General features: G+C 47.5%; 1 protein-coding gene across 6 annotated transcripts; it reads left to right on the top strand.

The window, feature by feature from the left end:
• Positions 1 to 69,276: 69,276 nt before the first annotated feature.
• LOC146829437 (uncharacterized) lies at positions 69,277 to 181,628 on the top strand. 6 transcript variants are annotated; one of them, XM_085608124.1, is made up of 7 exons: positions 69,277 to 69,409; positions 96,414 to 96,471; positions 146,973 to 147,043; positions 169,922 to 169,980; positions 170,092 to 170,540; positions 173,152 to 179,328; positions 179,637 to 181,628. In XM_085608124.1, the coding sequence occupies exons 6-7, from the start codon at positions 178,896 to 178,898 to the stop codon at positions 180,587 to 180,589; spliced, it is 1,386 nt and encodes a 461-aa protein (XP_085464250.1). In that variant the 5' UTR covers positions 69,277 to 69,409; positions 96,414 to 96,471; positions 146,973 to 147,043; positions 169,922 to 169,980; positions 170,092 to 170,540; positions 173,152 to 178,895; the 3' UTR covers positions 180,590 to 181,628. The 6 variants fall into 6 exon arrangements, 3 of the variants coding, with proteins under 3 accessions (XP_085464250.1, XP_085464249.1, XP_085464248.1); XM_085608123.1 differs by having other exon boundaries at positions 96,414 to 96,482; positions 173,152 to 181,628; XM_085608122.1 differs by having other exon boundaries at positions 173,152 to 181,628.
• Positions 181,629 to 258,743: the final 77,115 nt, after the last annotated feature.

The raw sequence follows: 258,743 nt of genomic DNA on the forward strand, positions 1-258,743 counted from the left end.
AGACCCCACAGTTCCACCCCATAGTAAAATTGGTGTTCCACTTTTGCCTCAACAACTTTATTGATAAAATTGAAAAATCTATTTCAAAGAAGGTGGGTGTAAGATGTTGGGGGTATTCTGAAGGGGGTGATGACCCATCTTAAGCAATAACCACAAAACTCACTAAATTCATCTGAGCTCATCCCCCCTGTCACAATAGCACAGAGCAGCAGGCTTAACTTAGAGGAAATGTGTAAAGTATTTATCATCAATCAGGATTTCTAAAGCACGGCTAATAACCCAATATGGTATCCAGGTGCTTGCAGGTCCTGGAGACTTATTCAAATGGCCGGGTCTTAAGGCTCATACGGAATTCGGGACGAGAGGTGATGGTCTGGAGTTCGTATTTATGAAGCACTAAAACAGTAATAATAATAGAGGTTGATATTGCGGGTACGCGAGGCCAGACAGAGGCCCATGAGTCTCAACTGGTAAATTGGAGGACCAAGAGAATCAACAGAGGCATAATAACCTTCTGTTTCTAGTGATCCCGAAGCCAAGAAGGGATCAGATATGCGTGCTTTTATGGTTGATCTGTTGATTAAAGCCTTCCCCAACCTAGAAGGCTGGAATTGGACCCAGGAGGTACAGCGAATCCACCAGGTCCCCTTCTAGTTTAAACAACCAGTTAGATGGGATATGAAACCCAGCATGGTTTTAGTGTACTTTGAGAACTATCTCCTGAGGTAAGGTATCTTCAAGAAGGCCAGACCTGAAGCCAAATGTACTGTGGGGGATGTTTCATTTTTTGTCCGGCCAGACTTTTGTCACGTAACTGTCGAGAGACGATGGCGTTTACACCAATTATTAAACTGTTCCACAAGAAAGGGGCTCAGTCTTTCCTGATGACCCAGGCTAGGTTGAAAGTGGTTAAAAGTGGTCTGGGGGGTCCGGACATAATTTTTTACCTCTGAGATCAAGGCTCAGGAATATCTGCCTGAACTTAGGATGTAGGGACAAGGCCTACCCACTAATGGGTATCACGGTTTAGAGTTAGAATCTTCAATTTATAATTAAGAGTGGGCTGGTGGAGATAATTTGGTAATCAAAGTGTATATTTCATGTTTATTGGTATATGTTGTCAATTGAAAAGTCTTAATTCATTAGAGATGAGAAGCTGGCTGGATTTTTTTTATCATTTGATGGCTAAAGTAGCAATATGCTCCGTTAATGCGGGAGGTTTGAATGACAGTGGTAAAAGGGCAAGGGTCTATGAGATATTAAGATCCCTAAGCCAAGATATAATTGATCAACAAGAAGGAAGTCTTGCAGATTATTAGGGTATGCTTTGGCTGTATGCTCAAACAACAGTTGATGGACAGAATGCAGAACAATGTCTAACTTTCTCCCCAGTACAGAGATCTGGACCTAAATCCATCATTGTTTTGCTCACCATTCCATTCCAGTTTGAACCCAGCCATATGCAAATCAGTCTTGACCCTGTGCCTCATGGGAACAGTCCAGCCCGAACTGCCAAGGCAGGTCCTCCCTGGACTGGAAACAAGCATCCTAGTACCGGTTTCGGGGTTTCCCCCCTCTTCAGCCAGGATAGCTTGATTCCAGTGGCATGTGGAGCACGGGACCCACTTCTGGGCATACCCGTCCCACTCTGGGTGACAAATGCTAAAACAACAGATGGTGGATAGAATGCAGAACAATGTCATACATTCACCCCATTACAGAGATCTGGGCCTAAATACATCGTTTTTTTGCTCACCATGCCATTCCAGTTTGATCCCAGCCATATGCAAATCAGTCTTGACCCTGTGCCTCATGGGAACAGTCCATCCCGAACATTACTGGGGGTGAATGTTTTGATTTGTTTTGCATTCCGTCCATCAATTGTGTGTCTTTTGCTTTGTCACTCTAAGTGCGCCAGTTATGCCCAGACGTGGGTCCTGGGCTCACTGTGCCACTGGAATCAAGCTATTCTGGCTGAAGAGGGGTGAAACCCCGAAACAGGTCCTAGGATGCTTGTTTCCGGTCCAGGGAGGACCTGGCTTGGCAGTTCGGGTTGGACTGTTCCCATGAGGCACAGGGTCAAGACTGATTTGCATATGGCCAGGTCTAAACTAGGGTGGCATGGTGAGCAAAAGAATGATGGATTTAACCCAGATCTCTTGACTGGGGGTGAATGTTTTGATTTGTTCTGCATTCCGTCCATCAATTGTGTGTCTTTTGCTTTCTTGCTCTAAGTGCGCCAGGTATGTCCAGACGTGGGTCCTGGGCTCACTGTGCCACTGGAATGAAACTATCCTGGCTGAAGAGGGGAGAAACCCCGAAACCGGTCCTAGTATGCTTGTTTCCGGTTCAGGGAGGACCTGGCTTGGCAGTTCAGGCTGGACTGTTCCCATGAGGCACAGGGTCAAAACTGATTTGCATATGGCCAGGTCTAAACTAGGGTGGCATGGTGAGCAAAAGAATGATGGATTTAACCCAGATCTCTTGACTGGGGGTGAATGTTTTGATGTGTTCTGCATTCCGTCCATCAATTGTGTGTCTTTTGCTTTCTTGCTCTAAGTGCGCCAGGTATGTCCAGACGTGGGTCCTGGGCTCACTGTGCCACTGGAATGAAACTATCCTGGCTGAAGAGGGGAGAAACCCCGAAACCGGTCCTAGGATGCTTGTTTCCGGTCCAGGGAGGACCTGGCTTGGCAGTTCAGGCTGGACTGTTCCCATGAGGCACAGGGTCAAGACTGATTTGCATATGGCCAGGTCAAACTGGGGTGGCATGGTGAGCAAAAGAATGATGGATTTAACCCATATCTTTTGACTGGGGGTGAATGTTTTGATGTATTCTGCATTCCGTCCATCAATTGTGTGTGTTTGGCTGTATGCTCAGCTCAGACTTCAACAATAAGGGGTGTAGCTATTCATATCAACAATAATGCTAGATTAGTAAAACAAGCTTTAGCGGATAAGTGGGGGTAGATGGGCGGTGGTCGCCTTATCCACAGGATTGACAGTAGGTACTATCTATGGGTCTAACCAGGATGACCATACGCTATTGGAGGAACTAGAGATGGAGCTAGCATCCTGGCCAGAACCCCAGATTATTTGTTGAGATTTAAATATACATTTGTAAGTGGGCAACACTGGAATTCATAAGTATAGTGGAAGGAAACCTCAAGTTTATAGGGCTTTGACTTCTTTCAGGGATAGTCTTGGTCAAAGCGATGTATGGGCGGTCAAGAATCCTTCCGACCCAGGGTATACATATATTTCTTACCCCCACAAAAAACATGTTTGGTTAGACTACTTTCTACTTTCTTCTACTATTCTAAGAAAAGCTGTTATTAAGAAACTTCCTAAACTACTTTCAAATCACAACACTTTAATTTTGGATGTTTCAGGATTGGAAGGCTTAAGAGGCAGGCTAAATGGACCTTTGATAGGAAACTTCTTTTCCAACGAGACGTTTACCGAGTACATAAGATGCTGGGTGATAGACTACTTTAATATGAATTGTTACAGTGCCTCACATGGAGTTGTTTAGGATGCTTTTAAAGCAGGGTTGAGGGGAGATGTTATTAGCTTTGTGGGACGGAGGTGGAAATTGCAGAGAACTAAGGTTAACCATTTGATAGAAAGTTTGGCACATCTGGAGACAGAACATGTAATAATGATAAGCCAGGGGCAGGAGAAGGTGGAAAAACAAAAAGAGTTTCAACTGAAACTGGTAACAACAAAAGCCGAGATCAATAGTTATTTTATTGAGAAACTGGTTGAAGAGTTTCAATCACACAAATGTGAGGTTTACGAATATGAGGAGTCAGCGGGAAGGCTGTTGGAGTTACAAACAAGACAGAAAGCCACTAGGAATAATATTACTAAAATTAAAATGAATGATGGCCAATATGCTGCGGAGCCCACTGGCATTCTCCATATCTTTGAGAGATGCTATAAAGAATTATATCAAAAAGATCCCCTCAGCTCTAAGATGTTGGCCAGGGAAGGGAATGTGAGGGAGCAACCAAGAGTAATTGACTTTGGAGGAAGTTGCATACGCGATGGTTCAGCTGGCTTCAGGGAAGGCGGCTGGCCATGATAAAATTCCTCTTCAATTATATAAAAGCATTCTCCCTGAGTTAGCTTCTTTATTGCTTGACCTATTTTTAGATATCCAACAAAATGGGAGCCATCCCTATTCTTGGCAGGGCACCGATATAGTTATATTTAAAAAAAGGGGAAGCCGGGGGTGTGGCTAGCAGCCGGAGAAAATGGCCGCATCCTAGGGAGTCTCCGTAATCCATACATCCATCCCCGTATATCCGGATAGTTATACTGTGGCTTTTATCACCTTCTATTTACAGCACACAGTGTCGGAGGACTCCGTGCATCAAGTGTTCCTGGTCCGGTCTCGATTGGCTACTGTCAGAAGCAACGGTGACTAACAGACGCAACACGGCCTAACCCGGTGAGGTAAACCGGGGACTAAAGTTTGCACAGAACTAGCCACGACACACAAGGCGGTCCAGCAATCACCGCAGGGCAGAGCGTAATGTCCGAATAGACGGAGGTGACCCGACAAGGCCCCCATGCAGCGACTGCCTGTGACTGCGCGGCGGCCAGCAGACAGCGGAGTCTACACCTGGGAGGCGCTTACACCCACATAAGGACTGCGGAGGGGGCACGCGCGACGCTCCGGAGTCCCGACACAGCCGGACGCAGCCCGAGAACCCAGTTAGCGGCTCAAGGAAAGAGGTGAGGAGTGGCCCACCCCCAGAGAGCCTCCATCCCAACTGCTTTGGGGACAAAGTGGAGGCGCTATACACCGACGAGGCACTGCCCCGCCATATCATTGGAACCATACGAGCAGGCGGAAGGAGAATATTGGAAGACCCAGAGCATCAAGTCTTCATGGTTTAGAGTCGTGTGGCTATTCTCGGAGGAGACAGCGACTAACATACGTAACACGGCCTAACCCGATGAGGCAAGCCTGGGACTACAGTCAACACAGAGCCGACCGGTCCGGCAATCACCGCAGGGCGGAGTGTGGTGTTGGAATAGACGGAGGTGACCCAATAAGGCCCCATGCAGCAACTGCCTCTGAAGGCGCACCGGCCAGTAGACAGTGAAGTGTGTACCTGGGAGGCGCCCACACAAGGATTGCAGTGAGGGCATAAGCAGCGCTCCGAAGCCCCGGCGCAGCCGACCGCAGCCCAAGAACCCAATATGCAGCTATAGAATGCGACATTTGGGGCAAGGACAGAGGTGAAAAGTGGGCCCCTCCAGAGAATATCTCCTCCAGCTGCTTGGGGGAAAGAGTGCAGGCGCTGTCCCGATTTTCACTGGAGCCATTCGGGCAGGTGGGAGAGGTGTCAATGACTTTGGCAATTTACCACTACTCAACAGCATAAATTCCTCCCCTTGAGTGTTATCAATGAGGTAAGTGGTGAAACCTAAATCCGACAGAGAAGGGGTGCGAAACCCGACTGGCCATGTGTGTAAAAACAGCCCACTGACAGGAGGCGATGAATACCACCCCGGACCCTGACCATAACACGCAACTACCCTCACCGCCAAAAACGAGCAGCAGAAACTTGAAGGGCCAGAACCAGACGAAGCTTGAAAAATATGCCTACACTAGGTTGCAGCCCGACCCTGCCGGCCAGGACACTGTGTCCGCACCAAACACAAAGGACACGGAGACATGTGAAATTACGTTGCAAGACATTATGACCACATTGAATAACGTGCACGCGTCCCTGGACTCTCGTATTGGGACTCTCTCAGTGGAACTTTCATTAATCCGGGCCGACTTCAACAAAATGTACGCCAGAGTATCAGAAGTAAAAACCACGGCAACAACCCTAGTTTCTCAAGAAACAAGTTTGCCAGCTTGAGGCAGATAACAAACTGCTGGCCGCAAAACTCGAAGACCAAGAAGGCCGGTTGAGGCGCAACAACATTCGCCTTATAGGTGTGCCGGAACAGACAGGCGGCCCAGCCCTCGACCTGTTCGTTGAAGACCTTGTCACGAAGCATCTCCAGCCACGAGGCCTCCCCAACTATTTTTCCGTAGAAAGGGCACACCGGGTCCCCGGAGGAAAACTGAGTAGGTATTTTAGTGCAAAAGCAATTTCCGCTATTAATTAAACGCACATGGACGGATGACCAGGGACGGTTTGCGGCTATCGCGTGCCAATGGGAAGGACGGGCCCTTAATATAGTGTCTATATACATTCCCCAGTACTCCACCGAGTGGCCCTCCCAGCCATTAGTGATTTCTTGCTAGCCCTTCCAGAGGGGGCACTCATAATTGGGGGAGATTTTAATGCTACTATTTGTGAGATCCTAGACCGCCACCCCCCCCAAAGCCCAAAGTACTGGAACCTCCCGACTAGCAGGATTTCTAGACGCACTTGGTCTCATGGATGCTTGGCGATACCGTCACCCCTCAACTCGACAGTTTACTTTTCACTCTGGGGTACACAATAGCCTATCGAGGATCGACTACTTTCTCACCTCTGCAGATAGTTTGCAAAATATTGTAGACATTGATACCCTGCCCAGGGGCATTTCGGATCATTCCCCACTATTACTCACATACACGTATCAACACACGGTTAGACGTCGCATCTACCCCATATACCCCGGCTACCTACATAATCCCAAAATTCTCAAGGACATCACTAGCACAACACAACACTACTTTCAAGAAAATGTATCAATCAGTTCGGTCCCCGTCAGCCCTCTGGGAGGCCTACAAAACAGTTATCCGTGGCCAGACCATTGCCTCCATTGCGGGTCATAAACTCGAAAAGAAGAAAGAGTTGGAGACCATAGAGTTAGGACTACACCAGGTTGAGGAACACCACACCCAAAAGCAGACAACAGGATCAGCCCGCTCCCTACGTTTTAAGCAGCAGGAGTATAGGGAATATCTGAAAGAGACGGTTAAGACCAGGTTGCGAGACACACAGCATAAGATATATAAAATTGGTGATAAGGCAGGAAAACTTCTGGCCTGGCTCGATAAGAGGGAGCGTGCCAGTCGGTGGATCGCGCAATTATGAACAGGGGAGGGAAAATCTATAACGGATCCTCAGGGTATAGTAAAGGAACTAGCTAAACACTTTCAGCAGGTATATACCTCGACATCCAAGACAACGGTTGAGGAAGCACAAGCTTTCCTTAAAGATATCTACATGCCCAAATTAACGCCCAAAGCGGACCTCACGCTTGAAGCTGACCTGACGGCAGTTGAAATGCAATTGGCTATTGGGGCCATACAATCAGGGAAAGCAGTGGGACCTAACGGCATACCCATAGAACTCTACAAAAAAACAACTAGCACAATTGCCCCATATCTTTTAAATATGTATCTCGAAAGTCTGGAGGCGAAGGAGCTCCCACAGGATCAACGTACAGCCACCATAGTGACGATCCCTAAACCGGGTAAACCTCCCAAGGACTGTACCTCATACCGCCCAATATCATTGATTAATGCTGAAGCTAAAATTCTCGCTAAACTCCTTGCAACTAGATTGACCCCCCATCTCGCTGCCCTAATACACCCGGACCAATCGTGTTTTATGCCTGGAAGAAACAAGTCCCTCAATCTGAGACGCCTACATGGGGTGGTGGCCCGTATACCCTATATCCAGGAGGCAACCGTTATCCTCTCATTAGACGCCCGTATGGCGTTTGATATGGTGGAGTGACCCTTCCTCTTCACAGTACTGAAGCAGTTGAGCTTTGGCCCCAAATTTTGTGCTTGGGTGCACTTGCTCTACTCAAAGCCTTTGGCTCATGTAACAGCAAACGGTCATATATCAGAAGATTTTCCGCTAGGGCGTGGAACACGTCAGGGGTGTCCCCTCTCACCATTTCTATTCGCCCTCGTTTTGGAGCCCTTGGCTGTATGGATTAGGTGGGAACCCACTATCCAAGGGCTCAAATGGACGGCGGACTGGGAGGAACGCATCTCCCTATATGCCGACGACGTGTTACTATATATGGCATCTCCCAGGCGATCCATCTTAGTGCTCCTCAATATTTGTAACCTCTATGGTCAAGTCTCTGGCTACACCATTAATTGGTCTAAATCAATTATATATGTGCTTCACGGCCCACCACCTCAACTCCCAAAAGGCTGTGCTTTGCAGAGTACAGAGAGCAGTTTTACATACTTAGGTATTCACATCACGCCAAGACCCGATGAATTTATTAAAAATAATCTCATGCCTCTCCTGGAACGTCCCAAAATTGACACGGTACACTGGCATTCCCTACCGTTGACGTTGCTTCGGTAAGCAGCACTTTTTAAAATAATGGCACTCCCCCGATTTCTTTATGCTCTGGAGAATACTCCGTTTCTTGTGCCACCAAGCTATTCTAAAGCGATAGCGGCGGAGGTTTCTAGTTTGCTGTGGTGGAATAAACCGGCACGCATTGCCATGGACAAATTGGTCCGAGGTTGGTATGATGGAGGCATAGCTCTTCCCAACATACAATTGTATTACTGGGCCTCGCAGCTGAAAGTGCTTAGTCAGTGGATACATGCCCCGCAAACAGATCAAGCGTTTAAAGCGGGCAGATATGGGTTGGGAGAGGGAGGAGTCATGAGGGCACTATATACTAAAAAGCGATCTACCCCCCTAACCGGACCAACGGCACATACAGTCTAGATTTGGTACACGGCACTTACGAAATTAGGCTTGAAGGGGGTAATTACCCAGCTCACCCCACTTTGGGACACACAACGGCTGGGACGACTTAGAAATAGTAAAGGTCTCCACAGATGGGATGCTATAGGCATCTCTACGGGGGATGACTTATGGATTAAGGGTGAGATGGCTACATTTGCACACCTGCAGGAACATTACGAGATGGCGCCCTCAGAACTATTCCGATACATGCAGATCAGCCACACACTCACTGCAGCTATTCCACCTGACACTGTATTACCGGAGACCTTCCCCCTGGAAGATAAGTTACTGACTGAGTACATGGATAAAAGGCTACCTCTCTTACCTACCGAAAACTCGTCAACAATTTACCGGATCCAATGCACTCTCTACGCATAAAAGGGTCCACTGGGCTGGGGGAACTAGATGACATGGGCTGGCAGGAGGCACACTCATCTCCTCACGAAGTAGCAATACCCTCACGACTGAGACTGATACAACTCAAGATACTACATCACACATACTACACCAGGGTGACCTTACACAAGATAGGGAGTACCACAAATCCGTTTTGTTTGAGAGACTGCGGGGAGGAGGGTACGTTCTATCACACCTTGTGGCACTGTCAGCAGATAATGCCATACTGGACAGCGGTATTGCGAACTATATCCCAAGTTGGTGAAGTCTCACTTATTATAAAACAAAGCCTCACTGGGTCTAGGCTCACAAAGTGTGTATGGAGTAGCAAATTAAGAAAGATATTGACTCTCAGTAAAGGAGGAAAATCCCTTCAGGACGATTGCCCTCACTCACCAAAGGTGACATGCTTCATCATTTGGGAATCTCCTCTCAGTGGAAAAACCTAGTTCCACTGAGGGCTACATCCCCCTCACTGTGAGGGAGGAGCTCAGGGATGTTTTCAAGTAGAAGCTGCTACACACTCAGGGATCCTAAAGTCCCATGGTAAGTAAGGTAAAATGCAAAACATACAGCGCAAAATAAAATAAATGTGATTTAAAACTACCTAGTGAGGAACAAATTGATCTACCTTTATTGGCTTGCTTCCACTGGCAGACATAAAAAGCAGTGCAACAGCAGTATGGAAATTAGACTGCTGGTTGTAAACACAAGGTCAACATGTTTCAGCCCCTCTGATCAATAAAGTATCCGGGCTTTCGTCAGGACCATAAAGATATGCAAAGCTGCTGCTAAAGTGAAAAAACCATAAAGGTGCAACAAAACACAATATTATTGTGACACTAAGCCATCCTCCAGTGTATCCTTCAGTGATACTGGAAATACCCAATCTGTTGGATATTTTGAGCCTCACCTCAACTTGGCAACAGCTCAGGGAAGGGGGCCCCGCTCTCTCCGTCGGCACCCCGTCGCAGACTGAGTAGCGGAGTGAAGCAAATGATGAAGTATGTCACATTTGGTGAGTGAGGACAATCGTCCTGAAGGGATTTTCCTCCTTTACTGAGAGTCAATACCTTTCTTAATTTGCTACTCCATACACACTTTGTGAGTCTACACCCAGTGAGGTTTTGTGTTATATACGTTGTAAATCGGGGACACCCTCCCTGCAGGTCTTTAAAATATAGTCTCTTGGACCCTCCACTCTCTGCTTTTGTTGTTATTATGAAGTCTCACTTATACCGGAGCCTAAAAGATGTTTATTGGATATATGGGAGCCCACGGATCTTACCCACGCAGCACAAGATTGGGCGACTCTTGGAATAATGTTAGCCAAACGCAATATAGCTAGATTGTGGGGCTCGCGGTACTCGCCAAAGCTCCATGACTGGTGCACAGATATGGATAAGGCCATGGTGGGAGAAAATGCGACATGTGGCCATCAGGGCTGTCCACAAAAATGCGGGAGAATATGGGGAGCATGGAACAAGTGTATAGGATTTATTTGTACTCCGCCTATGACAGCATCTGATGAAGGTTCTGAATGAGGGAGGTGGTGGGAAATCAGGGGATTTATATCGTTCTATCTCATATTTAATGTATTAACTGTATTATTGACGTGCATGTGCCTTCGGAATTTGTACCAAACAAACAGCAACAATTGTTCAATTTGTAATGATTCTTCAAACTGCCCTTTCATTAATAAACAGATTAAAAAAAAAAAAAGAGGGGAAGCCTTTGGACTCACCTGCTTCTTACGACCCAATTTCCCTTATAAACTCCAATGCCAAATTATACTCAATCGTTTGGCTATCCAGTTAGAGAGGATACTATCTAACCTGGTTTCACCATGGTAACATTGGTTCATACCGGGTAGGGAAACTACCGATCACATCAGACGGGTTATATCTTTATTGGATATAGCGGAAGTAACGGGGACTGTGTGGCTGTGAGCCTCCTCGACGTGAAAAAAGATTTAGATCGAGTCTCGTGGCAGTTTCATTAGGGAGTCTTAGCTAAAATAGGATTTGACCCTCATTTTACCACCGCCACTCAGGCAATGTATTTTAAACCATTTGCCAGGTTACAAATGATGGGTGATGAATCGGGTAAAATTGAGGTGGCTAGAGGGACAAGGCATGGCTGTCCCTGCTCCCCAATCCTCTTTGCATTGTATATTGATCCCTTTATTAATCTGATCCTACAAAGCAAAGCAATAAAACTGTTACCACTAGTGGTTATGACACAAAGATTTTGGCATCGACAGACGACGTTGCCATAGTAACAACAGATCCAGAGAAGACAATGGCAGAGGTTGAAAGTATAGCAGGGAAATCTGGGAGAGAATAAGGGTATTTTTTAAACAAAGGGAAAACACAGATTGTTTTTCTCTAAGAATATTAACTTTCAAGATCCCCGAAAAGTTGAAACAGCTGTCTATTTAGGGGTTAGGATAAATCGGGCGGTGGACTCCTTATGGTCAATCAATCTGGACACTCTTTTAGTGAGCATTAGTACTGATTTAAGACGTTTGGATAAGTTACATCTGTCAATCATAGGGAGAAGTAACATACTTAAAATGATTATCTTGCCTAATGTACTTTATTAGTTTCACTCCATCACCCTTGAGATAGCAGATGCCACAATCAATAAGTTGGACTCTATGTTCATAAATATTATATGGTAGTACCAGAAAATACGACGGTCCTTAAAATACTTCAAGCTTCCTCAGAGAAGGGGTGGTTGGGTCCTCCCTAACTTGGTTTTTTACTACTGGGTTGCTCTATTACAACAGATGGAAATTGCTCAAATACGGAAAGTCATCTTTGCGGTTCTAATCTCGCTTCCATATATCAGCTAGCTATAGGTAGAGATGCTGTAGGGGTTCTGCTTCGACAAGTTGAACCCAACTACGATAAAAAAAAATGTTAAGTGTTTAATTGCAGCCTGGAAAGTGCAGCCTGTAAAGTTTGGAACAAGGTTTGTAGATTGATGAGGATTCCAAGATATAGCAGGTATACACCCTTAAGGCGTTCTCCCCTTTTCCAGGATATGTATTATGATGTAATAGGTAGGCACTGGAAACAATCTGGGATTGTTAAGATTGCAGATATTTACAATGCATCAGAACTTTGCTCATTCTCAGACTTACAATAGGACTATGGGATAGCCACCAGGGCATATTTTAAGTATATCCAGCTGAGGGGATTTTTCACCCAACTACGAGCCAGGTCCCTTAATTTAGATAAGATCCCTCTTCTGGAAGTAATTCACAGGGGAGATTGCAGGATAAGGTGCATCTATAAAATTTTACTTGAAAATACCCAGGATGATTTAGAAAAGGCTGAAGCAAACTGGGCAATGAAGGAAGGGGATGAGGATGATGACTTTGATATGGCAATTGCACTGGGGATGAAGATTTTCCTCTCAGCAAATATGAAGGCCCAGCATCACAGTTTTTAGGTCTGACCTACGCATGGCACATGGCTGCATAGGAGGAGACCTCTTGCAATCGATTTGGTTTTTGGCCCAAAAACGTGCACGCATTGCATTGCTTTCAATGACAACGCGTGCACGTTTGGCGATTCCCTTGCGGGAGCGAGCTTTGAAACAATCTGTTTGTAATTAACAGATGGTTCCTGCTCGCTTCAGCAAGGGAAAGAGGCGCAAGCCCCCTCCTCTCTCCCCTCCCCCTGCTGCCTCCTCCTCATTCAGTGCGAGATGCGCGCGCTTGTTTCTATCGCAATGATTGTGCGTGTACAGTTTTGTTTTGGATTCCTAATAAAAGGAGATGCCGTCTTTCTGCAGATCATGTGCATGCTCTTGTCTACAGTACCAGTCTTATTTCAGGATTTTTTTAAACTCAGGCCGCCTGGACCACCCGGCATGAAACTGGGACGGTCTCGAGGATTGACACGGCTCTCTGTTCTGATTATCTTTGCTCCCTTGATTGGTCGCGAGAGGGAGGTCCAGCGTATTTATGGGGGCTGCTCTGATGCTTGCAGCCTGCAGGACAGCACAGCACTCCTCCCGGGGGTGAAAGATGCAGGGAGCCAGCGGCGCCACGCTCGTCCTGGGAGCCGCGCTTTTCACGCTGGGGCTCGCCTTGTTTCGCGCTCTGTAGGACCACGGGCCGCAAGGTGCAGCAAGCCAGATACCCCACCCGCCTGCCCAGCCTGCCCATCATCGGGAGCTTGCTGCACCTGGGCAGCCACTCGCAGCCTCACCTCCTTTTCTGCGAACTACAGAAGAAGTATGGCAGCCTGTGCTCGCTGAAGAGGGGCTCCTTCTATGTAGTGATGGTGAACAGCCACGAGCACGCCAGGGAGGTGCTCTTGAAGAAGGGGAAGGTCTTTGCAGGAAGACCACGCTCGGTGAGTTCACAAGCGGCCTTTTCCTTGTGCGCAGGTTTTTTAAAAGTGCATCCTATGTTGCACCACAAAAACAGCAAGGAGTTTAGGGGTATCTACTGAAATGTCTCAACGCGGCGCAGCATCCAAAGTGACTCAGTTGCCTTGCCTGAGAGAGAGAAAGCAGGAAATCACCATATCAGCCTAGATATGGGACTGTCTGAATACCCACATACCTCCCATGGAATTTTCCTTGATACAAGTGATCCAACACAAGACTGGGAATGGAGAATAACATTTACCGATATCCTCCCTGCATCGCAGACCCGATGTCACACTAGCTCATTCACATACACATATATAGGTGGGGCCCATAACACCAACACTCATACGTCTCTCTCACAAGTCTGCACACAGGAGGGATGAGTAATTCAAGCGCTGGACATGTGGGGGGAATACCTTATAACCTAAGGAGGGAAAAGTTAATTTACAAAATATACATTGACATCCTTCGCCTATAGATCCCTAATCCTAAACATCAAGGCACTCCACCCACTTGGTCAATGGACCAATTTAGTTGGATTGGTTGATGGTGATTTAGAACCAGCTAAAACACATTTTAAGACTCAGAATCCTTATTTCCCTTAATGAAACCACAAACTCATATTTCTTATTAATCAATATTTGTTTATCTAAATGTTCATAATGATTTCATATTTGTATTTGTCTCGTCAAAGTCTAGAGTTTTCAGATCAATTCAAATAAATCGCAGAACATCATATTGACCTAATCTGGCTATTTGAAGTCCTCTAATTCATTGGCTCTACATAACCAAATTTTGACGGAAATTGTTCGAAAAAGCAGGCCAAAAGCTCAAAGTCCTCTGCTCAGCACGCTACAGTCCGAATTTATCAAAGGACCAGAAATCGTGCAAGCATGAATCATAGTCCGTGGATTTAGAAAAAGTTTGCATTCATCAAGTGATCAGGCAGCATCTGGATCATCAGGAAAGGCGTCATGAACATAGCTTCGAACAAGGAAAAGGTGAAGTAGTTGAGAGAGTACCCCTCCCTATTCTACTACGCTTTTTATTATAAAATCAAGTTAAAGAAGATACAAATTTAGACTTTAGAACAGTTGTGATTGGCTGGTCGAGATCGTCCGACTTATATTCCCAGATTCTTAGTACAGTCGAGGGGTGAGGTCATTAGTCAGCGAAGTGTCGGCTTACTGTAAGGTTGATTGTTCCCCTGTCTTGGCAAACGTCCCGTTTCATCCTTGACCGGGGACACACTGTGCAAAGGTTGCTACGAGGTTTAGGAGATTTCTCGCACATGCGCAGCTCACTCCGCGCCTCATGAGACAGTGGCCACTTCTGCGTGTGGTGACAGCGGCCATATTGGATTTAGGCCCAGATGCCAACTTAAGCGAAACAAACACAAAAGAATAATTAATTCATAGAAATGGTGATTCTAATGTTAACCCCTTGCTAATCCCTCTATGTGTTTGTATTTATCTAGCATATGGCGACATTTAAAGCAATTATATTCACCTTTTTCGATCCTCCTTGAAGGTGCAACATCACAAAGCCACATATATCATGCAGTATTCTATTACCACATATACTATTGTTAATATGCGTACAGATTTTAGTTACAAAAGTTATTTAGCAATGCAAATAGCAAATCCCATGTATAGTTTAAGATTTAATAATGTTGATTAGTATACATGTAACACTAGTTTAATAATATTACAGTTAATAGATTATATAATTAGTATTCTCATGCAAAAATAGAGGAGGTATACAACATTTTGCACTACCTGCTCCATTAATCCCCCCTTTGGTGATTTTATCACCACAATACCTAAAATGTTGTAACTTTATTATAAAAAGAAAATGAATTAATTGATTTTTAGTTCACATTTCTGTTTCCCCAATTTCTTCTCCTCTCGCTTTCCTATACATACTATCTTTCATTTCTTCTAATTCTACTTCTTCAAATTCTCTTTCTCGGCTCTTATTTTCTTTCTTTCTCAAAGTTTCTCTCTTTAAATTTTTCTGTATTTTCTTTCTTTTGCAACATAAACATCCTAGTCTTAAAACTAATACTAGAAAAATTACACAGGTTAGTGGAAATAAGATTTTACCTATAAATGTACTACCTAATTTTAATAGAAAATCTTTAATAAAAGACAATTTCTTTCCAATCTTTTCCCAAACACCCTCAACCTCCAGTGGTGCAATTTTCCTCATGCAAATCAGTTATATTTTTAATGTATGACTTTAGATCTTGACTTTCGTCCGGAATATAAGTACAACAATGTTGAACTTTCAGCATTCCACAGACTCCATCCTCTTTTGCCAAAATCATATCAAGGGCAAGTCGATTTTGCATTACCATGGCACGCATGGCAACCATCTCTGTATTTACCAATAAAAATCCTCCAGCGGTGCTTGTTGACAAGCGATCCACTTCTGTTGATAATTTTCTAATTTTATGTGCATTCAGAGATATTCCCACTGCTGGTATCAATGCTCCAAAAATGTCTCCCACAATTTCTAACCAAGATTCTCTCTTTCTACGTGTTAATTGTCTACCAAACTCATGTACACCATCTCTTCCTCTTGCCACATGGAATATCTTTGGGAAAACCAGGCCCACATAACATGTGCCAAACCAGTGGTCTGGTAATCAATAATATGCTTTGTTCCCACAGATAAAATATAATCCAGGAAAAACTGGATCATTTCCTCCTTTAAATCCCCATCCACCCATGATTCGATATGTATCATGGCAATCACTGTTACCTACAAAATAATTATCATATACAGTTTGATTCCTTCTAATACACAACTTTCCTTTCTGAGGCCAATCTAAAGCCATTGTTGGACTAGCTTCTCCTTTCAAAGGTTTTTCTTTTTCAACATCCCAGACTGTCTTTTCCTCTCTTCCCTCAGAGGCTTTCTTTTGCATTTTCAATCTTCTTTCCTCAACCATATCCAAGAACACCTTCTCCTCTTTCTTTAAACTACAAGTTAGATCATTTCTAAATATGGACTCTAATGTTAGTTCTTTAGTTTCTAAGAAAAATTCACCTAATACCTTTGCAGGTTTTACCTTATTTAATTTGTTAATTACAGGTACTTGTGAAAATATGTTATCTACATCTGAAAAGTAATATTCTAATTTCCCTATTTTGTAAAACAAACTTGCTATTACACTACATGTTATTCCATACGTTACTGGGAGGTGATGATAGGTTACTCCCTCAGATACAGATGCAGGTAACTGCATACTGACGTAGCAGTCCCTCAAGTCCATTGTCTTTACATATTCATACAGTAATTTTGAAAATACATTGTTAGAGAAATCATTTATAGACCTGTCTTTATGTAAATAATTTCTATCTATGTTAGTCAGATATACTTTCTGAAACTTTTCTACATTAGTTTTATTCTCACTATGTCCTTCTATTGTTTCTAGTGTAACTTTAAATGAGATCATTAAAGCCAACGCACTCTATAGAAGCATTAGTAAACCTGTCCACAACAACACATTTTGAACCACCTTCTAAGAAATACACATTTAGTTTTTCTATTCTCTGTGTTTGCCATTTCGAAAAATGATCAGTGTCTTTTTGACTTGGCCTCTTCTACTTCACAACTAGTTTTGTCTAACCCAAGGCTCTAAGCACCTACTTGGTTCTATCAGTTAAGTCTTTTCCAGTAATTTATTGTCTTTCCATTGGTATCACTTTTGGTCTTTTCAGTTTGGCATTTGATCGTCTTTCACTTTTCTTTCACAATCTTGATACATAACTTCCTGAACATCCGTTTTTTCTCCAATGTCGGACAAGATAACTCTCAGGATTTCCGATTCTTCGTCTTCCTCAACCACTTCTGGTACAGTCACCTCTGGATTTTCGTGGCTATCCGCCTCTTCTTTTATTTCAGGCAGCGCCACATATGACCATTCTGGCGACTTATACTTCTGGTTAGGTTTTCTTGTTCTCTTATTTTCTTCTGTTGTCGTTTTTTCCCTCGTCTTTCAACTTTTCTTGACTAGATACTTCATTCACTTCTCCAGCTCTGGGTGAATTCACTCGTGCCAATCGGTATCTCAATCTCTTTATTTTGTTTGGCCAAATTTCATCTTTTGCTGATCTTTTCAATTTATTTCCTTTATCATTCTCCTCAGCTCTCCATGCTCTTTTCCTCAGAACTCGACCTTCTGGTACTTCTTCATCACTGTCTTCTGATTCTGTTTCAACTTGACTTTTACTTTCAGCTGTTTTTCTTTCCACCACTTCTTTTATTTTCCCTACTTCTGTCCCTCCTCGTGTTTCTTGCACACAATCTTCCTGCTGACTAACTGTCCCTTCCTCTAACTGGATGTTCGAATTCCCTACAACTCCTCGGGGGTCTTCCGCAAAAATCTTTCCCTCACTTTCTGTATCTGTCACCTGGCCATCTGCTTTTGTTACTTCAGGTGGCATTTCTCTCAATTTTCCATCAGGAATTTCTTTATTGAAAACTTCTTTAATTGTCTCTTCACTGCTTTTCTCTTGTCCAGTATGTACTTGGGCTTGTTCAGTTTCTGAGTCTGAGCTGGTGTCTGAGATCTGCAATCTCCTTCTCAAGGGATTGATCTCTGGGGCAATGGTCAAATTTGGTTCTGACTCCCCCCTTTCAGAATTTAGTCCTGTTCTAGTGTCTTCAGTATCAGATTCAGAGCTGGTTTCTGATTCTTCAAAATACTCTCCTTCCTTGTTATGCACTGGGTTTGGAATTCGCAAGGTATGACTAGCATGGATCCAGTTCTTTATTCCTGCACACTTTACAGCTGTTGTTGTAGTCAAGATCATTTGTCGTGGTTTTCCTCAACATGGGACCAAACAGTTCCTTCTTCTGTGCACTTTAATTCTCACCCAGTCACCTGGGCTCAGATCATGAGCTGGCTTCTTTTCAAGGGTGGTGGCATCCGATCCAACCTGATGAAACACAGAATGTACGGCATCAGCCAGCCCCTTACAGTAATCCAACACCAAGTCATCAGAGATAGGCAATAACTTGTTGACTGGTATGAATACATGCCTCATTGCTCTCCCCATCACAATCTCATGGAGACTCAATCCTGCGTTCCTATCTGGAATTGATCTAATTGTCACGAGTACCAGAGGCAAGACATCAGGCCATTTCAGTCCTGTGGCTAAACACATTTTTCCTAATCTGTTTTTAATAGTGCCATTTACCTGTTCCACCACACCAGAAGCCTCTGGGCGATAGGCACAATGCAGTTTTTGTTGTACATTCAATGCTTCACAAATTAGCTTCATGATTTCATTATGGAAATGTTTTCCTCTATCTGACTCAATTGTGACTGGAAACCCAAATCTAGGGATGAACTCCCTCAAAAGTAGTTTTGCTACTGTTATTCCATCACTTCTTCTTGTGGGATATGCTTCAACCATCTAGAAAACAGGCAGACCATCACTAAAACATACCTCAACCTGTTACAGGAAGGCATCTCAATGAAGTCGATTTGCATTCTGGTGAAAGGCCCTCCTTCTCGACCTATCGTTCCAAGACTTACCGCTGTTTTTCTTCCAGGATTGAATTGCTGACATATAAGGCATCTTTGACAAAGACTCCAAGCTACAAGTCTGAATTTTGCATTGTACCATGTCTGCTTAAATAAGCTAAGCATTGCATCTCTCCCTACGTGTGCTTGTCCATGATACATCCGGGCCATGGCTGACACCATGCTATCAGGCATAACTGGTCTTCCATCCCGATAGACCCACACGTGATCTGTTTCCCTTGGTGCACATCCTGCCTTGACACATTGTCTCATTTCCTCATCTCCTGCTTCTTCCTGTAACTGTCTCACTTCTTCCCATGTATTCACAATGTTAGTAAACAACAAGGGACATGAATTAATTTCCTTTTCATTTGCCCTGTTTACCGAATTCTGATTTCGCGCACAATATTGAGCCATATCGTTTGCATACTGATTCCCAGCTGCGATGTAATCTCCGGTCCTGGAGTGTGCAGCACACGTCTCAACAGCCAATTGCTTAGGCAGCTGTATTGCCTCAAGCAATTTCCCAACCACTTCAGCATTCTTTATAGGGGTTCCACTTGAAGTCAAAAATCCTCTCTGTGACCAAATTTGGCCAAAGTCATGCACAACACCAAAGCCATACTGACTATCAGTTATCACAGTCACTCTCACATTCTTTCCCAACCTACATGCTCTGGTTAAAGCAAAACGTTCAGCAACTTGGGCTGACTTTACTCCCTTTAGGTAAGATGCTTCCATTACTGCTGCTACTGTGCACACTGCATATGCTGCGTTCAGAATTCCCTCGTCTGTTCTCAAGCATGACCCGTCCACAAACATCACATAGTCACTTTCTGTCAAAGGTACATCTTTTATATCAGGACGCGGTTTGGTACAGAAATCAAGCACATCCAAACAGTCATGATCCACATCATCTCTGACTTCCACATTCTCAGCATCTGGCAATAACGTTGAAGGATTCACATTCAGACATCTTACAAGGCTCACATTCGTTGCACCTGATATGACTTTTTAATATTTAGTCAGCCGACTATGCGTCATGAACTGAGTGCGGCTCCTTGTTAAAAGGATTGCCACGTCATGAGGTACAAACACTCGCACAGGATATCCCATCACAATTCCTTCGCTCTGTTCCAGACTCTTACAAGTGGCAGCCACTGCTTTCAGACATCCAGGCAATGCTACAGCTACTGGGTCGAGTATAGCTGAAAAATATGCAATTGGTCTTCTCAGTTTTCCATGTTTCTGTATTAATACAGAGAGTACACATCCATTCCTTTCGCTGCAGTATAGTTCAAACTCTTTTTCATAATCAGGCATACCAAGTGCTAGTGCCTCACACAAACTGTCTCTCAAGTGTTTAAAGGCGGTTAACTCTTCTTTATTCAATTCAATGCAATCTTTTACATCACTTCTCATCAGGCGTACCAAAGGTTTTGCAATCAGGGAAAATTTACATATCCACTGACGACAATATCCTACCATTCCAAGGAACATTCTCACTTCTCTTTGTGTCATTGGGGCTCTCATTCCTTTTATTATCTTGATTCTCTCTGCAATTATTTTCCTCAATCCTTTTTCAGTTTTATGGCCTACTGACGTTGCTGGGCAGTATGTGCTGCTACAAGGTTTACAAGACGGACGGGAGCTTTGCATGCTCAATGTATGTACCCCCAATACTGATGAAGATGATCATTTATTCGGGGCTCTAGAAACTGGGTTACTACCCTACTTTGTTCTGCATATTATTTGGGCGGCAGATTTTAATTGTGAGTTAGACGGTCAGTTGGACCGCCACCCACCCCGGATGGGCATGAAGCCTCATATGGGGGCGGGGTTGCGTGAAATCATCACGACTTCAATTTGATGACATGCGGTAGGGAATTCCAACCTGCTGTAAAGGAATATTCTTGTTATTCACCCACTCACTGTGTTCATAGCAGGTTCCTCCTTACAAATGAGGGCATTCTTAACATTGTGAAGATTGTTTATCAGGTGAGGTTCCTATCTTACCACACCCCCATGCTATTGGAGTTTGGCGTGAGGGGTCAGAAGCCCAAAATCCCTTTGTGGAGGTTTAGACCTGAGACGCTGGGAGACCCAGAATATTCTTTTAATATGGCAGAAGCCTTCCAAGGTTTCTTTGCTACAAATTGGAACACCACCCACACGCACTGAATGGGGAGCTTTAAAGGTGGTCTTCAGTGGTGTATCCCTTGGCAAGACCTACTGCATCAGAAGTGGGAGTTGGGAGAAGGGGAGGAGCGTTTTGCAAGACTGCAGCAGCGTGCCCTGGGAAGGGAAGTGGCAGATGGGTCGCTAGCGATGGTGCACATGAAGGTGGCAGCCATCTGGGACAGGGACTATAAGCAGCAAATTCATAGAGAAGGTGATCGTTCCGGCCGTATATTGCCCTGGCTGCTCAAAAGAGAACATCCTCCACCACTCTTGGAGATCATCATTCCGGTAACAGAGAGAAGCTATAGCACATTATAGAGCGTAGCGCGCTCACCAGGAGCACCACAGCATGTTTTAAAGTTCCCGTTTTGCTCTTTCAGTTAAAATTTGGTTTTCATCATTGTACCCTGTTTTTACCTGCTATTTACCGCCACACACTTGCACATTAACATCTTGAAAGCACCGCGTTTGGAGCGGGCCCCTTCCCCCATCTGCATTGCACTGCACTGCCAGAACGGCGGACATCTTGGGGAGGGCTGAGGATCGGAGCGGTCTAGTCGTCACAAGGACGCTAGACCAGTACTTAAGCCGGGTAAATTAGGCGGCCGGTTACTTGGAGATCATCATTCCGGTAACAGAGAGAAGCTATAGCACATTATAGAGCGTAGCGCACTCACCAGGAGCACCACAGCATGTTTTAAAGTTCCCGTTTTGCTCTTTCAGTTAAAATTTGGTTTTCATCATTGTACCCTGTTTTTACCTGCTATTTACCGCCACACACTTGCACATTAAAATCTTGAAAGCACCGCGTTTGGAGCGGGCCCCTTCCGCCATCTGGATTGCACTGCACTGCCAGAACGGCAGACATCTTGGGGAGGGCTGAGGATCGGAGCGGTCTAGTCGTCACAAGGACGCTAGACCGGTACTTAAGCCGGTCATGCTGACGCGCAGCGGGTACGCGCGGCGGGTTCGCCAGAGCATCGCCGGAGTCACGCCAGAGTCCAGACCGTCTGCGCCCGTCCGCGCACGGACGGGCCCGGAGGCTCGGTCGTCTGGCCACAGGCTTGCCTACTCCTCAGAGGAGCTGCGCAGTCTGGATAAAGGTGAGCGGTGCCCGGACAGCGTAACCCTGATGACTATTAATAATCATGCTATATCTCGCCCTCATAAGGTTACTCCCTCAAGCCGGTGCTCCATACTGAGGATTGCTAGCTTAAATACTAGATCACTCCACTGTCATCATGTGGAAGTCTATAGCCTACTCCAGGACAATGACATCGATGTCCTGACCCTCTCGGAGACCTGGTTGGGTGATAACTCGATGCCTGACATCATTGCCGCTCTCCCAGGGGGCTATGATGCCATATGGCATAATCGCCCGGAAGGTGCCCGGGGGGGAGGGGTAGCAATCCTCTTTAAAAAGAGCTTGTCAGTTGATAGATTGTTATCTGAGTCAGTAGACCTAGCTGACCTGCTTGGGGTAAAGATAACCATGAACAAATCCTGCTGGGTGTTTTTGTCAGTTTATCGCCCACCAAACTCTACCCCACTCTTTCATGACCTCTTTGGGCCTATTATGTCGGACTTATGTACCCGATACACGAAAATGTTGGTCACAGGAGATTTTAATTTGCATTGGGATAACCCCCATTGGGACTTGGCTACTCGTCAGTTGGACACCATAATGGCTGCCCTGAGTTTTACACAACTTGTGGATGTTCCCACACATATTAAAGGTCATGTTCTTGACCTTGTGTGGACGACTGACACAAATGTCACTCTTAAAGACGTTGTACCATGCATATGGTCAGACCACCATCTAGTGTCATGTGAGATACGTATTGATGGCCATATACATAATATATCGTCGGAAACCAGGAGAACCCGTAAATGGGCAGAGGTCGATTTAATAGCTCTGACCAAGGTGCTACCGCTAATGAACCAGTCCTCGGATCTGGAACGTAGTCTTGACCGAGAATACACGGATCTAACGCGGAGCTTGGTTCAGGCTATCGACCAGATAGCGCCAGTAAGATCTCAGTTGATAAGGGGACCTGGTAAAGGGGCCCCCTGGTTTACGCCATCATTAAGGGAGCATAAAAGAAAGCTCAGAGCCCTGGAAAGAGGCTGGAGGAAAACTAAGCAAGATACAGCTAGGAATATCTATAAAGCCTCCCTTAACTTATATAAAAAGCTTATTGTCCTAGCTAAAGCAGAACATTATGAGTCCCGCCTAAGTAAGGCAACCAATGTCCAGAAAGAGACGTTTAAAATTCTGTCAGAGTTAAGTAAAAAACCTGAAAACTCCAAGTCCCTTATAAATTGTAATTCCTTTCAGGTGTACTTTTTAGAAAAAGTTAAGACCATTATTATGGAAATAAAGAGTGGGATGGTAAATGGGACTGCCACAACTCCGGTCCCGTATAATTCAGCCGACTGCACTATTACAGCATTTCCAGAGCTGGATAAGTTGAGTCTGGAGAAATTGATGGGAGGAATTAAATCTGGTTCTCCAGCAGATCCATGCCCACCCAGTGTCTTTCGTGCAGCTCGTCCCTTATTGGAGGAATGTATTATCTCCCTCCTCAATAGATCTTTGGAAATAGGGTATCTACCGGTGGAATTCAAGGAGGCACGTGTAAGGCCTCTGCTGAAGAAATCTGGTGCGGATCCTGCTGTATTGAAGAACTACAGGCCTATTTCCCAGCTGCCTTTCCTCTCAAAAATACTGGAACAACATGTATTAAAGTCCTTGTCCCTGTATCTGGAGTCTCACCATCTACTCCATGAGCGTCAGGCAGGGTTCCGAGCTCATCACAGCACCGAGTTAGTGATGCTCTCGGTGCTAGATGAATTAAGAGGCATGGCTGACTGTAAGAAACCGAGCGCCCTGATTTTGTTAGATCTATCAGCGGCGTTCGATACGGTCAGTCATGCCTTACTTTTGGAGAGATTGAATGACTTTGGGATCAAAGGTTTGGCCTTTAAGTGGTTGCAATCCTTCCTCTTGGGAAGGACACAAAGGATACAGCTGGGGAATGAAACATCTGAGGTGGGGACCTTGGAATGTGGGGTGCCACAGGGCTCCGCCCTGTCCCCACTCCTATTTAATCTCTACCTACAACCTTTGATTGCATCTCTGGCCAGCAGGGGCTGTAGAGTCTTTAACTATGCGGATGACACACAGCTGTTGCTGAGTGTCGACAATACTAGGACCGCACAACTCAACGCCCAGAACATCTTGAGGTACACTGTACAATGGATGACTGAAAATCTGCTGAAGATTAATCCAGATAAGACCGAGGTATTGGTGATTCCATCCACCGCCTCACCTTGGAGTGACCTCTATTGGCCAGCAGAGTTAGGCCCCGCCCCAAAATCAAGTACGAATGTAAAGAGCTTGGGGATTAAACTGGATTGTGACCTTTCAATGTCCAGTCAAATCTCCTCCGTGGTGGGAAGCTGTACAAATATCATTCGGTAGCTGCGGAAGTTAACCCCTGTCCTTTCCCAATCAATGATGCGCTCAATCGTAGCAGCAACTGTCATTTCAAGGATAGACTATGGAAATGCTCTATATCTCGGCCTACCTAAAACTCTGACTAACAGACTGCAGGTCGTGATGAACGACGCTGCACGACTTATTTTTAGACTCCCAAGGAGAACCAAGGCCTCCCCCTGCTACATAGCCTGCACTGGCTCCCCATTAAAGAGCGAGTGGAATTTAAGAACTTATGCACGGCTCATAAGGCAATTTATGGTCAGGCACCAGCCTACATTGCAGATCGTTTGGAGGTATACAGCCCAGTGAGAACACTTAGATCCTCAGATTCTCAGTTATTGGTCTGCCCCCGTTACAAATTATTAACTAAGGGAGGTAGAGCCTTCTCTGTGTTAGTTCCTCAGCTATGGAACACGCTGCCTGAGGTGCTGCGCAAGGAGGGGAACCTCCTGCGGTTTAGAAGGATGCTAAAAACATTGTTGTTTAAAAGAATCCTGTGTGCAAATTAGATCAGAGAGTGCCTTCCATCCTATGTTGCCTAGTTTATTGTTGTTACCATCGATTTCCGAGCGCCTAGAGACCTCCAGGTGATTGGGCGCGATATAAATCCAAAATAACAATAACAATAACTCATTTTTGCCCTTCATAGGCCTAATAGCTCATTAGTTATGGGTCAGGCGGGGATCACCCAATTATTGCGAGACCATCTTGCTTGGGTGTATATGGCTCAAGCGCATGAGGCGACCCCCCGGAGTTGAGGGGTTCTTGTCACAGGTGGCCAAGCCCCAGTTGATGGAAGCTCAGGTGGAGGGGCTCGGAGAAATCCTAACGCTGGAGGAACTGGGAGAGGCCCTCAGGACATGGTCAAAGGGAAGTCTTCTTGACCAGATGGTCTCCTGGTTGAATATTATCAAGCAAAGTATGCCACTTTGCTCCTTGCACTGCACAAGACTTTTCTTGAGACACACAAGGCTGGTGACCTCCAACCACATATGCGGAAAGCCATTATAATTATGCTCCCCAAACCAGCCAGGTATCCTACTGATCCAAGAGTATACAGACCCCTCTAGATGTTGATGTTAAACTGCGTGCCGAGATCCTGGCATTCTGGCTGAGTCGGGCTTTTACACATTTAGTTTTAGATGATCAATGTGGCTTTATGCCGGAAAGCAGAACATAGATAAATTTGATGACTGTCAAGTGTGATGCATGAAACCGGGCCATGACCATTCACGCAGCCTTGATAGCTTTAAACATAGAGAAGGTGTTCAATAAATTGTCCTGGACGTACCTCTGGGAGGTTCTCCGATGAATAGGACTCGGCAATGGGTTCCTTGCGTGGGTGCAATTATTGTACAAGGCGCCAATGCGTGGGTGCGCATGGGTACCGAAGTGTCTGACACCTTTTGTATTGAGCGAAGAATGCTACAGGGTTGCCCCTTGTCGACAATTCTGTTTGTCCTAGCTATTGAGTCGCTGGCGACATATCTCAGATATAGGATGCAGGCTTGGGGCATACAGGTGGGGGACAAAACCCACGTTGTGTCCCTGTATGCTGACAAGACAGTGATTTATGTGAGAGACTCTGAGTGCTATGTGCCTCTCCTCCTGCAGGTGATGACCCATTTCGGCGAAGTGTCAGGGCTCTGTGTTAACAGGCACAGGACAGTACTGTAGCCCCTGGCAGCCCGGTATGAATTGGATCACCCAGCGGTGGGTCTCCCATGGGAGTCCCGGAGTTTTCGGTATCTGGGCCTGCAGATAACCCATGACCGCCACCTCCAGAATGAGCTGAACATGAGAATAGTAATGGATTGCCTAATGGCCTCAGTGCATTTCTGGACCACACTGCCCCTGTCGTCAATGGGTAGCATGACAATAAGTAAAATGGTCCGATTGCCTTGTTGTCTTTATGTGATACAGAACTTGTTCTGTGTAGCACCACCCAAGTTGTTCCAACAGATCGATACGTTGTTGGTAAATCTGGTCTGGGCGGGTAAGAGGAGTAGAGTCTGATTGGAGATCCTGAAATTGGACCTCAGCTGGGGTGGCCTTTGGGCTTCCAGATCTCCAGCTGTATTATTTAGCTGCTCTGTTGCAATATGAGGCAATGGGGTGTGATCATGGGCCTAACTGGGAGAAGGAATTACTATCTGGATCTACTGAGGTGTCCGACCTTCCCAAGTTGCTGATGAGCGGTAGGAGGCTACCAGAGGGGACTCTGTTTATTGTTCATCAGGTGGCCCAGGCATGGGAAAATGACTTCACAAAGGTCTGAAAGTGGGCCCCGTATGCTAGGCTCCTCCCGATCCGGTGGCTGCAACCCTTCATACATATCTGTGACTTTATGGATGCTCCTAGATGCCTGGAGGGGGGCTGCCAGAATGTGGGAGGTCTACTTCTTAATGGTCCCTTTATGTCCATGGAGGAGGTTGAAACACACTGCGGCATCGATCAGAGACACTTTCTCCATTATGCAAGCATATCCAGCTGCGCCCAAGAAATCTGGACTTCCTGTCGTGAGGACCTGTAGCAGCCCCATATCTTGGAAGTTATTCTATATCACAGCTCCTTTAAGGGCATAATTTCATTGCTGAATACAGCCTTAAAAAATAATAGGCAGACTAAAACATCACTAAAATGTGCCACTTGGGATAGAGAGCTAGCGTCCCCACATACAGTTAGGGAGTGAAACAGAGTTCTTGCGCAGGTGCAGTTAGTAGCCACCAATGCCCGATTTAGGTTGGTACAATTTTACTTTCTCTATAGGGCATACTTGAGTCCAAAGTACATGCACAGGGCTTATCCGACACACCTGACGAATTCTGCCATGTGTGGTGTGACTCTAGCAGATTTCGAACACATTGCGTGGGACTGTACACAGTTGCAGACATTTTGGAGTGGGATACAACAGGAGGTGTGCAGAGGGACAAAGGTAGCGGTGGAACTTACCTCTAACATTGTCTACTGGGGCTACTGCCTCATCCCAAAAAGGGGAGAAAAATGAGGTACAGGTTCGCCCAACTGGGCTTGATGCTCCCGCCAAGCCATAGCAAACTGCAGTGTCCCATAGTTGGGCACCCTGGTACATTGCTGGAGCCAGCCCTAGGGTGTGGTCCCCAGGGCCATCTACGTCTCCAGGAGAAAGGGATGTGTGGCCCCACCTCCTTCCTTGACTAGGGGCCTGCCCCGGGGAGGTGGCGGCCCCTGGAGCTGAGAACGGGCCAGGAGGGGGCATGCAGCCCCCCTTCCATTTCTTTACAAAAGACTTTGGCCCTGGGGAGGTCTGAAAAAAGCCCCGGGGAGGTGATTTTCCTCTGGCAATGAAGGGGGTCCGCAAGGCCCCCCCATATTATTGGAATTAGCCCCGGGGAGATGGCTGTTCCCAGGGCTGCGGGCGGTCCCCACTGGGCCTGCCAACATACATAATAAAAAGTGCCCCCGGGAGGTGGCGGTCCCTGGGGCTTTGATAAGCCCTAGGAGGGTGGCCCTTAGTGCCATCTCCTATATTTATTATATGCCCCTGGAATCTGGGCCACCCGGGGATTATTTAAAACCAAGTGTGGGAGCCCACACTTGCTTCTTTTCTTTTTGCCGCAAATTCGCGAAAATTGTGATTTTGCAGCAAAAACTATTTTTAATTTTTTTTTCTTTTCCTTACCGGGGACCCACGGGGACCCCAAGACCATGGCTTTGGGGCCATGGTATTCCTACCCTGTCCCCTTTTCTTTATTTTCCCTTTTTCTGGGGGGACTCTGTGAAGCCGAATACCAAAATAGCTGCCAACACTTCCTGGTTGAAGTGTTGGGAGCCAATCAGAGCGGTGCATTTCCCTGCACAAGCTCGTCTTCTTTCGTTAAGGCTTCGCAACCAGAGATATCACTATAATTTTCAACTTGAAGTTCTCAAAAACTACTGAATAGATTTGCACTACATAATAAAAAGCACAATCTGCGTAACAACACCTACCTTTCTGCCAAATTTGGTGTAATTCCGTCTAGCGGTTCAGGTTGTAGGTTTGACAAGGCATTCCTGTGGGAATTAACATTACAAATGCACCCTTATTTTGCGCCCCTAATTCTCGGTCCCCACTGCACTCATCACCCCCCAACTTTCCACACAGAACCTACTTTGACACTTTTTGGGGGAAATTCCATGAAGATTGGTCAAACAACGCCAAAGTTATAGAGAAGTCAAAAAATGCTTTTCCTATGTAAACTAGGTCCTAACACTGCCAGTAGATAATATATATATATATTTTCACCACTTTAGTAACCCACAACCTCTAGACCCATACCCATCCTAAACCCTAAAAACAAACTTGCCACCCAAAAACCCACGCCCACCCTAAAAATACCCCTGCCACCAAAAACACACACCCATCCTAAATCCTAAAATTACTCTTGCCACCCTAAAACACACACCCACCGTACACTCTAAAAATACCCTTTCCACCATAAAAAAGCACCCACCCTAAAATTACCCTTGCCACTCAAAAACCCACACCCACCATAAACATGTCCATGTCATATCACACACGCACGCAGGCACGCACACAGGCACACACACACACATATACATACACACACACAAAACTGAAAAACACTCACATTTTTTGGTAAAGGCATGACTGGTAAAGGCATATTTGTTATAAAAATATGCATGGTAAAGGCATGTGTGGTAAAGACGCCTGTGTTGTAAAGTCTGAGTTGTGAAAGCATGCGTGGTTCCACGTAGTAAATGCTGTTTCCATTTTCTATTCCATTAATTCCAGTAAATTATCAGGATCATTCTCGGTACATTTTGAAACAAAAAGAAATATCATGGCAGTTTTGTTTCACGGCAATGCAGCCAAACCAACTGGAACTTGGCTTATTACATCTCTGGACAATTTCTACATATTTCACTGAATTTATCACAGTTGGACAAAATCATATTTTTCCACATAGCTAACACTTAGGAATTTTTCGGAAGCTCTATTACAATACATCCTGATGCATGTTAACTGTTTTTGGTCACTCTTTTTATACCTGGAAAGATTATCAAATACATCCAGTTCCCTAACTGTATTACGTTCAATAATAACATCATAATATGTTAAAAGATCTATTTTTTAAACTATCCCTGAAGTTGAATCCTGGAAATCTTGACATTAGCAAGTAACTTTTATCCATATGGATCACTGTAGAAGGAAAACAAAAATCAAACCTGTGTGGGATAGCTTAGTGCTACCTTCCTGTCCTGGCTCCAGACTCACTACCCGGGAGTATGAAGCTTTTGTGTGGGGACAGGACACAGCCTTTTCAGGTGTAAGTGAGGCAGGGTCCAGCTCCTCCCTTCCATCCTCCCAGGATGGCCTATCAAGTCACACCTAAACTCCAATTGTGCATGGCTGTCTAGGGGGAATACACAAAGCCCAGCTGTCACCCACCCCAGACTGCTAAGAGACCAGCAACAGGCATCAAATGGCTAAAGTAAGAAAATGCCAACTTCCTAAAAGTGGAATTTTCAGAATTGCAATATAAAGTCCAACTTCACCATAAGTTGTTATTTTAAAATGTGAGTACAGAGGCACCAGACTGGGATGTTTTATCTTTTCCCAACTGGAAATTGTGCTTATAAAATGTTATAAGGTAATCCAAATGGTATCCTATGGGAGAGATAGGTCTTGCAATATCAAAAAACGACTTTGGGAGTTTTTCACAATCAAGACATGCCAAACTTTAAAGTGCATATCCTGCCTTTTAAACACATGGCACAATGCCCTGTGAGTTATACAGGGCCTAACTTAGGGGTGACTTATATGTATAAAAAAGGAAGGTTTAGGCCCGGTAAGAGGGTTTACTTGCCAGGTCAACATGGCAATTTAAACTGCACACACAAGCTCTGCAATGGCAGGGCTGAAACATGACTAGAGGGCTACTTAAGTGGGAGAAACAAGCAGTGTCACAATCCTACTAGTAGCGTTTAATTTACAGGCCCTGGGCACATGCAGTGCACTTTACTATGAACTTCTAAGTAAATTAAATTTGCAAATTGGGTATGAGCAATGCTAGCATGTTTAGAGGAGAGAGCACATGCACTTTAGCACTGGTTAGCAGTGGTAATGTGCTCCGAGTCCTAAAGCCAACAAACATGAGGTTAGAAAAAGAGGAGGAGGAAGGGAAACAAGTTTGGGGTGACCCTGCAGAGAGGGCAATTTCCAACAGTATGTACTTCAGTCAAGGTGGCTCAAAACTCACCACAACAACTATTTTCTATGAAATTCTTCACTTGTTAGACTGCACATATAAAATTACCTAAGAGGAGCTTTTTAGCAAATTAGAAAACATTTTCATCTCTAAAATTCAAAGATATAACACAACATCAAACTATCTTCAAAACATGATGAAACAAGGTACAACAATGGCAGTTACTGTCAAAGAAAACTGAAGGGCCTCCTGCTTCTCCCCTTCCATATTGGAGGAAATCAAAGATTTATTCCACAAAATAAAATCTGGATCAACATCTGATATATGTCTGGTACCTCTGTTTCAGCTTTTAACCATTACAGTTTCCCTATACGTTACCAATTTGATCACTCACTGAAGCAATGACTAATAAATAATCACTTTATAACTTAGTGGAGAATGAATATCGTCGTATCATCTTTCCCTTTTTGCCAAGTAGTCAGAAAGGTGAATGGCAAAACATATATCATACAACTTAGAGGCTCACAACTTGTCTAATAAATGAGCTTTCATTTTGATAAAGATGCTGACACAGTTATATCAGTCGCAGTGAATGACATGAGATATAACTTGAATAAACGCGATGCAGCCAGGTTGACCATATACAACATCTCAGCTGCATTTGATACTGTAGACCATAATGTCAAGATGACCTGGTTGAAAGAAATTTGCATAGGGCAAGTTGCCGTCAAATGGTCTATGATCTTCCTACAAGGACACCATCACATTCTCTTATGTTCGGCATGAAACAATTTACAATGATAGCTCATGCACATGTGTAATCTTGCACTCATTATCAGTACTCCAAGATATACGACTGGTGCAACCACTGATGGAGCAAGGTTTTGTGTAAAAAGAAACTTGCTCGTATGCAATCCTCTCGAATAACTTGTAACATTATAACCAACCTGTTTGTAAGTACAAATTTTGCATTACATTTTACATATTGTATCTAGGGGAAGCTTTTCTATGTGCTTTACTAATGAGTAACCTGAGTGTCCTTAAAATGGTCACCAAAAACGCGGTTACACTTCTGCGCATGCGTCTACTACATCTACGTAGTATGACGTCTTTAGCTTGGTGGGAAATCTTTGCAGCTGATCAATAGCTTTTAACATGGCTGCTCGAAAACCTTGCATTAACGCACATGCCGTGCTGAAACTAACCTATGCAAGTTTTACTAAGCCATTAATGCAAAAGAAATATTAAGTAAATGGGGTTAGAGTAGAAGTAAGTGGTATACAGTGAATTCATTTAATTTTGTATTCTAACATGTTCTTCTCTGACTTTATTAATAGCTCGCATTTGGGCCTTGGAGGGTGACCGATGTCCTTATCCTTTGTGTCAAATACGCATTCGGGCAACCTCCTTGTTCTGAAACTAATGAAATTATTGAATGGCTGCCAATCCATGTGCTCGGCAAGGACATGGGAAGATCAACTCCTGACCCTACGAGAGGAAGAACCCGAAACATTGTATTACAGATTTATTGATCCACATATGAAATGCCTGTGGGAATGAACCTTGTGGGTATTAAAATTAAGGGGCAGGAAATTAGACAATAGAACCAAAGAAGAGTATTGCACTTAGTGTGGTGTGATGTCCTCACCCCATTGCCTAGCCCAATCAAATTGAGGGGTGTACATAGAATTGAAACATTTGGGGGTGGATCATACATTTGAATTGGTATAACGGAGGTAAGTTCTAGTTAGTTAGACACACTTGACCCACTTGATGCCAATGCTATGCTGAGATGCTGCCCGATTTTGCTGCAATCTGATTGAAGAATCCAACACTAGGGAAAGATCGCGGAACAACCGAGGAGGCACATCTAGGTAGGGGTCCGGACGAGCCCGAGCCGGAGAGAGTAGCACCAGAGAGGGGTGTAACGCTGGCGTTACACTAGGAGAGGTCACCTTACCGGTCCTGAACCTGTCCTGAATCCTTGATACTCTGATGTCTAGGTCCTCACACCATTCTAGGTAAATATAGTTCTGTGGGGTTGTGCTTCGTATTTGCTCTCTGATATTTCTCTCCTCAGGTACTGTCATCACAAGAATTAAATTAATGTGAATTGAATTATAAACTAACTGAACTACTTTTCCTGATGGAGATGATGTATCTACGTGTATTTGATTTGACTCACAAAATTATTAATTCAGATAAACCTTTAAAACTCCTACTGAGTCTGTGGTTCTTTGAATAAAAGTTAAATGTGTTATCATTTCCTCACTATTCTAATCTACTACTAGATCTTTCAACAAAAGTACATTTACTTAGGAGAAAGGGATAGTAACAAAACTGGTGTAAAGATTTGTCTGAGGTAAATCAAAATTGATGACCAGCGGATATTTGCCAGCTCATTGAATGTATGAATGTTTTGGGCCCAAATGAGTGTTGTGTGTATGTATGTATGTATAGAGTTGGTAAACTCCGCTGCATCACCACTATGGGCCCAGCTACCAAAGAACCCAGTCCTGCCACAATGATATAATAAACACAATGTTCAACTGGTTAGTGTGAACCCATCAGCATTAAACCGTTACGTCCAAAACTAAGTCCATATGACTAGTGTAGTCAAGGATTATAACTGTTATCCTCTACTACAATAGAGTTCATCTACATTGGTTATATTGATTATCTGACTGTAATTCCTGATCAAGAATGAAAATATATTTGCACTGTTGGCAAGACTCAAAGTTGTACTCCTCCTATCCAATTTACACATTAGATCTTTGGCGAAATACAGTGACCCACAGTTTTCTTCCAATCACAGATAAATTAGATCGCTCCTATTTTACCAAGATTTCTCATTCCGGGGTCATCGAGGCATATGTATTGTCAAAAATAGACTATTGCAACAGTCTATACACAGGACAACATGATAGTCATTAAAAGACTGCAACTAATTTAAAGTTTCTCATTCAGAAAAACCTTCGGATTAATGAATTTTGACCATGTTAGTCAAGACAGGCAGAGTCTTCATTTGTTAAAGGAGAGGAAGTAGGTTATATTTAAAACTGTGTGCCTTATGCACAACCTCTATTATAATCAATATAACGTGTGCTTCTGTGAAGGGCTCCACAAGTGCTCTACTGGGAAGGATTTCCCTTCCAATACCGCTAAATGTCCCTTAGATTAGATGTACACGTATGGGAAGACAGATTATGAAGTACTCAAGACTCAACATTTGGAAAGGACTACCTCTTAATTTATGCAGCGCTCAGAGACGTGTTTCTTTCCTTATATTCATGTGATACCTCGCAGTTTAGTGTGTTTGTAGTCATTTCTTCATGAGACTCACATGTGCAGAAACCAACTGGCATGTTCTAAATTTTCATAGACTATGAGCTCCAAAACATCCCTCCACTATCCTTTTCAATCCAAATAACAGACTAACATGCCCACCTCTCAAATTAATTTCATATTTCACTATACTAATTCACCACTAATCCTTTATGGGTTCCGTATTATTGTGCTACTCACTGAAAAAAGTGCCTCACCTCCTCGTCAGGGGTCGTATGCGCTATATAAATGCAATTACAATGCAATACAACATAATGCAATAGACCATGTTTCTGTATCACTCAGTATATCTGCAGCTAGATTGTATGCCATTGTATCAGGCTGCAAGAGCAACCCATAACCCTATGGGACCCTAGGAATAAACAAATACTAATATATGAGACTACCTTAGTCAAAGAATGGCCTATGAGTGCGATAATTGCATCGAGGTGTGAGGGGATGCTCGACTTATGGGCCCGATGGCAGTAAAAGTAAGAAGTGCTGGGCAGCTTGGTCCTAAATCCTCGATCGGCAAGGAAACTATTGAGGAACCGGCAACGGTGAGGATTTTTCCAAGAATAGTATAAGCGGCCCGCCGTTGCTAGGTGGCTTGAGCAAGGAGTAATGGTGCGTGTCGAGAAGAGAATCCTTCCTAGAAGCGTGTGGGCTAGGGAGGATTCTCTCCCCGGACCCAGAAGTAGAGCATCGCCTCACAACTCGATGCACTTATCTTACGCATGGCTATTCTCTGAGTGAGGTATTCCTAGATATTTATTTACCACTAGGTGAGCACCATATTGGCTGTCAGGCAACACAAGCGCTTCCGTACACTGAAGCCATCCTACTCTCCAGGATGTCCCTGCATCCCCATAGTCCTGATGAGACCCCATTAATCTAACCAGGGGTCGAACGTCGTCGACATGCTAGAGTAAAAGACAAACAGGACCAGTGTGTCTGTTTCACCTGTTTAACATGTATTTGTAGCACCTTTAAACAGTTGTCTGTTACTGTGATAAAAGCCTTTGCATATCTTTGGATTGTAGCAACACAAAAACTTTGAGTTTGACATTGAGACACATTTCACTAAGTTAATTATTGTTACTATGAGTGTGTTTCTTTAATTGGTTTCATTTAAAAAAAAAATCTTTTTATTGTAATAATAAACACGACAGCAATAATCATCACCTTCTATGTCAGATCTCAAAGAGATTGGTTTTATTTTTGAACAAGTATAGATGACACAGTTCTCCTTTTACCAGAGGTGGTTTATCGTGTCCTAATTTACAAACTCTTTATTTCTGCTATCCCTTATATAAGACTATTTAGTCTATTGATTGTTTATTCATTCTTTAAATAATACGGATGTGAACCATTGCTGCCTGATATTCGCTAGACTGCACATTTTAAGCTGTAGAAAGGGCCCTTGACTTCCAGAACCACACCTTGAAGAAATGGAGAAGTGTAACTAATTAAGGACTGGAAGAAAACCCCTGTTCTTCCTCACCTACTTGTGCCCAGGGAATGAGCATGCAAATAAATGTCTATATATTCATTATGTATGCTTTAGTTAAACATTGCGACGGGTATTATAAACAACGTGTGTAATTATAAAATTTGCGGGTAATTTAGGCATTCCTGAAAAACAAATCTACCAAAAATGTCGTTTACAAATGACATACCGGTTTGTATTGGTGCATAAATGTAGCGTAAATTCAAAAGCTATTTTCCTTCCTTCAATTATCCTATTTATTTCAATTACTGCTGTGACCACAGCTAATTCCTTTGCTCAGTCTGAATTTGCATTTTGGAAACTTCCGTTAATGCATAAATGGATGTTTAATGACCTTGCACTGAAGTCTTTGTAAGGCAGTGCTTTGGTAATACAACACTGCGCATGGTCCTTGACTCCGCGTGCCTTTCAAAATATGAGTTCAGTTCAATCGAAAAGGTTCGAAATGAAAAAAAGAACCACATGCAAATCAGGCAAACAATGATGACATTGTAAGTAGAGGAAGGGAGAGAGGAGGAGGCACCGCAGAATTCAGAGCCGCAAAGCTGCTGCAAGAACAAAAAATACTCAACACGTTTGTCAAGGTTTAATTGCTGAATAAAAAAAAATCAGAAATTCACTGTTGCAAAGTCTCCAATAGGATAAAAATAGATAGCATGACGGTGCTCAATAACATTTGGTCAGTTTAATAACTGTATTAATTGCAATAAAATATTTTATGCCAAACTCTAATAATAATCATGTCCAATAATTACTAAAATAAATATATGCCATATTTAAAATAACTACTCAGAATAAATGACTAGTAAATATACTAACTAAACCTGCACAGTGATTCTAGTTCTTATGAATATTAATATAGATCAATTGATATAAAAAAGTAACATTTTATGAACAGGAGTCTCACATTTCAGAAATCAAATCAGTGGTGCTGGAACAATTTTCAGAGTGGGGGTGCTGCCATCAGTGTTACATCACTGAAGTCATGTGGCTATTTAAACACCAAGCGTCACACAAAAAATAAGTGTAGCAAATGTGACATGCGCATTCAGGGGGTGAATGGTAAGGGTAAGACCGGTGGAGTATTTTGGGGCGGTGGTATTTTAGCGCACTGTTATTTATAGACAGCGCATTTTCTATTGGAAATGTTTCTGACGCAGGGATACAACCAAAGTTTTCTTTAGTACAGGCAATACAAGAAGTCTCTCCTCCCAAAGATAGAGATTCCCTCAGATCTTTCTTGGGGATGAGTGAATATTACGCCAAATTCATGCAAGAATATCCCATCATTCTGCAACCTCTCAGGAACCTTTTAAAAAAAATGTCAATTTATTTGGGATGAAGTTGCAGAAGAAGCATTCAAAACTGTGAACAATGTTATCACTAATGCACCTGCTTTGTCAGCATTTAAACCGGGTGCCAGATGCTTGGTGACTATTGATGCTGGTCAAAGAGGCATAGGCACAGTTCTTTCACAGTCCTACAATAATAATGAGTACACTGTTGCTTTCGCTTCAAGGTCTCTAAAATTATGAGAATCTCATTATAGTACCATCAAGAGAGAGGCTTTGGCCTGTTCCTGGGCCATTGAAAAATTCTGGGGAATGAATGTTACCTTGTTTACTGACCACAAACCACTTATTCATCTCCTTAGTGGAGATGTATCAGTGAAAGCTTCCTCTAGATTGGTCAGGTTGTTGTCACATTTACATGAGTACAACTTTAAAATAGAGTTTATTCCAGGTAGTAAGAATTCCAGGGCTTATTTCTTGTCCTGAATGCCTATTCAGGAAGATTGTGTGAGTGAAGAATATGAAGAAGTGGAGTCAATGGTAGCTACTTTGGATGACATTCTGTGTACCCATAGTGTGGTATCTCGTGATGAATGGATGACTTATGTTCCACATGATAACATTTTGTCTCAAGTCATGGTGTTTGTTACTCAAGGTTGGCCTGAAAAACAGTGTCTTCCTGGATCAATTAGACCTTTTTCACAAGTTTCCAGTGAATTGTCCATAGTTAATGGTTTCCTGGTCTGCAAGAACTTAGGGCCATATGTAGGAAGCCAAATTGCGATCGCAAATGCTGAAATTCGCAGAATTTCAGCATTTGCGATCGCAATTTGGGCAATGTGCTATGTAGCAAACAACAACCCACACGCAAAATAAGGAATCCCAAAATTTGCGATTCCTTATTTTGCAAATGCATTTAAGGAATCCCAAATTGTGATTCCTTAAATGCAATGTAGGAAGCACCCAAGTTGTGCGATTTTGGCTTAAGGAATCGCAAATTACCACCAACTTCAGGTTGGTGGTAATTTGCGATTTCTTAGAAAAATGCACTTTTTTGCATTTTTCAAAATGGCATGGGGCGCACATACATGCCCTTAGCGCATGTATGTGCACCACATGTGCACACAAGTTTATTTCAGGGGTGCAAAAGGGTGTCCTATTGACACCCTTGCAACCTTGAAATTGCATTCTCAATTTGCGATTCTCTAATTGAGAATCGCAAATTGAGAACGTCTTACCATTCATTCATATGGGCATTCTAGCCCATAGGAATGAATGGCAAGGTATTCCTTATTCGCGAATCTCAATTTGCGATTCGAAAAAAGGAATATGTGGGATTCGCAAAATATTTTGCTATTCCTACCTACATTGCGTTTTGCGATTCTCTAATTGCGATTCCCTAAAAATCGCAATTTGAGTATCGCAAAACACGTTCTACCTACACATGGCCCTTAGTTGTTTCCCCATTCACAGTCAGGTCTAAATTGTTCCAAGCTGGTCACTCTGGTCATTCAGGAGTGGGAGCCAATTCTAAGAATCTAAAACAATAATATTTTGGTGGCCCTCAATGGATTCCCAAGTCGCTGCTCGGATATCATCTTGCAGTGCATGTTTGTTATCCGACAAACATCGGCTCATTCACAATACTCCAATACATGCAGTACTCTTGCCAGAAGAAGCCTGATCAAAAGTTGCCCTTGACCTTTCTGGCCCATTTCATTTGTTATCATCTGACAAAAGGTTCTTAATCGTTTTGATTGATTATTTTTCTAAATTGATTATTTTTTATTGTGTATAGTGCAAACACTCAGTAATTAAATTTTTGTCTGGCATATTTTATTGTGAAGGACCCCGAGGAAACTCGTAACAGACAACAGCACACACTTTGTTTCAACACACATGAAAGACTTTGTTGAGAAACATGACATCAAACATCTCAAGGTAGCATTGTATTCCCCGACATCCAATGGTCTAGTCGAAAGGATAAATACATTTTGGAAGGAGGGAGTGCAAACGGCTTTGGCCACAGAGGCCTCAGTGGATATCTTCCTGAGGCAAAAGGTTTGGAATTATCACCTTACTCCACACTCCACCACAGTAGTGCCTCCATTTTTTCTGTTAAGGAAAAGGAATCACATGTCAGATCTCTGTTCTAATTGGTTAAAAGATACTGTACCCAAAGACAATCATTGCTATTGCACTGTTTTCAAGTTAGTCAAAGAAACAGTGAAAGATGTACAAGCAAAACAGAAGTCACGCTATGATGCATTCCATGCCACAAAGTATGTTGGGTTCTTGTTAGACAACCACACAAAGTTAAGAAAGGAGAATCTATATACTCAGATAAAATTACAATTGATGAGGTTTCCAAAGGTGCTGTATATTTACAAGACAAGGAGTGGTGGTGTAAAAGAGATCTGGTTAAGCTATCTCCTGAGTAAGCTCATGACACTTCGAGGCACAAAAAGATGGAATCTACTTTAATAGAGGAAGTGGTGTTTCAGCCACATGCAAGCTTCTACCACAGTTTCTGTCAAATGTTTCTAATCCTGATCTGGGAACAGTGGACAGTAGTGATACCATGCATGATAATCTTTCTTTTCAGCCTCTTGATTCTGCATCTAGTATATCTGATATAAATGGTCAGGTTGAATCCAGATCTGTCCACAATGCTTCCATGCCTTCTAGATTTAAAGATTTATATGTACATTAAATCGGTTTTTTGGTCATTATTAAAGGGAAGATGATGGAGAGAGCTTCAGGTATGCTTACATTTATGTTTGCATGCAGGTGATCACGTGAGTGATGATGTCTTCACATCACAAGCGTGATCAAGCGTGCTGCTTGTTTTTAGATTGTGATAGTTTGCCATGAGCTTCATGGCTGCATTCTATCCCCGTGGTTTCCACAGCCGTATCTCCAAATGCGGTTGTGATTTCATGGAGGACAGATCTGCGGCTGGAGAGCTCCTCCTTATTTACGAATAAATACTTCAAAACTTACCACATCTTTACACCATCATCTCTACTTGACATTCCTTTTAACTGTTCCTCATTTACATTCCTTTCAGGAGAAATGCTCACCTCATAAATTGCACAACTTGTCACATAAAGTGACGAAGAAATACGATATTCACTCAAAGCCTGATTTAGAATTTTGCAGTAGAGAAAAACCTTATTTGTTTCTAAATTCGAAATCATGCCCCATGAAGCTTATTAATGTTAAACAACAGCTTAAAAAAAGAAGTCAATAACCTTATGATATGCATCTGCGTTACCTGGTTCGGGTCTAAGCAATAAGAGGATACTGGCTTCAACTGTGACAGTTGGAGTTGTTTTATTACTGCTGTTGTGAGTCCTCCAAAGAACTTGTCCAGCAACGTTCATGCCCAGAACTAAGCGACACATCAAAGCTTACCTAAGTTCATGCAGTTCTGAAGGGGAAGAAGTCTCCTAAATGCTACTCTTAAGCAAGTTGCTGCATGTTGCACCATGTTGAGTGAAGCCCTTCAATTGTTGGAGTCGGTCAGGGATCCCAAACCACGGGGACACGGAGAGTGTCATATTGGTAGAAGATAGAACAGAGTTTAGGTGGTGGTGGAAGGTCACCAGAAAACCTTTTGGCAGAAGAATGTCAAAATTGGGTTTCGTCTTCTTGGGATTATGGACGCCATGAACCAAGGGCAGGCTTTGACCATGTAAAGTGCCCAATCAAAATGATGGTTTTTCCATTAGACATTATGAGAACTTCCCAATCACAGAAGTGACAGAGTGTCTTCCCAAGAAATCATTCCTGTTTAGGCAAATAAAGGCAGAACTTGGAAAGGCAAGATGCACTGCAACAAATTTGGCCCTGATGTATTTGTCATGCTCTTTGCCCTCTTGCTATACATTTTTGTTCCTGATTTTCTCAGCAGATAGAAATCTTTCTTTGGAATTATTCTCTTTCATCTGATGTCTTGATTAGCATCTTTTGCTCTAGTTTTCATTCTTTCTCAACCAGTTTGGGTCAATTTTTTGTGGATTGTTATCAATGGATCTCTGTCATGCACACGCAAGCTTCAACCACAGTTTCTGTCAAATTTGTCTAATCCTGATCTGGGAATGGTGGACATTAGTGATACCATGCATGATAATGTTTCTTTTCAGCCTCTTGATTCTGTATATAGTACACCTGATATATATGTTCAGGTTGAATCCAGATCTGTACACAATGCTTCCATGCCTTCTAGATTTAAAGATTTCTATGTACATTAAATCGTTTTTTTGTTCATTATAACATTGTTTCCTTCCAGATATCAAGGGAGCTTGGTGCTTTTCTGATTTCATCAATGCAGGCTACATCTTAAGTCAGAAACTACATTGATTGCCAAAGAAGGATTTCCTCCTACATCTTCAATCAAGAACTGCATTGATTGTCAAATGAGGTTTTTGCCCTTTGTAGGGGTTTCCTCCTCGCTGTGACTCTCTAAAGGAGATACTTGTCGCCTTTCAAGTACAATAATCTATGTAGGATGTCTCCTCGCCTAACTGGAGTAGTCACCCTTTTTTTGGGAAACGTCAAAGGGCCCTCGACAGACATGCTTTATATCCAGCACCTGACAGGACCCCACTCTGGATTACCAAATAGCACCTTTTAGGACTTGCCTCTCTGGGAGGCAGGGAAGAGCAGTCTAAGTCATACTCAATGAGAAGATGAAGGTTAAACACTCAGAACACAGCAAACACAATAATATCACTTAAAAATCCAACACTTTAGCCAGTGTAAGACTTTGTAAAACAAAACATACTTTAATACACATATGGCAAAATACCACACAAAATAAGGATATACAAATAAAACCAGAACTATCGAGCTTCATCCAAGCCAGAGATCTGACCCCAAAGTTATTATAGGCATAGGTGGTATAGATTCCCTTAATACTGGTCCTGTTCATTATCCTCAGGTCCATTGGCTAGTTACGCAGACCATGGCCTCTAGAGTCAAAAACAGCTACTGGATCTCAACCACTTGCCAACCACCAGTCCATATTTCTATGCTTCAGTCTTTATTGAATGAGATTTGTGCTACTGCGTACAGTGTAAGAGTTTCACAAGATGTCTCTATACTTCCTATAAGACCTTGCTGGACATAGAGAATGAACAGCAGGATTACCTAAGAACAGCAGAAAGGAGTGGCCAACCACAAGCATGGCAAGCAACAGTAATGCAAAAAGGGAACACTTGCATCTGGTGCCTGATTACACAGTAAGGAATTAGGAGTCAGTTAGCAGAAGAAGCTACTGTCTGGGTGACTAAAGGTGGTCCTGAGGCCCTTCCACCAGAACGCCCATAATGTGTGCACAGTATTTAAAAAGCCCTGCAATTTGTAACCGCCTGCCATGATTGAACTTTGTCAATGTCAGCGGGGGGCTGAACTAAAGTAGCCAAGACAAAGTGCAAGAAAAGAGACAGAGGGTTCAAGAGCTGATATCACTAGACCTACCTGTTGCATTTCTACAGTTTCTGAATCAGCCCAGCCTCACCTAGCAACCTTTCCAACTTACTCAGGCCAGAGGACAGAACTGGTGGACTCCTCGGGGTGCTTAAAGGTAACTAGGGCCTCAGAAAAGATTCACTGCAGTGCAGACAGGGTCGACCACCCTTAAGACAACAACTTTGCACCAGGCGATGCAGTCAGATACTGTGAGATTTTTCAGCTGCAAAGAACCATGGTGACCTCATGTGCTGGGTTCACACAGGCCTCATGACAACCCCCAAAGTTCTTTAGAGGCAGTTGACGTTTTGGCCCCTTCTTCCAGAAAGGTTCTATTCTGTAGGTGCAGTGCAGAGTCCTCTCTCACAGCAAGCAGGGCTTGTCTCCAATTCATAACCATACTTGGTCAAAGTCTGGTGGGGGGACAGCACTAACGGAGAGTCTGTCTCTAGAGCTAAGTCATCCACCAATGTACGGGTGCGCAGCCCCTTTCTTAGCCATGAGGGGTTTTGGCACAACCTAGTGGTCAAGATGGACACTGTTTATCATCAAAGCTGGCCAATCACCTCTCTTGCTCAGCTCGAATTGCATTGGGCTACTCAAAGCAAACCTTGCATGGCCATTGTATTGCAGAAATGTTGACAACAGCAGCCTCCATCTGGGCTGTTTCTATCTGGCCTTGGTACAGATGTTTATTGGAACAAATAGCAGGCAACGGCTCTTGTAAATGTAGATCATGCAGAAAAAGGGGTAGGAGCTCAGAGGTCTGTGGTAGAGGCATAGTGACAAGCTTCGAAGAGAGGATTTGCTGACACCCACACCCACAGAAGTATGTAATTCACTGTGCCCCACTCAAATGGGGACTAAAGCAGAAATGGCAGAACTCCCTCTTCACCAGTGACCTGAGCAGCCTTGCACAAAGATCAACTTTCACGTTATCTCACAAAACGGGAATTCAAAATGGATTCCACCACGCGTTCTGACTAATGGGTGCACATGTCCAGATTTACTATAGTGTTGCTGCGTGCACTCACTCGCTGATCAACTTTCCCAAGATAAACGAATTTTCACTGAAAGTTGATGAAAGCTCATTGCGAAAATGCTTTGTGTCTCTCCACGCCTAAGCTCCAAAGGCAACTGAGTGCAGATAGTAATTTGTACTGACACTGTTGCCCTGATCCTGCAACAGTGCACAATACTCATTTTCAATCTAAAAAGGCATATTTTGGGCAGGAACTTTCATAAGCATGCGAACAATAGTACACTTACTCCTATTCTACTTTTTCCTGTTCACACAATTCAGTACTGTAAATGTCAATGATTCTAACGTACTTCTCCAGCTCCACGTGCAGGCACTTTATCTCAGATAGGTGAACATTCTAGTTCTTTGTTACAACTCTATAATCTTCACAAGCCGCTGTAATGGAAAGAGGGCATAGTGATATGTGGCTTGATACTATAATGAGGCTTGTCACAAGTACTAGTTATGGATGTCCTGGGTAGGGTATCCGACGGATTGCATCGCACACAGCCACTGTTTGATTGCTGGATGGGCGTTTTCATTAACTCAGAGACGCTTCAGTCATCACGGAAGTACTCAACCATTACGTTGATATCCTCCTTCATTGCATACGAGGATAGGATATTTAAAAATCACCGTTTGAGAGTTATTATTCTCGATGAAAATATACTGGAACATTATGACCCAATCCTTGGCATACACTGAGTGAGACAGTGAACTGAAGTTGGAAATTTTCTTCCCTTACCGCTGCATACTGGATCTAATGGACAGAAGTGTGCAAATATTGTCCCCAGAAATACAGTCCTGAAGAGACCCGGTATCTAGAGTGGGTCGAAACGCCGTCGACAACACATATAAAAGAGACAGTTTTGGCTAAATCATTTCCAATTACAATAAGTCTGTCATATAAATTTCCAATAACCTTTTCCTTTTCTTCTTTTTTTGTTATACACATGTATTGTAATAGGTTATGGTTTTTCACTTGGGGTCACTTGTCACTGTAAATATTGAATTGTATATATTTGCAATTTTTATAAAGGTATTTTTGATGAAACTAATGAACCTTAGAATAAAATAACACCTACCTCGGTTGAGGTTAGGTTTTATAAATAAAAAAGAAAATAGGTTTTCTGTGTGGGCTTATTATGAAAGTTGATTTATAATGTATTTGATAGTTTTTCTATGAAAGAAAAGTCATATTTGGTTGTGATTAATTCAGCGTGATATATTGAGTCACAGATCGTGTATTATAATTCATGAGTGAGTTCCTTGTGAATATTGTTTTGGACTGGGTAGGTATAGACCAGCTAGGAAGCAATCAAAATGCAGCATTTTTGACAGTGTAGAGCTGGTGTTCTAGTGACTCTTGAGTCTTCCGCTTCCAGAAAAGTAAGAGAAATGTAGCTGGGCTTTAGCAATGAGTTGGCAAAAGAGGCGTGGACCAATAGGACCACCATCTCAGCACTACGACCGGGACGAAAGTCCGATTGTTTCCTGATGCTAAATTCTGTTGTACTGAAGCTGATGAGTGGTCTTTGTTCCAGATATTTGCACCTCTAAAGGAATAATGGGTGTAAGATTGTTCAGGTCAGCTGGGCAAACAGATACATCCACTGCAAGAATCTATGTTTGACCGCATTGATCACTGGTTTTAAATTTCAGCAGGTCCACTTAGCCTTTCATCCTTCTGAGGTCAATAAAAGAAGTACCATTCAGTTGGGTAACAATAAACATCTGTTATTTCTGTCAGCACAAAGATACCCCTGTTGGGGTGAACGTGCTCTTTACAAGTATAGGGTATGTCATTTCATGAAGAATAAGTTGCTTAACTTTGGTAATGCCTTAGCTGGTAGAGACTCTATCTAGCCTCAGATTCCTTACCTTAGAATATTCCCCAGGTGTCAGACTGGATCTGTAAAATATTTTGTGAGCAGAACCCCTGCGTGCCAGTAGGTGGTGTTGTTCAGCTGCACATGGCATCGCATGCGTCATCCGCTCCGGAAGTGACACGCACTTTGCACATATAGGTGCTACCCCAGTGCACTGGCGTCAGTTTCTTTTCACAGTGTTTCACAACAGAAGTGCAGAGAGACAAAGAACACTGACGACTAGTGTGTGAAACTAGGGCCCTGAAAAGGGAGTAGCCCTGTACCTATAATTCCTTCCCCATAGCGGAGAGGAGGGGTGAGTCAGTATAGAATATGTGGCTAGATAGAGTATCTACCAGATAAGGCATTACTGAAGGTAAGTAACTTGTTCATCTGATGGAGATTTCTAGCAGCAGATTCCTTACCTTAGAGTTGATACCCAAGAAATACTCCTCCGGAGGTGGGTCTGCGAACTTGATTTGGACTAGGAAGTCCTGCAGGATTGAATGGGCAAAGTGCCCATCCCGACGGACTTGACTGTCCAGGCAGTAGTGCTTGGTGAATATATGCAGTGAGACCCACGTTGCTGCCTGGCAGATGTCCAGGTCCGGAACTCCATGTGCTAACACAGTGGTTGCAGCCTTTGCTATGGTGGAAAGGGCACACAAACCCTCTGTGGGATGCTTCTTGGCCAGTGCGTAGCAGATCTTAATGCAGAGTACAATCCATCAGAAGATGGTTAATTTCTGCACATCCTCCCTTTTTTTGGCTTCAACATATTCCATGATGTGCTGATTGTCCACACGAAAATGTTTTGTGGGTCAATGTAGAACAACAATGCTCTTTCCGGTCCAGCTGGTGGAGTCGCTCCTCTGCCTTAGAGGGATGAGGTGGAGTGTAAAAGGTAGGCAAAGTGATGGACAGGTCTATGTGGAACAAGGTAACTACCTGCAGGCAAGAAGGATGCTCGGGTCACACGGACCAGTTAATCTGAGAAGAAAGAAATATATGGAGGCTGCACCTTCAATGCCCTGACCCTCCAGGTAGATGTAATTGCTACCAGAAAGGCTGTCATGATGATGAGAAGCCTAAGAGGGCAGGTATGAAGTGGCTCAAAGGGAGCACACAGAAAGGTAAGAACCAAGTTAAGGTCCCATTGAGGCATATGGAGGAGAGCTGGAGAAAATAAGTGGTGCAAACCTTTAATGACACTGTTTACAATAGGGGATTCGAAGAGGGAAGGCTGATCTGGCAGCCACAGAGATGGCAGATAAATAACTCTTCATCTTGCCCTATGCAGAGCCCTGCTGGGCCAGGGTAAGGATAAACAAAAGATCTTGGGAAATGTGTGCAGATAAAGGCTCAATCTGTTTGACTGAACACCATGCCGTAAACATGCTCCAACAGCTGCCATTCACTGTCTTGGTGGAGGGTTGCCAAGCAGCCAAGTTAACAGCGGGCAGAAGGTTGAAAGCTGTACAGCAAGGGGATCAGGACCCCTCTTCTCAGGAAGAGGACTTGGACACCCCAGAGGGAACAGAGCCCATGGAGCTTGACCCTTACCAGGATGCCCTCTTATGCCCAGGGGGACCCTAAAGGGAAGAGCAGTGCCTTGGACAGAAGGACTGTTCAACTCTTGAAAGCCTGAGGCAGCAAGCTGCTGCCCAGAAAATGGGACATGTCAGTGGTATCCACAGAGCTTATTGGGAGGAGGGGTTACTGTACACTGAGGCCAAAGACCCCAACCCTGGAGCCACTAGGAGATTGGTAGTGACTCAGAGGTACAGAGAGTTCCTACTAACTTTAGCTCATGACACCCCCCTAGCTGGACATCTGGGCCCAACCAAAACCTGGGAAAAGCTAGTTAGCCACGTTTACTGGGCCCAGATGTCTCAGAAAGTAAAGGATTTTGTCAGCTCATGTGTCACCTGTCAAGCCAGTGGCAAAACAGGTGGACACCCAAAGGCCCCATTGATTCCACCACCAGTGGTTGGGCTTACCTCTGAAAAGGTAGGTGTGGACATAGTGTGTCCACTTGAGCCTCCCAAAGCATCAGGAAACACGTTTCTGCTAGGGGTAGTGGATCATGTCATAGGTATGCTGAGGCAATTCCCCATAGGACTACTACACCTCCTGCAGTAGCCAAGGCCCTCACTGGTGTCTTCACCAGGGTAGGGTTTCCTAAGGAGGTGGTTTCAGACAGATGTACCAACTTAATGTCTGCTTACCTAAAAACACATGTGCAAAGAGTGTGAAGTGCAGTACAAGTTTACTACACCATATCACCCACAAAACAATGGTTTTGTTTTGAGGTTTAACAAGACCTTGAAAGGCATGATTATGGGGCTCCCTAAAAAACTCAAAAGGAGATGGGATGTCCTCTTACCATTCTTGCTTTTCGCCTACAGAGAGGTGCCTTAGAAAGGAGTAGGGTTTTCCCCCTTTGAATTCCTGTCAGGGGACCGACCACTCTGTCTTGTAAAAGAGGGTTGGGAGAAGCCTCTCCAAGAACCAAAACAAGACATTGTGGACTATGTACCAGGCCTAAAGTCCAGAATTACTGAGTACATGGAAAAGGCACCCAAAAATCTTGAGGCCAGCCAGGAGCTTCAGAAGCACTGGCATGATCAAAACGCTGCACTGGTAGAATTTCAACCAGTGCAAAAGGTGTGGGTTTTGGAGCCAGTGGAACCAAGGGCTCTCCAGGACAGATGAGGTGGCCCTTACACCATCTTAGAAAAGTAAAGTGAGGCCACCTGCTTGGTTGACCTGGGCACAAGCAGGACACCCAAAAGGGCTTTTCCATGATCACCATGCTGATGGTGACTGATGAGGATCAGGAGACAGAGAGTGAACCTCTGCCGGACCTCCTCTCATACAACTCTAAGGATGGGTCAGTGGATGGAGTTATCTTTTCAGACACCCTCACTGCCCAACAGCAGATTGATTGCAAGCAAGTCTTGCAGCAGTATGCTAAGCTCTTTTACCTGACCCCTGGTCAGACAAACTGGTGTACTAATGATTTAGACACAGTGCATCTGTCAAGAAGAAAACCTATTTTTTTTTTTTTTTTTTTTTTTTTAAAAACCTTTATTTGTGCATATGAAAAGGACAAATACGGGCCTACAACCATCAGGCCGGCCACAAAACGGTTAAGCACTGAGACACACATTACAACCCCTGTGCGTCAATGGTCAAGATTAGCAACGATTCAGGAGTTATACACTGGAGAGATCCTTGACACCAGGGGAAGGAGAAGTAAAGGTTAATTTTAAGGTTTTCAAAATTTTATCGAGAAAAAAGTCAGTAGAGGATAGAACCAAGGAGATTCGAGTCCGCAAGATGGCTTCATCACACGGGAGAGCAGCAGCATCATTAAAACGGCCATAAAAAATCTCAGACAGTGAGGCGATGCAGTTATAGAACAGGATAGTCACATGAGTAAATACGCACCCCTCCAAAGCCGCCCTCACTCAATCCACCCCACACCCGGACCCCGAATCGGAAACAAGTATAGCGCAGAGACATAGAAGAAAGAGGCCCATAGAACCAAAAAGAAAAGATAATTTACCCCCCCACCCTACACCAATGCGGAGGCTACGGCCTGCCCCCCCCCGGCATAGTGCCTGTCGCCCAATGAACCCGAAATATAGACAAGAGAGAAAGTAGGAATAGAGTAAAGAAAATAAGAAATCAAAGAAGAAAGCGGGGAGGAGCCCACGTAACCTCGGAGCGCCCGAAACCACCGGCCAACTACGTCTCCACACACTAAGAACCCACCACACTTAAAGGCGGTCGTGTGAAGATAACGTGTGACAACCATATAAATAAAGGCAGACAAATCGCGACGAGTGCGCACAACGTATGCAGACAGTTCCAGTCCCAATCCAGCCCATCCGTGACACCATGGTGATAGAAATCAATCTAGCCCTGGCCCGATCGCGGGCGTAAGATTAGACTAGCCCCCACATGAAGGCCCCGCAGCCCGTACAGACAAAGGCAATATGGCCGCTTGGGAGAAAATGGAGAAGTAGAGTCACAAAATGGCCGCCGATCATCCATTGAGGTCCCCTTGTGCACCACATAAAATCCAGACCTGGCCTGTAAAGTACAGGAGTTCCACATAAAAGAAGCCGTAGGCCACCGTGAACGGTTCCTCGAGGACGTCAGGTGTCGCACAGCTGGATACTCTTGCGGACGCGGTGAGGCAGGCAACAACAAAGCAGGCAGCAATGAACGGGGAAGCAAAGTGTCCACAATTGAGCAGGAGATCGATTGATCCTGGGTGCCGGGAAAGCCAGATGCAGACACCAGTGTAGCACGGTTATACACAGTCGTTGCGTCCCCGCAAGAGGACAGAAGCACTGGCAGACCCACGTCTTGTTGAGAACAAACGGGGCGCTCACGACCCGCAGCCGACAGTATGGAGTCGAACCGCTCACTCAGCGTTTGCAAGCCAACACACAATTGCAGACGAAGGTCCCGCAGGGCAGCCAGAACGGAGCCGCATGTCAGCGGAAGCTGCGCCCCCACATCGGCAGCAATCCGGGACGGCACTGTGGAGCTGGAGTCTGATAGAGGGAGGGCGAAGCGGGCAGCGGGCGAGACCGGAGCATCGCCCCCCAGCAGCGAGCAGGCAATCAACGCCATGTTTTACCGCTGAACGGTACAGTGGCCAGGGGGGGGTCGTAACAAGGAAGCAATTCCACGCAGGTCTGCGCCGCAACAGGTGAAAGCCAACAGTCGCTTCCCCTCCCTCGGACTCTCTTTGCAGCCGACTAGGCAATAGAAGAAGGGGGTCCGCAGCCTTCCACAGCGCGGGCCACAGAGCGAAGCAGGCGACCCGCCACACCGGGGCTTACCCTATAACTCCAGCCCGTCAGGTGAAAGGTGAAGGAGGTGTCCGGGCGTCTCTCCCCCGGCTCATCTGGCGACAATCCGTGGTATGAGGCGGGATCGGGGCCGCGGGGCTCAGATTTGCGCCGGGGGTCCAGTGACTGCGGAGCTTCCAGGGGGCCGGCCAAGGCCACAATAGCGCAGGGGTCCAGCACGGAGAACAAAGGCACCAAGAACTCCGGCATCCGGGCGGGCTCAGACTCCGGGAAAGCGGCGGCGCGGTCAGCTCGTCGTCGCGTACGTTGCACCTCGAAAATCGGCGAGGATAGGAATCAGGATGATAGTCCGAGGCCGAGGGCCGGCGGAGCCGGGCGCTCAAGCGTCTGCTCCGGTCGCCATCTTGGCTCCTCCCCCAAGAAGAAGAAAACCTATTGACAGTCTGAACAGGTCAAGGAGAGCATCAGAGCTGAAGTCAGCAAGATGCTGGAGTTTGGGGTTATTGAACCCTATGCGAGCCCTTGGGCCAGCCCAGTGGTTCTATCCCCCAAACCTCAACCACAGGGTGAAAAGAGACAAATGAGGTTCTATGTGGATTACAGAGGACTCAACTCTGTCACCAAGACAGATGCTCACCCTATCCCAAGGGCAGATGAGTTGATAGACAAATTGGGTGCAGCCAAATTTCTAAGTACCTTTGACTTAACTGCAGGGTACTGGCAGACTGGCAGGGCACCAGGAGCAAAAGAAAAGACAGCATTCTCCACACCTGATGGGCATTATCAGTTTACTGTTATGCCCTTCTGTTTAAAGAATGCCCCTGACACCTTCCAGAGGTTGGTGAATCAAGTCCTTGCTGGATTGGAATCCTTTAATTCAGGTTATCTAGATGATATTTCTGTCTTTAGCTCCCCCTGGCAGGATCACCTGATCCACCTTGGGAGGTTTTAAAAGCCCCGCAAACTGCAGGCCTAACTATCAAGGCATCCAAATGCCAGATAGGACAGGGAACTGTGGTATACTTGGGCCACCTTGTTGGTGGAGGCCAAGTGCAACCCTTAAAGCCCAAGATCCAGGCCATCCTGGACTGGGCAGCTCCATCAACCCAGACCCAATTCAGGGCATTCCTTGGCTTGACTGGGTACTACAGGAGGTTTGTAAAGGGATATGGGTCCATTGTGACTCCCAGAACTTACCGCCAAGAAGATGCCCAAAAAGGTGAACTGGACAGTTAGCTGTCAAAAGGCTTTTGACACCCTGAAAGGGGCGATGTGCTCTGCACCAATTCTCAAAGCTCCAGACAATACCAAGCAGTTCATTGTGCAGACTGATGCCTCTGAGCAAGGGATAGGAGCGATCCTATCCCAGACCAGTGATGAAGGCCAAGACCAACCTGTTGCTTTTATAAGCAGAAGGCTTCTCCACAGGGAGCAGCGTTGGAGTGTCATTGAGATAGAGGCCTTTGCTGTGGTTTGGTCCCTGAAGAAACTGAGACCATATTTGTTTGGTACTCACTTCCTAGTTCAAACTGATCACAGACCTCTCAAATGGCTAATGCAGATAAAAAATGAAAATCCTAAACTGTTGAGGTGGTCCATCTCTCTACAGGGAATGGACTTTGTAGTGGAGCACAGATCTGGGACTGCCCCTGCCAATGCAGATGGACTTTCCAGGTTCTTCCACATAGAAAATGAAGTCTCTCTAGGGAAAGGTTAGTCTCATCCTCTTTCGTTTGGGGGGAGGGGGGGTGTTGTGTGAGAAAGTTCCCTCTTTCTGTATGGTTGCCCACACTTTTTGCTGAATTGCTGATGTACTTCGACTGAGTGTGCCCTGGGCTCCTGCCAATCAGGTACCCAGGGCCTATGTTCTTTCCCTAAAACTGCATTGAAGACCAAACCCAATTGGCACTCTCTGGCCACAGGTCAGTTCCTGGTAAATGGTACCACAGGTACCCAGGGCACTGTGACAAGGGAAGGCCTCTAAGGGCTGCAGCACATATTGTGCCACCCTTAGAGTCCCTTGTGGTACAGAACAAAGTGAAAAGTCGACATGGCACACATCCCTGTGTGCCATGCCTACAACCAATTGCCCTGGCATAGATGAGCCTCCCCTCTAGCTGGGTGTACTATACCATTGTTGAGGGTACAGGTGCATGAGCCCTTTACCACTACAATGTCTAAGCTAATTCTTAGACATTGTAAGTGCAGTAATGCCATTAAGAGTATGTGGTGCTGGGAGTTTGTCATTACAAACTTCACAAGTCCATAATTACTTTACTGAAAACTGAGAAGTTTTGTATCAAACTTCTCAGCACATTAAACTCACACTGATGCTAGTGTGGGATTTAATGAAAAATGCACACAGAGGGCATCTTAGAGATGACCCCTGCAAAACAACCTACCACTAGTGTCCAGGCTGAGTGGCTGCTCGCCAGCTGCCACCACGAGACATGTTTATGGACCACTGGGTCGAGAGTCTTCTTCTCTCGGGGTCTGAAACAATGCACATCCTGGGACGAGGTGCCAAGCCTCCTCCCCCAGGATGGGCAGGGTCCACTAAGGGGAAGCTCCAAAGGCTTGCTGCCTTTGTGAGCTTCCCCAAACCTGTTGCTGCTTTCAGAAACTGGCCCCCACCGGTTCTGACCCCCACCTTGAGCGGGAGAATCGGCGGGAAAAACAAAGTGAGGAAGAGAGGTGTGCCCACCTTTGCCAACTCCACCCCTCAGGTGGGGAAGGCGAGGTGAAGCACCTCCTAGTCCCTGCCATCTTGCAGATGGGGGACCTAGCCAACCAGAGTGAGGCATACACCCCCCTCCCACTGGAAGGTGGTATAATAGGGGGTGTACCCACTCCAAGGAAGGGACCCATTGGTCCCAACCTTTTACTTACCTGTAATGCCCCTAATTCTAGTATTTAGGGGCACCCCTGAACCTTGCCTCCTCTGATGAGAAACCACAAGAAGAAAAGAGGAAGAAGGACTGAACAGCCGTGCCCAAGCTAAGAAGAGAAGGACGCCCACTGACTTGGCCCCAGCTCTACCGGCCTGTCCCCACCTCGAACCCGCAGAAGCGAAACTCCGGTGTATCCTGCAGACAGTAACATCAAAAACCCCAAGGACCGGAGCAAGATGAAGTCAGCGTGAGTGTTCACGCTGCTCGGCTGCTCACGCCAGACGCGTGAATGATCGGCTAGCCGCCCTGCGATGTGATGCCGGTCTGGAGAACGCAGAGAACGCTGAGGCTGCCATTGGGAGGTCACGAATTTCTGCAATTACGACGCGGACGTGGCACTATCAGCGAGGCAACAATCAAGCCACTTTCTGTATTTCTATCCTTCCGTTGGATCCCCTGCCAGATCGGTGCTTTATCGCGGCTTTGATCTGGACCTCGCCGCTCACAGCACCTTTGGCCCCATCAATCAGCAAGTTCTGCAGCCTCGACATGAGCGCCCAGGGGCCAGGAAGGGTGGCAAAACGAAGACAGCAGCCATCCCCGAGCCCAGAGAACCCAGGGTCGCTGCATCCACAGAGGGCACTGTCAAACCCAGGCAGGAGGTTAGTGGCAGCAAAAAACTGTTGGGTAGAGCAGGGGGGAGCGGGCCGCTCAAAGACACAAAAGACACAAAAAACTCAGCATCTACGCAGCCCCCCCCTAGCAAAAATGTTTATGGGAGCTAGAACCCAATCCTCAAGACCCTTGCGCTCCCCGCTGAAAGTGTCCCCACGGCCCCACTAACCATGCTGATCGCACCAGCACCCGCACCCGGTCCGCAGCAAGAGGCCTGCTTAGCGGTTAACCAAGAGACTGTCCTGGCAGAAACTGGACCCAGGGAAATGCCACGCACTGACACTGGCACTAGTACCAATGGCACCTCTGTTGGGCTATCAGATCCTGCTACGAACTTAGGCATCTCTCTCTGTGTACCTCCTATTAATCTCCCAAAAGGGGCAACCATGCAACAAACTTTATCAACCCTGCCCTCTGTAGCACAGGAACTTGGTAATGGCTCCAATGTTGGTAGCCTTGGCACCCCTCTCACAGCGCCAGAAATGCAGATAACGGGTACAGCCAACTTCATCCAGAGCCTAGAGGCTCCCCCTGGAGCGCAAGCTCCTTGGACCCCAGAAGCAGGGCCTGAGCATTTCTACTCCGTCTCCAATAGCACACCTACCTCCTCGGGCGAGGGAGGGTCCAACAAAAGTGAAGGAGACAGTGAAGCCTCAAATAAGGACACTGGCACGGTTCAACAACCAAAGAAACCCAGAAGTAAGAGCAAGCGGCGTAGCCAGTTGAAATGGGACTATTCAGACTCTCAAATATCTTATCCTCTGGACGAGGATGATCCCAGCACAACACAGTGGGGGTCCACAAAAAACCTGCCTGCAGACATAGCTGAGCCATCCCTAGCCTCTATCTTAGCTTCCATCAAAGAGTTTCAGGAGGAGGTTCGGCCAGACAATCGCGCAGCCAAAGGTGCTGCTAAGAAACTTCAGGGAGGCCTAAGACGGCTGAATAAAACCTGCACCGACATAAGGGACCGTGTCTCCATGGTGGAAGCGCGTACCGAGCATTTGGAAACCAAATCCGTGGCAGCCAACCAACAGAGCGAGTCCAATATTTCCTGCCTGGTAGACCTAATGTCTAAGATGGAGGACCAGGAAAACCGCCAGCGCAGGAACAATCTCCGCCTGCTTGGTATTCCAGAGGGGAAGGAAGGGGATGACCCTAGACGCTTCATCATGAAACTTTTGCAGGATTCCTTTCCTGACCAACAGGGTTGGGACTGGGATCGCGAGGTGCAGAGGGCGCACCGCTTTCCCTTCAACCAGAGACAGCAACACGACCGCGGCAACACCACTGGGGGACAGCCAAGGGTATTCCTGGTTTACTTTGGCAACTTTCTTCTTAGACAGTTAATCTACGATCAGGCTCGCCCTAATTCCAAGAAAGGGGCCAATGGCATAATATTTTTCGCTAAACCCGACTTTTGCCACCAAACAGTAGAGCGGAAATGGCGCCTGAGACAACTGATCTCTCCGTTACAGCAGCTGGGGGCCGAAGTATACTTAATGAACCCTGCTAGACTCAAAGTAATCCTCAACGGGGGCACCAAAGTCTTCCTGTCCGAAGTAAAAGCTGGCGAATACTTGAACGAGCTGAAATCCAGGAAGAGTCTTAGATGAAAAGCTCACCCTTTACCCCTGCTATTTCCCCTCTGCTCTTACTCTCGTTCTTACAGTCTTTATAAATTTGCAAGCCGTGACAATGGTCGCACTACGGCAGCTTTATGTGAATCTTACAATTGATATAGTGGTCAGCCCTTTGTTTTCCTGTTTGTTTCTTCTCTTTTTTTTTCTTCTTTCTCTTCTTCCCATCAAAAGGGGGGGGGAAATAAGGGGGCTACTAGCCGAATGAAAGTCTAATTTGGTTCTTTTTAGGCGTGGTTGACAGCCGGGGCTCATGTCTGACTACCATCACTCAGGTTATTCCTGATTGCTCAGAAGAAAGGGGGGGGTAGGCTGGGCGGGGGGAGGGCAGGGAAGGATGGGACGGGTACTAGAATTGGCACAGAAGAATCAAGGGCACTCTTTGGCACGTACACATCTCCGTACTCACTTGTTAAGATATTGGGTGAGGTTAAATGTTTCCTTCCAACACCTAGATGGCTAAGATAGATTCACTTAGGCTTGTCTCTGCCAATATTTGTGGCTTGAATGACACCTCAAAAAGGCAAAATGTTGCCCAAGGTCTACGCTCTCTAGGGGGGCAACATCATCTGCCTCCAGGAGACTTACATAGAGGGTTCACAGAAACATCTATTAGACACACTGGGGTTTAAAGTCGGTGGGGCTACCACACAGGGCGCCAAGACAAAAGGGGTAGGAATTATGGCAGATAGAAGACTTTCTCTTAGTAATCCCAGTGTTAAATCAGGCTCACTGGGCAGATGGGTAATAACTGAATGCCTCCTTTCTTCTAATCCTCCTTTTACCCTCTGCTCACTGTATGGTAGCCACGTAGACGAGCCAGGGATCATTAACATGGTCTCAGGGGAGCTAGCCCACTGGCCCACTCCTATCATCCTATGTGGCGACCTCAATATACATTTGCCCAGCGACTGGAAAATTTATAGCAAATGGAGGTACAAAGGCAGAAAGCCCCTAGTATTTCAAGCACTAGTCAACCTAGCTCAGATCCATGGGCTAAGTGATATTTGGGCCAGCTTAAATCCTACGCAACCTGGCTACACCTTTTTTTAGGTCCCGCACTACACTCTTGTTAGATTAGATTACTTTTTTGTTTCATCTTCACTTCTTAGTAATTGCACCATAGACACTGCGCCTCGCTTTATGTCAGATCATAATCCTCTCATATTAAACATCAAGGGATTAGGGAATTGGAAGGAGGCACCTAGATGGAGTTTCGAGAAAGCCCTTTTACAAAACGCAGGCTATCGGGCACATATGCAAGGCTGGATCCAGGAATTCCTGGAAATGAACATCGGAACTGCCTCAACGATGACTGTCTGGGATACACTAAAGGCGGGTGTCAGGGGCGATACTTTGAGGTTCTCAGTAAGGTAGAATAGGAAGGAAAAGCTGCTAATTAGTGATCTGCAGGGGAAACTAAGGAGAGCAGAAACAAACCTGGTCCTATTGGTTAAGTCAGGACAGGATATCGAAAATGCCCAAAAGAGGTAGTCCTTGCTAAAGCAGAAATAGGAGCAGTATTTGCGGAAAAAACTGCAGCTAAGTGGGCAACACTGCGGGAAAAATATTACGAGTGCAGTGATGGCATTGGGCACCATCTGGCCGTCAAAACCAGGCAACAGTCCACAAGTAGTGAAATACACGCAATCAAATTAACTACAGGGAATGAGACTAATGATCCTAATGCAATACAGAAGGGATTTCAGGAATTTTACACCGAGTTATATACTGAGGAGAACCGCAGTGCGGATGGCTCACTCGACAGCGAGATAGCTAGCTACTTAAGCAAGATAGACCTTAGACAGCTTACCTCTGATAACAGCGAGCTGCTAGAACTCATTCCAACTTGGGATGAAATCATGGAAGCTCTATCTGGCTTACCAGATGGGATAGCCGCAGGAATGGATGGTATTCCTGTAGAGTTCTATAAGATCTTTGCCCCTCAAATTAAATCAATCTTGACCGACGTGGTAACCTCTATATTTAATTGGGCTTCCCCCCCTGCTTCCTGGTCCAATGCTAGAATATCTATATTCCCTAAAAAGGGTAAGTCCTCACTAGAGATGAGCTCATACAGACCCATCACTCTCATCAACTGCGACTCCAAAGTCTTCTCTAAAATATTGGCATCTAGAATATCCTCTGTGGCCGAGTCCTTAGTCTCAGAATGGCAACATGGCTTCATTCCAAAAAAAGGCACCACGGAACATGTCAGGCGGGCCATTACCCTGTTTGACGCAGCACAGGTAGCAGGAGATCCGATGTCATTAACACTACTAGATGCTGAAAAAGCATTTGACCAGGTCTCCTGGCGGTTCTTGTGGGCTGTCATGGGCAGGATGGGTTTTGGTCCTAGACTTACACAGGCGGTACAGGCTCTATATCTAAAACCGACGGCCTGTGTCTCCATACATGGGCGATTTACTGACCAATTCAACATCTCCCGGGGCACCAGAAAGGGCTGTCCCTGCTCCCCTCTGTTATTTGCCCTTTACCTGGACCCATTCATTAAACAAATTGAAAGGCATCCCGCCATCTTAGCAATTAGCATCCAGGGCATTAACATTAAAATCATGGCTTATGCGGATGACCTGGCCATAACTTCCCCTGATCCCGAGAACGCCATACTGGCATTGGAGCTAGAGGCACAAAAATGTTGGATAATCTCGGGCTACGCCTTGAACAAGAATAAAACCCAAATAATCATAAACAGGGAAATCACCTGGATTGATGCTAGGGTAGTGCCAAAAGCTAAATTTCTGGGGGTTCTCATATCTGCCAACATTGACGAAATTGTAACAGATAACTTAGTCCCTCTCGCTGCAGATACCAAGAAGGCCCTTAAACAAATTGATAACCTACACCTGACCCTTGTTGGTAGATGCAACGTAATCAAAATGACATACTTTCCTAAACTTCTTTACTTCTTTCGCACTGTACCCCTGGAATTCAGCAAAGCCAATTTGCAGAAATTCCAGCAAATGTTCACGCAGTTTATTTGGGCCTACTCACAACCAAGGAGGGCTCTAAGGCAACTATCTCTTCCAAGAGAGCGGGGTGGGTGGGCCTTCCCCAACATTATGCTTTTTTACTGGGCCTCAGTTATGCAATACAGTTCTGAGCTGGTGAGGGAACCCCCCCTCTCACCTACATCTGGGCTCTCCCCGCCTTTCCAACTCCTACTGGGTGAAGAGCACTGGGGCTGTCTTCTCCAAGAGACCTCGTTTGGATACTACAAACGTGTGAGATTTAAGACCTTAATGAACTCATACAAGGTCTTCCGTAATATCCGTAGAATATTTGGGTTGGGAAGATTCAACTATTATTCTCCTATCACGACAAATTGCAATCTTCCCGCTATTTTTGGTAGGTCCTACTTTTCAGATTGGCACAGGGCAGGCATTGCGAAACTGGGGGATCTCATTACTAGCGAGGGAGTCAAATCATTCGTAAACCTGCAATCTAAATACGGTCTGAAAAGCCAAGATGCCTTCAAGTATCTCTCCATACGTAATTTTCTTTCCAGAAAGGTTGGGGGTAACGCAGGGTTTACGGAAGAGGAACTTCTCAACACACTACGTGACACCACGGCCCCTCGGAAAGGTCTTTTGTATAACATACTAAATAGACAAACCCCAGATGACTTACAAAAAATAGCTGATAAATGGCACACCAAACTCGAATCTTCGCACAGCATATTTTTCAACTCCTTAGCACTGTCTCAAAATATTTTGCTGCCAGCCAAACTGCAGGCACAACATTTTATAACCATCTTTTTTCTGAACATTACACCCAGCAAAATTGCCAAGTGGGGAGTTGGCAAAGGGACACTATGCCCCCGGTGCTCTGAGTTTGGTGTCGACTCAATTCACATATTTGCAACCTGTCCTAAACTCGCCTCAATCCTCCTTAAGGTACAGGAATTTCTAGGGGAAGTCAGCAACCAGACTATTGTGCTAACCCCCACAGTCATCTGCTGGGGACTCAGTCCGAAACCATCAGGATCAAAAGTGGGGGCTTAATATTCATTGCAATGGCAGTGTGGAGGATCTGTGTCACTTCCGCATGGTTGGATGCCGATCCCCCACCATTCTCTCAGTGGCTACTTACCATCTAGAAAAAACAGTCTACGCCAGGAAAGGGCGCAAAAGTCGGAAGAAGGGTCTGGATGTGTGGGAAACGCTAACATCTTGGCTAGAGCAGCCGGGTTAACCCGGCCTGTGTTTTCTCCCTTGCCTGTTTTCTTTTTCTTCCTTTGTCATATTCTTTTCTGATGCCTGGATTCTTTTCATTACTCTCTCTTTTATTATTATCTCTTCTCTCCTCTTCTGATTTTTATAGTGCCATTTACTTATGTTTACCCTTCTTTCTGTGCCACTGATTCCATAGTTTTACAGAGTGGGGGGCGGGGTGGGCGGTTTGAATGTCATACCTCTGTACTATTTTTTTTTGACAGTGCAGAACAGAAAAAGAAAATAATGTAAAAAAAATGTTTTACAAAAAAAACCCCAAGGACCTGCCCTGCCCTCCAAAGATCTTCCGTGTCCACCGGATTTGTTCACCAACAGACTCCAGCTCCGGCGAAATCCGCGAGTCTGCACCACTGTGCACCTGGCGCCCACGGCCCAAGTTCGAGTGGCCCAACGCCACAAGGAAGTCCCCCCAGTTATCCAGACCTGAGATCCAGTGATCCCTGACCTGCCTCAAGCCTCCATCCAACACCTGCAGGCTCAATCCGGAATGTACCCCCAACCGCGACCAGGAGCTGGTAAGAAGATCCAACTCTAAAAGACACCCCTGCACCCCACGCCCCACGGCCTTGGGTGAACCAACCGACGGTGTCTAGCCAACCCCCAGCATCCCAATTTACCTCTCCAAGTGGTGGTCGCACCCAAAAGACCTTCATCTCCGAGCCTGCAGTGTGTTTGCAAACCGGAGAATCCCTATTGAAAGTAACAGGCAGACTACGACAAAACAGCACCCGGCCGCCCTAGTGCTGCTGAGGGTTTACCTTTGGTGCTAACTTGAACCTTCATTTGCCCTGAGCTAAAGTCCAGTAGCTTTGCTCCCACAACCTTGTGGCCTGATCGCAAGGCCCCCTATCCCCCATTGGATAACATTGGGTCTCAGCACTCTGCATCCAGCCGCCCTAGTGCCGCTGAGGATGTAACAGGAGCGCATCCTTAACTCTGGGGGACCCCTGAGTTAAACCTCAGAAACCCAACTCCCACAACTAAGTACTTATCTGTAACCGATAACAATATTTCCTCCTATAGGATAACATTGACTATTTACTGTGAAAACGTTTCTAAGTGTGGAGTTGGAAAATCTATAAAAATCTCTAATACTGTAACTAAATAACCAAAATGCTTCTACTTACCTGTTTACAGAAAATGTCCCTGTGTAGTATCCAGGTATACTACACTGTGTAAGAAAAGTAATCTGTAAAGTAATCTACTTGACATCCTATTGAAAAGCCAATACAAAGTATATGTAAAATATTTCAAAGCACTGCATTACCAGTAATTCTACTGTAGTCAAACCAAAGTATATTGATACAACTGCAATTCAAACTGTATTATTACTGTAAAGTATAGATCACTTACCATTGCCAGGCTTGATTGTTTCTAGGAAATAAAATAACTAAAAGAATATTTTTTATACAAAACCAATTGGTCTGAGTTAAGTCTTTGACTGTGTGCAATCATTTGCTGATTGAGTTTGTACAACAAATGCTTAACCCTACCCTCTGATAAAGCCTTACTGCTCGCCCACACTACCACAAATAGAGAGTAAGGTGCTATCTACTTTTACCTCTGCCTACCTTTCGGGTTCCACTGGACGCTGTGCACACTATACCTCGTTTTGGTATAGTATATACAGAGCCAGCTTCCTACAGAGGGCAGAAAGGCTTTCAATGCTAGTTGGAGCGCTCAGAGAACAGGTTGATGTGGAGTCTGGATTCCGCCGAAAAGCAGAGGCCTCTGAACTCAACCTCTCCCAGATGGCTACCTGAGCCCAGGGGTGACACATCTGTCAGAACTGTCAGATCTGGGTGGGGAAGGGAGAGTGTGTACAGCAAATGCTTAAACCTACCCTCTGATAAAGCCTTAATGCTCACCCACACTTCCACAAATAGAGTAAGGTGCTATCTACTTTTACCTCTGCCTACCTTTGGGGTTCCACTGCACTCTGTGCACACTATACCTCATTTTGGTAAAGTATCTACAGAGCCAGCTTCCTACAGAGGGTAGAAAGGCTTTCAATGCTAGTTGGATCGCTCAGAGAACAAGTTGATGTGGAGTCCGGATTCTGCCGATAGGCAGAGGCCTCTGATCTCCACCTCTCCCAGATGGCTACCTAAGCCCAGGAGTGACGCATCGGTCACTACTGTCAGATCTCATTGAGAAAGGGAGAGGGGTCTGCTGCTTACCCAATCGCGGTTCATTAACCACCACTGCAGGTCTTTTGCAGTGCCCTCCAAGGTAGTGACCATGTAATAGAGATTCCCCTAATGCTGGAACTTCATGCCAGTGGGCATGTGTCACAAGCAGGATACAAGAGGCTGTGAGGCCCAGCAGCCTCAGCGTCAGTCTCACTGAAATCCAGAATAGAGGCTGAAACATTGGTTTCATAGCCTGAATATCCTGGACTCACCGTTCAGGAGTATTAGCCCGAACCTGCACTGTGTCCTGAACAGCTCCAATGAAATGGGGGGCAAAGAAGGGGTCAGGTGTGACATTGGTATGTTGATAGTTAACCCCAGTGAGTGCAGGAGGTCTACCGTAGTCTGGAGGTGAGAGATGATCATCTAGGATGAGCCCACCTTCAACAGCTAGTTGTCGAGTTGGGGGAAGACTGGTACCCTTGATTTCCACAAATATGCTGCAACTGCAACCATATCCTTGGTGAAAGCCCAAGGGGCACTGGTAAGGCCAAAGGAGAGCATGGTGAACTGAAAATGCTCATTGCCTACCGTGAACCACAGGTAACGTTTGTAGTTAGGCATGAGGGGAATGTGGAGGTATGCGTCCTTCCAATGCTAGGAACCAGTCTCCCAGGTCCAGGGCAGACAGGACTTGAGCGAGCGTGAGCATTTCGAATTTCTCATTTTTCAGGAAGAAATGTAGAGGGTGCAGGTTTAGGATAGGACAAAGGGCTCCATCCTGCTTGGGCACCAGAAAGTACTAGGAATAACAACCAAGACCGACTGCTGATGCTGATACGCTCTCAAAGGCATCCTTGGCCAAAAGAGCTGCCACTTCATAGCAAAGTAATGAGATGTCGACCTCTGTCAGCCTGTTGCAAGTGGGAGGCATAGGTGAAGGGGCAGTCATGAAGGGGTGGGAGCAGCCCCTTTAGACAATCTGGAGAACGCAGCTGTCAGATGTTATCGACCTCCAGTGGTGCAGGTGATGCCATATCCTGCCTCCCACTGGATGTCCATGATGGTCAGAGGGCAAACTAAAGAGGTTTGGAGGCTGTGGCTGTGATGGGGTGGTGAACTAGCTCACACTCTAGCTACCTGACCCACAAGGTCTGTGGGTACCATAGCCTCTGCTATAGATGGGCTGTGAAGCTTGCATGCGATGGTGGCTGGGTGGGTACAGACGTAGCTGGAAGCTCCATGCATGGCCACGAAAGGAGTGAAAGACGCACTGAGGTTGGCGAGATGTCATGGAAAGGACCAACGACCTGGCTGTAGCTCTGCTGTCCTTGAAGCGCTCTAGCGATCAGCCGCCTTGTCTATGAAGAGAAGGGAGCCATCAAAGGGCATGTTCATGAGGGAGGCCTGGACAATCCCCAAAAAGCCAGTGGTTCTCAACCAAGCGTGGCACCTAAGTTCCACCGATGATGAAACCACTCTGCCTAGTGAGTCAGTCGTACCAAGCCTACATGGGTTCACCAACTTAGATGCGTCCCTCCCATGAGCAATAGTGTGAGAGAGGGTGGCTCGGGCCTCCTCCAAGACCATAGGCAGCACCTGCGCAATGGAGTCTCAGAGCGAATGGGAGTATCGGTCCAAAAGGCATGCAGTGTTCACTGACCACAGTGCCAGAATGGCGGAATAGAACATTTTCTTTCCCAAGGTATCCAGCTTCTTGGATTTCCTGTCCGATGGAGTGGTAGGGAATACGCCAGGGTTTACTCTGGAAGTGGAGGCTTGGACCACCAAAGTCTCCAGGGTAAGCTGCTGAGTGAGGAAATCGGGGTTTTCTCAGGTGGGGCGATGGTGGTAGGTAATTGTCCTATTCACAGGAGCACCTGTGCGGGGCTTGGACCAGGACCGGAGAAGAAAGTCCGTGAGGGCTTCATTAAATGGGAGAAACGGTTTGGAAGGGGTGACTCCCAGCTGAAGCACCCCATCAAGACGGCCACGGAGGGCAGCTGAAGGTCCATAACCTCGGCCACCCTCCTCATCACCATAGCAAATGAGACATCCTCCTCCATAGCCAAGGTAGGAGGGGAGACTAATCCAGTATCTGGGGAGGTGTCCAGTCCACGGGCATCCACCACATCCTCACACCAGGTGTCCTCAGTGATATCTCGGGCTGATATTCATCAACGTGCAGTGGCCCCTAACAGTCATCCCCAAGCCCTAGCCCAAAGGAATAGGGCACAGGCTTCAGCCTGGATGGAATGCCTCCAGTCAGCGCCAGAGTCGGATGACGGCCATCTGGCTCTGTGTTGGGGATCAGGATGGGGATGGCGCCAGCAGCACCGGGGACAACAGCAGTGGGGCCGGCATAAAGGAAGTTCAAGGTGGCTCGACCGGCGCCAGTCCAGATCAGTTCATGGATTCAAGGGGCCTCACTGGCGGCTGGGGCAACCCCGCTGGCGGAAGACCAGTAGGGGACCCTCCCAAGACCAAATGGCCCAAAGGTGTTGCGCAGCGACGGGCCACCCTAATGTGAGGTGCAGGGCCTCACATAATTCATTGGAATAGGATGGGGTCACTCTGGCTCCTGGAAACTCGGGAAGGTGCATAGATGGCCCAGGCGTAGGCTTAACCTCAGAATCAGGCCTCGAATGCAGATATTCCCTTGTCTTGTTGAATGACTTCGGCGAATAGGGTGAAGTCGAAGACCTCTTCAACTTTTTATTCTTTTCCACTTGTGGGACTCACCTGAACACCCGGACAATTTTGAGTGCAACAACGACCGCTTGGAATGGCTTCTTGACCAATCCCAGGACCTTACTCTCGACCGGTATCGAGACTGTTGCAGCACTGCATGTCGAACAGCACAGAGCTTGACGGGCCGTTCCCTCAAGGCCTTGGAGTACATGGCACGACAATCGACACATGTGTTGGTGTGGTGGTCACAGTTGAGGCATCAGAGGCGGACGTGGTGTCATTTGCCTGTGACAGGCACCACAGGGCTTAATACCAGCCTTCCTCGTGAACAATGAGACAATGTCTCAAAAATATTTGACAAAAGATTTGAAAAAAGGTCAGCCAAAAAGTAACTGGGGGTAGCTCTTTGCCGGATCTGTGCTGACTGGCATGGAAAGAAGAGAACTGATGTCAGCACTTTGGGGTGGCACCTCAATAGGCACAACACGCGCCACTTCCGGTGTGGACGACACCACAAGGAACCTAACGACACCACCTAGCAGCACACAGGAATACTCACCACAAAAAAACTTCCGAATCCAGTCTGATGCTTAGGAAATATTCTAAGATAAGGAATCTGCGGCTAGAAGTCTCTATCAGATATGTGCATTTCATGTTCTGGTTGTTGACCCGGGGCAGTCTTCTTTACCAGAGGATTTTACTAAGGAGGAGATTTGGAAAATTGCCATGCTTCAATGAGCTATTAAAATCAGTCAGTGTGATGTCACCTGCTGAAAGGAGTGGTTTTAGCTGCCATGCTGGAACAGGATCATTTGGGGAACCTGAGAGATTTGAACATTAACGATGGGTCCCTAGATGGTAAACATTTTCCCTGAGAAAAAAAAACGGAAATATTGTCACAAAAGACTTATAGTGGTGGTATTCCAAATTTTATGGCACCAGTGTGTTGAAGTTTAGAGACAATGCAAAACTGTTTTTTTGAAAGTTTAGTGGAATTAGATATACTTTCAGAGAAAAAATGACGTTTTCTCATCTTTAATTATTCCTTCATGTGAGAGCATTGTAAAGTTCACTATTTTACAGTCTTCAGGTGTAATTTTGAAAGGCAAGATGCTGTTAGACTTTTCCTGAACATTTCTGTGTTTGATTATATGTTTGGAGGTTGTTGTATTTTATTTTGAATGGACTGAAATGTCTGAACCACATATGGTGCAATATTCGGAGGAAGAGATCAATAGATTATTACAAATTCCCTCTATGTTGGGTAGAGACCAAGTAACATCGGGTACCTATACTTCAGATAAGGGTGAACGTCTTATACAACTAAGAAAAAAGAATACTAGAACGCAATTGCATGTACAAGTACTTTTAGAACATCTTAAAAGTAATACGATTCCTGCAAGTCTGCAGGTTAAGAATATTCTGGTGATATTTGTTAATGACAAATCATTACCTGTTGGATTTCAGTGGAGTGGGGACTAAATGCTCACGTGATTGGATAGTTCTTTCAATCCAAACTGCATTGAGAATAAGTGAGGAAGAATTGAAAGAGATTAAAAATTTAGAGGAAGAAATTGGGGCAGACACTACAATTATTGATGCTAAGGCTTTGTTAGAATCTATTGAAAAAACGATAATTTTAGAACACATGTAGTGAACCTTAAAACCTCAAAAGTTACGAAAGATATAAAAAATTTCAAAACTGAACTGGTATATCCATATTTGAAGGAGTATTTCTTTAAAAATAACAATCCAAGTACTTTGAATTTGCAATATAGAGGTAGATCTCGTAGAAAATGTATTACCTTTTCAGATTCTTCCTCAGATTCAGATCAGGGAGCGGGAACATATCTTCCACCCTATCAACCTTATCCCACCTATTACCAATACCCTAAAACCCTTCCTTTTTTAGACAGAGGATGCAGGGGGAGGGGATTCAGAGGAGAATAGAGAGCTCCCATGCCAGCCCCGGAACAAGGAATCTTCAGGACCCGACGGAGAACATACAACCGATAAGACAGGAGTTCAGTGAGGGAGGGAATAGTGGTAAGAAACTAATCCCCATTTACAACCTTTCAAAGCACCCTTTGACAGACATGGAACGGCAAGTACTACATAAGGGCCTTTCCTTTGTCCCACTCATTTTGCAGGACCCAGTGAACATTAAAACAGAGGTTCTTAGATTTTTGCGTAAAATTAGACTGAAAACCTTTTTTGCAGATCAGGATGAAATTCATGAAAATAATACCAGTGGATTGCTAAATAAATCTACATTCTGTCCGGAGAGTACTTCCATGCCAAATGAGATTCTTCTTTTAGAAGATCAAATTTTGAGAGAAGTTGATGAACTAAATAAGAAAAGGTGTTTCTTTAAACCTAACTTCACCCAGGAAGAGCGGATGGCATTGAAAGAACTTACCCACAATCCCCTTACAGTCATTAAACCGGCTGATAAGGGGGGTGGCATTGTCTTATGGTACAGTAATGATTACGATAATGTGATAGTGAACCAACTTAACAATTTGGAACATTATCGCCCGATCAGTGATAATCCGACCGCATGTTTAAAAGCCCAAATTTTACATTTAACGACACAAGGTTTGAATGATGGATATATTTGTAAAAAAGAATACAATTATTTGAACACCGCGCCACAAAAAATCCCTAATATTTATGTACTGCCTAAAGTTCACAAAAATATTGAACAACCTCTGGGACGGCCGATTATTGCAGCATGTGGGTCAATACTAGAACCTTTAGCTAAATACATAGATGTGTTCTTGAAACCCTTTGTACCCCTGACTAAGGCCTATATTAGGGATACTATGGACTTTATATCAAAGATTGAGAATTCGATATTCGATAGTTGTTGGTCACTTTCGATGTTGAAAGTCTCTACACCAATATTCCGCAGGAAGAAGCAATGCTTGTCCTCGGGATGGTCTTAGATAGGAGGCCTAGACCACATATTGTGCCTACGGAGTTCATCACAGCCCTTGCCAAGATTTGTCTCAAAAATAGCTTCTTTGCCATTAAAGATGATTTATATGTACACGTTAAAGGCGTGGCGATGGGGTGCTGTTTCGCCCCAGAAATTGCGAATCTTGTAATGGACGCCTTTGAGACACAGCACATTTTTCATGAAATGACTCCATTCAAATCACACATCACTCGGTGGATCCGATTCATCGATGATATCTTTATGATATGGACCGGGAATAATAAACAACTACTAGAATTTCACAGTTGGTTAAATGCTCGCTCAGTAGACCTTAATTTTTCCATTACGTATAGTGACTCCAAAATCAACTTTTTAGATGTATGAGTACGTAATAACACTGGAATACTTGAAGTAAGTCTTTACACTAAGCCAACTGATCGTAATACCTTATTGCATTTTTCGAGTGGCCACCCGAGGAATCTGAAGGAAAATTTACCTTACGGTCAATTCTTAAGAATTCGCCGCAATTGCACTAATAAGATCGATTATTTTGAGAATGCTGAGAGATTGCAAAAAAAACAATGCGACAGAGGCTATCCAAAAAAATTGGTAAGAACTGCCTTGAAACGAGCATGGTTCACACCACGTGAAAATTTATTGACCCCTAAGGAGAAACAGGAGTCTAACCGAATGACGTGTGTGCTTACTTATAACCCCAATGCCAATAAAATTAAACAAATCCTTTTACGGAATTGGAGGCTAATTGAACATTTGAATATTCCTAAACCTTTGTTTGCATTTTGTAAAGGCAAAAATATACGTCAACATCTAGTAAGAGCTGCTCGGACTAATTCCCCCAAGGGAGACTTAAGAAATATGCTAGGTTTGCCGCCAGTGGTGGGTCATTTTAAGTGTAATGGCTGTGTGGTATGCCCATACACGACTAACTCTAAATTTGTGATGTTGAATGATAAAAAACATATTCAAAACAACTTTTCAAACTGTAACACGAGAAATGTTGTTTACTTCCTTATGTGCCCTTGTGAAAAGGTATACATAGGGCAGACCACACAAGCAGTCAAAATGAGGGTGATGCAGCATCAGTCTAGATTACGCTGCAAGACACAGGGAGCCCCCTTGGTTCAACACTTTGTGGAGTGTAATCATAATGAGAACGATATTAGGTGGTCTGTTCTTTTGGTAGTTAAATCTCCAAATAAATTGACCCTCCAGACCACTTTGAATAAACTTGAAGCACGTATGATAGAGAAATACCATACTGCCAGAGTTGGTCTTAATGACCGTGATGAAATTTGGGCATTAATCTAATTTCATTGGACAATAGTTCTTATTGATGCACTGTATATTCTCCCCAAAAAAACGTATGTCAAATGTAACTTCGTGTATATATGTATATATTGTACAGTCCACTGACACACTCCTCCAGAGTCTCTCTATATATTTTCTTATGAGTGTTTATGTACTTTAATGTTTTTACCTAATGTTTTTTTTCTACAAAATGTTTTTGATGCTTGTGATTGATTGTATACCCATAATAAGTTTATGGAAGATACACTTGTATATCTTAAAGCAATTTAGAAATTGATGTGAATGTAAGATTGTAAGCTTATCTCTGTGCCTACCTCGGTTCCCCTGCGTGTCACGATGGGTTTCCTTTATTATTTGTTTTTGTTTAGGGTCTTGATGTATCTAGTTTTGATCATGAGATGTTGGTTGGTCGTGGTGTTGTTTCTTTAAAATGATTGGGATTCTCAGTCCCTTGTTTGTGTTGTTGCAGTAATAGCAGTGACTTTAGTAGTCCGTTCTTTCTTTTGCTGGTTGCTTCCGGGTCCCGATCACATGGGACGCCGAGTCGCGGTCTTAACTGAAACCGCGCTGAGGGTTCACTGCCCTGTGTCGTTACTAAGACCGAAGGAGACACGACTTCGTAGGTCCTCGATTATTAAAAGGTATGAGTTATGGCTTTGGCTTTTGTTGGTTGACCCTGGGGAGCGAAATCATGATTTATAGCTTTTACTTTGTTTGTTGACCTTGGGGAAAGAGCTTAATAGACAGTTAGTGTAAGAGGGACGGTTTTGTATTATGTAGTATTCTTTGTTGTTTTCTAGATTTGTAGCTGTATAACGAAGTGGCATTTATCTGCGATTTAGAGTGCTTGGAGGTGCGCATCATTGTATGAACCTTAGCTGCACGATCTCTATACCGTTTTCTGATTAACGCTGTCCGGATTGTAAAAGGCTCACAGATTTCTGGAAAGTGAGTGCGATCTTTGGTATAAACTCAGGGTACATCTTCAGATTTACCTCTCTGTGGTTCATTAGTAGAGAAGTAAGATGTATGTTTTTATGTCATACTCATACACATTTTTTCAGTTTGGTATTTATTTTGAGCACTTCAAGCATGGCACATGTCGCTTAGAAGCTGGTGGATTCTCCTTTATTCTTTCGCTTATTTTTATTTATTTATTTCTAACTTCTTTGGGTACCACATTTTGTTGTCACGTTGGGTTTTCTGGTGTTTGGCACAGAGATTGAGATAGTCCTTGTTGTGAATAGACACTATATGTGTTTTTTGTATTTTTTGCTTAGGTCGTTTCCCTCACCCCTGTACTGAGGAGGCCTAGATGTTTCATATGGCCGAAACGCGTCCGCGTCGACAGATTATGATAAGAGGAGTCTGATGAGATACTGTTTGATTTAGTTTAAAAAGAATCTATGCACAATTTTGCGATTAAGGTTCTGCAGAGATTAGAACCAATTGTGTTAATAAGACTACCTCAAAGTGTATTACCTATAGGGAATAGGTGAACACTTCCTTTTCGACGATTTGGGTGGAAGGAACCTAATACTACTGTAAATTTCTTGTCATTTGTATATAAGTGTTGTATATGGTTTGTTGAGAGAAGTCCCAAAATTATGATGAAGTGAATCAGGATTACGTTAATTAAATTATGCAATCATTTGTTCTTTGGTATGTGATTGTTTCCTATGTTCAAATGTAATTTAATGAACGACAGGACTATGCACTGCTAATAGAGGAATATTCAGTCTTCTATTGAAGAGTAAGATTTATATATTTTTTCCTCCTGGCCATTTTTGTTTTTTCGTTGGATCTGTGCTGACTGGCATGGAAAGAAGAGAACTGATGTCAGCACTTTGGGGTGGCACCTAAATAGGCACAACACGCGCCACTTCAGGGGTGGACGATACCACAAGGAACCTAACGACACCACCTACCAGAACACAGGAGTACTCACCACAAAAAAACTTCCGGATCCAGTCTGATGGCTAGGAAATATTCTAAGATAAGGAATCTGCGGCTAGAAGTCTCTATCAGATATGTGCATTTCATGTTCTGGTTGTTGACTCCCGGGGCAGTCTTCTTTACCAGAGGATTTTACTAAGGAGGAGATTTGGAAAATTGCCATGCTTCAAGGAGCTATTAAAATCAGTCAGTGTGATGTCACCTGCTGAAAGGAGTGGTTTTAGCTGCCATGCTGGAACAGGATCATTTGGGGAACCTGAGAGATTTGAACATTAACGATGGGTCCCTAGATGGTAAACATTTTCCCTGAGGAAAAAAACCCGGAAATATTGTCACAAAAGACTTATAGTGGTGGTATTCCAAATTTTATGGTACCAGTGTGTTGAAGTTTAGAGACAATGCAAAACTGTTTTTTTGAAAGTTTAGTGGAATTAGTTATACTTTCAGAGAAAAAATTACGTTTTCTCAGCTTTAATTATTCCTTCATTTGAGAGCCTTGTAACGATAAATCTGTTTACATTTTAAAACAGAAATTAATCCTAAACCTTGGAGTGACTGAGAAGCCATGAAAAATGGAGATTACATGACTATAGCAATGTACTGTAGCAACGAGGATCCTGCAGGCCAAGGAAGTCTAGACCTTCACAGTCCTGAAAATAATATGCTTCATAAAATCTTGAGCAGTGTCATTCCAACATACAGACTTAATAATGTTAGAATTAGAAACACAAAGTGGGGTAGGCCCGTGGAGTGTTATGTATTGCCATTGGTCGGTGTGAGAGGGGCACCTTGAGACGAGAGGTGGAACCACAAGTGCATCTTGATGCCCCTCCCATCCCTCAACAATTGTCATAAATAGCCTATTTCTCTCTGTGGACCTACATATCCAGTAGGTCTCGTGCTAATATTTCTCATACGGAAGTTATGCACCAAAAGTACCAGAGTCCACTGGGTTATATGGGTGTGGAGAGATAGCATCTCATTAAATTGGCCTTTGTAAACGAATTGTAACATGGATGCTGTGTGCCACGAAGCAGGAATTCGGTGTAGACTGTGCTAGTGTAATAATGTGGAATTTGACCTTTGCACTTTGGACTAAATATGCAAATGTGAATTTAGTATTACATTTCTTCCATATACTGTTTTATTGAGTGTACATTTTCTTGGGCGTGGCTTAAATCTAAAGTTCTTAGTTCAATCAATCAATCAATTATTCAGTCTTGTTTAGCGAGACTTGTCACCCCGGGGGTCTGTGCGCCTTTGTCGAAAAGCCCTGTTTAAAAAAAATGTAGATTATTACTGTTTCTGAAAACACAATGTGGTGCATATTTATGCACTAAATACAAGAGCATGAACATGAAGACATTGAATCAAGTCAGGAGTGATATAAATGCAGGTCCTAACCGGCATAACCATCATAAGACAGCATCTCACGGTAAATACAAACACATGGTGTGTACTTGGAAGAAAGATTCCCCAGCTCATTCCGGTCCGTCTCCACAGTCTGTGGCCGGGGCTCATCCATTTCACCCTCCATTTCCAGCCCATTGTAACTCAACCAGGGGCCCCAAACCTTAGAAAACCTGTGCGGGCACCCTTGCACATTATATGTCACCTTCTCCGCACCCATGTGAAGGTCCATGCCTGCCCTCCGTTCAGTCACTGTAAGGAAGTTCAAGGTTCCCCAGTATCTGGGTATGTCTGCCTTGGCGACTACCAGCCCTAGGTTACATAGCAGGAGTTTGTATCGGGGGAGATCCGCCTCTGAAGGGATGCATAACAGGACATATTTAGCATCTATTGACAGATGTGTCCCCACTTCTTTGCTCAGTTCCTCTAATATTTTGGTCTAATATGACTTTATGCGGTGGCATTACCATAACGTGTGTATGTAAGTCCATCTCTCCGTCTTGCAGCGGAGACAGTCGGGTGTCTCTGCCCTCCCAAATTTATGCAAGCGTGCCCTATCAAACTAAACCCTGTGCAGGCTTTTAAATTGCATCAGTCGCAGCCTTAGTTTCTCAGCCACCTCTCTTGGGTGTATTAACGCAGCTTCCCAGTCCATTTCTTCAAATTCCCCCATGGTAATTTCCCATTGGGCACTGAGGGCCTTCAGATTGTCCGGGATGTTATTTATTAGGGTTTTGTATGTCCACGAAATAGCTTTGTCTGGTATTTCTCCCTGAAGTAGTCTAGCCTCCAGAGGTGCTTACTTGGGAATGTCGGATGTGTCTAGCCTCTCTGCCCTCCATGCATGCTGTAATTGCCAATATTTATATAATTGGGTGTCACTCAACTGGTACTCGCATTGGAGTGAGCTGAAGGAAATCAGGGAGCCATCCTCCAGAAGGTCGCCTAGCCTGGATATCCCAACCATGTACCAAGGTCAGAAGCCCTATAGCTTACCCAGTTTTGGCAGGTGTATCCCCTCCCGTAGTGGGATTTTCCTCGTGCATATCTTGTCCCACCTCATTTGTCATTCCGCCCCGTTCCAAGCATCTATCGTCCTCTGAGTCGCATGCAGTGACAAATTCTTCTGCCCCTGTAGATGTAGTGGAGATAGGTATGAGTTTGGAACCGGAGCCTTTCCAAGGCATATATTGGATGATCACCCGGTAGGTGTCCCAATTAAAAAATGACAAAAAGGTGAGCTGCCAGGTCATATGATCGTATGTCTGGGAGCACAATCCCTCCATTGTATTGACTGAGCTAGAGTGTCTGGAGCGCCACCCTTGGATGACCCACATTCCATAGGATCGTGCGTATAGCCTCCTCAATTGTTTTAAAGATCTCCTCTGGTAACTTATATAGTAAGTGTTTGTAAGATCGTAAAGCAGCTTTGGGAGTGTGACCATTTTGTTCAAGGGAAGCCGTCTCTACCTTTCCACGTCTTCGTGAAATTCTGTCAAAATCCTCCTAATATTATGATTAAGACTCGCCGTGGTGTTGGTTGTTATGTAAAGACCTAGGTATTGGAACCTCTCTTTGCCTATATCGAGTTGTCCTTGACGATCTTGTGTGTTTAGGCACACCCCACCACTGGATAGAAGCTAGATTTGTCCCAGTTTATTCCGTATCCAACATGAATTCTGTAGTCCTCAAATGTTTGCAGAATAATGGGAAGTGTCATGTTGGGATAAGTGACATTTAGGAGGATGTCATCTGGGCAAAAACTGAACTCCGCTCATCCCTAAGTATCTCCAGGTTGTCTCTAAAGCCTCTTCTGTCTATGTGAGCCAATAGCTCCAGTATTAAGGCATACAACAAAGGAGGACAGCGGGCAGCCTTGTCTTGTGCCTCGGCACACGGGTAAATCTGCCAACATTACTCCATTCACCCGCACTCAAGCCCTCGGGTTGGTATACAATTGATCTATCAATGCTAAGAAGATGGGTCCAACCCCCAGTTTCAGTAGGGCTCGACTCATAAATGGCCAGTCAACTGCATCCAATGCCTTCTCAGCATCCAGGGATAAGAATATATGAGGGTCAGCTCTATTTTTCACCGTGTCTAGCCAGTTGGCCTGGGGACGGAGGTTATCTCTTGTCAACCTTTTTGGCACAAACCCTGGCCTGGTCATAATGAATGAGGTAGGTGATCACCTACTAGATTGGTGGCCAATATTTTTGTTTCCACATTCGGTAGCGAGATAGTCTGTAGATCCCACAGTCCATGGCAGGCTTTCCTGGTTTGTGGATCCCCACTAGTGTGGCATTGCGGAGGTCCGGTGGGAGTGTTCCCTCTGCCTGCGCCATCAGGTACGTCTTTAGTAGATGTGGACCCAGCAGTCCAGCATTTGCTTTAAAAAATTCTGCTGGCAATCCATTGATACCAGGGGTCTTCCCCGATTTTTGCTTACCAATGGCTGTTGTGACTTCTTCCAGTGTAAGCTTTTTTTAAAGGCTTCTCAGTCGTCTAAAGAGAGGGTGGGGGTATTAATTGTAGTTAAGTAACTGTAAATTTGGCGGTCATCCTCTAATGTCCTGGCCTTATAGAAATCTGCATAATATCTCACAAAGACATCTGCTATGTTCTAGGCTGCCATGTATGTTACGCCTTCTTGATGAATGGAATCTACACACCTTCATTCCCTCTCTTTTCTACCTAACAAGGCTAACAGTTTCCCAGCTCCATCTCCTGTCTCGTACAGGCGATGTTGCATTGCCAGGAGCTGGGCTTTTGCTTCTTGGTGGGGCAATGCCTCATATTACCTCCGGGTGACTGTAATCTGGTGTATTGTGAGCGGGTCAATGTTTGGGCCCAAGTGCCCTTCCAGGTCTAAAAGCTTGCGCTCCAGTGTCTCAACCTCATGGGCATCTTTCCACTTCTTATGAGCTATGATGTTTTGTGCCCTGTCACGAAGAATGGTTTTGTAGGCTTCCCACAGGACAGCTACGGAGGACATTGAGTCCTCGTTTTTGCGGAAGTACAGCTCGGAGTCTCCTCTAATTTCACACTATGGCCGTGTCCCAGACTGCTGTCTGTGAGATCGTCCACCCACTGTCAGCCAAAGGGGTGAATGGTCTGATTGTCCCCTCGCCAGGTATTCTGTCTTTTCAACTGTCTCTATCTCTCCCACCAGAGCGAGGAGATAGTCCTGCCTGGAGAACACGTTATATGCACATGAATCAGGCCCAATGTGTATAGAAACCCAGCCAAGAGTGTTGTCCCTCGTTGTCCCGGTGTTGCACGTGTGCGATCTATGTGCGGATACCCTACATCATTGAAATGCATGTGGCTGGAAATGATGGCTCACCTCACTGCCCTTGATTCCACTGTCTCTTCGTCTAGCCTTAGATAGCAAACAACCCTCCCCTTGTTTAACCCTGCATCCCAGGTCCACCAACAAGCCCCACCGCCCCACTTTCTCCCACTGCCCACGCACATTTCCCGAACAGTCAACATGACAACTGTGTTGTAGGTTAAGCCTGGGAGGTCAGTATCCCTCCCTCACTAAGTCTGCCCCTTAGAAATTCCCCCCAGAAGAAGAAATTAGTGTTTTCCCAACACTAAACTAGACACCTGCTGAGTGTAACGTGTAAGTGTCAGGGGGCACCTAGCGCCGTCTTTCTGTCCTCCGGCCTCCAACAGGCCCATGCATCTCATCCTTCATCACCTCCTCGTGCACCTGTTGTTGTGGGAGCTCCCAGGCGGCAGTGTCTGGACTCGGCTCCTCCATGCAGGGGATCTTTTGGAGTAGTGCATGGTCGCTGTCTGTTTCGGCCAAATATTGCTGTTCTGATGGGTCTGAGGTAGTTTGTCCTCGGCCCCTGAGTTGTTTCCTCCTATTCATAGTTCGAGGCAGTTCTTGTTCCGTATCCATGGTGTGGACCGTCTCTTTGGCGTGCCTTTGGTGTGCCAGGGTGGGAAGCCCCCGTTGATTCATGTCTTTGTCTCAGAGGAGGGTCTTCCTCGATCCAAGTCCATGCCTCCTCCAGCGTCTGGAAAAAAAGTGATTTACCCTGAAAGATAACCTTGAGTTTCGCCAGGAAGAGCATTATGTACTGGATGTGGAGAGTTCTCAGTTTTGCTGTGATGGAGTTAAAGGTCTGCCGTTGCTTCTGCACTTCCCAGGAGCAGTCAGGGAAGACCATTATTTTGCCATTGCCATGTCTGACCTCTCCAGTTTGTCTAATTTCCCGGAGTATCAGATCACGGTCCTGAAAGTTTAGGAAGCGAGCAATAAAAGGCCATGGGGGTGCACCCGCTGGTGGTCTGAAACTGGGCGTCCTGGGAGTCCGTTCGATTACAAAGTAAGACGAAAACTATGCCATAGGGAGGGAGTCTCCAAACCAGTTGGCCAGGAATAGTCCTGTGTCTGCTCCTTCTGTTCCCTCCAGGAAGCGTATGAAGCGTTAATTATTCCTGCGTGCTCTATTTTCAGCATCGCCCACCTTCCAGGTGACCTCTTTCAGGGAGGCAGAGAGACCTGTGACTTCCTTGTGCAGCGTATGAGATATGTCTTCCACTTTCAATATGTGATGTAATGCCTGAGTCACTCTCTTGGATACATTGAATAGGTCCTGCCGTAGTAAGGTTACTTCAGAACGAACCTCAGCTTATCTCCCTTCCAGAACCTCTCTGGAAGACTGTATCACCTACAGGAGGGTCGTGTTATCTGGCAGGTGCAGAGTCTTTCCTGCTCCGAGCGGCTGGGCCACGGCCTTTGCGTACCTATCCATTTTTCCTTGTTTCTAGGGTTTCGGCTCCTTATCTCTTGCCATTGTAGGTGATTAGTTCTCAGTATCTCCTCGTGTAGGTAATGCACCTCAATGTTGTGCTGCTCAGTGGCTTGCTTATAGGTGTCTTTCTACCCATCCAGTTGCCTCTGTGGTCTGCTTTGTGTAAACCAGTTGTTTTACCAACTGGCAGCTCAGAACTTGAAGGTCTCTCATGGGTAATCTTCTGGGCGGGACTGTAGAGGGGGCTTGTTGGTCCCAACTCAGTCTCCTGTGGCCCCAGGGGTCCATGGGATATGTCTTCCTTTACTGCAGTTGCATCCAGGACCAGTGCTCTGCTGGTTGGCTGCCCCCAGGGGGTGTCTCAGTTGCTAAGGGCACCTATATGTTCACCTGTAGGTCACCCTGAGGCTCAAGGACTCCCCCCTACTTTTCACTTATGAGGGGGGTGTCCATTAGCGGCTTCTAACAGACAGGGGTGGTGGGGAGAGGAATCTAATTTTTAAAACAGGACTTACCTTTAACGGCCGGACGCCTCCTCTAATCCGTCATCCATCCTCTTCATTTTCTTGTCGCGGGCAGCAGCAGGAAGCACCCGGGCACACAGGCTCCCCTGAATGCAGCCTTGTGATTGGTCTTAGTGCCGTGCATCGGTGCTCAGACTTGAACAGGGAGCCTGTGCATGTTCCTCACCAGACTGTGTAATGCAGCCTGTTAGGAACATGCAAAGTGCGCATGAACTGTTTGGTTGGCCCAAGAGGGCCGGTCAAACAGTTCATGCGCACTTAGGGGGTGCACACCATTCCTCCCCTGCTCTGTCCAGCCCCGCCCACCCCACCACTGTCTGCAATAGGAAAAATAAAATGATAATAAAGATACGTTCTTATCATTTTATTTTTCCATTTAGGCAGTGAGGTGACGCTCCTCCGCCTTAGTGGAGGAGTCGCCACTGGGGGTGTCAACCGTGTCCCAAATTCTGCCCTCGGCTCAGTTCACTCTGGTGTCGTAGTCCATGCAACTAGCCATGGGCATCGGGTATGTCCTGGCACCGCGTTGCAGCAATGTTCAGGGGGGGTCCCCCACAGCCGTGTCACAGTCCTGTGTCGTCATAACTGCGGCTTGTGTCTATTCCCTGTTAGCCTTCTAGGCCGCCCTCAGGGTGTCTTCATCCACATCGCACCCCAGGACCTTCAGTGTGGGGGGGTCTTATGAAGGAATCCCTGGGACCCACCACATTCAAAGATTTCCTGCGTTCCACTGAGTTGAAGGCCTGGACTCGACCGGTTGTCAGGATTCATTCTGTGCACCATGCTCCTCAAGGGCCAGGTGGGCCCATTGTCTTCCCTTCTGGGGCGTAGTCCCAGCCAGGTGTAGGGTCTCGTCCTCTGCGTGGCTAGGCAGTGCCCCCCTATCAGCCCAACACACCGGGTGCACACTGCCAGGCCTCTGCCTCCAGCACCGGTCTGTGTTTTTCATCAGGTGTTCAATGGCCTCCTGGTCCTATCTCGGGGTGCCACGCCCCGTCAGGGGTGTCAGTGATTTATTGCCCATATGAGTCACCTGCAGCCACGCAGTCCCTATAGCCTGCGTGGCCGTGCAGCAGCCCCGTGACTCTCACCGGCATGGCAGCGGGCAGAATAGGGGGCCGAAGGGGTGTGGGATGGCCAAACGAAGGACCAGACCCCTGTTCCTCCGTGGGTAGGACTGCACCCGGGAGTCAGCCTCACCAGCTCACTTCTCAATTTCGGGTGTTATCAGCTTCAGGGCACCACCATTTTAGATGTCTGAGTTCCATCTCTGCGTCGCTCCCGCTTTGTTGTAGGGGGCCTCCTGTACTTATTTTGGTACTCTGCTAGCCTCGCCGTCTCCGGTGAGCTTCCCTCCCGGTGAGGGTGTTGGTTTCCTGGTCGGAATGCGACACAAAGGCAGGGTTTGACTCAGGATTATGTTTGGGCTGCCAGAGTCTCCAGCGAGAGCTGCTACTCAGCCATGTTGCTCAATAAGCCATATCTTGAGCTTCTTCCAGAAGACTTCCTGTGAAGGGGCAGTTCGCAGGTGTAGTGGGAGGTCGTTCTAGGGCTTAGTGGCTAGCTAGGAGAAGGAACAACCTACACAGTGGCTCAGATGGATGCGGGGAATGTGAGCCAAGGTGTAGGAGGCAGAACTATGCTCCCTGATAGTTCGGTGGAGTGTCAAGGGGTGGTTGATGTAGGCAGGTCTGGAGTTGCGGAGGGTTTTGTATTCATGTGTCAGGAGTTTCAAGAGGCATCTTTTGTGGATGGAGAGCCAGAGCAAACTTTTGAGGTGGGGGTGGTGCTGCTCTTTCTTGTTTAGGATGAGTCTTCCCGCAGTGTTCTGGACGGTCTGGAAGCGGTTGAGGAGCTGTATAGTGGTTCAAGTATAGAGTGTGTTTTCATAGGTAAAATAGTCAGATATAAGGGTTTGGATGACTGTTTTCCTGGTGGAGGTGGGGATCCATCGAAAGATCTTGCAGAGCATGCAGATGGTATTGAAGCAGGAAGAGGATACAGCATTGACCTGTTGCTTCATGGTCAGTTGGCTGTCCAGAATGATTCCAAGATTCTGTGTGTGGTCGGTCGGGGTTGGTGTGGGGCCGAGTTTGGTGGGCCACCAGGTGTCGTCCCAGGGAGAGAGCTTATTCCCAAAGACGAGCACTTCCGTTTTGTTCGAGTTGAGCTTTTGGCATTTGGACTTCATCGAGGTGTCGACATCGGACATGGTGTTTCAGAAGGTAGCTCTAGTGATGTCTGGGTCTTCTGCGAGGGCGAGGATGAGCTGCGTATCATTGGCTTATGAGATGATGCTCAGTCCATAGGTGTGGACCATGTCTGCTAGTGGCGTCATGTAGGTGTTGAAGAGGGTGGGACTGAGGGAGGAGCCCCGGGGTATGCCTCTGACAATGTTTTTGTGTACGGAGTAGAAGGTAGGTAGATGGATCCTCTGAGTTTGGCCAGTGAGGAAGGAGGAGATCGAGTTGAGGGCTGTGCCGTGGATGCCGATGTGGTGGAGTCTGGTGATAAGGGTGTGGTGGAAGATGGGTGTTGAAGGCCACAGATTGGTCGAGGAGGATGAGTGCAGCGGTATCACCTTAGTTGAGAAGGTGTCTGATTTAGTCTGTTGCTGCGATCAAGGCGGTCTTAGTGCTGTGGTTGAATAGAAAACCGGATTGGGAGGAGTCAAGCAGATTGTTTACTTTGAGCTGGTGGTTAATGACTTTCTCGAGGACCTTGGCAGCGAAAGGGGGTAGCAAGATGGGGCAGTAATTCTTTAGCTCACTAGGGTTTCTTCAGGAGTGGCTTGACCTCCGCATGCTTCCATGAGTCGGGACGGTGGCCATGATGATGGAAGAGTTGAGGATCTCTGTGAGGCTGCTGCTTATTTCTTTGCTTCCTAGGTTGCAGATGTGCTGTGGGCAGGGAACTATGGGAGCCCTGGAGAGGATTGAGTTCATGATGGTAATGGCCTCTTGGACTAAGTGTTATATCCAGTCGGTCTGGGAGGGGTGGATCGTGTTCTTTGTGGCAAATGGGAAGGAGAATTCTCTGAAGATGCTGAAGAGTTCCTTGGCGTGGTTTGCATTCAACTTGATGCGGTTGGTGAGGGTGTTCTTCTCTGCCTTCGTGAGGTGGTGGTGATAGTTGTTGAGGGTAGACCTGAAGGAGTTGAAATTGGTGGGGTTTTTATTGGAGTGCCAAAGTCTTTTCTGTTTCTTCCTTTCGCGTTTGATCGTCAGCAGTTCTATGAAAGGAAGGACTAGAACCCAGTTCAACAGGACATCTGCAAGATAATAGGCTGCACCTGCTTTAGCAGAGCATTTACACAATACAAAGAGAAATGTACCTGCTTCAGCCATGAATCTTCATAATCCATAACTTGCAAGAAGCAAACAGGAAACAGGACCCACCGGACAACCAAAGCGGCTGATCCCTAAGCATGTGTCCTTCATCAGTTCTGCAGTGTTGCAAACTGGTTCTGCCCAACACACTGGCACCCAATCTACTGATCTCAGAAGAGGTCAAAGTTGGCTCAGCCCTTGTGGTATACGTGTCTGTGGACCGCAGACCACACACAAACTCGCTGTTCTATTGAACAGTGAAATTGCCCTCTTTATTATCCTTTGAGGTAAGCACTGTCTGTAAGTCTTATTTGTTGAATCTTGGCAGACCTTTTGGGGGAACCGATTAGCCATTATAAAGATTGCCAGTTGTTTAGATCCAAAAATAAATGCACGCGTGATTGGGCGAACACGTGAAAAGAAGGGAACTTCATACCCTCAACCGTATAGTACAAAATGAGAAGAGGGGATACAAGGTGTCCTGCTGCCCTTCTAGGATTGAAACGTAATCACAATTGAATCTACCAGGCTCTATTAATTCTCTACTTCCTTTAAGAGCTTAACAGGAACACCTTGTGACTTTGTAACAATTCAGATGTTCGATCAACTGTAAAGAGTTCCCATTTCAACCTCAACCCTTCTACCACCCACAGCTGTGTCACTGCTCCAATCTTGCCACAGAGCTTTCTCCTCACCACCCCTGAAGCCATATCTTCTCTTCTCTGTCACCTCTCCTCCTCCAGCACTGCCCAGAATAAAAACATGCTACGCTGCATTCCACTGGTTACCTTAGGCCACAATACCATCTTCTTGATTTTAATATCATGAGTAAGTATTATTATAAAGAACAATATTTATGTATCATTAGGAGAGGTGCGTGTAAGTTGTATTATGAGAAACATCCTGAATATTTTAGTTCCCAATAAAACTCTCCTCTAATTATCCACAAGGCTTTGAATTGCAATATAAAAATTATAGAATGACTGCATTTTCACTTAAATGAATCTCTGCTTTGGGACGGTGTTCGCTCCCAACGTCAACAAAATGCCACCCGTCTCTTTCCGACTGCCCCAGTGAATCCAACAGGAGGCCTAAATATCTGAGCCCACCCCGACATTAAAAACGTATGGGGGTTCAAGGCTAAAAGTGTGGAGGGATGTGTGCAGGAGACACAGTTCAGATCAACCATCAAAGGAAACGCAGTAGATGACATATGCCGAGTTCCTGAATTCCCCGATTTCCAGACCCCAGGTTGTTAATTGTTAACTAGCACTCATATAGCACACGCCTTTGCTTAACCTGAAGCAATAAGGATGACCCTGATCTGTGCCCTTCAAACTTCTGATGTCCTGAGGAAGGACAGGAACCGGAGGAAATGTGTAGCAAAGGGGAAAAGGCCAACTGATTGGCACAGATCCCCAGAGAACATTGAAGATGGAACATCTTAGAACAGAAGAGTGGACACTTTCTCTTGAACAAGGATGGATTGCCGTGACGTAAGAACGGTTCTTTTTCCTTTCGGGTGCCTCTAATTCCTGTTTGAAGTTTGTGTTAATAGATAATTACAAAACGTTCAGAAAGGCTTACATCGAGTGTATCTGTTTTTCAGGAGAGTTTAATATGTTAAACATATCAGACAATCATGATCATCACGCTGGCACATTCACATCCATGTTCTTTATCCTAGATGTCGAGTTCATTCTAACCTCTTACTATTTTCAAACATTACACCTACGTTTTTAGGTCTCGCCTTGCTATCGCGTAAGCGATCGCAAAGCGAGACTATTGTAAGGGGGTTTTAAAAGTGCTCCCAAAAAGTGGATTGCATGGCTAGCACGCGCACAATCACGCGCATCGTGCAGCCATGCAATCCGTTTGGCATCACACTTCAAAGGGTCCGCTCCCCCGCCTGGAATGCGCTCCCCCGCCCCCAAGCGTGCGCGCGCCACGTCCGCCGGGCTTGTTTTTCTTGTTCTGCCATTGTTGCAAGGGAGAGGTCAGCCCAGAGCTGCCGGTAAGATTACATGGAGATGGGATACTTGTATGATATTCTTAGAATGCTCTACGTTCAGGGATACTCACTCATCGGATTTAGAACCCTTCACGCTCAATCTATTCAGAGCATACGGTTTACCATATTAAGAGTTTCTAATCCAGAACTCCATACTCTCATGGTCCTTCACCCCCATTTAGCAATTTACATGGTAAATCGTTAGGTGGCAAAGCCTGTGTTGCACTATGACCTTATCCAAGAGGTACTTGGCCACCTACCTACCTACTTCTGTCGATGGCATTCGTCCCTTTCACTCCTTACTTGTTCTCCTTACTCTTTGCACAGCGGCCCGCTACACTACAAGTGCGTCTCTGCTGTATTTCATCTCAGAACTCTGCCTTCCCTGACGCGTCTCTGCCCTTGGCTTCACCCAGCCCTGAATACTTGAAACCACCGCGAGCCAGGCGCCAGCTTCAAGCCGCTACAAGCATCTGCAAGGATGACTTGTGGACTATGCAGGCCTCCCCTACTAGTAGAGAAGGCCCCTGTGATGGTGCCAGCCCGCAAAGGAAAGCCTGTCTGTCATGGCGCCAGCCTGCGTAGGGTGAGCAGGTTTTCAGAAGCAATACCGGCACTGGCCAGAAATAAAAGGCTAAAGCCATCAGCCTTTTGGGATGGGCTGGGTGGGGGTTATCTCCTTGTTTTGATTTGGGAACATGCACTCCCTATCTCTTGACTATGAGACACCCTCCGTTCCTATTTACCCTCAGCCTCTCCCTTTCGTTAAAAAGAGTTTCTCTATTACGCCAGTGTCTGGTGGAACGGTGATAGGCAAATTCTCATGAAAAACAAAACATTTCTGAGAAAAAAAGAACCTTTGGGCAAAAACTTAAAAAAAAAAAAATTATAACAACACTGATCATCCGGGATGTTTATTTTCACAAGGCTAGCACGAATATAAATTACAATGTTGTGTTCACAACTGTTTGCTGGAAGCAGACCAGCACCGCCACAGTGATAGCAGGCAGGCAGCACACCTCCCCCACTTCCCAGAGAAAATAATCTCTGCTGTAAACTTCTCTTCCTTCGTTTGATCCTCCCCCCCTCATTCCATTATGCCCCTATCTCCCCACACATCGTAAAACGCTTTCTCTACCATCCTCCTCTCCCCTCTGCCTCTCCTCTCTCCCGTGACCCCATGTATTGCAACTTATTTCACAGTGTTTACATCTTTAGTACACAAAGCTGTTGGGCCTCAGTCACCACAAGGGCATACTGTTAACCCCTGCAGGGGACTTAATTAAAGGCAGTGTATACCACGGCGCGCATGGGCAAATTTACATAAAACCAGAAACATTACAGTAAATCTACCCTACAATAAATAAGTCGACCACTTTCCACCTAACCTCATATTTTACATCTTTTTTTTGTGTATTTGGGGTGTACTACGCAAAAATGTTGGGTATTGCTCACACCAGGGGCGTAATGTTATTGACTGCAGGGTACTTAAATTACGCTGGTGTCGGGCGGGACGGTCATCGGCAAATTCTTATCAAAACAAAAAAGATTGCAGGAAAATGAAGAACCTTTGCGCACAAACTTAATAAAATTAATTTATAAAAACACAGATCATCACAAGTTTAAATCATAATTAATTACTTCGGATATCAACTTCTCTCCCCTAAACATCGTAGGTACGTTTGTTTAGCCACATTTTAAAAAACATGTAGTCCCTGTCTTTACGATCTGAGCCACCCTCTGTTCATATTTATTCTCAACCTCTCCCTTTCTTTAACAAGCATTTGCAATGCATTAGGTCTCGCATTTACGCGAGTTTGAGCTATTGACATTGCAAATAACAATGTCTATTGGCATTGTCATTTACAATGCCAATAGCTTTAACTCGTGTAACTGCGAGACCTATTGCATTGCAAATGCTTGTTCATTACTGTTTTCAAGTTTATTTGTTTTTGCTCAGCTAATTGAAGCCATTACACATTGATAAAACAGACTCGGGTAAGTGTGACTTCAAAAACTGTCGTATAAATATAACTCAGTGCAATTTTAAAATTGTAGCTCTAAATCCATGACACGTAAAAATGTCTGCTTACGATAGAAGAAGTGTTATACAGTGGCATTAGACAAGTTATAAAATCAATCACAAAACGATCAATATCTTGTAAATGAATTAGTAGTAATAGATATTTGGGTAAAACCACAGTCACTACTATCACACCCGTTATGTTGAAGCTTGAAGTGTCAATGCGTAAATAAAAGTAATCACATTCTGCAAGGCAAGATTTTGCTCAAGTCCTGTAGGACATAACTGTCTGATAATCAGATAGACATGAGTAGAGTGTTGTTATTTAGTTACCCATTGATCGGTGCTTCATGTATTTATGCAAGAATAAAAGTGTAAATCATAGGTGATGGTTTGCATGCAACAGGACTTTAAGCATAAAAACGCATATGAGAAAGAGGATGGGAAATGCAGTTTATGTTCCACGAATGTCCGGCAGGGGAGCAGCTTTTAGCAACTTGCGGATTTTATTTAGAAATGTTATCAAACCGCAAATAGCTTGAGAGTGAGCGTCGTTGAGCAGGAAATCTACTGCTGCTTGAATTGAAAAGAACCTTGTGTAAGCCATGTTTGGCAAAGGAGTTTGCTGCGGTCGTTAGTTATGTTGCAGTTAGCGCTCTAGCGTTAGACGCTAGAGCGCCGGGGCCTGAGACGCGATGCGTACACCATGAGCGTGGCGTACGCGTTTGTAAATAAAGGGGCGCGGCCTGAGAAGGCAGTTCGCGCCGAGACCAAGACGAACAGTGTGGCGTGTCTCATTGCGGCTGCGAGCGTGCGCCGCGAGGCCCGCGATACCAGCGCTAGCGGGACAACACTGGCGACGAGGAACGGGACACTCACCTCCGTGTGCCTCATTATCGACCCGTGCACCGCGGCGGTCCCGCGCTCGCACGTGGGTCTGCTGTTCTGGTCGGAACGGCGCTCGTTCCACTGAAATCGGAGCTGATCCCTCGAGTGGCCTAGCAGTTCACCGGTGAGTGCACGTGTGCACCAATCATGCACCTGATCGGCGGAAGAACATTCCCGCCTCCTGCAAGGGTGATTTTCACTGGGGGTCGTGCCTTGCCCCGGCCCTGAAGCATCCTAGTCTACCCGGTGTGGGGATGCCCTGACTCTGCGGCCTACTCCTGCTGTGTTGCGTCCCAGGGAGCCATGGGTGACGATGAACGCCCCGCCCAGGCAGTGCCACTGCATCCACCATCTGGCGTCCTGCCGCCTTTCAGCGAGACTGCTGACCCTGCCACAGCCGCCCCACACTGGCAAACGTGGATTGGCCGGCTCAATAATTATTTCACTGGCACTAGAGAGACTGACGGAGCCGTGAAGAGGTCACTACTGCTCCACTATACGGGGGAGGAGGTGTATCTCCTCTTCAAACACCTTCCTAACACAGGGAACGCAGACGACTATGATGCGGCCGTGGCGGCCCTCAATGCGCATTTCGACCCCCAACTGAACCCGGACTTTGAACACTTTAAGCTGCGCCAGGCAAGACAAAGGGAAGGGGAGTCAGTGGATGCATTCCACGCTCGACTGAGGGTGTTGGCGGACACTCACCTCGTCAGAGAGAGAGCCAAGGAGGAGATCAGAGCACAGCTGATCTGCGGCATACGAAGCAAAAAGCTACGAACCCTCATCCTTCGCCAACCGAACATCCCGATGGCAGACATCCTGGTGCTCGCACGGTCCCACGATCTGTCCGACGCCCGAGCGGAGGAGATGGAGATGGCGCTCACACGAGGAGCCGGGTCAGGAGTGACGGTCAAGACGGAGCGGGCCGACGCAGTACAGACGCGTGAAGCGCCCCGCCGACCCGCGGCCAAGAAACCTGCGGCCTTGTGTGGATACTGCGGGTATGACGAACACCCAAGCAGGACGTGCCCCGCAAAAGGGAAAGCGTGTGACAACTGCGGCGTAATGAACCATTTTGCGTCTGTTTGCCGCAAACGCTCCACGCAACAAGACCGAAGGGGGAAGAGGCCAGCGAAGAACATGGTGAGACAGCTGTCCCAGCTGTCGTTGTCCTCCCACACCAACGCAGGCCGCAAGCAAGCACAAGCCCTGCGAAATGAGGTCTCTGAGTCCGACGATGATGAGGGAGAGACGTACCTGGTCTCATTCACCAGAGCCCTCAAGAGCTCGAGAAGACCGCAGCCGAGGTGAGACGTTCTAGTCGCCGGATCCCGAGTAAACGCTGTGATCGACACTGGGGCGTCAGTCACCGTGATGGGGGTGCAACAGTACAACCGCCTCCAGCCCAAGCCCGAGCTCAGACGATCGAAGGCCCAAATTTATGCCTACGGAAACGATGTGCCGCTGCCCCTTGCAGGAAAGATGACGGTGCCAGTGAGGACAGAAGATACAGAGATAACAATTGATATACACGTGATCAATCAGGAAGCAGACACCCTCCTAAGCGGGCATGCAGCCGAAGACCTGGGGCTGATAGCATTCCTCCGGAAGGTACAAGACTCCCAAACTGCCACCCTGCTAGACCAGTTTCCGGAGCTGTTTACTGGCCTCGGGAACATCCGACGCCCGCCAGTCAAGCTCCACATTGACCGCTCAGTCACGCCTACAGCGCTAAAACACAGACGGATTCCCTTCCACTTACGCCCACTCGTGGAGGAGGAGTTGAGGAAGCTGGAAGAGCAAGGCGTCATCGAGACAGTAACCGGGCCCACTCCATGGGTATCCCCCATGGTGATAGCAGAAAAGCCCCGCCAACCAGGCAAGATCCGAGTGTGTATCGATATGAGGCTGCCCAACAAAGCCATCAAAAGGGAGAGACACATCACGCCTACGATGGACGACATAATCGCAGACCTCAACGGGGCCCGGTGGTTCTCCAAACTGGACCTCAACGCAGGGTACCACCAGTTAACGTTAGCTGAAGAGAGCAGATACATCACTACCTTCAGTACACACCTAGGGCTGCGAAGGTACCGACGCCTTAACTTTGGCATCTCTTCGGCAGCGGAAATATTTCAGAACACTATCAGAGACATCTTGCAGGGGCTACCATGAGTGCTGAATGTCAGTGATGACATACTGATACACGCCACAACCGTGGATGAGCACTACCGGCGGGTCCGGTCCACACTGACGCGGCTGAGGGAGTTCGGGGTCACGCTACACAAGGAAAAGTGTCAGTTCTTTCAGCAAAAGATCGAGTTCTTCGGGTACACGTTTACCAATCAAGGCATCCAGATGGACCCGAGGAAGTCCCAGGCCATCAAGAACGCCCCGGCACCAATATCCGCGTCCGAAGTCCGTAGCTTACTCGGGATGGCCACGTACTGCGGGCGGTTCATCCCAAATTTGGCTAACACGGCTGAGCCTCTCAGACGCCTCACAAAGAATGACACCCTGTGGCACTGGGGGCAGGAGGAAGAGGAGGCATTCCACGCCATCAAGACCACGCTCCTTGATCAGGCCACACTGGTCTATTTCGACCCGACCAGGAAGACTGAGCTGCTCGTCGACGCCAGCCCGGTGGAGCTGGGCGCAGTTCTCACACAAGAACAAGAACCGGGGAGATGGGCAACCCTGGCCTACGCCAGCAAGGCACTTACAGCAACCGAGCAGAGGTACTCTCAAATTGAGCGTGAAGCATTGGCCATCCGGTGGGGCTGCCGACACTTCCACCTGTACGTCTGCGGACACCCCTTCACGGTGGTGACGGACCACCAACCGTTGGTGCCCCTGTTCAAAGGGACAGCGCCCCACCCCCCTCCGAGGATTGAAAGGTGGGCCATCGGGTTGCAACAGTACCAGATGGATGTGATCTATCGGCCAGGTGCAAAGAACCCGGCGGACTTTTTGTCGAGACACCCGGAGAGTGAGGAGACGTCCCCAACGGGGAAGGAAGAAGAGGATGACACCGAAGCACACATCGACCTGTTGGCCGCTTTGACTTGCCCCCAAGTACTAACGATCCGGGAGATCTTACAAGCCGCGGAACACGATGCAGTGATGGCAAGGACACGAGGGGCTCTCCAGAAGGGGTCATGGGCTGATTTCCTACAGTCCGCCAACTCGTGGACAGAAGAGGAGAAGGACTTGCAGCAGATCTGGCGAGTGCGGAATGAACTAAGTGCGACCCGAGAGGGAGTCATCTTGCGGGGGTCAAAGATCGTCATGCCGGCCGCACTGCGCCATCAAGCCATGCTCATTGCTCACAACGGCCATCAAGGGACAGAGAAAATGAAGGCCCGAATGAGGGCGAAAATATGGTTCCCGGGGCTGGACGGCATGGTGGAAGGCGTAGTGAGGAGCTGCTCCGCGTGCCAAGTGACGAGCGGCCCTGAGCCTCCAGCTCCCATTGTGACAGAAGAACCGGGAAAACACCCGTGGGACAAAGTCAGCATAGATTTTGGAAGCCTCCCAAACGGGAAAGCGTCACTAGTCATCATAGACAATTTCTCTAAATATCCCGTGGTAGAAGTCTTACCATCCACAGCGTTCACGTTTGTGGGACCAGCACTGGAAAAAATATTCAACATGTTCGGGCTCCCCTCTGAGCTAAAAAGCGACAACGGACCACCCTTCCAAGGTCACGAGTTCAGGGAGTTCCTCCAACACCAGGGGATAAAGCATCGGCGAATCACCCCTCAATGGCCGCAGGCCAACGGAGAGGTAGAACGCTTCATGCGGACTCTGAATAAAGTGATACGGATAGCCGGCGTGGAGCATCTAGACCCCGAAAGGGAGATTCAACGATTCCTGGGGGAGTACAGGAGCACGCCCCACTGCTCCACCAAGCAAGCCCCATGGACTCTCATGCTCAAAGGTACGCGTCGCGATGGGCTGCCCACGGCCCCCGGGTGGACGCCCCCGCCGTTCAAAGCGGAGCAGGCCCTTCAACGACGGGCGCACTGAAACCGGCAGGTGAGCCGGGCCAGAGGCAGTCGGGAACGTGACATCAGGCCAGGGGACAGCGTCCTCGTAAAAGATCGGAGGCCGGGAGGTAAGTTCAAACCCCGGTATGAACCAGGAAGTTGGACAGTTGCACAGAGACGGGGTACCATTATCACAGCCGAAAGAGGGGCAGAGTCGACCACCAGGAACATCTCGTGGTTCAAACGCATTCCCCAGGCCACTGAGCGCGACCCCGGGGGACTGAACGAGGTGGAGGAAGAGACCTCAACCCCCGAGCTGGGACCTGGGCCAACATCCAGCAGGGCCAGCTTCGCCCCAGAGCCGAGTCATCCTGCCCCTGAGGGAGGTGAAGCGGGGACCAGCTATCCAGCCAGCTCCGGCACTTGTGCCACCGCAAGGTATGGTCTGAGAGAGAACCCCCCGCCAAGCAGCCGCCTCAGACTTTGCCTGCCAAGCAAGTGAGTGACTGTCAGAGACTTAAATTAGTTTTGTTATCCAAGTTGGGGAGGGATGTTGCAGTTAGCGCTCTAGCGTTCGACGCTAGAGCGCCGGGGCCTGAGACGCGATGCGTACGCCATGAGCGTGGCGTACGCGTTTGTATATAAATAAAGGGGCGCGGCCTGAGAAGGCAGTTTGCGCCGAGACCAAGACGAACAGTGTGGCGTGTCTCATTGCGGCTGCGAGCGTGCGCCGCGAGGCTCACGATACCAGCGCTAGCGGGACAACAAGTTAGAGCTGGGCTAACACATAGAAGGTGAGATAGATTCTCCTGAGATTGACCACAGAGCCGACACTCGGTTAATGCAGGGCACATCGAGCAATGTGGTAAAAGATCGAGTGATGTGAAGTTTCCCATCCTGATAAGCAAGTACCTAATTTTGAAGTGCACAGCAAAAATGTCTGTAAGATAATTTTTGATCTTTCTTTTGTTATTTATTACTTATAAGTAAGCAAGCTTTCGTGTCATAAGGGTCGGGCGATCTTGTACAAATGATGCTTTTTGTATTAGTCCATTTACCGCTTTTTAAAAATCCTGGTGTGGGGGATTTTGATTCCACAAAGTTGCAGCTGTTTTAAGATTCGATGCTTCATGAAAGGAGACAGTCCAAGAATGTTGAGCGGCTGTATGATTCGTTGAGGATACTTCCTTCCAGATGAAGTTTTTCAGTGTTCCTACCTTGTCAGCACACGTAGCATGCAGATATTTTAGAGTGCAGGCCTTTTGAGCCAAGACGTGGTCGCATAATGTGAATTCCGATCTAATTTGAGCTGCTGCTGAATGAATTGGGTGTTTAAATAATCCTGTGAACACTTGGCTCTGAGATGTATTCAAAAAGGTGCCCAGTTTCCCGGGAAAGGCTTCCGAACCGTATGCTAACATAGGGATTAGCCTGGCTTTTACTATTTTCAGCAGAGGTTCTAAGGTGAGTTGCTTGGTGTGTTTAAAAATGGTCGGAAATGCAAAGAATAGTGATGCACACTTTGGTTCAGGGAATTCTCGTGAGTTAGATGCCCTCTCTTTTCATCTAACCAGCATCCAATGTACTTGTATCTAGGGGCGGCAGACAGGCTGTGTTTTGTGTGTTACGGGTTTGTTCTTTTACCTTTCGAAAATCACATTGGTCTTCTCAACGTTTACTGCCATACCGTTCCAGTACTTTGTGCAAATAAAACATCGAGCAGCCTTTGTAGTCCCCTGGCTGTTTGACTCAGAAGAACTGCATCGTCAGCGTAAAGAAGGGGGGTAATGAGATAATGTCCCAGTTTAGGAGCATCACTGACAATAGCATCCAGGGCAGGCACCAAGTCACTCATCAGTGAGTTGAAAAGAGCTGGGGCAGGTACGCACCCTTGTTTCACTCCTTGCTCTATCCCAATCTTATTGGATACTGTTGTTTTATTATCAAGTTTGACTCTGGCCCAGGTTTAAGAGTATAGTAATTGAATGCCTCAGAGTAAAATGTAAATCTGTATTTGTAAAGCATGAACTATTCACCCTTACGCCTTGTCGTGGAAATTAAGTGAGCTATTGCCCAGAGTCACATGGTGCTCAGCTGAGCTGCTGCCGGAGCCGGGGATCGAACCACGAACCTTGTGCTCCGAAGACAGCTGCCCTGACCGCTGCACCACACCTCTCTACCGCAGGGCTGTCCCAGTTTTTGTGTTTCGACAAAAAGAGAACCCTGTTGGATATGGCCTTGCTGTAATCTATAAAACAGCTGTAGAGGAGTTGGTTTTTCTGTATCTGTTTTGACACTAACATCCTAATTGCTACTAGGGTATCAGTGGTGCCCAACATGGGTCTGAAACTGGTTTGATTAAATGAAATCAAATGTTTCGAGCTGGCCCATGCTTCTAGGTCTTCCAGTAAAGGAAATCAGATGTTTTGAGCTGGCCCATGCTTCTAGGTCTTCCAATAATAGAGAAGCGAAATACTTATCGTCTCATCGCTCTCCAAGACGTTGAAGCTATCTCTCAGGATTCGCCACTGGGCCTTTTTTATAAATTGGGTGCATGATTGGTCCTTGCCAGGAAGAGGGAATAGTGTCTGGTATGAGACATGTTCTAAACATTAAACTCAGTACAAGATACGTTCTCAACTAACAGAAAAAGGGGGTTGTAAGGAAAAAAATGTTTCTATTTAAGGACGAGAACTCTTACTTTCCCAAAGATGACATGCTTCATCATGAGGCTCACTCCTCACACCGGGACCGCGAAAAGATGAGGTGTTTTAAATGGGGGTAGCCGATGAAGTGGGTGAGCCAGGGGCAGAGTGCAAAAAGAAAAAGATAAAGTAATTAAAATTGCCTAATGGGACCTAATAATTTTATTAAATGGTGCAGAGGGACAGGATTAAAAAAAGGCGGGTTATTAGTACACTGTCTTCATCTGATAAAGGGATAGAGTTTACCTCTCTTCAGCCATAAGGTACGGGTACCCCACAACAGTCTCGGCTGCCGTTTGCAGTCCGTGACCTCCTCAGTACGGCAGGGTCCTGGCAAGAGCTCTTGCCTATTGGCACGAACCTAACTGCCAGTATAATCATCTGAATAGTTTTATCGTTATCGCAGAGTGACTTGTTTTTTGACGGGTTCTGAAGAATGCCCATGAACTCCACCTGGAGTCGAACAAGGGCAGAACATGTTGACCTTTTAATAGGGGTATATTTGTTTCCAACCCCTAGTCCTCTTCTTTTTTTAATCCTGTCCCTGGGCACCAGTGAATAAAATTATTAGGTCCCATGAGGCAATTTTAATTACTTTATCCTCACTGCAGTCCTCTTCCTAGCCCTGCTTTCCCAATGGAAACCGCACCTCCAACAGAGCAAGGAGGCCGGAAGAAGGAGAATTGGAGGGTGGGGGAGACCTCTGGAATTGTGTTAGGTCTCCAGCTGAGTGTTCCTTTGTTTACTTTGCTTCCTTTGTTTTCCTAGAAAAATTTCTATGGGACCCCACTTGGTCCAACTGGCTGGACGAACGAGTGGGGACCACCCGACCAGACCGCAGGCTGCACCTGAACCTAGTCCGGCGACCTCCGCGGACCGTCTGTGTCTCACGCTCTGCGGCCACCAACTATCGGCAGCCGCACTCGTCCGCGCTCCCGTTCATGAATGCTGGCAGATGGGTGCAGGCCATCAGTGGACAGCGGATCGCGTCTCATGCGATTCCCGCGGTTGACTGGGCTCAAGCTGCAGGGGGGATTCAAGCTGCATGGAGGGACGGGGAAAGGGAAAAAGAGCAGGCCCAGCTCGTTCGCCCACAGGCTCCCCCCTCATGTTGTACGTCTTAATGGCACAAAAAAAAATTGATTATGAAAAGAAACATAATAACTATATAAAGTTGTGTTTATTGTTTGAATTAAAGTCTTTCTAACAAGATCTCTCACTAGATTTGATTAAAAAAAAGTATTATTACTTAGAGAGGCACTTCATACCAGGGCTATTGCAGATGAGGGCACACCAGAGTGCAGGACCAGCTTTAGAGTAAGGCGGCCGTGGGAAGAGTGCCCTTCACTGGTCACTGTATCTGTACCAGAACTTCACAACTGTGATAGGAAATAACCAGCTTGCTATTTAAGAATGATGCAACAGTTCCTGTTGTCACAAAAACTGGTATGCTGTGTGGACCATCTCTGAAGCTCGGAAATAGGCTCATTATTTACAGACCAGGCTAAAAGCTAGTACTTTGTCTAGAAGTACAGGAGTGAAGGTGTTAGGACTGGAGTACACTCAACAACAATGGTAGAGGTTTTCTTATTTCCTGAAAGAGGGATGGGCAGAAATACTGCTTAGGAGGCTTCTCTGATTTACGCACGAAGGCTTTTTATTGAAAATATATGTTATGTTAGGAACATTTGTAGTGCGCACAGCTGCCCCAGCTAAGGGGCGTCCTGGCGCATGACAAGGTACACATAACTAACACTGAAGCATAAAAACGGAGGGAAAAGAGAAGGCGCAGCTAGAAGAGGGGAAAAATTAAAACAAGAAGGTTTTTATAACTTTGCGGAACAAAAGAAGATCTTCCATCAGGCGAATTTCATTCGGAAGAGAGTTCCAAAGCACCGCTGCTTTTACCCGGAAGGACCGGCCACCAACTCGGCTAAGCTTAAACCTCGGGACCAGAGCAAGCGCCTGGCCCAGTGATCTTAGAGAGCGGGTTGGAACATAGCAAGACAAGAGATTCGAGAGGATCTGGGGGGCTGATCCCTTCAAGATCTTAAAAGCCAGACATAAGACTTTAAAATGAATTCTTGCTTTAACCGGCAACCAATGCAGAGATCGAAGGGTACTAGAGACAGAGCAGGACCTGGGCAAGCCGACTATGGCTCTAGCCGCGGCGTTTTGGACACGTTGGAGGCGGGTGATTTCTGCCTGGTTTGCCCCTACCAGGAGAGAGCTGGCATAATCCAGACGAGATATTACTGTAGCCTGAACTACCAGCTGCCTGGTAGGGGGGTCAAAAAACTTCAGGACAGGTCTTAAGCCCCGAAGGACCCCAAAACAACAGGCCGCAGTTTTCTTAGAGTGCCCCACAAAGCTAAGAGCAGGATCCAACCACACTCCCAAGTTTTTCAACTCCGCTACCGGAATTGGAGACGGCCGAAGCTCCGGAGGCCACCATCTGTCCCCCCAGAGCTCCTTACCCTTCCCGACAACCATAACCTCAGTCTTCTTGGCGTTGAGCTGGAGGCAGTTGGCATTCATCCAGCTCGCCACCGCCCTTAGTCCACTCTGGAACCTAGGGGCATCCTGCTCAACATCCCCGCTGATAGTAACCGCTAGCTGAGTGTCGTCAGCATAAGAGACCATGGTCATGCCCCACTGCTTGACGACATCAGCCAGCGGTCTCACGTAGAGATTGAATAACGTGGGACTCAGCGAGGATCCCTGCGGCACCCCCAGGCCCAGAGGATGGAATTTGGACTGGTACGGTGGTATGGCAACGCAGAAGGAGCGGTCGTCGAGAAAGAAACGGAACCACTGTAGGGCGAGCCCACCAATGCCTATCTCCTCCAGGCGCTGCAGAAGGATGCAGTGTGAGACAGTATCGAAGGCGGCGCTCAGATCTAATAATACTAGCGCCGCCATCTGTCCCACATCCAGCACCATGCGCAGATGTTCAATCATGGCGAGAAGGGCTGTCTCAGTGCTGTGCCCAGCACGGAACCCGTTCTGGGTAGCATCCAGAATGTTGGCTCGAGTAAGATGGTCAGAAAGAGCCTGGTTGACGTGGGCTTCCGCGACTTTTGCCGGCCAAGGGAGCAAGGAAATGGGCCGGTAGCTCTCTGGTTTTAAAGGATCCAATGAGGGTTTCTTCAGGATAGGAGAGACCACTGCCCGCTTCCATTTAGCTGGAACCATGCCCGTCGCCAGCGAGAGATTAATCAAGGAGCACACCATAGAGCGTCCCACAAAAGACTGATCCATAAAGAGGGCAGGTCTTAACGGGTCCAAAGGTGATCCAGATTTGATTTTCTGGGCCAACTTATCAAAACTCTCAGATGGAAGCAGGGGAAGAAAGTCCATAGTGGGGAGGCCCGGGATAATATTCAAGGCCCCCGATGGTGGCCCCTTACAGGGAAAAGCGCAGTAGATGCCCTGTACTTTCTCCAGAACGAAAGATGCCAAAGCCTCACAGTGAGAGGTAGAGGCCGTTGCCGGGGAGGAGATTCTTTTTGCCAAAAGATCTTTGAGGGCCTTAAAAATGGATTTGGACGGGTTAGTGCTGTTGCGGAATTCTGCCGAATAGAACACCGCGCGGGCTCTACAGATGGCGCGATGATATACCTTAACGGAAGCCAGATATAACACTTTCTTGGCAGTATCGTAAGACCTCCGCCACTCTCTCTCGGCCCGCCTACAGCTCCGTTTCAAAGCACGAAGGGCGCTGTCATACCAGGGGCTCGACTCTCTGGAACTAAGTTTGCTTGCCATAATGGGAATCAATGAGTCGAGCGCCTTGGTAATCCACTGACAGAACTGATCATAACCCGTTTCTACATTGTCCCAGGGTCCTAGCGGATCTACAACTAAAACTTGGTGTAGGTCCTCTAACCTAAGTTTGTTCCAGTGCCTTCTAGGGACAAATCTAGCTGGGGGTGGTAAATGGATGATTCTCATGCGAGGAAAGCGCGACTGGGTGAGGGTGATCCTCCTGATGTGACAGCTGGTGGTAATGCTGAATTCCCTTCTCCTCCTTAGGTTCTTCAAGATGGCTGCCACCGCCAATTCCCTCAGGGAAAGACAGGAGAATGTTGCGGTAAGTATAAGGTAAAAAGAGCAAATGTCTTATTCCTTTACCAGTGCACCCGGGTGGTTTGCTCTCGAAGGATCAGTGAATAAGATAGGCAGGACGTGTTTCTTTAGTCCATCCGCTCATGGGGTTATCCCAAAGGAACAAAAAAAGGATAGGAATTGTGGGTACTATTACCCTGTTTCATGCACTCAGAAAATGTAGGCTTGTAGCTAGGAGTTACAAAAAAAGAAACTGGGGAGTATAGCTTTGTGGCCAGTGCCCTTGCTTTCCCATCTCTCTATGAATTAGAGCATCCATGCATCTTTGTCTTTTGGGTTCTGGTCGGGTATGGTCAGATATACAAATGCATGACTATGGGGATAATAAGGCCATAAAGTAACAACAAAAACCTACCTCCCCCCCCCCGACAAATCAATCCACCCCCTAGTTGTATAAGGCCCCAGTTTCATCCCTCTCCCAGTCACTCACCACGGAGCCACAACTCTCCTGAGTTGTGGCTGCCTCCTGCGGTTCGCCTGGAGTGGTCCACCACTCTTCGCTCCACGTATCGGACCACTCTTGATTGGGTCGGCATCACCATAATTCCCTGCGTCTTCTCCCAAGGCATAGGTCGCGGTCCCATTCTCGCCGTCGTGTCAGGGATCGACTCAGCACACTGATGGTGGTTGTTCTCCTCTGTGGTGTTCTCTGTCCTACTTTGAGGATGGTAGCCCACTTCTCTCTTGAACCGTCCTTCCTTTTGATGGCCCCCCCCTTTTGTCTGGAAAAGAAAGTCCCTCCTCAATGTTTGTGGTGATGTGTCCTGGGTCAGCCCCACCCATATAACAAATCAGCTGGAAGAGGTCTATCCTCACACAGAACCCCAAGACAAACATAGAATTTTAACTAAGTGACTTGCCCTTGCAATGATGCCACCTATAGAAGCGTGCTACACTTGGGGAAGTGTGTTTGCAGAAATCTACACTTCTACGCAAAGCACACCCTCATTAGCAGTGTTACCAGGTGTGTTGAAACAGGTACACAATGAACATGGAGCTGCACCTGCTTTTGAGTTGGGTATGAAAGTAATGGGAAATTTTGAAAACCGTTTCATCGAACGTTTTTATAAAAAATTATGGAGAAGCCACAACTCTGGCAGTGCACCAGCAACTGCCAGCAGTTCTCGATCAGAATCGTGATCGAGAATTACCAAAAATGATCTCAAAACTATACACATTTGCGGGCCAAGACACATTGGGATCACAAGCCATTCAACAGTGCCTCAAAAATGAAAGGTGAGGCTAAGGGTTCCGGCAAGGAAAATAATGTTTCAGAAAGCAGAGAGAGACAGAGATTGAAACAAAAACTAAGGAGTCTAGCCGGGTTGGTTGTAAATTGAGGGACCTTGATAAAATTAAAAAGCTGAATCAGAATCAATATTCTTGCCTTCTTTTCAGGACTCTGACAGTAAAGAGGCCGAAAGAAGTGGGCAGCCTGAGTTCAGCTGTTAAAACGACTATGCCATTCAGAAAAGGGAATCTGAGGTTAGTTTAAAAAAGAAAATTAAGGTCCTGATATTAAGACACAATTTAAAAGTTAATGGAGTCACTAAAAACATGTCTTTGAAACTATGGATACTTCTGCGGGACATGGCTTGGGGAATAGCGCTTCTGGATAGCTTAGCAGAAGTGACAATAGTTCCTCAGACTCACCCCGAGTATCTGCTGGTGACTCCAACCAAGGAACATACAAAGGTTGAAACACTTGATGAGCATGTAATTCCTACAGATGGAATTTATAATGAAGGCTCACAGTTTTCTGTCTTCACTTATTTTTACAGATAAGCACAGACAGAAAACCATATTTTTGTCTATATTTATATTTAAATATGGAAAATACGGAAAACAGGTCTTCTTTTGAGTGATATTTAATGGTGTCAGTCATGACTGCCAGGCAAATAGCTGTTTATCCTAACAAACAAGGGTGGTAAATAAAGACATAGATTTTTTTAATGAAGCTTTAAATTGTTGCGGTTGTGCACTGTACTAAAATGTTAATGGAATGTTATTGTAATGCATACGAGTGACACATTTTATATGGCTTACTATAGCACCAAAACACATGAAATGTTGAATTGCAAGTGGGGCTTGATCAGTTAAATAAATGTGGCAATATACTAGATTCAGGTTAATTATTTCACAAAACACAACATAAATACAATTTAAGGGGGACATACAGCAGAAAAATAAAAACATTCTTCTGGCCACATTTATCTGAGGTTTAGGAAATTATTCTTGTGGAGAGTGACTGGCCACTGATCTCTATAAGGGAGGCACCTCGATGTGAGGCGGTAGTAATGCAAGCGATTTTGAAATAGGCATGAAATCCATTTTATATCAACTACAATATCAAGGCATTACAGGGATTTGTAGCTTTACAATGAACACCCCTCTTTTTCTAGTTTTATAACGTGACAGAGCATATAGATAAGTTTTAGATTATAGGAATTTGAGCTCACACATGCATAAATATGATGTACAAAATGCACTAGACTGATGATAACCTAGTGCAAAAGAAAAATAAAGCAACCCTGAACAATTCTGATGGGTTTTTAGCCAAAATATAGCCCTTGAAAATCAATGCCTAACTGCTTTCTCATTCAATGGGCTTCAACATTGTTATACAAGATTGTCCATGGGCTATAAGAATTGTCCGGGTTTGTTTGCAGCAAGAATCATGAAGATTTTAAGGGAAGATTCTGAAGCTGTATCTTATACTCAGTAGCGGTTTCTTTGTTAGGGCCCTGGGGCTCCGCCCACCCTATTTGCATGACCTTGGATCATGCTGGTAATTGCTATTTGCAGCCATATTTCTTTTACAATGCTAGGTAATACTAGTGACTATGTTCCTTAACATTTTAAAAGTAATGTGGAAGCCTTGCGCCAGTGCTGGAATCGGACTCCTCCTGTCCTGCTGTCTGCCTGATGGATGACGCTCACACTCGAGCATCAGAAATGTCAGGCAGGCTTCTTGTGACACATGCAAGTGCGCATGTGTCACGAAATTGCTCTACCTCTTCTCTGGAAATACGGTCTGACAAGGTGTCAGCCCAGCAATTCACTATATCGAGGTCCTTGGAGACCTCCCGCAAATGACGCGAGGCAGCGTCATGTTTTAAAGCAGCTTACTTGCTGCATTATGCTGAGTGAACAAAGCTCTTGTATGATTTGGTTTCTCCCACATTTTCTGAAAAAGATTGGATGGAAATACACACAACTATCTTATGTGGACTGCAAGTAGACATGCCATAGACTAAATATTTACAGACCAGGGACAACAGGACAAACCTAGTAATTAGAATCATTCTCAGTTCCTCAAGCTACACATACATACATTTCAGTGAAGGACAGACAACTTCAGTAGCGTACAAATGACATAGAGAACATTCTTACTGTGATGCAGAAGGCCATATTAAAGGAACTCCATTTGGCACAGGGAAAGTGAAATCATCATAGTCTCTCCTATTCCTACACTAGAAGAGGGGACAAAAGCAAGTACACCTAATGCCCGCTTTCTATACCTGCATTGGGTGCAGTCAGTCATTTTGTTACGTGCAATTGATGTGAAGTTTGAATATCACCTTACAGTGTGCACACAAGAATTTCTACAATACACAAAAAAGTTCCACAAACTCCTAACATCTTAACCATACACCTACAAGAGTGTGCTCAATACAAACAACTCTACACAGTCTGCAATTGCTACATGCAGACACTAAAGGACAGCTTTGTCATTCATTCACACAACAGAGCATGGCAACTTGCTGCATTGCATGCAAGAAAGAGGGCAGAAATGCTTCACATTTCCAAAGATATGGAGCATTGCTGCTCTCTTGCGCTGGCGCACTGTGTGCTGCCTAGCACCATTGCAGGCACCCTGGCACCATATTGCAAGGATGTCTGCATTACGGGCAGGATGGCTTATGTGCAGGAAGGGAAACATTCCTGCACAAGAACAATCCTTGGAGATATAGTCCTTCTATAATTGCTGCAGAATACAGCACACTTGGAAAGTGGAATTAGCAAGGAGATATAAAGATATTTCTCCTTGTTACACCTCTTTTGGGTATGCACACCATTTTGGTTCATACCCAGGTTTACAAGTCTTTGTAAATCTGGGTTTGCATCAAAATGCATGGGTGGGTGCATTGGAAAGCCCATGCTCCACCCACATAATGCCTACCTGACTCAAAGTAGTGCAAGGCAGAGCTATGCATTGCCTTGCATTACTTTGTATTTATTAAATATTATATTATGTAGATTTGAAGAACACACTATCACTCAGGTCAGTATTCTGGCACTGAGCAGTTGTGAGTTTCGGCACACCTAGGGCCGAGTGGGACTACTAAAAAAAAACAGGTCTTCAGCTTCTTGCAAAAATCAAGAAGTAAGGAGGGGGCTCGTATGTGTAGCATCAGGTCATTACATGCTTTAGGAGCAATGTAGGAGAAGGTTCGACCACCGGATAAGTTTTTATGTGTGCGTGGGATTTTTGGAGCTAGGAGTCTGGCCAAGCGGAGGTGTCTGGAAGGTTTATGAACGCAGGCACAATTATTGACGCATGCTGAGCCAGTGTTATGTAGTGCCCTGAAAGTGTGAGTAAAGAGTTTGATTTCTGCTTGTTTGTAAATGGGGAGCAAAACCACAGAAACTTAACTAAACACAATTAAATGACAAAAAGTGGTTTTGCATGCCTTAGTAAATCCTAGTTAAGGACTTGCATTGTCTTGCAATGAATTGAGTCACGCCAAGTTCTGACAATGCAAGTCCTCAGTAAATATGTCCATAAACATTTCGGAGATTGCACTGCACAGCTCAGAGAAATACATACCCCATTACTTGCACTACAAAAAGCTGATCCATCAGTTCCTTCTCCAATCATGTCAGATTCAGTCTTTGTGTCCAAGGATAAAATGTAGATTTACCACAGTGGTGCTCAAACAGATTCAAGGATTCAAGAGTGAAATCAATTTTAAAAAGCTACCTTGGAGAAAAGTGGCTATCCTTCATAATAAGCATCCTTTGGTCTAGGAACAGCACACCATGGCCCATAACAATGTGAAGGAATTCAGGCTAATTCAGGCAGATTTAGCAGAAAAACATCCGTTAAGGTAGATTTGATAATCAGATCTCAAACCAAGTTCAAGACAGACATGTCAGCAGCAATACAAGCAACATTAAAAGGAGAAAAGCATTCTGACAGCTTTCCAGGTAAATACTCCTACAACTTTAATACAGGTACGGCTCCAATGGTGTTCATAGCCAAAGGTGGAGATAGGAATGTTCCTAATGAGCAAGCTAATTTAGAACAAATTAAAACAGCTCATGAGGGCATAGCGTCTGCCCATGCAGACACAAGTGCTAAGGTATCAATGCTACAACAATACTGCTGGTCATTGTAGGAGAGTAGGGTCTGCTTTCTATGTTCACCCCCACTTTTTGCTTTTGCTTTACTGGTTTTCGACTTAGATGTGGCTGTGGGCCTGCTAATCAGACCCACAGCCCTGCTGTTCTCTCTCTAAATTGATACTATGTACTTTAGGTGCATAACCCATTTGGATAGGATCACCTTATTGGCCCCTGTACAGTGTACCTTAGGTACCCAGGGCATAGGTGTATCCTAGGCCTACCAGGGGCTGCAGCATGTATTATGCCACCCTGGCCTGGCCTTCCATTATGACACAACTGGCCAACTTCTCACAGTCATATCTACAGAAACTAACTAAAACCAATGTACGGCCAAGTATTATTTGCCAACAGATAAAACACTCTATTATTTCAAAACTAGCACACACTCCCTTTAATATCTCTGATCCCCCATTCAGGGTAATTTTCCTTGATTATCTTGGGCCAATCATCACGGTGAACCATTATAAATTTCTATTAGTTGCTGTAGATTCACGCTCCAGATTCCTGTGGGTTTGGCCAAAAACGAATTCTAATGGTTGAGTGGTCATAAGAGACTTGCAGTACCTAATAGCAATGGGAGCAGTTCATACTTTTTATTCAGACAATGGTCCTGCATTTGCAACGAAAGTGTTCAAGGAAGCTATGTCTCCTCTGGTAGTACGTCTACTACACTTACACCAGTTTCACCCGGAAAGGAACAGTGTAGTAGAGCATGCCAATGGTACATTTGACTGCTAGGTCATTGACTGAGCACTGAGCTGGCTGCATAATCTTTACAGAGTTCAGAGAAAATTCAATAATCTACCTACAAGAGTACTAGGTGGTCGCACTCCATAAAAGATGCTCTTTGGAATATCCATGTGCATGCCTGACCATGAGATCCCTAAAAAGGTGGCAAAAACAAAAAGGTTTCACCCAAGGACTCGCTTGGATTTTATGCAGAACACCCAAGAGGTTTGAACCAAACAATATAATGTGAAGCATTGCCACTGTGCCACCAGAGAAGAGAAGATTATTAAAGCTGCTGACAGGTGGCACCCCAAAGTGAGAGAAGTAGCTCAATTAAAAAGAAATCCCAGATAAACAAGTTTTTGGGCCATTGTTTCAGTTTTTGGGGTAGAGAGCACATGGATGGTTATCCTTCTTCTATTGACTGCTTCAAAGTGAAGCAGGAAGGTGTTCATTAATCACATGAAAAAGCATTATGTGGCCGATTCGATCCTGTAGCCACCCTCCCTTGGCACCAAGGTGCATTCAGACCACACTTACTTCCCTATTCTGCAAGAACTACCCCGAGAAGAGTAGAACCATGCTGGAATCCTGAGTCTCCAGCTTTATACTAAGAGACAGATTACATGAGGAACCTGATCCTACAATTTCAAGAATCTCAACAGTTGAAACTACTGCTGTGGTTTACCAGGAGCCATCAAACGGATCTACAGTGACTAAGATGGTACCACCATACAAGAATGATTCTGATGCGAAGTTTGGATTTACTAACATACAAACACATCCCACAATTGTTCAACATCACAGATGAGTTCCTATTTGCTGCTGGTTTCATGCCATATATCTTGTACTACTGTGGTTCTATTTATGGATTGCCACTGAAGTGTTGTTTCTCTTGATGTGTCTTATCAATCAATCAATAAAAGTAAGCTTTATTCGATTGTGAGAAAACAATCATAAAAGCACAATAAAATATAATTACAGCAACAATTCATATTTAAAATGAGTTCATAGGAGTTCATTTACTCGGAATTTATAACATTTCCATAGAATAAAACTTTGCTAAAACCGACAAAACCCCCATTTAAATTGGAGAAACATTTAGGTAAGCATTTGTTTCCTTTAACTCAGGACCTTTTTCAGGAAAATTGCCGTCCTGTAGACAGAATGCACGTTGTCTAGTTGTTGTAAAGCCAAAAGTGCAGGTTGACATTGGCGAAGCCCAAACAGTTTTAATACATGTACTTATTAATAATAATAATAATAATAAATGCTTTATTCGATTGATCCATGTGGAATCATAAAAGCCAAAAAATACAAACTAAAACAGATTCAAATCAATTATAAAATACATTCAAAAAACGATTGTGCATTTAAAGAATTAATATCCATGTCACTTATCACCGGTCACCATCCACCCCCCTCTGCTCATTACTATCCCAACGCATTGTTTTCCTGATTCAGAGCACTCTTTTCATGTATAAAGCAATCCTCCAGGCAATATGTGGATTTTCTAGGCATTGCAAGCGAATTAGCGCTATGCAACACTGTCTTAAACCATACGCTTTTAAAACGGGTACAAGTAATACTTTTTTTGTGTCACATAAAATTTACAGAAGAACATCACGTGTAATGTTGTCTGAGTTTTTTTGGGAATCACACGGGCAAACTGATAAATTATGCGACCAGTCATTCGTTATAGGAAATGACAATAATCTATGGATGGATCCTAACCTGAATCTAAAAAGCAACATTCTGTCAGACCCACTAGATACAAAGGACAGGTATGGCTCCAACCCTCCAGTTGTAAGTGTTAACTGGTGTTTCAACACACAAGGTCACCTAATGCTCTCTCTTCAGCCAGGTACACAAGGCCCCTAGATTTTAACACCTTTCTCGAGATACCAATCATTGAGCTGGGGTTTGAGTAAAACTCTGGGTTGCCTAATAGTAATAAAAAAGACTCGCCATACTTCATCCAGGGGATCATAAGAACCCCATCAAGCCTCATTACATCCGACATAATAGTTCTATTCAGTTCCGTCTGTTCCTTTGTCCATATCCTATGCCAGATAAGTATAGGTTCTAATTTAATAAGATCCGATACATAAGCAAGACCCAATTCCTTATGGTAGGCAAAGTTAGACGTGCTTTGTGGTACAGACACAATAAAACGCAAAAAAGCATTTTCCACCAATTGTATCGGAAGTGTGTTCATGAACCCCCATACCCCTGCTCCGTACATGGCCGCTGAGAGACATTTTGCTTTATAAATTTGTAGAATCTGTCCAGGTGGCTTACGACCCAGTTTCCTACAAAAAATGGCAAGTGCGCTGGTGGTTCTCTCAAATGTGAGTTTTTTCGCAGTTATGGTTTTTGTCCAGGAGTCATTGTCATTAAATAACATACCCAGATATGAAAAACTTGTCGTTTGGGATACCTTATTACCTTTCAGAAAAATTTCCCTTCCCCGGCCTCTATATTTCTTTTTTCCACAGTTCATGATAAAAGTTTTTGAAACATTAATAGATAAGCCCAGATCCTTCATAAAAACATTAAAACTGCCTAAAACCCTTTGTAGACCATTTTGCGTGCGTGCCATCAGAACTGCGTCGTCCGCATACAGTAAGGTAGGTATCGGGCGGCCTCCTGCTCATGGGAAGTCTTGACTGCTCTTAAGCAGCTCGTCTCCTAGTGCATTTATATACAAATTAAAAAGGAAGGGGGCCAGGACACAGCCGTGCCTGACCCCCCACCTGACGGAAAAAGCTCTTGTGCACTCGCCTCCCTTACCATATCGGACCCTAGCAGCCGCCTCACTATATAATTGTTGTAAAAAGGCTACTATATTAGGGTCCACACCCAGTGAGACCAAAATCACCCATAATTTGCAATGTCTCACGAGTCAAACGCCGCCGTTAAATCAACAAAGGCCATCAACAGGCGGCTCTTCTTTGCCCTTATATACTTCCCCATTAACATAGACAGATTTAAGCTTTGCTCGACAGTACCTAACCCCATTCTAAAAGAATCTGACCTATGACTTTCACCGTTGAATCAAGAAGGGAGATGGGTCTATAACACCCAGGATTAGATATTTCCCCCTTCTTGAGAATTGGAATTATTGTAGATTCTGCCCAGGACCCTGGAAATGTGGAACTTAAGCTTGCGTTAATTACCTGAGTAATTGAAGGGCCCCACAATTGCACATTATGTTTAAACAGGTCAACTGGGACGCCGTCAGGTCCTGGAGCCTTGCCACCTTGGCTCCGTACCAAGGCCTTTTCCACTTCCTCCAGCGTTACCTGCATGAATCACCGGGTTTACTACTTGAGGAGTAATGATATGGCTCCTCACAAGAACCACATGTGGCTTATCATCCTATTACTGGTTTTCTGTGAATGAAAGGGAACTATATAACTGATAAAACTGTGCTGTTTCCTGTGGTTCAGGAATTCCTACCGCATTCTTCTTCTCACAGAGCACATCAGAATCATTAAGCTGTGAACATCACTGCGCATCCTGTGTAACAAATTATGGGGCCCACTGAACTATAATAATTCCGGGTTCTTTTCAGATCAATCAGTCACTGATGATGATAAACAATTTGATTGGTTATGCTACACTTGATAATGAAGATCCTTATTTAAATGCTGACAATCACAAAGAAATTTATTGTTTTCAGCAATATGGCCATCACGATACTCATAGAACCAGCAGTCCTTGAGAAATATATATTATGCACAATAAACTCTGTAAGATATTGGGTTGCTGGTTGAGGGGCGTGAAACCCTACCCAAGCAGCAACAACAATCCTTGTCAGGGTGAAGTCACAAGCAACCCTAAATTGACCTGTGCTCAGACCTCTGGCAGCTTTGCACAGAGCAGCCAGGCTTAACCTAGAGGCAATGTGTAAAGTATTTGCGCAAAACTTCAAACAGTAACAAAGTGAAAACACAGCACAAAAAGGATCCCACACCAGGTTAGAAAAATAGAGTAATTTTTAATAAATAAAACAAGATCAAAATGACAAAAACCCAATCAGTAGACCTGGAGATATACAATTTTAAAGATTTAAGTGAAAATAGCCCCAGAAAGCACAAAGTGCCAACTGTGGATTTCTGGTCGCAGTAGACCAGGACAAAGTCACAGTTCAAGCCAACTGCGGGGCAGCTACAGGAACCCAGTTAGGACTGTTTAACAAGAGTACCTTAAATCCTGGCTGTGAAGAGTTACGGAGTCCTGCGTTGGGGATGTTTTGCGTAGCCAAGATAATGTGTTGTTTCCGAGGTGCAGCAAGGCGGCTGTACCAGGTCCTGCATCATCATCAAGGATACCGTTGATGAGGGCTTGCCATGCGAAGTCCTGCACCAAGGATGTGTTACACAGCCAAGGCTCTGCATCTTTTTAGAGGAGCTTTCTGAGGAGGAGGCGATGAGAGGTCCTGTATCATGGTGGAGGATCCCATCAACGAGGCTTGCAATGTGAGGCCTGCTTTGGGGATGTGTCACACAGTGGCAGTTATAATGTTGCTGCAAGGCTGCGATGCGAAGTCCTTGTGTTGGGGAAGCCCATTCAGCAGAGTCAATTCATCGGTTCTGCTCTTGGTTGTGTGGCACAGCAGAGGAGATGTGTTGGTTCTGCTGGATCCCCAGATGGTTCTGGCAGAGCACCTTCAAGCCCACTTCCAAGAGTCCAGATCTGGGGTGGCATCACTTGGCAGGGTAGGGCTCACAGTTGCTGAGTCCAGGTGCTAGTTACAGGCGACTAGCTCTTGGAGTCACTCTTCTGGTCCTGGGTACAGGTTATAGGTCCAGTCCTTCTCACCTAGACAAGAGGTCAGCAGGCAGCAGATTAGCACAACAGGCAGCAATCCTTCAGAGCAGCAGTCCAGCAAAGTGGCAGTCTTTTCAGCAACACACCAGTCGTTCTTCCAGGCAGAATCTTCCACAGGTCCAAAAGTGTACTGAAGAGCTGGTGTCTGAGGTCTAATATTCATACCTGTTGTCTCCTTAGAAGTAGGAGGAGCTTCTAGAGGTTTGCCATTTAAGTGCACGTTTCCTGCCTCCCCTGTCTCCAGAATAACCACAGGGGGTATACAATCGCAATATGTAAAAGTGCAGCTCAACACAGCTAGATTATTCTCTGTGGCCAAGGGTTTCCTATGCTGTATTGCAGACCATAAATAACTTGATACAGTACAGCAAATCAATAAAGTGGTTAGTGATTGCAGAATCAGGAAAGCAGGGCGACATTGTTTAAACTTTAAAATAGGCAATATGAAACGCTTCCTCAAATCCATGTAAAATGTACTAAAAAACAGAATGTGAAAAGTGCTTTGTTTAGATAGATTATCATGAGGACCTTGGATTAAAACTTCAGAACAGTCATTTGTTGTGGGAAATGTTATCAGACAGTGTTAGACCTGACAGCCTTAGGGTGGTCTTTCCCCAATTTTTTGTCCGTCTCCCTCCACTTTTCTGAGATCGACTTTGCTGGCTTTAGGACTTTGCACACTTTACCACTGCTAACCAGTGCTAAAGTGCTTGTGCTCTCTTCCCTAAACATGGTAATATTGGTTCATCCCCAATTGGCATATTTAATTTACTTATAAGTGCCTAATAAAGTACACTACGGGGCATATTCTCAAGGACTTATCGTCGAGTTATCGGCACTTTAGCGCAGCAAAAGTGGCGAAAGAATTATCGCTTCATTCTCAAGCTGGTGCAAACTGCCGATATCGCCAGTTTTCCAGTGATAGCTTCCGCAAACGGATGAGAGTGACAACTAACGCTAATGATATGCAGAGTAGGCGTTCCCGTGCAAAAACACACAAAAACACCACTTTGCGATATTCTCAACGACCAGCCAGATCTGCGATGCGATCCAAAAACAGGCGATAAGGCGCGTAAGCAGCAGGGATTTAACACATGTCTTTCACTGGTGTTAAGCAGGACAACTACCTGCAGTATGAAAGGGAGCCCAGCCCAGAGTCACATCTGAATACCAATACATGTCATGCAGACACTGATCATGCAGCTCGGAGACCCAAGAGGTCCACAACACCCACCGCCACGACCCACAGGCCCCCCCGGACCACCCCTCCCCTGGACTACCACGAGGCAGCGCAGAACAGGACAGCGTACGTTCCTAAAACGCACCAGCCTCAGAGACTTGACGCCAGAGGAAGTCATTGCCCACTACAGGCACAAAAGGACAACCATCCTCTGCACCCTGACCCACATTGCCCACAGGCTGACGGTGCCCACACAGCGGACAACCAACATCCCTCCGCAGACAAAGCTGCTGGCTGTGCTGCACCTGTTGGCCCCTGGTACCTCCCAACAAACAACTGCCAGAGTCGGACCAGTCTCACGCCCAGTCCTATCAAACTTCCTCACACATGTCTTGGATGCATGTGCACAATAGCAACGGCGGGCCCCTGTATCCGCACCACAAGACAGTTCCAATTCGTAGTGTTCCTGCTCAACCAAATCCAATGCCAGCCATTGCCGGACGCCTCTGTGCCCCAGATCCAAGATTGTAGTAACTGAAATGGGGGTGCGCACGGTCATGAAGTCCAGTAGTCAACAGTAGTGCAAAAACAGTCCTTTATTACAAATACATAAAGAAACAATACGAAAAGCACAGCCAACGCCCAACGGGGGGTTTCTTCAGGGCAACGTGTGGATTCAAGTAACTGCATATGCTGCGTGAACTCCCCAATACAATTCAATACTCCGGAAGTCAGTATTCAGCAACCTGTTGGACAAATGGTGACAATGGTCAAGCGTCCGTATAGTCGCAAACCTAATCTAGTACAGTGTACAGCACTTGGGCAAACCGGAATGCTTACAGGAAAGACAACTGCTGCACAAAAAGACCGTAACAGAAGTACGTGTGGTCGTAACCTTTGTAGGAAAGAAAAGGAAGGTTACGGTCACAGGAACTTCTGTTACGGTCTCATGATGCAGGATTTCTCATACCTGTAAGCATCACAGTTTGTATCAGCTCGATACCTTTGCAAATTCACTCCCCCCACCCAGCCATGAGGGCGCTGCCGAGACTGGTGGTGCCTATGCGATCCTGTGCGCCTGCTGCACCCCAGCCCTGATCCCCAGACCGGTCCGCCGCCCAGCAATGACTGCCCGCCAATGCGCACCCAGACCTCAATGCTCACCTGCCGCCACCGGCATGTCACCAAGAGGGCCCACCACATGCTGGTGCAACCTCCTCAGCCGATCGCTGGATTCCGTGCCACAGGCCCCCAGCGCACCCTGCTGCACTGCGCCGCGGTGTCATGTCTGTGCAGCCTGCTGCCTTCAGCATACACTGCAGTCCAGCTGGGCTCACAATTCAAATCGAATCTTGATTGGCAGGACGGCGTATCGAGGCCTACGCATCATCGCAGGCTGCACACCCGCTCAGCTCTGGTGCCACTAACTCAGTGCACCGCAAGTCATTAGCACGTGGCTGTAGGCCTGTCCTGGCCAAAGTGCTTTGGCTGCCACCAACTCCATGCACCGCAAGTCACCGTCTCGTGGCGGTAGGCCTGTGCCGGCCAAAGTGCATCGGCTGCCACCAACACTGTGCACCACAAGTCACCGTCTCGTGGCGGTAGGCCTGTGCCGGCCAAAGTGCATCGGCTGCCACCAACTCCATGCACCGCAAGTCACCGTCTCGTGGCGGTAGGCCTGTGCCGGCCAAAGTGCATCGGCTGCCACCAACACTGTGCACCACAAGTCACCGTCTCGTGGCGGTAGGCCTGTGCCGGCCAAAGTGCATCGGCTGCCACCAACTCCATGCACCGCAAGTCACCATCTCGTGGCGGTAGGCCTGTGCCGGCCAAAGTGCATCGGCTGCCACCAACACTGTGCACCACAAGTCACCGTCTCATGGCGGTAGGCCTGTGCCGGCCAAAGTGTCTCGGCTGCTTCCAACTCTGTGCACCGCAAGTCATGGGCCCTTTATGATTGAGTCTCGTGGTGCGGACGCCATCATGTCACCTCCGGCAGTGGGGAATGTGATGTGGTAGGGCCCTAGGCCCTCATGCATAAATAATGACCACACGGACACACTCAGATAGATAGTGGAAACGACCTTGAGCACGTGCGCCCAGCCCCTTTTATTGGCAGGGTTACATGTCCTGTGACGCCTGTGCTGGATGGGTGTGGTGTGGATGTAAACCAGCCCACAGGGAGTGGTTTGGCATGCTGACAACTAGACCTGTGATCAGCAGATCAGTACAGGCAAGGCCTGGGACATGTAGCGCTGTCCCCCCCGTAAGTGTATGCGGAGTGGGCTGGCCTGGCGTATGCCAGTCCAGCGTAGGAGTGTGAACAATGACCCTGGGGCTCTGGGTGTGGTTCCGTCCTGCGCTGGACAAGGAAGTAACTAATGTGGGTGTCTCTGTTGTAGTTTTGGCGCACCCGGACCGCAATCGGTAATGTTGCACCCTGTGACTCAAGTCCCATGAGATGAGCAACATGGACATCAGGGGAAATCACTGACCCTACATTCATCCATACTTTCATACTTGAATGATCATAGATATGACACATCTGTGTGAATTTGAATGTTTAATGCACATTCAGTGGAGTGTTGTAGCTGGAGCAGTACAGGGCCATGCAAACCCCACTTTACATTGTTGGCCCGTGGAGGGCCAGTCAGAGTCCGTCAGGGAATCACAAGTACATCGAAGAGGAAGAGTTCAGTCCGCAGTCTGATAGCTGTGTCATTGGTGACCAAACAGAATATGGCAGTCCATGTCGAGGTCCAAGGTGAGTGTTGCAGAGTGCATCGGGGGACCAGAACCAAGCAGAAACAGGCCATATGTCAGAGATAAATGCTACTGCTACTGCTTCCTTCTTACCAGTAAGGCAGAATCATCCGCATCTTCATTTTACGATGTTTCATGTGCCTCACATGTGGGTGGTGGTGTTCTGTCTCCAGCACTGTGTGGCACTGACACATCAGGGGGCAGAGATGTGGATATCGAAGCAGCAGCATTAATCTGCGCCTGGCCTTGTGGCAGCAATGCCATGATGAGGGTCTGCAGGGCATGGTAGATCCCAGCCACATCACGCTGGTGTGCAGCCGTGGCAGCCCTTCTATCTGCCTGCAACGCACCATGTTCTCCATGGTCTTCCGCATGTGTCCCATCTCCCGGATGACCCCGCTGGAGCCACTCTGACTAGACAGTTGTCCTTGTCTCAGAGTCAGGACTCCAGCGATGTCATCCATGGATAGTTTGCCATGAGGTCTAACCCCACCCGCACCTAATCGGCCATCTTCTCCTGGCACCCTAACACATGGCGTTGGAAGGCCATGTGTTGTTCGTGTGGGTCCTGGGAGAAAGCCATGGTGGTTGGTGCTTCCTACTGTGTGGTCCGTGCAGGGGGTGAGGTCTCATGGATGCAGCTGGGCTGCCCTGCTCCTGGAGGTGAGGTGCCGATGCTGTCCATGAGCTCTTGGAGGGAGTCGGTATTGAAGGTGGGGAGGTCCTCTTCGTCCTCAGTGAAGAGTTGTTGGGTCTGCTCTGCAGGAGGTGTTCATTCTCCCTCTGCAATGTGAAGGGGAGGTGCAGTTCAACGTTGTGTTCCCATGTATGTTGACGCATTGTACAAGTTTACATACAGACTGCATGACAATGTACATTGTGACTGTTTGGGAGGAGCTGCCTATTTGATGCGGGACAGTGGACATTTTGACAACATTACGGATGTGTGTTTGTACTTGTACATCATCATCTTACATTTTCCTGCTATGCCAAATGTGATTGGTCAGTTTCTACACACAAGCGGCAGCAGTTGTGTCCTCTGTTCTGTTGTGATCGTGTTGCAGTTTGTACCACATTGTTGTCAATGTTGATGTACTCTGCTTCTTATGTGTGTGTGCTGCATTGTGGGAGAGTTGCCCCTGGAGCTCTGATTTTGCTGGCCCTTATCCCTTTCAGGTGGTGTGCCTTTCAATTATGTCCTTATACAGTACTGATATATTGAAGACTTGGGTCAATTGACCTCTTGGTGGGAGTTGGGACTCTTGGGCATGGTTTGTCCGCAGATGTCATATTGACGTCAGGGGTTGTTTGTGCACGTGGATGTGTCAGAGTGTGACCTGCTCCTTTACCGATGTGGTCAACACTCAGCCACCTCAGTGTTGTGGCGTGCACCATGTCATGATAATTGGACTGCAGCCATGCTAATCGTCATGCAGTGTCACTTGCATTGTCAGTGTGGATCACGGACCCACAGCTTTGCTGGGTTCAACACACGTGCATGGGTTTGTTGTGAGATTAGTGATGTGTGGGGAAGGCCCCCTCTGGGCACATAGTCGACGGGGGCCTACTTGCAGTTTCTAGGTGTGCTGCAGTGTGCCAAGGGGATCAGGGACATGCTCCAGAGTCATTGTGGGTGTGCACTGTGCTATGCTTAATTGTGCATGTGTGCCATTGTGCCCATCTCCCCCCGTCCCCCCCAGTCGCTGGTGGTTACTCACCCTCTTGCTGTTGTGTCGGCTCCTGTCGAGCAGTGTCCGGTCCCCCAACTCCTGCCACCGTCTCCACACTGATGACTGTGGATACCATTTCCTCCATCTCGTCCAGCTCCTCCTGTGGCGCTGGACTCCCACCTCCAGTCTGCATTGCTGCCTTCTGGTTATTGCTGAGTTTCTGTTTGGTTTTGCGCTTCACATCATTCCAGCGCCTCTTGACCTCTTCCATTGTCCTCCTCAGCACTCCGATTGCATTCACCTTGGCCACGATGGACTGCCACATTCCATTATTTGTCGCCAATGACACATTGGAGGTGACAAACAGTTGTTGATGGTATTTTATCACCTCCGTTATCAGGATCCTGTTTTCCTGCAGACTGAACCGCGTCTTTCTCTTCTTCCTGTCCTTGCTCTTCCCTGACCCTGAGGTACCGGCCTGGTCCTCCGGGGGGCTTGTGGGGTTCTGGTCGTACTCTGTTCCTGCTCGGCTACCTCCATTGTGCTTCGCAGTTGTTTTATTTTTGTTTGTGGGTTTTTTTCTGCTTTTATAGTGATTTTTCTCGCCTGACGTGTGTAAATTGCAGGCCTGGCACAGCTTATTGCTGATTTTGGCATCGCGGTTGGGCCCATCACAACTTTTTTCACGTTCGGGTTTGGATTTTTATCGCCATCCCGGTAATGGTATTGCAGACATTTGACGCGTTATCGGGTAACTATCGCATGTTACCGCGTTTTGAGAATGATTATAGCACGTTCTCGAGAATATACCCCTACATGTGCCCAGGGCCTGTAAATTAAATGCTACTTGTAGACCTGCATGCTACGCAAACAAATGATAGACCGAATGCTGAATTAATCATACATTCACCCCCAGTCAAGAGATCTGGGATAAATCCATTGTTCTTTTGCTCACCATGCCACCCCTGCTTAGACCCAGCCATATGCAAATCAGTCTTGACCCGGTGCCTTATGGGAACAGTCCAGACCGAAGTGCCAAGCCAGGTCTTCCCTGGACAAGAAACAAGCACCACTGTTGTTCCCTTAACTGAGCTGATTTCTAAGAAGCAGTCCAGATTGGTGAACTGGACAGAGGCTTGTCAGAAAGCCTTTGACTCTCTTAAGGAAGCCATGTGCACAACATATGTGCTCCAGGCCCTGACTTCACCAAGGAATTAATTGTGCAGACAGATGCTTCAGAGTACGGCATAGGAACAGTGTTAGCACAGCTGAATGAGGAGGGCCTTGACCAACTAGTGACCTTCATTAGCAGGGGGTTACTTCCACAAAGGTGGAGTGCCATTGAAAGAGAAGCTTTTCCTGTGGTCTGGGACTGAAAAAGTTGAGACAATACCTGTGTGGGACTCACTTCCTGGTTCAAACAGCTCAGATGGCTCATGCAGATGGGGGGGTTGAAAATCCAAAACTATTGAGGTGGTCCATCTCCCTACAGGGAATGGACTTTACGGTAGAACATCGTCTGGGGACATACCACGCCAATGCGGATAGTCTCTCCAGATTCTTCCGCCTTGGTGGAAAGAGCTCCCAAGGGATTGGGTAGCTCTCCCCACTTTCAGCTGGGGGGACACTTGTGAGACTTAACGGCCTTAGGGTGGTCTTCCCTCAACTTTTTGCTTGCCTCCATCCATTTTTCTGACCTCGTTTTTTCTGGGTTTTGGACTCCGCACCCTTTACCATTGCTAAACAATGCTAAAGTGCTTGTGCTCTCTTCCCTAATCATTGTGCTATTGGTTCATCCCCAATCAGCATATTTAATTTACTTATATGACCCTAGTAAAGTGCACTATGTGTCCAGGGCCTGTAAATTAAATTCTACTAGTGGGCCTACAGCACTGATTGTGCCACCCACACAAGAAGCTCCTTAACCATGTCTCAGGCCTACCACTGCAGAGCCTGTGTGTGCAGTTTCACACTGTCATGTCAACCTGGCAAGTAAACCCTCTTGCCAGGCCTAAACCTTCCTTTTTAATACATATAAGTCACCCCTAAAGTAGGCCCTGTATAACCCACAGGGCAGGGTACAGTGTATTCAGAAGGTAGGACATGTACTTTTAAACTTTAGATGTCTTGGTAGTGAAAAACTACCCAATTCGTTTTTCGTTTACAAGGTCTATTGCTCCCATAGGATAATATTGGAACTGCCATATAACATTGTATGAGCACAATGTCCAATTGGGAGGAGATAGACTTTGAGTTTAGTGTCACCAAACTCACTATTTAAAATCACAACTTATAATGAAGTTGGATTTTACATTTTAATTTAGCAATTGACACTTTTAGATAGTTGACATTTACTGACTTTAGCCAACTGGCACCTTCTGCCAGGGTCTAAAATACACATCTGGGATGGGTGACAGCTGGCTTCTTTCATTCCCTCTAGACCGCATCACACAAAGGAAGGGTAGGTGAGCAGATGTGAATGCAGATGGACCAACCTGAGCAGGATGGAAGGGCGGAGCTGACACACCTGAAAGGGTTGTGTCTTGACCATGCCCAAAGGATTGATTACCCCCCGTTGTGTGTCTGGAGACAGGCCAGGAAGGGCCTCTGTGCACTTCAAAGTTTTCTTTGAAGTCTCCCCCACTTCAAGGGAACCCCTGGGTATGAGTACTGGACCTCTGGCACTACCAAATGAATGCACTTCTGGAACTGTGACAACTCTGCCAGAAAGAAAAGGATCTGATGTGCTGCTCAAGGACTGCCACTCTGCTGAAACTGCTGTTTGCTGAACTCTTGCCTTGCTGCTCTTTCTCTGCCTGGGTGACAAGGACTGGACCTGCATCACTTGAACCCAGAGTGACTCAAAGGGCTTGCTGGCTTGCCCCCTGTTGCCTAAGTCTCAGGGACACAAAAAACTTAGAACCCTCCTATTCCAAACCTTGGGCTCATCTGCTTGCGAGTCTGCTCTGCCTAGTGGTGCCACCCCTGTCCTGGACCCTTGGCAGTGGACCTAGTGGGTTGCTCCAGTGGAACCGGTGCACCCTCTGGATCGAGAGCAGAACTGAAGCATCGCAGCAGGGTTTGGGGGAGACGCTATACTTACTTTTGGTAGCTGGCAAGTAGTTATAGGACTAACATTAAACTTCAACAGGTCTTGGCAATTGGTGGTTAGGCTTTCCACATGTAATAGTCTGTCAGTAGAGAGTCTAATGAGGTCATTACTAAGGATTCCAATGCTTGCACCGAGCAAGCAAAGATTTCAAGCCCTCCAGGTGCACCCCCGGAGTTTTAGCTCTAGTCTTAATCCTAGTTGGTTAGAAGAGGCCTTCATAGTTGTTGTTGACTCTCTCAAAGAATTGGTATCTGATGCTTTAGTACAGGCTCCTGGTGTCTTATTACGCTTAGGAGAGGTTGTGAAAAAGGAAACTGTAATAATGCATTCTGTGATATCTTGAACACAACCGTTGACCCCCTTTCCAGCATCAAGCCTAGAAGTCTCATTGTCACATCTAAAAAGAATGACATGGGGTGGGGGGCAGGATTTTGAGTATCGTTCGTGTCTTGGTGGCAGGTACTTAATCTCTCTTCAACCCGTGCAATCTCTTTATCAGTTTCTCCCATCCCAACAGTTATGAAGTTCATTATTGAGCTACAAGGCTTACCAGGAGACTTAGCCTTGGCTGAAGAAGAAGGATGTTTTCCTTTCCCCACCATGAGTGTTGATGCAGAGTGGGCCGATAAAGAAAAGCCAAGGGGGTGGGCCCAGCCCAATCTCTTCTGGGCTGTAATGGGTGCAGGCGGGCCCATTCTTGCCTCGGTCTTTGCCCAGGCACATGTCTGGGCGTACCCTGCACGCATTATATGCTGCGGGGAAGGCAAGGCGATTAAATAAGCTAAGAGCGGCGTGCCCCCTCCTCCTCAGGCAGTGTAGAATGCTGGTGGACGTAGTCCCACCCCAGCTGCAGAGTAAAATCAGGTGAGTCAAAGTCTAACTGCCAACTACACCCAGTCATGTGACCCAAATCAATCATAGCATTTGTAAGGGCGCAACACACCCGTGAGCGTCTCAAGGCGCTAAGGGGGGAAAAGCTGCTACTGTTCGAAGAGCCAGGTCTTGAGGAGTCGTCTGAAGGTCAGTAGGTCTTGGGTTTGCTGTAGGCGGATGGGGAGGGTGTTCCATGTCTTGGCGGCGAGGTGGGAGAATGATCTGCTGCCGCCGGTCACTCTTCGGATGCGGGGGACAGAGGCGAGGGCGGTCTGCGGAGCGGAGCTGGCGGGTGGGGGTGTAGAAGCTGAGTCGGCTGTTGAGGTATGCTGGTCCGGTGTTGTGGAGTGCCTTGTGTGCATGGGTGAGGAGCTTGAAAGTTATCCTCTTGTTGACAGGGAGCCAGTGCAGGTCTCTCAGGTGGGGTGTGATGTGGTTGCGGCGAGGGATGCCGAGGATTAGGTGTGCGGAGGCGTTCTGGATGCGTTGGAGTTATTTCAGGAGTTTGGCCGAGGTTCCTGCATAGAGAGCGTTTCTGTAGTCCAGTCTGCTGCTGACGAGGGCCTGGGTGACCCTCCTTCTCGTTCCGGTGGGGATACACTTGTAGATCCTGCGGAGGATGCGAAGGGTGTTGAAGCAGGAAGAGGAGATGGCGTTGACTTGCTTCGTCATGGAGAGGGTTGAGTCGAGGATGACCCCTAGATTGTGTGCTTGGTCGGTGGGTGTCAGAGCTGTTCCTAGAGCAGTTGGCCACCAGGAGTCATCCCAGGCCGAGGGGGTGGATCCGAGGATGAGGAACTCCGTCTTGTCCGAGTTCAGCTTCAGTCGGCTGTTCTTCATCCAATCGGCGACGGCCTTCATTCCTTCGTGGAGGTTGGTTTTGGCAGCGTGGGGGTCCATGGTGAGGGAGAGAATCAGCTGGGTGTCATAGGTGTAGGAGATGATGTTGAGGTTGTGCAGTTGGTCGACGTGGGCGAGCGGTGCCATGTAGATGTTGAACAGCGTTGGGCTGAGCGATGAGCCCTGGGGTACGCCGCAGAATATATCGGTGGCTTCAGAGCAGAAGGGGGGGAGGCGGGCGCTCTGTGTTCTGCCGGAGAGGAAGGAGGTGGTCCAGTCGAGGGCCTTCTCTTGGATACCGGCGTCGTAGTGTACGGTGGCAGACCGTGTCGAAGGCAGCTGACGGGTCCAGGAGGATGTGGGCCGCGGTTTCTCCGTTGTCTAGCAGGGCCCTGATGTCATCGGTGGCGGCGATGGGGGCAGTTTCGGTGCTGTGGCTGCTGCGGAATCCGGACTGGGACGGGTCTAGGATGCTGTTCTCTTCGAGGAAGCTGGTCAGCTGGACCCAAAGACAGGTAGCAGGCACTAAATGGCTAAGGCAGGAAAATGCCAACTTTCTAACAAGTTCTAAGAGAGTTTATTATGAACCTGCCCAGTTTTGCGCTAAAGAAAAATTATTTCAGATTTGGCGATGACTTCTACATCCAATTGAAGGGAACGGCCATGGGTTGTCCATTCGCGCCGGAATTAGCCATGCTTTACATGGCAAGATTTGAAGAAAAATATATCTTCAACAATAACCCTTTTGTACATCACATTTCCAATTGAGTAAGGTATATCAACGATATATTTTCATTTGGATTGGCTATGAAGAAACACTTGAAAAGTTCCATTGCTGGTTAAATGATAGAACACCAAACATCAAGTTCAGTGCACATCATAATCCATCACGTATTACGTTTTTAGATGTGGAGGTATAGGCATCTGATGGAGTGTTAATGATCACACTTCACACAAAACCAACTGACAGAAACAAAGCGCTACACTACACCAGCCATCATACTCGCAGCCTTAGAGACAACCTACTGTTTGGTCAGTTTTGGAGGATAAGACGAAACTGTTCTGAAAAATGGACTATCAATTCCATGCAAACAATCTAATGGATAAACTCAAGGAACATGGATATCCCAAAAAATTGTTCAAACGCTTGATGAAAAGAGCGTGGTGGACACCATGTGAAGAGTTATTACTCAAAAAGGAAAACATTAAGCCGCAGCATTGTTTTGTGTATCTACATTTTGTACAAAGTCCAATCAGTTGAAGAAGATTATTAATGAGAAATGACACTTGATTTCAAATTTGGATAAGTCCTTTATTAAACTGTTATTTGCTTTGAAAAAAGCAAAAAGCATTGGCAACCAAATTGTATGAGCAGCTCTTCCCACACCCTAGATAAAAACAACTATAAGAGAATTTCTGAACTTTGCTCCAATTCAAGGACATCATAAATGTGGAACCTGCAATTGTTACAGCCAAGCAATTGAAGGATGTGTGTTCTCACATAAGAATGTGTCTTAGAAACACATAGTTTTTTTCAAATGCAAAACCAAAATGTGGTCAATGGCATAATCTGCCCATGTAATATGCTGTACATTCGCAAAACAAATCAGGAAGTACGCCTACGAATTACCCAGCACTAATCCAGAATTCGAAAGAGGGTACTGTCTGCTCCATTGGATAAAGGAGAAACACACAGAAAACGACCTTCGATAGACAGTGGCGTTTCAAGTGATTGGGTCATAATAATTTCCCGTGTGAGAACCACACATTTGGATTTCACAAACAGTCCTTTGTAAGTGATTTCTGTTGTCGGCACCTCCTCATTTGAATCAAATTGACCTCAGATTTTTGGACTATTAAATAAGAGCTCTCCTTTGTAGGTACTGCACCTTGCTGTTTGGCCATCCCTAACAAATTCGTTTCATTACAATCGATCTTTATCTGACCATAGTACATAACACATTTGTACGGCAGGACCATACATAATTTTATGTATAAACTATCACTTTGGGGATCTCTTAAATAAACTAAACTTTTTTTAAAGTGATACTCCTTTATCGAGTGATGTCCGGCAGTCTCTTTTTAATCTCATGCAAACCCTTTTTGATTATTGGATCAAAGGGAATACTGCTGTGTTTTTCATGATTTATACGTGGTTTTTATGCAAAAGAAATAAAAGAACTAAGAAAATTACATTTTGTAGATTTCAATTCCCAGAAGCCCTTGTTCTAGCTTTGTGCGTTTCGTTTGAAAAACTTTATTGGTTAGAAACCAGGATATAAGTATTTTTCATTCATTCTGTTTTGTTTAATAGGATACTATCACCTTAAAAAAAGAATGGGCATCGCGCCAAAAGCCAAAACTACACTGGATCCGCAACCCGGAATTAGTTAGAGTGTGGACTAATTTAAACCAGAAGCTTTGGAAGCAACTCACTCGACTTTGAGACCGCAAATGAAGACAGCAGCCCGGCCGCCATCAAAGAAACTTAGGGGGATATTCTCAAGAACGTACGATAATCATCGCCAAAATAGGTTAACACAATTTTTCTTATCACTGTCTATCGCTGGAAAATAACTCCGTGTTAACGTCGTATTCTCAACACAGCTGTAACATGCGATAGCATCAAATGTCGCGATAAAATTAGCGGGACGGCGATAAAAATCTAAACCCGAAAGTGAAAAAAGTTGTGATGGGCCCAACCGCGATAAAATATTCAGCGATAAGCAGCACCAGGCCTGAAAGTCCCACAAGTCAGGTGGGAAAAATCGCTATAAAAGCGGCAACAAAAAACACAAACAACTGCGAAGCACCACGGATGTAGCCGGAGCAAGTACAGAGGACAACCAGAACCCCACAAGCCCCACGGAGGACCAGCCTGGGTCCTCTGGGTCAGGGAACGGCAAGGAGAAGAAGAAGAGGAACCCGCGTTTCAGTCCGCAGGAAAACCAGATCCTCATTACGGAGGTGATAGAACACCACCACCAACAGTTCATCACCTCCACTGTGTCATTGGCAACTAAAAATACAATATGGCAGTCCATCTTGGCCAAGGTGAATGCAGTCGGAGTGAAGAGAAGGGAAGTGGACGACTGCAAGAAGCGCTGGACTGATGTGAAGCGCAAAACCAAGCTGAAACTCGCAGCCAACCTGAAAGCAGCAATGCAGACTGGAGGTGGGAGTCCAGCGACACACCAGGAGCTGGATGAGATGGAGGAAATGGTTTTCCTGAGTCATCATTGGTGGCAGGAGTTGGGGGACCGGACACTGCACAACATGACCAGAGCCAGCAGCAACAGGGTGAGTAACGACCAGGGACTTGGGGGACAGGGGAGATGGACACAATGGCACACAAGCACAATTAAGTATAGCACATCTGCGAACAAACCATGCCCAAGAGTCATAACTCCGGCCAAGAGCCCAATTCACCCAACTCTGCAACATCTCAGCACTGTAGAAGCACAGAAGTGATAGGCACACTGCCTGAAAGGGTTAAGGGCCAGCTAAATCAGAGCTGAAGGGGCAACTCACCCACAATGCAGCACACACACATGAGAATCAGAGCACCTCAGCATTGACAACAATGTGGTACAAACTGCAACACTTTCACAGCAGAACAGAGGACACAACTGCTGCCGCTTGTGTGTAGAAAATGGCCATTCGCATTTGGCATAGCAGGAAACTTTGAGATGATAATGTACAAGTACAACCTCACATCCATGATGGTGTAGGAATGTCAACTGTCCCGCATCAAATAGTCATCTCCTCACAAACAGCCACAATGTACATTGTCATGCAGTCTGTTAGTAAACTTGTACAATGCGTGAACATACATGTGAACACAATGTCAATCTGCATCTCCCCTTCACAGAGGGAGAATCAACATGTCCTGCTGAGCAGACACAACAACTCAGCACTGATGATGAAGAGGACCTCCCCAACATCGACACCAACACCCTCCAACAGCTCATGAACAGCTTCGGCATCCCACCTCCAGGAGCAGGGCAGCCCAGCTACATCAAGAAGACCCCACCCCCTGCACAGACCCCACAGCAGGAAGCACCCACCACCACGGCTGTCTCCCAGGACCCCCACGACCAACACATGGTAATCCAACGCCGTGTATTAGAGTGACAGGAGAAGATGGGTGATCAGCTGGGGGTGGGGTTCTATCTCATGGCAGCCAAACTAGATGCCATGCTTGGGTGTCTAATTCCCATTAGGGATGACTTACAGTCCCTAACGAGCACCCACGGTCCGCTCCATGCTCTCCAACAATCCATGACTGACATCACTGGAGTCATGACTCTGAGCCAAGAACAACTGTCTAGTCAGAGTGGCTCCAGCAATGTCAGCCAGGAGTTGGGACACATAAGGAGAATGATGGAGAGCTTGGAGCGGATGCAGGCGGAAAGAATGTTTGCTACGGCTGCACACCAGCTGTGATCTTCCATGCCCTGCAGATCCTCGTCATGCATTGCCACCACAAGGCCTGGCGTGGATGAATGCTCCTGCTACTACTCCATCCACATCTCCGCCCCCTGAAGTGTCAGTGCTACACAGTGTGGCAGACATTCCGCCTCCGGCCCCTGATGTGTCACTGCCACACAGTGATGCAGACAAAACACCACCACCCACATGTGAGGTACCTGACACATCACAGGATGAAGATGATGATGAATTTGGCTTTGTGGTAAGAATTAAGTGGTAGCATTCATCTCCGCCATATGGCCTGTTTCAGCTTGGTTCTGTCCTCTGCATCATGCCCTGGAATAACACCTTCCACTGTCCCAGATACACTCAGCGACACTCACCTTGGACCTCGACATGGACTGCCATATTTTGTTTGGTTACCAATGACACAGCAATCACACTGCAGACTGAAGTCTTCCACTTCCGATGAACTTGTCAATCCCTAAAGGACTCTGGCTGGCCCTCCATGGGGCAACAATGTAAAGAGGGGTTTGCATGGCCCTGTACTGGTCTAGCTTCAACACTCCACCGAATGTGAATAAAACATTCTAATTCACACATATGTGTCATGGCTATGATCAATCAAGTATGAAAGTATGGATGGATGTAGGGACAGTGATTCCACAAAAAGGTACTCCCTGGGTAATGCTATCAATGCGCATGTATGGCTGTGACCCAGATAGGCAGTGACACACACATTGTCATTCAAATCAACACTCATCACAGTTGAATACAAGTGAATGTGCGTAGACTTTATTAGCATATGCGTGTCAGTACGGGAAAGATAAGTGCCACAACATGCAGACTAATGCAGCAGTATGTCAGAATGAGGAACGTTGCCAAGTGCAGCTGTCCACTTCGGGGGAGTGCCTCACCTTTCAGAGGTGTGTGTTAACCCACGTTGTTGTCTGCTCGTGTATTCGGAGTCCAGGCGAATGCAGCCATGTCCACTGCTGTCGTGGGATATGTGACCAGATCTCCAAGATGCAACAAGGTGTTGGGACATGTGCAATGGGTTCCAATCTGTTGTGGCTGCAGGTACGTCGTTACTCATCCATGAAAGCGATTGCAGCTTTGCAGGCTATCATTTCCAACATGAAGTCGTTGTCGACTTCATCAAACAGGACGGCGAGGCAATCCATTAGCAGGTCCGGACAGATGTGCTGCGTCCACCCTCTTTCACCAATTAGCACTACAGCCCAATAAGGGAGCGGTTCAATGTGGTCACTGCATAGAAGGAGTTGTGCAATCTCCCAGGTCCAGCTACCAGCATGTATGCCAAGTATCAAGGCATCCCATAAATGGGTATCACCGTGACACTCCTAGTCATGGGCCAAAAGGAGGCGCACACACATGTCAAAATCCAATTCAACTACTGTCCTGTTGGATAGGCAGACATCCATGGACCACTCGAATATGCACAATCGACAATGCAACACAGTCTGAACGCAGGTGACGTTGGCAAGGCGGAAGCTTAGCCAGTAACTGATCCGCAGCACTGCCAATTGCAGTGCCCCCAGTAAATGCAGCATACGTGCACGGTGCAGTTCCACATGACAGGGGTTGTGCATGTGTCCGGGATTGCGTTAGTGGCTCTGGTTGAAGCGGCACAGTTGTACGAGATACTTACCTTCGGTAACGATGTATCTGGTAGAGACGATTCTAGCCGCAGATTCCTTCACGTGGAATTATACCCAGGCATGAGACTGGATTCAGAAACTTTTTGCCACAGCATCCCTGCGTGCCAGGGGGCGGGGTGACTCCGCCTAGGCGTCGTCCGTGTACGTGATGTCAGCGAGGTCACATAAGCCCCACCCTTGCATGCCTACGTCAGCTTTCTTCTGAGAACTTTTCCGCACCGCAACGCGGAGCCACCAGGCAAACTGTGGGAGCAGGGGAACAGTGTGCGAAAGAGTAGAAACAAGGAATGGAGACAAGCGACACCATAAGGAGTGGTGCAACACTGCAGCCTCCAAAGGCAGGGGCGGAATTAAGAACAGAGCAGAGCCCCGAGCAGCCACCCTGCCAACATGCGAACCCCTCCCCCGGAGACAGGGAACATATGTAAAAGCAGGACACCTGTTGCAGGCCTACAACCCCCACCCGAAAATAGGGAAGGGAAGCCAGTCCCAAGACAGACAGGACAACAACAACAACCCTCCAAGCCACCCCAGCACAGAGGGAAACCATCCTCCAAGGAACAAGGGCAGGGCATGGACAGGTGACATCCAGACAGAGGACGGCAGAGGGGCAGGGACCCCCAGCATCAGAGGCAGGGAGGGAGGGCAGAAATTGAAGGTAAACCCCCCCCCCCCAAAACCTGGAGCAGCCCGAGTAGCAGGGCACAGGAGCACCATAACCCCATCCTCCAGAGAACCAAGGGAGGGAGGAAGGAACAGCAACAAGACGGAGCAACCCGCCAAGAGTAAAGGAATGCACTCACAAGAGACACAGCCCCCACTAGGAGGCGAGTGCCGAGACCAACCCACGGGTCCTCGCAGAACGGGTGGGAAGGGCGGGCCGTGAAGGAATCTGCAGCTAGAATCGTCTCTACCAGATACATCGTTACCGAAGGTAAGTAACTCGTACATCTGATAGAGACTACTAGCCGCAGATTCCTTGACGTAGAATAGATACCCTAGAAATACCCACGGGGAAGGAGGGTCTGCCAAAGGATCCCCCCAGCCATAACAGGACAGCGGGTCACACAGGGGACTAGACCTGCGGACCGGGCAATAACCCGGCCCCTCCCAGGCAAGAGGAGCCCCTTGCAAGCAGAACACCACCGACCCCAGAGGGATAGAGGAAGAAGAAGAAGAAAAGGGGGGGCCTTCACACTCTCAATAGAGGAACCAAGGGCCAGGCCAGAGGCCGAAGTACCCCACACACCTTCAAGGCAAGAAGCGTCCCTCCAAAGCCAGGGGGAGAGCCCAGAAGGCCCAAGAAAACGAGGGAAAAGAAGGCTAGGCCACACCAGATGGAAAGCAACAGGCCAACCAGAGCGGCACTAACAGACAAGCCGCCAGAAACAAGAAAAAACAGCCCAGGGCCCCAGGAAGACCAAGTGGGCAACACCTGACAAGGGAGGGCACAGAATCATCCCAAGCAGGGAGAAGAGGAAAGGGCCGGACACACCCCCACGAGGGGCCGCGCTCACGCCCTCAAGGAGCAAAGCAACATACAGAAACGCCACAGAGAACAGGCACCAAAGGGCCACCAGAACACCCAGCAGAGCGCAAGCTGTATAATAGCTACCACTACCCCACATAAGGTACGTTAATTCCCAAGACATGGGAACCCTCTTTGGAAGAACTTCCGCAACAGAGTAAAAACAAAAGTGCCACAGAGAAAACACCCCGCGAACCGCTTGACAATCAGCCCAAAGAAATACAGAAGGCCTAATCTCCGGGCCAAGTCTGTGTAACAGTTTCAGCAAAAAACACACCACAGTGAACAAGGGCCATCCAGCAGCCAACATTGCCAAAGTACCTACAAGGAGGACTCAACGGCCAGAAAACACACTCCACCGCAAGAGCGACCGTCCCAAGAAGAACCAGAACCAGCTCAACTCCTCAATCACTGAGGAGGAGAAGGGGGAGGAGGAAGAGTATAAGGGAAAGGAGGAGGATGGAGCCCCGCCAGGAACCTTTGGATGGCGGAGTCAGCTGGGGCATGGAACAACAGGCTACCATCAAATGGGAGATCAATGAGACTCCTCTCCCGAATATTTTCGGGGAAGACGCCGTCCCGAAGCCAAGCATGGTGACGGAGAGCGACAGAGGAAGCCATGGCCCGGCCCAGTACCTCTGAGATGTCCAGAGCGGAGTGAAGGATAAACGCGCTAGCTCCCGGCCATCCAAGGCATGGCGCCGTAAGTCCACCTGAACAGTCTCCTGAGAAGCTGCGGACCCCAAAGACTCAACCGAGTCCCACAGACAAGAAGAGGCCCTAGCCAGGACACACAAGGTGCTCAGGGCCTGCAGGGCCGCGCTGGTTGAGGCAAACTAGTTGCGCCCCAAGAGGCCAGCCAGCGGGCCTCCCGGGAGGGCGGAGTCAACAGCGACGGCAGGGACGGAAAGGCAGTCCGCAAAAGAGGACTGGCGGCAGAGGGGTGGAGGGAAAGACACGCAAGATCACGCGGCACCAGAAGGTGCCGGTGTAGAAGGTGCTGAGGCACCGGATCCCCTGAGGCAGGACACCCCCAAGCCCCCATCAGGGACGAAAGGAGCAAACCCTCAAAGGGAAGCAAGATCTCCCTTCCACCAGAGCCCTGGTGGAGAACCTCCAAGAGATGATCCGTTGGAAAATGAGCAATCGGGTCACCCATGCGCAGAATATTCACAGCCGTGGACACTGCGTGAGCAAAGGCCGCACCCGCCTCTGTAGGGTCCCGCGGCGGAGAAAGCAGCTCCCCTGTGGGCAACGGCTGCAGACTAAGGCAGCCGTCCCCCAAGCCAAGCGGAATGGGCAAGGGCCAGAACTGGAAGGCAGGAGGAGCCGAGGAATGGGGGACCTGCCGCTCCTCCGGCGAACACCGCGTCCTCAAACGGTGGGGAGCCACCCTTCGACGATGCCGGTGATAAAGACACCACTCGGGGGCCAGTCTCTGGGGAGGACGACACCAATATGCAGGCCACCTCCGGAGAAGAGGGAGCGTCCGAAGACGAATCCGCAACTCGACGCCTGTCAGGAGCCGTAGAGTCCGCCGCCTGAGGCAGAGCGGTAACGCCAGCCTGTGCCGAAAGAGACGCTGGATAGGGCTCCTCGAAGTTACACTGCGCTGGGGACCGGAGCGGGGCCGGAGTAGCAGTGGACAAGGGGCGGCGTCGAAATGGTGCCGACTCGACCTCCGCTGAGGCAGCCACCTGCGTGGAGGGACGAGAAGGACCAGGGGAGTGACACAAAGCCCTCTGCCAGCCTCGGTCCAGTATACGACAGAGGTGGTCCGGTGAGCCATGCGGCGCCACCAGGGCTGACCCAACCTCTGACAAGGCAGCTGCCTGCGTGCAGGGATGAGAAAGCCCTGGAGGAGGGCAAGGGGTGCACGCCCAGCCTCGACTCAGAGCGGGATGAGGAGAGTCCACTGACCCCTGCGGCGCCGCCCGGTCCAGCAGCCACCGGCGCCGTAGCGGTGTCCCCTCGGCCTTAGACACCTTGTCAAGGGACCGAGAGGGGCCCGGGGATGGGGCCCGGGGATGCGACCCAAGCCCCGGCGACCTCATGCGACACCACAGGGACTCCCGCGGGAGTTTGCGGCGAGGCAGAGACGACGTGGCGTGAAGAAGCGACCCCAGCGGAGCCGCACCCCAACAGCACCACATCCTCCAAGCCTGGATCCCACCCAGTTGGCGCCGGAGCTGGCGCCGCGGAAGGACCAGCGTAAGGCAATGGAACTGCTGACACCCCAGGAGGTGAAGGAGCGACGTTCACGCGACATCAGGGAAGGGCGATGATGACGTTGACCACGGCCGTATCTGAAGCCGTCTGCCGAGGCTGATCGAGGGGAGGAGGTCGAACTGGAGAGATACGCCGGGAGAAGTTTCATTCAGCGCTCCCGCCGCAACTTCGGCTTCAACTGTTGGCACACCTCACAATCCGTGGTGCCATGATCCTCCCCCAAACACCACATACAAATGCGATGAGGGTCTGTCGCCGACATAAGAAGCCCACACGACGTGACAGCTTTAAAGCCCGAAGGCATTCGCACACTGTTCCACTGAGAGAAGGACAATCATGAAGAAAAAAGGGCCTGAAACAGGCCCGTAGCAAGACCGTATCCGCGTTGCATGCGGAAAAGGAAAAAACTGACATAGGCGCACCGGGGTGGGGCTTATGTGACCTCGCTGACGTCACGTACACGGACGACGCCTAGGCAGAGTCGCGTGGTGTCGCCCCTTCCCTGGCACGCAGGGATGCTGTGGCAAAAAGTTTCCGGATCAAGTCTCACGCTTGGGGATGATTCTACGTGAAGGAATCTGTGGCTAGTAGTCTCTATCAGATCTGACCTGCGCCAGTTCCGTGGATGAAATGCCACAGCTCAGATCAATGAGTTGTTTTAGTGTGTAACGGTTTTACGCCTGGGATGGTGTGGGAGTAAGTGTGAAGGCCATTCCATGCAAGATAACTTCGAGCAAGGACTTCTGTGTGTGGGGTGTGTATACGTTGGTTTTTCGTCTGGCTGTGCGTAGTGTGGGAGTCATCATCAGCTGCTATAGTATCTGTCAGCGGGTGCCGGGCACATGCAATTCCGAGGTCGGAGGTGCAGATGTGCCTCCGCCTGATAGTTCAGACAAAGGAGCTTTTATCCCTAATGTTAGTTTGTCATCTGCTTACATTCAGGAAATGTGATGTGGCTTGTTGGGGGTGGGGTAGGATGTGTGCGACTTTGGGATTCATGTTTGACATGTCTTGCATGTGGCAAATGAGCGGGATCACTGTGTGTTAAGTTGCCTTACAGCTGCTCCCCCGAGCCTATTTACTTGTGTGCGCTGTGCGGTTGTATCACTTGCACTCCTACGGCACACCATTGTCATGCCTGTCTGTGCATGTCCACAAGCCTCACAAGGACACTGTGATGTTGGCCGTTGAAGGTGGGCGGCCACGTGAGTGTAGGCCTATGGTAAGGATAGGGCGGACACAGATGTAGAGTTCATGCCTGGCTGAACTCGCTCTGCGATTAAGGCTGGGCATTTGGCACATGCTGCTGCAATACGGATACACACAACACTTGGCATGTATGAGCCAAGTCTTGCGCTCCTTCATTTCTTCGTTGGTGCGATCCCGCCCTCCGGGTACATGCTACATGGCAACATTGTCGATTACGGGCCGGGTGGCGCTGACACTACAAGAGAGACACACGCATTAGTTGCTTCCTTGTCCAGGCCAGAACTTAACCACGCCCAGAGCCCCGGGCAAATTCTTCACACCCATACGCTGCACTGGCGTATGCCGGCCCAGCCCACTCAGCTTACACTTACAGGGGGGGGACAACAAAGCTACATGTCCAAGGTCTTACCCACTGCCTGAGGTGACAGGGTTGCATCCGCTGTCCACATCACAATGTAATGTGGTAGGGCCCAGGGCCATTATGCATACATAATGACCACACAGACACACTAGGATAGATAGTGGAACTGGCTACGGGCACGTGCACCCGGCACCTTTTTATTATCAGGGTCACATGTCCAGTGAAGACTGTGCTGGATGGGTGTGGGGTGAGTGTAAGCCAGCCCTAAGGGAGTGGTTGGGGCTGGCAACAACTAGAACAGTGATCATCGGATCACACACACAGATTCAATCATAAAGGGTCCATGACTGGTAGTACACTGAGGTAGGGGCACCAGATCTGAAATCACACACACAAGATTCAATCATAAAGGGTCCATGACTTGTGGTGCACTGAGTTAGTGCCACCGGATGCACTGCGGCCGGCACTGGCCTACCGCCACGTGGCGATCACTTGAGCTGCACTGAGGTAGGGGCACCAGAGCTGAGCGTGCTCATGTGAAGAAATTGTTAATGATAGTGTCCCTTCGGGACATTCCTACTGCAGCTGCAGTGTGGTGTGGTACACCTACCGCATCTTCATCATCATCGTCCCAGGTCTTCCCCACTGCCTGAGCTGACATTGTTGCGTCTGCTGTTCACAGCACAAAAATCAATCCTAAAGGGTCCATGAGTTGTGGTGCACTGAGTTGGGGGCACCTGAAGAGCTGATCAGGGTATCAAGCTGATGATGGCATCCAAGACAGGTGTGAGCAACTTTGATAGGCTGGCTGTAAGACTCCTCCGACTCTTGCAGTAGTTGATTGGCGGTGGTGGCAGGTGTGCAGCCAGCGATGATGGTGTGTCCTTGCAGTTCAGGCTTGGATTTGATATGTGTGAGTCCTGCTGACCGCAGTGTAGGCCGGAGGCAGCCGTCAGCAAGGGCCCATAGCCATGTGGCATTGACTTGAGCTGCACAGAGTTAGTGGCACCTGCTAAGCTCAGCGTGTGCGCAGCCAGCGATGATGGCGTGTCCTTGCAGGTCAGGATTGGATTTGATATGTGTGAGCCCTGCTGACCGCAGTGTAGACCGGAGGCAGCGGTCAGCAAGGGCCCACAGTCAAGTGGTGTGGACTTGAGCTGCACAAATTTAGTGGCACCTGATATGCTCAGCATGTGCGCAGCCAGCGATGATGGCGTGTTCTTGCAGGTCAGGATTGGATTTGATATGTGTGAGTCCTGCTGACTGCAGTGTAGGCCGGAGGCAGTGGTCAGCAAAGACCCACAGCCACGTGGCGTTGACTTGAGCTGCACAGAGTTAGTGGCACCTGAAGCGTTCAGCAGGTGCGCAGCCTGGGATGATGCGTCGTCCGAGCGGGCCGCACTGGAAGCAATGTCTGTTGCCTACTGGACTGCGCCATCAATAAATCAAGACCCGATTTGAATTGGGGGACCTGCTGTCTGCAGTGTAGGCAGAAGGCAGTAGTCAGCACACACATAACTCCGCAGTGCTGTGCCGCAGGGTGCGCTGGGGGCCTGTGTCACAGAAGCCAGCGATCGGCTGAGGAGGCTGGCGGTCACGGCGGCGGACTCATGGCACAGTGAGGGGCGCCGCCCTGGCAGATGCGTTGGCCATCCCAGAAGTGAACCACCCCTGGATCCCCGGGCACACTCCTACGCTGGACTGGCGTACGCCGGACCAGCCCACTCCACTTGCGCTTACAGGGGTGGACGACAAAGCTACATGACCGAGGTCTTCCCCACTCCCTGAGGTAACATGGTTGTGTTCACTGTCCACAACACTACAAACACAAGCAGTATATGTCCACATGGACATGTCTGTGCTCTGCATACTGACGTCCGTCCATCACATCACTGCCACACTTGGCATTGTGTACATTCTTATTCATGGGTGACTTGCCTCCTTCACACATACTTGGTTCCCACCTCTCCTCACATTCTGCACTTGTGTTGCTGGGAGGCCATGCCGTTTTCGGAAGGTTAGCTGTCTTATTCTGCGCTGCCTCGTGGTAGTCCAGCGGGTGGGTCCTGGGGGGGCGGGAGCCTGGGGGTTGGTGGTGGTGGGTGTTGTGGCCCTCTTGGGTCTCCCAGATGCATGATCAGTAGCTCCATGACATGTGTTGGTCTTCAGCTGTGGCTCTGGGCTGGGATCCCTTTCATACTGCAGGTTGTCGTCCTGCTTAACACCTGTAAAACAGGAAGTTTGCTCACAACGATGGACGGAGACGAAGAGAACACCACAGAAGAGAAGAAATAGCACTGAACTCCAAAGAAAAACAAACGATCCTAAAGGACGCCATCACCGTCTAAAGACCCACTTGTCAGCCTCTTGACTATAGGGCGAACGGGAAAGGTGAAAGCACCCTTTACCTGACAGCACAAAAAGATGTCCCTTTGGAACCATAATCAAGCCCTGATGAAGACCTTAGGAAGTTAATAAAGGTCCACTACAGGAAAGGTCGAAACGCGTCGGCTAATAGAAAATGAGAACGCACTGGGGATAAAATTATACAATAACGCCCCTAGAAGAGCCAAAACAAAACATCCAGCCAACGCTCACCATCACTACTTTGAAAAATATATTTTTTCTTTAATCCCATTTAGGACCTCATCAATCATTCAATGTGGAGGCAACAATGAGTTTGTATGCCCCTATATTATATAAAGAGGATATCTGAGTACTGTTTTGATTTATTTTTTACTTGCTATATTTATGTTTGTTGTCACTCTGTATTGTTGTTGAAAAAAAGTGAAGATTTGTTTAATGTTAAATGTTCAGGATATGTGATTGTCACACTGAGAAAGTGTTTCTTCTGTTTCACAATAATTCAAATATATGAAAATCAAATTCAACTCGCAGTCAATAAATAGATCTGATGAGAAAAAGTGATACTGTGATCTATGGTGTCAGAGGCATTTGCTGTTTCAAAAGTAAACACCTGTAAAAGGCAGGTGTTAAATCCTGCTGCTAACACGTCTTATTGCCTGTTTTTGGATCGCAGATCTGGCTGGTCGTTGAGAATATCGCGAAGTGGTGTTTTTGTGTGTTTTTGCAGGGGGAACGCCTACTCTTCCTATCATTAGCGTTAGTTGTCGCTGTCATCCATGCCAATGTTTTTGCGGCAGCTATCGCAGGAAAAACTGCCAATATTGGCAGTTTGCACCAGCTTGGGAATTGGGTGATAAATTTATCGCCACTTTTGCAGCGCTAAAGTGCCGATGCATCGGCGATGAGTCCTTGAGAATATGCCGCTAAGTATCAAACGGTATGTTGGTAACAGCCCGCACTGCTTTTGCGTTTTGCAATAATGCTTTATTAGCACCAACTAAAAACAGACTCGAAACGGGCCACTAAAGCTGAGGGATTAGAAAGTTGCGTAGTAACAAGCACTTGCAACAAATGTAAATGGAGATATCGATGGGAGCAGTGGCGGTGCGTCCATTGGGGGCGTTGGGGCATTGCCCCACTAAGCTGGAACAGCCCCACGCCAATGGACGCACACCGCCACAGCAGCTTCTGTGGTTGAATAAATTTCGCAGCCGAGCATCGCAGTCTGTGCCTGGGTCGGTGTGTGTGGGGGGGTGGGGGCGGGGCTGCTGCTGACTTCACGTGGATAGCGGTGTGCAGCAGTCCAGCAGACAGCAGTGCAGTGGTGGGCAATGCGCATGTCATGTTTTGGGCTCTATTCTGGGATCCTGGCCCGAACATGCGCAGACGTGTGTGTGTGGCACTTAAAAATTTTGACTACTACACGACGTGACTGGGACCCGAGGGTGCTTCTCCTAACGCAGGCCCCCGGGTCTCATTATGGGCAGGGACTAACCCTGCTCTTAAGCCAATCCTGGCGCTGCTGGCACAGTGGCGCTGGTAATGCAGCGCCAGGATTGGCTGAGTTTATTCACCGCGGTCCGCAGCGTGCGCAGTGATTCATGGTGCGCCGTGCGTATGGTATGGCCAATCACACTGCGGCAATGTCAAGCCATGCAGTAGTGATTGGCCATTCCAGTCTCTACGCTGTACGGCGCACCACGTCACCGCGCCAGTGCCTGTTGTTGCCTGCCACACGAGACGGAGACGATACGACCACGAGGTGCGAGGCGAGGAGTCACGGTCAGAGACAGAGTCAGAGAGAGTCACACGACGAGTCGGAGCGAGCACGTCCGACGACGAGCAGAGACGGGACACAGACACAGTCAGTGCCGGAACCAGCAGCGAGTCAGTCAGTTTTGACTCTAGTATGTATCGCGACGACACTCACTATGATTGTGGAGACTTAAGTTTTTGTATTTTTTTTGTAATGTGTTCGTGTTGTAATGTACAGTACACCGTCACGTCACCGAGCCCTTTCGACTGAGGCCCAGTCCCTGACCTGACCCTTTACATAAGAACCCCTCCTCACTTGTGTGAGAAGTTGGCCTGATATGTAGTGCTCACTATTCTAGTGATCACTGTGTATCATTCCAAACGACCCTTATTGATGATTGGTTGTAAGTCAACCTTATAGACCAGCTATCCTAGTAGCGTGGATACGAGCAGTCTTTAGGCTAAACTCTAGAGGGCGTGTTAAGCCAGCTGTTTACCATCACATATACCCCTTGAACACCAAGTGAAAGGACACCACACAAGTTGTTATGAAAATAAAGGATATTTATTTATAACAAGACTACCCTGGCCCTTTATGAGTCAGGGAGCTAAGCACACTACAAAACTCTTATGAAAATACTTCTGGTTGCACAATTTACACAAGTGCCCGAAGGGCACGAAACCATTTACACTGCAAGTGGAATGGGAAAGGTTAGATAGTTTAAAGTGACTGATTCCGGAGGAATCCGATCAGTGGGACTAAACGAAAAAGGAACTGGACACTTGTAGAGTGAACCTACGATAGAGCACCGAGATGCTCGAGTTACCTAACCCCGAGGCTGCGGCTGCGTGGGGTTCAGCAAGATGTCGGGAGTCCTCGTGGTAGTCTCAGGAGCCTGAAAGAAGAAGTTGCTGGCAGGCGACCAGTGTCGATGTTCAGAGAGATCCAAGCCTGCATCGGTGATGAAGGAAACCTGAAAGCAGAGGGGACTCAGTTCTCAACCGCTAGCCAGCGATCGTGTGGGTACCAGGAAGGTACCGGCTGAAGTCACCTCGACCAGGTTAGTGGATGACGTCGGACTCGGCTGTTCCTTGGACCAGGAGGCGCGGCGGCGACCCGGAGGGAGGGCGAGCTGTCCCACGAAGGTGTCTGCTGTCGATGATGCTGGGCCCAGGAATGGGGCAGCAGGTCTTGGCAGTGGCAAACCCACGCGGTGGAGTCAAGATGGCGTCGGGAGTGGACCAGGAGGGTCCGAGGTACTCCTCTGTTGAAGGGGAGCAAGAGCCAGTCTGGAGCAACCAGACCAGTGATGAAAAGTCTGTCGTGGTGCGTCGTGAAGAGGGCCACAAGCCGGACGGCGAGTGGTCGGACGACGCGGTGAGCAGCAAGGAGCAGAAGGGCCCCCACGCAGATCTCGTGGATGCTGGGGAGGCAGACTTCGGTGCTGGAGCCGCTCAGGGTTAGGGCTTCTCAAACCCTAGGTGCACTCACTCGAGGGTCCCTCGGTGGGCGTGCTAGATAAGCGTCGTGCAGGTTCTGAAGATGGCCGGTCCCGCAGGTCTCGTCACACCTACGAATCTCAGCTGGGCTGATGATGTAGGTAGAGGTCGGAGATGGCAGGGAACCCGGGTCTCGTCGAGCTGGGCAGTCTTGATCCGTGGGAGAGACGTACAGCAAACCGCAAGCGCTTAGGTGGTGCCTGCTGGTGCAGGGTGGCTACTCCTTAGCCACAAGGGAGAGTCTTCAGAAATAGTCAAGAGTTCCTTTCGTGGAAAGTAGTTCAAGATTCAGAATTATCCAATTTGGGAAGGGGACTCGCTCCTACCTTTATTCTAAGAAAAGGGGCTGGCCCGTGACTAGGTCCTACCTATGGGTGGGGCCAGGAGGGGGGTGGTTACACCCCTATCCTTTGTCCGGTTTCGCCCCAGTTCAGGGGCTGGTGTGCCCCCGAAACTGGTTTGAGCCGGGCTATGCACAGTGAGCACCGGGGTGCCACTTGCAATCACCTTCCTTTCAGCCCTGCCTACCTGGGATACACAAACCCTGTCTGGGATGGTGCTAACACCGCCCTTGACAGGAAACCCTTTGTCCAAGCTCCCCTCGCTGGAAGGTCTCCCAGCAGCAGGAGGTCAGACTTGTGTCTGGTGGCAGCATCCATTTTGTGATGCTGAGGCTTGAGTCAACTTTAACCGGGGTTCAAGGTTACTTCCATGTCGTGTCCCTCTAGAAGGGTGGAATGCTAACCCCGTCGCCAGAACTGGCGAGGGGTTCGTATTCCAATTCGTATGACACCTTACTCGACATGTGTAGGTGAGGCGATGCCAAAGTTAGCAAATAACCGCAAGGGTTATAATGCATCTTAAAGGAGTTGGCCCGCGTCACCATGGAACGGCTATTAGGATTTGGTTCCGCAAGCCGTCGACGGGCTCAGCTCGCGCCGGAGCACCATCTCACATGATTCCCAGCACTCTGCCTTCAGGATTGATAAGGCCTGCCATAGGAGTGACTGACAGGAATCCATGCGTCCATTTTAGGGTTAGGTATAGGAATACTACACCTACAGCAACGGGTGATTACACCACCTTGCCCCAGCTGTCGTGCAGCCAGTTGTGTCAGATTTGGGCGGCCATCCAGGGGTGGCACAATACATGCTGCAGCCCCTGGTAGGCCCTGGGTACACCGATGCCCTGGATACCTGTGGTATGCTGATACAGGGACTGATAAGGCGGCCCAGTTCCAATTAGTGGATGCACCTAATGTACATGTGTGTTAATTTAGAGAGAGAACAGCTAGGCTGTGGGTCTGATTGGCAGGCCCGCAGCCGGGGAAAGTCGTAAACCAATGAAGCAAAAGCAAAAAATCTGGGTGATCATAGGATTGCAGACCCTACTCTCCGACATGACCCCCCCCCCAAACTTTGGGACAATAAGCTAACCTTGACCAGGTGAGTCTTCTTGCTCTAAGTGGAAATACCTGGAGAGCCCATCTGCATTGCCATGATCAGTGCCAGGTCTATGCTCCACTGTGAAGTCCATCCCCTGTAGGGAAATGGACCACCTAAGTAGTTTGGGGTTTTCACCCTTCATCTGATTTAGCCACAAGAGGGGCTTATGGTCGGTCTGAATCTTGAAGTGAGTGCCAAATAAGTATGGCCTCAACTTCTTCAGGGCCCAAACCACAGCAAAGGCCTCCCTCTCAATGGCTGACCAATTCTTCTCTCTGGGGGTCAGCCTCCTGCTAATGAAAGCTATGGGCTGGTCATGACCATCAAAATTCAGCTGAGATAGAACAGCTCCCACACCCAACTCCGAAGCGTCTGTTTGGACAATGAATGTTTTGGAGTAGTCTGGACTCTTTAGGATAGGCGCTGTGCACATGGCCTGCTTTAGGTCATCGAATGCCTTTTGACAGCTGGCTGTCCACTGAACTTTTTTTGGCATCTTCTTACTTGTCAGATCGTTTAGCGGGGTCACAATGGATCCATAATTTCTGACAAACTTCCGGTAATAACCAGTCAGGCCCAAGAAAGCTCGAACCTGAGTCTGGGTGGTTGGAGGAGCCCAGTCCTGGATGGCCTGTATTTTGCTCTCCAATGGCTGAACCTGGCCTCCACCTACAAGGTGGCCCAGGTATACAACCTGTGTCTGCCCTATCTGGCACTTAGTGGCCTTGATAGTGAGGCCTGCCTTTTGCAGGGCCTCCAACACTTTCCTCAGGTGGACCAGGTGATCCTCCCAGGTGGAACTAAAGACAGCGATATCGTCCAGATACGCCGCGCAGAAGTCGTCCAACCCAGTGAGAACTCGATTCACCAGCCTTTGGAAGGTGGCAGGTGCATTTTTCAAACCAAAGGGCATTACCACGAACTGATAATGCCCACCCGGGGTAGAAAATGCTGTTTTGGGCTTGGCTTCCTCAGCTAACCTGATTTGCCAATACCCAGCTGTCAGGTCAAACGTACTTAAGTAGTTGGCCGAAGCCAACCGGTCTATAAGTTCGTCTGCTCTCGGTATCGGGTGGGCGTCAGTCTTAGTGACTGCATTGAGGCCTCTGTAGTCCACGCAAAACCTCATCTCTTTCTTACCGCCCTGGGTGTGAGGTTTCGGCACGAGAACTACGGGACTAGCCCAGGGGCTGTCCGAGGGCTCAATGACTCCCAGCTCCAACATTTTCTGCACCTCTGTCTTGATGCAGTCTCTGACATGATCAGGCTGTCGATAGATTTTACTCTTTACGGGCAGACTGTCCCCAGTGTCGACCTCATGGGTACACCAATTGGTCTGACTGGGTGTCAGAGAGAACATATGTCGAAAGGATTGAAAACCTGTTTACAATCCTTTTGTTGATGTCCAGAGAGGCTGCCGCAAAAGACAACACCATCTACCGACCCATCGTCAGGGTTCTGAGAGAGCAGGTCCGGGAGAGGGTCACTCTCCTCCTCCTGTCCCTCATCTGTGGCCATGAGCAAGCCCATGCCCTCCCTGTCGACATATGCCTTGAGCCTGTTTACATGGAGCACCCTGTGGGGGCTCCGGGGATTTCCCAGGTCTACCAAGTAGGTGACCTCTCCCTTTTGCTCAATGATCGTGTGGGGCCCAGACCATTTGTCTTTGAGTGCTGCTGGGGCCACTGGCTCCAGCACCCACACCTTCTGCCCAGGCTGATACACAGTCAGGACAGCCTTTTGGTCGTGCCAAGCTTTTTGTAATTCTTGGCTCGCCTCAAGGTTTTTAGATGCCTTTTCCATGTACTCAGCCATCCGCGAGCGGAGACCGAGCACATAGTCCACAATGTTTGATGCCGGCTTTTTGAGAGGTCTCTCCCATCCTTCCTTTACCAAACAAAGGGGTCCCCTTACAGGATGTCCGAACAGAAGTTCAAAAGGGCTGTAGCCAACCCCCTTCTGCGGGACCTCTCTGTAGGCGAACAAGAGGCAGGGTATCAGGACATCCCATCTCCGCCGAAGCTTTTCAGGTAGTCCATGAATCATCCCTTTTAGGGTCCTGTTGAATCTCTCAACAAGCCCATTGCATTGTGGGTGATAGGGTGTGGTGAATTTGTAGTTGACACCACACTCCTTCCACATAGCAGTCAGATATCCCGACATGAAGTTTGCACCTCTGTCTGAGACAACCTCCTTAGGGAAGCCCACTCTGGAGAACACTCCAACTAGGGCTCGTGCCACAACAGGTGCTGTAGTGGTCCTAAGGGGAATAGCTTCAGGATACCTGGTGGCGTGGTCCACCACCACCAGTATAAACTTGTGCCCTGATGCTGTCTGGGGTTCCATTGGTCCGACAATGTCGATCCCCACTCGTTCAAAGGGTACCCCCACCACCGGTAGTGGTATAAGGGGGGCCTTTGTCGTGCCACCTGACTTACCACTGGCTTGGCAAGTGACACAGGAGCGGCAAAACTCCTTCGTATCTTCGGACATGTGGGGCCCGTGAAAGTGTGGAACAATTCTGTCCCAAGTCTTATTCTGGCCTAAGTGACCTGCAAGGGGAATCTCGTGGGCCAAGGTAAGGAGGAAACCTCTCAGAGACAAGGGGACGACCAGCCTCCTGGTCGCGCCAGGCTTGGGGTCTCTTGCCTCGGAGTAAGGGAGTCCATTGTCCCAGTACACTTTGTGGGTACCTGTGGCGTTCCCTGCAGCCTCAGCAGCAGCCTGCTGTCTGAGGGGTTCAAGTGAGGGGCAGTCTAACTGTGCCTTCCCCAGGTCTTCCCTGGAGGGTCCCCCTGAGCCCAGAAACTCAACCTGACCAGGTTCAAGCTCTTTCGGCTCAGTTTCCCTCAGTTCTTTAAGGTCAGCCTCCTCAGAGACTTGATCCACGACCTGGGGCAAGGGGGAAGGCGAAGCCTTACCCTTACTGCTCCTTTTCTTGGAAGGTGTCTGGTCCGTTCTTCCAGGATCCAGCACCTGTTCAGTGGGGCATCTTTTGGCCTGTGACCTGGTCACAGCAAGGACATGTGCTGGCAAGCCTAACATTTCCATGTGAGTCCTCTGCTCCACTTCTGACCATTGTGACGTTTCCAAATCATTGCCCAACAGACATTCTACGGGGAGGTCTGAACTAACCACAACCTTTTTCGGGCCACTTACCCCTCCCCAGGAGAAATCAACAACTGCCATACTGTGATTGGTAGTGACATTGCTGGCATTGGTCACTAGGTAGTCGGTACCTAGCATGATCTGTCCAGGGTCCACAAAGTTAGGTGTCACCATGGTGACACTGGCACAAGTGTCCCTGTAGGCCTGAGCCACTTTTCCATTGATCAAAGGTGTCTGTCTGTATTTGCCCAAAGTATTGGGACTGGCACCAGGGGACATATCCATATCCCCTGTACAGACATGGACGGCCTGAGTGAGCGTGCTGACTAAGTCGTCACTCCCCTTGGTTCCCAAGGTTAACCCAACTAATGCCTTGGGAGGCGCACTACCACTGCTGACTGTACTAGGGGGTGCAGGTGCCTTAGGGGCTGCAGTGGCAGGAGTTTGCCCTCCTTTCTTGGTGCACTCACTAAACCAGTGAGTCTTACTTTTACAGTATTGGCACCACCATTTTGACTGGCCTTCTTGAGTCTTTTTCTGTGAAGCCTGACCCCCACCCTCTTTAGTTTGTTGGGGACCTGTCGAAGACTTCTGGTCATTTTGTTCGTTCTTGTTACTACCCTTTTGGTCTGCTTTCTTCTGACCACCCTGGTTCTGAGTCTGGTTCTGCTTGACCCTTGTTCTGACCCATCTGTCTGCCTTCTTTCCCAATTCTTGGGGAGAGGGCAGATCCGAGTCGACAAGGTGCTGATGCAACAATTGGTTCTGACAGTTGTTTAAAATCTGTTCTCTCATGATAAGATTGTACAATCCTGTGTAATCAGTAACCTTGCTACCCAGCAACCAGCCCTCCAAAGCCTTAGTGGCACAATCGACAAAGTCAGTCCAATCCTGAGACTGAATTTTCTGGGTGTCCCTGAACAGCACCCGGTACTGCTCGGTGGTTAAGCCGAACCCATCAATCAGTGTATTCTTCAGGACTTGGTAATTGTTCGCATCCTCAGCTCTAGTAGTGAGGAGCTTGTCTCGTCCTTTACCCTCAAAGGAGAGCCACAGTATAGCTGCCCACTGACTTTGGGGGACGCACTGGACAGTGCAGGCCCTCTCCAAAGCAGTTATCCACTTGTGGATGTCGTCCCCTGTTTAAAGGGGGGCACTATTTTACTCAGGTGTCTAGTATCTATATCCCTGTCTTTCCCTCTAATGAGAATGCTGCCACCAGTGGGATCTAACCCACTTAATTTCTGCTCTCGGGCTAAGGCAAGTCTTTCTTTGGCGAGGGCAAGTTCTTCCCGCTCGATCCTCAGATTGACTTCCCTCATCTTCGCTTCATGCTCCCTTCTCTGAGGGGACGTCATTCCTCTCTGAGAAGATGCCTGAGAGACATGTGTACGAACAGATCTGTTAGAGCCTCTGGAGAGAGACCTAGCTCGTCCGTTCCCAATGTTAGGCCTGCTTGAGCGTGGGGCCGGGGCTCCCCCGGTTCCATTCTCATGCCTGCTTAAGTTGGTCCTCGTAAGCCTGCCGACTACCACTGGACCTTTGTTTGCCTCGTCTCCTGATAACTCCTCCTCGTCTTCCTCCTCTGTATGGGGGTCGAGCTCCGGGTCACCAAGGGTTCCCTCTAAGGGAGGCATGTTCCCATCAGCATTGGGGGGACCTGTGTTAGAGGACCTCCTAGCATCGTACGTCTCTAAGAGACCTATCAGAAATGCGATGGTAGGGTTAGAACCCTGGTTTAGCTTCCTGGAGGCACACAGTTGTCACATCTCCTTGAAGCTAAGAGCTGCATATCGTGACACGACCTGTGGAGGGTCACTGACCACTAAGGGAGTCTCTGCAGACTCTCCGTGGACCGACATGCTTTCTAGTGAGGTGTAAGTGATGCACCTACCTACACTATTTGTTTACCTACTGATCCCTTGCTAAGAGTTGTAGTCAGGGTGTGCTAAGCCCTGTTACACTACAACAGCTGGTTCGGTAGAACTCAGAGTATTCTAAGCTAAGTTATATGTACCTGGGTACTTATGTGATCTTTCACTTTGATATTCTTAGGATACGTGTGTGGTAACCAACAGCAAGCTCAAATCCCAACCGCTGCTCACCAATGTGAGAAGTTGGCCTGATATGTAGTGCTCACTATTCTAGTGATCACTGTGTATCATTCCAAACGACCCTTATTGATGATTGGTTGTAAGTCAACCTTATAGACTAGCTATCCTAGTAGCGTGGATACGAGCAGTCTTTAGGCTAAACTCTAGAGGGCGGGTTAAGCCAGCTGTTTACCATCACATATACCCCTTGAACACCAAGTGAAAGGACACCACACAAGTTGTTATGAAAATAAAGGATATTTATTTATAACAAGACTACCCTGGCCCTTTATGAGTCAGGGAGCTAAGCACACTACAAAACTCTTATGAAAATACTTCTGGTTGCACAATTTACACAAGTGCCCGAAGGGCACGAAACCATTTACACTGCAAGTGGAATGGGAAAGGTTAGATAGTTTAAAGTGACTGATTCCGGAGGAATCCGATCAGTGGGACTAAACGAAAAAGGAACTGGACACTTGTAGAGTGAACCTACGATGGAGCACCGAGATGCTCGAGTTACCTAGCCCCGAGGCTGCGGCTGCGTGGGGTTCAGCAAGATGTCGGGAGTCCTCGTGGTAGTCTCAGGAGCCTGAAAGAAGAAGTTGCTGGCAGGCGACCAGTGTCGATGTTCAGAGAGATCCAAGCCTGGATCGGTGATGAAGGAAACCTGAAAGCAGAGGGGACTCAGTTCTCAACCGCTAGCCAGCGATCGTGTGGGTACCAGGAAGGTACCGGCTGAAGTCACCTCGACCAGGTGAGTGGATGACGTCGGACTCGGCTGTTCCTTGGACCAGGAGGCGCGGCGGCGACCCGGAGGGAGGGCGAGCTGTCCCACGAAGGTGTCTGCTGTCGATGATGCTGGGCCCAGGAATGGGGCAGCAGGTCTTGGCAGTGGCAAACCCACGCGGTGGAGTCAAGATGGCGTCGGGAGTGGACCAGGAGGGTCCGAGGTACTCCTCTGTTGAAGGGGAGCAAGAGCCAGTCTGGAGCAACCAGACCAGTGATGAAAAGTCTGTCGTGGTGCGTCGTGAAGAGGGCCACAAGCCGGACGGCGAGTGGTCGGACGACGCGGTGAGCAGCAAGGAGCAGAAGGGCCCCCACGCAGATCTCGTGGATGCTGGGGAGGCAGACTTCGGTGCTGGAGCCGCTCAGGGTTAGGGCTTCTCAAACCCTAGGTGCACCCACTCGAGGGTCCCTCGGTGGGCGTGCTAGATAAGCGTCGTGCAGGTTCTGAAGATGGCCGGTCCCGCAGGTCTCGTCACACCTACGAATCTCAGCTGGGCTGATGATGTAGGTAGAGGTCGGAGATGGCAGGGAACCCGGGTCTCGTGGAGCTGGGCAGTCTTGATCCGTGGGAGAGACGTACAGCAAACCGCAAGCGCTTAGGTGCAGGGTGGCTACTCCTTAGTCACAAGGGAGAGTCTTCAGAAATAGTCAAGAGTTCCTTTCGTGGAAAGTAGTTCAAGATTCAGAATTATCCAATTTGGGAAGGGGACTCGCTCCTACCTTTATTCTAAGAAAAGGGGCTGGCACGTGACTAGGTCCTACCTGTGGGTGGGGCCAGGAGGGGGGTGGTTACACCCCTATCCTTTGTCCGGTTTCGCCCCAGTTCAGGGGCTGGTGTGCCCCCGAAACTGGTTTGAGCCGGGCTATGCACAGTGAGCACCGGGGTGCCACTTGCAATCACCTTCCTTTCAGCCCTGCCTACCTGGGATACACAAACCCTGTCTGGGATGGTGCTAACACCGCCCTTGACAGGAAACCCTTTGTCCAAGCTCCCCTCGCTGGAAGGTCTCCCAGCAGCAGGAGGTCAGACTTGTGTCTGGGGGCAGCATCCATTTTGTGATGCTGAGGCTTGAGTCAACTTTAACCGGGGTTCAAGGTTACTTCCATGTCGTGTCCCTCTAGAAGGGTGGAATGCTAACCCCGTCGCCAGAACTGGCGAGGGGTTCGTATTCCAATTCGTATGACACCTTACTCGACATGTGTAGGTGAGGCGATGCCAAAGTTAGCAAATAACCGCAAGGGTTATAATGCATCTTAAAGGAGTTGGCCCGCGTCACCATGGAACGGCTATTAGGATTTGGTTCCGCAAGCCGTCGACGGGCTCAGCTCGCGCCAGAGCACCATCTCACATGATTCCCAGCACTCTGCCTTCAGGATTGATAAGGCCTGCCATAGGAGTGACTGACAGGAATCCATGCGTCCATTTTAGGGTTAGGTATAGGAATACTACACCTACAGCAACGGGTGATTACACCACCTTGCCCCAGCTGTCGTGCAGCCAGTTGTGTCAGATTTGGGCGGCCATCCAGAGGTGGCACAATACATGCTGCAGCCCCTGGTAGGCCCTGGGTACACCGATGCCCTGGATACCTGTGGTATGCTGATACAGGGACTGATAAGGCGGCCCAGTTCCAATTAGTGGATGCACCTAATGTACATGTGTGTTAATTTAGAGAGAGAACAGCTAGGCTGTGGGTCTGATTGGCAGGCCCGCAGCCGGGGAAAGTCGTAAACCAATGAAGCAAAAGCAAAAAATCTGGGTGATCATAGGATTGCAGACCCTACTCTCCTACAACTTGCACTTAGTTACCACCAGGCCAGCACTATTCACGCCTTGTTGTGCGGACAGCCCCGAGCACCTTTGCGCAGTTACTATATTGTGCAGTAACATCTTTTACACGAAGGCATTCATGTGGGAATTGTGTGCCTTCTTATTAATTGAAAAACAAGGTTTGTAAATGAAATTTTTGAAAATGGCTGGCTGAACCCAGATGTTTCCTCATGGTCAGCGCTGGACAGCGGTCAAATTGCATCCAAATGCCCCGCTAAATTGATATTTTTGTGTGCAGGCTTTTCTTCCTCATATTGAAAAGTTGATGTATGGAGCGGGCGGGAGTGTGCCAAAGCTCCATGGCGCTGAAAAGGGTATTTATTTGTCAAGCAGTGTTTCCTTCCAGTTCCTCTGGGTCCCTCCCCCCTTAAAATATTCTAGTCCCGGTCCACCGTCCGTCTAGTGCTGGTGCCCCGAGAGGGTATTTCTCGTGATGTGGACGTACATGCTCACTGCGGCCTCGTGGTCTGTTTGACGTATGCTGCCCACAGGTCAGCTTCCAATCAGAACATGATGTGCACAAGGCCGCGGTTCGCACACAGGCGACAGGCCAAGCCACGAGCTACTGAGACTTTAAAAACTGCAAATATATATGAACTTTCCTTCGCTATGCCGCGTTCAAAGAGTAATTAAAATAACAGCATCCTATGATCCTACATGTTATTGTTATTATTTTAAATATGAATTGCCTCTTTCGTTTGGCTATGTGTAGTCAAATTAATTGACACACATTTGCAGGATTTTCTTCCGGAAAACAACCGCCACAGTAGGCGATACCTACTTAAATAATTCTTCCTCCATACAATTATTTAAGTAACATGTTTGAGACTGAGTAGAGTACAAACACAGACTCCTTCCTCCTGGGGCTCATCATCTCATTACCCAGTGCCCATCTGCTTCATACAGAAAAGGATTTAATTACTTTCCGAGCAACTCAGGTTAAAGGAAATAAAATTGTAATTCTCTCATGCCGCGTGTCACCTGTGGATTTCAAACCAGCGCTAACTCCGATGCCTCTCTCTCATTGGAATATTTTTTTAAACATATTGTAAAAGGGATGAAGCATTGTTTCTGTTAATACACACATGGTGCCTAGCAACAGAGAGGCGCTCTGCTTTTCTGTGCAACAACCATGAGATTTATTCCTGTATATGTGGCTTTACGTCAGCTGTTGTGTTTTTCTTTAACAAATGTAGCTCTGTGCTTTAAAATTGCAGATGACCCACGCTCGCCCTTTAAAAGGATGTATGTATATTTCAGGGCACACGCTACCCCAAGGTTGACAGTGGTGAGGGCGGTGCTGGCACGTTTGTTCCTTCTGTATTTGTCCCAATCTTTCACTGTGGCCGCTGACAGGCGAGCGTGCACCTCATCCAGGACTCAGAGCAGGGATGATTGATGTTGCAAAACAGATTATGCCGGCGCGTAATTGGGAGATTCAGTGCCCGCAAGGCCCAGAACAATGACATGGGGCTCTCTGCAGTGCAAGTTAGGTAGCTACTGAAGAACGGGCACCTTCAGTCCTTGCCAGCAGTCCGCCCTCAGCTGGCAGTGGCACTGACTGAGCATGGCAACTTTAGGAGCACGAGGAAGCCAGAAGGCTTTGTGATAGGAACATCCCACTTGACTGGAGAACACAAAAACATTTGGAGAGGCAATCAGCCTGAAATTTGATGTATAAACTTGTCACTTGCCTTTAGAGGTTACGAACATGCGTATACGTCAATGTAATTGTGACGTTTCGCTGGGCAGGATTTAAAACAAGGTGCTCTTAAAACTGGATTCTTCGCCATAATAAAATGTTATTCGCCCACCACCACGGGGGAATAAAGGTGTGTCTGTTCAACTGGTACTGAGTGCAGCTCTGCTGTAGTGTTTATTTGATTTGAGGAGTTTTATATGGCGCTAACATAACCCGTATCTATGCGCTGTACAAACAGTCAACAGAAAACATGTTAAACATACAAATGTAAAAAGGAATAAGCAAAAAACAATGCATGTGTGATGGAAATAAGCAGCTACCTATGTTATATGACATGATCTCTTTATTACTGTAATAACTGCACTTTCTTCATTGCTTTATTAACCTTTCTGCTTTCTCAAATTTGCTTGAAAATGCACAATTTTTCCACTCTTTTTTCAAAATTTTCTCAGGGGGAGAACCCCCACCAAACCTCCCTTAGGTTGTTCGGGCTCGCTCGCTACGCTCGCTCGCTATGCTGAAGTATGCCAAACATTTTACGCCCTACCACTTTCAAATGTCACTGTCCGCCACTGGATGGGAGTCGACTGTTTAGACATAATTGGGTGCAATTAATGAATGTTTTTCTTATGCACTGACATGCGAAACCCTTGTGGGTCGGGAATATCACTAATGGTATAATGTGTGCAGCGCACGTATGGTCACTAATGTATGTCCTTAGAGATGGGGAGGTGAAATATGAAAATAGTCTGTGAACCAACCAAATAAGGCATATCCTACAGACATTTATTAAACAAAAACGCGGGGTCACTATGATGTAAAAGCCTGCCATGAATGGGGCTAAAGACTCACATTTACACCCAGATAATGAAAATCTCAGTTTATGAGACTCTAATTACTTGAATATGGACTCTAATTTTAACTTTTTCGGGACATGAATTCTGTATGATTCATAGATAAAGATTACCTTAGTGAATGTTATGCTGTCAGTAAAACACTGACATTTGTTGTTTCAACTTCACAGATTCGCACTGATAGGATCACACCCTAAGGATTAAAATGGCCTGTATCTATTTTCAGCTGGTCTGGTTGGAAGTAAGTTCCGTTCTTGTTGTGTTGCGAAATCAATACTATGGTTAGTTAAAAAGATCAACACTGGGTCCTTTGTATATTGTTTCTGTAGATTGCGGCATACTAGAGGAGACTCATAATTTTATTCATTAGCTGTGGATAAAAAAAAAGGTAAATTGGGGTGCTGTGAGAATGGGATAGTCAGTGTGGTGAAAATGTCTGGATTAGCACTCTTGCTAACATGAGTGCGTTTTTGTTGATTTCCAGCTCTTTTGTGTTCTGCCTCCTGAGGAGAACCCTTCATTTTTTTTGCTAGGGTTTGAAATGCATCAACAGCTTTTCTTTCAGCTAAACAAGCGTTCTGAATATGTAATATTGCTGTTGCTCATGTGTAATTAGGTTAGCATTTTTTAAAGGTTTTTTATGAGCTCAGTAGGGTCACTGTTTGGCTACTAATCTTGTTAACAAACAAGTTAAACATCCTTTGGAAGGTGGTTATCAGGGGCCTATTTGTTCTACAGTATCTGTATTTGTACAGAAGCTGAGCAAAGAAATATTTCTCTGTATAACTAAATTATATGTGATGTGAAAATGTTTGTGTGATATATTCAGTGTTATATTTTGTAGTTGATATGGCACTCTGTATTGTTATGTTTAGGATTTGATGTCATTTTAAAAATTGATAATTCCTTTTTTCTTCCCTAAAATTAGTTTGAAAACATTTCAACAGAAAAACTTCTTCTTAAAAAAATTAGTTTTGAATAAATGCAAGTGATCATATCAATTAAGGTGTGTGATCTCGGTATGTGAGTGGTTGGATGAATGTACATCAGTATTGGCATTTGTTTGATGATTTAGTTTATTATGACCTAGCCTTGCTGATTCAGGGCCGAACTCTACATAGGTTAGAACTTTCTAAAAGTAGCATTTACAACATTGTAACTAAGAATCCGACTTCGTCATAAAAGAGGATGTTTCATTATAATGCCGACGACATCAAACATGAACTGTTTCGCTGTTCGTATTTGGAAGATACAGCTTATTAAATGTATTAAGGTTACTCCAATATTATTTTCTGGGAGAAGCAGGCCTTGCAGTAGTGAAAAATTAAGTTAAGAGCTTTTCACTACCAGGGCATGTAAATCTTAAAATTACATGTCCTACTCTTTAAATATATTGCACCCGGCCCCGTGGGCTGTTGAGGGCCTACCCTAGGGGTGACATATGTATTAAAAAAAAAGGTTTGGTCCTGGTAAAAGATTTCTTTCGCCAGGTAAAATGGGCAGTTTTAAACTGCACACAAAGGCTGCAATGGCAGACCTGAGACATGTTTAAAGAACTACTTAAGTTGCTGGCATTGTAAGCGCTGCAGGCCCACCGGTAGCATTTGATTTACAGGCCCTGGGTACATGTAGTACCACTTTACTAGGGACTTATAAGTAGATTAAATATGCCAATTGGGGATGAGCCAATGTTACCATGTTTTAAGGAGTGAGCACAGGCACTTTAGCACTGGTTAGCAGTGGTAAAGTGCACAGAGTCCTAAGGCCAGCAAAAACGAGATCAGCAAAAATGGAGGAGGAAAGCAAAATGTTTGAGGGAAGACCACACTAAGGCTGACAGGTCTAATAGCAACATTGCAGAGCCCAACCCATCAATAGTCAAAAGAAAATTCAAGAAACATTTCCTTTTTATCTTGCGCTCGCTCGTAGGTCAGAAGTCACAGTTACTTACGCACTCCGCCTGGTCGACTTTGAAAAAGCTTTCAACTCCGTTGTGGAGCCCTTCCTAGAAACAATGTTAACATGTATGGCTATTTGCCCCAGATTCTGCAAATACACCAGCCTCCTGAATTCCTCCCCAATAGCACAGGTATGGATCAATGGAATTCCTATTGAAACGCTTTCCACTCTGCCAGGGTACCAGACAGGGCTGTCCGCTATTTCCATTGCTTTTTGCCCTAGTTGTGGAACCGCTGCCCCACCTTATACAATGTGGCACCCAATTGAGAGTCTGGAGATGACCTACAGGCAAGGAAGACAGCATCTCCTTTTATGTGGATGACGTTCTCCTATACATTGGTAACGCCACCGAGTTAGGCTCTAGGATAATAAAGTTCCTCTCCTAATATGAAGATGAATCGGGTCTCTGCGTCAGTTGGAAACAAGTCTCTCCTGATGCTCTTATAAGGGGTCTCAGACCCCAGTGCATGGCAACATTAAATCCCGATTTGGCGCCTCAGCTTAAAATATCTGGGCATTCACATCTCAACCTTGCCAAAGCTATCCTTGTCACTCAACCTGGCACCTCTGGAAACTCGTATGAAATGAGATTTTAAGTGTTGGTACCGACTTCTGCTCCACATGTTGGGCAAAATAGCACTGTTCAAAATGAAGACCCTCCACATCTTCCTGTATATCCTTCAATATTACCCATCCCCGATATTGTCCCACTGATTCCAAACCCTTAACTTCCACATTTGCTCCTTCCTCTGGGCAGAAAGACCCCCATATATAGCTTTCAATGCATGCTGCCAATCATCATACTTAGAAGAGCTGGGCATCCCAACACCTGGCAATTAATGGTTGGGTCACAGGAGGCTGGGGAGATCCCGTCTATAGACTTAAATTAACCGAATTAGGTCATGACAGCATCCTCCACATACTACATGAAGGCACACTGCCCCAGGGCCTTCCTGAGCCTATCCAGGTTGTGGTTCACACATGGCGTGCTGCCCTGCAGATGATGGGCTGGAACAAACAACTCACACAGCAGACCCCTCTTCGGTCTATGTCAGGTGTCGCTGCTGGAGGACTTTACTAAATGGGATATGATAGGCATCACACTGCTTGGTGATGTCTAGCAGGGATCGCTGCCCCTAACTCAATTTCATAAATACTTACAATTATGAAACGCATTTGCCTGCAACTGAGAGGGCATCCCAGACCTACCAGAATTCAATCCTCTCAAAGCTAGGCTCCTTCAAGGCACGTTGGGAAAAGGGGGAATGTCCAAGATTTATAGAACACTGTTTAACAACTCCACCACTAAATTTGGTGACCTGAGGAAAGAATGGGAACAGTGGGTTGGCATGTCAGACTGGCGATAGGCCCAAATGGCTCCCTGTATTATAGCCATCCTGGCCCACCTCAGGTCCATTCAATTAAACTACCTATATATTACTTATCTTACACTCGGGCGACTCTGGATGGCGAGTAAAAGCATTTCACCCAATTGCCTCAGGTGCACCTTGACTGATCTAGTTTCTTCCATAGGGTGTGGGCTTGCCCTGTTATAATGTCATATTGGACCGCCATTGCAGACACTTTGACAGGCATCTTGGAGAAGCCAGTGGAGCTTATTGTGAGAGTTGCTCCGCTGGGCATAGTGGAGGATTGGGGCCTACAGGAACGGAGTGCACCTTGGTTGGAATCGTCACCATTCTGGCTAAAAGAGACAGCTCGATACTGGACCCAATCAGCAACCATCTGCATCTCTAAATGGACTGCCGATATGGCCCGGTGCACGAAAACCAAGGAACCCATCTACAGGCCAGAAGATGTCCTCAGCAGCATGACAACATCTGTGGACAGTGGTGGAGTTTTTCTGCCATAATGAATGGCCACCATTCTTGAGGTGGGAGGGCTGGAGATGCTCCAGAAAATGGGTCTGGAGTGGCTGGCACCCCAATGGGAAGGGACAGAATTCTCTGAAGCAATGTGATGTCATGGTGTTTGTTAAAACTCAATAAAGTTGTTTATGAAAAAAAAAAGATTTCCTCAAATCAAAGGTACTGACAGGTCTAGCCCATCAGTGTTTTATTTCTCTCAGAAACCTGAAAAACTTCAAAAGAACTTAATTACTAGCCACAAACATATATATTCTACACAATTCATTGTAAATCTTGCTCTCCAAGCCTATGAGCATTGTAAAGAACATTAATGAGAAAACTATTGTGGGAAATATTTTGGCAAATTCAGGGTACAGAAAATGTATTCAACGAATGCATAATACCCAAAGAAATGTTCTAAATAAAACAGCCTAGTAGACAACCTGCATGGCATTTGGGTGCATTATATAGCTGAAGACACCCTTTACTAAAAAAAAAAAAGAATGTATATCGAATTGAAAAACATGATCCAAAATTGTACTTATAATTTGACTGTGTTTTAATTTGAAGGTGTAGCCCTATGGGCAATTGATACTAATGTGTGTATAAATGAATGTATTTCTAAGACTCCTGGTTGTTTAGTGAATTACTCAGACCCAAGGTTTAATAAATATACACCTATGACTAATAATCCATCCAGTATAGGTAAGCCGTGTCAATGATGACTAGCAAATTTGAACCTAGTGGCTGTGACAGAGCACCTGCCCACAATTACTGAGGAAATGGATTTAAGGATTTTTTCCTGGGCTCACATCCTGTTAAAAATAAACATTTTTTGCCCTTGTTAATTTATTCCACCTTTAGGGAAGTGTAGACTTACTCAGAAAGAGCAGCTACAGAAAGTATTAGAGAAAACAACAGAGAAATAATGCAAACTACATGTTAAGTTACCAACAATGATTTCCAAATGCTCTCAAAACAAGTGTACACGATAAGTACCATAATGTCATCAGTCGTTAATTTCCTTAAGGAAGATGTAAGTCTTTTACTAAATGGACAGGCTCAGATGCAAGCTATAACACAGCTAAACTGTGAATTATATAAACACTAAAATCAGGTAAAGGGCCATAATAACTCATAAATTAGAGTACTGTGTTCAAACCTGTTAAATTGACTTCAACCCAAAAACAAGATGACTAAAAAAGTAGCCACGTGCAACCTTGTAAGTATAGAGGAGGTAGAAAGTACACAGTTTTCTTTGGCAGAAGATCCACATAATATATTGTTCCTACATGGAGTAATCTCCTCACCAATTCCTGCCTTTCAGTTTTATATGAGTGTCAAAAACATGGGTCATTGGGCCGGTATGAAAAAATACACAATGCTTTCCTTTACCACACATGGGAGTACTTGTTTGAATTCCACTGTTACACTAAAGGCCTTCCAACATTCATAAGAGCAGCTGGATGTACTAATCTTCTAGGTCACTCACTGCTCTGCGATTCCATCACCCTGCATGGAGCTTGTACCCTTTGATGCCAGGTTTACATTGTAAGCTATTGGTGACACCTGTTCAATTAATTATTTCCTTTCATAAACTTCTAAGTAATGGTTCTCATCTTATAAGCACAAATGAAATGTGCTTTGGCATGGCCGCTGGGTTCTCCTATGTGTGAACTTTAAAGAAAGCAAACTGTAAATTGTTATGGTATTTCTTTGTATCCCTTTCCTAAATGACCTCTGTAGGCCACCTCAATAACATCATGCCTCACACAAACTGTCCTCCTCTTACAATGTCATCACCCTCAACAGGCAACTCATCTTTAACCTTCTAAAAACGCTGAAGTCCCTAGTCATCATTCACTTATGAGGCCCCTATCACAGAATGAACTGCTGAACCTGATTCAAAACACAATCAGAGTTCAGTATTCTCAACCAGTCTTTTTCACTGATGTTTTCCTTCACAGGAATAATTGCATTGGACACTGAAGCGGGGAAGCTGTCTTTGAAAGCACTCTTTATAACTCACACCCTCACTTATGGTACAGGTTAATTTAGAAAGACAGCTTGCTTTTGAGTTATTCACTGTAATTGATTCAACCATGAACTTTTACAGAGTTTAGACAAAATCTGAATAGGTTTAGACATAGTTGGAACAGTAATAGTTTTTGTGAGTAAGTACATTAAGGGGTATGATCAGTTTGAGCAGTAAAATTTCTTCCTTATAAAAAAACATTTTAAAGTGTTCAACAACTCACATACAGCAGAATGCTTCTTTTTCGATAGTGGAGTCAGACAGGGCTCTTGACCTAAACACCACATTCATGTCTAGTTTATACACTATCCTTTTTCATTGAATGTATAAAACACCAGTGCCTGAATAATTTGTCCATTAAAAGGCAAAGTGTTTGTCATCTGCTGAAACCACTCAAATTTGATATTTTTCATTATATTTTACTTAGAGGAAGTGAGCATGGAGAATCCCTCCCCAAAGCATGCAAACTACTCACATAAACCTATAAATGAGGGTACTTGCTCAAAGGGATAGGTATCGCCTTAATATATATCAGTGAGGAATCCTCAGATCTGATCCTACCATCTGATAATGCTGGACTGCCCTTCAGAGGAATTTTCCAATTTGAAAGTCATCCCTTTATCGTAAGAAATCTCAAACCCTTTCTTAAAATTCGACTATAGCAAAGACTATGCAAATTGACAACTGCTGGGGGAGCACACTGGTGGGGAGGGGAGGGGAGGGACGGGGGAGGGAAGGCATAGTAGTTCTGGTGTTGGGGAATTAGGAGAAGTAGATAGTAGGGGGTGCTGAAGGACAAGAGCTTGCGGAGGGTAGGTAACGAGAGTGAGGGTAATAATGTAAACTTTTATGGTTGCACAATATGACACCTATGTGCGGGTGCAGGGGAGGGCAACTTATATCTGTGTATTGAATGCAACAAATGTGAAGAAGACGCTGTGGAGATGAGAATAGCAAATAATAAAAATGTTATTAAAAAAAAAAAGCAAAGACTATGCAAACGCTTATAATATCATTTTGGAGTGTAGAAACCCCCTCTGTTTCACATTTTGACACATTTTGCTCTACTTCATTACTTGCTCCCACCTTCTGTCAGTTCTGGACCACGAGCTGCAAGCTGCGCTCCAAACACCGAGTTTGTCATTCGACACCTGAATACATCAGATTATATCGGAAGAATTTTTAAACATGAACTGAGTAACATTCCTGCAGCCTCCCTGATAACAATGCTCCTCGAGCCATATGTACGAAATTGCATGTTTGCGATTTCCTAATAGCAAATTTTAGCGATTCGCTATTAGGAAATCACAAACTGTGATGTACAGCAGTGTGTTCAACACTGTTAGCGATTCGCAGTGGGTTGCAAATGGACCTGCCTAATCAGTATTCATTAGGTAGGTCGCAATTTGTGACTCATTGTGAATGACTACAATCACAGGGATGGTGGTCTGCTGGGGTAAGCAGACCACTATGTCTGTGATTGCTTTTTAAATAAAGCAATATTTTTTTTGTAATCCAGACCGTTTTCCTTGAAGAAAAATGGGATGCATTTAAAAATAAAAATGAAAAGCTACCGTTTTGTTTTCTAAGAATAGGCAGTGATCCGAATGGGTTACCACCAACTTGAAGTTGGTGGTAACTGCAAATGTTTTACAACCACTTTCCCAGTCGCAAAACATTCATACATGCCAGTGCTATTCTGTATTAGGAAGGGATGCCCTAAACACGCCTCTTCCTAATGCAGAATCTCAAAAGCAAAATGCAATTTGGTAACAACTTACTGAGTTGCATTTTGCCTTCTGTAAATGGCAGAATGCATTTTAACAGATGTGGTCTGATCCCTGACGCTGGACTCCAAAATTGACTCAGTGCTCAAAGCGGTGGAGAGACTGGGCACTTCTCTAGCTCAAACTTGCACCTCACTCGAGGTCAGCACCGATAAAATTACCATAGACTTTACCTTGCTCTACGATGACCACTGCAAGCTCTCGCACAAAGTATGCGACATGGAACTTGCACTTGCGGAGGCCTGCCCCACTTCTGCGGACACAACCACCTTGCTGTGCAACCTGTCTCAACGGGTTAATCTCCTGGAACGTCAAGCCGAGGATGCGGAGGGGTGCTCTCGTAGGAGCAACATTCGGGTCATTGGTCCGCCTGAGGGTACGGAAGGTTTTGATGCGGTGGGTTACGCCCTTCTCCCACAGGGGTCGCTTTCCCCCTTCTTTGCAGTCGAAAGGTCGCATCGGGTCCCACTGAGGCACACGCTCCCTGGAACAAAACCTAAACCCTTCCTTTTTCGCCTCCTAAATTTCTAAGACCGTGATACCATGCTGAAGGAGGTTCGTAAACTTGCAGGGGACGAGTCAACAACACTGCTGTCATCTTCTTCCCTGACTATGTCAATGGTATGGAGAGAAAATGTGGGTACTTCCTGGAAGTGAAGAGGCGACTGCGCAAGCTGGACTTTCTGTACTCCCTCTTATTCCCGGCCCGCCTTTGGGTCACAGCTGGTGGCACCACCATTTCTTCGATGGAGGGAGGAGACCTGGGCATGGCCGGGTTCTGGCGCCCACCGGGGATGTCTCCAGAACACAGTTAGAATTCCCAAACCACCCCTCCTCCCCACTCGAGAACCCACGGGAAGAGGGAACCCGCGCGTCAAACCCACACAGTCCTCCCAGCCACATGCTGTTCCAAACTTGGAACAAGTAATCCAAGAACACGGGTGTAGGAAAGTGGGTTTCTGTTGCAGTAACCCCCCCCCCCCCCACTTTTTGCCAGACTACTGATGCACTTTTTCTTGGTGTGCCCTGGGTCCATGCCAATCAGGTTCCCAGGGCCTGTGTTCTTTCCCTGAAACTAACCCAATTAGCATCTCTGGCCACAGGTCAGCCCCTGGTAAATGGTACCATAGGTACCCAGGGCACTGTGACCAGAGAAGACCTCTAGGGCTGCAGCATTTATTGTGCCACCCTTAGAGGCCCTGTACTTTTACACCTACACACTGCCTTTGCAGACTGCGTGTCTTGGTGCAGAATAAAAGGAAATGTCGACATGGCACACATCCCTGTGTGCCATGTCTACAGAGCACTGCCCTGACCTAGATCAGTCACCCCTCCAGCTGGGTGCACTATGCCAGTGGTGAGGGCACAAGGGCATGAGCCCTGTGCCCCTACAGTGCCCAATACCATTCTTGGGCATTGTAAGTGTAGTGTTGCCATTAAGAGTATATGGTGCTGGGAGTTTGTCATTACGAACTCCACAGCACCATAATGGCTACACTAAAAACTGGGAAGTTTGTTATCAAACTTCTCAGCACATTAAACCCACACTGATGCCAGTGTGGGACTTAATGTAAAATGCACACAGAGGGCATCTCAGAGATGCCCCCTGAAAACTAACCCACCTCTAGTGTCCCGACTGAGTGGCTGCTTAGGCTGCCATCACAGACATGTTTCTGGACCCCTGGGTCAAGAGCCTGCTGCTCTCGTGAGCCTGAAACAATGCACATCCTGGGACGTGGTGCTGAGTCTCCTCCCCCAGGATGGGCAGGGTTCATGAAGGGAAAGCTTCAAAGGCATGCCGCCTTTGTGAGCTTCCCCAGACCACTTGCTGCTTTCAGCAACTGGCCCCCACTGGTTCTACCCCCCACTTTGGGCAGGAGAAGCCACGGGAAAAACAAGTGAGGGAAAGAGGTGTGCCCACCTCTGCCAACTCCACACCTCAGGTGGGGGAGGCGAGGTGAAGCACAACCTCGAATACCCGCCATCTTGAGGATGGGGGGACCCAGCCAACCAGGGACAGGCTCCTGCCCCACTCCCACTGGAGAGTGGCAGAATAGGGGGTGTACCCACCCCAGGGAAGGGACCCATTGGTCCCTGCCCTTTACCTACCTGTAACGTCCCTAAATTTAGTATTTAGGGGTACCCTGAACCTTGCTTCCTCAGATCGAGCCAAGAAACAAGAAGAAAAGAAGAAGGACCGAACAGCCATGCAGCAGCTAATAAGAGGAAGACGCCCACTGACTTGGCCCCAGTCTATCTCCCCCCGAACCTGCTCCTACGAAATCCCAGTGTTTCCTGCAGCCAGCAACCTCAAAAACCCCGGAGGACCTGCCTGCCTTCATTTCCAAAGACTGCTTCTCCCATGAACACCGGATTTGTTCAACAGCAATCCCTGGCAGCAGCCAGAGACCGCGAATCCAGCCCACTCTGCACCCGCCGAACCCGGCCCGAGCTTGAGTGGAAAAACACCACGAGGAGGTCAACCCAGCGATCCTGACCCGAGATTCGGTGACCCCTGCCTGCCTCAAGGCTCCAGCCGAATCATGCAGTCTAAATCCAGAAGGCCCCTCTAACCACGACAAGGAGCTGGTAAGAAGATCTGACCCCAAAAGGCATCCCTGCACCCGACGCCCCACGGCCTTGTGTGCCCAAACCGACGGTGCCTAACCAACCCTTAACTTCCCAACTAACCTCTCCAAGTGGTGGTCGCACCCAGAAGTCCTTCATTTCCCTGCCTGCAGTGCTTTTGCAAACCGGAGGTTCTCTACAGAAAACAACAGGGCACCCGACGTTGAAACAGCACTCTGCATCCGGCCAGCCCAGAGCCGCTGAGGGTGCACTTTTTGTGCTACTTTGTTTCCCCTTTTGCCCTGACCTTAACCCTAGGAGCTTTGCTGCCACAACCCAGTGGCCTGCTCGCCAGCGGCCACCAACTGGAGACCCCCTATCCTCCATAGTATAACATTGGGCCTCAACACTCTGCACCCGGACGCCCTAGTGCCTCTGAGGGTGCAACAGCAGTGCATCACTGACCCTGTGGGACCCCTGAGTCTAATCCCAGAACCTTAACTCTCACAGTTGATTACTAACCTGTGAACCGATAATCTGTTGTTCCTCCCTAGGATAACATTGTCAATTTTCTTCCAAAAAGTTTCTAAGTGTGGAGTTTTGAAATCTAAAGATATTCTTTAAAAATCATGCGAATAACCAAAGCGTAATTACTTATCTGTTTACAGGAAATGTCCCAGTGCTGAATCTAGGTATCCAGCACTAAGTTAGAAAAGTAACATAGAAAGTAACAAACCTGTAATTTACAGAAAAAGCCTATTCCTTTCAATGGACTGTATTTGCTAATTGTTGCAACCTGCTGCATCCCCTGTAAATCAAAAAAAGCGCAAGTACTATTGAATTTTCAAACTGTTCTATATCCAGTAACGTATTACTGAAAAGTATTCAATGCTTACCTGTGCCAGGCTTGCTTGATTCTAAAAATAAAACAACAGTATTTTTTTATATAAAAACAATTTGCATAGTTCTTGAGCGTGTGAATTCATTTGCTGACTGAGTGTGTACATCAAATGCTAAACTCTGAGTAAGTTTCTATCTAACTTTAACCTCTGCCTACCTCTGGGGTCACCTGGACTCTATACACACTATACCTCACTTTGGTGTAGTATATATAGAGCCAGTTTCCTACAGTGTTCCAAAAGGGAACTGGACACTTCACCTGATTGATCTCCCAGCGAAGACAACTCAACGACAACCTGGCACACTGGCGAGGAAGCCGGCCGCCCCCTTGCATCATACCACAAACAGCGGATTAACTGTTCTAAGATATTGTGTCACTCACCTGCCACATGCAGCGCACCCCGCACACTTCGTGATGACTCCATGTGTCAATTCCTCCTCCTGGTCATTTGCCATGGCGGCCTGCAAACATTCAGGCGTTACTCCCTCATCACTAACGAGTGCCTGACACATGGCACTCTGAGCTCAGAAAAATGCTACACTGAGGCTTAAATTGCAAGCTCATACAGTACATCCCTTTTTACTCCAAGAGCCACACACCGCCCCCTGCCTCAGCCTAGACAGCCGCCTGTTGTAATGGGACGTTTACCCCACAATTTTAGCAGATACACATTGTCCCTCTGCTCTGACACAGTTAGCCCCGTTCTGTCTCCTTGTTTTCCTTCCCCCAACCTCTTCTTTCACGTTTTCTTCTTCCCCACAGCCCCTATTGAAAGAACTCCAACACGCCATCGCCCAAGTCTGCGATGCTCACTCCCGCAGTCTGCCTGCATCCATTGGTCCACATCTCTGCCCACACTGACCGCATGTCATGTGTTTGCCCTTGCTCTCTCAAGTAAGCCATGTTGCCCATTAACATTATCTCTTGTAATGTGAGGGGCATGCATACTCCAGCGCGTCGCTACAACACTTACACCTATCTTAGGAGCAAGCACTACTACAGGAAACACACCTTACACTGCCAGAGACTCACCAACTCCGGCTCAGGTGGCGTGAGCAGATCTACACCAAGGGGTATTGCTCGCAGGCCAGCGGAGTACTGATCTGGGTTAGTCGAGGGACCCCATTCCATTTCGAAGAGTCGCTAATAGACACGAGCGGACGTTATGTCTTTGTGCGCAGCCGCTTAGAAGGGCTACAATATATGGTCCTAATACTGAGCAAGCATCATTTTGGCACTCCTTGCCGTGTTGGAGTTTCCTCCCCTCGTTAATAGGTGGAGACTTTAACGCAGTACTTGACACCAAACTGGATGGATCCTTTCCTCCCTCTCATGCACAACAGCAATGTCGAACACTGCAACACTGGGCGATTGGCTACGCCACTGGCACCTGGCAGATATTTGGCGCACATAGCACCCCAGGACTGAAATCTACTTCTTCTACTCCCCACCGCATGATCTGCACGTCTGCATTGACCGCTTTGTGGGCTCCCGGCTCTGCTTCCTGGGTGCCACCATGTAGACTACCTGGGACGCACACACTCGGATCACAACCCCCACCTCCTTTGGCTACAGTGGCCGGGTCCTGGTCAAGCCACGCACCAATGGCGTCTTAAACCGGCAGCGCTGGAAGACCCATCATTCTGCGTAGCCCTCAGTGGCGCAATCTGTGCCTATTTTGATGCTAACGTGGGCTCAGGAGCAGATGCGGGGTCAGAATGGGAGGTTCACAAGGCAGTGATCCACGGCCACTGCCTGGGCCTCAGCTGGGGTATCCGCAAGCAGTTAGACGATGAGTTGGCATACCTTGAGCAATTGCTCCTCCACCTGGAGACCACTGCGGTGACAAATCCCACGGGGGCGCAGCACTCAGCTGCAGCGAAGCGTAAACACACAGACTTACTGAAAAGGCTCCACTGCCTCAATGACGCTGCTCACTCCACACACGCCTCTGCAGATCGAGTGGGCCACTTTTTGGCATCGCTAATAAGACAAGAGCATCAGCACCGGCCGATCCTGGTGCTGAGCTCAGGCCCCAGCCAGCTCCTACACACCCAGCAGGAAATCTATGCTGAATTTGTTAAGCACTACACAGATCTAAACAGCTCGCTTGTTGTCGCAGACCCCTGCAGGCTATAGGAGTTCCTCTCCCTCCTTCCCCTCTCACCATCGTGCCCCAGCAACAGGTGGAATTGGATGAGGCTTTCACTCTTTTTGAAATCCAAGGGCCCTGACCACTGGGAAAGCCCCTAGCCTGGATGGCCTGCCAGCAGAATACAATAAGGCTTACACCTCCGAATTAGTCCCCGCTGATTGGCTCTATATGAAGCTGCATTGAAGACGTCAAGACTACCATCTACATTACGGAAGTCCCTCTTGGTCTCCCTGCCAAAACCGGATCAAGACCCAGAAATGCTGGGCTCTTACCGCTCATTGGCGCTCCTCAACACAGACTAGAAAATTGTGGGCAAAATACTGGCGGAACGCCTGGCTCCCCTGGTCCCGGCTCCGGTCCACGCAGACCAAAAAAGTTTAATCCTGTCCCGTAGCACGTCACTGAGCCTACACCGCTTCTTTCGGGTGGCCAGATACTCGCCTGATCAGTGGCCGTACTCAGGGTGCCTGCTGCTCAAACAGGAGATGCGCGTTTGACACGCTAGAATGGGATTATCTTTTTGAAGTCCTCTCTAGAAATGGTCTTGGTGGCCGTTTCCTATGCCTGATAAAGCTCCTGTACACTTTCCCTAGGGCGAGAGTAAAGACAGGCCCCTACCTATCTGGCCCAGTCACCATCGGACGCAGCACCCCTGTCCCCACTTTTGTTCTCCTTGGCAATAGAGCCTCTAGCGGTGGCCCATCATGGGGGATACCGCTAGGTGAAATGACTCCCTCGGTCTTACTTTATGTGGGTGACCTCCTTATCTATGTCAGTGGCATCCGGGCGCCCAGAGATTATATTTCTTAAACATTGGTTGGCTTTGCATCTCTCTCTGGCCCCCGCATCAACTGGACAAAGAACTGTTTATACCCGTTTACCCAGTCCACCACAAATCCTAAGCTAACCATCTCTGGCCAAAGCATCCAATGGCACCCCACTGCCTTCCGCTACCTCAGAGTTAGGATCTACCACCAACCTGAGGACCTACTAGATGGTAACATCTGGCAGAGTCTGCCCCTATTGGTCACAGGCTGTGTTGCCCTGCTAAAAATGGTGGAGCTGCCCAGGCTCTTATATTACTTTGTGGATCTACCTCTCTTTATCCGCCCCCCTGTATTCCGCTCCTTTGAGCGCACAAGAGACTTCATTAGGAATGGCACTCACTGCCGTGTTGCGTGTCTAAATTATATCTGCCGGTGGACCGTGGAGGCCTTGCAGTGCCCAACATGGAATACTACTATCTGGCAGCTCAGCTCCAATGGTTGTCTAGATGGGTAAGTGGACAGCAGCTGGATGACACAGCTGCACACCATCAGGCCTGGTCGGTCCCATCCATTCTTCGTCTATTCCATCCTGAGAGTTGCGACAAGACGCCCAGGCAGTTAATTCTCGCAGTGGTCCATAGGTGCTTCAAGCGTGCGATATTTCTCATATGCGCCTGCTCTGCCCAACTTGGGCACACCAAGAGGGTTAAACAGCATCACGAGATCAGACTTACCCACTTGGGAAGAGGCAGTCTACCGTCACTGAGCAACATTTCAAAAGACGGCCAAGTGACACCTTTCAATGAGCTGGTAACTGGAGATGGACTACCCCAGGGACAGTTTCTACTATACACTTCCTTGATTGCTGAACTGGGGAGGCAGTGGGGCGACATGTCGCAGGAACTGCCAACGCATCACACTATCCAATAGACATGCACTTTGGGCAGAGGGAGGCACCTGGTTAGGTGGTTTACTGACCTTTTTGCCGTTCTGATGGCAAGTGCCTTCGTTGCCATTTGGTGGATGCTGATCTCATCCACATGCTTTGGAGCTGCACTGCTCTGGCGGTTTACTGGCGTGAAGTCACCACTTGCCTCTCTGACAGCGCTGAGCGCTCACTGGGCAACAAATGGGAAATATGTAATCTGGGTCTATTCAATAGATCCAAAATGCACAAGGCGTCATTGTGCTTTAAATATCTTGGCCTGATCACCAAGTGGTAGAAGAGTTCTGATCCCCGCCAGGGGAAGCATGGTTTCGCTCCTTCACAAATTGGGCATGGGTGGAGGGTGTGGTGCTGACGCGAGAGGACCCCCTGGTATCTGCCTGGAATTCCATGCTAATAGATCTCCAGATTTCCTGGCAAGGGTCTTGACCCCCGCCCTCTGAGTTCAGAAGAACATCTGCGATTGACGAGTTGAGAACTCCATAGACATCACAGGCCGACCTCCACATTTACGGCGCAACTTTTATTTCCCCTTCATTCAATCTTCCTCACTCAGCAATGCAAGCATTCTGCATACACGCAGGCCCCTGATAGGAAGTGTCATGGAATATGGGTGGATAAACTAGAATTGAATCGCTTGAGCACAAAGTTGGGCCAACCTATGCAGTGCCCCCCCCCCCCCCCCGTTAGCCATCTCTCCGTACACTCATTTACTAAACATTGGGAACACTAGCAGATGTATTCCTGCTTGGCCATCATGCATGAAAAGCCCCCAACTGCTAATCGAGGCATCACCTTCCTATCAATCCGCACCACCACGACACATCAGCAGCAGTACACTATTTGCGTATCACCCACATATTGGAATGTCAATGTATCCCTGTCTACACAAGACAAATGTATTTGTGTAAGTTTTATTCCCATGTTCATACCAAAAAACAAATTAAGAAATTTAAACAAAAAAATTACTGGTTGAAGTGTTGCACAAACACCTTAGACATTGCCTATAGGTTAAACCTGACTGCTCTGTACGAGCTATCTGAGAGTTGGGCATAGGTTAATTTAGGGTTTGCTTGTGACTTCACCCTGAGAAAAATTGTGGATGCTGCTTGAGAAGGGCTTCACTCCCCTCAACCAGTAACCCACATTTTACAGGGTGTTTCCAATACCTACAGATTTACCCACGTAGTGGCCCCGTACATTGACCTTAAAGGCCTCCCATTCTTCGGGTGCATTAGAGGCAGTCTCTAAATTATTAGTGAGGAATCCATCAATCATCACCAATTCGACACCCTAAATGGAGCAACTGAAAGAGAGCTTGGCTGCAGCCTCCAGGCAGGGAACGCCTGCAGAGGGCACAGCAGGTACATTCCTAGAAAGAAAGGGATGTGGTCTGTTACGGTTCTAACCAAGTATTCATGGTAAAACATAAAGTGACTGATGTCCCCAGAATATAAAATCATATCAAGCCGCACATGGACAACATGTAAAGCAGAATAACTTGAATAATCCCACTCCTGGCCATGTTGAACCCTCCAAACATCAGTCAGTCCTCTATCATTCAACCATTTAGGGACATCTCTAGCAACTCTGAGATATTGAGTGTTAGGCAAGGGCAGGGTGGATCATTCTGAATGTACGTCGCGAACATAAATAAAATCACCGCCTATTACTAATGACTTGGCCATATAACGCCCCATCTGTGTTGAGAGGGAGGACAAAAGCGATAATTGGTCATGGTTGGGGACATATACGCTGCCCAATACTTCATGGCCATCTAGTTTTCCCAAGACAAGCACATATCTTCCCTCTTTATCAATCTGAGCGTTGGTGGCTACATAAGGGCCCTCTGGAATTCAAAGAGTATCCTGTTACAAATATTTGCCCTCCCTATCGGCATTCTATGCATGTAACCTCAAAGGACCTGAGGTGCATTTCTTGTATGATGGCAATGTGAACTCTTCCGCATCGTCGGTACGCATTCACCCTAAGGGGTTTGGCATACGATCCCAGTTCCCTCATGTTTCAAGTAAGGAGTAGATGTCCATCCCTCACGAGAGCCATCCTGGTTATGATCCAAACTAAAACGAATCCCACCTAGAGCCCTCCACCAGTGCATGTCTAACCCTCTTGGGGATTCCATTCTTGACTGTCACCCGGCACATGTCTACCATGTAGGACTGTATGAAAAAGAGTTGCTCTATTAAATGAAAAATATGTCCAAGGCAGACCTCAAATCCCACACCCTACAACAAGGTAATAACGGTCCCTCGCCCAAACTAAGCAATACTGTCATTGATAGTCTTTGAAACTACCAGGGCAAAAGACTAGTTGAGGGGGTACGGAAGAGAGTAAAAGTTATCTGACAGCAAGCTCCACCAGCGTTACCCTCTCTCAGGACTGGAAGAAGGTGTTGAGAGGGTGCAGTTCTAAAATAAAGCCACTGGCCTCAATCTTCCTTGTGCACCAGGGCCCTTATTATGCAAATGGCGCATTTTCATTGTTTGTGCTGGGCGCACATTTGAAAAGGTGCGCCTGGTGCAAACAAAGAAAATGCCTCACATTATGATGAATGCGCTGCCCCCAGGGCAGCTGCAAACTTGTGAAAAACGGAGCGGCTACTTTGAAGCCGCTCCACGTTTTCACAGTGCAGAAGGCAACCCGCCTGCACTTTGAAGGGGGAATGGAGATCCCCTTACAGGGGAGTGCAGTGAGAGAACAGTGATATAAGGTTCGTATACAGAGCAAAAACGAGGTAATATACTGCGCAATAGTTTTGCTAAATTGGCCTACATGCGCAATAATTTATAAACTAATGTTTGTGAATATGCTATAATAGGTTTACAGTTTTTAACTACACGTCTCAAAACCATGAGCAAGAATGTTCTAGCACTATTCACTGTATAAACAAATGTGTTGAACGTTATCACTAACCATTAATAGTGATAGTAGAGGACTATTATATATTATAACTCTACTGATACTTAAATACATCTTTTTCCACACCTCTTTCTCTTTTATAATCTACTCACGGGACTACATATACTGGGTAATTCTGTACATAGGAAAACAATTCTTTTATACGGTCTTCCTGCTATCTGGGGTTGGTTAGTTAACTTTTTCTATTTCGCTCCGCTGTGTCCCTTAAACTATAATATAAAACAATTATTCAATGATATTGCCTTCATCACGTTTAACACACTTAGACTGCGGCAAAATGGCGCGATCTATAACTCGTTGTAGAGTTTATACCCAGTCCGCTCTCTATGCCTAGTTTACTCACGTTGCCACGCCGGACTCTCTCTCTGATAAAGGAAAAAGGACTAAGGGGCAGCTCATTGGCCGATTCTCCTACGGAAGTGAAGACGAGGTTACGGGTGCCGTCGACGGGTATGTCGGGTTGTATTCATTTAGAAAGCAGAGTCTCCAATTCTAAATGCAGCTAGTTTTTTGACATAGGTCTACTATAACCTATACGGCGTTTAGTTCCAAATACTGCAATACTTGAATGTAGTAGTGACTCTGCCATTTACTAACAGAGTCTAATTTTATTATGCTCCAACTATGAGGGAAAACGAGATATTTCTGGTTGGGATACGTGCTACTCACTTTAGGTCGTTCCCTTGTATTTAACCGCTGTAAGTGTGGGATATTTAATCTACGTGTCTAGCACATTTATTCCCCATAACAAGGACTTGTTTTTAATATATGAGCTATACTGCTCAATTATTCGCAAGAAGTGTCCCACGCGACCGTCTAATGCTAAACTTTGTACGTTGAAGTTCCTCTTTATGCGCTGTTCACAATACTTCAGAATCATAGTTCATTACACATGATCTTTTAAATTTATGTTAGGTTTATCATGACCTGCTCGGTAAACTTTTTGCTTGGAAGGCAACCCCTTTTTGGGGGATACTTTCGACAAGGACTATGATGGGTTAATTATAAGAATACACGTGGGGTCCAACATCACTGATGGTGACAGGGTTCCTTCATAAGACATTGGAAAGGAACACAGACGTTCTGGTAAGAATGCTTGGTTATGCGTATACCTAGCAATAAGAGCGTGTTTGTTTTGGTTTCTGTCTAAATAACAGTCAGTCTGAAATTATTTATTGGATAGAGCAGATAGATTAATAGCCTGTTACCTATAAGTAAATGGGTTTTTTTATTCGTCATAATGACTATTTTTTAGGTACCTCCACTAGCATGAACACTTGTTTAATCAGTAACATTCGGGCCACATATATGACCATATATATATATTTTTTTTATACATTGAGTTCGAGACTTTTTGTATTGAAACATGTGTTCTTTGGTATACAGATATATCGGTACCTTAGCGTTATGATGTCTGCCTGGCCGTGACAATTTGATCACTAGCGTGGGGAGTGTTCGAGGCATTAGAAAATTATCACATGGAACACTGACCGTTTAATGCCAGGACTGACCAATGCAAACAAGGAGTGGTCATTTATTTCTGATTCCATGTCTATGGAGAGAGACTTTACTTTCCAATGAGGTCAGTTCCACGCTACTATGCTATTAGCACACACTAATCTGCTATCACACTATAATGTATCTTATACTCAACAGGATCTTGATGTTTCTTCTGGTGGTGGCTCTCTTTACTCTATTGCTAACATCTTTTCTACCAGCTGTATACTTATGGCCTTCTTTTTCGTTGTATTTATTGACACCAGCCCCTGATTTGTATTGAGTGTCAATATATAAGGAATCGATACCATATAAATGTATGTAAATTTGTCTTTTAGTAATAGGACCTTTTTAAAGCAAAATTGTTTTTTAACATCAGCACTTTGTATAGCCATTGTTTTTATGTATGTTTTGTAATATTGTATATTTGTATCCATTTGTTACAGCCTTGAAAAAGTCCGGATGGACGAAACACGTGTCGGCTGTTATGTGTTATAATGAAATTTGGACAATCCAAGAAAAGAATAATAAACAAATGATAACTAACTAAATTCTCTGAATTGTTTGTGGACTTCAAAACTCTCTTTGACTTTATTGCTATATGAAATTCTTGTAGGACTAATACCTATAATGTGCCTCAACTGATGTGTAATTAGTGTGTGACCTTAGTGGAATATCCTTTGGACTTCTCTACGGGTCTATTTTTTCCTTCTACGAGCAGAGGAGGAGGTTAGGTTTGAGAGCACTATAGGCTGAATAGGAAGGAAATTTAAAAAGAAAAACATATTGATAATTATCGTGAAACTAAAACTGAGAAAAAAGACTAATGTGGATGTGCATATAAGTTCTGACAAATTGCTGCTTAGGTGCCTGTGTGTCAAGATGCAGTGAGAGACTGCACCTGCCTGCAAGAGGTTGTCTGGGGGGGTCCATGGGATGCCCTTGTTCCCCTCCAAAGGGCTGTTATGGGGGGGCGTGCTGGAAGTGTGCCTCCTGAGAGCTTCTTTGCCTTTGCGCCCATGTCTGTAATACGGTGTGGGCGAGGAGGCAAGGGGATTCCCTCATTTCCATGGGGCCATGCCCCCATGCAAATGAGGGAACACCCTATGAAGATAGTGCTGGTGCTTATTGTGCACCAGCGCTATCGATATTACAGAAGGGGAGTACAAGCATCTGAGGCCCCTTCTGTAATACCAAAGTGCCCGGGGGCATGCGGAGTGGGCGCAAATGCCCATTGTGCTCCCGGGCACTTGTATAGTACGCCCCAAATAGTATCGGGAATAACATCCACAACCTACTTCTGGTGCTGACACCCTCTCAAACCCCCCTTTGGATAAAAGGGGTTGCAGTTTCTGAAGCTAAATAGAGAGATGTCCTTCCCTCAGTTGCTGTGGGGATAGTGGAAGGTGCGGTGGGGAAGTGAGTAAGGGTAAGTTGTGTCCTTTGAGAACGATCTGTAAGATCCACCTGTCTGAAGTTACTGCCTGCTAACCCAGGAATAATCAGTGGACCCTGCTTCTGCATCCACATCTCTCAGGGTACATCTGGGACACCTTTTGTAGTCAGCAATAACATTTAATCTATGTGGTGTGAGGTATGTGGTGTGCAGGTAGTTGAATTTGGCATATTTAAACCTGGTGTTTCTGGACACTTAGCAGGGGTTTTCCATCATAGCAGCCTATTAATTATCCCTCAAGAGAGGGAGATGAGTGGTGCAGAAGCCAGAGCAGCTGACTTCAGAGCGAGGGGCTCACGGTTCGATCCCTGGCAGCAGCTCAGCTCAACACCATGTGACTTTGGGCAATAGCTCACTGAATCTCCCCGACGCCGCCCAGTGCCGTGAAACCTTAAGTGGTGATATGTTTTTGCTTTACAAATATAGATTATAATTATTATAAGTCTCTCCCCATCATGCCCTCCCAGTAAGTTCTCAGCTTTGTGAGGGCAGCAGAGCTATAGTTAGAAAGGACCTGTATAGCCAGGATGTGAGTCTGCGGCTTTCTCCAAACTTGAGTATTGCTTGCAGGGTTTCATGCTGTGGTGGCTCAGTGTGACCCCCTTCCACAGAGAACCCAGGGAGTGCCGCAGGATAGCAGATACCAGAAATTAGGAGTCGTTGCAGACCATGCCCTCAAACTCACGGAATTTCGCATCCTAAAAGTAGTTGCCCTCCATCTAAATTGCTGCTTCTGTCCACATCCTCAGTCTCCCAGCTGTAAAGTGTCCTCCTGCGTAGTGGGGATGCCCAATAGTGTGAGCGCAGGTGCATGTAGTGGGCGGCGGGTAGTCTTAAGGAGACCTCTTCCCCCAACAATTTAGGGCAGTTTTAAGTAGCCTTGGGTGATCTGTCTTCCGATGGTTAACACCCAGCAGCAGTGCCCCCAGTGCTCCTTCCTAGCCCCTCCGGACCATGTCACCCAATTCTACCAGTCCCCAGCCATCTATCCATCAAGCCGCCCATTTAAACTGTGCCGCCAGGTGGTACGTTTAATAATCAAGGGCACTGAAGCCGAGCCTCCCAAGTGGGAGGCCTCAGAATGTCTAACGGTAACTATGGTGTCCACCATCCCAAACCAGCTCCGTCTGTAATGTGTCCAGTGCCTTAAACCAGGATTGAGGGATCCAGACTGGGAAGTTCATGAAGTAATATAATATTCGAAGTAGCATTACCATTTAAGACAACAATATTTGGACCATTATGAGCAGTTTGAGGGACCCACTGCAGCAGGTGTCCCCAGTGTGGTCAGAGAGATTGAGAATGGGCAGTGTTAGAAATTGGGTTTCTGGTTAGCAGAGGTAGGCATCCTGTCCAAGAAGGAACCACAATCCTAGTCACAGTAGGTCACAACACAACCTAAATTATCTTGTGCTCACCCTCTGGTAGCTTGGCACAGAGCAGTCAGGATTAACTTGAGAGGCAATGTGCGAAGTATTTGTGCAACACTTCAAACAACAATACAGGTGAAAACACCACAGAAAGACTCCACACCAGGTTACAAAATAGGATTATGATTTTATAAATAAAACAAGACCAAAATGACAAAACTCCATTGTGTAGAAGTCGAGATATGAATATTGAAAGAATAAATGGAAAAACAGCACTTAGAAACTGTGAGTGCTTAAATGGGATATTTGGTTGTGCTAGACTGGGGCAAAACCAAAAGTTCAGGCCAACCGCGATGGAGCGCGGGCCGGATTGAGGGACCGACTTGGGCAGGCTGAACCAAAGTACCTTGATTTGGGATGCATCGTTGTTGACAAGAAAGCTGTAAATATGTGTATAGCATTCTTTCTAAGGCAATTCAAATAGCTCTGTATACTTAGAACTGGTAACCATGAGATATAGTTACTACCTGTGTAATTCCCCTCTTCCGAAACCAAGGAAAAAGACTGAGTACCCAGGAAGAGTAAACAATCTATAGAAAAAAAGAAAAGAGAACATTTGTTTACTCTGCACCTAGTATAGTAAGTTTGTGGTTTGAAAAGTAATGTTTAAGCTGAAACATTCGTAAAAAAAAATTACAACATGCTTCAATAGAAAGCCCAAAAAATAATATAGTAATGTCCCATTACTGTAGAAAGGAGAACACAAGAATCTCTTGTACTCCCCTACACCAGGCATAGACAAAAAAATAATGTTGGGCCTTCAAAGCTGGATAACTTGAAACCACATCTATTGTCTTTCTTTATCTATAGATACATCCAGCTTTCTACTGAGACAAAAAGAAGGAGATCTACAATAGGCATCATGCACGGTCAGAGAAGTATTAGCCTTTACTTTTAAAGTGCTAGCGCAAACTGTGTTACCACCAGAATTTGTAGAAACAGTTGCTTTAAATGTTCTTTCTTCCCTTTGATTTAAACAGGTATTCCAGGATTGCCAAGACCCAAACCAGAAGTGACTCCAACAGGACTCAGGAGAAACTTGTCGAATAGTTGCCCGCCAAGCACAACGAACGCTGCGTCAGTGATCCCAGAAGCAGAAAGCTGTGTGACACAAGGGTGGAAGAATACATGCACGACTACAAGAACGCAATGTGATCTTCCACCCGGGAAGACCAGCTACATGCAAGCGGTGCTCTGCTCCAGCCTCTAGCATCGCCGGGGACAGGGTACGCTCAACACTCCCACAGTAGGCGATGTGTTAATGCCGAAGACGCTGGTTCCGAGGACGATGCGCTGGGTCCGCTCCGAGCGGCGCTGAGGATGTGCTGGTGAAGACTCGCGCAAGGCTAAGATGCGCCGGTTCAAATGATGAGGTGCCAGGTCTGCTCCCCACAACAACGAAGATGCGCTGGTTCCGACTCACACAAAGGTAAAGATGTGCCGGTTCCTATGAGGATGCATAGGTTCTAGAGGAAGAAGCATGTTAGGCTTCCCTTCCAAGGGTCCAGGGTTGGGGTGGCACCACTTGGCTGGGCAGACTCACAAATGCAGAGCCCACGTGCAGATACAGGTGGTTCAAGTATTTGATATCCCTGAGACTTTGGAACAAGAGGCAAGCCAGCAAGACATTTGAATCCCTCTGGGTTCAAGTGATGCAGGTCCAGTCCTTCTCACCCAGGCAGGAGAACAGCAGGCAGCGGGGTAGCTCAGCAAATCAAGAGCATAGTAAGACATAATTCAGCAAAGCAGCAGTCCAGCAGAGAAGCAATCCTTCCAGCAGCACTGCAGCTCTTCGTCCAGGCAGAGTATTCACAGGTCCAGAAGTGTACAGATTTGGTAGTGACAGACGTCCAGTACTTATACCCTGTGTGCCTTTAAAGTGACGGAGATTTAAAAAAAAGCCTACCTTCCTTCCCTGGTTCCAGACTCACTACAGGGGGTAATCAATCCACGTGTGCCAGCTCCTCCCTTCCATCCTGCTCAGATGGCCCATCTGCATGCAGATGACCACTCATTGTTGTGTGTGAATGTCTAGAGGGATTCAGGAGCCCAGTTATCACCCACCCCAGATGTGTATTCCAGAGACAGGCAGAAGGCACCAAATGGCTAAAGTAAGTACATCCTAACTTTCTAAAACTAGCATTTGCTAAACTGGAATTTAAAACTCAACTTCACCATACGTAGTGATTTTAAATTCTGTATTCAGTGACACTAAACTTGAAAACTCCATCTCTTCATAATTGGAAACTACACTTAAAAGATGTATTAAGATAATCCCAATGTTATCCTAGGAGGGGGATAAGCCTAGCAGTAGTGAAAATCTAAATTAGGAGTGTTGTGAGTGGTCTGAGCACTGTGATTCAGCACTCAGCCATAGAATGGGAGCCTGGGCATGTTCTCCACCCAGTGTGGGTGGAGAACATGCAAAATGCGCATGACTGTTTGGCCGTCCTTAGAAGGCCGGCCAAATATTCATGTGCACTTAAAGAGTGAGCCCATAGCTCCTCCCCCTGCTCTGACAGCAGAGGAGACCCGCCCCGCAAAGCTGCCATAGCAGGAAAAAATAAAATGATAAGTTGAGTTATTAACATATTATTTTTCCTGTTTTTATACTGCGAAAAGCAGTGGGGCGAGGGTCCTGCTCCTGCAAATTCCTCACCTAAGAATAGATATCAAAGCAGTACCTCTCCAAGAGGAGGGTCTATGGCAAAGACTCTGCCTGCTCAGACACACAGGACATTTTGGTCTAAGCATTCTTCCAGCCAGACCTGACTGTCAAGGCAGTAGAACCTTGTGAAATATGCAATGATGCCTACTTTGCAGCCTGGCAGATGTTAAGGAAATGCACTCCATGAACCACCGCAGTGGAAGCAGCATTGGCCCTGGTAGAATTGACTCTGAAGCCTTCCAGGGTCAGCTTCTTGACCAGTGTGTGCCAGATCGAGAAGCAGAGGACTATCCACCTCAACAAAGCAATGACTCACAAAAAGCTGATCACCCACGTGGTGTTCCTTGGTATGATCATTTTAAAAGCTTAAAGTCCTTTTAGCGTCCATCTGATTGATCCTTTCCTCCTCTGTCAAAGGGTAAAGGGAAGAAAAGAAAACAGAAAGAGTGATGGATTGCCCAAGGTGAAATTGAGTCACGACTTTTGGCAAGAATGCCACTAAGTCCTCAGCACCAACCTATTGGGGAAGAAGATGGCGATGAGCTGCCATAATTGCAAGGAGAAAGACTGTCTTCAGAGTGAGGAAAGGCAGTGAGCAGCTGTAGAAGACTATCTTAGTATATTGTGCACACTTATTTAAGTGAAGCACCTTGCACTAATCCAGGCAACCATTATGGTGATTTTAGTGGTCTTTGATTATCTTTGGAAAGCTCTCAAAGTGGTAGCTGTGGAGAGCAACTTTCAGGCTTATCTTGAGGGAGCTTTAAGCAGCTTGTTTTACCAGGTTAATCATGTAGTGTAGGTTAAATGAAAAAGAACCGCACAGTGTACATATAAAATATGAGTGATTTACAGAGAGAGACTGAGGCAAAAGACACTCACACCTTATGTAATTCCCTTGATGTGGTGTTCTGATCAGGATGGACAGTCCCCTATCCTTCCTTGTAAGGCTATTTCCCTTAATAGAATTAAACAAACATGACCAGCACACACACTTAATTATCAGAATTCAAATAGTTCTTGGCTTTGTATAGCATAGATTGCACAGCAATTTATCCACAAGAGTCCTAGTTTCTGTAGAAACTTATTTATTCAATTCTTCACAAGGTAAGAAAAGGATTCTCAGTACCCAACGCCTTTCGTCTCTATAAAGAGACTTCTTCAGAGCTACAAATAACAAACAATTTACACATAATTAAAACCATTTACAAAAACAAAAAAATGTATACAGTTTGAAATCCATTTACATAACATCACATGCCCCATTCCATTTCATCTTAAGGAATAGGTAGTAGCGGTTCACCTCTCGATTTATACACCAATTTGTACTCCTATGTGCAACCCATTTGTCAAGTCATATATCTTCTTACAGGAGCCAGCAGTGGGGCAAAATAATCACCGTGCTACCGGAGGACTTCACGTACCAGGAGGTAGAGGGGCAGCGTCATCAACAGCGGCCCCTCCCTCCCGCACCGGAACTTCAAAGGAACCTCGCCCCTACCGCCTCGCGGGACGCGCAGCGTTACAGGAGCCAGCAGTGGGGGCAAAATAATCACCGTGCTACCGGAGGACTTCACGTACCAGGAGGTAGAGGGGCAGCGTCATCAACAGCGGCCCCTCCCTCCCGCACCGGAACTTTAAAGCGACAACGCCCCTACCGCCGCGCGGGCGGCGCCGGGCTAAGCCCGGTCCAAGGGCGGGCCCGTTTAAGCCCGTTCAAGAACGTGCAAGGACGGGACGGGCCACCCCTCTTTCATTACGGCTGGGGAACGATTTGTGAGTACATTGCATCCTACTCTTTCTATTGATTAGCTGGTCTTGTCATGCCCCCAAAGCAGGCCAGAGTTAGAGCGGTTAATGCTAACCTCACAGGAACTATGGACCAGTTTATTACCAGGGTAAATAGTGTTATAGATCAGGAGATCACGATAATGGAACGTTGAGTTTCCCAGGACCTCGCGAGGACCAGCAGGACTTCAATGGGACACATTGCTAATGTGCGGTCTCCTGTCCATCAAGGCCAAAATAGTGGTATTGCTGTATTACCATTTTCAGAACCCCTGATTACACATTCATCACCCTGTGGTACATCTCATGTTGCCTTGGGGGAACATTCCATGGCTTCCGATTCGTTATTGACATCTCCCCATATGTTGCCATCCTATCCCAGTATAGTTATGGAGAATAACACCAGGCAACTGCGGGAGAGACACCCAGGGGCTATTCCTAAGCATAAGCAAGGGTTGTCTAACAATAATGGCGGGAAGAAAAGGAAAGCCACGAGGCACACTAGAAACACTAGGATAATCCCTGCCATATTGGAGCAGCCTAATACGGATACTACAGCAAATATAATTGCACCTTTAGCTCACCCATCATCCATCAGAACTCCATGTCAGGCTGCAAGCGGGGGGACATGCCAAGCTGACAGGGCAGAAGGGATGGCCCCCGAGCTGACTAATATGTCTGATATATTTAGACTTCTCCTTCGTCCAGTAGAGGATAGATTAAGTAAAATTGAACAGCACTTATTAAGGATTGAGCATGACTTTGTGGGAATCATTGATTCCCTAAAATAGGATGCTCACTCCAGGGTTTCCCAATCACTGGATAAAGTCAGAGGAGAAAATGTTCCAGCTGTCCCGGCTGTTCCGAAAGATCACTCAGCATTGACCATAGATCATCAGGTCCTAATCGAAACCAATAAGAGTATAGCTGCAGCTGCTGGCAGTAAATCTTATCAGGATAACACACCCCAGCTTAGTGAGGGTGGTCGGGCCTCTATAGGCCAGGTTTCTAGGGGGAAAATATTCTAAATTTACCCCCGGAAGCCTGTCCGTTTGTGGTAATCCTAGCAGGGGTCCCTGAATTGAGTAAGCATGAAGTTGAATCTCCTGTAACTTTGAGGAACAGGGTTGTCCATTTGTTAAATCAAAATAGACCACTACCACCACATATAGTGTGTAAAATACTTATGGTTAGGAGGGTCCCATGGGTAGGACACCTGGCCAAGAACATAAGGGGGGATTGCATTTTGATCAATTTCAACGACCCTAAAATAGTCGAGCATATTTGTAACTGGAGACACCCCAGCTTGGGAGTAACTATTCGCTCTCTTCCATTGACTTATTTTTATCCCCCAGGTCACTTTACATCTTTAGCGGATGGGTGGACACTAGTACAATGGAATGGGAGGGGGCTGCCGCATGGGGGTTGGCTTAGGCCCTTACTACCCATAGATTTGACACCTATTCAAAATCGATTTAGCAGTTTGGAGGCTGTCGATTGACTCCAGGATAGAGTAGGAGTACCGACTACCCCCTTGTTCCCCTTAGGCTGTTGCATTACTAGTCCTTTTGCACTACTCCAGCTTTTGGGTTCTGAATTATCAACTCCTGCCAGTGTACCACAGAGAGCTAACAACATTGCTGGCAGATACTCGGACCATTCTCCAAGTCCCTTAATCTCCTGCGATGGTCTTTCCTGCCATTTTAAGCTTGTTTCGTGGAATGTGGCGGGCCTACGAAATAAGCTTTCCCTACCGGACTGGAATGACTTTATTGATGGGTATGATTTGTGTTTATTTCAGGAAACCTGGAGCCTTGAACCGCTGTATAAGCCTGGTTTTTCCTGTTTCCATGTACCAGCTACCTCGGTAGGCCGAGGACGTCCATCTGGAGGACTCATGGTATGGGTTAGGGCAGAGCTTAACCTTAAGATCACTCACCATTCTTGTTCTACCTTAGATGTAATGAGACTCTCTCTTAAGGGTACGAAGAGTAATAATACCTGGGAACTTTTTAATATATATGCTAGAGGTACCCAAGGGGGGGGAAATCCTCTACCATCTCTGCTCTTTCTGATATGCTCCTTTCCTGTCCCTCTTATTCCTTTATTTTGGCTGCTGGCAACCTTAATTGCTCTTTTGAGCCTTTAGCAGCAGATGATACTCTGGGAATCTATGATGAGGATGTCAGATGGGGCATCCCTTCTCTGTCGCTTAAGCCAGTGAAGAGATGGTTACCGGTTGTCATTCAATTGAAAGCCCTAATGTTAGAATTTGGGTTAAGAGCTGCAAATGGGCGCACGACTTCCGATGCAATGGGACCAACTACATATAATAGGGTCCCCTGTCAAAGTAGAATTGACTATATATTGATCGACAGGAGGGCATGGAAGTTTGTGGATGATATGGTCATTATACCATCAGTAAGTAGTGATCATAACCCCTTGTCCCTTACAATGTTGGAAATGTGGCATAGGAAGGAGCACACCTCTATTACTGGATCAAGAATGCTAACTAGGACAGTTTTATCATCCAATTGCAATAGATTTCTCAAATGGCCCAAGTTCATTTTGAATGGGCTAAGATTAAGTACCCTAGAAGAAATCCTTAGTGACCAGACTCTCAGGCTTTCTGCAGCATGTAAGGATAGGGCTGGGCCTGTCGCTGCAGTAACAATTTATGAGTACACCATAGATTTGATTGGTAGCCTGTTTTTAGATCCTAGTAAAAAACGCTTGATAAGTGCTAAGCCACCACAAAAGTGGTTCAACAGGAATTGCAAACTGAAAAAAGCCAGTTTGGTCCTTGCTATTAAATCTATCATCCCGGGTAATGTCCGGCTGGCAAGACTGCAATATAGGCAGGCCATTGTAGATGCTAAGAGGGAATGGGAAGAACTACATTGGGATAGGCTAAAAACTGCGAGCCAGTCTAAGAACGGCGAGCTTTTTTGGACTTTAGTGAGAAGATCCAATGGCCGCGATTTGGACCAAATTCCTAGCCATATAACGGATAGGGACTGGTTTGAGCACTTTAGGAAATTGTATGTAGTGGATGAGCAATCAGGTGGCCTAGGGCCTCCTAGTGGAACCACAGCCACCGATCCTGTTCAGGTTTCATTCAATAGGATAGAGAAGAAAGAGGTGGAGGCCGCTATAAATAAGATTGTACCCGCTAAAGCTCCAGGGCAAGATGGCATTCCGGGTGATTTATTTAAAGCTAATACTGAGGGATGGGCCTCTTATTTTGTGTTTCTTATTAATGCTCTGCTGGAAGGCTCACCGGTCCCGAATTCTTGGAAAGGGGCCGAAGTAATCCCTATTTATAAGAGGGGCCCAAGGGGGGACCCCGCCAACTACCGTCCAATTAGTCTCATAGACGCTGGGCAGAAGTTGGTTGGCAGGGTTCTCCTGGAGAGGGTCCTCTCATGGGCGGATGAAAATAACATTATCTCACAGTTCCAGGCGGGCTTTAGGGCCTGTACAAGTAAGATTGACCAGGCATTTAGGCTGGCGCTTTTATATTGGAAGGTGGTTACCATTGGCAAGGGCGGTCTTTACTTGGCATTTATTGACCTGAAGACCGCCTTTGACTTAGTCCCCCGTGACCGCCTATGGCTGGTCCTGCAGGAGATGGGGATTCCCCCGCCCATCTTGAACCTCCTGGTTCGTATACATAATGGTAATTATGCTCGCATCAGATGGGGTCGCAGGAGCAAAAAACTGCTAAAATTCCTGTGAATAGAGGGGTCCGCCAAGGATGTGTATTGGCTCCTACACTCTTCACGCTATTTGTGAACGGTGTAGTTTCTTTTTTGCTTGAAGTCAATGCCGACGCCCCGGTCCTGGCGGGTGATAAAGTCCCCGCACTACTTTTTGCGGACGATACGTTGTTAGTATCGAAAACTCCGTCAGGTTTACAGAAGCCGTTGGACCGTTTCTCTTTATTTTGTAAGCTGAGGGGCCTTGCCATCAATACTTCTAAAACTAAGCTCCTTTATTTTAACCCGAGTAAATCGTCTAGATCTATTTTGATTCTCGACGGGATGCCATTAGAGCGCGTCAAAGAGTTTGACTACTTGGGGATTAGAATCTCGGATAAATTTAAATGGCAGCCTCACATTGATAAAATGGCGCTAAATCATAAGCGATTAGTAGGAGTATTAGGGAGGGAACTTCGTGCCTCTTCCACCAAGTCCATTGCTCCTGCTCTGGAAATTTACGCTGCAAAATCCGTAGGCAGCGCCCTCTATGGTGCAGAACTTTGGGGCTTTGGTTGTGTAGATGTGCTAGCTACCTCAGAAAATAAGTTTTTTAGGGAGCTTGTATCGCTCCCGAGGGGCACCCCAACCAAGCCACTCTTGAGTGACTTGGGTCGGCGTTCTATTAAAGACCTAGTCACTCTGCGTCCTCTTTTATATTGGGCGCGGTTATGGCGTACTCCAGAGCTCTCCAGATACGCTGATGGCTTAAGAGAGGTTATGAATCTCCAAGGAGCTCACAAAATTGGATGGCTAGTTAATATAAAGAAGCTTCTTTTGACAATAGGTCTTGCAACTGCTTGGGAGTCTGGGGCACCGTTATTTAAGGCAGAAATTAAGAGAGCTTTTTGGGTATGGGTTGATAACCAAGAACAGAGTGACCCAAATCAAGGTAGGTTGACTGAGGCATTTTGGCAGCATAAGTCTACGCCCTGCCTGGAGCCCTATCTAGATTTTATTATGAAGCCTAGGGAAAGATCTCTTTTTATTCAGTTTAGGTTGGGCACCCTCCCTCTTCGTGATCGCACTAGTAAGTGGAAGCCTCCGCACCAAACCCCTGTGGATTGCCCAAATTGCTTAGGTGTTACTGAAAATATTCCCCACTTTCTTTTTGTATGCCCAGCCTATTCGAAACCCAGACTGAAATGGCTAAAACCTGTGTGTCTGCAGCTTGGAACTAGGGACCACTCTGTTGCACTTAGAATACTCAAGGCTGACGTTAGTACAACTTCAGTCTGCGTATGTATCAAAATCCCGTTTAGCGAATACTAATTTGCGATATTTAGCGATTTGCAAATTGAGATTCGCTAAGCGGGATGTAAAAAATAAATTGCAAATAAATCGCGATTTCTTAAAAATCGCAAATTATTCTCAGACACCCGTTTTGCGATTTCTTAATAGCAAAATTCGCTAATTAAGAAATCGCAAAAACGGGAATCTGCAATCCAGGTGCAGCCTGATGACATCACAAACAGGAAACTGGAGTGATTTCCTGCACCTGCTCACCTGAGCCACACCCAGAGGCTGCTTGGGGAGCGAGAGGAGGCATCCAAGGAGAGTGCAACCAGCAATGGATTCCACCACAGAAAAGCAGGGCAAGGATGCTGAGAAAAGGAAGAGAAAGCATAAATTCTCTGAAAAGGAGCAGGAGGTCCTCATTGAGGAGATGGTCTGCAGCCATGAGCTCCTCTTCGGCAAGAAGGCACTGTGTGTCCCAGAGGCCAGGAAGAGGAAAATATGGCTTGAAATACAGAACAAGGTGAATGCAGTGGGAGTCACCACACGTACCATTGAAGAGCTGCACAAGCTGTGGTACGACATGCGCCAGAGGTCCAAGGAGAGGGTGGCAGCCAGACTGAAGGACGCTAATCAGACTGGAGGAGGACCATCCACTGCAGAGCAGTCAACCCCCCATGAGGAGCTTGTGGAGTCTACTCTCCTGCCTGAGAGCGTCGGTGGTGTGGCTGACATAGACAGCTCCGACCCTGCATCCAGCAGTCAAGGTAAGATGCATGCAAAATCAATCTGCACTCCTCCCCATCCCATGCACACTTCTCCAAATGCGCATAGTCAACTCCCAAAATGTCATTCCAGCCCAGGTCTTACAGCACACCCAGCAATACATCATGGGACTCGTAGTACTGTGTCTGACAGTGTGTCCATGAGACAAAGGAAATTAAATGCAACATGTGGGTTGGGGATAAGTGAATGATACAGTGTCAGAGGTTAGCCAAGAAAAACAGTTGGAACTTTATTGATTGCCACACGCAGACAATAACACAAACTCATGTAGTCCCCTTTACATCCACAGCACATTCCAGGGCCCAAGAAGACAGCGCAGAGGGTGAGGAGCCTGCACACCCAGCGGACTCCAGTGATGACACTGAGCAGCAGCCAATCCAGTGCAGGAAGTGCGCACATATGCCCCCACTGCCTCCATTTGAGGACGAATTACCTGCCACAGAGGATGACACCGACAGGAGAGAGGGGAGTCAGGGTGTGTCACACATGCCCATCCATGAGCCACAAAGGCCAAGGAGTACACCGCAGGACACATGCAGATCAAGGCCCAGGAGCAGCACTGCGACTGAAGCTGTGGGATCCGTGTTCGCAGGCCTGGAACAGGGCATGCTGCAGGAACAGCGCCTGCAAAGCAAAGCACTACGGTCAATTAATGGGCAGCTATGCCGCATACACAAGGACCACAAGAACATGGGGGAGGGCTTCGTGGCCATGGCAGGGGCAATCCATGAGCTGTGTGACACTTTGAGGCAAAACCAACCCGCAAATGACAGGGCTGGCCGACGTGCCAATGCACGCCTACAAAATTACACCAAGGCCGTGAACCGCCTCTGCACCACCACCAGCACCCTAACACACAGAAGCGTAACTATGCAGGTTGAGATGGCACACTGCTGCCAGGATATTGCCCGTGGACTTGCGCAGGTGACCACTGCTGTGGAGCAGCTGCAGATGGCCAATGCTGGTGGCAGCGCACTCATGGCCTCTGCCGAGAGTGAGGACACCTCAAGTCGTAGCAGCATCACTCCCACCTTGCCAGGGGAAAGACGCCGCAGTGCCAGACAGGGTGCAGGCCAAGGGAACGGGGAACAACCTTTACAACGCACTACACTTACAACGCATTTTTTACAACGCAAAATCCATTACAACGCACTACACTTACAACGCATGACACTACAACGCATTTTTAAAAACTACCTTTACAACGCATTCCATTACAACGCCTACCATTACAACGCATAATATTACACTACACTATCCAACACTTACCCTACTGTTGCACCCCCTGGAGTTAGAATAGTAATTTTTACCCCTATACTATCCAACACTTACCCTACTGTTGCACCCCCTGGAGTTAGAATAGTAATTTTTACCCCTATACTATCCAACACTTACCCTACTGTTGCACCCCCTGGAGTTAGAATAGTAATTTTTACCCCTATACTATCCAACACTTACCCTACTGTTGCACCCCCTGGAGTTAGAATAGTAATTTTTACCCCTATACTATCCAACACTTACCCTACTGTTGCACCCCCTGGAGTTAGAATAGTAAATTTTACCCCTATACTATCCAACACTTACCCTACTGTTGCACCCCCTGGAGTTAGAATAGCAATTTTTACCCCTATATTATCCAACACTTACCCTACTGTTGCACCCCCTGGAGTTAGAATAGCAATTTTTACCCCTATACTATCCAACACTTACCCTACTGTTGCACCCCCTGGAGTTAGAATAGTAATTTTTACCCCTATACTATCCAACACTTACCCTACTGTTGCACCCCCTGGAGTTAGAATAGTAATGTTTACCCCTATACTATCCAACACTTACCCTACTGTTGCACCCCCTGGAGTTAGAATAGTAACTTTTACCCCTATACTATCTAATACTTACCTTAAATGCAATTTTATATTATGCGTTGTAATGGTATGCGTTGTAAAGGTAGTTTTTAAAAATGCGTTGTAGTGTCATGCGTTGTAAGTGTAGTGCGTTGTAATGGATTTTGCGTTGTAAAAAATGCGTTGTAAGTGCATGCGTTGTAAAAGTGTGCGTTGTAACGTCATACATCCCAAGGGAACACCATGGGGGGCACTCAGCCTGGACGTCACCGGAAGAGGTGAACATGTGCGGTGACACTCACTGCAACACGGGTGCATTAACCCTAAACTGCTGTATGCACAAATACTTGTGCATTACCTGCACTGTGTGCACAACATGTGCTGGGGACAGCTATATTTTCTTCAATGTGAAGTGTGAATAAACACTTAACACATTATCAGGCTATTTTTGTCTTTTTTCATCATTACTCACCTAGAAGTAGTTTTGTGTGATCTCAGTCCGTCTCTGGCGTCCAGCAGCTGCACCGACTCCTGATGCTGGTCTGGCAGGGGGAGCAGGGCATCCGATGTGTCTGTATCGGTCACATCAATTGTGGTGCCTTTCCTCATTGCCATGTTATGTAGCATTGCACAGCTTGCCACGATTTTACAGCAGGTCTCAGGGCTGTATTGCAGTGTGCCTCCACTTTTATGCAGGCACCTGAAGCGGCTCTTCAGGATTCCAAAGGTACGCTCAATGAGGCAGCGTGTAGATCTGTGTGCCCTGTTGCAGCTCCTCTCACTTGCATTTCCAGGATCCAGATATGGGGTCAGGATGAAGTCGCGCACTGCATAGGCACTGTCACCTGCATGGACAAACACAATAGGTAAGTCAATGTCCCCCCCCTCAAGTGATGTAGTGGATGTATTGATGTGTGCCATGTATTTACCTAGCAGGTACCCCTCCCCAAACTCTCCAGCACTCAGACGTCTGTGTATTCCACTGTGTCTGAAGATGAAAGAGTCATGTGTACTGCCGGGGTATTTGGGTACGATGTCTGTGATGAGATACTTTGCGTTGCACACAATCTGTATGTTGAGGGAATGGTAGCATTTCCGATTCCTGTAGATATATTCAGTTGCTGCTGGGGGTGTGATGGCCACATGGGTCCCGTCGATGCAGCCAATGACGTGGGGGAAACGTGCAATGTGGTAGAAGTCCAGTTTTGTTTGCTGTACTGCCTGTTGGGTGGTGGGGAAGTAAATGTGATGTGAGAGCCTCTGTAGCATTGCATCTAGGAAGGCATGGAAGAAACGCGAAAGTGTACTCTGTGACACCCCACCAACCTCCGCTATTACCCGTTGGAAACTCCCTGACGCCAGGAGGTGCAGGGAGCACAGGACCTGCACATGTGTGGGAATTGTTTGTGTCCTGCGTGTAGGGTGCTCCAAGTAGGGTTTCAGCTCCTCAATCAGGTCCATTGTGGTCTGTGGGTGCAGTCTGTATTTGTCATAGATGTCCTCTTCAGTGTGCTGGAACAGAGTGATGCGCAGCCTGAATATACGTTCCTGTCTCATTCTCCTCTGAGCAAGGGCCCAAATACGCAGCCTCCTGGCTATCACGAACATTGCTGCCATTGTGGGTGGGTCTGTTGCATTGTGGGGTGGTTTAAGTACCTTGCACCAGTTTATCACCTGCAAGCAATTGGTGTTAATAGCGATTTCTTAAATTGTGATTTTCGTAAATTCGCAATTTGCGACTTTTTCATACATGTGCTTGCGATTTTTCTTAGTTTGCGATTTCTTGTTAGCGATTATTGGTCAGCTAAGAAATCGCAAATTAAGTATTCGCAAGGAAATTCGCAGTTTACATGTTTCGCAGCCTAAGAAATCGCTAAATTAGCGATTTCTTAGTTTTCTGTGTGGAAGTGTGTCATACATATGAAAGTGCGAAAAATCAGTCGCAAACGCTGTTTTTAGCGATTCGCAGCGTTTGCGACTAATTTTTCCCTTTATACATATGCCCCCAAATTCCTAAATTGGGCATGGCTGATTAGGAGGAAGGCTATGTGATAAATTTTTATTAAATCTTTCTTAATATTTACAAAGCTGCTAAAGTTTAATACTATTTTTAATTATTTATTGTAACAGAAAGGTCTTTAAATGACGTCTTTTATTTTTTTTAAAACAAATTTTTATTGTGTCAAATTAGCCATCACCATGCAGAGCCCTGTAATCCAGAGACGTCTGCCATATCCATCATACATGTACATACAGGCAAAAGACAATTGTATATTCAAAAGCGCTCAACTTCCCTCCCCGAATCCCCCCTTCCCCCCAACACCCTGTGATCGCACTTCCTCCACCTAGTCCTACTCTCCCACTTCCATCCATCGCGCTCTCCCCTTGCATCGTTCGCGCCCCCGCGTTGCCCCCCCATGGCCACTGACTCCCATGTACAGCTATCCCTATGGATTGATCTCCCTCTCTACGGGGGGCTCCAGCCAAAGTCCACGATAGTCTGCCCACCGTTTCCAGTTCTTATAGTGCTTGCGAGGGCACCCCCTGGCCACAAAGACGGGCTGCTCTAGCCCCATGCAAAAATCCAAACCGTTCTTCCATCCCGTCATGGAAGGGGCTTGTGACGCCTTCCACTCCCTTGCAATATCCCGCTTGGCCAGAGTAAATCCCAGCAACAGAAGATGTTGTTTGTATATGTTACCCCCTATATCCTCCATGACGTGAAGGATAGCCAGCCGCGGCAATCGGGGGAGCTCCCACCCCAACACTTCCGAGAGGCACGGCAACACTCCCCTCCAAAACTTATCTAACGATACGCACTGCCAGATAGTATGGACGAATGTGCCCTCCTCCCTGCCACACCTCAAACAATCCGGGGATGCAATCAGTCCCGCCCGCCACAACCGCGTTCTTGTGAAATACACCCTGTGTAGGTATTTAAATTGAACCAACCGGAGCCTCATAGCTATTGCTGCACCTCGCGGGGCGGCCAGCGCCTCCCTCCAGTCCTCCTCCTCTAGGGCGCCCACGTCTGCCTCCCAATCCCCCCGAAGTTTGCTCAGTGTGGGGGAGCTGTGTATAACCAGGGATTGAAAGATCCTGGAGATCTTTTTATCCGGTAGGTCCCCCATGAAGACTTTCGCCTCCAATGGGCTAAAATCGGGAAGCGACTCCTACCAAGTCGGGCGATAGGGTGTGCCGGAGCTGGAGATATCTAAAAAATTGCTCTCGCGGCATATGGAACTCCCTCTGTAACTCATGAAAAGATTTCAGTGTCGTCCCTCTCGTTACATCACCCAGTGTTGAGATACCAATATCATCCCATCCCTGGAAGCCCTGTAGTGCCGCCAAATGAGGTAGGTGCCCATTATGCCATAGGGGAGTCTCCCGAGTCAGGGTTTGCCACCATCCCATACGGCGCAAAGCCTGCCTCCAGATTCGAAACACTACCTGTGTGACCGGTGGCAGCGCACCCCTCAACGGCGCCGAGTGTAGGAGCGTATGCAGCGTGTGGCGCCCCATAAGCTGCCATTCCAGCGCATACGCCGGATCTCCCCTGTCCCCATACCACCATTCGTTAAGGACTAGAAGATGCGTAGTTTGGTAATATGATAGAATGTCCGAGGTCGCCAGCCCTCCACAATATGTGGACAGGAAGCACGTTCGTATAGCCACACGCACTCTACCCCCGTCCCACAAGAATTGCCCTAGCACCGAGTTCACCTGTCGAAACCAACCGGGCTGGATCTTGTATGGGTGGTTCTGTAGCTGACGAGGGAGCGCCACCATCTTAAATATTGCCGATCTCCCATACAGAGTCAACGGCATACGAGACCAGATTTTAATGTCTGAGCGGACGCGCTCCCACACTGGAGCCACATTCCGCTCCCAAGAGACCGCCGGCACATCCGTCAAGAACACCCCCAAGTACTTCAGTCCCCCCACCGCCGACTGAACCGAGGAAGCCCACGCACCCACTCTCGTGCGTTCTCCCAGCGCCCACAAGGTGGACTTGCGAGGATTCATATACAGGCCTGACATTTCCCCCCAAAAAATGACGTCTATTTTAATGGGTTTTTTTATGAACTGTGTTCCAATTTGTAAATGTGCTTTTATGATATCAATTATCAAAATAAAGCTTTGTACTACTACTTGTACTACTACTCATTTATAAAATATGAAGATTCACAGAAGAGGACAGATTTAGCTTAGCAAGCTAAAACCGTTTTTTATACTTCAGTAGTCATAATTCAACATTGCTCAGGGGGATTGATAACTTATACGTGTCTCCATATACACACTGGGTTCAATTTTGTTTCATAGACATTCTTTTTCAGAGACAAATCAAATTCATAAAAGAAAATGCCTCATTTCAATTTTCAAACCAAATAGATCCAGCCTTACACATGCATTTCGATTTTTCCTCTAGTATGTCCTAAATTTAGTCAACGCCATTTTATAGAAATGTTTTGTGTAGATTTGGACTAAGTGCATTGGACAATATACCTTATTTAGTTGTCTACTCTCTTAAATGGGTCTTGATAGCCACAATTAGATTCATCGCACTGGTATATGTGATGCCATTAGGATTCATATCTTTCCATCCTCAAATGAGCATCTTCTGAATGATCAACCAATTTCAGCAATCCATGACACATATCCCAGGCCTATGTTGGCATCATGATCTATTAAATAATAGATGAACAATATACTTATCAAGTCAATATCAATCTACATCCAATTATTCATTCTCATTCCCTCAGAACTACCTCTCTATTGCTAATTGACAGGGACTTACGGTTAGCAAAAACTATCCTATCTAAGAATAAATTCCTAAATTATTTTGTTGGAAAAGGAACTGTATTATATTGGATTGTTTTAATTAATAAAGCTGCACAATGCATTCCTGGAAGTACCGGCGGGGTACATAATAAGAACCACTATCTTGTAATGTTCAACTCTTGCAAGAATCATACCATAAAAAATAGTTGCCATCTCATGTTGGATAGTTCTGATTAATGAAGTTGTGTCTAATAGATGTCAACAGGGAGGTCGCAGTTGCAGTTTTGAAGAAGAAGGACCTTTTACCAGTGGAGCCTGAAAAGGTCTAGTGGAGGACAGACGGTTGGAGAGTCACCCCACTCTTGGATACCCCAGGAACCAGGACAGCTTCACCAGGGAAGCTGGTGCGAAGTGACGTTGGAAACCGGTGTAGACCACAATAGAGGACTTCACAAAAGATGCTGTTGGAGAAGATTGTGCAAGAGTCGGGTAGAGTGGATTCTTGGAGGAAAGAACCTGCAAGCAGAGGGGACAGAGTCTATGCCACTCAGAGGTGACGGTGACATTGTCGCAGCAACTATGAGGACCAGGCGATGCTGAGGAAGATCAGGAGACTTGCATGAGCTGTCCCACGTCAGAAGTTGCGAAAAGGGCTGTCGGAAACTAAGGGCAACAAATAGTCGACTTTGACAATCACACATTGTCCAATTTAGGGAAGCAAGAGAAACAGGTAAGAAACCTGAGGAACACTTCATGGAAACTTGAGGAAACATTGGATAGGCCCTAAGAAAAACTAACGAAATATCCCCACCAAGAAGGGAGGAAATGGAACCTCTCCCACATAATAAAGGAGGACCCCACGAAGACGGGAGTGGAGGAAAGACACGTGAAAGAAAGGGAAACCCAACCTCTTGTTAAAAAAGAATACCAGTAAAATATCCAAATAACCAAGGAGAATTGTGTCCCAGGTGAAGAGGACTAAAAAGAACAGCAGACACAACAGTTATCTCACGATTGCGATGGCAGCTATATATAAAACAGGCACAAAAATACTAGATTGCTGGAAACGAACAGTCACAGGAGCACGACAAGGCTGGCATCATAGAACCCAGGCTGGAACCAATTGGAACATACCAGGAGAAATTCATGTGTTCCAGAGAGTACAACAAAGCAGAGAAGGGCCACTCCAAAAAGGGTTGAAGATGGAAATGAAGGCAAATCAGGCCAAGAGGTTGCCTGCCTGCTGCACCAGCATAGCCCATCTGAAAATAAGGCTAGGGAAAAGGGAAGGCAATGTCCCTATAAGGGGTACAAAGCGCATAAGTAGCTAAAAAAAATGTCCCCAAAGCATACAAAATAAGGACCCCAAAAACGGGGAACAAGGCTATAGTGCAACCGCACAACATAAACTAAATACCTGTCACAGAGTAAATACTCTGGTAGGAAAACTCAAGCAGCAAAAGAAGCCAAAGAACAGATTTCCAGTAGATTTCAAAGTAAGATCAGTTCCAGATGGCTGGAAACAAAACCTGTCACCAACAGCATAAACAAGACAAAATACCATATTACTCCACACCAGGCATTTCCCTGGAGGGGAGAGAAGAACTTTGCCCTAGAAAGGCAGGAAAGAGTCAAAACAAGGGGAAACAACTGTCTCCGATGACCTTAGAACAATAACAGAGTTAAGACACTGTACCAGCATGACTATCCCTGAACCGGCATATAGCCGAGTTGGTGGGGACAAAAAAGGGAGGTGCCATTAAAAAGGCAATTTAATCAAAGCAGTTTGCACAGCCTCCGAAAACCTGGAAGTACGCAACCATGCATGTTGACGTGGAGCATTGGAGGAGGCCATAACCTGACCAACAGAATCAGTAGTATTCATATCACAGGGGATGCTAAGTGTGACAGCTTGCTGCCCATCTTTTACCAGGGGAACAAGAGCATTCCAAGCTTCCTCCAGAAGGGAAGGAAAGACGCGCTTCACAGAGTCCAAGGCGTGAAATAAGTGGGCAAGCGCACAAGAAGTGTTCAGAGAGTGCAAAGTAGTGCTAGAAGAAGAGAAAATACGCCTACCACAAGCATCACATTTCCTGGCCTCCCTCTCCAGAGGGACATGGGGGAAGAAAACCAATATTCTGCGTGGCTAAAGCAGCCTGAACCACAAAGCTTTTAGCAGAGGGATGTTTAAGTAGACAGGAGGGATCCCCTGGGTCGGGCAATACCTGTGAGAAATTTAGCGATCCACAGGGAGCCCTATATCGGGTTTAGTCCAAGCATCCAACAAGATATGAAAAAGATAGTCTCTATAAGGAAGTATAGGCTCAACATTAGACTGGGCAGGGAGTAGAACAGCAATTAGGGGGTCTGTTAACAATTCCATTGAAGGAAAGTGCAAATCCAGGGCAATCAAAACTCGATTGAGCATGTCTGCCAGCGTGGAACTCGCCTACATAGCTAAACAGGAGGAGATAGGAAGCTGGTGAAAATTCTAAGCCACTGGCATCACCCAAGTCAAGTATCCAGCCAGATTGTATAGGGGGCGGTACCGTGTCCAGAATTGAAGGAAGACACATCACACCTTCTGTAGTAATTCCACAACCATGGTCCTCAGAAGGAAAAACCAGAGGAAAGGAGTATGAGATCATCGGCTCCAACAGAGCCATAACCGAAGCCTGTCAATGCCGAGAAGGCGACACCTCGACGTCAGGAGGGGCGTCAACGGCACCACCGTCGGAGCCAGCAGATACAAGCCCGATGCCGACATTGGAGTTGGTAGACTCGAAGCGGGAGCCAAAGGTGGGAGCCACGATGGGCTCTGCACGAGCGAACACAAGAGGACAACGTGAAGCTAAGGGAGAACCCACCGGCACAGGCACAACCTCATGGACTTCTGTGGATTCCCAGGGTGCTCCAGAGGGAGGTGATGACCCAAGAACAGAAAGAAAGGATTAGAATATTGTCTCATCTGGGTCAAAGATGCCCGGGCACCAGGATAGGTGGGGAGACGCAGAGCGGACTCATGCCTCTGCACTTTAACAGAAGAGTGCGGGTCAGCGGTAGGCGACAAAGGACGGCCATGGGTACGGCTCCTAGAACAGATGCGTCGTTGTTCCCTTGAATGCTTGGGAGACCAAGGACACTGAGAAAACATTGAAGACTGTGACATCTGCGCCACCACGAGCTTCAGGTGAAGTTCCCTGCACACTTTCGGTTGGAGCTGTTGACAAGAGTCGCACTCGGAGTCGTGGTGCTCACCCAGACACCATATGCAAATCGAGTAAGGATCCGTGGCAGACATTTGTGGACCACAGGACTCACAAGGCTTGAACCCTAAGGACATTGAAAAAAGTCACACTGCTCCATCAGTGAATGAATGTCAAGTAGGCCAAAAAAGGCCATAGGAACTGCAAACGTGGATCTATGTGTTAGCGCAGAAAAGAGGGGAACGGATGTCAGTACATCGGGGGAGGGCTTATATGGAGTCCATTGATGTCACAGCTGGAGACAACATCGCTATGGAGTCACTTAATGCCCTCTACTGACGCACAGCGGTACTGCAGAGGAAAATGTCCAGATCCAGTCTGGCACCTGGGGATGATTCTAAGATAAGGAATCTGCAGCTGAATGTCTCGATCAGATGGCAGAGTACAGATGCAAGGTTGTTGGAAACCTTTTGTGTCCCCGAGGATTCAGATCAGGAGGCCAGCCAACTAGACCTTGTGGTCACTCTGGGAGTTCTGGGTTTAAGAGATGCAAGTCCAGTCCCTCTCACCCAGGCAAGAGTGCAGAAGGCCAGCAAGCAGGGAAGCAGTTCTTCAAAACAGCAATCGAGCAGAGTGGCATTCCTTTCATTAGCACACCGGTCCTTTTTCCTGGCAGAGTATCCAAAGGTCCAGAAGTGTACTGAAGGGTTGGTGGCGATGTGTTTTTAACGCTTGATTTCACATGAACTACATGAGCATTTTTAATTCTAATTTCAACAAATGTGCATGCAACCGGTAAGTAACCAGCGTGTGATACTTTATAACTGTGCGCCAATGTATAATTTTCATTGTAGAAAATTGAATTTGATCCCCCGCAATCGATACAATCATAATTGATCTATCTAAGTGCATCCCCTGGCTGAGCCGCATGTGGTCTTCACGTGACATCCTGTTCCACGCACTCTATACGGCCATTGAGTTGGTTGCTTAGCAACCGGGCGAGCTAGCATCCAGCTGCGGCTCCACCTAACGCTATGTAGACGCGTACGTTAATTATGTCTTGACAGGCATATCTGTGGTTTGCCACGGATACTTTGTGACGAATTACAGCGGTCTGCCAGGACTAATGCCTGAGCACACCACGCTCGATCAGAGGTCCCTAAAGTAATTATTCTAGGTAAGCGACTCTGGAGGGACAGTTTAAATGATGCGGGTGTTCATTGTTCGCTATATTCGAATGAGTGGGTCCAATCCTAATCCCCCTCCCGGTTCTTTCTTCACAGAACCGCCCTTCAATTTACATACTACAAGTAAGCTCCCGAGCACGAGCACTCCAAAAAGCGGGTTTATAAATTACTGCTCCGGCCAGTATACTGAATTTGGTGAGTCATTGAGCATGAAAGCAACAAACACGTATTAGATTGACATGTTGGAACTAGTGGGTCTATTCCTAATTCCCCTCCCTGTTCTTTCCTTCTTAACAGAACCAGCTTTTGATACACATCACCTCATTGTAAGCGTCCGAATGTGCCTCTGAAGACGAGTGACCATCAGAGCCATAAACACGCAAGGTGTGTTTTCATAGCGGAGCAGAGATTTGTTGGACCACCAGTTGTGTCAGGTTTCAATGGGAATCCTTATAAATACCAATCCCGCCTTTTACTTCTTTGTTTTTAGAATTGCCACAACGGGGCCAAGAGAGCGTATATCCCTATGTGCTCTGGATGCTCGACTGAGCATCTGTAGGTGAGTATTCTGCCACCACTCAGAGTTGCCTATTATAGAATTTTCAGTTTATAGGTATGGAACACACCTGATTCTTTCCTATTCACAGGCTGTCATCCCTCTTCCCCTATATTTGTCCCCGATGAAGACCTGCATTGACTACTCAGTGGTGCAGATCTTTGGTTGAAACGTTGACGATACTTCCTGGTCCAGATCAAGGCTTTGCGAGCAAAAGATTAATTTGTTTAAGCAGCAAAGCCATTGGTTTTCCCCTTTTTCTGGCCTGCTATTCTCCTTTTTCTCTTGTACATATTTTAGTCACTTTGTACATAATACGCACCAACTCTATCACTGAGCACAATATGTCACTTGATCACGTATCACTTTAAATTTCACCTTGTGTTTGACAGCTTTTATAATTGTTTGGGTATTTAGAAATGATTCAATTTATATACAATAACAAAATACCCACCAACGTGTGTTGCTTTTGTGCTTTATGTGTGTTCCTTAAACTAAACACAGAAACGAACATTTGAAGAATGTACAGAATAACTTTGTGTATTAACCATTTGCATAAGAAATAGCTTTTACACCTGACTAAACCACTGTTTTTCTTTACATATCCTTGCCCAGGTTCTGTGGGAAGCTGGGTTGCCACACTGTTAGTAAAGACCTTTGTGTGGAAGCAGGACAAAGTCTATTCAAGTGTACGTAGGGCTGGGTCAGCTCCTCCCTCCCATCCTGCCAGTGCCACTGCCTAAGACCTCTATTGTGTGTGGCTGTATAGGAGGAATACACAAAACTCAATTGGCTAAGGCAGGAGTATGTCAACTTTCTAAAAGTGGTATTTTACAAATTGTGTAATTTTAAATATGACTTCATCATAACTTAGGATTTTACAAGTCCATAGACACGAAATGCGTACTGTTTACCTGTTCCCATTTGGAAATTACAGTTTATTAAATGTAATAAGGTAACTCCAATGTTATCCTATTGGAGAGGTAGGCCTTGCTGTAGTGAAAAACGAATTTAAGAGTTTTTCACTATCAAGACATGCAAAATTTAAAAGTACACGTACAACTTTTTACACTTCACCCTGCCCTCTAGGCTGGTCAGGGCCTACCCTAGGGGTGACTTACATGTATTAACAAGCATTGACATAGCCAATAGGTCTCACCATTGGGATCTTATAAGTGTTTAGCAACGTAGCATATTATCCGGGGTGCTACATCATCTGTTACCACACATACCACTGGTGAATGGCCACACATCCAAGGTTGGTCTTCCATGCCATTTAGTGAACAGTGGAAATGCAATTTATGCCCAGAGAGGGAAAGTCAGCAACTTAAAGGAATTGAAATGATGAATAAAAAATAATGTTACTCAAATAATGCCTTCACTTGCTTGCACCAGTTGGTGATGCAATGATAACAAACTAAAAAGTTCCACTGAAGGACCAACACTAAGGTAAGATTCCTCACTTTATTATGTATATGCTGGTGCAACCGACAGCAAACGGCAGCCAGTAACTGACGTCCAGCCCCCAACCTTTTTACATTTCACCATGACAACACATGCCACAGGTTCCAACTCGGAATCTAACACAAACCTGTATTGATTAATGGTAGGAGTGAAATGACTGTGTGCACCAGCATGACATGCATAGCTATAACAGTCAAATAATTATCATTGGTATGCTAAACATGAACTCCATAATGCGAAGGTGTTTTAAGGTAGTGTCACACTTCCGAAAACCCTTGGAAATACAGACTAACTGGGTGCCGCTTATTGCCTTAGCCTCCCACTTTTGCACGGGTCAGATTCAATTGTTAAAACTAATTATTTAAAAGAAGATCGGAGAAACAGGTGGAATGTAGATGCTAAAATGCTACCTTTATTGTGTATTGGATCTCAGCTTATTAAATGGCTGAAGCAAATTTTTCTGTTTGTAAAACACTGATTGATTCAAAGACAACTAGCAATCTTTCAAGCATGTTCAAAAATACGAGCAGTGCTCCTGCCATTTCACCAAAGCACCTTTAAGAGTTCCAGTGAGTTCATAGCGAATGCTGCATAGCAAAGAGAGAATGCCAGCAGCCGGGAGTGCTGGACCGTTTAATCCTTTGTCGCCTCTTAACTTCTTAACTTCTGCTATTGTCTTTGGCTAAAGGGCCATTTCTACGAGTTTAGACCGTAAAAGAAGAATAGCGAGAAAACATGGGCACATTTGTCATTACATTGTTGTAAATCTTTGTGGCTATTCATTCTAACTATGAACAATTATTGCTGTTGGTGAGGTGGATTGGTTACACGAAGAGAAGTTTTAATAAGTTCGAGATTCGTGTACTACTGCTACCCAGCCCCCATGTTATGTGTGACCTCTTCAGCCAGTGTTGACTTTTTTGTCAAAGGCAAGCTGAGGTTTGTGCCCACATTTACAATCCATATAACAAATCTAAGGTCCATGATTACAGTGCAATTGGCTAAAAAGACAGGGCTGGTTGGTGGTATCACCCATGGTATGAGGTTAGTGCATATCTATACCTGTTTGTGTGTTAAAGGCCTACTATGTGTGCCATGCTGTGTGAGGGCAGCCTGCACAGCTGCTGCCGATGCTATCCGAAGCTGCGTGTGGGAGAATGCATGCAAGCTACTCTGGGTTCTGTCTGAGGGTAGCTTGCACATTGACAATGGTGACTGTGGTGCACAGGCAAAGACTCTGGCCCCTTATTTTCCAGTAGCAAAATAACCCTTCACAGTGCCTATGGAGCATCCCCTCTGAGCCAAGGAAAGGGCAAGCTGCAGTGCATGGGATAACATGGCCTGCAAGGGATCTACACCATTGCCCCCAAACCATTCAACAAAGTTGCCCCATCTGCCGGAATTGGCCGTCTTAGTGGAGGTGTGACGTGCAGATAAGATTACATCTACCACTTCTAGTGCCAGCTGAAAGGAGCTCAGTTGTACCCACTCAATCGCCAAGCATGTAGGTGGAGGTTTTCAGAGATTGGGGTGCAGAACCATTCCCCCTTACTGGGAGAGAAGATCCAGGCTAAATGGCAGGCAGAGGACAAGTGGAAAATCTCAGGAGTTCTGCAAACCGCACCCTTCTAGGCCAACTCAGGGGAATGAAAAAGACTTGGGCCCGGTCTTGGCAAATCTTACTCAGAACCAGAGAAATCAAAGGTATGGGGGATAATGCCCATTGCAGCTGAAAGTTCCACTTCAACTGAAACGCACCCCACAAGGCTCCCCTCAATAGATACTGGGGGTCGCAGAACTGAAGGTATTGAGCATTTTCGACTATCTCTGGCAGAAGACGCAACTTGCAATCAGCAGGATGACTCCAATTCTGACATTCAGACCCTGCTAGGTGATTGGCAGTGAACTGGATCCTCTGGCAGTATACCCAAGACCACTGCCTCAATGCTTCTAGACAGAGGAGGTGAGAGACTACTCCCACTTGCTTGTTGACATATCACATCACCATTGTGCTGTCAGTCAAGAACTGCATGGACCAACCAGCAATGGAGGGGAGGAAGGCCTTGAGCACCAGCTGAATTGTAATTCCAGCAGGTTGATGTGAAGCCCCTGCTCTTCTGGAGACCAGAGCGCCCTGATCTCCAGATCCTCCTAATGAACACCTCACCTCCGGGAGGAGGGGATCCGTCACTACTGTAGCCACAGCTGGTGGAGGAATGAAGGCCATCCTGTAGTCTGGTTGGCCTTGTTTCTCCACCACGCCACTTCCACCGAAGCACCGGGGGAAATCACAATAAGTCGGTCAGATCTCCCCCTTACTGTAGACACTGCCTGTTGAGGCACCACTGCAGGGCCCTCATGAGCCAACAGGCGTGCAAGACTAGAAGAATGAAAGAAGCCAGCAGACCTAGGAACAGCAGGATTCTCATGACTGGAATTGTTATGCCTGGTTGTAAGAAGGGAGTCATTTCTAGAATGTCCTAGGTTCTCAGTGAAGGTGGAAAGGTATGCAGAAGATTTGTGTCCAGTACCGACCCTATGAACTCAATTCGTTCAGAGGGCCACAGCTGAGATTTAGGCTCATTGATCGAAAAGCCCAGGTCAAACATCAGAGATGCCACCGACTGCAGATGGTGCAACACCAACTCTGGTGAACTGGCTTTGAGGAGCCAGTCGTTCAGGTACGGAAAGATGGGGCTACCCGACCATCTGAGATGGGCCGCCACCACTACCATCGCCTTCGTTAAGATTTGCCTACATCAACCCAAAGGGGGGTACCTCAAATTGCTAGTGAACAGAGCCCACCATGAATCACAAGTATTTCCAATGAGACTGCAAAATAGGAATGTGGAAGTACGAATCCTGCAAATTTAGGGACATCATTCAGTCTCCAAGCTCCAACGCCAGTAGAACTTGACCTAGGGTCAGTATCTTGAGCTTTTCCTTCTTGAGGAAGAAGTTCAGGCTCCTGAGATCTAGGATAGGACAGAGACCGCCATCCTTCCTGGGCACCACTAATTAACGTACACAACAATACAGGCCCTTTTCCTTCCCGGCCACCTGCTGTTGCAAGCTGGTCGGGAGGGGGGGGTAAGACAGGGAGGGTCAGATGGTAGTCAGAACCTGTAGGAAGGGAAGGGAGTAACCTTTTTCTACAACTTGTAGGACCGCTTTGTCCAAAGTAATGGCCTTCCAGGCCTGTAGAAATTGGGACTCCCTTCCTCTTACAGGCCTCTAATGTGGTTGAGAAAGAGAACTAGCATTGCTTTCCTGGGGGGCACTGGGGAGGAGGAGCGTTGCAGAGCAGATCCCCAACCTCTTCCCATGCCATGGTCTTTGTTCTGTCTGACAAGTGGGATCTGCTGCTGCAGGAGGGATGGTGGGGACTGGCACAGGTGAAAATAGATTAATCTTTCAAAGCCTTGAAAGCTGGCAGAGGCTAAAAGCCTAAGGATCTTGCAGTGGCTATGCAGGTCTTAAACCTCTCCAGTACAGTGTCAGCTTTATCTCCAAAGAGTTGAAAGCCATTGAAAGGAAGATCCAAGAGATTGGCTTGGACATCTGAGGAAAAATTTGACGTCCAAAGCCAAGTATGCCGTCTTACTGAGAGGGCAGTGCCCATCGCTCTGGCGACCAAATCCACGGTATCCAAGCCATATTTTATGATGTGTTACAAAACATTCTGGCCATCCGCCATCACTTCTTGGAAGTGTTCTTTCATCGCAGGCTGTAGATGAAAGAGTATCATTTGCGCAATGTCCCACAAAGCATGGGTGTATCTAGCAAGCAAGAAATTTGCATTAAGGGATTTGAGTGCATGCGCCTGCTAAGACTTTCTTCCCCTAAGCCTCCCTCAGTTTAGATTCCCTTTCAGAAAGGACAGTTGGAAAGTGCCACTAGATTGTGTCCCTGCACAAGAAGCTTGAATAGCTAGGCTTTCCGGAATGGATGAGAAGTCAAGAAGGGTGGGTTGCCGGGAGCCAAACGATACCGGACGGCCAAAATGCGATTCATTGCTGGCAATGAAGAGGGTTTCTCCCATGCTGCTAGTACTGGCTCTAACTGACCATCATTAAATGGGAGAAATGGCTCAGCTGAAGGCACTGAAATTAAAACCTCAGTGAAGACATTAATTTTGTCTCTATTGTGAGAAATTTCAGGTCCAGAACCTCAGCAGCCTTGAGCATTACTTTGTGGAGTGGTCCTGTTGGATAATCCATAGTTGTAGGAAAATGCTCCGTTTTGCATGGTTACCCCCTACTTTTTGCCTGACATCTGATGTAACCTGACTTGATGTGTCCTGGGTCCCTGCCAATCAGGTTCCCTGGGACTGTGTTCTTTGCCAAGACTGTACCTTTGTACCCACAATTGGCACATCTCTGGCCACAGGTAAGCCCCTTGTAAAAAGGTACCATGGGTACCATGGGCACTGTGCACAGGGAAGGCCTCTAAGGGCTGCAGCGCCTATTGGGCCACCCTTAGAGGCCCTGTAGCTTAACACCCACACACTGCCATTTCAGGCTGCATGTTTTAGTGCAGAGAAAAGTAAAGTCGAGATGGCAAACATCCCTGTGTACCATGCCTGCAACCTACTGCCTGAGGCCTAGGTAAGTCACCTCTCTAGCAGGGTGCACTAGCCCTAAGGTGATCGTACAGTGGCATGGGCCCTGTACCCCTACAGAGTGTAAACCCATTCTTAGGCATTGTTAAGTGTAGTAAAGCCATAAAGAGTATATGGTCTGGGAGCTGGTCATTACGAACTCCACAGCTCCTTGATGGCTTTACTAAAAACTGGGAAGTTTGGTAGCAAACTTTCTTAGCACATTAAACCCACACTGATGCCAGTATTGGATTTAATGCAAAATGCACTGAGAGGGCATCTTAAGATGCCCCCTGAAAATCGACCAGCCCCGGTGTGGTTCCTGAATGGCTGCCTGCTATTTTCCACCACCAGACTGGTGTCTGGACCCCTGGGTAGAGAGCCTCCGCTCTCTGGGAGAGAAACAAAGCCCATCCTGGGCAGAAGGTGAAAGATTTTTTCGTTTTGAAGAGAAAGCAGAGGTGTCATGCTTCCTCCCCCAGAATGGGCTGGGTCCAAGAAGGGGGAAGCTTCAAAGGCCTGCCACCTTGGGAAGCTGTCCCTGCCTTTTTTTACCCCCAGCAACTGGTTCCCACTGGTTCTGGCTCCCACTTTGGATGGGCGAATCAGCGGGAAAACTAAGCTAGGAAGAAAGGTGTGTCCACCTTTACCAACCCCATCCCTCAGGTGGGAGGCGAGGTGAAGGACACATCTCAGTCCCCTCCATCTTGAAGAGAAGGGGACTCAGCCAATTAGGGAGAGGCTCATGGTGTTAGAAATGGAATTTCTGGTTGGCTAGGGCTTGCGCCTAAGCCAGGCAGAAACCACCACTCTAGTCAGGGCAAGGGAGTTACACACTGATGATAACCCCTGCTCACCCCCTTGGTAGCTTGGCACGAGCAGTCAGGCTTAGCCCAGAGGTAATGTGTAAAGCGTTTGCGCAACACACACACAGTAGCAACACACTAGGCACACTACAAAAGAAACCCCACACAATGTTATATACAAAAATAGCCTTTGTATTATCAGAAACACGTTAGAAACATAATCACACATTTACATTGTGCCAACTGGCACTAGGCAACATTCACAGGGGATTATATACACATGACAGGGCCAATTGGGCCACCGTCAGGACCATCAGAACAGGTAAGTAAATGTAAAAGACAACAAGTAACTACTGGTACCACAATGCCCTAAGCATTATCACCTGAGCATTAGACATCACCCTAAAATAGCATAGCAGGACATTAGGCAATAAATCCCATTAGACCCAAACCTCATTAGCATAAACACATTACGCAGTAGGCCTCACCAGCATAAACACAGTATGCATAAACATCCTAAACATAAACGCATTATGTCATAGGCATCACCATAGCTACATTACGCTACACCACATTATGCCTAAACACTGGACATGCGTCACATCACATTCCAGTAAAACAACCAGTCATGACTGGTAACATTACATCTTGCCTGAACCTATTAGGCAAACATAGTAGGCCTGAAAGCTGGGAATAAACACAGGGTGCATAAATCATAATGGGACACAATCATTCTTTAGGCAACACTCCTAGTAATAGACACATTACGCAATTCGGTAGAGCCTGGCACTCTACCAATGTCACCACAACTGCCCCCAGGCCAGCTGGCCTTCTCAAAGGGCTTGAATGCCCTATGTCCCAAGATGTCAGGGCGGTTGCCAATGCAGCAGTAGAAAGTGCGCACAGGTACTGGCCGAAACGTCGCAGCTGACCACTAAGTGCTGGGCAGCTGGGAGAATGAGCCCTGGCACCAGCGTGCCTCCTGGGTCCCCACTGGGACTCTACCAAAACAACTGGCCCCAAATGAGCACCGACAATGTGCCCCGATCGGCAACACTGTGCCTCCTGGACTGCCCACACACAGCAATGACCCGAAAGGACTGAGCACGGGCACTGACGGTGCCCTCTGGAGTCCCCACAGGGACTCTACAAGCAAATGTGCCCCAAGTCCCACTCAGGGACCCTACTACAAACAAATGCGGCCAAAGTTACAGCTGCCCACTGCCAGGCGGGGCAGCTGTGTGTGTCCAAAAAGTGAAGCCCTCACTCACCGGGCTTCAGGATACTCCTCCGGACCTTCGGGCGTCGGCTTCCCGTTCCTGGGCTTCTCTTCACTCGGTCCCCCTTCCTGGGACTGGGACATCTTTCGCGATAGCCCATTGCGGGCAGGAACACGCTGGGCTCTCTCCTTGCACGAGAGCCCTGCCTCCACTCCGGCGGCCTCCATGCAGGCGGGTGGGCTCCGGCCTGCCTGCAGCTTCTCTCAGCTTCACCCGGGCCCCGGCCCCCAGGACTTCCCTGTGGAGCCCGCGAGGCTCCGGACTTCCTGCTTCTGGCCGTGGCTCCGCCCCGAGTCAGGTAGCTCGCCTGGCTTCCGGGTCACGCTGCTGCAGCCAGCGGCCTCTTTTGCTTTTTTTTTCCCCGGGTCGCGGCAGTGATGCGGTGTGGGCACCCGCTATTAAAAATCAAATAGTGGACATGCGGGGTGGGCACCTGCTCTTCAACCACGCTGGGAAGTGGGGTGGGCATCCGCCTCCACGGTCCTGATGCCGGTGGGCTCCTGCTCGGCCCTCACCATGCACAAAGTGGCAAAGATGTGGGGCGGGCACCCACTGCCAAAACAGGTACACAGCAGGGTGGGCACCCGCAATTCAAGCATGCCACAAGTGGGGTGGACTCCGCTCCTTGGCAAAGCGAGGGGGTGATCCCCACGTCGGGACTCCCTCTGCGCACCCGGTGCAGCCCAGCGCTGCAAAGTCAAGCCAAAATGCTCCTCTTCCTTCTGAAGAACCAAAATAGAAAACGCTCACAGCCCTCATGGCGGTTCCTCCTGGGCCCCAGCTGCAGCCAGCCCCCAGCAAGTCTGGATCAGCCCCTAAGTACAGAACAGGAACTGAACATTTTCATGGGGTCACAGCCCCTCTACTTATACCAACATTTCCTTTGTCTGTTAGTGCAGGGCATGGGGGAACCAGATGCAACTGGTTCAGGGGGGATTTGGAGCACTTTGTTTTGCAAGCTCCTCTTCCCCTTTGTCAGGTGGGGGTTAGGTGATCAGACGCACCACAGGGGGCGGAGCCAGCATTGTGCAGACTGGGCACAGGCCTATTCAGGGTTAGGGGATTACTCCTCCCACTACTCCCAGCACAGATGTCCCATTCAGCTTAGCGCTGGTTCCCTGAACCTCCTGGAGCCACACACACCTCCCAGCCCCTGTCACTCACAAGATAGACATGCAATTCACATCAGGCAAGCAGACACATAGCACACAGAAATGACAACTTCTAAAAGTGGCATTTCTCCAACAGTCATAATAAATCTGTGCACACCATTGCGCAGCATTTATTCTCACAATTTCATCCATACCAAACTCGACCACTCTGCTCCTCCCATACCATGAATTACCACTGACACACACTGATCAGGGAATACCCAATGTATTCCTATGGGAGGGCAGGCCAATCTCACTAATGTACGCAGAGAGCGCACGCACTTTACACTGCACCACAGTGCTAAAGTGCCTAGAGGCCTAAAATCACCAACACCACGTTACAGAAAAAGGCTAGGAGAATGCAAAAAAGTTTCAGGGTGAACCTGCCAAAGGGGCCAAGTCCAACATGCCCCCTCCCACTGGAGGGTAGCATAATAGAAGGGTGTACTCACCCCAAGTAAGGGGCCCATTGGTCCAGACTTGCACACCCTTTTACTGCCCCTAAATCTAGTATTTAGGGGCAACCCTGAACCTTGCCTCCTCAGATTTGCGGAAAAAGAAGGACCAAAGAGCGGTGCTGACTCAGGAAGAATAAGAGGGCACAACCTGCTTTGATCCCAGCCCTACTGGCCTGTCCAGTCTACGACCTGCCTACATCAAGAACCCTGGCAAGTCCAACAGCCAGAAACCCCCAGAGCCTGGAGGACCTGCCCTGCAACCATCTTACAGACTCTGTCTCCTGTGAGCACCGGATTTGCTCAAGCAAAGACTCACCCACAAAATTCAGCGACTCCGCAATTCTGCCCCACTCTGCACCCGACACCCATGGTCTGAGTATGAGTGGCCCAACACCACAAGGAGGTCTCCACAGCGATCCTGATCTGGTGATCCCTGACCTCCCTCAAGCTTCGAGACAACACCTGCAGCCTCAACCTGAAGGGTCCACCCGACCGCGACCAGAGCTGGTAAGAAAACCCGATGCCAGTAAACACCCCTGCACCTGATGCCCCACGACCTTGGGTGGCCCAAACAACTGTGTCCAGGCATCCCCAAAGAAACCTTAACCCTGGGAACGTTGATCCCACAACCGAGTGGCCTGCTTGTCAGCAGTACCAAACCAAAGGCCCCGCTTGGCTCCATTGCCTAACATTGGGCCCCTGCACTCTGCCCCTGGCCAACCAGTGCCGCTGGTGGTGCAACTCGATTGCCCATCTAGACTTTGGGGAACCTTGGTCCTAACCCCAAAACTCCCCCTTATAAGTCATGTACTTACTGGAGAAACCGCTAGCACTTTTTCACCCATAGGAACCCATATTAAGAGATTTTTGGGCCTAAAATGTTCCAAGTGTTGAACTGATGTCTGTATTTAGAAAAGAGAACTAAACTGCACATGTATAAAAAGTCTTACTTGTCTTGTATTATGAGATCCTAAGGTGTGGTATCTAGGCATACCACCCCCAGTACTCAAAGTAATCCAGAAGTAACTAAAACGTAATCTGAAAGACATTTACTGTGTGATTTAAACTGGAAGCCCATAACTCTGCCGCCATGAGGGGAACAGCCAACATCCAGGACTTCAAGTCCCAGGCACCCTTGTGACTGACGCCACCACCGACGCCCACATCCCGCTCACGGAGGCGCGTTAAGTACAGTAGCGGGCTCCCGCAGTGCGGAAAGCCCGTAACTCTGCCGCCGTGGGGGGAACAGCGAACATCCAGGACTTCAAGTCCCATGCACCCTTGTGGCTTACGTCACCACTGACGCTCACATCCCGCGCCCGGAGGCGCATTAAGTACAGCAGCAGGCTCCCACAGCACGGACGCGCACAGGCGTGCCCGGGCCAAGGGCAGGCCCATCAAGCCCGGATAAGGCTGGGCTGGGCCTATTCTCTTGGCTCTGATATTTCTTGCCCATCATTCCTCAAATTTGGATTGTGTGGACTAGCGAGGTCTTTTGGAAAGGAACTCCATCAAGTAAGCACGTTAGACCCTTTGCATTTATTTCTGCTCTACTTAGCGTGAATTGAGTTAACCTGGACTATGGCAAAAGTGAGAAGGATGGGGGAAAGGGAGAGCACACCCAAGTCTCTACAGAACTCAACCCTTGACTGCTTCCTAACGTGTGCTGCGAAAGCTTTAGATAAGGAAATATTAGTTGTTCATCGCCGCCTATCTATAGAGGGGGTTCCCACTTTATGTACGAACCAGGAAGCGTCTATAGGTGCCCAGGCAAAGGCTATGGACTCAGAGTGTAATGTTCCTGATTAATCTGTACTGGAATTAGTCCCCCCTGTGTAGTGTCCACGCCGACTCCAAGCATCTCCAGCACCCTATCCCCCAGCTAAAAGGAAGAGGAAGCAAATGCATTTAGAGCCTGCACATGTGGCTAACACCAGATCAAAGAGAACAGCTAGACAGGCTCCTGCTAGGGACAGTAAAGGTTCCACAGTAATGTCGCCAACAAAGCCGAATTCCTGCCCTGTGCCATCTCTCTCTGCAGCTTTTTTACCACAAGACATCAAGCTTTTACTGGATGGGTTTAAAAAAATTATACAAAACAGTTTGTTACCCATTATGAATAGGCTTGATAGCCTAGACATTAGCGTGGAAAAAGTAAAGAAGTCACTGTCCACCCTAACTGTAGAGACAGAAAATCATGGCTCTCTACGTCCTGGGTCTGTAGAACAACTGGGGGTCAAAAATCGTAGGAAAGCCAGCACCATGGTGGAAAATCTCCACTGCAATCTAGTGCAACCCACAGTTGTGACCAATGCTCAAACAAATGATCACGACATACGGGAAGACCCTCGCAGGGAAAATACCAGGCCATATAAGCCTGCTAACCATTCTGATCTTAACACCACCAGCCTGCCATTAAATAGGAATAAAACAGCACCATTCAGACAGTCCAATTCACGATTCGGCGACGTTTCTTTGGGTGGAGAAAATTGCAAAGATGTGACTCTCCATCTTCCCCCAGACTGTTGCCCATACGTAGTGATCTTAACCAATGTCCCGTCACTTATGGGAGACCAAAAGGAAACTACCACTCAACTAAAGAACAAGATCTGCCATTGGCTAACTTTGAATGCTGATTTTTCTAGCTCTAGTTTTCATGATATTCTGTTTGTCCGCAGAGTCAATTGGGCTGGTCCACTACGGAAGACTGCAAAGGGAGACTACATAGTGATCATTTGCAGATACCCAGATCTCACAGGGCAGTTGCTCCAAAGTAGGAGGAAATGACTTGGGTGTGACCAGGACAAGGGATCGAGCTAATGCCACTCAGCTTTTTTTTATAGACATCTTAAGCCGACTGGGTCATACCCCCCTACTGAATGCCCACCTAACCCAGAATGCACCAAATAGGAAAATCCATTTTCCCCTGGAAGTCAGCAATAGATGTCAAGCCCTTACTGACAGCCTAAACCAAGGGAGTGGGGTGTCGGCACATGACGCAGTCGCAACAATTCAGAGGGAATAACTACCACTGACAATATTGTTTGTAATGAGACAGTTAACATCTCCCCGCCCAATTAACCACCCACAAAACAGTACAGAAACCAATACACGTGAATTCTAAACTTAGTTGTAGGCAACAGGAAAGCGCTGGCACCATACAAAAATTACTACAGATTGTTTCCTGGAATATTGCCTGAATTAAATATAAGCTAAGTGACCCTGAATGTGGTACGATGGTTGATAGTAATCATATATGCCTGTTTCAAGAAACCTGGGCGACAGAGAGGGTACATAGTGTTGGGTTCACCACATTAGGCATAGAGGCTAGGCCATCAACAGCGGGCCGTCCGGCTGGAGGGCTGTTAATATGGGTCAGGATAACATTGGACTGTGAAATTAAGATAATTGGGGTAGACTCCCAGGAGATTCTTGGCATTGATCTGATATGGCCAAAAAGGAATGTCCACATTAGATTGTTTAACATTTATAACAGGTTCAGCAGCCACCACAAGCACTCAGAAACTATTACAACGCTAGTTAACTGTCTAGAGAATTGTAGGGAAGGGCCCTATCTTATTCTTGCTGGCGATTTTAACATGACCTATGAGCCGGTAGATTATGTGCAAGAGCTAGCTCAGGAAAAAGAGAAAGCAAGGGGTGTTAATAAACTACATACTCCCGCCATTAAAAGACTTACTACAGTTGGGTAGCAGGTATTGTCACTTGCTTCAGCGCATGGGGTGCGAGCTTGTAATGGGCGACACCATCTGATGAGGCAGCCAAGTTTACATTTAAGAGGAGGAGTACTAAAAGTAGGATAGACTACATCATAGTGGACCTTGATTTGTGGCCATGTGTTAAGGATTTGACCTTCCAAAACCGTGATGACAGTGATCACAATGTTCTCCTTTTGGAGTTAATTGGCCTTCCAATTTTTTAAACCCCTCAAAGTAAAGCACTGAGTGTAACTACGAATAATAACAGAAGAATTAAATGGCCCAGGGTAATAGCAGACGGGAAAAACACTCCCAAAACTGTATGAAGAAGTGGCTCAGACTCTTATGGTCTTCAGTGAGCTAGACTAAAAAGAGGATGATCTTATCTTAGCCAGCTGTCAGAAACTGTCCAATAGCATTATACAATATTTTAGTAAATCATCTAGTTTTAATACCTTTAAACGAAATACTGCCCCATGGTACAACGAGGACTGTAGATTAGCAAAGGTTAATCTAACGGTGGCAGTCAAGCAGGGAGTACGAGATGACATTAAGAATAGAAGAATGATGTACAAGAGGGCCCAGGCTGGAGCAAAAAAGGGCTGGGAGGCTGATAACTGGCGTATACTGGCCGAGGCCTCTAGACAGAGGGATGGTCAATTCTATTGGCACTTGCTTTCTAAGGGTTCGACTAAGCAGGTCAGCGAAGGCGATTATTATATACAACCACAGGTTTGGGAAGAATATTTTAAAAAGCTTTATACTGGAGCGGTCCCTAATCTCGAGGAGGGAACAGCAGAAGTCGAAGGGGAAGACACTCAGAAGGCTTCTGTGTAAAGGAAATTATAGTAGCAATTAACTAACTCCAGGTTCGGAAAGCCCCTGGCTTAGATAAACCCCCAGAAGATTTGTATAAAGTGGAGCCTAATATTTGGGGCCCAATTGTTCAAAAAGGTTTAAAAAAAAATAAAAAAAATGTGCACACCAACCAAAGACCGGTACATACAATATATAGTCACTGTGAGTGATACCCCATCCCATGTAGACATGCCTGTCCCATAATGCCATTCACCCATTGAAAAAATGGGTGTCCATGCGAAAAATAATACTTATACATTTCCTGGAAATAATTAAAGGTCAAGTTAAGCATCAGGTGCAAACCAACAGTGTACAGGGAGCGGGGGATGGAGAGACCCAGAACATTACCCCTAAGGGGGAGAAGCCAGCACCTCCGCCGTCAACTGGGCCATCAGTGCCTGTCTGTCCCTCCGGAGATCCACCGTTGGTGAGATGCAGATGTCCCCTCTGTATCTATTTCATTTCCCCCACTTCTGGTCCCACTTTTTGGGGCAGCCTCTATTCTTGAATACTGATTTTTCAGCCACCATGGCAGTATCCATGTTTTTTGCCCAGTCAGCCAGGTGCGGAACCGCGGCCACCCCCCAGTGTTGTGCAATGTTCTGCTTCGCTATAATAAAACCCATAGAGGCCCATGCCTGTTCAGCCTGCATTAGATTGGACGCCCCCCATATGTTAAGTAGGCACAGTCGGGGTGACAGTGCAAGGGATTTACCTCCCGCTCTCCCAAGTTGGCAGGCGATTTTCACCCAGTAGTCGTGTATGTGTGGGCAGTCCCATAGAATATGGAAAAAAGTACCCTCCTGGTTGCAATGTCAGAGACAAAGTGGATCGGGGTGCCTACCCAGCTGGAACAGGAGTTTGGCATCAAAATATGCCCGATGAAGGATCTTGAGTTGGAGCAGGCGCAAGCGCATAGGGATAGCTATTTCGCAGGGTGAGGCCAGAGCATCCCACCACATGTCATCCTCTATTTCACCCAGATCTTTCTCCCACCCCTCCCTAAGTTTCAAAATCAGGTCAGGCGATTGTTGACCAACTTCTTGTAGGTGAGTGAGATGGCCTTACGGTCCATGGGATCCGGCAACAGGCGGTCCTCCAGAGGGGACGAATTGGGGAGAGGACCATCTTTAGGCAGGGCTGAGGACACCGCGTGAGTAATCTGCAAGTATCTGAACATCTCCGACGGAGCCAGTTGATATTTAACTTGGAGCTCCAGGAACGATGCCACCCTCCCCTGAACCCAGATATCTCTGAACATGGAAATTCCGATCAGGTCCGATTTGTCGAACAACAATACAAAACCCCGAGGTCTATCAAAACGCTAAGAAAGTGTGGAAACCACTACATTAAATGAAATCAAAACAAAAACGTGAAACACAACCAATACCTCTATTAAGATATTAAATCACAAAAACATCCCTGAGCTCCTCCCTCACAGTAAGGGAGTTGTAGCCCCCAGAGGAACTAAGTTTTTCCTCTGGGAGGAGAATCCCAAATGATGAAGCATGTCACCTTTGGTGAGTGAGGGATTTCGTGCTTTAAAGGGATATGCCCAAAGACATATCTAGTGGGTTGAGGTATTGGTTGTGTTTCACGTTTTTGTTTTGATTTAATTTAATGTAGTGGTTTCCACACTTTCTTAGCGTTTTGATAGACCTCGGGGTTTTGTATTGTTGTTTATCTTGATTGTGGGGAACAAACCCTGTGTGGTCTTTAAACTTTCCCTTAGACCCTCCGGCTTTTGAACCGTATTTTGTTAGTGTCCCATTTGTCGAACCCCAGACAGGTGCTGAGATGACCTAAAATATCGGGCTCCCACAGGGGAGTAGCCTTCGTCAGGCGTCCGCGCCATCCTAATTTTCTAGTGACTTCATACCAAACCTCAACCGTGCGTGCCCTGGGACCTGTCAATTTAATTTTACGGAGATTGGTGTATAGTGCTCTGTTATTACCGCCCGTCCCAGGAGCCAGTGATCCGTGCGGAAATTAGGTTCGTCACGGGACTCAAACACCCAGCGATTAACCACCACCAATTGGGACACCTTGTAATACAGTCTAAGATTCGGTAGAGCGATACCCCCATCGTACCAACCCATGGTAAGTTTGGTAATAGCGAGGCGCGGCGCATGGCCCTCCCAGAGCAGTCTCCGCAATATTCCAACGATCTGAGAGAAATAAGAATCTGGGATCGAGATAGGCGGATTCTGTAGAACATAGAGAAAGCGCAGGAGCGCTAGCATTTTGAAAAAGGACGCGCGGCCGAGAAGAGTTAATGGGAGAGAGCGCCAATGCACAACATCAGATTTGAAGCGCTGAAGAGGTCCAAGTAGGTTGAATAAAAAAAAAAGATCCGGGTCAGGAGTAACAAAAATGCCCAGGTACCGAAAACCCAGAGGTGCCACTGGGATGTTAAATCCCCGAGGACTCGTCGGGGGAGAACCCCGCAGCGCATACATCTGGGACTTAGACCAGTTTATTTGGTATCCAGAGTGAGTGCCGAATATGTGAAAAAACTGAAGCACCCGTCGCAGCGACCGTGCAGCGGAACCAGGTATATGAGGATATCATCGTCATATAGGGAGATATGGTCTTCGTGAGATTCCGTCCACTTAAGTCCCCGTATCTCCGGATCACCCCGGACCCAAACCGCAAGCGGCTCCAAGACAAGGGCAAAAAGCAATGGTGATAGGGGGCAGCCTTGTCTCGTGCCCCGGTGTAGTGAGAAAGTGGCAGAGCGATGATTGTTGACAACAACGTGAACCGTAGGGCATGTATATAGTAGGCGAATCCAACGGATGAATTTGGGTCCAAGCCCCAGATGGGCCAGATTGCGAAAAGAAAATCCCACTCGATGGTATCAAACGCCATCAAGGCGTCCAGCGATAAAAGAACTGCGTCTTCCTCGATGGTGTGAAGCCTGCCGAGGACCCCATGCACCCGGCGTAAATTCCAAGCCGTGTTCCTCCCCGGCATAAACCCGGACTGATCGAGATGGACCAAGTCGGTGATAAAGTGGAGAAAACGGTTCGCAAGAAGTTTGGCCAGAATCTTAGCCTCAACTGTCAACAGGGATATGGTGCGATACGATGTGCACTCCCCCAGAGGTTTGTTCGGCTTATGAATGACCACTATAGCAGCAGTACGAATCTCTTCGGACAGCACACCTGACTCAAAACATTCGGTGTATAGATTATGCAAATGGGAAGCCAATAGTGTTGACAGGGCCTTAAATAGCTCAATAGGAAGCCCGTTGGGGCCCATGGCCTTCCTGGAGCGAACGTCCTGTATGGCCTTCTGAACCTAAAATCACTGTAATGTCTGCCTCCAAGGTCTCTCTGTCCAGCGGTGAAATAGTGGGGATATCTAGTGTAGTCAGAAGATCAGGAGACAGGGAGGCCTAAGAATTGGGGGAGCTAGTGTATACCTCCTCGTAATGACTAGCAAATATGTTGGCTATGCGTTGGGGGTCAGTAAATAGGGTACCCTCCGGGGCTGAAATTGCGCGGACCCATCTGGCGACCTGTTCCCTCCGCTCCAGCCACGCCAGAAGTTTACCCGTCTGTTCCCCTTGCTCATAGATCCGGTGTTCAGAAGCTAGCAAACACGCCGCCCCCTCCTCAAAGAGGAGCTGTCAGTAGTCTTGTCTCTTGAGTGTCAAGCTATGGCGTAGCGCAAGGTCCAGGTCTCGGGAGAAAAACTCCTCCAATCTCGAGACCTCGGCCTCTAATTCCGATACCCTCTTAGTCCGCTCCGCCCTGTGTCTCACCATGAGTGATAAAGCCCTGCCTTTGATGACCGCTCCGAAAGCCCCCACAACGTCCCTGCGGAGTCAACTGAACCCACATTTTCTGCGAAATAAAATTTGGCGTCCTTGCGGAGGGCGTCTCTGATGCGCGGAATTTTCAGTGCCCAGGGGTGTATGGAAATAGAGCTGGGGCATCCCCCCGTGTGAGAGCCCAGAGTCGCCAGAACGGGGGAGTTGTCGGAGACACCACGAGCCAGGCAACCGGACCTTGTGAAAAGCTGAATATCCTGGGCATGAGTAAATAGTCTATCCGCGACTGACTACCGTGCACCCCGGATTGGAACGTGAAGCGAGTGTACGATGGGTTGAACCACCGCCAGATATCCACCATCCCCAGAGCATTAGCAAATTCAGGCAATTGTGAACCTCTCGGCGGATCACCTCGGGGAGGGAGGCGGTCCAAAGAACCGTCCATCGTGAGATTGAAGTCCCCACCCAACATCAACGCCCCGAGGTGTGTGTCCTGCAGTAACACCAGGTCAAGCTCGTTACGCTTAGAGTACTGCAATACAATGCCTCTCTTAATTTTATCGCCCAGTCCATTAACATTCCAAGTGGACAAATTAAGTGTCAGACCACGTGCCATCACGTCCAACCAGCGGGAACTAAGAAGTGTCGGATATCTAGGCATGGGCATGTGAAGTCGAGGTGGGAGCCCCTTGTGCCAATGGCCAGTGAATGGAGTAGGATAATGGAGAAGTGGACAATATCATGTACCGGTGTGAAACAAAACAAAGACAAAAACAACTGGCATACCTGCAAGAAAAAGAATACCAAGAATACTGCGACCAGTGGGGTTAACTCAAGCATCCAGTCCGTCATCATTTGCGTTTGAGACCCCTTGGAGGAAACATGCCTAAACAAAAACAATACTAAAAGTAACACCCCAAACCTCCCCCCTGCCTGCCCCACATTCCCATTTTGAACACCCCAAACCCCCCACCCTGCCTCCCTGCTCGACGGTAACACAACCTACCGCCCCCCAAACTAGCAGAGTGCCTAACGCCCACCCTTCCAAGAACTTCAGGGACCGTGCGGCAGAGCCAAGCACACAACCCCCAGGAGTTGAACTGTATCCCAAAAACAAATCAGAGCAGCCAGCATGTCTCTAGTACAAACAATGAGAAGGGCCAGACCCACATCCCACCTCCCCATACAGGGTCAGCAGGGGAACATGCTAGGCGCGCTGAGATCAGGCCAACTAGGACAGTCATGGGAGTCTATCTGCGGTTGACCAGTACCATCCCATGCGTCATTGAAGCAGACCCCAGTGCGAACTGTTCATTTATCGTCATTGTGCCCCTCAAAGAAGAAAAACATATATAGACCAATTATTCGGCCCCTCCCAAAGCTTCCAGCAACCCACAACCAGAGGCCGGGGTTTCATCGTTCATCCTCTCACCCCGGGCGCGGTGGGAGCAGCTGCACGCCGTTCGGCATCCCTCCAGCCAGTCCCAGGCCTCTTCCGGAGTGGTGAAGAACCAGGATTTCCCCTCTGCTTGCACCCTCAGCTTGGCCGGGAACATCATCGCATACTTCAAGTCCTTGTCGCGGAGCGCCTTCTTAACTTCGAGGAAACTACACCTTTGCCGCTGCACCTTGATGGTGAAGTCCGTAAAAAAGGTTATGCGACTATTCTGGAATTCCACTGGCGGAGCGGGCACATAGCAGTATGACATCTCTGTTGCGAAATTAAAGATCCGTGCGAGGAGCGGTCGTGGGGGGGCTCCAGGTCTCGGACGGCCCCCAGGCACATGGTGCGCCCGTTCCACCGAGAAAAAATTGGAGAGCCCTCCACGAAGAGGTCCGCAGAGGGCCCCTTCGCGTGTTCCGGCACCCCAATTATATGGACGTTGTTGCGCCTGGAGCGACCTTCGTAATCGTCCAGCTGAGCCTCTAGTTTTGCGGTGTGCGTTTGCAGGTCCTCCACCTTCTTTTGAAGCTCAGACGTATCTTCGACCAGGGAGGTCGCCTTAATTTTGACATCTTTTAAACGGGAGTTCATGGTGCGCATATCTTCCCTCATGAGCGACACCTCGGTGGAGACCATGTCGATCCGCGACTCCAAAGACGTGTGGATGGTGGTAATGGCAACTAGGATGTCCTGCAATGTCGGGTCTTTCTTCTTCCCGCCGGGCTCCTGATTGTCGGACATGGCGGGCCCTCCCTTCGGCTCGAGCCGGGAACCCCGTCCCAGGCAAATTTCGAGAGTTTGGTCTGGAGGGCTGCCCGTGAGCCACGACCCCCGCCATATGAGAAGTGGGACTGCACCACCAGTCTCCCTGACAATGGACGCTGAGCACAGGTCGTAGCAGTTAAAAATTAGTTCTCCAACAGTCTCCCTTCGCACCAGACGGACAGTGAGGCGGTGGACCGGTGCCTTTAACGGAGCTCTATGGTAACCCTGCAGCCCCAGGACGCGAGCACCACAGCATCTAAATCGTCCAAGGTAGGTATCTTGGCCGTGGACACCAGAAGAAGCAACGTCGGGGACAAGGTCAGTCCACACAGGGCAGTCACGAGAACCCCCACCGCATTCCCACGGACGCTGCAGCCACACGGGATGCCACAGGCCGAAACGAGCTGCCCAACACTGGCCACAGCCCAACTGGCCTGGGCATGTAGAGCGGGCTCGAAGTTATGTCACCGGCCACAATCTTGGGTCCTCTCCTGCGCAGATGTAAAAGGGCCGCACAAGGCCCTACAGAAGATCGGGAGCGCGACCAACGTCCCACCGCGCCCCCAGCTGACTCAGGGTAGGACACCCACCGCGCTCCTCTTGGGATCGGGTGGCGGCGACCGCGCCAGGGACCAACACTGGCGCCCTCAGCGAACGTGCCGAGACGCTCTGACAAATCCTCTAGGCTTCCGAGCGCCGCAGCACTGGGTCTTAGCGGCACATACACTATCCCACAGGAGACGCAGCGGGCAGTGTTACGGGCCCGCCCACCGGTCCCATCAGTGAAACTCTCACCAGTTCCTCATCCTCTAGTGGTGCCAAGGGAGACAGCCGACCGCAGCACTCACAGCCCGCCAGCCGCACGGCGGTGCACCCGGCCTCGTCCAGCCCAGCGTCGCAAGTCGCGGCACCGAGTCTCTGCAGCCCCGAACGGACTACAACCAGCAGTAATCAAACGGTGAGCCCTTCCGAAAAGCGAACTTGGCAGTTTAGCGGCAATTCGGGGAATCAGGAGCAGATATTTTAAACGGATGCAGGCTCGGTCGGCGGAGCCAAGAGCTTAGGCGGTCATCTTCGTGCTCGGCTCGGCCACGCCCCCCAAAAGTTTTTTAATGCTATCCTACATGGTGGGGGTACTCCCTAACCTGGAAAGGAGCTGAAATAATTCCCATTTTAAAAAAAGGAGAGAAAGGGGACCCCTCTAATTACAGACCGATAAGTCTTATAGATGTCTCCCAAAAAGTCTTTTGCAAAGTAATTCTGCTACGTCTTCAACATTAGATGGAGGAGAATAACATTATTTCCCACCTGCAGGCAGGTTTTAGGTCATCTACAAGCACCTTAGATCAAGTATTTAGATTTTTGCAGCTTATTTGGAAGGAAGTGAAGATCTGGAAGGGTCACCTACATTATGTATTTGTTGACCTTAAAATGGCTTTTGACTCCATTGACCGCAACAAGCTTTGGGCCACACTAAAAAAACTAGAACTTCCAGTGACTTACTTCAGTTATTGGTTCGCCTATACCACGATAATTATGCCAAAGTCAGGTGGAAGTTAGATGGCAGTCTTTCCAATGGTATTGCAACTTCCAACCCTTTTTACCCTGTACATTAATGGATTAATAAAAGAGCTATATGGCTGTGGGGGTGATCCTGCCAGATTAGCAGGCAGCACTTTGCCCTCCTTGCTATTCACAAATGACACATTGCTCATCTCCAAGACCCCGATGGGTATCCAGAATATTTTAAAAAAGTTTGCTGAAGATTGTAAAGATCAGGGCCTTGAGATTAATTGCTCTAAAACAAAATATATGGTTTTTAACCCCTACAAATCCACCAAAGGGAAACTGATGCTGGGTACCCAACATCTAGAGCAGGTTAAGGTATTTGACTTCCTGGGAGTCAGAATTAGTGAGAACCTAGCTTGGACTCCCCAAATACAGAAGAGCGAGTTGGCATTACAATATGTGAGCTGTGCAATAGCAAGAAGGATAAAGTGCTCAACTTTTCACCCAATTTACCCCACACTTGAAATACACAGGGCCAAAGGCCTAGGGGCAGCCCTATATGGCGCCAAACCGTGGTGCCTGGAGAATACAAAACAGTTAGAGGTAGCGGAAAATACATTTTTAAGGGCAATACTCAGTGTCCCAATCAATACACCAATTCTACCACTACGCCTCGATTTAGGGATCAAATCCATGTCGCACTCTGCTGTCCTCAAAGCATTGATGTTTTCGGTTAGAATTTGGAATAATAACACGGAGATCCATGTAAAAGAAGCAGTGGTGGAATTATTAACTCTCCAAAGTCAGAAAGGCGAATTGCCCTGGTTTACTAGGGTCAGGAAGTGGCTGTATAGGTTGGGCTTGGGTAAGATGTGGGAGGCCCCTAGTTGTATCCCAAAAAGAACGTCCTCTTTGCTAAAGAAGAGAGATTTTATAAATTCCTCCTGTAATGATACTTGTAGCACGCAGCACTTGAACCCTGCAATTTTTAAATGTTAAAAGTTGTTTTAACTTTGACATGTACATGGATGAAATTGAACCACCCCAGGCACGAGCACTTTATATTCAGTTCAGGCTAGGGACTCTTCCATTAAATGCATTGAAAAATAGCTGGGCAAATGCTTTAATCTCTCCCGTGTACCCATCCTGTCAGACTGCGCAAGAGACCATAGAGCATTTTATTTTCTTGTGCCCTGTGTATGGAAGCATAAGGAAAACTTGGATCATTCCAGGATGCCGACTGCTTTCTTTCTCATGCCCCTCTGAAGCACTACGCATATTGCAGTCAGACACAACAAAGTGGCTTGTTTTTGCAATAACAAGATATCTTTTATATGCCTGGTGGCAAAGATCAAAAGCTTTGTCGCAATAAGTGCTGGGGTCAGACTGATTTTAATACATGTGTCTTACATTTGTATCTCTATTTTTAGAATTGTAAATTTGTAACTCTTATGTCTAACAGACAGTCGATTTAAGCAAGGTTTCAAATCAATATTTTAATAAATGTTCTTAAATGTATTATGTGATAATGTGTGTATTTGAGATTTTATGCTTGTTATGATCATGCTATTGGTCGATTAATAAACAGCATATACAAACCTGTAATGATTGCAACTTAAATCACTGCATTTCCTTGAACAGTCTTGCATTTGAGAGTATATTTTACTTACCTGTGACAAGTCCTGCTTGGGTCTAAAATAAAACATAATTATACCTTTTTTTATACTTACCTAATTGGTCTGGATTCTTTCTGAGTGTGTGTCATCAGTCCTTGATGGTGTGAATACAATAAATGCTTAACACACCCTCCGGATAAGCCTAACTGCTCGCCCACACTACCACAAAGAGGGCTGTTAGTACTTACCTAATTTAGCCTCTGCTATATCTTTGGGACTCCCTGGACTCTGTGCACGCTATACCTTTCTTCTGTATAGTGTATACAGAGCCAGTTACCTAAAATAGCGATTTCTGGCGAGGTGTTCTGCCCATTTACAGAGGACAGTCCTTGGAAATCCAAGGGTTCTTGAATGAGATTGTCGTCAGAAATTACTCCAGTAGGTCAGTAAGTTCTGAAAATGTTGTAGAGGTGGGATCTATTTAACTCCTTGTAGGAGAGTGGCATCGACTGCATAGTTGCCCCCAACTTTTTGCTGATGTTTTGACTGTTTTCTGACTCTAGCCAGGCTGTGGCCCTGCTATCCAGGACCCCAGCCTGTCTGCTTCCTCTCTAAACTGATGTGAGTATCCTAGGTACATCCCAATTGGATACTGAGGACACCCTATCAGCCCCTTGTAGATGGTACCCTAGGTACCCAGGGCATGGGTCCCTCAGAGGCCTACCAGGGGCTGCAGCACTTAATGTGCCACCACTGGGACAGCCATACAAACTGACACCACCAGACCACTACTGTAGTCTGGGTAAGGTGGTGCTTGCACCCCTTACAGGGATATAAGTATCCTGTATCCCACTTAATACAACACATATATCCTCATAGGTCACCCCCAAGGCAGAACTTGCTAATCCTACAAGGCAGGGTGCTAAGATATGTGTGAGGGGGAACCCTTACCTGAGTAGGTCCCCTCTGCAACCTTCGTAAAACTATTGCTGGGTTGTTTGTAGTGCAGCCATACCATATACTCTTAACGGCATTATAAGTAATCGCGATAGCGTGATAACTTGAGAGTGGCTGCACAGAACCATGTCGTGTTTGGTGTCAAACATGTAGGAATCATACCCCCAATCCAACCATGGGAGTGAGGGCATGATTCCCTCCTGCTAGAGGGGTGATATGGTAAAAGCGGCAGATTTTAGACACCAATTTAAAAGTGCACACGTAGTACAAAATGGATGCTACCCGCCACCCACACGACTCTGGCTGCCTGTTGCTGGGCAGAACTCCAGCCACGGCAGCTGGACAATAGGGATCTTGTTGCAGGGAGACGCTCCCACCTCCCCAGACAGACTATGTGGATTGGAACTGGGTGAGTGCACCATAGGATGTCTTTCAGACTTGCACGTAGGCTTCTCCAGTGCCTACTTCTGCAAAAACTGCCTCAAACCAGTTCAGGGGCAACCTGTCCCCTGCCCAGGTGGGAAAACACACAAAGGGGAGAGGGTGTAGCCACCCTTTCCCGCCTGAACTCTCATTGGTAGGCTCTGATCTGGACACTCCCCTAATCCTTGGATAAAGGTGAATACAGGGTCCCCAGAGCCTCAGATTATTCTTGGACTTTACAGACTTGAACTTCGGCTTGCTGCCGCACAGCTGAATGAAGAAATCTCCCTTGGGGTAAAGGAGTTACCCCCCTGCTTGGCAGGCACCTGAAACACTGCAAGTGACCCAGTTGGAACTATGCTGCTCCTACGGACATCGACGACTCCTACCTACCTTGAGGTGGGTTTCCAAGCATCCCAGAGGCCAGTGAGTGTGCACAGCAAAGCTCAGCAATGTGGACCCCGTGGGTGCCGAGATCCCCAATACCCCAGGACTCCAGCCACCTCTTGCACAGCACACGAACCCAATGAGTGGGGAAGTTGTGCTTTGGCCCATTATTGAGCCAACCTCTCAGCATGATCTGTGCCAAAGATCGACACCCTAGCCCACTCCGGCAACCCGTGGGTGCATCTTTACGCACACCAAATTGCTGCCTCCCATGGTCCCTTGTCTCTTGACTGATGGGCCCTGGCGGAGGTCAATCTTCACTTCCAAGAGTTCCCTTGGTTGCTCCAGGCCTGTTCTTCAGTATCCTTGTTGGAGATCTTGCTCAGACCTTGTGGGTCTGCACCAGTAGCTGTTTTGTGATTCTTGCATGGGTTGCGGTTGCCAAGGCTTAGTGGATCCAATCCGGACACTAACACCGCAGCGATCCTCATCCTTTCTGGGACAGTTGCCCTCCAGAAGCTAGCCTTCCTTGAAACTTCTTGGACCCCATGGCTGACGATCCAAGCTACCCATCTTCCACCTGGAAGCACCCAACATTGAAGGGCTCTTTCTCCTGAGCCCCCTGGTCACTGTGCCGTGACCCAGACTCTGTCCCCTCCGCTTTCAGGTCCTTCTCTTCAAGATCTACATCTTCAATCTTCACGACATCGACAACGCTTCTTGCTAGCAGCAGTTCTTCACGTTTTGCCATTGAAAATCAGCCCGCGACCCGACATCGAAAACGACCTATGCACCCGGCTTCCCTGGGGCAGGTAACAGTGGTACCTCGGTACTCTCGTGGGTGTGGGCACTTCAAAAGCTTAACTCTAAACTCTTGAACTTGAACTCCTGCTAGAAGTGTTTTTAATCTTGTAAAATTCAACCGCGACATTCTCCATAGGCTTTAATAGAGATCCCAACAGTAACTTATACCACTGCACGCGTCTCCAGTGGGTTCCCTTCCTCACTACCTTGGGTGGTTTCACAAGGGGCCAGCGACCCTAAATGCCCTAGGCATGGTCTGTAGAATTGTCGTGGTTCTTATACCACTTTTTTAATATATGGTTTGGTCCCCCCCTGGGGCCCTATGATTCCAGTGCTATTTATTGTAACTATCAATGCTTGTTTGAATTGTATCTTTACCTCCAGCCTCATAAAGAGACTAGTGGGATTATTCTTAGAATAAATACATATATTTTATATATATATACCTGTGTGGACTACTCTTTCATTTGGTTATTCAAGAGGTTATCTATGGTAAAACAATAAGCTTAACACTCTTTCAAGGCTTAGCCTGAAGGCTGCTCTCCACAGCTACCACTAGGATAGCTTTCTTTAAAGGTTGTCTTTTAACCTATCACCTTAAGAGTCGAATTGGACTGGTGCAAGGTGTCTCCTATAACTAGTGGACAGCATATGCCAGGCCAACTTCTCACACTCCTCTTTTTATTTTTATATATATATATCTCATTTATTATTGCAAAAATAAGAAACCAGGGACATTTGACAGCATTGATTATCACAATTAGTTTCAGTACACAATTACACATCCCCAAGATTGACACATTATTCACCTGTTTAATTTGCATCGAATCCCCCACCCTGTCATCTTGGTTGACAGATCATCCCTCTACTTTCATTCAAGCCACCCCAGATTGTGGTCCATTTATGTGGGCACCCTCTCCTATCATACACCACCCTCTCTGCTTGCATGCACCAGTCCATGTGGACTTCCTAATCTCGAAATGCGGGGCCCTCTTCTGACCTCCAATTTCTAGCAATATTACGCCTGGCCACCATTAGGCCCAATGTGACCCCTAGTCTTTGCCCAACCTTTAGAGGAGTTGTCTCCCAAATGTTTAATAAACATCATCGAGGTGAAGCCTCTACATGCGTCCCACACACCGTCATCATGCGTGTTACGATCGCCGTCCAGTACCCCTTGATTTGTGGGCAATCCCACCACAAGTGGAGGAATGTGCCTTCTTGGCCACATTTCCTAAGACAGTGTGCTGGCTCAAGTTTGTCTATTTTTACTAGTGTTGTACATGTATAGTATCTCCTGTGTGGGAGCTTCAGCTGGACTAGTCTAAATCTAGATTGTATTGCCACCTCCCGGGGGGACGCTAGCGCCTCCAACCACTCCTCATCACTCAAGTCCTCTAGGCCATCTACCCATTTGGTCCGCACTTTTTCAAAGGTATCGGAGGAATTATTTAGTAGTTTACGATAGGTTAAAGATATAGCTTTTTCTTTCAAATAATCATCTAGTAACGTGTCCTCCAGTGGCGAGGAGACTGGGAGATCAGTGCCCCTTAGAATGGCCCCTAGTAGAGCTGAATATAGCAGAAGGTTTTGGATGAAGCTCACTCATAGTCTCTTTGCAAGTCTACAAAGGGTTGACCTTCCCATTCACCCACAGGTCCCCAACTTTTGAGAGGCTGATAAGGTCCCACTTATCGAAACCTGGGTAGTTCGCCAGAGATCCCAACCGGGCCGTGTCGCATAGTCGAGCGATCTGGGTTATTTTCTCTCGCCACCTAAGTGCCGCTGACGCCATGCGCCATATCTTGACTGTGCTGGATGTTGGTGTGGCTGCTGGCATTCCATCTGTGCCTCCATTGAGGGCTCCGAGGTATGCCCCCGACTCCAAGTTGTGTTTGTCCATTCTAGAGGCCGGTTCTGCTTGTGTTGTGTGTACCCACTGATTAATCACTATAAGTTGCACTGCTCAGTAATAATATTGGAGTATCGGCAGAGCGACCCCTCCGTCATACCAGCTTTTGGTTAATTTAGTTAACGCTGTGCGAGGAGTCTTCGCGTACCAGTGAAGTGTCCGTAACTCTGCTTCCACCGCCTGGAAGTATGCAGGAGGGACCAGATAGGGCGTGTTCTGCAAAATGTATAATCACTTTGTATAGCGAGGCCCTTCCCAACAACGACAGAGGCAAAGACATCCAGTGCTGGACATCCTCATGAAGATGACGGGGGGGGCTAGATTGCATTCATAAAAGACTGTGGGGTCTCCATATACATAGATACCCAAGTATCGTAATCCTTCTGTCTCGACTCTTGCTATATATATCCTGGGGAGCTTCGGTTTTGGGCCATAGAGGACATATATCAGCAATCTGTCCCAGTTTATGGTGTACTCAGAGTATTTCTGATATAAGGTAAAGATATGGAGCACCCTGTGAAGGGAGGAATAAGGTTTCGCCAAGTAGAGAAGGATGTCATCTGCATAAAGGGAGATTTACCCTCCCATTCAACAGTTCATCTAAGTCTCTTAATAAGCATGTCGCCCCATATCCACACCACTAGTGGTTCTAGGACCAGTGCAAATATCAACGGAGAGAGGGGACATCCCTGCCTCATCCCTCTTTGTAACTTAAACACAGCCGATCATCCCCATTTACCGTCACTTGTGCTAAGGGTTTCACGTATAGCAATTGGACATACGCTAAAAAAGTCTCTCCCAATCCTATTCTCTCGAGGACAGCGAAGAAGAAGGGCCATTCTATCACATCGAATAACATCTTAGCGTCTAAGGACACCACCACTGCGTCTTCCCGATTGCCATCTGCTCTCCCCAGCACTCTCTCGAGTGTGGTATTTGTGCCAGGTATGAATCCTGACTGATCAGGGTGGATTAGTTTTACAGCTTTGGAATAAGTCTGGTTGCCAACACTTTCGCCAAGATCTTAACCTCCGTGTTTAGTAGGGAGATTGGTCTATAAGATGCACAGGTTCCTGGTGGTTTCCCAGTGATTTTCAGGCAGTTTACCTGCTTTAAGGCTTTCCTGGTACATCCTCACTAAGTATGGGGCAATTTTGGATGCCATCAGCTTATAGAGCTCAATTGGTAAGCTGTTTGGGCCCATAGCTTTCCCAGCTTTTCTGCTCGGATAGCTTGTACTACTTCACTGTCTGTATGGTCTACTTCCAAACTATCTTTGTCTGCTGCATCCAGTGACGGCATATCAAGAGTTGCTAACAGTTCCTTTGCTTCTGTATGTGTGGTGAGCACCAAAGGTGTATATAGTTGCCTATAGTAGTCTGCGAAATAGTTTGCAATTCCCTGTCGGTCTCGCACGTCTCCCCTTTTTCTAAATTGATTTCGAATACCCATTTGGAAGCCTCTTCTCTCTTGGTCAACCATGCCAGGAACTTGCCTGCTCTATCCCCCACCTCATACAAGCGATGCAGGGTTGCTCATTGTTTGGCTCTAGCCGCATTCTCAGCAATATCTCTACACTCTGTGCGTCTGCTGGATCTGGCAGTGGCAGTTCAGCTTCCAGTTTAAGGATGTCCCCTTCAATGTTTTCCAGCTGCGTTTGCTTCTTTTTTTGTTACCTGTAATCAAGGAGATCCCCTGGCTTCTAACTACTGTTTTGTGAGCCTCCCATAAAACCTGGGCCGGCTCTACTGAGCCTACGTTTTCTTCGAAATAGCAAGTCATCGCCTTTTGCATACCAGCACGGATCAGCAGTATTTTCAAGTACCATGGATTAAGTGTTATTATAGTATCTCTGGGTGAGAGTTTGCTGCCATAGCTGGTACAGATCGGAGAGTCATCAGAGATTCCACTCTGGAGATGAATCGTCTCCCAAAACCCTGGAAGTTGTCCAGCCAGTACACAAGTATTATCTATACGGGACAAGCTCCCATGTACCCAAGAGTGGAAGGTGTACTGGCAGGTTCGTGGATTCCGTATCCGCCATACATGCACAGGGCCCATTGCCGACAGAAAATCTCATAGAAGCCTCCCGGAGGGGCCCTTCTGTCTTGCTGGTAAGCGGTCTATTTCGCCATTAAGCGCTGCATTACAGTCTCCCTACTATTAGTAACTCCCACCGCGGTAGGGTGACAATGTGTGAGCCAAGGTCTGCGAGCGTGGACACATGGAATCTAAGGGGTATAGAAAGGGACACAATAATGAATGGTTGGCCTTCCCAATATACCGATAATGTTACGAAGTGGGCATTGGAATCATATGTGACCTTTTTCATGGCAAATGGAAGGCATTTTCGTAAAATGCAGCCCACTCCTCTCGAGCCTGTAGCCTAGCCTGCATGTGCCACCAATTTGTAGCCCCATCTATTTTTTGCATAATAAGTGGTCCCCTGTATGTGTTTCTTGCAATAGAAATATATCAGGAGAATGGCGTTTCAGATACTGCAGCACTACTCCCCTTTTAATTTTGTCCCCCAGCCCATTCACATTCCAAGAAAGAATTTTAAAATTACCAGACACTTGTGACATATTCTAATTATTATATATATGTATCAAATCTGGGTGCTCAGCCCGGAGGTCCAGCGATCTCCAATGAGATCCAGCGATCTCCAATGAGATCCCCATCCCATCAGTAGACAATTGAGCATGATGAGGAGCTGCCAGGGGCAGGACGACTTGACATGTTTTCGATGCTGCCCTGGAGAGTTCTTGACTGACTATATTCTGACATTTGAGACATGTACTGTGTGTCAGTGCCATTTTGATTAATATGATGTCCCGCAAAAACATGTAAAACAAGCTAACATAACAATTCCCGCCCCCCCGGATCGTGGACTTAGAACTGCCCACCACTCAACTTGGAGAGTGCCTGTGTAACCCATCCCTCATCACCCAGTCTCAGGGAGCGTGTTTCAGCCAGCCCTCCACCCATCGCATACACCCTACCCATACCTGTAAAAACATTTTACCACACAGCAACGTTTAACTTGGGATCCTGTAGGATCGCAAACCATCCCATTAGTTCTTGGCAAAATTGACCACTCCATGTCCTGAAGCACAGTAGCTGGGCTCCAACAGTTATGCGGATGCCGTGTCGTACGCCAATTATAGGCCCCCGAGGGGGGTCAAGTCCTTTTCTTTCCGTCCCAGGCATCGTCCATTACGCATAGGGTACCCGGACCAAAGTCCTCAAGGTTTCAGTTAGTACCGCTGTGAGCCTTACGGCAGCTAGGAGTCTGGGGATTTCTTGGCATCCAAAGTCATCTCCTGACTCTGTTGCAGTTCCTGGAATAGCTACTCCTTGATTATTCTCTGTTGACGTGCACTTGATCTCCTATTCCCGGGTTGTCGCCAACCATCCAGCTATTCCCAGGTTTCTTCAGGGGAGTCAAAAAAACCACAACTTTCCCTCGGCTATCACATGGAGTCTGGCCGGAAAAAACATCGCGTATTTTAGTTCTCTTTCACAAACTACTCTTTTAACCTCTAGAAAGCAGCGGTGCTTCTTTTGGACCTTGATGGTAAATTCCAGAAAGAAGGTCATTGAGGCATTGTTGTAATTTAATGGGGGGGGGGGGGGGAGCTGAGCGAGCAGTTTGAAGTATTGCGTCCCAGTCTCTATAGTTGAAAATCCTTGCCTATATTAGATGTGGGGGCGCCTCTGGCCACGGTGGGCCTGCTCCACCGAGAAGTAGTTGGAGAGTGTTGCAGGGATTCTGCCCAAAAACCGAACTATTCACAGGATTATAGTACCTTGGTGTATAGGGACTGAGTCCTCCTACCACCTTAGTACCTATAGGCTCAGGACCGACTAGCTATAGTGTCTCACTTGCTCTCCTACTCACTCACAGAGAAACAAATGATTAGACACCCCAGAACACAACACTCACAGATCTCTCAGGAATTGCATTAACACGACACACCCTTTCGCTCGCACTCTTGTACTTGTCCACAATAGGATCTGACAGAGACACGATTCTGTTTGAAATAGGCATTTTAACTAACGTGCCCTAACTTGCAGTATACGTGCCACAACGAGCAGGAAATTGCATAGTACAAATACAGTCAGCATAGCAGATAGTCCAGAAATCATGAAGGGAGATATCATGGAAAGACAATAGAGCCTACTTTCCCTCCCCTTGCTAAGAAGTACTATTATTATATATTAGAAGATCTCTGGGCTCTGTCAGCAGACCCCATACCTTAGCCTATAGTTTGTAGATCTACATCATAGATGCTGTCTTGCTCTTCTCCCTGGAAAGATCCCTCTCCAAGTGTGTCCCACCTATTCATGTATCCCAATAATCCAAAGTATGTTGTCCAAACAACAGCTGCATCTGTATGTTTTGTCTAGGTGCTAAGGCCTGGCCAGAACAAAATAACAAGGGGCAAGCTCCAGCGGGTTCATGCTAACTTAGTGAAGACAACACTGTCCCCAGGGGCCACGTGTCAAGAGCCTGCAGGGCTGCAAATGTTTCATGATGAGGTCCTCAACAAACAGGTTCATAGCTGGGCCTTCCACCCGTTCCGGAACCCCTAAAACTCTCACATTATTCCTGCGCGCGCGCCCGCCCCTCAAAATCCTCCAGCTTAGCCTCCAGGGATGCAGACATGGTCTGGATTTCTTTTACATGGGTTTTCTATTGGCTCATCTAAAATATCTTCAGGAATTTCCTGAACACACCAGTTGATCGGCTGTGCGTGAGGAGCATGTTCCAATATCTTTTTCCCTCCGCCCTCTAGATCACTTGCGAAAAAAAAGCATCATTATCCGTAGTTTGATGTTGAGGGGAGAGTGGGGGTGTATTTTCTTTGTTGATTGTTTCCTCTACGGAAATTATCTGCCTTTCGATATCACCAACAGCCCCTGTTGGGTAATTCAGCAACGTCATGTTCATCTTCCTATGTTTACTCGGTGCTTTTGATATGTGGCTCGCGGCCTGCTTTCTTTTCCCCATTATAATCCGTCACTAATAGGCCTTCAAAGCTTCGACACTTATTGGACTTAGAGGTATATGTGTCGCTTTCAAAAATGGGTGTAACGCGTGGACTATATACTTATTGGATCGCTGAATACCCACGCTTGAAGGGTCCTTAAAAATACAAGTCCGATTAATGAAATATTAAAAACAATAATTAAAAACAATTTGAAATCTGTTAGGATTTGAAAATAGGAAAAAAAGCAATAAAACCAAAAAAGGAACCAACCATACACGTACAAAACAAAGTGCAAGGACCAAGTTCACTAGCAGCATAAGGGTATTTAAAGTGCAAACTGGAATAAGGTTGCTTGCTTCAGTGAGCTTCAGATATATAAGGAATTTAAGTTACTGCAGGTGGGAAAGCTCACCGGACACAGTCACAGAACCTTTTTCATTAATCCCACAACAGAGATTGAAAGTTAGTGCGGTAGTCCAGCCCGGCCTCCTCCGGGCTCTGACGGGCAAGGACGGGCCCGCCCGCGCGCGTCCTGCGGGAGACTGGGAGCGCTAATGAGCTGCCTCCCGGTGCAGTGTGCAGCGTCAGGAGGAGGCGCCTGGCAGAGGTTGCTGGGACATGTAGTTCCTGTTACTCGGTGCCGTTCCCCTCACGGCGAGAAAGACCGGGAAATGTGAGTATTGGCCGTTGCCCCCACGGCGACTGGACTAGAGTGTCTGTAGCTACCTACACCCCTCCTCACAATTCCAGGTAGGTTCAGGTAGGTTCAGGCAAAGGGTTGCGTCCTTTTTTCAAAAACATTTGTTCCTGAATGATTAATCTCTGACAGTAAAAGTCTGCCCTGGTCTGTTGGAGCCCCCCTCCGGGACTCTGGAGGTAAAAATGCCCCCAAAAGTGTACTGGTACCAGTACCGCTGTTTATGTAATAGTCCCGCTCCGGGGCTCTGAAGTACAAGCAGAATGCAACGTTGCAGCTGCCCGCTTCGGTGGTGCAGCTGTAAGGGCAGAGACCAACGCCGGCTCTCACTGCGCCTCGGGGGGCCTCAGGTACCGACAACGTACCTCGGCCGGCCCCTGACAGTTGCAAAACCCAGCCTCACTCACCAGGCTCCTCTCGCGCTGCTCCGGTCTACGCTCTCCTTCAGTCCTGGTTCCTGACACCGCGGGATGAGATTTTCGACACGGCGCCTCAGGTGGACTTGCTCCCGGGGCCCCTCTTGACTCTGGCGGCCGATGCGCCGACTCGCTTCACCCGGTCCCCCCTCCAGGGACCGGGACTATGCTCCGTGAGCCTGTGAGGATTGGGGGCAGCTTGAGCACACAAACGCGGGGAACCCGGTGGCTTCCTGCTGTTTGCGTAGTGCCCATTCACGATGCTGACAAAAGTATCTAGCCAGGGTTCTCCCCACTGTTGGACGAAGCTATACGCCATCTTGGCATACAGAAACTACTCATGATCTGCCAGACATTACCGCTCAGCTCGTCCACTCTGACATTCATGGACCATACCAGGTGGTTCTCAATTAGGGAAATGCTCCTTATACTCCGAGCAATCCTGGAGGTGCAGAGACTCCTTGCAAAGGAGTCAGGACCCCACCCCACCCTGCTTGAAACAATATCCCATGGCAGTGGTGTTGTCAGTGAGAGCCTGAACCAGCCTCCCTTTGATGGAGAGCAGGAATACCTTCAGAGTCAGACAAATGGCCCGCAATTCCAACAGACTGATGTGGAGCCAGTCTTGTCTCAGAAAGCAGGGTCCTCTAATATCCACCTCCCCAGCTCAGCAGTGACGCGTCTGTCAACATTTATGTCATGGTGGAGAAGAGAGACAGGCATTCTGATGGACCAATTGCATTTAGGCAGTTACCACTGCAGATTGTGCCATGTCTCCACCGAGATCTGGATGACATCTGTCAGATTATTTTGATACTGGGCCCACTGGAGCAACTGATTTTACTGAAGAGCCTGTATGTGCCACTTGGCGTAACTAACAAGGAAGATGCAAGAGATGAAGGGCTCGAGGTGCCTCAGAGGTGCTCTAACATTGATAAAAGTCTGAGGTTAAACATCGGGATCATAGCCAGAATATCCTGTACACATTGCAGTAAAGGGACGGCCACAAACTATTTGCAGGATAGCACCAATGAACGGAAGCCTCCGTGAAGGAGTCTGGTGCAAGTATTGCTCATTGATAGAGAACCCAGTCATCTGAAGGTGCTGATTGACTGACTGTGATCAGCTCACCTTCAACAGCCAGTCACTGAGGTAGAAAAAAACTCATATCCCAGACGTTGGAGGTCAGGGATACCAATCAGCACTTGCGATCCAAAGGGTGAGCAAAGCAAACTGAACATGCTCCTGGTCTACCTTGAACTGTAGATACTGTCTGTGGGACAGAGGGCAGGGTATATGAAAATGTGTCATGCAGGTCTAGGGCAGACAGGATCTGGGTCAGAATGGGCATTCTGAATTTTTCCCTCCGCAGAAAGGCATTCAAAGGCCAGAGGATCCCTGTCCACCGTAGGAACAAGGAGATAGCAAGAATAACAACCCTCTCTTTCAAAGTCTGGTGTCCTGTCAATAGCACTATTGAAGAGTAATGCTGGCACTTCTTGCAGTCGGGTGCTCATCTGAAATTCACATTGATTTGGTGGTAATATTGGCTGGGGGGGGAAAAGAAAAGTTAGAACATAGACATATTGAATGATTTGTAGGACCCATCTCCCACTTTGGGAGGAAATGATGGCTCATGCCCCTGACTGAATGGCCATGTGTCACTAAGGGTAAACTAAAGTGGTTTGGTGGCTGTTGCAGCATAGGAAGAGTAATGGTAGAACTTATGCCCCTGCTGGCCTGTGCGTTGCCTTCCAGACCCATGTCGACCAAAGGACTGGGGTGACTGCTGTATTGGTTCAAGAGGCTGTCTCTGCCTATACACCATTCCTCTGGAATAGCCTCTAAACTCTTTGAATTGGTTTGGAAACTGCTTAGCATACGTCAACAACCCAAGGAACATGCTGCAGCTCTACTTTCCATAAAGCACTCTCCCTGAAAAGACATGACCCATCAAAGGGCATATACATAAAGGAGGCCATTAGATCCCTGGAAAATCATGTGGAAAGCATCCATGCATATGTCAACAAATTATTTCACTAGTACTAGACAACCCTCCCCAGGCCATCTGTAGCATTCAAACATGCACTGTTAACATATTTGGCTATGTCTTGTCCATCATGAATTGTCTGGGACAAAGAGGCCCCAAAGTCTTCTCACAAGATTTAGTAACCCAGTAAACAAACAGCATTTTTTAACAACAGTGCAAGACTGGTGGAGGAACACATTCGCTTACCAAGAGCTTCATTCCTTTTGGGTTCTCTATCTGGAGACATGGTTAGGAATAAGTTTAGGATTCACTGTACTGGATGAGGCCTGTGCAAAAAGGCTCACTGGGGTAAAACGTTTGGTAAGTGAATTAGGTCACCAGAAGCCAGTTTGTGATGACTGGCTTCCTAGTTGTTCACAAGTGGTTGGAAACAGCTTTAACAGAGTGGCCATCAAGTTATCAATGTGAGCCCTATTGAAAGGGTGCAATGGTTAATAAGTGGGGTGTAGAATCTGTCAGGATGTTCGTTTTAGTCTTAACTGAATCATGGGCCCACACCCCGACGCCTGGACCGACACCTGGTGGCCCCCCGCCCTCGGAAGTCCGCCCACCCCCACAGACCACGCACGCAACCTGGAAATCATCCTGGACTCCGAACTCAAAATGAACCGCCAGATCAACGCAGTCTCGTCCTCCTGCTTCCACACCCTTCGCCTCCTACGCAAGACCTTCAAATGGATTCCCCTCGAACACAGAAAGACAGTCACTCACACCCTGGTCACCAGCAGTACTGGGTTGGATGTGGAAGGGACCAGCTTGGGTCTCAGAGAACCAGAATGGAAGTCTGTGCAGGTATTGTTCCAGGGCTGGGTATGGGTCCCAAGGTGTCAGACAGTACAGAGGAAGGATCTGCAGGCAGTAACCCAACTGAGGGGTCTGTGCAGTTACTTGTGGTTCGAAGGCACGCAAGCGGGAGACAGAAGCACGCCAAAAGAATAAGTTACCTTTGGAAACACTCTTTATGTTATATGTATTTGTAAAGAGCAGCATTATCCATGAGAGTATCCTGGCATTGAGCAGGTGTGTGTCTAGCCTATAACCTATCACAGGGGGTTCTTTGAAAAGCCATGAATTCAGCTTCTAGCTGAACTCAAGCAGAGATTAGAGGCTCTGATGTGTGTCGGGAGGTTGCTCCACACTTTAGTAGTGATGTATGAGAAAGCCCAACCCCTGGATCAGTTTTTGTGCATTCATGGGATGATTGAGAGTAACAGACAGGCAGAGCAGAGGGTGTCTGTGGGGACTTCTGGGAGGTGGTGCCATTGTTGAGGTAGGCAATGCCTGTGCTGTGTAGAGCCTTGAATGTGTGAGTTAGTGTTATCTGCGCACGTTTGTATATCGGGAGCAAGTGATGTGTGTTTTATGTGGGAGGTTGAGTCTGGCTGCCGAGTTCTGGATGGTTTGCAGTCTTCTGGCTAGTTGCTTGGTGATTCCTGCATAAAAGATTGTTCAAACTACTACCCTTGGGTGGTACTCTCCACAACTTTTTGCCTTCACCCCTCCTGTTTTGCTGAATTCGTTTTAGGATTCTCTGCACCTTACCACTACTAACCAGTACTTAAGTGCTTGTGCACTCCCTAAAACAGAACAATCGGCTTACACCTGATTGGCATATTTAATTTACTTAGAAGTCCCTAATAAAACGTCACTACATGAATCCAGGGCCTGTAAATTAAAGGCTACTACTGGGCTTAGAACACCCACTACAGTAACCTTTTAAAACATCTCAGGCCTCCCATTGCAGCCTGTGTGTTCAGTTGTAAACTGCCATTTAGACCTGGAAAAATAAACCTTTTTCGGGGCCTAAACCTTCCTTTTAAGTCACGCCTAGGGTAGGCCTGAAGCAGCCCATATGGCAGGGTGCATTGTATTAAAAGAAATTGGACATGTGCTTAAGTTTTACATGGCCTAGTAGTGAAAAACTCAAATTTGCTTTTCACTGCTGCAAGGCGTACCTGTCCCATAAGATAACATTGGCTTACCATACTACATTTAAAAAGAAATATCTTTTGCTTAGGAACAGGTCGAAATGCCCTGTATGGATTTAAAGAATTGTAATTTAAGATCCTCTTTAATGGTAAAGTTGAATTTTAAGTCACAATTCTGAAACTGCCACTTTTAGAATGTTGCTATTTTCTTGTCCTAACCATTTTGTGCCCGCAGCCTGCGTCCTGGCTCACATGGCTAGGTAAAGTTGGCAGTTGGCCTTTGTGTATTCTTCCCAGACAGTATCGCAAAAGGGGGACTGGGTGTTGGCAGGACGGGCATCCTGACCTGATGGGAAGGGGGGAGCTGTCACCTAGCCCACTTGTACTTCAAAGAAGCTGCCTCAGCGCACACATGCAAAGAACTTCACACTAAACTTTGGTGACACCAGACATCCTGGGACCAGGGCAGGGGAAGGAAGGAAATTCCAGAACCAGGTGTGGGCGGAGGCGGGCAAGGGAGTCTAGAAGTTTCTCCCACTTCAAAGTGGCACCAGGTATAATTATTGGACATTCAGACCGACTCATCATATCACTTCTGGACCTGTAGAAGACTCAGAAGGACTGCTCCGCTGCCCTGCTGCTGCAAGAACTGTCCTGACGCTGGAGGAAGGAAGGCTGGACCTGCTCCTTGAACCCAGAAGCACCAGTGACTCCAACAGCTAGATGATTGACCGCCTGTTCTGAGCTAGAGACATAAGCTCCAGAGACCTGTCCCAGCCTCAACTGGACCTGCATGTGCTCTGCTGCTGGCCTCTGATCGAGTGAGTCCTTATCCCGAAGAGGTGCACCCCCCCCTCAACCAATCCTGGACCCTTGGCTGCCAGAGTGTACTCCTCCGGGTCAAACTGTGGGTTTCCTCAGAACAGACAAAGAAACTCAATGCAGGACCTCGCATTGCAGCACCTGTCATCTGCTGATAGGTGGCCTCATTGGAACTGACGCAGTGTGATGCTTCTCTATTAAGGACCTCGCATCGATGCCCCTTACAGCTCCAGATCGGCGGCGTCATCGGAACAGATGCAGCACCTCGCAACTCCTGCTCAGCTTCCCCATCAGAACCGATGCAGCGAGATGCAGGCCCTCACCTCAGTCCAAGTACAACCAGGTACACTGTCCAGCAGGCTGTACTCGGTCCTGTTCCCAGCCCACACTCTATTGGGGTCAGTCATGAACTTGTCACTTTGTCCTGGTCTGGCGTGACCAGATAACCCATTGCAGCTTTGTGCTTTTAGGTGATACGCTTATCTAAAGCTTTGAAAGTGCATGTCTCCGGTTCTACTGCTTGGATTTTTGTTTTGATGTCAAATAATTGATTACATTTTACTCTATGCTTCTAAATTGATGTGGGATTTTTATGTTGTGTTTTCACTTTATTACTGTTTGAGTGCTGCATAAATACCTTACACATTTCCTCTAAATTAAGCCTGATTGTTTTTGTGCCAAGCTACCAGAGGGTTAAGAAATGATTAATGTTTTGTGGTTCACCCCTGACTAGGATTATGGTTGTTGCTTGAGGAGGTTTTCACCCCTTCTACCAGCAGACCAATTTCTCACAAGGGTCTTCGTGTAGTCTAGTTTGCTGGTGAGGAAATGCATGAATTACTGTTTCTGGTGAGGCATTTTAAGATTTTCCTCAACATCTTCAGGGTGTGAAAGCAGGTTGCTGTGACTGTTGACTTGTTCAGTTATGTCCAAATTGTTGTCAATGATGATCCTGATGTTTCTGGTGTGTGTGTGGATAGTGTACTGGAATAAAGGTTGGCCAGGTGGAATCTCATGTTGAGGGCATGCTGAAAACCACTACGTATAATAATAGTACATTTTATAAAGGGCATGGTTACACCAACCAGTATATCCCCACGCTATAGATCTAACCTTACAGCAATAAGGGAGAAACACGGGGAGATCAGAGTGCTAGGATCTAACCATAAAGAAGGGGGAAAAGAAACCAGGGGGAGCAGGCCCCTTTACATTAGCAGCTAATGACTTGAACAGTCAAGTTTGAAGTCCTTTGCAAAAGGCCCTTTCTAGGGGTTCTGCTCTTAAATACAGCGGTAAGGAATTCCAGGTCTTAGCCGTCAGATGGCTGAAAGACTGTGCCCCCAGCATGGCCTGCTGCACTTAAGGCACCCTTACTAGGTTAGCCCTAGCAGATCTTAAGGTCCATGAAGGTGCGCAAGGTATTATGATGGAGCGCAGGTATCTAGGGCCTCTTTTCATCAGAATTCTGTGACAATAACACATGGCCTTGTAAATGATTCTCTTCTCCACTGAAAGCCCGTGTAGAGTAGTCAAGGCATTTGAAATGGATGTCCTTCTGGGAAGATTTAGAACTAAATGGGCTGATTCATTTTGTATCAGTTGGAGTTTTTTCAGACTACCCATGCTGGCCCAAAGGTAAATTATGTTGCAGTAATCAATTTGAGAGGTTAGGAGAGCATGTACAATGGTATTCCTGGCTGCTATTGGCAGTAGGTCCAAGGTCTTCTTCAGGATTTCGACAGTCTCTAGCATTTTCCAGCTACACTACTTATTTGATTCTCAATCGAAAGATTGAGTTCAAATCATACACCCACGTTTTTAGCTTTGGATTTAGGGGTAGGGGTTTGACCCAGGACCTGAGTCCACCATGCAGATCAGATAGAGAGTGCTTTACCAACTATCAGTACCTCCGTTTTGTTGACATTCAGTTTAAGACAGTTAAGGCCGCACTTAGATCTAGCAGCACCAGAGCAAATATATGACCTTCGTCCGCACACTGTCCCAAAGTTTCGGTGGCAAGGAGGAGAGCGGACTCAGTGGAGTAAGAGACCCGAAAGCCAAAATTAGTCGGGTGTAGCAGTTCATTCGAGTCAATAAAACTTGTAAGTTGGCTGTTCACAATTTTCTCTGTTAGTTTCGCAAAGAACGGCAGGAGCGAAATGGGACGCCGATTTTCTAGTTGTGTGGATCAGCTGAAGGTTTGTTCCATAGGGGAAGCACCACTGTGTGCTTTTATTTTTGCAGGATCACACCTAACCGGACTGACATTGAAATCAGCTGTTGTAGGTGGGAGAGAATAACCTATATCCCTTGCACCTGAATTTAAGTTGATGCAGGGTCTAGAAGAGACCCCGATTTAATTAGCATACGTCTTTTTAGATCTTACAATGAGGGCCACTGAATTCATTTGGGCCATTCTTTTTTTTTTGTAATTTATTTTTATTAGTTTCAATTGTAGTTATGCATACATTAGAATCAATATTTCAGCAATCAATGAGTATGTATGTACAATGGCAGGGAAAAATCACATTTCCAGGTTCTCTGCTGCTCGATCACCCCCCCGTCTCATTTCCAGCTCCAACGTCGGGGAAATACAAAGATTACCACAGTATACATTCCATTTGCCCCATTTCCTATCCCACTTCTTTGGGCATCCCCGAATTGTAAAGACTTCCTTTTCTGGGATCATACATTTATCAACCTCCTGTATCCATGCTCGTGTAGTTGGAGAGTTCGCCGCCCCCCACCTCTTGGCAATTTCTCTTTTGACCAGGGTATATCAGAGTGTGGCTAGCTGCTGTTCCACCTCTGTAAGATCTGTTGCCGCCCATATATTAAGCAGACCCAACCCCGGTGTGAGAGTCAATACTTTCCCTAGGGCCATTTGGATATGAGTCGTGGCCCCCTCCCATATCTGTAGAAGCTGCGGGCAGTCCCATATCATATTATAAAAGGTAGCCGTCTGGTTACAACCCCTGAGACAGAGTGGATCAGTCCTGGCCCCTATCTTTGCAAGTGTTACTCCCGTTAAATATGATCTATGGAGAATTTTGAATTGTATCAATCGGAAGCGGAGGGTGACGGCCGCCTCTCTAGGGGACATCAGTGCAGCCTGCCAATCTTCATCTTCAAGTGATCCCAAGTCTCCCTTCCATTGTTCTCTAAGCTTGTGCAGCCATTTGGGCCATTCTCGATGGTTAAATCAACTGAAAGGGTGCCTGGGTCCCTGCAATTAGGAGCTTCTGCCAGAAAGGTGTTGCATATTGTAGCAACTTTAGAAGCGAAGGAGGCAACCTTATTTCAGCTGTCTAAGAATGATGATGCTATGGCTGCAACACGTTCTAGGGAGGAAAGCGAGTTAAGAATAGGGAACAATTCTTTCATGGAAATATTAGATTTCTCTGTTTTTAAAGTGTAAAAAACACTGCATTGTTCTAACGAGCTTGTGGTACTGCTGAAGCTAATTTTTGTACCTAGCTCGACTGATTATACTATAGTCCTTCCGCCAAATGCACTCTACGCATTTGCATTTCTTCTTGGCTGCAGCTAAGGACTCGTTCAACCAATGGGCAGAACTACAGGTCCTTGATTGGTTCCTGGTAATGTCGGGAACTACATTATCCAGTGCTCCCGTTATCCATTTTTCAAGCTGCAAATTAGCAGTATTCACATCTTCCACTAACTTAAGATTAGCTCCCAGGAGTGCCTTAGAGAAGGTCTCGGGGTTGACCTTTACCCACTTTCTTATGGTTATCACTAGGTTAGTCTTGTTAGTTGGTGTAGACTCCAATGATGGCATTTTGAATGCTATCATGTCTGACCAAGGAACTGCTTTAGGAGTTTCAATACTAAGGGTAGACAAATTCGAGAAAATGGGGTCTAGGTTGTGGCATGAGAAATGGGTAGGACCTGTTACCCTTTGGACTAAGTGGGCATTTTAAGCTCCCTACGTAAGGATTGAGCCTCAGAACTGAAGCTGTTATCAAAGTACAAGTTAATGTCATCAAGTATCATCAGCCTATTATGATGTAGAGCTGGTTGAAAGATGTTCTCTGCTAAGCTAGAGATAAATTGGGCAGCAGGCCCCGGGGTGCAATAAATTAAGTAGCCTGTTAAAACACAGTCATTAGATAAAGGTAGGGAGAAGGAAACTGTCTCACACTTTGCTAGGTCGATCTCCTTAATAGAACATTTCAGTCAGTTTATAGGCGATTGATATGCCTCCTCCCCTTTTCAGTGGGCGATCCCATCTCAATGGCCCATAGCCCCAGGATAGCATCTAAAATATCAGTTGCCAAAGACTCCGTGAGCCACGTTTTAGTCATAAACAGTGCATCCGGCTGTTTGTCCGCAAGTACATCAAACATACAATTGAAATATTTGAAGATCGACCGGCAGTTGATCAAAAGAAACTGCACTTTATGGTCAATGGGCGATGTACAAGTTACTTACCTTCGGTAACAATGTATCTGGTAGAGACGATTCTAGCCGCAGATTCCTTAACGTAGAATTATCCCCAAGCGTGAGACTGGATCCGGAAAACTTTGCCACAGCATCTCTGCGTGCCGGTGGAGGTACCACGAGACCCCGCCCTGACGTCATCCGCGGACGTGACATCAGCGAGGTCACATAAGTCCCACCCCGGCGCGCGGATGTCAGTTTTCTTCTGAGAACTTCTCCGCGCCGCAACACGGAGCCATCACAAACAAAACTGAGAGAGTATGGGAACAGTGTGCGAACAATCAGTGAAACAGAAGGGGAAGGAACCAATGGTGAGGACCAGCATCATTAGGGACAGTGCCAAGCACCACATTACTGAAAGGCATGGAAGGAAAAGAGCAGAGCAACGTGGGGGGAAAGCAACTTCTGTGGGCGAAGGCTGCAAGCTAAGGCGCCCCTCCCCATGACCCGCTGGAGGGAGAAAAGACCAGCCCCTGTAGGAAGGCAGACCCAAGGACAAGTAGGGGACCCGAGGGGCCTCTGGAGAGGGCAGAGAAGCCTGCGGTTCAGGGGGCTGTGGACGTGGAGACGGCATAGAGCCCGCCCTGGAATCCGCCGGAGAAAAGTCCACATTGCAGCGCCCAGTCTCTGGTGAAGAGGAGACCAGGAGAAGACACACCTCCGGAGAGGAAGGGGCATCCGGAGAAGAGTCGACCATCCGACGTTGGGACGGCACCGGCGAGTCCACCACAGGCACCGGGGAGTCCTTGACCATCGCCGGAGTGTCCACCAAAGGCGTCGAGTCGACCTCCACCACCACATGTCGCACGGGAAAAAAAGGGGGCGGGGTCGGTGCCGAAGCGGCCAATGAACGGAGCGGAAAAGGTGCTGGCTCGACCCCCGATGAGGCAGCCACCTGCGTCGAGGACCGAGAGGGGCCCAGGGAAGCGCCCCGGGTCCTGGCATACACCCGCGGCGCCGCCAGTGCCGGGGAGGAGAGCCGCTGATGCCGGAGAGGCATCGGCTCGGCCTCCGGGAAGACAGCCACCTGCCCAGAGGACCGAGAGGGACTCGGGGACAAGCCACGTGTCCCGGCATCCTCCTGCGACACCGCAGGGCACCCCACGGGGCTTTGCGGCGAGGCCGAGACGCCGTGGGCCGAAGAGGGGAACCTCGAAGGGCCACACCTCTACGGCACCACACCTCCGAAACCTGAAGCCGAGCTCGTCGGCACCGGGGGCGAAGCCGCCGGGGAGTCTGTAGAAGGCCCCGTGCATGGCAAGGGGTCCGCGGACTTTGCAGGAAGAGGAGGAGGAGGGCCCAAGGAAGCCTGCAGAGCCGTAGCGTAGGCTTTCATCTGGGCCCTCGTCGCCCCAACACCGGAAAAAGGCGGATAGGGTGGCGACGGGCAAGGACGCACGTCCCGGGAGAAACCGGTGCCCTCTGCCGAAGGAGGACAGGACCTCGGTGGCAAGCTACAAGACTTACCGGCGGGTGAACGACGCCCATGGGGCCCCGGCGAAGGACGATGCCGCAGCCAGAAACGGCAGCCCCTGGAGCCGTCCGGGGAAGGAGACATTGCGACGAGACCGACCTGGAAAAGTGAGCCGACAGCAATTTCATCCGGCGCTCCCGCCGAGACTTCGGCTTGAGATGCTGACAAGCCTCGCAGTCTGTAGAGTCATGGTGCTCGCCCAAATACCACATACAGATAGTGTGAGGGTCCGTCACTGACATCGGTCGTGCACACGAAGCACACGTCTTGAAGCCAGAAGGCATTGCACACTGTTCCCAACTCAAGACCGCTAAAGAGGCCTGAAATCAGGCCAAGGAGCACACTCCGGATCCGCGTTGCACGCGAGAAAAGAAGGAAACTGATGTCAGCGCACCGGGGTAGGACTTATGTGACCTTGCTGACGTCACGTATGCTGACGACATCAGGGCGGGGTCGCGTGGTACCGCCCCCGGCGCGCAGAGATGCTGTGGCAAAGTTTTCCAGATCCAGTCTCACGCCTGGGGATAATTCCACGTTAAGGAATCTGCGGCTAGTAGTTAAAGTTAAGCTCACATTTGGGACATTTTAGCGGGGGAGTGTCTACCTTGAGTACGTTCATCCAGTCTCCTGAAACTTTAGGAGCTAGGCGTCTGATCTCTGTGGCTAACGGATGGTCAGATGAGTTGTTAAACGAGCAGCGGGCACTGGCCCCGGCAGGATGTGGACGGGCACAGATGGGCTTGCCTTCGGCGCTTCTCCGCTGCAGCCATGAAGATATAGTCTGCCTCCAATGCGGCGTGGCCATTCCGCAGCCTATCCGGCACCAACGGGGCGGGCAATGGCCACAAGCAAGGGCCCAGCAACCCTTTGCACATCAGAGGGGCTTCCCCATCTGCCTGGCAAAATTGGTAAAGTAATTCAAAGTAAGATGAGATCAAAACTAGGAGTGAGGAATTAACACATCACACTTTGAAAGCAGAAGGGAGCCAGGCATATGTTATGTTATGTTATGTTACATACATTTGTAATGCGCACTGCTGCCCCAGCAAAGGGGCGTCCAGGCGCACGGCAGGTAAAAATGCAACACCACAAGCAACACAACAGAAAAGAGGAAAGAGAATTTATTAAAACAAAAAGGTTTTTAAGGCCTTGCGAAAAGCTAAAAGATCATCCAGCAGGCGCAACTCTACGGGAAGGGAGTTCCAGAGCTCGGCTGCTCTGACCCGGAAAGAACGGCCACCAGCCCGACACAGCCTGTATCGAGGAATCACAGTGAGTGCCTGACCCAAGGATCTCAGGGGCCGAGTAGGCACATACCAGGACAAAAGATCCGCAAGAATAGAAGGGCCTACCCCCCTCAAAATCTTGAACGCCATGCACAGCACTTTAAACTGAATTCTGGCCCGGATAGGCAGCCAGTGCAGTGATCTCAATGTGCTGGAGGCAGAACAAGAACGGGGTAGGCCAACAATAGCTCTCGCTGCAGAGTTCTGAACACGTTGGAGGCGGGTGACCTCAGCCACATTGGACCCTACCAGAAGAGAGCTGGCATAATCCAGGCGAGATAACACTGTCGCCTGGACAATCAGCTGCCTGGTGCGATGGTCAAAGAACTTCAAAACAGGGCGAAGCGACCGTAAAATACCAAAGCAACAGGCCGCGATTTTCTTCGTGTGGCCAACGTAGCTGAGGGAGGGGTCCATCCATACTCCTAAGTTCTTTAATTCCGTAACCGGAAGGGGGGCCGGCCCCAGCTCCACAGGCCACCACCTGTCCCCCCATAGCTCCGATCCCTTCCCTACGATCATGATCTCTGTTTTCTTGGCGTTGAGCTGGAGACAGTTGTTCCTCATCCAGCTCGCCACCGCCCTAAGTCCACTCTGAAACCTGGGGGCATCCCGGTCGGCATCCCCGCTGATCGTAACCGCTAGCTGAGTGTCGTCAGCATATGAGACCATAGTCATGCCCCATTGCTTGACGACCTCAGCCAGCGGTCTCACGTAGAGATTAAACAGCGTGGGGCTCAGCGAGGATCCTTGCGGCACCCCCTACTTCAAAGGATGGAATTGGGACTGGAACGGTGGAACGGCAACGCTAAAGAAACGATCGTCTAGGAAAGACCGGAACCACTGGAGGGCAGGTCCACCCAGCCCAATCTCCTCCAGGCGATGCAACAGGATAGGATGCGAAACAGTATCAAACGCGGCGCTCAAGTCCAATAAGACGAGCGCTGCTGTCTGTCCCGCATCCATCACCGTGCGAAGATGTTCAGCCATGGAGAGGAGGGCGGTCTCCGTGCTGTGTCCAGCACGGAACCCATTCTGGGTGGGATCCAAGATGTTAGCATGGATAAGGTGGGCAGAAAGAACTTCGTTGACATGGGCCTCCAACACTTTAGTCGGCCACGGAAGTAAGGAGATGGGCCTATAGTTTTCAGGTTTCTCTGGATCCAGGGACGGCTTCTTCAGGATGGGAGAAACCACTGCCCGCTTCCAGCTAGCGGGTACCGTGCTTGACTCCAAGGAGATGTTAATCAGGGAGTGAACCACGGCCCGTCCCACAAACGACGGCTCTCTAAAAAGAGTCGCAGTAAGGGGATCAGCGGGGGACCCTGATTTGACCTGCAGAGCCAGGAGGTCAAACCCCTCTGATGTCAGCGGGGGCAGCACGTGCAAAGTGGTACCACCATAGATGTTGATCGGAGGCTCTGCCGGAGGCCCTAAACAGGGGAACGTCCGATAAATGTTTTCGACCTTTTCCAGGAAAAATCGAGCAAGAGCCTCACAGTGAGAGGTGGAACCAGTCGTCGTGCTGCAGGCACGCTTTGCCAAAAGGTCCTTCATCACTTTAAAGATGGTTTTAGAGGGGTTGGAGCTGTTGCCAAATTCAGTAGCATAGTAAGCTGCCCGAGCTTGGCAGACAGCCCGATGGTAAGCTTTGACGGAGGCGAGATAAAAAGCTTTCTTCCCGCTATCGTACGCCTTCCGCCAAGCCCTCTCTGCTCACCTACACCCACCCTTGAGAGTACGTAAGGCACCATCGTACCACGGACTGGAGTCCCTGGAGCTGACTTTACAAGCGGCAATAGGGATAAGGGCGTCAAGCGCCTTGGAGATCCAGGAGCAGAACTTCTCGTAACCTGAATCAACCAGCATCGCAGGTTCTAAAGGCTCCTCGGCGAGGACACGATGTAGGTCCTCCAGCCGTAATTTACTCCATTGCCGCCTTGTAACCAGCTTTGCCGGGGGGACAATAACCATTCCTGGCAAAGGGGTACAGATGGTGACCAAAGAGTGGTCCGTCCAGCCAAGAGGTGTAACGGCGGAGACAACCGCGTCTGCCAAATTAGTGAAAAAAGGATCTAGAGTGTGGCCGCCTGAATGGGTAGACTGACGAACCATTTGCACCAGTTGAAGGGCCTCCAGGTCGGCCAGAGTACCGCTAACCGAGGGGGAGGTGAGGTTCTCAAGATGTAAGTTGAGGTCACCCAAAATCGAGAAATTAGAACAACCTACCACCAAGGAACTAACCACGTCGGGGAAGGCCGCTCTAAACGCCACATCACTCCCAGGGGGGCGATAAACCACCATCCCCGAGAGTGTAAAATGTGGGGTGACCGAGATCTTAAACACCGCACTTTCACAACCCGGAATGGTCAGACCAGACCAGCTGCCAGTGAGGCCAGGTCGCAAGGCCAGCGCAATACCCCCTCCCCTAGTAGATCGGTTAAGGGTGAAAACCGAAAAATCAGAGGGAAATGCCAGGTTGATAATGGCCACATCGTCATCCTTCAACCACGTCTCGGTGATGGCTACGATGTCCGGAGCCTCTTCCTGTATCAGGTCAAACACGGCCTGCTAATGCAGCACCAGAGACCTGGCATTCAGGCTGAAGATGCGAAGGGAATGCTTGGCACGGATCTTACTGGGGGCAACCGTAGAATATTCATGTGCGCTCAGGGTAGGGGAATCTAAAGACCACCTACCACACGCACAATGAAAGGGGCCTACTAGCGGGTGTATAGGGGGAAGAGTACAACTCACAATATCCCTGCACAGAGTACTTCTGTCTTGTCGGTGTTGAGTTTGAGACACCTGGACTTCATCCAGTTGACAACTTTGGTCAAGCAGGCAGTGAACTTGTGCCTTGTGTTGGGAGTCTTGTCTGAGAGGAAGAGTATGAATTATGTGTCACTGACAAAGGAGGGGATGGTACTGTCATGAGCGTGTAGGACATTGGTTAGAGAAGTCATATATATGTTAAAGAGGGTCGGTCTGAGACACAAACCTTGAGGTCCTCCACAGATAAGCTCCTGAGGAATCCAGTTGCAGACTGACTTGTGATCTGTCAAGAAGGAGCAGATCCGGCAGAGAGCAGGCCCTTGGATGCCAATGTCATGTAAGCATGTGATAAGTATGGGGTGGGAGACCATGTTGAATGCTGCAAAGGTATCCAGGAAGATGAGGGCTGCTGTATCACCTCTGTCCAGGATCATGTGGATGCTATCTGTGGCAGCGATGATATTGCTTTCTGTACTATGGTTGGGTCTGAAGCCGGATTACACAGCGTTGAGGAACTAGTTGTTGCTGAGTTGGTCGGTGATGTGTCTGTTAATATGCTTCTAAGACTTGGGTACGGTATAGTAGGAGGAATATTAGTCTCTAGTTGGTGAGCATGGATTGGTCTGTGGAGGGTTTCTTTGAGCAGGGGGTGGAGCATGGCATGTTTCCAATTGTTCAGTTAGGTGGCTAATATGATGGAGGCATTAAGGATGTGTGTTAGCTGATTAGTAGGAGTCCTTTGGTGAAGGAGTGGTGGGGCCAGGGTCTGACGGGGGAAAAGGGGTGGATGGACTTGGTGGTAGCGGCGATCGCATACGTGTGCCAGTTGGCGACTAGGTCAGGGTCAGGTTGTTGGTTAAGATTGGAAGTTGTGTGGCGAGAAGGATTGGGTCCAGTTGAGGGTCAAGGTTGCAGTATATGGAGGTGATCTTGTTGCAGAAGACTTCGGAGAGCTTGTAGCCGAGGTCCTGTGAGGAGGTAATGCTGCTGGAGGTGGCAGACGAGAAAATCCTGCAGGACTGATTAGCCAAAATGCCCCTAACACAGGACCTGGCTATCCAGCCTGTAGCACTTCATGAATATAGGAATTAAAACCCACATAGCAGCCTGGCAGATATCCAAGACTGGTGCACTGCAGTACCAGCGACGTGGGAACAGACTTTGCTCTGGTGGAATGAACAACTAGGCCTTCTGGAGTCTGATTTTTGCCAATCCATAGCAGATTTTAGGACACAGAACAATCCATCTAGGGATGGTTCTCCTTCTGCACAGCTTTTCCCTTCTCCGCCCACCCTCCCCCACAAAACGCCACAAAGAGCTGACTGTCCACCCAATGGTCCTTGTTACAATCAATGCTCAGAGCTCTCTTTGAGTCTAAATGATGAAGTCTATTCCTCTTTAGTTAGATAAGCCAGGCAAAGAAAGCTGGCAGTGTAATGGGCCTTCCTATGTGGAAGGGCGTGAACAACTTTTGGGAGAAATACCTCTTTAGTCCTGAGCATGACCTTGTCCAGGAAAAAGGTAGTATATGGTTGCTCGACACACAGTGCCTGCTGACGTTATCGCTATGAGTAATGTACAAGTTACTTACCTTCGGTAACGATGTATCTGGTAGAGACGATTCTAGCCGCAGATTCCTTAACGTAGAATTATCCCCAGGCGTGAGACTGGTTGCTATGACAATATGAGAAACTATGACCTCCGCTTACGACGTTGATCACGTGACTGGATACCACGTGATTATGTCATACGCTACACTGGCTTCTTCCGGGTATGAATACACACGGAAAGAAGATGCTGATGCTCCCGCCAGAGTCAGATATGGTGACCCTGTCGGATTAATAGGTAAGCGGTGTGTCTTTAGGTACCCTCTTGTTAAACACTGTCGACATTACGTGAGATTACCTTACGTATATTTGGAAACGAGGTTCTGGTTTTCTGACATTCCGTCTAGCGTTTTTGTGACAGTACCTCGGTATCTCTATCACGAGTGTGCTGCTCCTTTGGTTATAGCTAGAGTTTTGGATCATTATTGGGCATCAAAAGAATAGTGTATAACTACGCCTTTGCCGAATTAGTTTACTCAGAAGATAACAACGATAGAAAACGCCAGCTTACGACTTTGATAACGTTATTCAAATGATGGATACAATTGACGACGTGTTAGTGACATGAATAACTTAGACTACCCAGAAATGAAATGATATGCCTTTGTTGTCATTATTTTACCCAGAAGACAACAATGATGATAGACGCCTGCCTACGAATTTGATAACATTATTCAAATGATGGATATGATTGAGGACGTGCTAGTGACATGAATAACTTAGACCACCCAGAAATGAAACATTAAACTTTAGTCATTACATTTTGTAGTTTCCTTTGATGAATACACGAGGGGGTTGTTTGTGATTTATGCTGGACCATATAATCAATTAGATTTTGCTCATACCTATTCATTTTATATCTCAATGACAGAAACCGACAGAGGTGAGTGACTCTGTGGACAGTTGGGATTACTATTATGAAGTCTAGGTAAGAGCTATGTTTTTAACTTGTTGGGCACACCACTAATTTCCCGTGCTGTTTATCATTTTTGGTTATTTATTATATAATTGTTTTATTTTACAGAGCCCTCTGACCATCAACCAATGATGATTCACAAGATTGGTCAAGTATTGTGGCTTTAACAATGAAAAATGTATTTAAGCCCAGAACTTAACTGTCATTATGGCTGAAACATGTTGACCTATTTAGAACAAGGGTATATACATTTAACCCTTTTTTCACTTGCTTTTTAATTACTACTACTTTTTGGGAGGAAGAATAAAGTTGTTGCCCCTGCTTAGGTAGTTTTGAATCACTTTTTCATCTTTTGCACTCTGCCCCTCCTTACCATTTTTAGAGTTGGTAGATCCAACACGTGCTTTGCACTCCAGCTCCTTCCCCTAGGGGTCAAGTTGTAGCCCACATGGGGTACCTTGCGGTCCCCATGTGTTGGAGGAACCCAATGATGAAGCATGTCACCCTCGGGTGGGTGAGGGTTGTCGTCCAAAATTAGGTTGTGCCCAATCCTTTAACTCGTGCTACCCTATACATGGTGTGATTTATGATTATTTGGTAGAAGTATTTGGTAGCATTATTCTACCTCTGACCCTCTTGTGTGTGATACATGTATGTAATTTGTCCCATTGTTTGTCTGTAATGTTTCCCCCCCCCATCTGCTCCCAAAGTAGCTTGTGTCTGGGTTGCTCCATATAAAGTGTGGCCTGTAGTACCTTATAGAGATGTGAAATCATTCCTTTTGTGCCCTTCTCTAATTTCGCTAGTTTCTCTTGAGGGTGTGAGTTCCCTAGTTGCGGCCTCCCATACCCCCCTTGTTGAGTACCCAATGCTTAAGTTGAGTGTAGTGATAGTATTTGTTGGACACGAGTTTAAACTCCCTCTGGCAATGTTCGAATGTAAGGATGTCACAGTTGTGAAACAGATCAGATATCGTGTGTCATTCTCCTTTCCATGCATCAAAAGGTCCCGGTGCGTGTGCGAGTGGGAATGCTGGGTTATAGTGTATGGGCGTGAAGGATGATGGGAATGTGGTCAAGGCAGTTACCCTGTGTACATCGTCCCACACCTTAAGGGTGGTTTTGGTAGGTGTACTCAAGTAAACGTTAGGCGGATGCTCCACTTTGGGTTCCCACAGTAGGTCCCATATACTCCTGCCCGCCACTGCCCTGTCCATATGTAACCAATGTTTATCGGCTACCCGGGATGACCATTCTGTGATCACTCTCATTTGGGCTGCTTTGTAGTAGAGATCCATGTCTGGTAATGCTAGACCACCCATGCATTTGGGAAGCCAGAGTTGTCGAAATGCCAACTGTGCTCTGTTCCCTCCCCAGATAAAACGGATGATCAACGATTTTAAGGTAGCGAAGAATCCTTGTTCTAACTCAATCGGGAGGACTTGGAAAAGATACAAGATTCTAAGCAGTATCATCATCTTGATCACCTGAATGCGACCCAACCATGAGAGATACATGGGAGTCCCTCCGTTTTCACTTGTTGAAGAAGTGGAGGGTAGTTTGCCTTATAAAAGGTCTTGTATCTTAGGGGTTATTTTAATTCCCAAGTATGTGATTTCCCTTTTCGCCCATTGGAAGGGCGTAGCATCGACCAACACCACCATCTCCCCCTGTGGCATTGTGAGGTTCAGCAGGTAAGATTTAGTAATGTTAACCTGTAATCCAGCTACCAGTTTAAAATGCCTCAACTCGTCCATTACCCCTACTAATGAGGTTTCCGGGGCTATGAGTTATAAAAGCATGTCGTCCGCGAACAGAGAAATCTTATGTTCGTCTCCCCCAAATGTAATACCCTGCATCTCAGGCGACAGGCGAATTTTAGCAGCCTGGGGATCTATGTTTAGGGCAAAAAGAAGTGGGGATAGGGGACATCCCTGGCGAGTTCCCCTCGTCAGTGGAAACACAGCTGCGCTCACCCCATTGACCAGAACCCTGGCGCTGGGGCATGCATAGTTCGCTTTTACCATAGCAATAAACCTATCACAGAAGGCGTACTTCCTCGGGGCCCGAAAAAGAAAGGACCAGTCCACACGATCAAAGGTCTTCTCGGCGTGAAGCGCCAGAAGAACAGCTGGAACTGATTTTTTGTTTGCCTTTTCCACAAGATTGCAAAACCCTTTGTAGATTGTCATGAGTTTGCCTGCCTTGAATGAACCCAGAGTGGTCTGGGTGGATCAGTTCTGGTATTAGTGATTCTAGCCTACTGGCCAGTATCTGTGTGTATATGTTGGCGTCCAGATTGAGGTGTGCTATTGGGCAGTAGGAGCTGCATAGTTGATGATCCTTCCGGGTTTGGGAAACACGGAGATTTGGGCCTCCCCCTTAGATGTTGTCACTCCCCCCACCCCTGACTCCACGAATGAGTTATATAGATTTACCAACTGCGGAATTACCTCCTATCCGAAAGTTTTATAGACCTGTACCGTGAAGCCGTCCAGGCCCGGTGATTTATGTGGTTTTAAGTTAGCTATGGCACTGCTCACTTCCTCCGGGGTTATAGGTGCTCCCAGTTCATCGTTCTGTGAAGCCAACACCTTTGGTAGCTCCACCTCCCCCAGGTATCTTTCCTGGCCATTCAGCTCATAATTCTCTGCCGGATACAGATTTTGGTAGAATTGGCCATAAGCTAAGGCCTTGTCAGGTTCCGGAGTCGCAATATCCCCCCGGTGACCTTATGTCTCCTATATAGTCTCTCTCTCTTTTCATCCTCAACTGTCTGGCCAGGTGTGTCCCCACCTTATTGCCTTTCTCGTAGATAGAGCTTTTGAGGCGCAGTAGAGGTAACTCAGCCCTATTGTTGTGGATAGCGTTCCGTTTACCCCTGAGGGGCGTTACTTTCCTTTGCCGGTTCAAAGTAGGCTCCCCCTCGTGTTCTCTTTCTGCTTCTTTCAGTTCTGTTTCCAGCACCAATCTTTCTTGTGTCCGGTGCTTGCTCAATTCTGCAATAAGCGTGATGCAGTGACCTCTAAGGACTGCCTTGAAGGAATCCCAATTAGTAGCTTGTGACGTATCCTTAGCGTAATTTCTAAGGAAATATTACTTGATGATCTTACGTAATTCGTTGCAGAGTAATCGATCCCTTGTGAGGGGCACTGAAAAAAAATACCTCTTGTATTTTGGGAAGGGCCAACCCCGGCCAATGTCAGTGTGCATGGGGCATGGTCCGACACAGTGATTGGGTGTATGGAAGTGGCGTGCAGTGCTGAGATTAACGTCTTACTTGCAAAGATGTAGTCAATACTAGAGTAGGACCTGAGTGTATGAGAAAAGAAAGCGTAATCCCCATCTAGTCGGTTCATTATGCGCCATGTATCTACTAAGCCCAACGCAGACACATCTTCTTTCAAGGCTTTGGTAAAGGTGCTAGAGACTTCCCTTTGGGATTGCGTGCTGTCCAGGCCTACGTCCCATGTTAAATTGAAATGCCCAATTAGGACAATGTCACCATCAGCAAACCCCCCACCCCCCTGCCAAATTAGGACCTTAGATGTGAATGCGGTTTGATTGATGTTAGCTGCATAGATAGAGGCAAATGTGCAAAGTCGACCCTGCAGTCTCCCCTTAACTATCACTATACTTCCCTCCTTATCCATTTTGCTTCCTTCTGGCTGGAACTTCAGGACTCTATGAAAGATGAGCGGAACCCTGTTGGGCTTGCTCATGGTTGAAGAACAATAAATAATGGGATATGTCCGGTGTCTTAAACAATTTTCCTCCACCCTTTTCATGTGTGTTTCCTGCAGTGCAACAACATCATGCCTCTGGTCTTGGAGCTACTTCCACAATTTCTGGCGTTTGCCAGGGGAGTTGAGCCCTTTCACATTCCAAGTTAACAAGGTAAGTACCTTTTATAGTTAGTGTTTGGGATACTGCGCCATCCTATATTGTGTGGATTAAGCCTTTTATTGGGGTCTCCCTCCCCCTTTGGCCCACCACTAGTGTTCTTCACAGCTGGTCCATGGTCACCGCTCTGCCTGCTGCTTCTTGTGAATGAAAAATCGTCTGGGGAGGCCCAGTGAGCCACAACATTTCCCGACCTGGGACCCACCTCACCAGCATCTCCTGCCTCTGTAGGGCCCCAGAACAAGGAAGTTGGGGCCCGAGGACCTCGCCTCAGACGGAGAGTCCCGTTAAGGCCTTAGGTACTGGCCGGGGATAGCACTAATGAGGTACTGAGTACACCGCTAAGCGGAAGGGCCACTTTTAAGGCGCTATGAAATTACCAAGTGCAGTGCTATGTTAATGACTCTATTTAAGGCGCTATGAAATTACCAAGTGCAGTGCTATGTTAATGACTCTATTTAAGGCGCTATGAAATTACCAAGTGCAGTGCTATGTTAATGACTTTATTTAAGGCACTATGAAATTACTATGTGTAGTGCTACGTAAATGACTATTTAAAGCGTTATTGAATTTGCTGTGCTGTGTTTGACCACCAGGTGGCGCACTTGATTTCACATCAGGGCTAAGGTACTTAAGTACTGCCAATTTAACCACAACGAAATGTTTTGACCCTAATGTGGTGTAGATAAAAACTGATTGGTTTCATTTGAAAGAAAAGAGAAACCTGATAAAAGGATAGATAAAGCTTTTCTAACTTTTATAATACCTTGGTGTAGTGTTGTTTTTAGTGGTGATACGCTGGAGTGCTGAGGTGAGTGTGATGCAAGCACGACATGTTACTCCGGAACGAGGCCTTTCCACATGAGCCAAGCTACCCTAGGATTTTAGGTCCAACAAGTTGGTGTTCAGCGGTGGGATTCTGAGCTTGTGCTTGCGTCCATTCATCAGCAATTCAGTGTGTGCCACGCACCCTACACCTGATCTTTGTTTTTATTGGAGTTTTCTCCAGGTTGTCTCCCTTATTGGATTCTTTTTGGATTTTCCGAAATTATCCCTGTCCTGTGGTGTGGCTTTCTTTTGAAAGAAGGTTCTTCTTACCTTGAGAGTTCTTTTCAGCATTGTTTAGGGCCCCACCTGGCAGGATAGAGTTTGAGCTGGATAGTCTAGAAGAGTACACTGTAACCCAGCTAAAGGAATTCTGCCAGGAGAAGGGGGTATTTTTCAAGCGGGGGGCAAAGAGAGAGGAGCTCCAGGCTAGCTTGAGAGCCTGGGTAATGGCCCACCCTAGCGGGGGGACGGGAGGAGGAGGGACCGGGACCGGACACCACGGAAGGGGCAGAGTCACTTCTTCCCCCTGAGAGCAGCAATATGGTTGCAGGACCCAGGGCGGCTTCAAGCGCCGGTAGTAGCGCTTCAGGGGGAAGCCTGTCTTCGGCTGATTTAGCCGACAGGAGGGAGGAGAGGCAATTCAGGATGGAATTAGCCCGCTTGGAGAAGGAGAGGGAAGAGCGGAGGTTCCTTCATGAGCTCCATTTGAAAGAATTGGATCTCAAGGCCCTTCAGTTCGGGGCCCCCAGTAGTCCTGTTGGTGGCAGCGTACAGAAAGAAGTCACCAGGGAGCCCAGACCCCACTTACCAAAGGACGTAGTTGCCAGCTACGGTTTTGGGGACGACATCGCCAAGTGGTTGGCTGCCTTTGAGGTTTCCTTACGAGCCCATGGGATCCCGGAAGCTCAGTGGGGGGGTGGTCTGTATAGGTACATGCCTCCGGTGGGGAGGGATGCTCTTTAAGCCCTAGAACAACGGGAGCAGACCAATTACCCCACCATGAGGGTCGCCTTGATTAGGAAGTTTGGGTTGATCCCTGAGAAGTACAGGCAGAGATTCCAGGGTAGCCAAAAGCTGGCCACCCAGAATTGGGTGGACTTCCTGGACTACACCAAAAAGGCTTTGGAGGGCTGGGTGCAGGGCAGTGAGGTAAAAGACTATAAGGGGTTGTATAACCTGTTTTTGAGGGAGCACCTCCTCGAGAAAAGTTTTCCGGAGCTGCGTCAACACCTGGTGGACAGCAAGCCGACTAATCCTAGGAAGCTTGCAGAGGAGGCAGACATCAGGGCTAGTACCCGGGTGTCTTCTAAAGGAACTTGGGGGGATTCCCAAAGGACTGGACAGGACGCTTCCCAGAAGAAAGAGGGGGGAGACAAAAAGAAGGAGTTCCCTAAAGGCCCCCAAAAGAGTTTGCAGGGAAAGGGATCAGGATTCCCTCCTAAGGTTGGCCCCCACAAACCCCCTTATCCTGACCGTGGTCAGCAGCCTAGGGTTGTCCGTTGCTATGAGTGTGGCGAGATTGGGCACTACAAGGGGGATACCAAGTGTCCCAAGAGACCACACCCTCCCACAGGAGGAAAGACCCCCGGGGTGGCGAGTGTAGTGCTCGGGGAGGAATTGCCCCTAGATAAGGGAGGTGAGTGGGCAGGGCTAACATTCGTGACCCTGGGAGACTGCAAGATGGTTCCTAAGACCCATGTGCCCTCGAATACTACCAAGTACAGGCAATGGGTCACCATCAATGGCCAGAGGGTGGAGGCTCTGAGGGACACATGAGCCAGCATGACTACGGTAAGGAGTCAGCTGGTGTCCCCAGAGCAGGTGGTTCGCAACGTAGTCCACCCGGTTGTGATGGCTGACAACCGAGAGGGTCACTATCCGGTGGCTCAGATTCCCTTTGAGTGGTGAGGGGTTGCGGGTCCTCTTCGAGCTGCGGTAAGCCCTGCCATGCCGGTCGCCTGTCTGTTGGGAAATGACCTTGAACATACGGCCTAGAAGGAGGTCGAGTTCAAGGCTCATGTGGAGATGTTGGGGTCGCCTGAGTGAACTTGTGCCAACACGCGGTCCGTGACTGCCCGGAGGGGGAGTTCACAGAGGTTGGAGCCTGGGACAAAGGCCCAACCAGCTGCCAAAAAGGGTAAACGGGGACAGGGGAAGCCTGCCCGGGCATCTGCACCTCGTAAGGTGGATGGGGCAACTGAGATGGTCCCGGAGTCCACAGAGGGGGATGTGACTTCCCTGGAGGGTTTACCTACCCCTGCAGAATGGCAGGTGGAGGGAGGACCTACCAGGGAGGAGTTTTGTCGGGCCCAGAAGGAGTGCCGCATCCTTGAGGGCTTATGGAGGCAGGTCGAAGCCCAGGCAGCGGGTAACGATTTGGGGAACTTCCACATATATTGGGAAGATGGTCTCCTCTATAGCGAACCCAAGGCTCCGGTGCATGGATCATCCCGGGCCTTGGTGGTTCCCCAGTGTTACCGAGCCTTCCTTTTGGAATTGGCTCACGAGATACCCTTGGCAGGACACTAGGGACAGGACAAGACCTTTGCTCGGCTTGTCCCTCACTTCTACTGGCCTCAGATGAGGATTACGTCCGACACGTTTTGTAGGACATGTGTCACCTGGCAAGCTAGTGGGAAAACAGAGGTGAAGTTGAAGGCTCCCCAGGAACCACTGCCTGTCGTTGGCATCCCCTTTGAGAGGGTGGGCATCGACATTGTTGGGCCATTGGATCCACCAACGTCTGCCGGTCACAGGTTTATCCTGGTTCTGGTGGATCATGCCACCCGGTACCCAGAGGCTATTCCTCTGATAACCATTACCGCACCTGCGGTGGCACGGGCCCTGATGGAGATTTTCACCCGGATGGGGTTCCCCAAGGAAGTTGCGTCTGACAGAGGTGCCAACTTCATGTCGGCATACATGCGGGCTATGTGGAAGGAGTGTGGAGTCACCTACCGGTTCTCCACCCCTTATCACCCTCAGACCAATGGTCTGGTGGAGAGGTTTAATAAAACCTTGAAGGGCATGATCAGGACTCTGCCCGAGAGCTTGCGGAGGAAATGGGACGTCCTCCTGCATTGTATGCTGTTCTCCTACAGGGAGGTACCGCAGAAGGGAGTGGGCTTCAGTCCCTTCGAGCTGTTGTACGGGCACCCTAAACGAGGACCCCTCAGCCTGGTGAAGGATGGATGGGAAAAGACTCCCAGAAAACTTCCCCCGGATGTGGTGAGCTACATGCTGGCCTTTCGTAGCCAAATGGCTAGGTTGTGGAAGCAAGCTTCCGAAAACCTAGAAGCCAGCCAGACGGTCATGAAGGAGTGGTATGACCAAAATGCTCACCCGGTGGAGCTGGCGTCTGGCCAGAAGGTGTGGGTCATGGAGCCTGGAGAGCTTAGCGCCCTCCAGGATCGCTGGTCAGGCCCCTTTGAGGTGATTGAGAAGAGGGGCAAGGTCACCTATGTGGTGGATCTTAAGACCCCCAGGCAGCCCCATCGGGTGCTCCATGTCAATTGCCTCAAGCCCCACCAAGAGAGATCAGAGGTCACTTTGATGATGGTGACTGATGGGTCAGAGGAAGAGGAAAGTGAACCTCTCCCTGATCTTTTCGCATCCCAAGAGAAGGATGGGTCGGTGGAGGGAGTGATCCTCTCACCATCTCTAACTCCCAAACAGCGGAAGGACTGCCGCCAGGTTCTGGAGCAGTACGCTTCACTGTTCTCACTTATCCCGGGAAGGACTCATCTGTGTACCCATGATGTGGACACAGGGAATAGCCCACCTGTGAAGTCCAAGTCCTACCGCTTGTCGGATAAGGTGAAGGCTAGCATCCATGGTGAAGTCACCAAGATGCTGGAGCTGGGAGTGATTGAACCTTCAAGTAGTCCCATGTCCAGTCTGGTGGTACTGGTACCTAAAGCTGCCCCGCCGGGCACTACCCCAGAACTCAGGTTCTGTGTGGATTACAGGGGACTGAACTCTGTGACGAAGACCGATGCTCATCCTATCCCGAGGGCGGATGAGCTCATTGACCGGCTGGGAGCTGCCCAATATCTGAGTACCTTTGGCCTTACATCCGGGTACTGGCAGATCTCCCTGACAGATGGAGCAAAGGAAAGGTCAGCCTACTCCACCCCTGAGGGTCACTACCAGTTCTGCGTGATGCCCTTTGGGCTCAAGAACGCCCCTGCCACTTTTCAGTGGCTGGTGAACCAGGTCCTCTCCGGGATGGAGGCTTTCTCGGCTGCTTACCTGGATGACATCGCCGTCTTCAGCAGCAGCTGGGAGGACCATTTGTGTCACCTTCAGGCTGTCCTTCAGGCCCTGCAGCAGGCGGGTCTGACGATTAAGGCTAGCAAATGCCAGATCGGGCAGGGGTCGGTAGTGTACCTCGGTCACTTGGTGGGTCGGGGCAAGGTGCAACCCCTCCAGACTAAGATCGAAACCATCATGGCCTGAGAACCCTCCAAGACTCAGACGGAGGTCCGAGCCTTTCTGGGCCTCACCGGTTACTACCGACGCTTCGTCAAGGGGTATGGAACTATCGTGGCTCCCTTGACTGAGCTTACATCCAAGAAGCACCCTCGACGGGTAATCTGGACTGAGGTGTGTCAACGAGCTTTTGACACCTTGAAACAAGCAATGTGTGCGGCGCCTGTCCTCAGGGCCCCTGACTTCTCCAAAGAGTTCATCGTCCAAACGGATGCGTCGGAGCATGGCATCGGGGCAGTGCTGTCGCAGCTCAATGAAGAGGGTCTGGACCAACCGGTGGTTTTCCTATCCAGGAGACTACTCCCCCGGGAACAGAGGTGGAGTGCGATCGAGAGGGAGGCTTTTGCGGTGGTGTGGGCTCTGAAGAAGTTGCGGCCATACCTGTTTGGTCGCACTTCCTGGTTCAGACCGACCACCGGCCCCTCAGGTGGCTGATGCAAATGAGGGGCGAGAATCCTAAGTTGTTGAGGTGGTCCATCTCCCTACAGGGAATGGACTTTAGGGTGGAACATCGCCAATGCTGACGGTCTCTCCAGGTATTTCCGCCTTAGTGAAGAGAACTCCCAAGGGATTGGGTAGCTCTCCCCACTTTCAGCTGGGGGAGACACGTGTTAGACCTGCCAGCCCTTTGGCTGTCCCCTCCTCATTTTTTCTTCCTTTACCCTCTAATCTTTCTGTCCACTAGTTTTTTTTGGTGTTGACTTCGAGGCTCTGGGTGCCCCATCATCACTAATTGATGGTGTGGCACAAGGCGCTTCCCTAAAATGGAGGGAGGGAGAGAGCTCCTCCTCAAAATGGTGGCCTAAACTGTTACCTTAGAACCTGGCCATAGGCTGGCATGAGGAGTTCCAGAACCTTCTGGGCCACTCTAGCCAATCAGGGCCCAGGCTATATATAGAGGTGTGGTGCGACGGCCATTTTGGGGAGTGAACTGAGGTAGTCAGGAGTAAGGCACCTGAGTGGGGAGGTAGGAGCGCCAGAGGGGGGGAACTGACTGTTCTTAGGGCCTGCTTTTTCTCCCCCCTCGGTTGACACCACCCCCTACCTCGTGACCTAGCTCTGCCTTCAGCCTCTGACCCTGGGATCACGTCAACTTTTTGTGCTCTCCGCCTAGTCAGGACCCCTGAAGAGAACTGGGGAAGAGAGTGACCATTTCTGACCTTATCCACCATTTTCCTGACTGTGCCTGGGTCCCCCCTATCTTGGTCCGCCACTGGCGTGTGGCCTGCCGCATTCCAACCAACCTGTCCTGAGCCTGGGCGTCGCTGTGAGGAGACAGGGGGCGCTAGGCGCCGAACACTTCGCCACCCCCGAACTGCCGGCCACCCATTAATTTGTGCCACCCCCGTCGGGGCTGTCCCAGAGAATAGCTCACCGCTGCGGCCCAGGGCCGGAAAGATCGGCCCCATAGTCATCGGGGCCCGTGGAGAAGCCCAGGGCCCCATCGCTGCAGTCGGAAGGCAGGAAAGTCCACTGGAACCCTGCGAAGGCCTCACCAGGCCTGGAGCCATCCTGTGAGGGCCGCGCAAGGCCGTGAAGCGGATTCCCCCATCACATGATGGGGGCGGACTGCGAGATGCCGCCCCCGCCGCCGGGTGATTTGCCGACTGGGCCGCGCCCCGCAGGTCACGCTGCATCGGCGGCTGCGGGCGCGGGCCCTGGAAGTCTGAGGGAAACTCCGGAGCCGTCTGGAGTCTTGCGGAGCCCCCACCACCTCAGCGGACCGCGCCGAGTGGAGCGCTGACTGAGAGGAGGTCCGTGAGGGGCGAAAACCAGCGCAGGGGCCGAGAGAAGGCGGAGGAGAAAGGTAACCCCTGGGGGAGGCGGGCGGAAGGCCGTAGAGAGGCCGAGTTGGCCCCTCCCCTGGGGAGGCCCAGTGAGCCACAACATTTCCCGACCTGGGACCCACCTCATCAGCATCTCCTGCCTCTGTAGGGTCCCAGGACAAGGAAGTTGGGGCCTGAGGACCTCGCCTCAGACGGAGAGTCCCGTTAAGGCCTTAGGTAATGGCCGGGGATAGCACTAATGAGGTACTGAGTACACCGCTAAGCGGAAGGGCCACTTTTAAGGCGCTATGAAATTACCAAGTGCCGTGCTATGTTAATGACTCTATTTAAGGCGCTATGAAATTACCAAGTGCAGTGCTATGTTAATGACTATTTAAGGCGCTATTAAATTACCAAGTGCAGTGCTATGTTAATGACTTTATTTAAGGCACTATGAAATTACTATGTGTAGTGCTATGTTTAATGACTATTTAAAGCGTTATTGAATTTGCTGTGCTGTGTTTGACTACCAGGTGGCGCGCTTGATTTCACATCAGGGCTAAGGTACTTAAGTACTGCCAATTTAACCACAACAAAATGGTTTGACCCTAATGTGGTGTAGATAAAAACTGATTGGTTTCGTTTGAAAGAAAAGAGAAACCTGATAAAAGGAAAGATAAAGCTTTTCTAACTTTTATAATACCTTGGTGTAGTGTTGTTTTTAGTGGTGATACGCTGGAGTGCGGAGGTGAGTGTGATGCAAGCACGACATGTTACTCCGGAACGAGGCCTTTCCACCTGAGCCAAGCTACCCTAGGACTTTAGGTCCAACAACCCTGTAGTAACAAAAGAATTCTAAGTCAGAACTTTAGGGGGTCGGCTTGACCCAACTCCCCAAAATAAACAGTGATAAAGTACATTCATTGTGTGTTTAACGTGGACATATTGGTCCATGTCCGTTTGGTGAGCTGTGAAATGTGGTGATCTAGTCACCTGTATTTGGGTAGCGTCAGGAGAGATAGTAAGCAATATGTTCCCCTTTCCATTTCTCTTCCCACCCTTGAGCCATCACGAACCTCTCCCTCATTTATCATTATATAAAGGAGATTTCTAGTCCCCTTCAAGCTCCACTATGGGGTGTCACGAGTGAGCTACCGGAATTGGTACGGTCCCTCATCAATATAGCAAGGACAGGAGAACGTATAGCCTCTTCTCCTACATCAGAGAGCTATTTCACCTCTCACCCCTGTCCATTAAAGTCAGAGTTAATTATCAGTGTTCTCGCCTCCGTGGATAGCTCCAAACCTCCAGAGTGTTCCTGTAGTGTCGGCCCTTGCCCTTATCCATCGCACTTTACAGTGTTCAAAAATCAATCCATTCGGTCTTTGTCGATCTCTATTCCCCCCCTTTGAGGTTATTTTCATTTTAGGGATTTCAACCTTTTCTGCCGCTGTCATAGTCCATCTCTATTTTTCTCCACCGCCTTTCTCCCTGTGTCGCTTTCTGACCAACTGGGTCCCTGATCTTCAGGACTCGCCAGGCCCAACAGTTCCACCGCTTCAACATAAGAGGTACAGTGGTGTTGCTTACAATGCAGTGAAAAAGCAATTCTAAAGTAGTAGGTCCATCTGTATTTTATGTGATCTCTCCGTAGCCTGCCTGTGACTGGTCTCATTTGTTGCTAGCACGCCAGCGTTGCTGGAGCCACATCCTGGTATAGATCACACTTGAATCCTTGGAAGAATATGTCCTCTTTCGATCTTGCTGCCTGAAGTATCGCCTCACTCAACTTGTAAGTGTAGTTTAGCCAGGACATCTCATGGTCGCTTATTCCCTCCAGAGAGTGGCGGACCCACCCTATGCACCCTGTCAATTTTTATCTTCGTGCCTCCAGATCCCAGACCTTCTCCAAATACTACTAAGGGAAAGGATTCCAGGTCTATCCCCTCCGCTCCCTCCTTCAGGTTCTTTAGGCGAACATTGTCTCTTCAAGCTCTGTTCTCAAGATCCTCACATTTTAGGATATTGACTAGCTTTTCTGGAGCCCTTTTGTTGCGTTTTCCAACTCCTCCATTTTATGCTCCATTTCTTGCACTTTAGATTCTATTCCCAATGTGCGACTGCAGACCTAGTCAACATCTTGCTGCAGCGATGTTAACTTCCCTTGGATGTCAGAAAGTAGGGCCTCAAGTGAGCCCTCTAGATCCGCCTTACGTTCCACTCTGAGTTCTTTCTTTAAGTCTGTTAGGGAGGCTAGCAGGTCTTCTTTAGTGAGTTTGTCCGAAACTGCACAATCATTTCCAACCTTCACGCTACATTCACTGGTCACACTCCTTTTTTATCACACGTAATCGGCACCGCGGTGAAATTAAAACACACGTTTAACCTTTTCATGATTTTCTCACGACTTTTGTTCACGATAAGATCTAGAAGTGGGCCTTCCTTGGTATCACATCCAGGGTGAACAGACTGTTTACGTTTCTATCAGCCCCGATCGATGTAATTCTCACCTTTTTTACCCCAAGGTTCGATGGTTACTTTCTGTTTCGATTCACTAAACTTTATTTAAATTGATTCCATTTTCATATACTCAGACTGATTCCTACACTTGTCATTTCAGAGCGACGCCCCTGAAGAAGGGCTTAGAAAGCCCGAAATGCATTGGGCATTTGGATTAATGATACGCCACATAAGAATGAATATAATTCTTTGAAATTACATTGAAGAAAGTGTTTAATAAACTATACCGACGTTTGAACCAACTGAGTTATCAGTTCAATCTATAAAAAGAGACCTCATCTCTGAGACCGAGTGCATCACGAATGACATTTTCCTACTAAGGAACGTGCTAAATGTTGGAAATTTGAATTCCCTACTCAGGGGGACCTATTCGTTTGCACCCATTACCTTGCTTAAATTGTTAACCGGAATAAACAGGAGTGCGCATTTTCTGTTTTAGACCTTCTTTAGTGAGTGCCATCTTTCCCTCCTGTAGGCCGTTGCCTCCTCGTTTGGGTAGTACCTCCTGGGCCGGGGTTTCTGTGTTAGGCAGAGACCTTTATCGGATCACAAGCATATGTTAGCGATGGGGGACTCATCGCCCCGTGTGCTAGCTTCATTGATCACCTTGGATCCATCTCATCTAGATATCCCCATATCGTCAGAAGGCAGTCCATGATTGGAGGGGATTCCTTCCACAGCTAGCATTGGGGAGGGTCACACCAGGCCTCTCTTCTTTTGCTGGCCCGCCAGCCTGGGTGGCCCCTGTAAGCTGTGACCCCCTTCTTCAAGATCTCCTCCTCCCTCGCATCTATCCTGGCAGGGGAGCTAGGTTCCTTCAGCTCCGTATGGGTCCTTGCGTCATGTAGGCTTCCTTAGTGTGTAGCTAAATTTCCCCCCAGGGGTGCCAGCGACTGTAGGTAGGTTTCAGTGTGCCTAGGGTTGTTTCATGCCACGGGGTGGTGGCCATGTTGAAGTCCGGCACACAGATGTCCCTCTTTCGGTGCCTCCATTGTCCAGCATGAGCTGCTCACCAAGCTCTATTTGCCCCTCCGGTATCCCCGTAGATACAGCCACGTCGGTACTGCTTTAAAGGTGATCGTTTGGAGATCGAACTGCAGACATGTTGAAATCAGGCATCGGTCTCCACATGTTTCCCCACAGCTTCTCTCTGCACCAGTGGGGATCCTCCACGCTTCCTGTGATGCTGCAGCCGCCCATTCGATAATCTATCGGGCCAATTTTCAATCCCAGGCCTGCTGGACCAGCGAGGCACTTAACAACACAGCCCAACGCCCCTCTCCCACGGAGGCAACGCTTTTGTTGTTCCTGCCAGGAGGGGGGGGAAGCCCGATCGTTGGCAGCTCACCCAATATCTTGCCGCTTCCCACTGCTCGGGCCAGCTTGCGAAAGCAGCATTTTGCTGGTTTATCCCCTCAAGGCCTTTCACTGCGCCGCAGGCCTCCGTGGGCATCTGCTGCCCCGACGATTCTGGTTCCTTTCCGGTAGCTATCGGGTGAGTTTTCAGCACCACCTTACTCTCCGACTTCTCTGGGCTTCTCCCATGTCAGGGAGTCACCTTTGTTCACGCTGTCAGAATAAAATGTGTAGACTGAAAAAGGCCTTTTAAAAGTACATTTGCAGACTTTAGAGGTGGTTCGACCACTACGAGTTTCCTCCTAGCTCCCATCTCCTGGGAACTGTTAAGAGTACAATGTTTTGGTTCTTCGATCGCTTTCGGCGTTGATTGATGTTCCAAGGTTTTTGCAACATTGTTTTTTTAGTTCTTCCCTGCGTCCCCAAGAAGTGTACTGGATTTCCTGTCTTCATTATGTTTGCATAGATAAGCTCAATATTATTGTTTTCATCACCTCTTGTTTGGGTAGAAATAAAATATAGGAGGGGAGTAAGATTAGATCCCTTAGATTTCATCTATAGACAGACTGCAACAGGAAAGAGTTGAAAATTTCCCTTCCTGGTTGCCACCGGTTAAAGGGTAAGTGTTTCCCTTCTGTTGTGGTCAGGGGCCACTCAAACACTGCTTATCTAAAAAAAAATGAACACGGAGGTGCAACAAAGGTCTTACGTTGAAGTGGCACTTTTATTCATTAAGTTATTAGCACAGCAAAATAAATATATTAATCAATTCATTAGCTCAGAAATTTCAATCCATTAGAAACAGCAACACAAATACATTTTAATAAACGTGCAAGTGCCTAGAAGGCAGACCTGAAATGAGAAAACTAACCATCCACGAATTACAGTTCGTAAAGTGCATTAAATGCAATGAAAGGGTGAAATTTCATGGTCCTGGGGCACTGGACCAAGGCAGCTTAATTTGCGATGGTCCTTCTGCAAAAGTATGACAAAATAGACGTGTAAACGATAGAAATTGAATGGTAGGAATGCACACGTTACGTTAAGAAAAACAAACATTATTGCTTTGCATTGCTTTGCAATAATGTTTTAGAATAAGGGCAATGCATAGGAGAGAGAAAGAGACAATTTTAAAGTACAATAAACAAGTAGAGCTTCAGCCAAAGATGATAGATAGATGGCTGAAGGAGACCACACAGGCGTTAGCGACCCAAGGGGTCACTGCAGAGGGGCAGTCCGTCGAATGGACTGAGGAGCAGATCTTTATACTCTTTCAATGATGAACTATTGACCACAAAATGATGACATTATCAGGTGCCTCTGACCTATAGGACATGACACATTTTGGTCACTTTTCAGAAATATTTAAGAAAACCGAAGTGACACCTACGCTACAAAAAGTTTCCCAAAAGGTCACAGGATGCTTGACCATGAACCATAATGAAATTGAACATCTATTGAACAGGATTTGTGTCACCTCAGGGAAACTTTTATAAGAAGGAGGAACATTTAGAAAGATATGGGTCATATTCTCACGCCATGTTTGCATGTCTTAGTTACATGAAAGCTAGCAACAGATACAATAATATGAAAGATTGACA

This window comes from Triturus cristatus, chromosome 5_2 (assembly GCF_964204655.1).
Source record: "Triturus cristatus chromosome 5_2, aTriCri1.1, whole genome shotgun sequence".
Classification (NCBI taxonomy): Eukaryota; Metazoa; Chordata; class Amphibia; order Caudata; family Salamandridae; genus Triturus; species Triturus cristatus.

Bases quoted from the DNA above. Each gene is read 5' to 3' on its own strand.
- LOC146829437 (XM_085608123.1), top strand. From the start codon at position 175,644: ATGCTCCTTTCCTGTCCCTCTTATTCCTTTATTTTGGCTGCTGGCAAC.